Source organism: Ceratocystis lukuohia (assembly GCF_044167205.1).
Source record: "Ceratocystis lukuohia strain C4212 chromosome Unknown Supercontig6_pilon, whole genome shotgun sequence".
In the NCBI taxonomy this organism is placed as follows: Eukaryota; Fungi; Ascomycota; class Sordariomycetes; order Microascales; family Ceratocystidaceae; genus Ceratocystis; species Ceratocystis lukuohia.
Genome location: NW_027263525.1, coordinates 1,774,597 through 1,999,271, shown reverse-complemented (window position 1 = coordinate 1,999,271; position 224,675 = coordinate 1,774,597). Strand labels below are relative to the sequence as shown.

The following is a 224,675-nucleotide window of genomic DNA, read 5'->3' as shown; positions in this document are numbered from 1 at the left end:
AAAAAAAAAAAGAGAAGGCCCTATACTGGCATTCGCAAGGGGAATTTCCCGGCAGTGCTGACATGCAGATTCTGGCACAGATAACTGTCTTAGACAGAACAATAGGAGCACGGTTGAGCATCGTTGCGTAGGGCAATCATGCCGCTTAGTGTACCAATGAAACCTGAATATTCATTTCTCGGCAGTCTCAATGACAATGTTGGCGTTAGATTACGTTAAAATCACCAATAGTAAGTCAAAATCCGCAATGGGTGTACAGTATAGAAGAAATAAGCCATGTGCAAGTTAGAGAAGAAAGGATCTATGTGTACTGTGTGTAGCATAGTCATCAGTTGACAGCGGATAAGGACAGGAGCAGTTACGAGGTCACCCCTCTCCTGCATGGGATGGGATCGTGAAGTACCCAAGAGTTCATACGCCTTCTTATTTTTCCCCTTTTTTTTTTTCGCTCACTTGCCTACATTACGCCGAGCCTACAAAACGAAGTCCACAGAAAAAGAGAGGGAAAAAGCATAGGATTGGCTCCTTGTGCTATCACCAACAGTACAATAACTCGGCCGTCTGAAGATTTACGCTTTGTCATTTTTTACCGGTGAGTGGCAATGGCCGGGCCACCAGATGGCACCGGCACATATCAAGGGGACGAAGCCGCTGGTGCATTGGGATTCTAGACTTCGTATGCCCACAGGCACCTACCTACGTGCCTACCTGTACCTAGTCAATATGGCTTTCAGGTGAGAGAGAGAGCCACTCAAGGCACATTATAAGGAGAAACCTCAGAGAGACCACTGTCCCCTCCAAGGTTTTCAATGCTGGGGACAAGACAACGGCCTGATTGGCTGGCGCGTGTCCGCAAGTTCCCTCACTTTCAAGGGCTTTGCGCCAGGGCCAAATGGGGATGGTCCGCCGCCAACGTTGTGATTGAGCTTTTAGGCTTTCTTGATTGGATGATAAGCTTTGGCATTCAGTTTGGACAACGGCGTTGCGAAGAGAGAGCACAGGACAGGAAACAGCAGAGAGCACAGCACGTAAATGTCTATTTCCAAGCTGTAAGGAAAAAGAGCTCAACGTGTAACATGATGATATGAGGTCCCCCGAGATGGTCCAATGTGGAGCTCCAACACTTACGCGCGGTCATCTCTATGGCCCGTTGTTTCCCACGTTTAAAGAAGCCCCGTTCTTTTGAGCATGAAGCTGAGCCAGACGACAGCGAGATCCGGCCTGGTTCCTTAGTTCCTGCTACTTCACCTTTCAGGTTTTGGCTTTTGATGACGATCGACGAGAACAATAAGTTGGTGTGAAAAGTGGAGACGGTGCAAAAACAGAATAAAGGTAAGGCTGAGGCTTCAACGTACTTGGGAGAATATGACAAGGCTAGCATAGCCGGTTCTGCCACAAGGAAGGGACCTTAAAAGGGTAAAGTTGGTGAGGAAAGAAGCTGCTAAAAAAAGGAGGAAGTGAGAAACTTCGCTAGGGTTTGGTTTTGGTTTTGGTTTCTAGGGCTATCCAATCTTGTGTGCACCCGGCCCCCAGGCAAGGATTATTAGACTGTTGTGGTTATTGAGAACTCGGTTCTTGATCTCAGGACGGTGATGTCACTGTCAACAGTGTGCAAAGCGACAGCAGCTTCAGGAGTTGCAACAGATCTAAATTGAAGGGAAGGGCCCTGAGGGAGTCTCAGAATAGACGATGAACCCGCTGCCCCGTTCCTTTGCCGGTCTAGATGCTGGGCAGCAATAATAGCCCTGGACTTATAGAAGGGTCTGGTATCAAACAAAGTAGTTACAGGGTCTTGTTAGAGGCCAGAGAGCCATAAGCCTGTTATCTTCCCCCCAAGCAAAGCCACGGTCAGATCCGAGACGCAAGCGTGTAAATTAGAAAGTTGAAAAGAACGAGGCAGTTAGAGGGGGGTCAAGAAGAAAGGTGAATATAACGGTATTGAGCAACACGCACTAGCCTCATGTCAACATCGATAACGTGCGGCAAAACAAAACAAGGTTAGTTGCTTTCTGGGAGGGCGTAGAGGAGAAGGTATTCGTTGGCGTCTATCGAAGGCAGTGTATCAGAGCCCAACCTAAAAACGACCTAGGTGCTGGGATACCGCCAATATTACTGGCCAGGTTTGGGAAGAGCTTCTCAGCTGAGTCAAGCTTTGACCGAGGCAACTCTCCCCCTTCTCCCCGATTTATGGCCAATAATTAATTGCTCGCCATTTCTTTTATTGCCTTTCTTCAGAGACTTTTTTTTTCCTTTTATTTCGATGCTGTGCGTGTTCAAAGCTGGCGCAAGCTCTGCCACAAGATGCAACCAGCTCAATAAAGAAGCAAGGGGTAGTGCGTCATTGGAGGGGCTTTGCTGGCATAGGTGTCAAAGCTAGAAGGGCAGGCAAAGAAGATCAAGAACGGGGGGGGGGGGGGGGGGAGAAGGACAGGGTAGCATGACCACCCTGTTCAAGAGGCTGGAAACCGTTTCAGGTTGGTCGATAACTCCGAAGCCATTTTTTGTATGTAGACTAGCAGGACTAGCTTGTGGTTCTCCCTTCAGCCACATTTACATGGGACAAATGCGGATGAATGTTGTGTACACCATGAATGTGCGACTCCGTGTGTTTGTCAACAGAGGAACATGTGCACACATAGGTATGTACATGGAGTGCGCCGTCTCCGTCTTCCATCTCTGCAGAGTTGTATTCTCAGGCAAACCTGGGCAATAAATAATATAATCCCTTGCTTCTTTGTCCTTCCTCTCCACACCCCCTCTTCGTCTTTGGCTGCAGAGATCGACATGTACGGAAAACTCTGGCTTGTCAGGACTTACTTAGTTGTATCAGATATGCATATCACGAACCAGAGAAAAATGACATCTGATACAATCATTCATATTGAACGAGCCAATCAACGGCGAGGATTCTACTGTCACATAGATGCAACACATTGAAAGGATAGTGGGGCGGATTGGCCGTAGTAGCAATAGACGCAGTCATGAAACAAATATGAGAAGAGTTTGCAAGAAAGCGAGTAAATATTGAAAGTGGGTGCTAAGTATTGGATAACAGCTACCTGTGATTGAAATGCCGCAAGGGCCAAAAGCCAGACCGCTTGTTTTAAAGAGTAAGAGGCCGGCACCTCGATGATTTAGAGGAAAGGATGGGCAGGAAAAAGAGAAGATTGTGTGCAGAGGAGGAGGAAGCTTGAAACAAAGAACATGGTACATGGCGGAGTAAAGTACATGCAGATGCAGTAAGGGAGATGTGGTGAAGCCCAAGACTAAAAAAAAAAAAAGAAAAAAAAAATCTTTTTTTTTTTGGCTGGCTGGGTAGCAAAACAGCAACCCTAATTATTTAAACTTCGCTGTACCTAGGGGAAAAAAAACCCTTTGGCAGGTAGGTTACTAGCTGCTGTCGGCTAAGCCCCCAATTCTCCCCCAATCACCGCAACAATGCAACTTGACTCTCCAACTCGGCTTTGTGTTTGGCTTGCGCTTTGAACAGGACAAGAGGAAGTAAACAAACAATAACAACAAAAACAACAACAAAAGCAGTAGCAACAAGCATTGCAGTCCAAGACAGGCCCTCTCGCAAATCTCGCTCGATGTTGCACATAGCAAAACCCCTCAATCTAGCTTTCCAGGTCTTAGATCCAAAGCTTTAGTCTACAAGCCCCCAATACAATACAATAGTGTCTTGTTGTATGCTAATCCAGGATATTTCAGGGTCAGTAGCCCCAGTCACAGGCAACCGAATTTCCCACTAAGCCAGTACTGGATGGGCTATTGTGCGCCTAACACCAAACCTACAACCCACAGACAAAGTGACAAATAGGGACAAGATGACACAAGGCAAGACAAGACGGGACGAAATGGGGGCAGAGTAAAAGATCGTCTAGATCTCTGAGACAAGAACAGGAGTAGAAAGGGAAGGCAAGAGAACTGAAAGCGTGACAAACACCACCACCTAGCCCCCCCCTAAATGTTAAACCTCAAACATCACCAATACTAGCACACATAAACCGAGCCGAGCACATATTGCTTCTCCCACATACCATGCCGCACACGATCGCTTGCCTCTCTGGTTTTGGCTCCTGCTAGCTAGACGCAGTGATCTTCGTCTCATCCAATGTTGTAAACAAGGCCTGGTCCTGGCCCTCCTTCGTCTCCCTTTGTGCCCATCGTTTGCCCCAGGCTTGTCTAAATATACACTGTTCATTTCAAGTAGACCAAGGCAGACTGCTAATAGAAACTCTCGCCTCACCACATAGAATATGCTGGCCCGGGTGTTTGATACGACCTGGCTCGTGCCAACCCGGAGGTATAAGGTTGTTCTTCTGGAAAGACTCTGGAACCTGAGGCGGAGGGCGGAGATAATCGACAAGCATGAGGCACGCAGGCATTTCCCAAAAAACCCTCGCTATTCCGCTACTATCGGGAGCAGTGCCTAGTGCAACCGACGGGTGTCTGATTTTGCTGAAGACTTACGTAGTGCCTATGCAAGTAATTGACGCAGAGGCGCAATTCAGAGCCAGATCCAACGGTCTGCTAGCAAGAACACGCTTTATACACGTAACTTCCACGTATGGACCGACAGACAACGGCCCAGTCAGAATTCATAGCGTCTGAGAGGCATGTCTCTCCTGGCGACACGATAGTGGCCCTGGACCCGGAAGGCCTTCCAACAAGGCCCTCCTCATGATCCGTCGATCGTGGGATACAAAATTTGCTCGGGCTGATACTCGAAATAGCCTACGGGAGCCAATGAAACTTGCGCTATGCTACTATGCCCCTTCAGCAAGGGAGAAAGACTTATCAAGGTTTAGACTTATCAGCTCGACTAAATGGATTAGGGTAAATGGGCCGTTAACCCATAACATGCTAAGGAGGGAAGGAGCAGATTTTAGTTGGTCCAAGAAACTTGTTTCAAGGGAGAAAAATGAGAAGAAGGAGCCAAAACCTGGACAAGGGGACAGGGGACAGGGAGGAAGCAGCGGCAGGGGGATTGGGGCTAGACCAGGCACGGGATTGGGAAAGAAGAAGCCAAAAAAGGATGAGTAGCTGCTCACCCTGGAGTGTTGCGGGACAGGGCTAGCCATTATCGTTTTGTGGGCGATATTGAAGGCAAGGGGCAGTTGCTGTTGCGGTTGCTGCTGTTGTATCTTTGGGGGAGGGTTTGGTTTTGGATGTTGTTCCGAGAAGGGATCGAGGTAGAGCCGAAGTTGTACCGGCACGAGGTCAAGATGTTGGCAGGCAACTAAGGGGGGGCGTGCCTGGCTCTTTTTTTTTTTTCTTTTTCTCTTTGTATACGGCGAGGCTAGAGGAATAGAAGGCGGGGAAAGCGAGGAAGGACAGACATGGTTGAAGAGTGTTGTCCCCCTGTCAAAATTCCTATCGGGGCCAGCAGAGCTTGGCCGCCTGAAGTTAAGGTGCATGTAGGTATGGATTGTAAGTAGCCAAGTTTCATGGGTCTAAGCCGCAAGCTTGCTAGCGCTTGAGGACAAGTCAAGTGGCGAAGAACAAGAAACGCCCAAATTTAGAGGACATTGACTGATCAAATTACCGCAAGTCCTGCGAAAAAAAGCGGTTTGGTGAGAAACAGGAGAGGCGGTATCAAGCTGGTGCATGCGAGACCTTTTCTTAGAGTCTTGCTCCTTTTACTTTGTAATGCTTCATATGCGGGCTTGCGGGCCGGGACAGAAGCTCTTATTTGGGATCCTTATTTTGTGCGTGTGAGTTTTTCTCTACTCTTTTGCAGCTTCCATTTATACAGCGCATAGTTCTTGATGCTGCAAGGCCGGGCGAACCACGAGCAGCGGCTTTGTCTGGAGGCAAAGAAGAGGACGAAAAAAAAAAATCAAGAAGCCGGGCTACCGAACAAGGGGGGGGGGGGAGCAAATAGCCTACGTGAGATTATGCTACGCCCACGCCCAAACCTGCTAAGAAGCCCCTCTCCTCTCCGCAGACCCCTGTTAAACGAGCAGCAAGTACTCTGACTAACCAGCAGTTGCTGCCGTGCTCCCCTTCGTAATATGTTAAAACAACACGGTCTGTCTGTTCACCCTTCTTGTATGCTAGTGCCAAGTGGTAATTGTATGAGAAACCAATATTTGTTTGGTCTATCGTCCGGTGTCTATGGAAGGAAGTGGGTGCAGTGCCTGCAGTGTAAGCTTGTGCCTTCGTCCCCTGTTTTTGTCTTGTTATTTATTTATTATTATTATTATTTTTCCCTTGGTATTGCTACTGAACTCGTTGCAGTTACGAGGTTTAGCAAGAAAAATCTGTTTCTTGGGCCATTTTTCTTCTTCTCGATTGTGCGCCCTAATTCCACGCACACCTCCCAGCTCTTGCATCTGGAAATGGGCTGGCAGTGTGTTTCTCCTCTGCCAAGGCGAGCGTGAGCGCGAGCAGTAAGCACAAACACAGGCCATAGACGCATGGAGGAGAGAGAGAGAGAGAGAGAGAGAGAGAGAGAGAGAGAGAGAGAGAAAGAGAAAGAGAGAGAGAGAGAGAGAAAGAGAAAGAGAAAGAGCGGAAGAGAGCACGAGATGGGATGTCTGGTGACTTAATTTTCTTCGTTTGAGTGTTCCATTAGCAGCCCCTCCTTTATCTGGGGAGACTAGAAGGAGAGGGGGTTCTTCCCTTTTTTGTCCCGTGTGTGTGATCTCAGACTTGGGCCTGGTCTGGCCCTCTTTTATCTATTTATTATTTACTTCAATTTACCAAGCCTTTTACATGTCTTCACACACACCCTCGAGGTTTTGATCCTCCTCTTGTCGGGACATGGGAAGCTTGCGTCGCAGAGCTTGTCCACAAGAAAGACGAAGGAAAAAAAGAAAAAAAAAAAGCAATCAGCAGCAGAGATGTTCAGCGAGGTAGACAGCTTGGATATAACCTCAGCTCTTCCTCTCCTCTGAACTGTCTCGAGCTGAGTCCTGTTGCTTATACCGCTACTTTATCTTCCTTTTTCTTTCTTCCCCCTACTAGTTGGTTACTGCTAGCTTCGCTCGACCCCATCTGTCTGCCAGATAAATTCGTTGTTCGGCGCATACTGTGTACCTAATATTTCTGCCACATTTGTTTGAGGATTCAGATTGTTTGTCTCATCGACGTACATACATTACGTCCTTTTAACTGGGCACTTATTTGGCGCGTTTTGAGAAGACTAGCTTGCAGCGCGAATACACTACACTGTCGCCCGCTCCTACACTACTCTCGCTCTCTCGCCTTCTCGATTTTCCCTCCCCTTCCCTCTTTTCTTTTTCTTTCTTTCTTCACATCGCCACTCGCGACCCACCACTTACGCTGACTGGCTCCCACCTGTGGTGTCTCTCTCTCTTTCTCTCTCTCTCTCTCTGTTCTTTTCCTTGTCATCCTGTCTCGAACCTGTTCTTGCTCGTGTCGTTTCGTCTGCTCCAAGCTAAACCCCTCCCTCCTGACAAAGCCTGAACCTTGCAAATCTCCGCGCCACATTTTTAATTCAATTTACTGCTATTTTTTGCTGCGGCAAAGGACAAGCAACAAAAGCGAGAAGCGAAGACAGGCAAGGAAATATTAGTGCGACACTTTTATTCCCTTCTTATTCTTCTCTTTTTATTCCCTTCATTATAGTTCCATTTTGAGTTCCAGGTTCAGGTCGGTTTTACGATAGGAGCCAGGGCGAGGCCAATCCAGGCACTAGCCTCGTTTCGATTTTATTTTGTTGTTGCAATTGCAGACCTCAACGACAAAGTTCCTTCCATCTTATAGATTGACGTGTTTCCCTCGTCCCGAGTTCGTTCTTATTTTTCCTGCTTCTTCCCTTCTTGATTCTTCACCTTCTCTTGTCACGGTTCTTCCCATTTTCTCTCCCCCCTCCATCGGCTATTTCTGGCTGCTCTTGATCAAAGATTTGAAAAGAAAACAATATACAGAAAAAAAACAAACGCTCTTTTTTCTTCCCTGCTATTTTTCTTCTCTTTTTTTTGTTTTTTTTCTTCGTCCTTTTCTACTCCCTAATTTTTTGACCAGGGCACATAGCCGGATAAACGAGGAAGCTGCGACCAGACGAGACGAGACACGGTCACTTTTAGAGCAATTGCCTGCTGCGCTGCACTTGGTTTGTGATTCTCACCGAACTTGACCTGAATTGCACCTGCTGCACCTTCCTTGCTCTTGTCTCTTTCCTTCTCTTTCCTTCATCCTTTATTTTCTTGCCTTCTCTTGAGGAAACTAGTCTTTATTATCCCTCCCTCTTTCCTCTCAAGCTCTCTTGTCTATTTTTGTTTCTCTGGAATTTTAGAAGACCCCCCCGGATCTCCTATTTTTTTTTTTTTCGAAGACGCAAGAAGAAAAAAGAGCTCGAAATCCTCCTCGCCTGTACATCTTCTTTTCCTCCTTTTTTCTTCTTCTACGACATACAACATGAGTGCTGCCATAATGGCTCCTTCGCCGGCTCCTCATGATCGGCCCTCGTTCCCTTCTTCCTCAGCCGCCAACCAAGCTTCTTCCAAGTCAACCTCTTCTAAGAACGCCCATGATTTTGCTGCTCCCGCTTCCACTGCTTCTGGAGCTCCTGTGACCACCTCGCCTGCTAGCTCAAGGATCAACAACTACTCCTACAGCACCCCCAGCGCCAGCACTAGACAAGCTGGAGGCTCCTCGCATCGTACCGGAAGCCGCAGCCCCAGAAACCAGCAAAACACCGGAAAGTCGCCGCCTTCTAGCGTGTAAGTCTCCTATTACTTCTAACCAAATCACCCAATTGCGCCTCGCATGTCTTCCTGAGCTTTGCTAACCTCTCCGCTTGTAATAGTCCTCGTGTCCCGTCCATTACCGTCAAGAAAGAGCCTACCTCTCCCCAAATGCCTACCACGCGCCACCGCCCTCGCAAACTGGATCTATCCAAGACTGCACCTTCTGGCTCTGGTGCTGCTACCGCTCGCCCTCCCCTGACCGCTCGTGATGGCTTGGGAATCCAGGAAGTTGGCATCGCCTGCCTGTCACCTGGCCTTGTGACACAAGACCCCAATATGAAGGAGCAACTGCAGCGTAGCATGACTGTTCGTGAACAACAGCGCGCTATCATTGAGGCGCGGTTATTGCAGCAATCAGCCAAGGATGGCGGCCCCAATGGAATTGCCACAGCCAAGGATGGTGGCTTTAGTGCTAAGACTCCGGGAATGTCTCGCCGCAACAAGGCCCCTCCAGGCCTGTCCATCATGGCTCCCGCCCACGAGGGCTTCCAGAACGAGCGTGTCATTCAGTCCGCTCCGCTGGGCCAGACCTTTACTGGTCTTGGCCAGGGCGGTCACCCCTTGACCCGCCATATCACCAACCAATCTGGCACTAAGCTCAGCAACACCTCGCACATCCACCACGTGCCTGCCAACCAAACCAACAACCGCCTCCCGCCTCTTAGCGACGTTTTTGGCAAGGTCGGCCCCTCACACAACGATAATGCGACGCCCAAGCACGCTACCACGCAACCACAACAGCACCATCACCAGCACCATCAGTCCAGCCAGCCGCAGTCATCACAACAACAGGCTTCACACCACCACTCTAGCATGTATGCGCCACCGCTGCGTTCTGCCCAGCCGCTGCCGTCACCTGGCCACCCGCCTGCTAGCATGACACATGGCATGCCTAGTGCCCGCACCCGCGAGTACAAGAGTGCCGAGGAGGCCCAGGCTGAGCTGGCCGGCGGCCGTCCCGAACTGTTGCCCAAGATCGTGCACTACGGTAGCCACCAGCCCCCCACACCACCTTCTCCGCAGCCCACTGCCCATGCAGCGGCTGCCCCCTCGTCGGCATCTAAGCGTCGCCGTGCTGAGTACGAGGAGGGTGCCTCCCCCCCACTGGGCCATGGACCTGCCGCCCAGAGACAGGGGCCGTTCGGGTATGGCCGTGACAGCCCCGAGACTCAGCGGGCAAAGAAGGATGAGTTCTTAACGCTGTGCAGTAGAGCATGGGACCTATTCCACTCATGATTTCTGTACACTTGTTCCTCTGACTCTATCCTCTGTTCCCTCTATCCTTTCTCCTTCTGTTACCACACACTGTATGTCTCGTATTTGTCTCGCATTTACCTTGTTCTTGGATACCCTCCCGTCTATTCCGATTCCTCATTTGTACGATGATTATCTCTTCAAAAATCTCTCGCAAGGTTGGCTCTCGTTTCCACCTTGCGGACTTGGGACTTTCTTTTTTTTCCTTTCTCTTCTTGGCCTAATTCCTATGTTGTTTTTTTTTGTCTATTTCTTGTGTTCCGGAGTCTGCCCTATTACTATTTTTTCCTCCTTTTTTCTTAACCGATATTTTTTATTTTATTTTTTTTTTTCTCCTCAGACTTTATGCTGCACTTGATCCCATCACTTACACACTTATTTTGATTTTGCGCCTTTCGTGTTTCTGCTATTTGTATAATCAGGCCTTCTTTCTACCTACTCATAATGGTTTGTTTCCGTCGCTCCTGCTCATGTCTTGCTTGTATTTTTGGTCTTATTTTGGGCTATAATTTCTCTGCCACTTGCTTTCCTAGGTCTGAAACCACTAAAAACCCCTAGCTACAATGTCAGCACACACGTTCTTTCAGATATCTTTTACGTCCTGTGATGCATGTGTTCGTGGAGCTGCTTGGTCGTGGTAAGCCTGATTGGCTATACATCTCTATACGTATTTTTAGTTTTCGTCCATACATATCATGTAGGGCAGCCCCATCACATAAAATCTTGTTATAACTCGAGGATTGTTGCTTGATCGAAGAGTTCAGTCTTTATTCACGATACTCTAAGAGTAGAGACTAATACCGATTGTTACTTGATACGTCCTGTGGCACATGAAATCACGACATTATCCTATTCTCCTCCACAAGAGTTTCATAATCGATATGTCTATTTGAGGGGGCAGACACTGCTTATCTAGACTCCCCTTCCCTCCCTCCCTTTGCCTTTCAATCTTCCTCTTCCACCTATACTATCGGATCGGAAACAACAAATGATGTTTGTCTTGTGGCTTCTCCGTAGCCTCATACCTCATAAAAAGAAAATAGCGCTATTGCCGTACACGCACACGTAGAGTCAGACTTAGGGTTGTCGTCGTCAACAAGAAAAGTCCACCGCCCATATACGTAAAGAAGATGAAAAGAAAATTGCAGTAAACATGGGCAAAGAGAACAAAAATAACAAAAAGAGCAAAAAAAAGGAAACCATTGACTCCATTCCCCACCGTCCCAGAATCATGATTGCATTCATAGGCTGTGTTTCAGGCCTAGGAATATAGGAAATATAGAGTATACTAAATAAGGGGAAAAAAAAAGGTAATAAAGATGGCCAGATGATATCAGCTCTGCCAAAAAAAAAAGGATGTAAATAGTATAGGCAGAGGATGCAAAAAAGATGACGACCAAAAGAAGCGTAAGAAAAAATGTAAGAAGAAGGGTAGAAAGGTCGACTCATCTCCTGAGCGGACAGGTAGTTGTGTTGACTTGGGAGAAAGTGTGCGTGTCGTGTATAGCTCATCCGTATATGGCTTTGCATCTGAGGTGCCGCTGTTGGGTGGTTGCGAGTGATTAGATGCCCTCTTCACCTGCCTTACAGACCTTGATCTCTCGGCCCCATTCCGATTTCATGACCTGACTAGCAGTCAGTCGGCGTTTGGGATTAGGATCAAGTATAGAGTAAACGACATTTCTACACCGAGCCTGTTTGCCAAAAGAAATTAGTTAGCCAAGCTGTTGCCTGAAATAAAGAAGAGGAAAAAAAAAGGCAAAAAGAACAAGATAAACTTACGCGATTGAGACTCTCAATAGGAGCATATCCGGCCTCTTCACGACGGCCTTCAAGGTAACGGGCGTAAAACTCGTCGTCATCTTTCTTCGCTATATGCCAGAGATGACGACCGGTGCGCATAGCCATGTAAATGACACCGCAAGCCCAGACGTCAACAGCGCGAGCATCAAATTCTTTTTCAACATACTCCTCCGGGGCGATATAGGGCGCAGAGCCACACAGACCAGAGACCATATGGGCATCGGTTTCCCAAGCCATGCGGAAGCACTCGCCATTGCCGAAATCCGTAATTTTGAGTGCGCCGTTAGTGGTGAGCAGAAGGTTCTCCGGCTTCAAATCACGGTGGGCAACTCCCATCTCGTGGAGGTAGTTGACACCGCGCATGAGCTGCTTAAAGAAACAGTCTGCTTCCTTGGTTTCCAGTTTGCCGGCGGCAAGGATTAGAGTATACAAATCACCACCGGCACAGAACTCCATAACTTCACAGTACACGCCACGCTCGTCCTTGATGAGATCCAGGGTGTCGATGACGTTGGAGTGGTGGAGGGAGGATGAAATGCAAAACTCTGATGTCAGACGTTTGGAATACTTGCGCTCACTTTCATCCTCGCGTTTGCAAAACTCCTTGACGGCAAATAACCGTTCTGAACCGTTCTGAACGCGCTTGTGAGAAATGCGGACAATTCCAAAAGCTCCTTTGCCAATGACCTCCTGGCATTTTCCGTACTTCTCTTCGAAGGTGGCGGTGCCATTGAGAATGGCCTTGCGCTCGTTCGAGCTCTTCTTCTCAAGCTTCATATCGGCGAATCCAGACATTAGAGACAGATCTTCGTTGTTAGTTCCATTATTGCTGTCGTTATAGTGCTTTCCCAACCAGCTCTTCCACATGTTGCTCAGTTTTTCCTGCCTGACACTACTTTTGAGGTGGTGACTGTGGTGACAATGGCCAGGAGCTTCTGGGTCGGGATCAAGGTAGAAGCGGGGCATTTTTGTCTTGTTGGGGTCCAGGGTGCCCTTGCGAGACGGAGGAGCCATAGAGCCGGCACCTACGGGCGTGGTTGTGGTGCGAACAACATTGGAAGGATTTGACGTGGGTTGGGTATTCGGGGAGCTAGTAAAACTAGAGCCTCTCGGGCGGGTGCTTTCGGTAGGCGTACGAGGAGTACTATCGCGGCCATAAAACATGCGAGAAAGCAACTTGATTCCGCCAGAGACAGGCTTCGGCTGCTGCTCTTCAGGCACACTGTCGGGAGAAGCAGCATGGGGCGACTTTTTGGGATGGTCGATGCTTTTTATCGAAGAAGCCCGAGAGCTGAGGGGAGAGTCCTTAGGGGACATGGTAGACGGCATTTCTGACTCGATTTCAAGCACTCTAGATTCGCTGCGAGTAGGTGTTCGGAAAGATTCAGGGCACAAGATTGTAAGAAGCGGTGTCAAATGTTTCAATGTATATGTGCAAGTTTGGTTTTGCGAGCCTTTGCAGTTCCAGATATGACTTGACTTGTGTTTGCGAAATCGAGGGCTAGTTTGACTAACAAGAGGCGTAGTCAAAAGAAAGAAATGCTAAGAAGGCCTAGACACGCGAGACCAAGGAGAAAAAGTAAAGCTAACGTTTGAGCAGTTAGTTAAATTTGACTGATCTTTCGACTATTGAGTAAGCCAAGCAGTGACTTTTTTAAATGTGTACGGTGAGGTGAGCACAAAAGTTGCAAAGGGCAGGCCAAATAGTGGTTTGTTAATTTTTGAAATGTGCTGTCATGGGAACCAGGCAAGGAAATAGAGAAGAAAAAAAGTACTTCTGACGTCAAGAAATAAGTGGCAAGGACAGTATGAGTATGGGAGTAGTGTATTCAACACAAGAACAGTTGCACACATACAGGAAGAAGCAAAAATATATAACGCAGGTGTAGCTCACACTCTGTGGTGGTAATAGGCGAAAAGATGGGGGGGGGGGGTTCTTTAGCGAATTGGAAAAGACGAAGTCGATGAGAGAATTGCAAGAAATCGAAGAAGCAAAAAGAAATACGGGCCGGTGAGCAAAAGTGCTCGGTAGCCAGATGCCCTAGAAGGACAGAAGTGGCTGTCGAAGGTGAAGTGACGGCGAAGCTGGTCAAGTCTTGTTGTCTGGTGGTCAGTCAATGACTCTGGGAAAGAAAAAAAAAAAAGAAAGACAACGAATAGTGCTGGATGGGAGATGAGCTTTAAGTAGAACCCAAGAAAAGTGTACACTAGCTAGACTAGTTCTGCTCCTTGGCCAAAAGCAAAGTTTTTTAATGCAGCCTTTTTTTTCCTAGGGCTTTTTATTGCATTTTTACCTGCCTGCTTTGGGTTGGCTGGACTGGGGCCCTGGGTAGACTAACCTTTAATGTCTGCTGTTGAGGTTTTCTTTCCTTAAGAGAAAAAGCTAAGCTGCACAAGAAAAAGAATGGAGAATCTCCGGCATCAACCCCGAGGGGTGGGGTGTGTTGCGAACAAACTAGGTTAAGTCGAGAGAAGAATCGGCAATAATACAAGTAGTTAGTCCACTAGAACTGAATCGTAGTGGTGTCAATCTGCCGAGGACAAAAAAACGAGAATCTAGGGAAAAGAAATAAAGCGAAGGGAAAACGGCAGAAAATAACGCTGGATTTTTTTCGGTTGCGTTTGGTTGGCTGGATAAAACTTTGGCCAGGATCTTCTCCTCTAGCAAAAGGATTGACGGCGAGAGGAAGAGAGAGAGAGAGAAAGAGAGAGAGTTGGGGGTCTCTGTTTGAATAAAGAGGATTTCACTTGGTTTCTAGGACCAAGATGAAATAGGCAGTGACGATGATGGATTGAGAACACAGAATAACGCTGATTTTAGGTTGAATATGGCTAGATTTCGTGAGAAATATCAGTCGCTCTAAATGCAGTATAAAAAAGAAGAAAAATAGCAAACACTGGATTCGCCGACAAGCTAGGCAATGGGTATAAAGAAAAATAATAAAAAAAAATGGGCAAAGGACAAAGGACAAAGGACAAAGGAGACAAAGAAGACGCAAACAGGCTTTTAGATGGCGGAAGCGATGAAGAAGAAGGCAAGAAATGATGGAAACGAAAAGCAAACTTGAGAGAAGAGAAAGCAGAAGCCGATGAGCAGAAATTTTCAAGAGGGGAAAAGGCAGGAGCGCGTGGTTGTGAGGCTATGGAGAGCCAACAAGACATTGGAAGCTGCAGTTGTCTCGAGGCAGTTGCCGCCATTCTTCAGTCCTTTCTACTTTTACCTACTTCAAACCCCGAACCTCAACCCCAAACCTTTGGAACTTTAAATACACCCTGTTACATCACTTCCTGCATAGCAATATGCTATTATTTGCACTAGCAGGGCGTTCCCGCTCTCTGCCACCGTCTCTGCAACTTTGGGACTGCTTTCATCACTACTTTTGGGGAGGGGTTCTAGCTATTTTTGCTTTTTGCTAGCTTTTGCAACGCAAAATATCACGACGGAACCACCCTTGAAGAGCAAGCATTGCTTATACTGCACTGTACATGCAAGCAACTACAAATTAAGATACAAACATCTCTATACAAGCATTGGAATCATATGCATGCTTCCTCACGCCACCCAACCTCGACAGCTTTCACTTGTCAATTCAGGCCCAGAATTCGCCGTGCCACAGTGCTCTTTTTGGCTTGTTTTTTTTTCTTTGAGGCAAGCTCAAACATGAAACGGCCTGGCACCAAAAAAGAGACTCCGACCAAAGGCAATGAACGAAATAAAAAAAAAAGAGAAGACCTACAGAGCTAAACTTAGAAGCGTTGGCTCCAAACCACCCCTGTTGTGCCCCTGGCAAACGTCTCTGGTATCATAAATAAGGATATAGAGGCCCGTGAAGCTACCCATATAGAATAGAACAGAATAGAATAAAGAGCCATTTCTAGGGTGGGCCGCCATGAATGTATCGTGGCAATAGGCCAGGGAGGGTAAGATAGGTTCTAGCTTTTTCTTTAAGAGCTTGAGCTTCTCAAAATTTGGGGGGGGGGGGGGTACAAGGTGAAAATGAAGCCCATGAGGCTAAAAGAAGCCGTGTAGCAGTAGCGTAGATCTCGCTGATGATGTACGTGCACCCCAACGGCCAACAATGAAAAGGACATTAACAGAATACCAGGGAGGTCAATGAGAAGAAGAAACGAAAAAAAAATAAAAAAGGTTCTGAATAATATGATTCCTAGTGTTCTCATATAGGGAGTATTCCTGTAAATATTTTGAAGAAAACAATCCACAAGTCTGAACTGAAAAGCAAAGGACAATAAGCTCAAGCCATTCTGTCTCGGTGTCTCTCTTGCCCTCCTAGTTTTGTCTCTATTTCCTCTCGTTTTCTTTCTCTTCCTTTCCACATATAAAGCCCCGGTGCAAAACGGCCCGTCAAAACACTTTTCTCAAGACACAAGTGCAAGCCCCTAAAGGGGCTCTTCAAAGGAGGCTCTAGGCAAGCCACATACTGGCCAAAGACCAAGGACAAGACAAAATACGTGACGGCGTCTCACCTGCACCTTTGCATTGTGGCGTTTTAAACCGCCGTGAAATGAATGATGTGTTCATGATAATTGTTGTGATCACCCCAGCACAAACATCCTTGCACCGACAAGACAACCACCAACGCTTCCAGAAGACTTTCTGCCTGCATACTATTTAGGCTATATCGCTACATTATGTAAGCATCTGCGCACATCGCCCTCCATACTATCATGTGCCTTTTTTACTGGGCGGCGGCGGCTCCTTCTTGGAGTGGCTACCATAGCAAGCTTTGGACTTGTGGTTGAAAGCCAAAGCAGCAGCTTCCCAGTCATGACTATGACGTAACGACCAAATAAGCAGGGGTGGTAAGGAAGCATCATATTAAACGGCCAAAGCCGAGTTATCCCTGTTTTGTTTTCTTCTCTTTCTATGCCAAGCCAAGCCCAGTAAGCCGTTGATCACAAAGTACAGTTGAACTTCATGTTAGTCAGGTTCACGCTTGGCGGCCGTAGGGTTTAATAATGCGATTTGAGCAAGTCTCTCCAAAAAAATACCCCCCCCCCCCTATTCCCCTAGGGAGGAGGATTGCCTTCTTTTTGGCTAGAGACGCCAGGAAGAGGTCGGTATCTTACAGTGGCCAGCTAGCTTGAGACTCTTACCAGACTTGTCTTGTTTCGCGATAGCTCTACTTATCGCCGAGATACTCGGTGTGAAAGGGTTCAATGTTCAATACCTCAAAGATACTTGGCTTTCTCGGGAGGATCACGTCAGCTTGCGTGTAGCTTAGTGTATTGCCGGGCAGCATTACTAGGGTTAATAAAGCCTCTCACCTGTTTCCTTTTTAACCGCTATGTCCACAAAAGATACGCCTAAAATGCCCAGTGAAGAAAGGGCCGTTATGAAAATTTACTCCTTCTAGCCCTAGCTATTTGCCAGTGAAATTTTTTGTGTGCCTGTACATCAGACGCAGAGCAGCACAGAAAATTTGCTGCCTACATCGGCAAGCGGTGATAGTAGCTACCTTTCCCTCTTTTTCTCTTCCTGCCCTGTTCAATTCAAACTGTGGGAGACTTGGGAGCAACAAGCCCTAGTAGCCCAATTTTTTCCAATTTCATCACACGCCTTCAGGCTTCCCCAGCAGCTAAAACAAAGAAGCACAGAACCCACATTGACAAAGACTTATTATGTGTTATGCACAGAATCACACGTATCCTCGTTGATCCTGCAAGGTGTGAATAACAGAGTTCGCCAGTGAGATTTTTGCTTCTATGCCGCATGTAGACTTAGATGTGTAGACTGTTGAAGAGAACCAGATTTTTTATATAGCGCCATGTGACTGGCCACACGAAGTCATGTATATCCGTCCTAAATCTTGACAGCAACTACATGCACAATGAAACTTGGCTTGCAGTGGCTCACATATGCATCTACCCAGTTAAAATCGAGACCCTGCATCGTCATATTACATATTACGTGTATTAACGGTGTACATTCACTTACGACTATGTAAGCCGGCGTATAGTATGTGTTTAAAGCCGTACGTGCCCAGACGCATTGAAGCAAAAGGAAAAGAAAAAGGTTCCCAAAAATCATGATGGCTGGCCCTATGCCCTACCGCCCCACCGTTCGCTGGTAGGTGTGGATTTGTCTTCAAAGTCATCTGAACAAAAAAAGATGTTAGGACTTTTTCTTCACGACGCACAAGGGTTAGGGTTGGAATGGGGATTTCTGTTAACTTTCTCTTTCCTTTTCTTTCTGTTGCTTAAATATTCTTTTTTTTTTTTCCATTTTCTTTCTTGGCAGCTGACAGGGTCCTTCTTCCCCTCTCCCCACAATTCACTAACAAGTTCTTGCGTTAATGCTTATTGTCGCGCGGCATGGGCTGCCTCTCTTAGTAATGTACATCCCCTTGATATGAGAGCGGCAGCTCTCACATGGTGTACCGCTGTATTTTTGTACATGAGCACTCGTGTGCCTTTGGCCCGAGCCAAGTACACAGTACATGGCATGCTAATTGCAAAATAGATAGGCTCTTCTCTCTTGGCTAGCGAACGCATGGCCTTCCCTGTTTCTTTTCTGAAATGTATTTATTATTTAATTTTCCGATTTTCTCCTCCCCACTGGAGACGGCTGGCATGAGCCCTCCTAATCTGTGCCAGCTGGCAGCGCAGCTTACGCTCTATCTCGGAACCCTGACGGCTAGGTGACATCGAAGATTGCGACTTTCTTTCCACTATCAATTCAAACAAAGCTGAACTCCCGAGCTCTTAGGTAGAAAGTTGGGGAGTTTAAGGAGTCGTACTCACAACTTTGTTCCTCACACGCATTGTGTATGTGGGGGTTATTCCCGCCGCCCACTTGATTCTTGGCCTACAAGGCCCATGAGCGGAAACATGCCCCTTCCAATTAACTAGGGAGCGCCTTATTTCCTGGGGGGCTGCTTGTTGTACATAGTACTTCGCTTTTCCGCTGTGGGACCTTAGAAGCCCATGTCTACGATACATGCGAGATTTACCTAGATCAACGGGCACACTGGAAATGCAGATAGACAATCATGTACAGTGCACACTATGCATATACGTACACATGTGCCACAAATAGGTTGAAAAGGAGAAAGAACCGTCGCCAGCCATCTGAGGGACTTGAATTGCACACTGGGGGAAAAAAAAGTGCAGGCACATATATATCACACAAAGATAGGTTGTTCAGTATGCAAACCAGCCAACATTCTACTGTAGTCTGCTTGGCGGCCTCCCAAAGCGTTCCTTCAAGGAGGAGGAGGAGGAGGAGGAGGAGGAGGAGGAGGAGGAGATGGAGAAGATGAAGGAGGTGTGGAGAGCAGGAGGACAAGGAAGAGACGAGAAACCCCCTTCATGGTCTCTCGAGTTTTGGCCTAAATCCAACAACATTCTGGTCCTGGAAATAGGCTGGACTCTTCAAGACCAGCTTCTAGCCTCGGAAAATCCCACCTTGCACCAAGCGAAAACAGAGCACAAGCACAAGCACAAGCACAAGCACACGCACACGCACATGCACAAGCACAGGTACATATCACAGGCACATACTAGATGCGACATACCTTTTGATACCTGTTTCAATGCATGTACTCTCCATGCAGACTAGCACACACCACATGCAATATACAGTAACGCAGCTACTTAACACAGCGGTAGACTTGCTTGCTCACGCCCACTGCTACGTCGGATGCTATATCTTGCTAGCTTTGTCAAGACGCCAGAGTTGTAGATGGAGAGGGAGGGGAGGGGAAGAGGAGAAGAAGGAGGAAGAGGGGAGAAAGGAGAGAGGGGGGGGGGGGGGGGAGAGAGAGAAAGGAGAGAGAGAGGGGAGAGAAAGGTGAGAGAGAGGGAGAGAGAGGTGAGAGAGAAGGGAGAATGTGTGTGAGGAGAGAGAGGGAGAGAGACGAGAGAGAGATAGAGAGACAGGAGAGCGAGAGGAGAGAGAGAGAGGGGAGAGAGGAATTGATCTCTACGGACAGTGGGAATCTCAGCCGAATCCTGCAAAGGGCCGGCCATAGTCTGCTGTACAGCGACAACGTCGACTTTGGCGGTTGATGTTCTACTAATTATATATAGCCATGTTCTTGTGTATGCCCACATATCTGCATGCATACAAAGCTCGATGGCCGTTTCTCGTTTCTCGTTTCATATAGACCTCTTTTTGATATGGACGGACCTTGTCATCGGCTTATCCCCCTCCTTTGGGCTCAAGCTCGGCCGGTTATTGGAGTCGTGTTTGGGCAAGAGGAGTAGTTGAGATAAGTTAGTTGCAGGCCAATTTCACATCATTATTAGCCCTGATCGGGTCGTGCCTGTGCGATATTTTGGGGCAAAAAGGTGGGGGCTTCCGAGCAGGATCCTAAACAACCCTTATGGACAACCCTACGTCGCTAGTCACGACTACCGATGGAAAGAGGTAGATCAATGCTACTTCACAGGCGTCGCTATCTCGACTGAGCATGTATGCAAGAGCGTATACGTGCTTATGTATTGTACATATATATAGGCAGGCGGATGCTTATTCGCACGCGTGCGACAGAACAATATACTCGTGGTCTGAACTCGAAAGCCTAGAGGTCGGAAATAGCCAGCAGGTCTGGTAGCACTGGCATGCACAAACACAGACAAATGGCCTTCCAAAGGGCCATCCGATGCGATCACACATACATACAGTCCAGAACCGGAAATGAGAGAGATAGGCAATCTGTATTGTTTTCTATTATAGCCGCCAAGACCAGTGGCCACAGGCAACAAACGTCTAGCCGTCATGGACATTTGCCTATATAGAAGGATTATCTTTCTATGATTACATACACCTTCTATTGCCCGCCAACCAGACAGCCAATGAGCCACGGAACAGGCGGTGAGCATGTGATATGTCACCTTCAAATAAAATAATAATGATAAAACAATCTGCTCTTTGTCTACAGTCACAACTACCACAATCACGCACCGTACGCACTGCTACGGTGTCCTAAAAAGGTACAACACTGAAGTCTAGGAGAGGAGAATAAGCAGCAGGCAAGATAACACACACTGGCCACGTACAAATATCAGAAAAAAAGCATCGACTGCAAAAAAACAACCTGATGGACAGGGCGCAACAACCAGCCGTCACGGGCTTGCTCCCGGCCCATGCTTGAGCAATGGGCTTCTCGGTATCCACCGCATACAGAAGGTACGACGCGGGATAAGAGGAATGTCACTCTATAATGTGAAAAAGCCGAACCTACCCCCCTCTTCTAACACCCACACACCCCTCTCAGGGCTAGTCTCGCCAATAACGGAAGAGAAGGGCGACGCAACATGCATGTATGATGGGTGCAGCGCAGTGCAGTGCAGGCAGTAAGGTAGGTTGTGGTGGTTGTGGTGGTTGTGGTTCTGGGCTACGACCAACCGTGCATCTTCAGGGCGACCTAAATGCGCGCTTACAAGCTGGGCCCTGACCTTTTCCGGTTTGCATACTCGTCCATTTCCCTACTTTCCTGCCTCGTTTATGCTTCTCCCTCCCTTTTCTTTATCTCTCCCTCTTCGTGGATGTCCCCCCCCCCCCCCCCCCCATAGACACATGAATCTGTGTGTGAATGTTCTTATGCAACGGCGGCACAGCTGTCCAAGCTCCGTGCGTGGGCACATATACAATCAACATATTCTGGGGTAGTACAGCATCCTGTGGTGTATGGGCCGGTACTTTCTTTTCCTGCGTCACACAGCACAAATGGTGTAAGCTAAGGAGATTGCTTGACATGAGTATTTTGTCGACGCGTATATATTTTTTCCTGCCCTTCATTACGATGTATGTAGGGAATTGTACTTTGCATGTGTGCGTCTGCAGTAGAGTAGTAGAGAAAATATCAGCAGTTGGTATCTCCTAAAGGGATAGGACCCCCGCATCTAGTAAAAAGAACGCCTTTATTTGAGGCTCGGCGGGTTATCACAGCAGCAGAATCCTCGCATGTGTTTTAGGCGTTGAATACGCTTGACATGAGATTGGCTACTGGGCTGGAGATCTCAGCCCCTTTCCCCTGCTTTTTATATTGGGGGGGCGCCGGATGGCTGGTTGATAGACAGGTAAGACAAGACACATAAGTCGAGCCCGGTGTTGAAGTAAGGCCTGGATAACGTAACGGAGAAAAAAGGGACGCCACATCGGGTGTTCAGCCATGGCTCGCAGTTCTCTGAAACATGTGTGTTGCGGTGAGCGTCTTTGAGGGCTAGGGGTTGTAAATACCGGAGCCAGGCTATCTGCAACTGTCTCGGAATCTACCTATACGTGTAATAGACTGGTCTAGATGTAGGCTGAAGCCGCTATAGGTGTGAGGGGGGGTGGGGGGGGGGGGCATTGACTAGCAAAAGCATGTTGGTTTGATATTCAATCTTATCGTCTTGACGAGAAAAGGTAGTTTCATGGCATAGCATGACACTACGCTATAAAGCTCATAGAGCTTAATGCTGGGGGCTCGAGGTTTGGTAGTACCTAAAAGGGGCCCACCTTGCGGTGCCGGACTTCGGAAAGAGATGGCCGGGAAAAAAGAATCTTAGCTCCACTTTCAGCGGTACAAGAAACTAAAGAAGCCCCCGAGCCTATTACACAAGAGGCTTTGTATATAGTAAACTGGTTTATGGCCTTCAACCAACCGGGCATCTAAAGAGCAGGTGCCGAGGCTGTATCCTAATGCTGCGCGTGTTATTCCCTCCTCAGATCCATCCTTTCGTTAGTCTTCTTCTCTAAGCCTCCTGATATCTCCCCGTAGCCTGAGTCGACTCTCAAGGCCATTGTATGTTCACACAATTCCTTGTCTTCCCAGTCACTGCTGGTGTTTGTGTGCTTTGGCGACTCGCTTAGCACTCGCGACTTGTATTGGTGGGTGCCTTCTGGATCAGAAAAGGAAAAGTTGATTGAGGTTGGCGACTCGGCGACATAATCATTGTCCTCATCATTTTTGGGTACGTGGTATTGAGAACCTGTCCCAATCCCCAGGTATCTAATGAAGGGGACGGCTGGTTTGGGACCATCGCTGTGGGGAGAAGAGCTGCCAGGGCTGGCCAGGTCGTCTTCGACCGGAAGGTCGAGGAAGCTAGGCCGCTTCTTGTTGGCTTTGTAGTGCTGCCGTCTCCTAGCTAGCTCGGCAGCAAGCTGGGCATTGGACTCTGAGAGATTGGCCTGGGTAACAGGGGATAGGGGCTCTTGGAGAGATTTGCTCTTAAGAGCCTTGCGCCTTGCTACTCTGCTCTTTAGTTTGGACAGAACTTTCATCTACAAATGGTGGCAGCGTTAGACGGGCTGAAGGTGTGTGTGTGGGGAGGACGAGGACTCCTAGACAGGAGGAACCGAGAAACTCACCACCGTGAAAATGTTTGTTGTTCTGCGGGTTAGGGCCTGGCTTAGCTCCAATTCGTTGGGGACATCGATGAACTCAGCACAGTTTTCTTCTTCCGGTAGCAATGGATCAACGCCCGACATTGTAACCCAGGGATGCTCCTACAGTGTTGAAGAATGTCAGTAAGATGAAGGCAACAAGGAAAGGGGATGTAGCACCGAGGCTTAGCCTTACTCTTAGCTCTGGCATCTTAATCCGCGTGAGAGGGTCCTTATCTAGGATGCGGTCCATCAGGTCGACAAACTCCGGGCTTTCACCCTCCGGAAGCACATGTCGTTTCATGCGGATATTGTCGTACATGTCAAAGGGATTGTCGCCTTCTTCAAAAGGGATCTTGCCATAGCGGAAGCAGTACAGGGTAACGCCCATAGCCCAGATGTCAACGGCCTTGCCGGCAACATCGCCATGCTTGGGTCGACATAGCTCTGGGGCCATGAATGCTGGCGACCCGGCATCTTTGGAGATTTTCATATCCTCATTGCGAACATCAGTGAACATTTGAGAAACTCCAAAGTCAGAGATTTTCAGCACGTCATCCTCGGAGAGCAGAAGATTTTCGGGCTTAATATCGCGATGGATGATGCACTGCGAATGGAGATATTCAATGCCAAGAATCAAGTCCCGAAAGTAGTGTCTGGCCTTCTCTTCATCCAAAGGCTCGGCTCTTTTGTTCTCGCCAAACGATTGCACAACACCACGCTGGCACATCTCAAGCACCATGTACAACGAGTCTTCCTCTGGGTCATCAAGGACTTCAATGAGCTGGACGAGGTTCTCGTGATGAAGCTTCTTCATGACGGCCACTTCTTGTCTGATGAGAGATAGGGGATCACCGGCAGCTGGGACATCAAGGTCCATTACCGAGACGCGAGGGCTGAGCGGGGGTCGGTTTAGTCTGGATCCAGGCCGAGTGCCAGGCCCTGCAAGCCGGCAAGGCCCGCGAGCACGCAATAATTGCGACTGGACTCGACGACGCATGCGGGATTTGGAAAACTCTTTGACAGCCTGCATGAGAGTGAGCGTCAGCCAACGATATCGGACGGGTTCAAAGCTCTACTATACCGACAACTTACGTATTGATGACCTTCCGAGTCTGTGCCCACGCGCACTTCTCCATAAGAACCATGGCCAATCTCGCGGCCTAGACGGTACTGGTTCACACGATGGTACAAGAGGCAGTTTTCCGAGCGTGCGTTCAAGGTTTCCTAGATGAATAAAAGGCCGGGTTAAGATCAGCCACTATGCTGAAAGACGAAGTCATGTGTATCTTTACCTTTACAGTAGTGCGCATTGAGGGGGTTCGTCGATGGTGTCGCATAGGACTGTGGTATCCAGACGGTGTCCCAGGGCCAGGAGATAGCTTAGAGTACTCGCTGACAGTCCGCTTGTGATATCTTGTACACACAAGCAGGCCGAGTTTCAGTTAGTGAACATCCAGCAAACGCAAATGTTGATGCCAATGTGCCAAGCAGAAAGACAGCTTACGAAGCGTTTGCCCTCTGGGGGTCTATAGAAGCGCCTAGAGATTGCGAAGTTTCAGAACGCAGCACCCATGGCTGTGGCACAAACGCCGGCAATAGACTAGGCGGGGTCTTTAGCTTTTCAACCACATCTTGGCTTGGAACGGCGTCGTGGCTGGTAGATTCTGGAGTAGTAGATATAGACATCGCGGGTGAAGAGATGGAAAGGGAGGAGTATCAAGCCTGCCAACGAGAGCAATGCCCAAGTGAGGCCTGAAAGCGAGCTGGGGATATAAGAAAGAAAGAAAGGACTTGAAAGGTGAGGAGAGTATGAATGAGACTCTAGGCGCAGAGGAAAGAAGTTAAGGCTAGGCCATGTAGCCTGCGTTTTGCCTTGACTCTGGCGCTGTTAGTGGCAGGGTCTTCTATAAAACTAGCCTGATTAGGGGAGGCGAGAGGAGGGGGTCAAACACGGGTTCAAATGACGATCAGGCCTGAACATGGACAAAAACAAAAGGAAAAAAAGACAACAAGAACACAAGAACACAAGAATATTATCTTGTTTTGTGCTTTGAGTATAGGCTTTGTGCCCGATCAAAAGGATACAGTAGTAGTAGTAGTAGTAGCAGCAACTGGGCCTTAATGTTGTTTTGTTTTCTCTTTGTGCGTCACGGAGCCGTTTCATACTTTGAGGAGCGGATCTGACGTCAGCCTTATCGCAAACCCTAGCCTAAGGCTGGCTGGCTAGCTCTACAGCCGGGCTAGAGTAGAGGATGGGCTCACGGTTTCCCGTATTCCAATTCTTCGCTGACGTCTACATATCTTTGCGGGCATTCTGATTGATGGAGTTGGTTTTGTATAGCATTTTATTTACAGACGATAGTAAGCCTATTGAAGGTTGAAGCTTTGGGCTGCAAAATTAAGCTCCACATTTCATCTGGTTAGGTGAACCCTAGTAGATGCATATCCCCCATAGAAACATATCCTCAGTTGTGTCCCAACATCAACTCATGATCGAGAGCTTGCGCTTCAAGCTTCGTCTGCATACCACAGCTAAATCCCCATTCCCGATTTTGCTTCGGGCTGTCCCCCACATCGCTCCCCACCGCTAGTCAAAGATCTCTAGCGCACTGCTGGGCAATGGCCGCTGACTGAATTTGGGTTGCGATCATTGCTTTGCTGCCATCACCATGACCATCTACTCGTTCTTCGTCTTTGACCGTCATAGTACGTCTTCGTCTGCTACGAGCTAGGACCGGCTTCCATCTGTTGCAATCATTGAGACTAACTGTTAGATTCTGCGCTCTAGCGGAGTGTGTCTATACTAGAGCCTGGGCAACTTCCGATCCCCTAAACCCTGCCCTACCGCCCCTACCGCCCTCTAAGCAATCGACTGCCGATGATGCCAAGCTCATCTTCGGAACCGTGTTTTCGCTGCGCAACATGGTGCGCAAACTCGGTGGCGAAGACGATGCGTTTGTTTCCTATCGAACCGGGCAATACAAGCTACACTACTACGAGACGCCCGCAAACCTGCGCTTTGTGATGTTGACCGACACCGCGACACCTAGCATGCGCAATGTGTTGCATCAGATCTATATAAACCTCTGGGTTGAGTACAGTATGTATAGCGTCTACCCACAAGGCCCTTTCCTTTCCCCTCCTACTGTGTGGCATTGTGCTGATCGTATATCCTTGCGTAGTTGTCAAGAACCCTCTTGCGCCTGTGGAGCACAAGGGCGGTGCAGGAGTGAAAAATGAGCTTTTTGAGATGGGGTTAGACCAGTTTATTAGGACCTTGATGTAAACGTGGAATAAATGCGACTTGCGATTAGATATATATGTATCTATGTACGTTGTTGTCGTTATATGGTAGGCCCCAAGGCGGTAGAATCGGTGAGCAGAACAGCCCCACATAAACATGATGTGTTCACCGAAAGCGCGATAAGCTTGATAAGGCTCACCGAGAAAAAAAATCCCAAGCCGCAGAAAATCTCCCCCCAAGCTTTTCAGCGACAACGAACAAAGCCTGAATTTCCCAGCACTAACACTTTATTTATCTTCTCTTAACCGCCACTAAACCACCTGCATATTGGCTGCCATCCCGCCACGATGAAGCTAACTACAGACTCCGAAGTCCCCGTTTACACAATATCTGGCGAGGACACTGCTCGTCCTCTGCCTGACTGGCTGTCGCGCAAACGCAAGCGGCAGCTGCGCCAGGAAAGCGAGGAGGGCATTGAACTACTCCAGGATTTCGGATTTGAAGAGGCCAGCCAGTGCTTACAGATCAGCGAAGATGGCGAGTGGCTGATGAGCACCGGAACATACAAACCACAGATTCACACACATTACCTCCAACACCTTTCGCTGTCGTATGAGCGCCACACCGATGCCACAAACCGCCGCTTTGTGTTGCTATCTCCAGATGCCCGCAAGAGTTTACATCTGCAGTCTGACCGATCTCTCAACTTCCACACGGCCGGTGGCCTCCATTATGCTACTCGTATCCCCCGATACGGCCGAGATCTTAAATACGATACACGGACAACCGAAGCTCTAATCACTAGTGTCGGGCCTAATGCAGACGGCATGGGCGAAGTTTTCAGATTGAACCTCGAGCAAGGCCGCTTCATGAAGTCTCTGGAGCTGGATATTGGTGGTCAGAGCACAACGTCGGTTGATCCTGTGGGTCTGCAGGGTGCGATTGACGCTGGCAGTATCGATGCAATGGCTCTTGCCGAAAGATCACATGGCCTTCAGGCCTATGGTACCAGTCTAGGGACAACCGAGTTTTGGGATCCCCGGTCGCGCACACGGGCGGCCATCTTGCCACTGCCCAAGGGCGCTTCATACTCTGCCTATGACAAGGTAGGCATCAGCTGCTTGGAGTTTGACCGCAGTGGTTTAACACTAGCTACGGGCACTACCAATGGGCTGGTGTACCTGTACGATTTGCGGTCTCCACAGCCGCTGCTCAAGAAGGACCAGGGTAATGGCTGGGCCATCCAAAAACTTATATTCCTAGAGAGCAGCACCGAAAGCGTGCGCACAACTGAGGGCAAGGTGCTCTCTGCTGACAAGACTATCATAAAGCTATGGGACCGCAAGGACGGCGCACCATGGACCCATGCATCCTCAAGTGTCGACATCAACGATGTGGCGTGGTATCCCGATAGTGGCATGATACTGACAGCTAATGAGGGCCCCCGTCAAAACATCTTCTTTGTCCCGACGCTTGGCCCTGCACCACGCTGGTGCACTTTCCTCGACTCGCTAGTCGAAGACTATGCCGACGGCAGTGGAGCTGTGACTGGCGGCAGCTCGAACCAGCCGGCCGGCCAGGTTTACGACAATTACAAGTTCGTCACGCTCGAGGAGCTCCGCACACTGCAGATGGCACATCTTGTGGGAAAGACATCGTTGTTGCGGCCGTACATGCATGGATACTTTGTAGCACAGCGACTATATGACGAGGCTCGTTTGATCACGCAGCCGACTCTCTGGGAAGAGCAGCGCACCAAGATGATCCGTGCCAAGATTGAGAAGGACCGTGAGAGCCGCATCCGTGGTCACAAGAAGGCGTTGGCAGCGGTCAAGGTCAACAAACGACTAGCCGAAAAGGCCGCGACCAACGACAAGAAATCAGCCAAGCTACTTGGCGACGACCGTTTCTCCAAACTTTTCCAGGACGAGGAGTTCGCCATCGACGAGAACAGCAGGGAATTCTTTGCCATTAACCCGTCAGCCAAGGTCAAGTTCATGGCCACCAAGGCCGTGGCCGAGGAAAGAGAGGAGAAGCAGAAAAAGGAAGAGGAGGCTCGTAAGCCGGCAGTGGGCAAAGGCGGCAAGATGCGTGCAGCCGTGCCCATCAGACACAAGAGCGATGGCGGTGGCTTGGCTGCGTCTGCAGGCGAGGCTCCCACACAAAACATGCGCAGAAGAAAAGCGCCCAGAGGTTAGACATGGTCATGGTTTGCGGCTGGTGTTTAGGGTATGGGCTTGCTTTGTGTTATATACAGTTGTATCTCGTGTTTTCTTTTTTGACTATTGTCATTGCTTTGGTGCGGTTCGTCATTAATACCGTTGTAAAATTTGCTTCTACTATTGACCATCACTCCACGGAAGATCGCCAGTGCCCTATGAAGGCTCTCTCGTATGTACATCAGCCAAGCTCGTGTGATTAGCAGGAAGATATTCCTCAGTGTGAGATAATGTGCAAACATCTTTCTATGCATTCTATATACCTACCTACCTTTAGACAGATGTGTATGTACGCACATGTATCGCTCGTGGCCGTTTATTGAAGAGCTCCAAGTGCTTGCAATAGATCGATCAACTGTATCAGAAACGAAAAGAAGAGACCAAGCGAGTGAGATGAGGAAAAATATTGATGATGGCATGAGAGAACTACAAAAAAAGAAAAAAAAGGAAAACACAACAGACTATATATGCCTCTACTGCCCCTCTGATGTTACTTTCTCCCACACATTCTCAAAGGCGGGGTCTACAATGACCATACTCTGCCCTGTATCGCCCATCGCAACTACACTCTCATCTTCGTCATCACGCACTACCCTAAGTGTCTGAGAACCGGGTCCTTTGATCACTTGGGAGGCGCCACCTCGCTTTGTTGGCGCACCAAGAGAGACAGATGGGGATGCGCCAAAGCCCACATCACCTTGGATGTCTGCCTCCCAGTTGCTGGAGTACACAACAGCAGCAAAGGCCTCGAGCTCTGAAACCTGCTCCATATCCTGCAGGTACTCATTCTCATTGGATATGCCACTGCCAATCACATGAGCCTCGCGGGTTAGCACGGATAAGATCTTGGGTAGGAGAACAACACGTGTCGACCGCAGCTCGCGCATCTCCAGCGAGTCAGTGAGAACCTGGTCGGGCAGCGGTAGATCATAAGCGCCAATGGCAAGCTTTCGGTCAACTAGAGCAGTGAAGCCGCGGTCCAGCAGGAGAGTAAGGACATGGATAAACGAGGGGGACTCAATGATGTCTGCAGTCTCGTCAATCAATTTGCGAAGCGACACGGGGGCAGTAGGGGCAGTAGAGTCTGGACAGGACATAACCTGGGCATCACTCAAGTCACGGCCAGTGTTTAGGATGCCCGACTCGCGAATAACGACGTCCTCATCCTCGCGAGGGGGCAAGAGAACGGAGAGCCAGTTTGTCTTTCTACGCTCTTCGGGGGATGCACCCTCAACTAGCTTGCGAACAGCCAAAATATGCTCGGCAAGCTGATTAAACGACAGCAAATCGCGGGGGCTTAGTGGCCCGAATACCTGGCGCACGGCAGATTCCACACGCTGCATGACAACAACCCAACCACGGTTAAGCAGCCACCAGCTGAATGTCAGATATTTGCGGTTCGTCTCAAAGTCAGACCCATAGACGGCAGAGGAATCGATATCATCGTTGTTCTCGAGGCTAATGCCAGATGAGAAGTTAGGGGTGGCTAGGGTGACGACGCTAGATAGATAACTGCGGCGACCAAGCAGGTTGAGCTGGATGCGTGTGAGCATCGTCAGCAGAGCTAGGGTGTAAACTAGAGTGAAGGCGCGGGTAATTGCTAGATGCTGTTAGCATGGATGTAGGGTGGAGATATGGGTACAAGGTTAAAAGTCTCAGGGCTTACAGCTGATAGTCAATTCAGCCCAGAGCTGGCGCTTGGTCTTGCGAGCGGCCTTGGCTGCTATGGCTTGCGCCTTGGCTTCAGCAGCCGCCTGTGCTATGGCTTCGCCATCATCTTGGGGCCGGGCGACCTCAATCTTGGGAGTCTCCTCAGAGACAGCAGCCTGGTCTGGTGTAGCAGAGTCACGCGGAGCTTCGGTGGTAGCAGCTTCCGTAGCAGGAGCTTCAGCATCAACGGGTCCGGTGGGAGCAGAATCAGGGCCGTCGTTCTTTGAAGACTCTTCCGTCTTGGCTTCCTTGGTGGCAGTAAGTGCTTCGGTCTGGCCATTGCCCTCGGCAGCAGGGGCCTCAGCTTCAACAGGCACGTCGGTAGATTCAACCTGATCTTCAGGAACAGTCGCAGGAATGGCAGGTGCCGTCAATTGCGAAGGGAGCACAATCTGGCTCACATGTATTCCGCTTTCGCTGTAAGTGCTCCTCCCGTCATCCTCGGTAATCGCAGTATCAGCCAGGCTGGGGGGGCCAGCCGTCGACAAGGTGGCGGTGGACCCAGCCCTGCTAGTACCTTTTACGCGCTGGATCTGATAGGTGATATTTTCGGTGTTCATAGCATCAATTATGTTTTGTGTCGCAGTCGGGAGAAGAGCGAGCACAGTGAACGTACAATCCTCCTGGTTCTGTTCAAATCGCCGCCGAAGACTGCGAGTTAGGACGAGCGTTAGCCGGGAATCTAGCAACTGAGAAGGGCGGAGTTGGGGATGGCCAGGTACAGTCAAGACAAGGCTCATTGCAGACAGACACCTACTTTTCCTTGGAAACTCTCTCGCTACTTAGCCGCTCGCGGGCATCGTTGATCTTGGATGTGACATATTGAGCGGCGATGTATCCAGCGCCTAATACACCAAGGCCAACAGCGACGGGCGTGCGATTGCGCTTGAGCCAGCGCCTTGTCGCAGATAGCATGTGTGGCAAGTATGGAATCGATATACGGGATAAGGCCTAAGACGAAGCAGATATCAGAGAATCAAGGCAAACGATGGTGGCGCCGTAGCTGAAAGATGTGATGGGCTGAGTGCAAGCCAAATAGTTAGTCTCGAATATCTCGGCAAGGCAGGATACAGCAAATGTCTCCACAAAGGGCTGTAAAGCAGGGCAGAGCAGAGCAGAGCATCAAGCCGAATGGGCAGAGAGGTATATCAAAGAGAGGAAAAGGAGATGAAGGGCCCCAATTCGGTGCCAGATGCAAGGCAAAAGATGAGCTTTAGGTATGCACGTGAAATCATGGAGGGATCAAAAGGAAAGCCGTGAATTTGGGCAGCGCGACGAGCCGCGGCTTGCCAGCCGCCGCTGGAGCAGCGCCCAGATGCCTGTATGTTCAGTGGGAACCTGTCTATTCACGTGCCTAGAGGCCCCATAATGCAGGCTGCTATAGCGCAGGGACTCACTATAATATACTATAGCTATCCAAAGCCGCCAACGCTGAATCAATGGCGCTGCCCCCTTAGCAGAAGTTTATCGCCACAGCTCACTAGCGCCACACTTGAATAGAAGACGCCACATCAATGTCGTCACTGTTCTTCGTGAGCACTCTAATCTCTCTTTAATGAAGCCTTGTTCGTATCATCATTCAGTCTTATGCCCCTTTTGTCCTGTCCAACAAAACGCTGCTCACTTTGTTTTCATGCTTCCAGCCCTCCTGTGTCATACGCGTATATTTGATGACGGCAGCCTCTCACCATTCTTTACATCCCTTTTCACGTTGACACGCTCGCTACTTTGCCTGTCTTGCCCCCCTCCCAGGCTGGCTAAACAAAATCCCTAAGTCGCTACGACGTCAACGGCCAGATTCCAGAGCAGAATATTTCTCGTCTCGACTGTCTGCCAGAAAACAAACAAAGGAAACCTAACTATCCTCACGCAAGGCCAAGCGCAGGCCGGGCCGTCTCCTAGACCTGCGGATTTGCACCAAGCTGCAAGACTTGCATGCCAACCAATGGTGGGGTAAAGAAAAGAAAAGAAAAGAAAAGCCTATTCCATCCCCAGCTGCACACACTGCACGCTGCACGCCTTCTACAGAGCTACAACAACAATAGCAGCAATAAACAAGACCACTGGTGGATTTTCCCCGAATCGCTTTTTCTTGTCTTCCTTCCCCTCCTTTTCCCTCTTCTCTTGCTGTTTCGCGGCAATCCGCTCAGCGGCCGCCAGCTTGACGTCTCTCTCATCTTACTTAGCCCTTTCGTTCGGTCTGCTCTTTGCTATTCCTTTCCCCTGCACCTCTAGAAAAAAACGGAAAAGACTTCTCTCCTCGTTGTCTTGTTCGACATGGACCAACCACAGCAGCAAAATCCGCACGAGTTTGTGCTGGAAGCCATCTCAGACCCAGACTCTGTTCGCGAGATTGTCAAAGGTGTGTCTCTATCTCCATCTGTTTCATGTCTCCGTTCTCCAATCAATTTGCGCTTCTTTTCTAATTGGTCTGATGGCTCAGCCTGGCTAACCCGTCATTCTGCAATCCTCCTCCTTATTGCGCCCAAACTATAGCCCTTCTCCACACAATCTTCTTCCATCGCTACTTTCCCACCATCGAACCTCGCACACGCAGATGTCTCGACCTTCCCCTGCCCTACGTTGTCGACGCCGAGCTGGAGACCCTGATTGACCAGCGTGTCGCTAAACTGGCGCATGATCTAGAGCTGGCTCGTGTTGGTCCTGGGGGGGGTTCGTACTGGAACCCCCTCGGCCAATTCCTCTACCACCTCGTCGCCATTACCATTGCTCCATGGGGGTGTGTCGCAAGCTGATCAGTCCGGCAATAAACGTGGCATTGTAAAAATCCAATTTTTTGAACGACGTCGTCGTACTGGCTGGATCCCACGTGCAGATGAGGAAGTGTGCTGGGAGTCTTGGATTCTCAAGGTCTCTCTAGCTCAACCGCGAAATGAGAATGGTATGTTCGCTCCATTTACCGTCAACCCTTCCTTAGCCTTTCCCCTCCCCCACTTCGGTTACACCACGCCAACTTGCCGTGACCAATTGACTAATGCAAGTGAGTGCAAACTCGAAAACAGACCGGGCGAAGCTGCGCAAGGCCATGAGCCGAACCCTCCTCAACGAAGTCATCAACATCACCAACTTTGTCTCCCTCAACAAAGGCCATATTCCACCCATCACGTCCTCTTCCAACAACCCCTTCCCTTATCAAATCACAGTAAACCCCAAAGAAGCTTCGTGGTCTGGAAGATTGCGCATGTACTAGCACAGCACTATGGAAGTTCTGTCTTTGCTGAGTCTCCCACTAATGCACCGCTGTTGAAACTTTGCTGGCCATAGTCCCAGTTCGCCCCCCCCCCCACCCTCTACCATGATATACCTCACCTACACACATTTATTCTTCTTCCTTTACCTAGAGGACTCAGGACTTCCAAACCCTAATCCCCCCCCTTCCTCTCTTTTGCTCTTTCTCTCTTCTCTTCGTGTTCCTATTCACTCTTACTCACCTTTATTTCCTAGCCTATGAGTCGACGTCAGCCCTCATCGATGCTCCCATCTTGTTTCCCCTCCCCCCATTGCCTCCTTTAGAAAAGATAGAAAAACCCGGGTGGACAACTTCTTGTTATTTACGCTTCACAACATGCCAGATTTCCATGTTATCAACAGGATTCTTTCCTTGTATACATTTTCGTTCTTTCTTTCTTGCTCTCTCCCTACTATCTAGACGCTCAAACTTTATATTTTCTTGCGCCTTAGTCATCTTCATGTTTCAATTAGATGTCGTATTGCCTCACGTGTAGGCCCTCTTTGTATCAAGAATGAGAAAAAAAAAGTGACAAAACAAACAAATACATTGATAACAAAGCAATATCTCATACAGAAAGAGATGGATGTGAGTTCGAGTTCGGTGTCTCGTTATTACTAATCAGCCCTAAGTCTCCAAGACGATGCCCTCACTTGGCTTTACAGAGCCCCTACAAGCCTTGGAATGTGACTCGATAACTACCAATGCAATTCCAATAGAACGAAGATTGAATTCAAATCACGTAGTTCGTTGGGGTTTTCATGCAAGTCAGAGGTGCTATGGATACAATTATCTCTTAGGCGGCTAGCGTACAGCCGACTAGTGCGACTATCTTTTAGGGTTGGCTTGTACAGTCTTCTAGATCCAGGACTACATAGTCTATTGTCATTTGCCATAGTACACAATAACCCTCGGTACCTTACTTGTGCTGCCATGTCTTATTTATCAATTCATCTGGCTAACTAATTAACAATCGCAATCTACATACAACACATGCAAGGAATAAAGGTTTGAAGTACTATTCTCAATGCCTGAGTTGAAAGAAATAATAGCCATGGCGGACAACGGCCAGTACGTAGGAAGAAAATGATATTCTAATATTGTACAAGCTCAATAGTCTCTGCTACTGAATATCTCATGTCGGCTCGATCTACACAGCTCTGAACACCGCCCTCCCCTCCAGCCCATAGCTCACAGCTGCCGGTAAAGTTTCAAACAACCAAGGAAATTCTTAGTTATTGAAAGCAACTTTCTCTCCTTGTTAAACCACTTCCAAAGAGCCCACCCAAACGTCTTCGAGGGCGTTATTTTGAGCACTGAATTAGTCTGTCTACTATCAACACAACGATCCTCCCGGAGAGGCTCATGATGACAGCGGCAGAAGAGATGATATACGCCCTTCTTATCCGGCTCCTAGAACATACTCCCATCCACTAGAATGGGGCCACAACGGACAGATCCGATAGTAAATATCACATGAGAGTGTTGATATGCAGTGCCTAGCCTGATTTACAGCAGCCTCGTAGGCCTAGTGGCACCACAGTTTTACATTCAATGGGAAATTACATTCCTCCGAATAGTATAACCAAGCATCACGACACATAGGACAGAGGCCTTGAATTGGCCTCTTTAATCCTTCAATTTGAGCCCAAACGGGCACGTTTAGCATACACAAATTATATTCTCAGATATAGACCCCATCAGTAATCAAGTTCAAAACATTATGTAGGATTGCACTGCTGTAGTAAGTTTGCGTAAGGTGCGATCTTGAAGAGCAAACTACGGATCTGACCAAGTTTCCCCCCTGTCAAGTTGAAGTCGTCTTTCGCGCAGGAGAGCGGTGTACAGGATATTAAACCATCATTTCTAAGTGTACTAGTACTTCATTAGTCGCCTTTTAGCAGAGCTATTGCTTCAAAGTTGATGTGATAAGCTAAAGACAAATATTTGTCCACTGGTTATACTTGCAAGCAGGCTAATAAGTTCAACCAATTGCACTACAGTTCTACCGGGCCTAACGCTCGACTACTGTGTAACATCATCAAACCTTTATATGAATCCTTTGAAAGAAATATCCAACTACATGGCACCATTATTACGTCCCTTATCATGCGAGATCAAGATTCATGCTAAGAAAGAACAGAAATTTAAAAAAAGATACACTAGACGATGACCTCCACTTCTCAATTATCGGGAAAAAAAAAACAAAAACATAACATTTCTTGCCCTTGAATAAGGACAAACTGTAGACTAGGACTAAGACTTAGGGATAGTGATAGTAAAAGTGGTGGTACTAGTAAAGACAGACGCGGCGAGACAACCCAACCATTAAAAAAGGGCGCAAGCAAGAAAATCAAGATAAAAGCTGCTATACGAGGCATGCTTATTCTATAAATTGGAGACTTCTCCGAAAGATGCCCATATCAACGATACAGAACAAAGGCATAGTAGAAAAAGACAAGGGAAAAAAAAAAAACAAAAAAGAAAGAAAATGTATGCGCAAGGGTACTGAGTCATCATCATCGTGGGGAGATCATATGGTTTGTGTCGCAATGCCACAAACGCCAATGCCAGTGAAGGTATTTTAGATGATTGTTTTAAAATGGGACAAAAAGTAGTCGGTAATAAAAAGGAGAGGGACAGCTGAATTCATGACTTCGTGATAACGGGTGAAAACGATATGGGGTTTGAGGGATAGGGAAAAGAGTGAAAATGGAAAAGAATACGCGTTCATTAGAACATTGGGAAAAACCGGCTTGGCGCCGGCTTGGATGTAGCACTGGTGCCTTTGTTTGCAGTGGCTCCAGAGAGTGCTTCTCCAGAGCCAAGCTTCTGGAAACCTTGGAGCATGTCCAGACCAGAAACTTCGGCAGGTTCATCCAACCGAAGCTCGGGGTTATACGATAGCGCAGCCCATGGTAGCTGAGGGGCTTGGATGCTGGGCGGTGCAGTGGTGGTGGCTAGGTTTGAAGTGTCCGTCTTGGATGATCCAGAAACAGTAATTTTTGGCGGAGGGGGTATTGTGGAATTCAAGGCAGAAGCCTTCAAAGGAGAGCCCATCAAATGCTTTGTTGGCGAGCTCAAGCCCTCGAAGGCACGGCTAGGCGTATCAAGGCAAGCAGGAACGCCATCTTCCCAAATCTTTGGACCCGGTGTATCCAGCAAAGACTGGGTGCGTTCGAGCCTCCCACGCTTGACGGGGCGTTTAATGGGCGATCCCTGCTCGATGTTGGGAAGCCCTGAAAAGAAATCATCATTGGCCATTTCCTGAAAAATGTCGAAGTTGGTATTCTCAATCATGGTATCATTCAAATACGCAGACTCCTCGAGTTTAAAGGCAGGACTCCAAGGGGTATTTTCTCCAAAAATCCCAGTCATCTTGCGGAGAGGCGACTGCAGCATACTCTGGACTTTGTCGCGGTGCATACGCAAATTGGTGTTGGGCGAGACCGATGCAGGAGGTTTGATCGAAGCCTTAAACTTCATAGCAGGCGTCAGCGGATGGAGGAGAGCGGTATTGTGGCGCATTGGCGAGGAAGACGGCGGCACGAAATTCGAAGCAGAGCGGTTCTTAGTAGGGCTCTCATAGGACGAAGCCCGAATGCGAGCAATCTCCTCTTCAGCACGACCACGCTTGTGACGCGGGCGTTCAGAGTCAGTGGGTAGAATCTTGCTCTGACGCATGACAGACGAATCAAGCGAAGAAATATAGCCACTGTCATCCACGGAAGCGAGCTTCTTACGGGACTGAGCGACAGAAGAGCTCATAGTCCGCAGTGACGGAGGGGTACCGTTCCCAGCATTGTAATGACGTGTGACAGGTGGCGAAGAATGGACAGTTGTGGGGAGAGGAGAATACAAGAGAGAATCGAGCGCAGAGTCATTGTCGTGGCGGTCGGCATTTTCTTCCTGGCCCGGCAAATCACTAATAGGAATCGTGGCATCGGATGATATGTCAACGGCAGGAGCTGGCTGTGACTGTGATGGAGGCAGCGTGGGTAGTGTAGCTTCAGGTTGTTGCGCTAATTGATGGGATGGCATGGTATGAAGTTGGGGCCTAGTAGAGGGCCCCTTGGTAGATTGAGGGACCTCAAGACGAGAAGACATGATAGGGATGTTTTCAGCAGCAGAAGAGGTTTTTCGGACAGGTTTCTCTTTGACAAACTGGTTTTCCATGCCCTCTACAATGTACCAGTAGTTGCCCTTCCCCGGGTCGTCCTTGCCACGCTCCATTTTCGAGAACGCTTTGTTCAAACTAAGGTTGTGGCGAATGCTGTTTTGCCAGCCCGCGTCATTAGGAGGGTAAAAGGAATAGGTATCAGAAATCCACTTGTAGATCTGCGCCAAAGTAAGACGTCTGTTAGGGGATCTCAGAATTGCCATGCCAATCAGTTGAGCGTAGCTATGACCCGGCTTTTGGCCATCGTCCACGATAGCAGGGAAAGCATCCCAAGCTGGAATCTCAACAGGTTCATCATCCTGAGTCTGCTTGGTCTTCTTATTGGGGCGAGAATCTTTTATCGGTGCGGCTTCCATAAGAGCCCTCTTTCCATTTCCCTTGGTCGTAGGAGAAAAGACATCTATGTTTGTGGATATGGGCGACTGATAGAGAGAAGGGCGCATGTTTTCCTTTCCAGTGAAAGCCAATGAAGGGTCGGTAAATAGATGAGGAGGCTTCTGGGCCACTGTCTTGAACTTGGACAGGAAAGGCTTTTTTTTCAACTCATCTGTTACCAGACCTTTTGCAGGAGGGGGGGCCATGGCCATTGACTGTAGAGGCTGTCCGTTTAGGCGCTTAGCAACTGACAAGTTATCCACGCTACGGTTCTTGTGAGAAAGCTTTGTGGTGTTATCACAAGCCAAGGGCGGCATGAGAATAGAGTTTGTGCTGGCATTTTGAAGAGGTCGGCGAGACTTGGTGTTCATTGAGCCGGATTGTTGTGAAATTGAGTGTGAAGGCTGTGGCTGTTGGTGGGAGTGAACATTCGATGTGTGACCAGTAGACATAGGAGCATGACTGGACGCTGTAATATTTCTCGACACCGGCATCATGTTGTCGAACATGAAATTTTCGTCGGTGTTGAACATATGGGATAGATCAGGTGTGGTATGTGGTTGAGTAGCCATGTCAGGCCAAAGTTAACGGGTTTAAAATCAAGCGAAGCTAAAAGGGCTGTGTGACGAAGACTGAAAAGCAGTGACACGTTAGCCAGGCATTGGTGAGGAGGTTGGATCAATGCAAGATAAAAATTCAAGATCTAACAAGATTGTCTGTAGTGCAGAAGAACAACGAAGCTTGGGAAAGAAGGAAAAAACTACCAGCACAAGAAGAGGAGGGCAGAAGAAGATGGAGGGAAAGAGGAAAAAGTGAAAGAAGAATCCGATTAAAGTATTAGGCGGTGGAAGGGTAAAAGAAGGTCAAAGAGCAGAGGGAAGAGGAATGCCCTTCCTTGCTCACCCAGCCAGCGAGCGAGCCAGCCTGATAGGCAGGCCCCCAGGCCTGGTCGAGTGTGAGTGAACAAGTTATCAGTAGACCATCACAGTCAATGTGTCGGTCCCTTGCTTAAGGGACACCCTGGTCTGCACAGTGCACATAATAGGGCGGAAAAAGGACGATATTAGCAGCAAAGCAAAGCACGGTGCCAAGCGATACCATTCAGAGTCTTCAGCATGCCATCGCACTGGAATGGGTGCGATATAATGACCAGGTGAGGGGAAAGAGAAGGATACAAAGCTAAGGTATATCAAACCAAGCATAAGGGAAATACGATGGTGGGAAAGAAGAAAAGAGAGAAATAAAGCTAGGCCACACCGAAGGTTTCACATTCAAGGATAGTGGAAGTGAAAGTGGGATTGGGACTTGGTATGGGGATAGTATTCGTCTATTACCTACCTACCAGTTTCCAGGCTGTCTTTATTGCGGTCGAGAGCCAGAGGGTCGAAAATCCTTGGGACGTAGAAGGCGCCGGCCGATTCAGGGAGCTGGATTGAAGCTGTATTGTGTATCAATTGTATGCAAGCTGTTGAAGTTCTTATGTCGTGGCAGAAAGGAAAAGAAGAATGTGTTTTGGAGCAAGCCGTACAAGACACGGAACTCAATACAATGATGTCAAAGGTCAAAAGAGCGAAAGAGAGATAGCAATGTAGAATAGGAAGTCCAATGTCTAAAAGGGAAGTGATGAAGAGAAAAGTGCAGGACGGCTTTTTTCTTGTTCAAAGAGCGCCTCAAATTTTCGACAGGGTCCGAGTTTCGAGGAATCGAAGGCAATGGCAATGGCAATGGCAAAAGGAAAGGAGGGGCTGGCCAAAGACAAAGATTAGTGTGAGAATTAAGAAGAGCAAAAGAAGACAAAGAGAGGAAGAAATAAAGAGGAAGATAAAGGGCCGTCCGTTGTGGAGATAAAGAGAAAGCTAGTGAAAGAAAAGATAGAGCAAGAAAGAAGTAGGAGAAGATGAGTAAGAAGGGTCAAAAAGAAGAAAAAAAAAAGCAGGAGCCAACGTAATGCTACTTCTTATTCATCAACCAAGCGATTATGAGAAGAGAGGGTAGTAGTACGTACTAGCGAAAGGGAAGGGAAGGTGGAAAAACATGAAGAATTTTAGAAGAAGTAGGGCAAGAACAGGAGGGTCATATTATAGCCAATTAGACAGCAACGACAACGACAGCGATGCCAAAATGGCAGGGACGAAAAGAACAGCTCAGGGAACGCATCAATAGCCTAATACCTAAGAGGCAGACAACGGAAGAGCAAGTACGGCCCAGCAAAGTGAGTGCGCAAGCAACATCCAAAGCCAGGTATGGAAAATTCAAATGTTCTTTCTTTGTATGGGATAAGGACCAGGGATGGTATTATTGCGTTTGCTAAAGTTGAGGAATTTTTCTGAGGGTTTACTCTACGTTGAAAGGGATAAATTGCAAGAGCACCAGCTAGACCCCAAGACGCCCCTCCCCCCTCCCCTCCGCCCAAAAAAAGAAGGAAAGAGCAAATGAGGCGATGATAGGAAGAGGGACGGCAGTCCAAGATAGGCTCAAGAATGATGGCACGATGAGAGAAAAGCATTAAGTCTCTCACTTGACGTGACGGGCTTGATGAGATAGCGGCTTTGAGCAAACTTCAAGGCAAATCCAAGGGAAGGAAGGGTTAAGCAGATGGAGAAAAGCGAATATAATCATAGAGCTAAAATCAATAAAACATGTAGTTAAATTCACAAGCTAAAATTCAGGGACCAATTCAAAAGCTGTCAAATCAGGAACTGCAGCAATCATCAAGGCAAAAGTCAGCACAGACCGAAAGAGAAACCAAAAGGCAAGAGCAATGAAAGAAAGGGAAACAGGGAAAAAGGAAAACTGTGCAACTGCTATTCTTTTTTTCTCTTCTTTTGCTTTTGCTCTCACCTCTGCCTCTGCTCGACTGCAGTTTCCAAGGAATAGAAAGCAAAGGCTGCCAGCACACAGCCAATAGTACTTTCTTGTCAAACAGAGAGGCAGGCAAGCAAACTGACTAGCGCCTGAATGAAGCCACAAAGTACCCCACTTTCCATTCCAAACTAGACTTTCCTCAATTTATTTCCTTTGTTCTTCTATTGCGTCAACTATGCTTTCCTTTAGGCTCAAGATCCCCCACCAAGGGTTTTCTTTTGGATTAGCAAATGAGCAGCGAAAAATCGATATTGGGCATCTGTCAGGCTCCTTTTTTTTTTTTTTATTCTTGCACTTTCTCTCCTTTTCTGTGCTTTCTCCAATTTCAGCATATTCACATGTGTCCTAACCCTTACTTTCTTCACTTCTCTTCCAAGTACTGGTCTTGCTGAAAGCCTCATTGCCCTTAAGGACAGCACCAAAAAGAGATAGAGAGAGACATAGACACCACTGTGGTAAAGGCAAATTCTAGCAAGTTCAGGTACAGTTAGCAAGAATAATCTAGGCCCTGACAGCTTGGCTGTAGTTCTCGCTAGACCTGGGGCGGCCTAGACGAGAGTGAGGAAAAAAAGTCAGTCAACGTAAGTACCTAGCTATGGGCAAGGGAAGCGGCGCATGCATGAAGAGCCCATGCAGGTTTGCCTTATGCAGGAGTACGTAAAGCAAGGGTGCGGGTACTTGTGGGCTGGCTGGCCGACCATGACCTAAATTTCTCTACCTTGCATGCAATGGGCTCCCTTGTAGCGACTAACGCTTGTCTCTACTCTAGCATGCTAATTAGGACATGCTAGTAGAAGCGCTCCCAGAGGCCCTCCTATTTGACCAGACATTCATGAGCTGCGCCGAGGATAGAAAATGAGACGAGGCCTGTGAGATATGTAGATAAGTGATCTGATGATTTCTGTACATAAATGGCGATGGTATTTAGATGGAAATCTAAGCTTGCTGCTAGCCAAGATAGGAGTAGCGTCTAGTCTAGCTTGAGACCTGTGATACATCTTGTACATGCATGTGTAAGTATATATGCATTCACAGCCGGAAGCTAGCAAAAAAACGCCCCAGTAGCCTGTGAAAAAAAGGGCCCTAGAGTTCCAGTAGCAAGCACAGCATTACATAGGTCAATGTGCTGTTTCAGTTTAGACACTTAGTACTTAGCGTTGACACTGACAAAAGGTTGACAAGTCGCCCTCTGCACTTGTCTACAAACAAAGAACGAAGCTAATGTGGCAGGACTTTTACCGCCTAATGATAGAGGCGGACAGAGCCTCCACGAGGCACAGCAAGAAAGCTAGCAGGTGCACAGTGGTAATGGAGTCTAAAAAAAAAGAAAGGGCTGGGGCAGTAGTTGAGGTCTTGGTCTGATTCGCTTCGTTTACCCCGTTCATTGGCTATTTTCCAGCTCTCCACTCCCCCAAACCTTTTGTCGAAAGAAGAAGGGACGATACGAATAAGGAAAGAAAGAAAGACAGAGCAAGGGCAGGCTGTATGTCGAATAGTGACACAGACCCTTCCTCCATATTGCCGGGTACTTTCACATTGCGCACACAGGCACTCAAGACTCCCCGGGCCCTGTCACTTGAGAAGTGCTATCAAGCTTATCAAGGAATGAGGGAGAGCGGAGATGCAGAGAGTAGTGCCGCTGGCTTAATCTCAGAAAAGGGCTGCGCTTCGTTTACAAGAGATAGAAATAAGTCCATATATTGTCAAGTTCAAACAAGACCAGCCATGTGCGTGATTGAGCACACCTGCATGGAGTTGTAGTGTCAGCCACACACATCAAAAGTACGAAGACTAGAACTCGGAACATGTACTATCGGCGTAGCACGTAGGGCATGACATGAGCTCTAGATCTTTCTATTTTCCCTTAATTTGGGCCTTTGGTTTCCCAACTCTTAAGATGCCACAGGCTATTGGTAGTTTCCTTTTTTTGAACCGTACTCTTGCTCTTGGCCGTTCCCCTTTCTCCCAAAGAGTTGGTGTATACCAGTACCTTCAGTATCCTTGCTTCCCGTCTAGTATAGAGTAGAGAGCCGGCTGATTAGCCAAACGCTGTAATTGGCCAAAGAGACAGAGGGGCTTTTGAGCAAGCTAGCCAACAAGCGGTAAACAAGGCCTGTTTCTTTTCGTTCGTTGGCTCTTTGACTTTTTTTTCTTTTATTTTTCGCATTTTCTTGTCTCGGCTCCTGTTAAGTTGAAGGAAGTTTGGCAAAATACAAATTTGCGCAGCGAGGCTGCCCCTCGTCAGGAAGTGACTTGGCTTGCTACTTGCTGCAGTCACCTACGCCAACGTCAATGCCAACTCCAGATTTGTCATATCATGGAATTAGCTCGCAACGGGTAGTAGCCATGTTTGATCATTTCCGTTTCCTTTTTTTGGCAGCTCCCCTTCTTTTTGCATTGCCGCTTTCCAGCCTCCTATTTAGCTATATTCCGGTTCTTGCAGTTTCGATGGCCAGTTGTTTTAATGGTCACTGCCTCGAACGGTATTTTTCGCCTTGGAAATCTCCTTGAAAATCGCCTTGGAAATAGGGCAGTTGCATACGACATGTTGGTTTGTATAGGCTGTAATTGATTCTAATTGGAGAAACAGCCAATCCTACCCTCTAATTTTGGCGGCCCCCTTCTTTCTAACGAAAGGCGCTATGCTGTGCGTGCACCTCCTAGCAGCAACAGGCCAGCAGCACTGCATGTCTACATGGCTGTGTCGTAATTCTTTTTTCGGAGCATCTGGTTTATTAAGTCAGACGGATATCATATCTGTGCTAAATCAGCTGCCTCAAGTAGCTTCAAAAATGAACCAACACTCGTAGCAAGTCTCACAAACCTAGTATATCACATTCTAGGGTAGCGCTCGCATCTAGGCCTTCTTGCTGCACTATCATGCGGGCATACTGCACTGCATGTGCGTTTGATGTCTTGGAATCGTTGTGTTTCCCTCCCATTTTGAGACGAAATAATACACTCTTCTGTGAATCTACATCATGCAGTGTATTATTCATTTCTAGCTCCCCCTCTCCCTGCATTGAACTGGGCGAAAGGGGCCGGGCAGGAAGTTAAACACTCGTTGGGCCAGTGAAACATTTGCCTCGGATGCAATGGATGTGATGTGAGAGACTAGGGCCTACCAACAGAACAAGTACAGATGAGGTTGCTGAAGGCACAGAGCGTTTAAAGAGCAAGGCGATAGACACCAACACGCTTAGCCAATCCGGGTTAAATAGACAATCAAGGGCACTGCTTCATTAATGTATGATAGGACAACAATGCATAAAACTTGTATTTCATGGCCTTAGGGACCAAGCAAGTTGTCGTTGCTTCATAGCCACTAGAATCCCGTAGCGCATATTAGTGCACCCACTTGTGGTTACATTGCGTGGCAAAAAGCACAGGAAAGAGAGAAAAAGGCTGACTGACTGAGTAGTTTGTGCTTACCACTTTCAATTAGTGCAGTTTCCCATATACAAGCGATCAGAGACATAGTGGTCAAGACAAACAGAGGGATGAAACGCTGCAAAGTAGCCCTCGAACCGTGAGAAGAAACTGCCCGATTAAGGTATTGCTGAGACAGCTTATTTATTGATGCGGATAAGCTAAAACTGAGATAGTAGTTGCATCAATACATAGCCAACAAACGCATCTCGTTGGGCGATTGCAGCTTCTCCTATTTGCATTCACATGAAGAGCACATATAGGGGTCACGTGGGCCTTTAAAAGGCCCCTTGTTTTTTTCTTTTTTCTGGAACCCATGTTGGTCTGTGCTGGCTTTACAAGAAGGCCCGCTCCACTGTAAAGGTATGAACAGGGAGGCAGAGAAAAACGAAAGCTGTGCTTGTTTCTAATGGAGGCTTTGATCCCATTACCCTCATAAACCGACCCAGCTGAGAAATGGGAAGAATGCAGGCTAGTGTCTCTTTTCTTTTTGCCGTGTCATATCAGGTAGATCCTGTCTTTTTCTTTTCCTGTTCTCACTGGCGGGATCGACATATTTCTTGGTATTAGTTATGGACCAAAATACCTAGTTTAGGCGTTAAGGCGCTGGCATTGTGTACGGGTCATGTAGCCTCCCTTACCACGCTACGTCTCTCCCTTTTAAGCCTGCTATATTCCAACCCTAAGAGTGTTGACTAGTATACGGAATGGGGTTATTGCAGGATGGGTTCTACAGATGTTTGTAGCCAATACCTCAAATCCCCAATCCTCAAAAGCCAATTTACCATCTACAATAGACAATCACATGGCCACTAAATCATTAAGGCTACTTATGTCTATTGCCGCTTCATTACACTCCAAGCTTTATCCAAAACTAAGGTCAAGGCCTCAATTCCACAAATGTCAAAGCCCCCCTCCTCCTCCAAAAAAGAAAAGAGCTAATAGCTAATAATTTGACTAAGCCCCAGGCCAGCCCACCCTCAATCATAATCATGCTCTCGAGTTAATCCCGGCCTAATATCGACGTTTTGCAACTCGCTCGTTCGCTTGCTACTCGCTTTACGTGTTGTTCAGCTGGGAATGGCTAGTCTGATTCTGCAGCTAATACGACAGTATTGCATTGCTTGGTGCTGGACACCCATAAAGAAGGGGAGAACACGTTAAGCAATATGGATGGATGGGGAAGGCCCCATCGCCATAAATATAGGAGTAGTTTAGGTCTCTTTCTAGGCTGCATGGGGGGGTAGAGGCTTCATGGGTCGATGTGAGCACTGTGGATTCTGCCGCATTTACCTAACCTGGCTATAAGACGAATTCCTGGAGATCGCGTTGGTGCGCAGCTAAGCCCGCATCATATCCAGCTCTTACGAATTGCGGGCGATGCATCATTTTCCGAGAACTCGCGCTGATGATGTAACAGCTCACATCAGACCAGCTCAGACATCAGGCTCAGATAAGGGCAAGGCCTGCTGGGTCTGGGTGGTGATATCACACCGCTGTCCTCTAATACCAAGGGTGTCATATGAACATATTGGCAGCGCTGAGGGCGCACTGCATAAAGAACTCGGCGAGAGCGAGTTTTGGTTGCATCATGTAGCAGCAGCAAACTGAGCTTAACGGGTGGACGGACATCGAGGACGAGAAATGAGAGAGGTAGAGCGAGAAAGAGGGACGCAAGAGCGAGGGAAAGAAGACTAGAGAAAGAAGAGGGGCGTGGATGTAAGTGGGTTCCCCGGCGTTCCTTTGCTTTTCTGTCTCCCTTCTATTATAGACTCGACCATGAGGCGATCAGCGCGGGCCAAGTTAAGCGATGAAGCGATCACCTTTGTCTTAACAAAGTCTGCACATGCATGTCTGCGATGCGGACTGACCATGTATTGTATCGAGTATTGCACTGTACTTATGATGTGGATGATGTTGTATGTCGGTATGCGGCTTGGGGCGCAGATGGCTGTATTGTATGCGTATACATGCTTTGTCTTCGGTTTTGTCTGTTGTGGTAAGGGACTGGCAAGCGAGACAGAGATCAGCAGAGAAAGTGGGAGGTCCCGTCAGAGCAGGAATGATGGTGAGAGTGAGTGAGAATGCAGGTCTCAGCATCATTAGAGCAGCCCCATGCCCATCATCAGCTTGGGGGTGTGCATCATATCAGCTTTGATGGTTTCTTTTTCCCAGTGTCTTGTCTTGTCAGATGTCCGGTGCGGCTCCCCTTCGCCTCTCCCTTTTCTCGCCTCGTTTCCTGTTTCCCTCTCCCTTTGCCTGTTGATCTCACCCAAAACTGCCCATTCTTGAACTTGTCTTCCTAGGACAGGAACACGCACACCAAGGAGCTCTAGATCCGCGCTGCTCACCTGGTTTCCGGGCCAAGGATCGTGATGGCATTCCTTCCTTTGTAGTCCTGATGTCTCGCGTTATTCGGAACAAAGGATGTTGACAATGTTACGTGATGAGATTTGCTGCGGCAGATTGGCTATCAAGGCGGGCGGCACGATCTGAGTTTTCTTGTCATGATGTCCAGTTTTATGAAAAATTTTCAGTGCTCTTTTTTTTTCACTTCATTTTAGGCAATTTCTCCTTCCCTCGAATGGAGAAAAACCTTTCATCACGATAATCCGCTTTTGTTACGAGTCACTACTCGCCAAACGGCGTTTTCGAACACCATTTTTCCCCATCTGCTTAACAAGGCTCTGGCCGGCCTGAGCGGGCGTTTTGACTTCTTTGTATTTCATGCACAGGCTTCACTTTTTCTGCGTGCTTGTTTCCTAGACGCACGAACCAATTCAGGCCGATGTTCCAGATGATGAACTCATGGCTATTAAACCGTAAGTGTGCAGTTCTGCACATATCTCCCGCCCGTGGTAGGCCTGTCTACTGATCCACTGGTGATGCCTCTAGGGATTTTTCTTCTTTCTTTTCAATTCGTGTTCTCCCTCCACTTGTCGCCTCCGATCCTTTCTCGGCTCCAGTCCACAATGACTTTGACCCTAAGTGCCTGTCTATCACCTCCATTTTCTTGGTCTTGAGACATTGGCTTCGGCTTATGCTTATGCTTGACTTCTGGTATGAAAAAAAACTGAAAAGTGCGCCTCAGAGTGTTAAAGCCGCCGGGCTTGCTTTTAAAGCGTTAAGGCATGTCCATTAGCTCCAGTGCCTGCTTACAGTGTTGAGTATCTATACATGCATGCCTCTACGTGCCACTATGTCCTGTACATATACAGGCTTATCCACCTGTTAGCACTGTCGAACCCCACCATCAAACCCTTTCCATCTCATATAGATCACAGTCTCTCTTCCTCAGTGCTGAAAAAAAAAACGAGAAGACTAGCAAAGCAGTACAAGAAAAAAGCCCGTTCGCCCGTCCTAAGCTTCCTTGATTCTTCTTTTCCTTTTCTTCTGCACAGCACAGACATTGAGACCAGGGCCTTTGTCGCCTAAAAAGACCCAGCCCAAAAAAAAAGACACTGTCCTCTTCCCCCACCCAAAGGGCCAGGCCAGGACCAGGGTTATGCTGTTCACGAACTTAGTCCCGGTCGCTTTGGCCGTACACAGCAGTCAAGAGAAAGCAGAAAGCCAAAGAGGATAGCCCGCCCCGGACCAGCCTCGTCTCTGTTCTCCTTTTCTGGTGCCTTTTTTTTCTATTTATGGTTCGGCGTCTTTCGCGATCTTGCATGTTGAGTACTTAATCCCTCTAATTCTATAATTCTCTCTCCATCTTCGAACAGCCGCACGACAACCCTCCCCTTAACTAAACCCCCATCCGTTCATACCCTGTCTCCTGTATATTTGCTGCTGATACTCAATAACTAGCTAGCGATTTATTGCTACTTACCACTACGACTGTAATTTGGCCCAAGTTCATGCTTGGAGGGCCGGGTTCTCCTGTCTAGTAAAAGTCACCACCAAGGAATTAAAGAAAGACAAAATCAGAACAACGATACAAAAAAGGAGTGAAAATCACATCCATATTACTTGTTCAAACATCAGTGTCCCTGTAATAATATCAAAGGGAGGGACAAAAAAGAAAAAAAAGGAAGAGATGTGTCGAAGAGCTCAAGCCTAGGCAAGCCCTAGACGTACCCAACGAGGCGGTCAAGAAGTGCATCGCCAACTTATCCCTCCCCCGGCCTATAGAACGTTTTGCATTGATTCTGCATTCCCCATAAGCCCGGCCACGTTTTCCGGGTGGCGGGTATGTGCAACGCAGCAGCGCAAGTGTAGATATTCACTATCAAAATACGTCCATTTACATTACTACACAGGCAACATCTCCCCATTTACTAACCGAAAACCAAGCCAAGCAAGCCCCAGTTACAGTACCCAGACTAGCCCAGCCCAGCCCAGCCCAGCCGTGAATATGCAATGTCCGCTTCCCGTCTCGTTTTCCCCTCGGTCCCGTCCATCCCTTTTGCTTAGGTAGCATTCCTTGGGGCTCATAGGAAGCCAAAATAACGCCTGGCTCTCTCGCTTGGGCTTTGGCCCCCTTTCATGAGGCTGGCAAGGAATAAGGGCGCTCCATTGCTCAAAGAACCCGGCAAGGCGGGTAAAGCAAGCAAGAAGTAGGAAGGGAAAATTGAGGAAAAAGAAAAAAAAAAGGGTTAGAACAGACAGCACATGCTCTATCTCCATTGCTCCATCATAAATTCAATTATTAGGCGCATAGCAAGCTAAACCACAAATCTGCTTTTGAAGTCTTGTATCCGAGAAGGAAGCGTTTGAGATTATATGTAACATGTATGTAGCCGGCCTTTTTAATTTTCGAGTCATGCGATCCATCAATGCCTCAATAGGGTTAACTACCTATATCTAGGGTCCTCCAATAACTTCCGCTCCCCCTGTTCTCTTCTGGGCAATCATTTTGCATCAATTTGCTAGGGCCATTCAACAACTGAAGACCTCTACGGCTTCTTCTACCTGTATATGCTCTTCTGTACCGCTGGCTACCTTTGGGCGGAGCCTCGCCTCTCTTGCTCGTGAAGCTTGGGTAAAAGAACAGGATCTGCTTGCCCCCCCCCTCCCCAGAGAACCTTGGACTACATGGTTTATCAAAAGCCTAAACTCAGAGCTTTATCTCTGAGATCTTGTATGGTCCAAGGGCCAACCCCAGCATGGATTGTGGCTGCTCTTAGGCCGATTCTACCCCAAAATCATACCAATAAGAAAAGCAAGTGGCGCAGTGTAGCATATCCTCAGACATACTAAGTAACTCAAAGCTATTCGCCATTATTCGTTGGTTATTGTTGAGTCCCATCTCTCCTTTCCCAGGTCTAGTTAGGAGTCTTGTAGATACGATAGAAAACCCTAACAACCGATAACCCTCAGACAGGAAAACTTATGGTTACACAAGAACGATTTTAAGGTGGCAAAGTCTGGATGGTATGGTATTTCTTCTTTGCATGAAGCCATTGTGTGCTTACTGTATGGCCACTATGAGATACTGTAAATGAGGGGAAATTATGAACTGAGTAATGAATGCGTACGCTATACACTACACTTAACCAGAATACAACAACTTCTGTATTTCCACTACGCAGATCTTCTCGAGAGCATCAAGTGCACTCTAATACAAAAAGATAATGGCTTAAAGGAGCAACAGAGCAATATAATTAAAAGCAACGCAAAAAAAGAAAAAAAAAGGGGGAAGCAACTCCTACTAAGGCAGGCAATAAGGACAAGAAAAGATCACGGTTTCGCAGCACAGTTGGGTTCGGACGAAATTTGGGATTAGCAGGCCGACCCTTCGTTCTTCTACTCTTCTGCAAAGCCATCACTACAGAACACGACCAGCACCAACTGCCGCACTCTTGTCTTGTGTATTGGTCTTTCTGAGCGTTTTGCCAAGCTGAATCTGGCCTAAAAGACCCGCAGGGGGTCCGCCACTAGACAAGATAGATCCACCGCCTGGAGCAGGAGCAGGAGCAGGTGGGGGAGGCGGGGGAGGAGGGCCTCCGCCAGGGGGAGGGGGGGCAGATCCAGGGGCCGAAGGCGGGGGAGGCGGAGGCGGAGGCGGCGGGGGGGCAGCAGGAGCATCGGTAGGCATAGGCGGAGGAGGCGGAGGCGGAGGTGGGGGCGGGGCATCGCCAGAAGGAACGGAAATAGGGACAGGGACCTCAGGAGTCTCGGCGATCTCAGGGGCCTCGACAGGAGGAGCTGCTATGGGAGCCGGAGGTGCCGAGGAAGCAGTAGGAGGCGGGAAGGGAGATGAGCTAACGGGCGAGGACGAGGTGGGTTTTTCATCAGCAGCAGACATGGGCCGAGGAGGAGCCATAGTACTGAACAGAAGTGAAGCGAGATGTGCGGCACTGTTGCCGCCAGGACGGCCGTCGTCGGACTCATCATCGGAATTGTCATTGTTCGAGCCCCATCCATCGTCATCCGAGTCATCCTGGTTATCACGCGAGATGGACAGAGTAGGCATAACAGGAGCAGCAGGAGCAGCAGGAACAGGCGTTGATGAAACAGGGGGTGGCCGAAAAAAGGGATTGGTAGAAGCATCTGCTGCAGAAGTCGCAGCGGCTGGAGCGGCAGGAGGGGCAGGAGCAGGGACGGCAGGGGCGGTTGTGGGCGTCGACGAGGATGATTGAGACATCATGCGGAAGAAGGGGTTCTTGCTCTCAGTCTCGCTTGTAGCAGCAGCTGGAGGCGAAGTGGCAGCAGCGGCGGAAGGAACAGAGGGCGAACTAGAGGGAGGAGGGGAGACAGAAACCGGAGCTGGAGCGGGGGCTGGAGGAGGAGCATCAAGCCCCTGGGAGCCAGTATATCCAGGGCCTTCACTGTCATCCGAGGAATCACTATCATCGTCCATGGAGGCTAATTGACGTTGAAGCTCCTCCTCACGCTTGCGAACCGCCTCGATTTCGGCTCTGCGTGCAGCAGCCTTAGACTCACGTTCTTTAGCTTCAGCCAAGGCAGCCTTTTTCTTCTTCTTTTCCTCCTCCTTACGAAGCTTGTTTTGGCGTACCTGCTCTTCCAGGGCTCTTAGACGAGATTCGGCAGCTTCACGTTCGTTGTCATAATCATCCTGAGGGGCTGCGGCAGAAGTGGGCTCTGGCTTAGCCACGGGAGCCTTACGAGTCGCGGGCGGGGGAGGTGCCTTTTTAGGCTCTTGCTTGGGCTCTTCTACCGGCTCTACAGGGACAGGAACGCCCTGCTCTTCAGCGAGGCGGGCTTGGCGTTGAGCTTCACGGCGTGAGTCCTCCTCTTCTGCCTGTCGCAATTTGGCTTCACGTTCAGCACGCTCTCGCTCGATTCTCTGAGCTGCAGACTCCCCAGGCTTGGTGGGCGCCTTAATGCCTAAAGCGGCTAGACGCTCGGCCATACGCTGCTCAGCCTGCTGCTTGATAAAGGCAGCGCGTTGTTCAGGGGTTTCGTAAGAAGAGTACGAGCCACCAGCACTGGGTGCGGGTGAAGACGTCTTGGCAAGACCGGCAGGGCTAGAGTTAGACAGCCTAGAAGCAGGTGAGTCGGTCCGAGAAGGCGGTTCAGCTCGGAGGCCACGCTTCTCCTGGGCCCGAAGACGAGCAGAGCGGCTGTCGCGTTGAAGGTCAAAGATAAAGTCACGGACCTCATCTTCGACACCTAGAGCGTCCTCCCAGCGACGGCGCTCGTGTTCGCTAGAAGAGTCCTTCATTTCACTCTTCAAATTATCCTCGATGCTGCGAGAGAATTCACGAACACTGTCCTCAACATCCTGGACCATGCGTTCATTGTTCTCCTTCTCGTACCGAATCTTCATGCTCTCTTCTTCCAGCCTCTTGGGAGCATCTAGATCGTCGGAAGCACCCTCGATCTTGCGGCCGGTTAGTGCAGCGGTACGTTGTTGCATCATAGCCTTGGCTCGGGCCTTAAGACGATCGGATTCAGTAATGGCACCACCAGGGCCGGTACCAATGATGCTTGTAGCACTACCGGGATATTGCTTAGCATCGCGTATGCGGAACAGCTCTAAACGAGCTTCAGAAATCTCCTTTTCAGTCCGACGCACAGCTGAGGCCAGTTCAGGAATCTTGTCGGTCAGCTTCTGAAGCTGGCGCTTCAGAGCACGCCTCTCTGCATCCGAGTCGCCACTAGATAGGGCAGCATCTGGATGCGAATCAATGTCTTCTTGGATGCGACGAATACGGCGGTACAAATCATCGGCATCGCGGCGGTCGCGGCGGTCAAGGATGTCATCCTCCTCGGAATTCTTCTCATCCTTGAAGTCCATGGCATCAAGCAAAACCTGCTTTTCACGGACTTTTTTGCGGAGCTGATCTAGACTAAGCTCCTCGTCATTGCTAGGGGTGGTTCCAGGCTGGGGCGAGCGGTTGTTGGCTCTACGGCGTGCGCTAGAGCGGTAGCCAACATCGTCATCGTTGTTTTTAAACACAGTAGCATCTTTGCGCCCACCAATACCACCAACTCCACTGCCGCTTTTGAATGAATGGTTCTTGGCGTAGCTGACACCGGTCTTTTGAGGAAGAAGGGCTGCTCCAGAATTCTTGCGGTGCTCAGACTCTTCATGGAGCATGTTCTTCATGGCACCAATAGATTTGGTTAGGTTGCGGGTTGAAGGGGGAACCAGCTCTGGAGGCAAGGTGCTTGGAACAGGGTAGCCGTTGAGTTTACGGTAGATTATATGCATGGCAATCGCGAACTCATCCATATCTAGGCGACCCTTGTTTGCGCTGTCAGCAAGAGTCCATATGCGCTCTAAATCCGGCTTTTCGAGGCCACTCTGCTCAAAGATTTCACGAGCTTGACTGCCACCAATGAAGCCCTTGTTAAGGCCATCCCATGTATTGAACAGACTGTCGTAGCGGATCTTCTCATCTTTGGTAATAGCCCATGGAATAACAGCGTTACCCTGAAGACCGGAAGTGGTAAAGGACCCAGAAGCGCGATCATTTTGGGGCATCATGCGAGCGGCGAGGGCGTCAATGTTGGGTAGACCAGTGGCAGGAGTATTCACAAGACCCCATTGGCCAGGGCGGCCGGTAGGCTGGGCATTAAGAGGAGCAGCCATGGGGGCAAGGCCTGACGAAAAGCTTGACGGCATGGGTGGCATAGGAGGACGGGGACCATTGTACCCAGCGCCCTGGGTGTTGTAGCCAGCAGCCTGAGTTTGAATGCCGGTTTGTTGCGACTGAAAGCCGGTCGGCTGGGCTTGAAAGCCGGTAGGCTGAGGCTGGAAGCCAGTAGGCTGTGACTGTTGGATCTGGGGAATTTGTTGAGTGCCAGGGAAGCCAGTCATTTGGGTCTGCAGGAGTTGCGAGTTCGAGGGCTGGGGCTGCGGGGCAGCCAGAGGGGTTGCACGGCCAGATGCGGCCACTTGTTCGGCAATGCTGAAATTGATGATATCAACCATGCTTGAAACTTCGTTCTTAATAGTGTCGGGAAGAACGGGTGGCAGTGCCTTGCCGGTAAGCTTAAGGTTGCACAGGTACATGGCGAGAGCGAACTCGGGGAAGTGCAACTGGCCGGAGCGAGTTGTATCGGCTAGAGTCCTGGAAGGGGGAGAAGAAGTCAGCGTGTGTTAAACTAGAGAGCAGAGATAGATTAGGGCATTTGTATGGCCCAACTTACCAGATCTGAGACAGGGAGTCACCGTCTAGGCGCGAGCGTAGAAGCAGGTCACGGGCCTTTTCTCCGGTCATTGTGGTATTACTATCTCCGACAGACTTGGCGAAAAGGTTCTCGAAACGGGCCTGGTCAGATGCGGTGATGAAGGAGAGGCGGATGTTGGGGACCGAGTTCGGCTTCGATGGTGCTGCGGGGGTCTGGGGCTTGGAGGTCTGGAACGAGGCAGCCATCTGGGCAAAGCCAGTAGCCTGGGCCTTCTGCGGCGGCGCAGGGGGTGGTGGGATGAGCGAAGGAGCCGAAGAGGTCTGCTGAGGAGGCGTCACGGATGGAAAACCAGTGGCCTGAGGTAGCTGCAGACTTGGTGCAGGTTGCTGTTGCTGTTGAGGAGGCTGCTGGAACTGTGATTGCTGCGGCTGTTGCGGCTGTTGCTGCTGGTACTGTTGTTGGTACTGAGCGGGGATCGACGGCATAGGAGGCATAGCCGACTGCTGGAACTGCTGCTGTTGGGGCTGGAAGCCGGTGTTCTGGGGTTGGAAGCCCGTCTGCTGAGGCTGGAAGCCCGTCTGCTGAGGCTGGAACGCACTCTGCTGAGGCTGGAGGCCAGTAGCCTGACCCATCAACGGCTGTGGCTGTTGCTGCTGCTGGCCAGCCATGGGAAATCCAGTATATTGATTCTGCAGCGGTGCAGGCTGGCCAAAGCCAGTAGGCTGAGGAGCAAAGGGCTGTGGCTGCTGCTGTTGCTGGCCCATCATGGGCGGTTGTTGCTGACCGTACGCAGCACCATATTGCGGCTGTTGCTGTTGCTGTTGCTGGCCGAAGCCAGTCGGGTTGGAGTACATTTAGAAATGGATAGAATGGATAAACCGGCTCAATTAAATTCGATTCGATTCAATTGATAGGTGGTTAAAACTGCTTGCTGGACTGGATGGGAACAGACAGACGCGGAATGGACAGCAAGTCAGAAGACAGGAAGTGGAGATCTTTTGGGATGTGAGATTACGACGGCTTCCGTACTATTAGCGGGAATTACGGGCAAGCGAGGCGAGGAGGCAACAGAGCCTCACAAGAAGGGTGAAGCTCTGCAATCTCTGATGGGACGAAAAGCGGAAATTGATGACGATTAATGCCAACAATGAAGAGCAGGAAAACAGAAACAAAACAAAAAGATTTTGAAGGGATGTTATAAGACCAAGAAAAACGATGGTGATAGGGGCTGCTAGCACGCGAAAAGGCAGACAGTCGAGAAAAAAAAACAAGGCGGCTTCAAGAAAGAAGAAGCTCAGGGATTACGAATATTAGTAGTTCAAAATTAAGAAGAAGCTCAGCCAAAATCCGGGGGTGGGGGGCCCAAGCTAGTGGAGCAATATGCAGTAAGACCACTGAAAATGAGGCCTGTAATTATGAGATGCGGCAAGTTAGAGGTAGGAAAGGAAACAAGCTAGCACCTATAGTATGTTTGAGCCGCCTATATTCAAGCCACATTTTTTATTGACGCCAAAGCCAAGGCTGGCCAGTAGATGAGTTTTACTGCTATCGCGTCATCCAGGTAATCCAGTACATGCATAATTTCGTTCGTTGGAAGCAAGGCATTCTGATGGATACATGAGATGCTCCTAAGTCCTATGCAAGCCACTCCGTTTGCGTGAATGTGTCTTCAATTTGTATGTAATCGTCATCCAGGTCAGACCAGAGCTCTTTTGTGTAACTAGATTTTCTGTTTCTAGTTTTGCTTCTAGTACAGTGGATTGGCGTTTCTGAAAACAGTCTGGCCTTAGTTTATATAGACTGTTGCCCGCCATCGACGAGTAGTTTGCTATAAACTCTGGGGACAGGCAGCAATGATCAGACTATGATAAGCCAGTTTGAAAGCGCTGGTTGGCACCCTAAAACAAACGCCAGGTAAGCTTTTATACCTCTTGGGAAAGTGGACGTTGTGGGAATCCAGCTGCCTATACCCTTCTAGCCACGTTACGCTATGCATGTATATATCGCACATATGCAACTAGAGAAGTGCTTCCTAACCACCAAACAACACTTGTATTTGTGCTCGGTTTGGCCCAGAAACACAGCTCCTGAGACAAGACCTGACACTTGGAAACGGAACATTCCATGCGTTATTGCCAGTGTGCCTGGCTAGTTGGACTTGGATGTATTTAGTGTCTACTGCGTACCTTGACCTGAAGATATTTAATGAGGCGTACCTGGCTAAATGGCATAATTTGTATGCACTTTTTGCACTAATGCGATGGCCAAATAGTTTGGCTGCTTGCTTTATTTAACATTGGGAATCATAGTGATCAAACAATACCGGGTTGGCTAGTAAACAAAATTAACATTCTGCAATGCTGCAATGATGACAACTAAGGTTTGATGGGAGAATCATATTTGTTCCTAAGCAGGTTCGCTACTCGCCTCCATCTGCAATTATTGGACCAAGTAGCCGCTATTGTATTATTTTACGCCTACTTGCTGTCATTTCGTGGTGATAGGACAGCAAGTCTAGATAGCCGCACTTGAACTTGAATATATTTATTTGACGTCTACGGTGATGATGATGATGATGATGATGCTGGTGATGATGCTGATGCTGATGCTGATGCTGATGCTGATGCTGATGCTGATGATGAATTTCTATTTATACTCTTGGACTATCTGGGGCCCCACTTTGGGAGTCCGGAGCTCTTGAGAGGTCCGAGTTTTCTGGCACTTTCACAAGTATGATTCCGCCCTTTGTTGTCCTCAGAAGTTTGGTGACAAAGTTTTCCGGCCACGGTTTTTTGGTCTTTGTGCATGTCCACTTGCGCGTCTCCTTCTTGTCCTTGCCACAGGCTGAGCATTGCAGGAGGGCCGAGTGGTGTTTGAACCGTTGGTGGTACTCCTTAAAGTTACTGTGCCCTGAGATTGCCGCCAGTATGGTCTCTAGGATTTTCCGATTTAGTCTCGTCTATCGTGTGCTGTGATGTTTTCATAGACCTGGCTTTCTTATTCATCCATCGGACGACTGCCTGGCTGTCTGAGCATATCCATACCGTGTTTGTGTTTCTCAGTACCCGGTTTTATATGCTCTATAGTCCCTTCTTAGTTCCCTTGATCTCTGCGTCTGCTACCTCTGACCGTATAGGCCTGAGCTAATGGCTTGCCTTTCGCTTTCGAGAGCCTGTCCATCCACTCGAGAGGATGGAGTCATCTGTGTATAGCTAGACGTCTTGGGATGGCCTCGTTTCCTGGAAGGCGATATGCTCTTGGGCCGCTTTGTCCTTGTTTCCGCCGGCAACTATTGCCTCTGCTGGTGGCGGGTCTGATGGGTGAAGCCTGTCACGTCACCCTATTTAACGTCTACGGGCAGGCCAGATGGCCGGGCCCAAAATCGGACCTTATAATGCCATTTACGGGCTGTTTTGATAAGCAAGTCCGATATGGTCTAACGGTTAGGATACCTCGTTTTCACCGTGGGGGTCGGGGTTCGATTCCCCGTATCGGAGACCGCCAGCCGTCCAAACGGCATCACTTTTTGCCTGCTCTTCCATCAGACGGTGATGGCTGGCAAGTAAGACTCAGTACATTTTTGCCTACTGTGTATTTGATATGGTTGATTAGTATTACGGAGTTGTATCTTACATCGACTTTTCTCCTTTTTGGTTTTGCACTAAGTCGAGGACTCTCTATCCCCGGTTACTAGGCGCTATTCACTTTATATCTACTGTGGAGCAGCCATTCATTGCATACAAACGATGCTTCACCGCCTAGTGGCAGAACTCAACGAAACCTGACGTACTTGCTTTCTAGAAACTTGATGGTATTGCATGTGAAGGCTGTTGTATGGTGTCTGACCATGCTCAAAAAAGGTAATGTTATCACTGGCTGAGATGATTTGTGTGCATACTATCTATGTGCTTAGTATATCCATAGTCCACTGCATTACTTGCACTTGGTACATCACAAGGTAGAGGTTCTGCTTTGTTGTCCATAATGGGCGCTTGCTGGCAACCAACAAATTTTTTTTGGGCCGTAGCTTTCGTCTGCGGATCCTTTCTCCTGCCTTTTTCCGTTCTTTTTGTGCCCCTTTAAGCACCAGTCATGGACGATGTTCCTTCCCTAAGTCTTCTTATAATCCCTCCCACTTTTCCTTCCTCCATTTTTTTTCCATCCTTATCTGATCTTTCCTTCTTGTATCATCCTCAGAGATCACAAGAGTAAATAGCCCATCATGCCTGAGTCATTGACATCGCGCAAGTACTTTGATGGGGTCTACATCCCTATGGGCTTGATTGTTGTTGGTGTCTACATCATCAAGAAGGAATGGATTCCCTACGCCATAGCTTTGGCTGTGGCCTTGGGCTCATACAAATTCAACAGCATGCGTGAGTGGCTATCACCAACTACACAAGCCCCCATCTATTAGAAAATGCCAATGCTAACTATTTTGATCACAGAGCCCAAGAAGGTCCTTAAGCCTGACCAATTCCAGGAATTTGAGCTGAAAGAGAAGACTATCATCTCCCATAATGTGGCCATGTAAGTTCCTTCCTCACCCAGCAGCGATCTTTGGTCACACCACCCACCCTAACCGCCTATTGTCTCTAGCTACCGTTTCGCCCTCCCCGAGCCCACCTCCATTCTCGGTCTGCCTATCGGCCAGCATATTTCCATCGGTGCCAACCTGCCTCAGGAAGATGGTAGCAGCAAGGAAATCGTCCGCTCCTACACCCCTATCTCCGGCGATGAGCTACCCGGCTACATCGACCTGCTCATCAAGTCTTACCCCACCGGCAACATCAGCAAGCACATGGCATCTCTGGCTGTTGGTCAGGCCATTCGCGTTCGTGGTCCCAAGGGCGCCTTTGTTTACACGCCCAACATGGTTCGTCACTTCGGCATGATCGCTGGCGGCACTGGTATTACTCCCATGCTGCAGATTATCAAGGCCATTTCTCGCGGCCGTGAGATGGGCGACACCACTGAGGTTGACTTGATCTTTGCCAACGTCACCCAGCAAGACATTTTATTGAAGGAGGACCTCGATGAGCTGGTTGCAGCTGACAAGAGAATCCGCGTCCACTACGTACTGGACCGCCCCCCTGAGGGCTGGACTGGCGGTGTTGGCTACGTCACTCCCGAGATGATGGAGAAGTTGCTACCCAAGCCCGCTAAGGACTGCAAGCTTCTGCTGTGTGGTCCCCCTCCCATGACTTCAGGCTGCAAGAAGGCTGCTCTTGGCCTGGGCTGGGAAAAGGCCCGCCCTGTTAGCAAGTTGGAAGACCAGATCTTTTGCTTCTAGATGATTTATTTGCATGGCGATGACGACGGTGGCAGCTAGGCTATAGAGTAGCCTGTCATTATATAGCATGCAAAAAAGTGCACGAGTTTTATTATGAAATAATGCTACTGACAACACTGTGATCCAATGCACATGCAACTAATTAGGCAAGAAAAAAACATGCCAAGTAATGTGTAACCACTCATCTTAGGTATACATACGGCTTAAATCAAGAATCATACTATGGCAAAGGTGGAGTAAAACAGAAAGAATAAAGTACAAAAGCCCCAAACGCCCATCGAACATTCGCTTGTTTGCCCACTCAATGCCTTCACGCCTCATCCGCCATGCTAGTGTCTGCAGCTGCGTTGCCGCCCGATTCCTCGTCGCTGTCCTCATCGTCTACGACACGACCACGTCTTCTCTTCGCCGAGGGCCGTGACACCTCGTCGTCCTCATCATCTACGTCCATCTTTTCGGCTATCGCCGGGCTTCCTGCCCTGCTGCTTCCCATATCACTGCGATCAATCTTATTGGCCTCTGTGGCAAGTCTACGCTCAGCCTTTTCTAGTTCGTCCTCGGACTCATCGCCACGGAATGACATATTATCGTCGGCGTCGGAGTCAGAGCTGTCGTCGATAATTTCCGCAGACTTGAACTTTCCGTTGTCCTTGGGCTTGGGAGCGGCCTTGGGAGCTAGTTTGCGCTTCTTTGTCTTTGGCGCGGCCTGTTCCTCATCAGAACCTCCGAGATTGTCGGACTCACTGTCACTGCTAGCGGCAGCTTTCTTGCTGCGACGAGGCTTGGAGCCGCGATCGTTGCGGGGAGCTGACTTGCGCTTGCGCTTGACACGGCCGCCTTCGCCGTCTGAAGTCATCTCGGCCTCTTGGATTTGGCGTTCCTTTTCGGCCATTTCATCTGCCATTTCCTTGTCGCGCTGAGATAAGAGAAGACGCTCTTGGCGCACACGTTCCTTGCGGGCTTCCTCAAGGGCGATCTCAGCGTTGCGGGCTTCTTCTTTGCGTCGCTGTTCCTCTTCACGCTTCTTGTTGGCGATGCGCAGCTTTTCGGCATTGCGACTCTCGTACTCGACTTGGACGGCGAGGGCACGTTCAAGTTGCTTTCTCTGAGTGTTGCGTGCCATATTTGCGCGCTGCTCAATGTCACTCTTGGGGTACGGCAGATTGGGCAATGTGGCAATTTCTTCAAGGGTCTTGATGGCCTCTTCTAAGCCCTCCGAGGCCTGTTGTAGCTGGGCGCACGTCCGCATTTTCTCACCAAGGCCGTGGATGGTAGCAGCTAGTTGAACTTGCACAAAGGCAACATTGAAACGGAGATGCACCTGTTCAGGAGCAGATGCTAGAGCCTATTATTTGTTGCTAGTTAGCAAAACACGTCGTATTGCCTAAACAGAGGAATTGACTGATTGACTGACCTTTTTAGCACACTCTAGAGCACGTGTAAATGAGTCTAGATCGCGCTCGCTCCGGCCACGGTGCATCAACACACGACCAAGGCAAGATAGGATAACACTATCATTTTCCTTCCCTTCTTTGCTGAGGGCCATTTCGTAGTTTTCAATAGCCTTGTTGAACTGCCGCAGATCGGTGTAGATGTGACCAAGGTTAATGTAAGGGTGAGGTTGATCCTTGATAGTTTCGCGGACCTTGATGAAGATTGGGAGAGCCGATTTGAGATCCTTCTTGTCCTCGACAAGTGCAATCGCAATACCGGTAGCAGCGAAGGCATTCTTGGGGTCAAGAGCCAGAGCCTTGTCAAAGAACTCGAGCGCTTTGCTGTAGATGGCACTTCGTTTCTGCTTATCTTGCTCGGTATCGCGGCGCATTTCACGTGCTTGCATGAGATAGAGATTTCCCATACCAATCAAAGCGTACCGATCATGCTTATCGTAGTTTTGAAGAGTATGCTTGAAATGGCGGAATTCCATATCTTCATTGATGTTTGCAGGCCGCTTGCGCGAGACTTTGCCCAGGTACCAGCCATAGAGAGCTCGAACCTCCAGATCGGCAGGGTTTTCTTGGTATAGTTTGGAAATCGCATCAGGGCCCTCTTTATGGGGAAATTGCCGCAGCTTGATGTAGGCTAGGCGAGTTTGAGCATCGGTGTATCCAGGATGACGAGATAAAATCCCCTCATACATCTTAATCGCCTCGTCAGTCATTCCCTGGAACTCGTAGCTGCGTGCGAGGTTGAAGCTAATAGTAGTGGCTAGGCCGTCTGTATCAGCCTCGGGCGTCTTTTCATTAATCTTGAGACAAGCCCCCATCGCAGCTTGGAACATATCACAGGCTTGTGTGTGTTTTTCAGCCTGCTCGAGAAAACAGCCTACGTTGTTGAGAAGCTGCGGGGGTAACTGGCTGTGGATCTCGTTCAGAACCCGGGCATCTTCTTTCTGTTTGACGAGGCGGATTTCCTCTTCTGTAGGGTTTTCGCTCTCATAGATATATTTCGGCTCGGGCTTCTGCGAAGAGGGAATCTGCTCCATCTCGAAAGCCTCAACTTGGAGAAGACACTGCAACGAGTTTTCGGGCGACTCAGATTCGTACAGGCGAGCCAGGTTCAAGAGCGCAGAAGGGTCGACTTGAACGTTTCGCTTGGGGTCTTTCCAGGCTTTACGCACAAGTTCTAGATAGTGAATTGCTTTCTTGGCCTCTTGTGACTTGTCTTCCTTAGTTTCGGCCGCCTCGTTGGCAAAGACTTCCTCAGCGTAAATGGTGCCTAACAACACCATGGCTTCAATGCTTCTCGACTGTTGAATCATCTTTTCTAAGCGAAGCTTAGCCTCGCCCAGATCGTTGCGCATAACGGCAATTTGCGCTGCACCAAACTTTGCGGGCAAGTATCCGCGGTCGCCACCACCTCGTGCTTCATCAGCCCTTCTGTAGTAGTCGCTGGAAAGAGATAGATTGTTGTTGTAGTGCTCTTTTTTGGCTAGGAGATACCAACCATCGCTAGCAATGGCGTTGATGTCTGTGTATTGAATTGCCTTGTGTGCTAAGGAATCGGCGTTGGCAAAGTTTTTGCGGGTGAGGAAGTAGTTGGCAAAGGTCGAGCAAGTAAGCGGGAGGTTCTTGTCGAGCTTGAAGGCAGTTTGTGTGTACTCTGTCATGGCCTTTTTGTAAAGTCGAAGGAATTCGGCGCTATTGGCTGGGACACGACCACTGGCATCGAGGTAGTAGATGCCGAGCAAACTGTTCGCCCATTTGTTTGGGCTCACTTCTAGGGACCGCTCCCAGGCAGCTTTAGCATCATCTTTGAATCCGAGTTGCCAGAAGCAACAACCGATACCAATTCTCGGATCGGGATCTGTGAGACTGGGCATCTTTTGAAGCACTTGTTGGTAGCAGGTGAGCGCCTGAGCATACTTGCCCATGGAAAAGAGAGTGCGACCTTTGCCCATCATGGCCATCATATTCTTCTGGCCCGAAACCCGTAATGCCTCATCGAAGGACTTGAGGGCGCTCTGCAACAAGTCATCACGTTCACTAGCAGAGGTGCCCTTGGTGGGGCTCTGTAGTGAGGCCTGTAGAAGAAGAAGTACACCGCGAGCTAGAAACAGAGGTGGGAAGGCGGGGTTGATGCGTAGAGCTTCGTTGAGTGAAGCGGTTGCTTGGTTCAAGAAATACTCCTTGGTCTTGACTTCGCCAGGTTGTGTGCCAGAAGGCGCAACACGGGGAGCTTCACGAGCCTTGTATAGATACAGAAAACAAAGGCCACATGTCATGCTGACCTTTTCACGAGGGCTTGAGGTTTGGAGCACTTGGCCGGCACGCACCAGCATCTCTATGGCGTGATCTGCCTTGTTCTTTTTGGCATAAGCCATAGCTACTGTCATCCAGTAGATACGCGCAGCCTGTTCATTTTCAAGTAGTGTGCAAAGCTCGGTCGGGTCATCGATCAACTCGTCTAGGTCAACTTCAACAGCTTCGTCTTCTTGGTCGCGCACAGGGATATCGATCGCAGAAGGGATATCGGAGAAGCGCTTGGCTGCAGTGCCGTCGCCACGTGAGCCATTGGCCGGACCATTGCGGGCAACAGTCGCCATGGTAGATAGAGAGTGAGCAACTTGATTAGAATTAACAAGAAATTTGTCGAAGAGGAGAGAGGAGGCTTAGTGGTCCAGAGAAGCTTAGATTTGGACGCGCTTTGGTGTATGAACAGGAAGAGGATCGCAAGGCTGAAGCTGAAAAGAATGGCGAAAAAGGATAGGACTACGGCTTGAGAGCTAACACGTAGACCAAAGGTAATCGCTTGTTATGGAGGAAGTCTTTCTATGTGATGAAGAAGACTATTGGGAGAATGAGCGCTAGAACAAAAATCAATATTAAAAAATCTCTCCCCTTTGCCTGGGAAGAGGTATAGGAGCTCCTGGGCAAGGCTGAGGCTGAAAAATATTCTGGTTTCGTTACGATAAAAAAAGTGGGCCTTGAACGAAGCATATTGAGCACCAGGGCATTGAGTTAGCACTGCTTGCGTTCAAGTCTTAGGTTAGGACTGATTATATTAGGTTTGTATGTATTTGTGAATACATTTCTTTGCAACAACAATGACCTGAATAGAAACGCTATGGAAATTATGGAGACTGTATAGCTCGTTGGTCGCTGGATTCTTTGTAGAAGCCACCCTGCATAGGTTGTTTTGGCTGCTGTGTCTAGAGAACAGGCGCACGCTGGATCTGGACTTTTCTTTTTTATTCTGAGAGTGCAGTGATGGCAAATTTAAACATCGTCAATCTTGAAAACATCTTCGCGTGTCTCCTTCCAGGTCTCCCTATTCTTCTTTGCCCACTCAATCTGAATCTTGGCGTATGCAATCTATGAGGCATATTGTTAGAAGGGCTCAACACTCGTGCTGATGAACAAGACTGTACTCACCATGTATCGTCGAAGGTCATCTTCCTTATCCACTTGGAAGCGCTTCATATCCTTCAAAATGCTAGAGCTAGAGTCCTTGACGTCCTGTTCTGCCACAACCTGAGCTTGCTCTAGATGTTCTATGCTCTCCTTGGTCTTCCCCATCATGTCGCGACGTGAACGCTCGGGATCAACATCTGCGACTCCCTGGATGGCTTGCCTTAGGGGGCCGAATATCTTATTGGTAATAGAATTAGTGCTGGGCATTTTGCGATGCAATGGTGCAGGTTCAGGGGCGCCTTGACGTGCTGATGGCACGGGAAAATCGCCATGAGTGGGAGGAAAGTCTGAATCAAACGAGTCCGCATCGTCAGTGTCGCGGCCATGTATCGTAGGGGATTTAGCAGTAGTGGGCTTTGAAGATGCCCCTGATACGGGAGATGATCCGAAATGAGCTTGGCTGCTACTAAGGTATTGCTCGATACGCTTTGCCTCAGCTTCGCTACGCTCTAACTGTGCCAAAAGAGCTTTTTTCTTTGCCAGCTCATCGGTAGTCATGTCCTGTTGTACGCGCTTGAGCACCCGGTAACGCAAAACGTTGCGCACTACTCCAGCAAACTGTGCGTTTTCGCGCATAGGCTCGGAGAAGCTAGCTCCAAGCCCCGTTGCTAGATCCTCTGTCGCGAGATATGCTGAATCTGAAGCCTGACCGATTTTCTCTATGGCGGCGCCCAAGACTTGTTCTTGTTCAGATAGCGCAAATGCATTGAACTTGCCACCAAGCTCACAGTAGTCAGCTGCCAGATTGTTTAGGTGACTCAATGTTCTCTTGTTGACTTTTTCGAGTGGGCCTGCTAAAAGCTGCTCGAGGTCTTTGATAGACGTCTCAAAAGCCAGGAAATACGGATCGAGTTCGTACTCAGTGAGCTTAACATTGTCGGGCGGGAAACGTGCCGGTATACCAGGACTGACAGACGGATCGTGGACTAGTCCCTTCAATTTAGCAGAGGCTGAGGGAACTGGTAGCCAATTATGAGCGGGAGTGGGGTTCGCCATGTCCAGAGGAGGTGCCTTGAGAATTGACTTTGGGATGGTGGAGACGGGAGGCGAATTAAGGACCTCAGTCTGGACGATGTTAGTATCGGGGCTAATATAATTCTTGTGCCAATTGTAAACCTACCCAGCTTGCATTGGGGTCGAGGAAACGCCACCATACTCCGTCAGCCCTTACTTGTTCCATACGACGACATCTATTAAGGAAAACGGCAAGCATGCGTTTGCGTAAATCAATGATTTGCTGGTCCTGTTTTGCCGATGTAGGTCTGGCGGCATAGTCGGCCATGGTGTGTTTCTCAGGAATTGGGGGGATGATGAGGGTGGGGTGGAGTCGAATGAGGGCGTCGCGCAAGGATGCAAACTCGGAGTACCGGCGGCGTACCTCGAGATCCTGAGAGTAGTGTTAGATTATCTTCGGGAGAGAGGTAATTGCAAAGCGGCAACTTACGCCGGTGCGGATGGTGTAGACGATGAACTTGCCCCCAGTTTCGGGGCTTTTTCCGGCATCGGTGATTAAAATGGGAATTTCGGGATTTTCGTATATGATCTGCTCGATGCGGCTATCGTAGCCACCAGGCTTTCGTAATGGCTGTACGTCATCGTCACTGTCGGGGCGATTGTCGCGGCTAGCCGACCATTCGCGGGGCCTATCATCCTCTTCATCGGAGGATGGGGTATGCAGACGATTGCTGCGGGCGACTACATCGTGAGACAGAAGGGCAAATTATTAGCAAGAATGGCATACGGAGCGCTGTTATTTTCACAGCCTGAACGCTTCACAAACCTTCACGAAGCACCGGTGAGGATGGAGCTATCGAAGAGGAGGAAAAGGACTCGCGGCGGTCAAAACCGCTACCATATGGGTTATTGTCTTCGTCGTTCCACATGGCGTAAGGCTTGTTGAGAGAAAGAGGTGAATTAAAGATAACAAATCAAGCGACAGAGCAAGAAGGCAAGGCGAGATAAGAAATAATGGGTGCAAGTTAAAGTCAGGTGGATGACGAAGACAGAAAAATAGAGTTACAAGGCTATGTAGATGTGTGTCTATCAAGGGATCGAGCAAATAGGCATGCCACAAGCACTAAAGTATCAAAGTTGAAGAGTAAAGAAATGGTGATAGCGATGGCAAGTATTGATAACATACAGAAGCCTACCCACTGATGAAGCTTCGAAACAGCGGGCTTCGGGGCCTCAAAAATATAAATCACAGCGTATTTGCTGGGCTAAATATCATCTAAAAGCAAGGCTGCTACTGCACTGCTCTCAAGATAGAAACCGGCCAGTCAAAGCCCCAAAAGCTTTACTTAAGCTCGTTTGCTAGAGACCCACTTATTTTCCTTCTGCTACAAGAGTTTGTACGTTTCCGCGCGGGGGCGGGGTGCTTGTCATAGACTAAGGAAGCTGCTTAGGCTTTATCATGACAGGGGTTAATCTGGTCTGGTACAATATCACGTGATTTCTTGAGACGCCTCGTTTGTAAAGTTGCCTATGAAGTTTGTGAGGTTGGCACTGCAAGGGGACTGAAATACTTGACGATTGTATTAGCGATGAGTTTCACAAGTACAAGGCAATGAATAGCGCTGGATCAATATAGTGAAATGTGCAGTCATGACATACAGCTTATACTATCTGGCTGTTATTCGCCAGGCGACTGTGAATATCACTGGCGCCCATAATCTAGAAGACAAAAGCCTAATCTTCCCAAGCACTTGAGTACTTGATCCTGCGCACTAGCTACTCCCAAAAAGCTCGACGCCAGAGAAGCTCGGTAGTGTGTGTTAATAAAACTATTGGGAAAGGGCTTATTTCTAACTAAAACCTGGGAGCAATGAACTGACATCTTGAAGATACCCTCTCACATCTTTACATATGACTTACACAAAGTGAGCAGATTTGGTATCAAGACCTAGAAATGTTGCAGGCACTTAGGTTTCCCTTGAAAACAAGAGCCGCGTCTACATGAATACTCGCTTAACATTGTATTTATATTCATTTATCTATATCAGCTAGTTAAAAGCGCTATAGATCCACATCACGGTTATTCGAGCTTTGCATCAGTTTGTCTTTTTAGTGAGAGAAAAGCTAGAAATGAACACCTACAACTACATCTCAAAGCCTAAAACTTACAACTAGCTCTTGGTATCGTGATGGTTGCTGATTGAATGAGAGAATGATTAGTCCCCCTGAGAAAAAGAGATCGTTGGATTTCTGTTCTTCGTCATGGAGTAGTAGCAGCTACCATGAGCTGGATGGTAATGAGAGGATTGCGACAAACTGAATCCACGAAAGTGTGAATCTCTAACTCGCCCACTTAGAGAAGAATGACAACGTTTGTATGTTACGTCTGACGTCGCGCTCGCTTGGCTTGAGGAACCCGAGGAGCAAGTGCTGTCGCTCCTCTGGCGTGAAGAATGGCGACATTTGGAGTAATCTTCGGTTGTACTGGACTGTGTAGGAGATGAAGGTCTCTCCTGAATAGGACTCGGTGATCTTTGTTTAGCTGCCGAGTCACTTTGGTCTCTTATAGTAGGAGGTGCATATAATTCTGCATCTCCTGATGAAAAAAATGGGCCGCTACCGTTGCAGTGAGGATAGCCCCCAGAGAAGAAACCAGAGCCACTACCAGCTCCCTGGCCTTTCATTAGCTGGGATAGATGACTTGTTCTGATGTTCTTAGGGGCGTCGGTTGAAGAGTCTGTATCGTTGCTCTTGCTAGGCCCCTCATCCTTCTTACTCGGGGTCTTTGTATGTCCAGTGCTATCCTTGCCAGCATCTGACTTGCCACCCTCCGCCTTCTCCTTTTCCTTCCCTTTCTTGTCTTTTTCCTTATGCTTTCCTTTGTGTTCGCTGTCCTTCTCACTGTCCTTTGTCTTGGTTTGCTTTTCTTCCTTTTGCTTGCTCCCGTCTGCCTCATCGTTCCCATTTTCTTCCTCTTTGTTGTCTTTCTTTTTGCCTGGGTTCTTCTCGTCTGGGTTCTTGACAGGTTCTGGAGGTGCAGGATTATCTGTGCCTTTCTTCCCATCGTCTTTTTCGCCTTCTGTAGCATTATTATCCCTTTCCCCTCCCCCCTTCTTGGCGGCTGATGCATCCTTGTCAGCCGGTTGTGTCTTTCGAGACTGTCTATGTATGGGCGACTTGTGCTGGCGCTTCTTCAGGGTAGGCACGGCGCCACTACTAAAAGTGTTGTGGCATTTCTCGCAAAGATACCTACCACCAAATAATTTAAATGCCTTTAGTGGAATATCGCATGAATGACAGAATTTTATATCTTGTGAATCGTCGGCTGTTTATTGCGTTAGCAGTGTTTTTTGTCATGGGTAAATGAGTGGATCGGTACCATAGTATGCATCTTCATCTTCATTACTGCATGGCGAGGCAGCAGCACGGGCATGGTGGTGATGATTACGAAAGTTATCGTTGATGTACTCCCAAGTGCGATGGTGCCTGTTGGGGATGTCTCTATAGATGCCCGAGCTCTTCACGCGAAGATTGCTGTGGCCTTTGGCATTTTTGGGACCATCGTTGACTTGCCAGCTCTCATCTAGGCAGACGTAGGAAGCGTCGTCTCGTAAGGTAGACTTGGTGACAGGTGGCCCTTCTTTCTTTGGGGCCCTATCTTCAGAGGCCTTTTGTTTCTTCTCTGACTTCTGATCAGGTGTATCTGTTTTATCGATCTTAGCCTCCGGTGAGTTTGATTTTGCCGAGGCACCAGGGGTAATAGGAGTAGACTCTGCTTCTTGTTTTTCTATACCACCAGCGAATCTCGCTAGGAATGCCGTGATGCCACCACTGGGAGCACTGCAATCGTTCACCGGCTTTTCCTTCTTGGTGTTTCTGATCCATAGCACATAGACCACAACAGAAAGGATGATAAAAACAGAGATCGATACAATGATAATACCAGCTTGGCCACCTTCATCCATACAGTTCCAACCACCAAGATCACAGCCATTGCGGGGTGCTATATGACCGGAGTTACGGTTGCGAAAAGGGAGGGGGAATAGCTCATCCCAGAGCGGTGATGCAGGCGCCATCGCTGTGAGGTTTGGAGCGTGTAGTAAATAGTAAGTTACCAGAAACTTGGCAAGAAAAAAAGTTAAATGAAAATGGGAAAGTCAAGCGATGCGTATTTGTCTTTTGTTTCGTCAATCAAAATTTGCATTGCACATCTCTCATCGGGGCATAGATGGATAGTTGGTACTGGGGCGGGGCAACCAGTTATACTAAAAGGCTGTTGATAACGCTTGTATATTGAGCAGGAACCCAATTGTTGTCTATCTGTCCTCATTTTGTGCTGTTGCTGTTGTTGATTGCTGATGTAGAGAACTATATTTCGTCCGATAAGGTGACTTTCATCAGATTCCCACGGTCAAGATGTTGAATAACCAGCATTTGCTTGGTGTACAATTATTCCAAATTCAGTTTGCTCATTTGGCCTTTAACGGTCTACTGGGACCGTATTCTCATCGACTCGGGAAAAAAAAAGAACTCCAAGTAATCATTAAAGGCTGCCGTTAACTAAAAGCACATCTCCGGGAAGTTTAGGTATAGCGTACCCTCCAGCCGAACGCCAAAAAATCACATCCTGAAAGGCAAAGCAAAACTAGAGAGACTCATGCTTCGCCAAGTTACAGTCTTCGGTATTGAAAATTCAGCTATCCGCTGCGTACAGAAGAGCTTAATTCGGGGTTTCAACTGTTACCCATGCCGTTGTCGCGATTTCCACGCATCTCTGATAGCGTTTTGCGCAGCCAGGAGTTCCTTTTGTGATACACCATCCTCAATACTACTTAGTACGCTTTGGAGCACAGTGAAATGATTGCCTTCTGACTTATCATCACGGAAGCGGCTGATGCGCCATCTTTTTTGATGATCGAGGTAGCACTCAACGATACGATTGTTTAAGGGATCACCGAGACTCTTTAGGGTCTCCCATTCCTCACTAGAGATGTAAACATCTCTAAAGTATGTGTACTTGTTAGGTCCGGAATCGCCCATGAACTTCCACAGTTCTGACTTGGGGGGGAGGTCATAATCGTGGTATGGCTCTGTGATGCCTTCGGCAATATCCTCGTCGTCCGGGGTCATCATAGGGAAGATCAAGCGCAGCCGACAATCGACAGTGTTCTCCTCAGGGGGCTTCCATTTAAGGATATGGGGGTCAGTGCCGTGCTTGTAAGGCGTGTTGCGACAGGTGAAGATAAGACCGTCGTTGCCATGCTTCAAGTTGGGAATGACGCGATTGAAGATCATTTCTGTGCCGTAGGCGAATTGCATGTCCTTGAGCTGGACTTCAAAGGGTAGGTATTTACGCTCGTCCGGGTAGTCGGTTAGCAGTTCTTTGTAGGGGCGGTATACCTTCTCGCTGAAATAAGCTAAACGCTTATCCAATGTGCGATCCATAAGGTTCATACCACCTAGCGTCAGGCAGTCAAAGACTAAGAAACGTGGCACCATGACTCCGTCGCCGTCATCATCCATAACGAGTTCGCCATCAATCAAGGTGCGATCATGGAAAGCTTGTCTGTCGTCACAAAGGGGGAAATGTAGATTGTGGTTGTTGTTGTACCAGAAGTCGTTTTTCCGGTCGATTAGATAATGCGCTTCACTGCCTCGGGGGTCGGTGGTCAGGTATAGTAAATATCGTATGCCGTCGGACTTTTCGCAAACATAATAACTATAATACAGGTGGTTAATTATATCTCCGATCTGTCATCAAATAAAAGCACATCCAGTCTTGACTCACTCTTCCATCATCAGTACACGAAGGTGCTCACGTGTGAAGCTTACAGGTTGGGCCCCAGGAAATGACGTTTGCGAACGTCCCAGTAGCCGCGCAACCTCAGCCCGTAGTTCATGTACGCCCTCCTTAGGCGGGACCTTGATGCCAGGCTCAGAGATAGACTTGATGGGCCCGTCCATATCGGCGGTCTTCAGCCAATGTAAAAATAGCAAGCTGACGGAGTTTGTTGCTGGTTAAAGTGCGTCGCATTTGTAACGCTGGTGAGCTATGGGGTTCATATTGGATCTTAAATACCATGGGTCACGTGACAAGGTTCCAAGACCCGCTGCACTACTTTAGCTGGGAATCCCCGTTTTAGCTTAGAGCTTGCTATATAGCACAATGATTAGCTACTACCAGAGTTATAATGCATAGTATGCTTTACTCGGGAACATGCTTAGCCATTCGCTAGCACCCAACATCACGAAGCTTTGGTTACACATAGTTAAAAGTGGTTATTTAATGCAATAATATTAACATATCATATTGACATAAGAAATTTCCCCCCTGAAAATACACGACAACAAGACATAAAACTTTTAATATGCCACGGTCCACTTGCGAATTACCTTGTTTCCCCAGCATCAACCCCCATCCATTCATTAAATCATGCTCGTCGTTTGACTAATCATTGAAGTTTCGATTTCCACAGTTGGAACAAATGCTTGGTTCTTCATGCCAAAGTGTTTACCACATTGCCACGAGAGCGGCGATTGCTGCTGAACCAAGCATGGTGGCAGTCGAGCATCCCAGACGGCCAGCAACATTGAGTTGGTTGCGACCTGAGAATTCACCATTGGGACCATCATCTGTTGGGATAGGCTTGGCGCCACTAGCTGTGGGGAATCCAGTGCTAATGGCAGTTCCTTGACCAGTGGCAGTACTGTTGTCAGTAGTGAAAGGAGGCTGGCCATCAACAACTGTCAAAGTAGTGACAGGAGTCAGAGTTCCAGAAACCGTATCGAGAACGGTGATAATTTGAACAGAATCCACTGTGGTAGTCTGGAAGGTAGTGAAGGTAGGAGTCACTGTGGTGGTTTCAGTCTCCGTAAAGTCGTCATCCGAGGTGAATGCCGTAGGGGTTGCAAACTCTGTGTAGGAGGGAACTGAGTCATAGGAATCGTGTGAAGCAGTGACAGTGACTGTAACTGTAACAGATTCAGTACAGTCCACATCAGATGCAGTCTCGTAATCAGTGCCTGTTAGAGACCAAGAAGAACCACCAGTACCAGTTCCGGTAGATCCAGTGAGGTAATAGTGGTAGTCACTGCTGTTTCCATACGGGGGGACAGACGAAGCAGTAAAGTACGAGTAATGAGGCCGGGTACCAGACGACAAAGGAATTCTGGAATATCCAGTGCCACTGTCAAGATAGAAGCCATTAGATACAGTCGGATGGAAAATAGGCTAGATGAGAAGGCGTTACTTACGTGGCATTAGGAGGGTTCCAGGCCGTCAGAAAAGACGAAGGGAGCGTGGTAGCTGATGTACCAGGAAGAGTGATGGTGTTCATGGTGGTGATGTTAGAAAAAGAGGCAGAGGCAAGGGCTGAAGGTTCAGAAACTGGTATGGCGGAAACACCAGGAGAAGCAAAAGAGGCGATGATGGAAGAAGTCAAAAAGGGAGTGACGACTGGAGCCAGCGAGCCAATTTTAAGACCGAGGGGGGCGGGGTCCGCACGACGCACACTTCTCGCTCCTTCCGAATTGGTTACCTTATTGTCCCAGTTGATGGTAACTGCCATGATTGCAATGGCGGCAGCGACGGCAACCACAACAGCGGCTAGCAAAGCAGTCAGGCGGATCCAGAACATTCTCCTGGAGTGCTTGACACGCTCAAGAGACACCTCAGGAACAGCACGATGGCCGGAGTTATACAGAGTAGGTTGACCATAAAGGTTATCCTCATGAATCTTGTGCATGGGAGACATTTTAACTGCTTCAGCGAAGCAACAATTAGACATGGATTCTCCGTCTTTTCATCAAGGGTGCTAGCTATGCGCGGTGGCCGCCTAGGGCTATCATAAAGGAGTTTTGGAAGGTGGGGGACAGGGCTTACCTAGATGGCCGCTCAATGGGGGAAATTGCGGTGTTTGGTAAGTTGTTTGTTGTTTCTTGTTGAGACCAGACTGCAGCTTCGTTTGTGTTGCTGATGTTGTTCTTACCGGAACAGTGAGACCGTATTTACTAACAACGCACGATGGCTGTAAAATCAAGCAGGATCCAACCTGGGACTTGCAGAACGAGTTGAAGGCGTCTAGCAGGAAGGAAGTAATGGCAAGAGAGAGCTGGAAATAAGTTATAACTATGGTAAACAAAGGAATTTAGCGTAGTGACTCCATCAAGCCTGGTTGCTGTGACGGGAGATCTTTTCTTCAAAGCTCAACTTTGCGGGTGATTACCCAGAAAAGGTCACAAACTAGTCGTTTGGCAAGGCCAGCAGAAGAGTCAAAACAAAGAGCGGCGGGGCAGTTGCGCAATGATAGAGGGTGCTCAATTCTAAATGAAAGTATTTTCCTGTTGATAAGATGGAAGCCAATCGTGTACACTTTGAAAGCTCTGAGGGCGCCTTTTGGAAGCTACAAGCTACGTCTACTTCTTATATCAAATCTAGCGAGCACCACCTCCCTTATGACGCGAAACTCAAGCACCTACCTAATACACTAGAGCAACGACCTTCTCCCTCATCACTGGACGACAGGAATAATTGGAAAATATGATAGGCCACTGGCATGAAGTCTAGGGAGTTGTCTCTCGCTTTATTCCATCCCAACAGAGCTTCTAGCTTGTAGTGGGCGGAGATGCAGGGAAAATGGCGTGTTCCCACTTATCTCTTCATATCTTGCCATGATTCTTCGTGTTGGATATGCCCTTTTTTCGATCGACATCTCAATGGAACAACTATGGCTGGAACTTGAAAACCCCCAGACAAAACGAGAAGGTTCTCGTAGCATCAACTAGTTGATGAATTATTTATAGGAGATGCAGAGTCATAGTACTTTTTCTGCACGCCCAGAGACCGCTGGAATGCTGCTGGTCATTGTTGTCTACTCGACAAACAAAGCTTCATGTTGATTTAACGTATAGGCTTTAAGCTGTCGTTCAAAGAGGAGATAGGCAATAAGGCAATTTCATGATTACCTAACCCAAGCTTTGAGACAGGGGTATTGGAGACAGGGATAGCTGTTGGTGATAAAAATGGAGCTCCAAAACTGGGGACTTTGATTTTCATAGCAACAAAAATCTTCGCAACTTACAGAAACTTCAACTAGCCGTAGTGAGAAGCTCCGAGATTTAGTTGTCGGATGAGGTTATCAGTTGTTTGAGGCTGATAGAAGTTGAATAGTACATAAATGCGAGACTGCAAACACACACCAGCTTTTAGAGTTAAGGACTCAGCCTTTTTTATTTTTCTAGTTGGATAACGGTTAAAGCTTGAACGCGTTGTTGCTTGTCGCGTTGCACACAAGCTTTTAGCATTAAGGTGCGCTTTAGTGTCTAGTGGCTTTAGCGCTTAGTGCCATTACTGAGCTTTAGTGGGGTGCGCCTTTTGTTCTTCTTTCTACAGCTGTAGGACATAGACCTGAACTTTGGCTTGGGCCTGAACCAGGCTTTGCTTAGGCCTAGCCAGAATCTTCGCGTCACCCGCTTGTGGCTGATTTTGCTCCTTCTGTATTACTCTAGCAACTCGCGCGTGCCTTGCAGATAAGCACACTTGCACGAGCAACAACTCAACTCCAGAAAATCTCCATCTTCGTGGCCCTGTAGACTTGCGACCGGCTTTATGTTTTAGAGCTGATTATTCATCTTTTTCTACACCAATCGAACTTGACTATTCTTTGTCGTGTCATCTAAGCCTCCTCTTTTTTATCGCACTTGACCGCCATTGTTAACCCTCACCGCTGGCCATCGCTTCGTATAAGCTTGTGGAAATGGCGCCCGCCAGACGCTCCCGGCGAGCCCCCCCAAAGGAACCCTCGCCCGTCCCTTCATCATCGCCAGATCTTTCCGACCCCGAAGAGGTACCTGAAGAGCCCGAACAGGCGTCATCGCCGATTTCGGACCCGCCTTCCGATGTCGAAGATCTAGACTCAGCCATCAATGGCCGTGATGGTGTCGACAACAACGACGATGATGGCCCCAAAGAATCGCTTCAGTTCAACGAACAACTGTCCTGGAAGCCTGGAAAGCCAATCCCGGTTAGCACACTCATTCCGCGTTTGCGCAGGCTCCTCGATGAACTGTCGGATATGGACCAAGAACGAGTTGATCCCGAATCACTGACTGATGTGGCTGCATCTCTGGCCCATCGCAACCTCTTACAACACCGCGATAGTGGTGTCAGAGCCTTTGTTGCCGCCTGTTTGTCTGACGTACTGCGTATTTGCGCGCCTAATGCGCCATTCTCCAGCGATCAAGTTAATGTAAGCGCTACCCCCTCCCCCTTTCCCTTGGGCATGAATAGTTGTGGTGTGAGCCATTCTGAGCTGGCCACTTCTAGGCTAGTACCTTCTTAGCGAACCGCTGTGAGGCATGCTAACTCACTGCCATCTAGATGATCTTCTCCTTGTTTATTCGTGACATAATACCCGCCCTCAAGGACCCAGGCGACACCTACCACGCCCAGCACAAATACGTCCTAGTTTCACTCTCAGAAGTAAAGAGTATCCTTTTAGTTCTTGAGATAGAAGGCGGAGATGAGCTTTTTCTCCGGCTCACTTCCGCCTGTTTCGACACCATCTCCATTCTTTCCTCACAGGATGCCGAGGGCAATGTGCCGCGCGACGTCGAGCATCACATGACCCACATCATGATCACCCTCATTGACGAGAGCCCAGGCATCCCGGCTCTGGTTATCGACTCCATAATGGCCCAGTTCTTGCGAGCGCTGCCCCCTGGGGGCCTCAAAAATCGCCTCGATCGATCCGACGATAGCAGCCAGTCTAACTTGCTCCCCAAGAAGATACCAGCTGCCTACATCATGGCTAAAAACATATGTACCGACTGCCCAGAAAAGATGTCGCGCTATGTGAGTCAGTATTTCAGTGATGTCATTATTGATGCCACGAGCTTGAGTCGTGGGCAAAACGAAGACGAAGAAGAAGCCCCTGCTGGCCCTTCGGAATCAGATCTGCACAATATCCGACAAGCACATCACCTTATTCGGGAGCTGTGGCGAGCCGTTCCTATTGTGCTTCAAAACGTTATACCTCAAGTTGAGGCTGAACTATCCGCCGACAACGCCAGTCTTCGCCAGCTTGCAACGGAGACCCTGGGTGACATGATTTCTGGTATTGGTGCTGCTGGGCCACCCCCTCCACCCATCATGGATCCTTGTCAGTACCCTCAATGGCGCATGGATGACGAGCTGCCCGTCCACCCTTCTCAAACCGTTCTCAATTCCCCATCGGCGGTACTATCATTCTCTCAAGTACACCCAACCGTATACCACAGCTTCATCAACCGCCAGAACGACAAGGTTTCTGCGATTCGTGCCGCCTGGGCGCTTAGTGTGGGCTACATAATTTCCACATCAGCAGGAAATACTGGCATAAGCCGTGAAGAGGAGGGTAAACTAGTGCAAGCTCTTTCTACCAAAATGCTAGAGTATGATGAAAAGGTCCGTCTTGCTGCTATCAAGGCTATCGATATATTCAACATTAAAGATGTGGTAAACAAGCTTGGGTACTACGGTGGCGTTGAGCAAGAAGGGTCTGTGTTGGCTATCCTAGCCGATCGCTGCCGCGATCGCAAGCCTGCTGTGCGTGTTGAAGCAATGGTTTTATTGGGCAAACTGTGGTCTGTAGCGGCAGGTGAGATTGCTGCTGAGCATGACTTAGTCAGCCCTTGTCTTGGTGGCATCCCTTCTCGCATCATCGAGGTATACTACACTGGCGACCCTGAGTCCATTGCAATACTCGACAGGGTTCTTCTAGAGTACATTATTCCTCTTGGATTCCCCCCCCGTAAGTCCAAGAAGAATAGCCAAACAGCAGCGATCAACTATGACAGCGACAAAGTCAGAGCAGAGCGCATCCTACAATTAGTCCGATCGCTCTCAGACAAAGCCAAGCGTGCATTTTTTGCTATGCAAGCCCGTCAGCCTGCAATGATGCCACCCGTTGTAGCTTACATTCGCCAGTGTGAACTTTACAATGGCGGTGTAATCGAGGCAAACGAGGACAGAGTCACTGCAAATCTTAATGGTGTGATCAAATGGCTCAGTGGTCGCCTTCCCGATCAGCCCAAGGCCCAGGCTGACTTAGAACGGTTTGCTAAAGTCAACGAGCGTCGATACTATGCCCTTGTCAAGTATGCTATCGATATAAACAACGACTTCAAAACTATTCACGATGCTATCAGAGAGCTTGTTAAGCGGGTGAATGGAGAGGGAAAATGTTCTGGTGTCATGGACACTTTGTTGCCTCTGATCTACCAGACTGCTTGTATCACTTTCAACAAGAGCCACTTGGCTTCGTTTATGGAATTTTCTCAGAGCAACAAGAACGGTCTTGGCCCTGCTGCCCATGAAGTTCTGGGAGAGATCTCACAGCGGAATCCTGCCGTGTTCAAGTCACATATTGGAGAGCTCTGCAAGAGCCTCGTGGAACAAGCACCCACACGTGAAAAGCCCAATGATCCTTCGGTCGTTGACGTCCTCAAGGCCTGTGCGTCTTATGCAAAGACTGAGACAGAGGATATGCCCCAGGATTCCAAGTTCTTGGAGACGATGAAGAATTACGCTCTGTATGGACGGCCACCCAAGGCTGCTAAGTATGCTCTCAACATCATCCTTTCCTCCAAAGACACCGAGGCAGAAGAAACCGCCCGCAGTATATTGCGCCGTATCATGAAAGAATGGAAATACGGGGCGCCCAACTTCTTGAACCATCTTGCTTGCATCTCGCAACTGGCACTCATGAAACCAAACATCACCGAGGATTATGACAAGGAAATTCTTGATATGACTATCCAGCAATTGCTTCTTCAGGTCAAAGGTGAGGCCAAGGACACCGATCCTAGCTGGGTCGATGATGGGGACATGGACGAAGAGCTTCAAGCCAAATTACTTGCTCTAAAAATTCTCACGAATAATCTCCGCGCTACTGCTGATCTGGACGATTCTAAGGAACGCATTGCCGCAGTTTTTAAGCTATTAAGGACCTTGATCACCAAAGATGGCGAACTGTGCAAGACAAAGGATACTCCCAAGTACCACCGGAGCCGTCTGGTGTTAGCTGCTGCTCACTTAATGCTTAAGCTCTGCTGCGAAAGTCGATTCGACCCCTATCTCAGTCCTAATGACTTCAACAATTTGGCATTTGTTGCCCAACACGGCGAATCAGCCGTACGACACCGCTTTGTCGAAAAGCTGCAAAAGTACCTTGCTACCAATGAACTCGCCCCAAGGTTCTACACCATCGTCTTCCTAACTGCTTTTGAGCCCGTTGCTACCTTTAAAGAACGTCTCGGTACCTGGATCGACGCCCGTGCTAGATTTTTCGTGGAGAGATCTAAACCTGTACTTGAGCCTGCCATATGCCGTTTGATATCGCTCCTCGCACATCACCCAGACTACAGCAACGACGCTGGGAATCTAATCGATCATGCTCGCTATCTTCTATACTACATTAGCCATGTCGTCACGGAGGACAACCTTGGCCTTGTTCTTCGCTATGTCGAACGGACAAAGCAAACACTTGATGCCATTAACCCTGCCAGCAGCGAGAATATCTACGTCATATGTGATCTTGCACTAGCCCTGTTGCGTAAGTGGCAGGAGAAGAAGGGCTGGAGCATTCAGGTGTATGCCAACAAAGTTGGGTTGCCCATTGGCCTATTTAGTGCCTTGCCCTCCCACAAGGTGGCCGTTGAGATTGCTGAGAAGCAGTATCTTCCTGAGGGCCTTGAGGAAAGTCTAGACGGTCTTCTAAGATCAGTTGATCGCAAAAAGGTACGCAGCAATCCGCTTTCACTCACTCGTGGAATAGAAAATGAATGGCTAACATGTAGTAGAAACGTAAAACTGCTGATGAGCGCCACGATCAGCCTGCCAAACGTACCAAGTCAGTCAAGCTTCCTTCTAGAGAAAAGACACCCAAGTCCCGGACAAAATCCACTCCTCGTAGCCATAGCGCACCAAAGAAGTCACGCAAGTCTCGTACTCGCGACCAGTGGGGTAGTGATGTCGATGCCGATTTTGAAGGCCCTGGGCGCGAGGTTGAGCGCCGCAAGAGTGGCCGCTCACGTAGCGGCCGCACTTCGACGTATGTAGAACGTGATTCATCAGAAGATGATGAGGAGATGCTGGATGGAGTGGCTGAGTGGAGCTACCTTGACGAGAATGGCAAGCCAAAGCGTGCTATGCCTAAGAACGACGAAGAAAGCGAAGACGAAGAAGACGAAGACGAAGACGAAGACGAAGATAATCTCACAACACCCAAAAAATCAAGTGTTGCCAACACGAAGAAGCCTGCAGCTAAGGTCAATGGCAACGATACGGATTCGTCGCTGTCCGAGATCTCAGACATGGATGTGAGCTCAAGCGACGAGGCGGATGACGGAGCGGAACAAGCACCAGTGCAGAAACGAAGTGCTAGAAGAAGATAAGGCAAAAGCAGAGGCACGACGGCGTTGCTTGTCAAGTGATCCCAAAACAGCGCATTGAGGGTGAGGAGCTTGGTCAGTTCAGGGTCAGGAAGAGAGTAGAGTAGAGATTGGAGGTTCGCGTATACCCTTATTCGTGACTGTGTCTTCTATAGCCACATACCGTGAGTTGATTCAGCTTGAAAAGGGAGAAGCCGGGCTTAGCTTAGCCCAGCTTGGTGTAGGAAGCGTATTGACTATTTATTGTCTTTCACTTGTATGTAGGCTCTTCTTGGTTTTGTTTGTTGGGTTTTGGTTTATGAGTACCATTTTAGTTTTTTCTTTATGAGCTGATAAGTTTCTAACAAGCTGAATACCTCCACATCGTCAATTGTAAAGTGTGACGCACAATCTAGAATATATGACAGTATAGCCATGTGCCAAGATGGAGTGACTTATAAACTAACCCTGAGATACTTTTTTTTTTTGAAAGGGTTATGTTATCGTTTTTCATAGCTTAATGTCAAGTTTGTCCATACAGTTTCACAATTCGGATGGATAGAAAATCATGCTCTGTTCAAGAACTCCAGCTACCCGTTTCAACAATATAGAAACATTAAAGAAACCAAGAAAAAAGAAGAGAAAAACATGGAGGCCGTACATGCACCTCACATCCCAATACTACAATACCGGTTTCTAGTACTTCAGAATGACGACGTTGGAGGCACTATAGTAGACACGCCTGAGCCTGGAGTCGTAGACCGCGTTGGATGGCCAATACGCAAATCGACCTTGTCACGGTGCTGGCGGTTTTTCAAATGCACTTCAAAGTTGGTAGCTGTTTGTCCCGGGCCAGGGGTGTACAGTTTGCCAGGGCAATCTTTGCAACGCACACGCGGTAGGAACATGTATACGGCATTGGCCGGGGGCGGCTGCCCCGGTGGGATTTGCTGTTCCGTGTCGGGATTTACAGCCGAGTACTTCATCAAGGCTTCGAACGAGTCGTACGGGTAACTCTTAGCAAGGTCTGTAAGACTACGGATGAGCCATGAGGGTGCCGGGGGCTAGGTTGTTGTTAGTACAGGCGGACGAGCTATGTCAAAAAGCATCCATGCCTTCTCTCTTTTTGGATAGAGCACTTACTGGAGTGTGGGGCCTGCCGTCGGCGTTAGGCATCGGTGCAGGAACCCTGCCGATTTGGCCAGAGGGAACATTAGGGGCGCTCGGCTTAGCCATGGCAGCCGGTTCGCCAGAAGTTGATACGAGGGCTGGGATGGGCGGAGGCACAGGGGTAATCTTAACTTGCTCGCCATTCAGCAAGGCTCGCAATCTCGCCGGTGAGACGCGCAATGTGATGATGAGTGACTGTGGCTCATCGTCATCCATCAAATCGCGGTGGCCGCGGCGTCCGACGCGTTGGGGCTCATGGTGTTCCGGAGTCTCGCTACGACCCACATTTGCCATACGTTGCTGAGCTGCTGATGCCGCGCCGCGTATGCCTCGAGTGCGTGCAGTTCCGGTGGCTGCAGCGTTAGCAGGGGCGGGCGATTCAGGGGCAGAGTCTTCGCTGTCATCTGATTCTGAGAGATCACCGTCCACACGGGCAGCACCGGGACCCCGACGGCGGCCTGCACCAGCAGCACGCTTGAAAAGTCTGCTTTCTTCGATTGTGGCAGCTGAGGCGGGGATGACAGACGATACGATTAGCGTGCGGATGGTTCGCTGTCGTTCTTTGAGGTCCGGCAGTTGTGGGCCGCCACGCCGGTTGACGGATCGCTTCTGGCGGCGTTGCTCGCGTGAGAATATGGTCTCGTTGCGGTCTAGATCGCCCTCACTCATCTCATACATATATGGCGCAAACTCCTTGGCTTGTTGCTGTGGTCTCAGCACAGAGGCCAAAGGAGACGGAAGGAATGCTGCCACCAGATCTGCGTCTTCTATCGGCCGCCCATCAAAGGGATGGCCGATAGTGTAGAGAGACTTGGTGAACAGCTGGGTTTGCTCGCGGATACAGTGTGCAATGGCGGTTTTGAACTCGCCGGGCAGTGCTAAGTCCCGGGCCATATTTGTTGCAAACTCTTCGGGGGAGTTCAGAGGATGGTTCATTTCCCACTCAAACTGATCGACTAATGTATGGGTTCCAATTGTGATGTTGAGCTTGATCAAGACCCGCATTTCGTCGTTTTTGAAGGCAGTATATGGGATTTCAGGGTCTAGCGAGTCGTCTTTGATGTGGGCGAATGGGTAGTAGTCTTCGAGTTGTTCACAGATTTGGCTGACAATCATGTCGTAGACTATTTGGGTAGCAGGAGGCTTGATGCCCATGTCCTCTACTAGCTGGGCAGCAAATAACTGCGGCGTGATTATACGGTCATGGAGATTCCATGTAAAGGTATCTCGTAGTTTGATCTTCTCCCATTCAACCTCCAGTCGTATTGGCACTAGGTCCTCGTGTAAGTCCGCCTGTTTCTGCATGTCTTTGCGCCTCCATTTGAGTGCTGTGGTAATGCGTTTTCCGGGGGGCGGCTTCTGGCTGGGGTATATAACCCGAGAATGGCTCATGCTTTCGGTGAAGCCATTGGCATAGCCCTGGTAGCCTTCGCCGTAGAGCCGGCTGGGTGTAAACCATGCACGGTAGTCATTGCGGATGCGCGCGTAGTCGCGAACCTCTTCAATAGCATCTTGCGTGTCCTTTTGTGACTTCTTTCCTACCTCAGCGAGGTTGATAGCAGCCAACCAGTCGCGAGTGATGTACTGCTCCAGCATCATTTGTTGGAACGATTCTTTAGTGCGAACGGGAATGCTAGAGCCCCCGTTGCCAGGCTCAGACGAAGCCACACCGGCAACGGCAGCATCTGGGCTGTCGGACGGCCCAGCCGATGGCTGGTTAGAGACGGGCTGAGAAGTGGACATCGACATCATGTGTGGTGGGGTTTGTTCGGCCGGATCGAGGTGGCTGTCGCAAAGAGCACGTGGAGCTTTAGGGGAGGAGGGAAGGTTGCTAACTGCGGATGCAGCAGCTTGGCCAAGTTAGATTGATAGTCCGCAGAATAGATATAGAACAGTAAAAGGGGAAGTTAGTTCCAAAGACTATAACATAGGCAGGCGGGTCGTGCGACTAATAATGCGACAAGAGAAATGCGACAAGTTAGGCGAGGCTGACAAAATGCAGCCGCGAGCGATGGCTCTGAAATTTACTATAGCCGTGCTATTGGGGGAAATGGCTGACGACTTGGGGCTGCTTTAGTTTCGGCCGACACGCGTAGCGTGTCTCTGCTAACAGCTAGGGGGTCACTTTGCGTGCTAGAGGTAGTGTAGAGGTACTTGATAGCGCTAACGCTATGGGTCACAGGGTGAAGACTGTGGCGTGAGTTACTTTCGCATGCACAAAACACCGCTGCCCGCATAAAGCGCCACATATGCGCCACAGCGTCATACGCGGTGCCCCACTTCCCCGCCTGAAACGGGCAGCAAGTAGAGCGGGTGAGGGCTTCGAAGCTTCTTGCACCTCACAACTAAGCTGTCCCTTTAGATTTTTGCAGAGCTTTTTAGTGGTCGTTCCTCCTAATCGCTATTGAGAAGGAGATTTTGCAGTGCCTAAAAGTGCGATATCCTATTATACCCAGCAACCTCAATTCAAGATGACTGACGAAAAGAAGGAAGTCGCTGTCGGTACGTGTGCTCAATTTTGCTCGATTTCTTTTGCTCAATTTTTTTTTTCCTTTTCTGCGCCTATCCTGATGTCTCTGTTGAAAGAGAATTCTCAATATTTGGGTTATTAGAGCCTCTTGTCATCCTAGTGGGCCTAGCTTGGGTACTGCTGAATAATTCTTTTATTGCAAACCCCCGTCAAGACAGCCACCACCGGCCGCTTCTCATCATTGATCTACAATGGCCGGCTAGGCTGTGATACACCTGTTGCTTGACGTCACGTCACGTCACACTATTTTGCGCGGCTGGCTGGTGAGAGAACGGCCGGCCAGACTTAACATTTCATACACTTGCTGCGACAGACCTCTTTGCCTCGTTGTCTAACTAACTATGTTTTCTTCCTCTAGACTACACTCTGAACAACCCTGATACTCTCACCAAGTACAAGAACGCTGGTGAGATTTCGGAGAAGGTCCTTGCCGCTGTCAAGAAGCTTTGCGTTCCCGGCGCCAAAATCTCTGAGATCTGCGAGAAGGGTGACGAGATCCTGACTGAGGAGATTTCGAAGGTCTACCGCGGCAAGAAGATCAACAAGGGTATGCTATTACCGTCTACCAGCCACTTCCGGCGCATCCCATCCTTGGCTGCTATGTGTATCAGCTCTTGTGCATGTCCGTGAATGCGACTTTCTCATAGCTATTCTATGGTGCAAAGACACGCAACACAGGACACGTCTACTATGGGGCTCAGCTAACCATTATGTGCGCAGGTTTCGCCCATCCTACTACCGTCTCCCCGAGCTCCTTTGTCACTCCCTACACTCCTCTCAAGACCGATGAGGCTGAGGCTGCCGTAGAGCTGAAGGCCGGTGAGGCTGTCAAGATCCAGCTTGGTGCTCAGATCGATGGTCTCGGTTCCATTGTCTGCGACACCATCATTGTGCCTGAGCCTTCCGAGATTGCCGGTCGCGATGCCGACCTCCTGCTGGCCACCTACTACGCCAATGAAGTTCTACTGCGCCTGATGGTGCCCCCTGGCACTTTGGCCACTGGCACTGAGGAGGAGAAGGCTAAGGCTGCTTCTGTCAAGCCTCCCACCCAGTCCAAGATCAACAGCATCCTGGAGAAGGTTGTCAAGACCTACGAGTGCAACCTGGTCGAGAGCACTACCTCGTGGCTCTTTGAGCACAACGACATCGAGTCCAAGAAGAGAATTATTCTGGCCCCTCCCGAGGGCACTAGAGGTGATGGCATTCCCGAGATCGGCGAGGTCTGGGGTGTTGAGGTCGGTGTCTCGCAGCAGTCTGGCAAGATAAAGACTCTGGAGAACCGTCCTACCCTGCACCGCCGCACCAAGGAGACCTACGGCCTAAAGCGTCCTACTTCCCGCAAGATTCTTTCTGAGGTCCAGAAGAAGTTTGGTACCTTCCCCTTCTCCCTCAGACAGCTTGATGACGAGCGTGATGCCAAGTCTGGTGTTGTTGAATGCGTTCGTGGCAACGTTTTCCGCCAGTACGAGATGGTTGGTGACAAGGACAGCGCTCCTGTCGCCCGTCTATTGACCACTGTTGGTATGTTTGGATCCATTATTGTTTTTGCCTTTGCCGAATATATTATTAACCATTCCCTCCCCTCTTTTCAACAGCCATCACCAAGAACGGTGTCACCAAGCTAGGCGGCCCGGTCCCTCTAGACCTGGAGAAGGTCAAGAGTGACAAGAAGATCACCGACGAGGAGGTTCTGGAGATTCTGGCACGGCCTCTGCGCAAGGAAAAGAAGAACAAGAAGAAGAACTAAAGATACAAAACACGTACACGTACAAGCGGTCTTTGATACAACCGTCGTATACCAATGAATAAAAAACAAGGCATAGAACAATTAAAAAAGCATGCAGACGGATATACGAGACAAGAGTCAACCAGTTGCTATGAAGCTCACCAGATGTGTGGCAAAGGACGGTGTATAAGCTCGAAACTCGGCCAACACCCATGCGTGTCATGCCATTCAGAGTCCATCATTATCACGGCAATGAAGTGTACTATGGATTGAATGTTGGATAAGAGCAACAGCATTTCCGAAGTTACGGGCAAGTAAGGCAATAGCGGTGATAACAACGACACAAAGCAGACAGCGACTTGGCTAGATCTGACTGGACAGTACTGGACTGGCTTTTCCGGACGGGGCTGGGAAAAGGGCAGAGTTCCACTCTGATAATTGCCTTTTTTTTCTCTCTCTTCTCTCCCTAGACCGCCTGGAGGGCAGAAGGATGAAGATTGATGGAATGGGTAAGTTTGTGTGGAGGAGCGAGGAGCCTATCATGCCATTACTTACGTCCATGCCCTAGACGTATAGCTCAGGCCTGACTGGCCATGGCTGATCTGACTTGCCCAACCTCGAGCTGTCGCTTGGAACAGATGCCCGATAAGGCCAGTACAAACTATAATAATCATGGGAAATAACATACGGAGAACAGGGCGAAGATCAATCTCGGTCACTGTGCTGCCAATCAGTTGCATTGAAGCGTTTAAACAACAGACAGCCAACGAGGGCAGTCTGCAAAGATAGGAAAACAGTCGATGCATTCCTTTGGCAAAGAAGAGGGCGCATCCACGGTCTTTTCTACTCCTATGTGGTGTTTAATAATACATGATTGAGTGGCGGTCTACAGGCGGTCAAATGGAAGCGCACCTGACAACAAACTAGTTGGCGAAGCACACGCCTAGCGAGCATTTGGCCAAGCAAAGACCTACGCTCTGAGTAAAAGATAATTGTCAACTGTTGACGCACATACAGTATGCCAAGGCATGGTAAAGTATGGGCGAGAGTGAGTGTATGTGTGATCTATACTGTTAGATAAGCCCTAGATTGCGACAATATGACGGGATGAGATTTGCAGGTGGTCATGTCATCGGCAGCAGTAGGGTCTGCTATATTTTTCCCTCCTCTTCGTCTTCTCTAATCTGCCCCTTGGAGCTATTGTTATAGCAATACCTGTTATATGGAATGGGAGCGTCTGGATAATGTAGCCCCCAGCGTCGACAAAACTTGGTATGTTGTTGTCGTGGCGTTACGTGTGTTTTTTTTTGCTTGCCATCACGACAGGGTAGTATGACAACTTTAGCCCCTGTAGAAGTGTGTATTTCAGCACATGGGTCCTGAAATACAGAGGCCTGCCACTATATGCCGTAAAAAGATCCTCAAGGCCACTGAAGGTGGTTCCCCTGAGTGCCCTAAGCACTCGGATTCAACCCCACTGAAAGCTCAATTTCCTTGCGTTTCCCCTGGCTAATTTCCAGAGGCCAGGCCCTGTTTATGCTCGGCCAAGCTTGTGCTAGCAAGAAACTTGTGATCCTCTCTCGTCCAAATCACCTCACGAAATTCACAGGACCCTTCTTCCCTCTTCTGCTCCCCCTCCCCCAAAAAACCAAAGCTGCACCTCAAAAACACGCTTCTCAATCGAGAATCATAATCCTCGCTGGCGCTCTACCTCCAGGCTGGCCCACGTTTGATCAGCCACAAGCCAGAAACCTGGACCTCTATTTTTCCTCCCTTTCGCTCCTAATCGAGCCCTCAACGAAACAACCCACCAAGCTTCATAGCCCACTGCCGAAGCCCGACGGCACGCAAGGAACAGCGAAAAGCGAAGAAAAAAACAATCTGAAATCAGGCCAGCACGCGCAGCGCATCTTGAGCCTTATCCATTGTTTAGCGCGCGATACAGTACGGTACGTTTTTGCTTGTCCATAGGGCCAATAACGACGAGTTCCATCAGTAAGCAAAGAGCCGGTCCTGCCGCTCTATTCTAAGGCTTAGAGGCTGACCAGCAAATTTCTCTGCGCAGATTTTAGAAGCCAGCCAGGCACAAGGGACAGAAGATACCGTTAAGACTAGACGTTCTTCTAGCTCTCTATCTTTTTGGCTAGCAACATCAGGGAGAAAAGAGAGTGTGTGAGATAGAGAGAGGGGCTTGCCATTATTAGGAGCACATTATCTCACGAGGACACCACTCTCAGGATAGCCGCCATTTCAAGAACACGCGCTCAGTTAACGCGAAAACGAAAAGAAACCGGAGGGCTTAACGGCCACTACCTCAGAAGAGATAGGATAATGTCTACGCGGGCTACACGGTCTCGGATCGCGAGTCCAGCGCAGGCACAGGGCCAGGGCACGAATTCCTCCACCAGCAGACAATCAGAAACAACCCCCAAGGGTGCAGCATCCAGTAGTGACAGTTCGCGATCATTTCTACAGAGATGGCTGGAACCCGAGATACAAAACAAGGCCAGTTTTGAAGAGCACGGGCTTATGCGATGCGGCGTGCTCGAAAACATGGCTGCTCTAGGCACGTTACCCAAGCTGCCGCCTAAGAAGCGTGCGCAGCAAAATAGCAAAAGCGCGACACCCATGGCCACAACAGCGATGGGATCACGTGGTTCTATGGCCACCGCGGGCTCTGCTTCACAGGACAGGCAAAGCGACAAACAGCCAGTTCGCAAAATTATTCTACATCCACCAGCATCGGCGTCAAAAAGCAAGCGGACTACAGACATCGATTACGCAGCAGATGGCAACATTGGGGCCAATGTAGAGATAATGGCATCGAATTCATCTGCCTCAAAGCCAGGCGGGCGTAAGACCACATCAAAAGATTTTGCACCGCCAGAGGACGAGAATGATGACGACTACCGACCAACTGTCAAAAAGCCAAGGCCTGGAGCCTCGGCAAGCGGCAATAATAATAGTAGTGCCAGCAGCAATGCCAACAGTGCCACAACAACCAGCATCCCTAGGCGGCATGCTGCATCTGCATCTGCATCTGCTGCTAGCCCAGGCCAGCTGTCACTATCATTATCAACGGAGCCTAAGCCAGGGTTGGGAAAAGACTCATCGGCCACGCCAACAGCTACAGATCTGATCATGATCACGCCCACGTCCACAGGCCGCAAGAAACGAGCGGCAGCATCAATAGCAGCAGCAGCAGCAGCCAAAAGTGCTAGTTTGGAAGCAGCGGCTGAAACAGTCAAAGCCCTGGTGCATAAGGCTGAGAGCCAGGGAAGACACGCAACTGCCCGGACGCTACAGGCTGCTTACAATGAGAACGCAGGCGATGCAGAATTTCTCAGCGTCATTGACAAAATCTATCGCCAGCGTTCGCGCCAGTCGGATGCTTCCATGTGGGCACAATACGAGCGTCTGATCGGCGAGAAGCGTCGTGAAAGGCGCGAAAATTACTTGGCTTTGGGCGATGGCTACGACGACAACGACTACATTGAGAGTGATGACGATGATTACAACAGTGAGGTCACTGCTACTGCTATTGTAGGCGGTGTGCAAATTCAGAGGACACTGCATCGGGGCGTCCCAGGCAGCGATTTTAATAGCCCAGTCGGGACACATGGTCATGGTGCATTGGCATTTGGTGAATCTGTCTCGGATTCTGCTACTGGTGCTGGTGCCCAAGCAAAGAGTGCGCGAAAGAGAAGGGCTGGAGCGGCACGTGATGCGAGAAATTCTGGGTCTTCAGGGTCAGGGTTTGAGTTGGGGTCAGGATCTGGGTCTACTGTGGCAGACCACAGCTCCTTGGGCTTAGACCAATTTCAACCTGGCTGGGACCCTAGAAGCAGCACTGCAACGAGCGCCAGGACGTGCAGTATTAGCGGTCCCAACGCCAGCAATACCACTATCACCACAGCAGCCAATAGCAGCGGCAGCAAGAAGAAAAAATCAGCTATGGGCAACAGCAGCAGCAGAAACACCACCATCACCAACACCATCACCACTACTATCTCTAGCAGGAAGCCTGAGACGTCTGTAATGCTGGGCGAACCCCAGCGCCACCACTCTAGTCACGGCCGCGAGAACAGCGACCAGGCTTCCTCTCAGTCGCAGTTAACTCCTTTTACACGTGTCATCAAACTGAAATCCCGTGTGTCTCTTCCATCCAGCGCATCGCCACGGACCCCAGCTAGTGTAAAGGCAGAGAAGGAAATTGCTGATAGTGCCGACGAGGACGAGGACGGCGATGATGATGTCAGCCCCTCGTCGCCGTGTCCTGCATCGCGTGCTGTTTCTGGAGATAGAGCATCGTCTTCAGACCCCTCCAAAGCATTCGCAAACGTGAGATCATCAAAACCACGGTCGCTGTCGCTATCGAGTGACTCGTCACTTTCATCTTTATCGTCAGTTGATGAAAACCTGCTGCTCTCTGAAGATGAAAATACTGCTGCGCTACAGCGTGATCATGGGCACAACTATAATGAGCAGAGGCCACAGGGCCAGCCAATGATGATCAAGAACGCCAAGTTGTCTAGCTCAGCCAATCACAGAGGTGGCAGCAAGGGCACCAAGAGAAGACTTAACAAAAGCAAGGGCACCACGACTGCCACCGCTACCAATTCTACCAGCATCAACCTCAGTGCTAGCTCTAATAGTGCAAAGCATCGCTCGTCCTCTACCTCTACCTTGTCTTTGTCCTCATCACAACCGACCACAATCTCAGATTTCTTTCGTCGTACCGCCCAGTTGCATCAGGAGTACAAGGCCAAACTTGACGCTTCTTCCTGCACCGCTCCCCTTAACCCATCTTCTCATTCATCCTCTCCTCTTGTTACCTCTCCGTCACAACACCACGCTTCTCTCGTGGAAGAAGCTGAAAAGGCCAAGTTAGATTCTGTCGCTGAGCTGCGTCGTGCCTGTATTGAAAACACTACTGCCTTGACCCCTGATACGAGCAGCTCTATTCGTGAGGCTACCTCACAAGCTCATGAAGCTAGCAACTTTCGCCTTCGTCCTCTACCTCCTCAAATCAATCAGTCAGCGCCTACACCTATAGACGACACCATGTCTAATAAACGCAGAACCGCGCCGGCTCCTGGCACCGCTTCCACATCTTCCACATCTTCCCTATCCTCTGTGCCATCCACAGCACTGTCTCTGTCTATTTCTAGTGCATCGGGCGCAAGAGCCACACGATCGTCTCTGAAACGCCCTCATGAAGGCGACGACGCTGCTTTAGAAGCCTCGCCGCCTCGTCCTGTTTCTCACACTCCATCTCGTGCTGTGACCCCATCATTGCCCCCCTCAAAAAAACAGAGGATGGGTCCTCGTGTTAAACTTTCGCCGAAGAAGGGTAGCGCTACTTTTGCCGGCGCTCCTCGGCCATCGTCCCGTTCTGGAAATGACAGTGGCCTATCTCAAGTAAGTATCACTTGATTTATCCATCACCATGATTCTTTTTTTCTAACATACCCCGCCAGGATAATGACGACTTTTGCTCGGCTTGCGGCGCAAGTGGTGAGCTGCTTTGCTGCGATAATTGTGTCAAAGCCTTTCACTTTGGCTGCATCGATGTTGAATCAGACAAGCTTCCCGATCAGTGGTTCTGCTGGGAGTGTCGCATTACCAGAGTCCCATCCACACTTCAATTATCGCCAGTTCGTGGGTGTTTTGCTGCCCTTGAAGTCGTTTTAGAACGCAATAATCCGCGGGCTTTTCAACTTCCGCATCACATCCAGACTCTCTTTGAAGGTGTCAAAGTTGCAGCTGATGGCACATATGAAGATGTCTTACCCCTAACAAAGAAGTACGTATCGTTCATACTCTCCTACTTACCGTGTCTTAGTGCGCTAACATCGTATAACTCATGCCTAGACGAGACAGAAAGACCGAAGACTTTACCGACTGGTATAAGCTTCGCGATGGAGACTCGGCCGTGCTTTGCAAAGCCTGCCATCAATCTGCGGATACCATTCGGCCAATCATTCCGTGCAGCAAGTGTGGCTTACACTGGCATTTGGACTGCTTAGACGAACCTCTCACTGTACCTCCTGTCCTTAAGACGTGGAACTGCCCCTTGCACGTTGAGCCTGATGCACTGGCTATGTTGATATCTGGCCCAGCCCACCGTTATCGCCGTATTAAGAATGTCCCTGTTATTTCCCCCATGTTTGCACGTGGAAACCATAACAACGGTATCTTGGAGATTGAGGATGACTTGGACGAGCTCCAGAATGAGTACGAGCAGAATCTTCAGCAGTCAAGGAACGCCGGGTGGGCTGATCCCCAGTCTTTTGGCCGTACCTATCGTCTCAAGGCGAGTGCTGTTGTCAAAGACTTTATTGAAAGGTGGGTTTATCAGTAGCCCTACTCCCTCCGTTATGGCAAGTCCTCGACTAACAACTAACCCTATACAGCGTCACTATCTCTAAGCGTCCGGGCACGCTTGCCGAGAAACGTCTCAAGACAATGTGGCTTGAAAAGAAGCTTGAGAAGAGAAAGGCAGACGAGGGAAGGTCTTTGTTTCAAGACTTCTCTATCCCTGAGGCGGAGGCAGCACTTGTCATTGCAACAATGGCACATGCCCCAGCCCTCACAGTCGCCCATGCCTCTCCAGCCACTCCGGCCCCCAAGTCTACAGAGCCATTAGCCATCCCCGCCTCGCCCGCGCCCACGAACTCGTCCAAAACAGACTCAGACTACAATCCCAGCCTCGCATCTCTCAACTCGTCTGCTTCTGGTGCCACTGCTGCCATGGCCAAAGAAGATGTTCTCTCCTTGATCGCTAGGCAATCTACCAATCTAGTTGCTGGCGGAGGGCCTCTCTCCGAATCCACCAAAAAGTTTCTTCGTGGTGCTATGTTGCAGATCCAGCTCGCTCTCGGTGACGACGCTCCGACCCCACCCCTTGACCCCACAAAGTCCCTACCACCATCGCCCATTCATGCACACAGTCACGTCGTGCGGTTTGAGTCAGCTCTGTCATCGTCACGAGACCCGATGCAAGCCGACGGCTCGGACTCTATGATGACAGATCTTCCGAGATCAGAAGCAGGGCGAGAACCCACAGAACTGGCCACAGCCTCCCCCGAGGTCAGGGCCCAGGTACATGCCAGGAAAGCTGGAGACGACGGGTCATTCTGCGGCACAGCAAACAGACAGCGATCTGGAGTGGTGATTGTAGATGACGAAGCCATGAGCGATGATGTGACGGCGATACCCGAGATATAAATGTTTTTTGTTTATTTTTCCTTCCGTCATTGTCTCTGCCTGCTTGTTTCTTTGTTTCCTCTATCCTCCTCTGATGCTACCCTATGGGTTGTCTATATTCTCTATACATTTCCACCACGCTGTGGCGTGTTCTTTTTGTTCTCTTCCCTTTCCCCCCTTCTCTTCCCCATCATGACCACTACTACACAATACGCACACAGCACACATACCTCCCCCTCCCTCCTTGAACGCCTATTTTTTTCTGTTTGTTTTCCCTCTTTTCTCTTTTCTCTTCTTTCGTTAGAGAGTAAGCGTGCTTTTTTCTTACTCATCTTCTTCATTCTCTCCCATGAGGCTTCGTTGCCTTCTTTTTCCTTTGCGTAGTTGATTATTTTAACCCTGCCATCTTTCCTTGTTCTTGTTGTCCTTTTTCTTCTTCTTCTTCTTCTTCTCCATGTAGATCGGGACAGACAACCACAGAGTTATACATAAATATAAATACAAAACACATAGACCTGTCTATGCATCCTTGAAGCTAAACTTCAGCCTGTCCCCATGAAAATTTGTCATACGGAGTATAAGATGATACATGCACACAATAAAACAGACACAGAGTAAAAGATCCGCGTACACGTAGGTACATGACATAACTAGTGTGACAAGAAACAAACATCAAACTTTGTATAAAAAATCCCAATATGACGCCTCTCAGAAATAAACATTCATATACATGACACCGTAGCTCCCATAGATGCCAACACAAATGTGTAGCCGGGCTGAAGTGAAGATGTTGCAGGGGGCAGACAATAGCGTCACGGCCATCCCTCCATTTCCCCATAGTTTTCCGCCAATCCTTCTCTCTATTCAGCTATGCGGCATTACGCCCGGCCTCGGCGAGAGTTGTCTTGGGCCTGTCCCTGGCCACCCTGACCACTTCCTTGTGGCATTCCATTGTTGTTATATCCCATCGGCGGCATTTGGCCCATGTTATGGCCGTTATTGTTGTAGCCATACTGAGAGTTGCCACTCATGTTGAGACCAGGTGGGTAGTTAGGAGATATGCCTTGAGGGTTGCTCGAGTTACCCATACCCGGAGCAGTGGCAGGCATACCACGATACTGGTCTGCCGGGTAACCGCCATTGTATCCATTACCACCCATGGGAGGGTAGTAATTTCCCATCGGGCCGCCACGGGGAGGACCGCTACTTTGATGACCCTGAGGACCGCCATGGTAAGGAGGCATAGCCTGTGATGGCATGGGGTTTTGTTGGGCAAAGGCGCTGGCAACAGGCCCAAAAGATGGGAAGGGGGTCATTCCAGATTCACCACCTTCTGAGCGGGCAGGAGTGCTGTAGCCTCCTGATGGCTGGGGGGTAGAATTGTTAGACTTGGAGGGCCCGTTATTGTAATAAGGGGCGTTGTTAGGCTGCTGGCCCTTCGTCTGAGAACCCTGGGGTGGGGCCATGCCAGTAGGGCCCTGGTTCTGCCGGGAAGCAGACTTGGGCCGCTGTTCAGCCGTAACAGCCTCACGGGGAGCATTAGGAGCACCAGTATTGCGGGTGGAAATTCCAACTTCATCCATAAGACGCTTGTAGCCCTGATTAGGCTGGGCTTTGATAGCAATGAGAACGGACTTAACCGTTTCAATTACTTGAGGACGGATGTTATCATCGAAGAAAGGAGTAGTCAGCACCTTGAAGATAAGTGTGGCACCGCAAGAATGGTCTTTCAAAATACCCTCAAGGGTCTTCTGCTCAGGAGAAAAGAACATGGCCTTGATAATAATATCACGAGCTTCAGGCTCTGCCTTTTGGTTGACAACCTTCAATACAGTCAAGTATGCAACCTTGTGTGTGCACAAAAGAATCAAATGCTCAGCCAGATGGGGGGCCAGCAGAGCACGGCGGTGGGGGAAAGTGCACGAATCCAAGTACCAAGTCAAAAGAAGTGCACCGTTAGCATTGGTAGCAAGCTGGGCACTATGCAGAGCAATAGCAGCCGCCATCATACGCTGGCCGTCCTTGCCGCAGGCATAGGCCTCGAGGCAGGCACGCATGGCTCGGGCGCCATAACGACCCTGAGCGATCTCCCACATACGCCGAAGCATAGCCTCGAAGATGAAGTCATTGTAAGGCGTGCCAAACTTGAGGCATCCTTGTAGCACATAGTTGCCATACTGGTCAAGGAACAACGAGACAGTGTAAGGACGTAGGTTGTCGGCAATCATGGTCATTTGCTTGGGGGTTTTGCACACATCGATAATCTTCTGGGCAGCCCAGGTGCCGTTCTTATGAACACCAATTTCGGCCAGATGGGGAGCAACGCGTTCCAACATCTGGTCACGCACATCGTCAGAGCAGTACTCAAAAAGCTTCTGCACAACCGTGTTACCAAGATAGTCGGAAGATAGCTCCGCAACCTCAGGCAGCATTTGAATCGCAGTGAGCTCAATTTCCTCGCGGTGCATCGTCTGGTTATCGATACGTTTACGAATGTCACGAAGCTTGGGAGCATCGTACATCCGACTATGGTTTGATTCACGAATCGGGGGGATTTCAGGGTAGTATGAATCATACGCAATGGCTCGGGCAAGGCGTTCTTTGACACGTGGAATGTCGTCGTCCTCCCTTCGGGATCCCTCGGAGAACTTCTCAGCCATAGCACGGATCTGATTAGCAAGTTCAGACAGAGGAATAGTGGGTGGAGCTGAAGGGGGATGGGGGGTGACCGCAGTATCCTCAATAGCAGGTTGCTCGCGGGTAGCTGTATCAGGGCTAGGGCTCGGGAATGCGCCCTCGTTGCTAGGAGTGTTAGACTGTGAAGGAGGCTTTGCGTAGTTGATCCGAATAGGGCCCGATCCAGGGAAAATTTCCTTGCCATTCATTTCACGGCGAGCGGCAGCAGCAGCCTCGTTGCTGTCAAAATTGACAAATCCGCAGTTCTTGTGGGTGAGAACGCGCACAGATATGATCTGACCAAAGTTCTTAAACATTTCTGTCAGAGTCGATGTGGTCGTTGACGTGGGAATATTACCGAGCCAAAGGGCACAAGTAGGACCCTCAATCAGACCCTGTTCTTCGGGGTTAACGCCACGACTAGAAGCCCTACCAATAGACATAGCATTGACTGCCTGAGACATCTCCTCATAATCAGTTTCCGAACCCATGCGTAGTTCAGGAGGCACCAAGCTAGCCGTGAGGGTTTGAGTAGAATGGTAGGTCCCCAGTAGGCGGGCACCGGGTGTGTCCAGCACACCAGCTGTTCTCGCACGAGGACGGGTCAAGAATGGAGCTTGAGATGCAAGAGCCTGGACTGCCATATTGTGGTGAGTAATCGCAGTGTGGGTAGCAATGATCCTTTCTTGTAGTTCCTGAGCTTGGCTCTGAAGAATCATAGCCTCATCCATTGCGTCTTCCTCATCTTCGTATTTGTCAGTGTTGTTGACAGAGTAAGAACGGAAACGATTGCCACGAATATTATCATCAATATTCTCCAAATAGATGGGAGTAGCAAGGGTAGGTTGGGGTGTCTCAGCCAGTCCGAGATAGTCCAATGTTCTCATACCCTCGCTTTCACTACCATCAGCACGGAAGGCAGAATGGGAGGGCGAGCTAGGACCGTTAGATCCAACACTAGCAATGCTGGCAAGGGTTGCACCTCGCTCCCGAGTTGGGCCACGTGCCCAACCATTAAAGTTTGACGGGCCACTAAAAAGAGGAATGGTGTTGACAGGGAAAGGCATTGCCTGGGGCATTGAGCCAGCACGAAGACGGCTAAGCACCGTCGATGCAGATCCCGAATCAACATCCAAGGGGGGTGATTTAAATGGCATAGTTGGGGGACGTAGTGGACCTGGAGCTGCGTTTAATGGAGGAATACCGGGAAGACCTGTAGCACCGCCGGGTGACCATCTAGAAGGCACAGTACCAGCTCTAGCACGTCTTGTAGTAGTGGGAGCAGCGGGGGCGGGAGGAGCGCCGAAAGCACCACTAGCCTCTACCGTTCCAAAATCGGGAAACCCATCTGTCGGAGACTCGGGGATGTTCTCGCGCAGAGGAGTCGAGTTTCCGCTAGTCGGAGGTCCGCCCCACGGGTTCGGCAAGCCAGGAGCACCGCCAGCTTCGTGATACTGAAGTTCACGGGCACTACAGATTGTGTTAGCAGTTAGGCTTGAGAGATCATTAGTCGAGTTATTGAAAGATAAAATCAACGCACCGTTTAGGCATCAGACGACCAGAGTTTGGGTTCAGGCTACCTAGCTCACGGTTGGGAGAAGCAGTGCCAGGACGGGAGGTCGGGTTCGACTGTCCTGAGCCTGGGGCCTGAAGGCCGTAAGGAGAGCGAACGGGGGGAGGGTCATTGGAAGAAGTGCTTGCAGTAGGCGATGAGGTGCGATTAGCTGGCGGGATAAAGCCACTAAGCGACATTTTGTTGTGTTGAGAAGCCATATTTTGTATAGAATAAAATGATACAAGTAGATTTGGCAAGCTTGTGGTCACAGATCACAGCTTGAGAAACAAGAAAATAACACTGTCCAATAACCACAGGTGGAAAGGGGCACGCTGTGATTGGGAATAACGGAAAAGGCTACCGTTGGACAATCTGGACAACCAGTGATGATTTGTATTGCCTAGAGGCAGCACAGAGTTTCAAATCAAACTAGAAGCCGACTTAGTAGTGTGTGAGGGGAAAAAGAACAAAAAACGATAGTTCTACAGGTACAAGCAACCGGAATTCAGAAGCTCGGGGCACCTTTTTTTTCCGTCTTCCTTCAGTGCTACTGAACAGAGGACGAAAACCAAAGATTAAATACTAAGTCGTAAGGTCTAGGGCTTAAAAGTTATGATGCGGAGCCACGACGTAAGAAATGGCAGCGCTGTGTATGGGGCAAGTAAGCAAGCAGGGACGATGATGAGCTGGATGGTGGATAGTGAAAGCTGGGTCAAGAAGGAATTCGAAAGGCCAGCTAACTGTGTCGTCGTGACTGTGTGGGGATGGGGGGTGATCACCGGCTCAGAATACGGCTCCAAGTCTAGAATGAAAGTGCCGAGAGGAGAACGGACAAGCAAAAGGCCAGATTTTATCGGAGAAAAGCCTAGACCTAATGCCAATGTAGGGTATCGCGAGCGGTGTGCGGATCGTCGGGGAGCAGCGGGAAAACGTGTTTAGGATGACGTCGACTCGAGGCAAAGAGCAGAGATGAGAACAATCGTTTGCAGAGTGTTTTTTGGGGGAGGTAAATTGAATGAAGCCAGGTGGACGGGCAGCACGCCAAGCAAACAGAAATGAAAACGAAAACAGAAGCAACAATTGGTGGTCAAGGCAAACGGCGGACGATAACGGGAGAGGGAAGAGGGACGAGGCGTGACTTGTGCTCGTGCAGACTGATAGAAAATTGGCCAAGCTCGATCTCGATCAACGATCAACGGACGGCAATCGGAATCAAATCAGAAGAGAAAAAATGAAGAAAGGGAGTTGGAAAAAGAACAGGAAAGAAATGAAAGCTGCGTCGATGGAAAAAAAGGATGGAAAATGATGACGCAAACCAGGGGAAAAAGGGTTAATGATGACGGGCAAAATCGAAGGAAAAAGAAAACTAGTTTCGATATACAGGTGGCATTAGCGATCGCCGGAAAAGGACGAGACAGAAGGAAAATAAAAAATAAAAAAGAATAGTAAGGCTAAGAAATAGCACCTAGGACAACACACCAGCAAGGCTCAGTGGGTGGTGATAGGCTTCTCAATCCAAGACTAATGATGAGGTGAGGTTGAATGGAGGAACAGGCGTGGCCTAGAGGAGGAAGGGATGAAAAAAATTTCGAGGAAAGGACAGAAAGCGATATTGCAACGGATAGAAAGAGAGAAGGGAAAGAACTGGCACTGAAATGGGAAGAGGGGAAGGAAGCCTTGAGCTGTGGGAGGAGATGGGAGCCTTGCTTGTACTGTGCTTTGCGTTTGTTCTCTCTGCCTGCCTTGTTCGTTTTTTGGGGCGGCCTTGTCCGTGTGTCAGTAGCTTAAGCAACTTCGAGGAAGGTACTTAGCTACCTGCCTGCAAGTTGGAGAAAGCCAAGTCAAAGCAAGCAAGTCCCAAACTACAAGCTAAACTGCAACTATAGCTTTGCTTCAGCCGTGTCGAATCGTCCGTTATAGCTCAAAATCCAGCCAATAGCAGAACCGGTTTTAGAATCGAATAAATATAGCAAGAAAAAAGAAACACGAAATACAGCTCTGCTCAAGTCAAAGACCAAGGGAGAAAAATGTGCGTCAAAATAGTCCAAAAGAGGGGGACTGACAAAACAATCAAGCGTGATAAGCCCCGAGCTTTGTTCGTCAATCTTGGTAGAAGCCTTGCTGTCGTGGCTTTTCGCTCCTCCCTCTTTTGCTGCTTTTTGGTGCTGCTTTTTATGGGGATTCAAAACAAGTGGGGAATCCCGTGTTCTTTCCAATCTTTACAGCAGCAAGGGCTTGCTTTCTTCAACGTATCAAATTCAAACTCGAGTTCCTCAAGTTGTTTGAGATGAAGGGGTGGGCTCATGTTTCGATCTCCCCCTCTTCTTCGGTAGTTAACCTCCATACCCCCATACCCTGATCTAACATTGCTTAAATACCGTTGAGGGTTATGCAAACCCTAAGCAATGCATGTCCAAAAGAGTCTATTCTGAAGTGCATGTGGAGATGTGTGTGTTATCTTCATGGGTTTCTGCTGATAAAAAGCTCTGCAACGTTTTAGACTAGAAACTGGGGTGGGATGTGTTGAGGGGTTTCGTTTTTTGCAAGGCTAATAGATACGTAAGGGCGTTCATTGTGCAACGCAAAGGCAGGACATGTTTACCTGCTTGTGACGGGAGCTGAAATGATATCCATGGATAGGAACGATTTCTAACTCCAATTTGCATGCGGCTTGTTGAAACCCTCGGCAAGAACACTGGTTTGAGGGGGGGGGGGGGGGATATCGACAGCCATTTTCTAGACTGGGACCACTATGTCACACCATCGGAGTGCTACTTGAGTGATTTTGTTACCGATATCTCTATAATGTAGACCATTACTTTTGCCAATGAGTAGAAACTACTCTTCAGGACCAGAATGATGGAGCTGCGGGTTTGTGGGGGCAATCGGCATGCTTGTGTGTGGCCCCTTGATGTTTTTGACGTCGTTTATCACATCTATACACTGGCGTGTTAGAGGTTTTTTTTTTCATTTTCAAGCACGTCTGACGAATGAAAAATACCACACAACCCTTTCTTAAAGACGCTTCAAGCACATGTCACTTCCTGATGTAGCAGTAACTTGCAAATCGAGAGAAACACTATTTCGGAAGATAATAGGCATGCAACTAGGTGTTGACTTCTTCAACCTTGGATCGTTTGAATTACATTGAAGTAGGTGTGTTGAGCTGCTGTTTCTGGGAGATGTAAAGATCAAGCCGCGGCTTTTCGACGGCCAAAATACATACATGAATATGTATTTGAATGATATGAGGGCATACTCCGTATACGGCCCCAGAGACGAATTAGATATCATGCTTGACAAGTTTGTCCAGAAACGAGGTTTATGTGGGGCTGTGTTACGATACACGATTTCTTATCTAATCTAGACCCAGCTAAATTCTTTCGCCCTACTTCTCCTGACCCCTCTTCATATTTATTTCTCATGATGTTGGGGTTTCCCCAGAAGAAAAAGAAACACAACGCCTGAAAAATACAGAATACCAGGGATAAGATATTAAAAAAATGGCGCCAAAAGTGGAAATAAAGCATGTATTTTCCCCAACGAGATTGCAAGCTAGATATTTAACATCGATAAGATGAATCACGTAGGAAAAAATGAGGAAAAAGAAATAACACCGGTATAAAAATGCCAAGAACAAAAAGCAAACCACAAAATCCAGCCAACGCCATCCTAGCCCATTATTCATGAAATTCTATGCCGCCTTTATGATATCGACATGAGGCTAGATGAGACGCGAAGAGAGAATAGGTAAAGATAAAGAAGAAATGAGAGAAAGGAGGGGTGGATGAAAAGAAAGAGGAGAAAGTAGATGGGGTCATAAAAGTTAGACCCGGGCCGAGATTAGAAGATAGACGAAAGCCAACTCCATAGCAGAAGGGGAGGGAGGGGCGTAGGGTATACAGTACAGCCATCTGTCTGGACTAACACGAGGCGTATCAACACAAAAAGAGACGACGCAATTCAGGCCAGGATGGAGAGAATAGGGGAGGAGGGAAAGAAAGAAAGAAAGAAAAATGGCAGGGACCTAACGCAGGCTACCAAGATCAGACAACCTTCTTTTTACGGCCACGGCCTCTTTTCTTGGGCTCGGGATTTTCGTCTTCGGTGTCCGACGCCTCTTGTTTAGGGGCGCGGCCGGCACGACTGGGCTTTTCTTCGGTATCGACCTTCGCACTGATATCTCGCAAAAAGTCCCATTGGTCGTCGGTCTCTATGACCTGCTTCATCATAGCAGTAGTGATGCGCTTCTGGCCGCGCTCACGTGCCACGTCGGCGCTTTTGGAAACGAGTGCCACCATGAAAAGCTCAAGTGCTTTCCCGACGGCAATGGGGGCTTGCTGAGCGACCTTGCCGACTTCTTCGTCGGCCTGCATGATGCGCTTGATTCGTGCGGTGGGGAACTTTGTTTTGACAGGCGACGGCTCGATAGGAGCATCATGGAGAGGCTCAGGGAGTGTGAGAATTTCCTCCTCGGTGTCTTCGTCGTTCTTGATCGCGGCTGCGGCGGCTGCAGCGGCAGCTCGGCGGGGCGGCATTTGAGCAGAAGAAATGGATTTTGGAGATCGTTCCTCAACTTTAATTGGCGGTACAGTTGTCTGCTGTGGTACGTGAATGGCGTGAGATGCGGATTGGCAATCCTCGGGTTTGGGATGGGAGTGGGACGATGCGCCAGCGAGCTGGCGTGGCTGTGATTGCAACTGCTGTGTGTAGGGAGGCTGCAGCGATGAGTCGTAGGTGGGAGAGGATGGCGCCTGGTGGTGGAACTGGGGCTGGTTCTGGTGCTGTTGAGACAGAGGCTGTTGATATGAATGTGGGTGCGCCTGCGGTTTCGGCTGCGCTTGAGGTTGAGGTTGAGGTTGCGGTTGAGAGTGAGAGTGGGAATGTGGGTGAGGGTGAGAATTTAAATGGGTGCCTTGGCCGGCGACTTGGTGAGGAGGTGGTCCGTGATTGCGGTTGTAGGTGGATGTGGGAGACGCAGGGGCGGCCACTGACGGAGAACTGTAAGACGCGGTTGCAGAGTTTTGTGGAATTGCAAAGTTTGACGTGTAGGACGGAACTTGAGAAGAGTAAGAAGAGCCAGGGCCAGAGCCAGCGCTGGCCTGGTATGTGGATGGGAAGGCTGGTGCTTGGTGGGGCGGCTGGTTTTTGGTAGGCTGGGGGTGCTGGGGGTACAGGGGCATGGTCGAAGAATGGTAGCGCGTTTGTGGCTCAGGTGCAGGAGCGGGAGCTGGAACAGGACAAGCCTGGCTAGATTGCTGCTCAGGAGGGTAATATTTCTGGAACTGCATCTGTTGTTCATCTTGCTGGTGGTTCTGGCGTGATTGTGGCTGCTGCGTATAGGATGCTATTTGCGGCTGTTGATACGATTGCGGCTGGTATTGGCCAGGATACTGGTGGTAGTAGGGTTGCTGCTGGTGCTGCTGCTGGTGCTGCTGCTGGTGCTGGTGCTGCTGCTGCTGCGACTGCTGACGCTGATAAGGGTGGTATCTATAACGCTCATGGACGCTATCGCCAGCACTATGGGGATAATGCGACAAGTTTGGTGAATGCGGAGCATAAGAGCTACGACTGGGATCTGCCATAGTGGGAAGCTAGCAGTAATGGTATCGCTGAGACAGCAACTTTGAGTTTAATAGCGTACTAGAAGAAATAAAGCTACCGGTTTTGTTTTGGACTCTTCTTTTCCGGCTTTTCTACTGGCAGCCAACAATGACGACAGCAGTTTATAAGTGGAGGAGATTAAGCTTTCAAATGCCAGCTTTGCTACCAGTTACAGCCTAGCAATTTTTCTCCTGTTCTGCTACTCGTTCGTTACTTGGTGGTATTGAAGGTGGTGGTGGTGGTGGGCAAGTTAAGCAAAGGCGAGTTTATCGGAGCAAAAACAGAGAAATTCCAGGTGAGCGTATTTAGAGGGGGTTAAATAAAACGCAAAGCAACTTCAACACCCACGCCAATTCACGATTTCTTTACCACCCAGACACTTGCAGATAAGCAGTGGCAGTGATTGGGGGAGTGGACAAGAGGCAAACAGAAATAGGACAGGTAGAGAGCCGCGGGTTGCAGAATAAGAGCAGGAGCCTATGAAAGAAAAGGAAAGAACGAGCAAGAAAAATGAGAAAAGAACTCGGATTCATCAAGCACAAGAGCGTTAGCGCTGACTTGGATTGGGCTCTTGGAGGAAAGAAGTTGTTGCTTCTGTGTGATTGGAGATGAGAGTGAAGAGAACGGAACACACGAGCCAAAAAAAAAAAGAGTCTAGAATATAGCAATAAAAAAAAAAAGAGAGGGAATTCCGGACGTCTTTTATGGACCAGAATCACTATTTGAATAACACGGCAGGCGGCCCTGTCAGAAAATAGAAGGTGAAAGAAGTGGCCTGGGGCTGTTGCTTCCTTCTCACTGGAAAGAGACAAGGAAAAAAATTCGCGTCACCCTATCACAGTAACGCAAAACAGGAGTAGGTCTGTCTTTTGTGGGGCTTGGAGGAGAGGGGCAGCTTGGAGATGTATAGAGGTACGTAGATATGTAGTGACGTACAGGTATGCTATGACTACGGAGAGTCACAGGCCTCATATACACTAAAATATAGAAGGGTTGTATGATCATTTGTTTGTCATTGCCTTCCTGTACAGTGTATACCCACCAATATACCGGTTGTGAGCACAGAAAACACGTCATAATAGGCCGAAGCAGAGAAGCAATCAAGCAAGTGCAGCTCTATTAGACCTTCAGCAGGAGGCCATGGTAATTGCCAAACACTGTTGATGGCGGCAAAGTCAGAGCCCTCCTCACATGATCCAAGCTCAACTATCCGGAGTCAAGTGAGGGGAGTCTGACCTGGCTTGCCTACACGAGCCTCAGATTTCCCTTTCCCGTTCTTGGCCGTCTTTTCATTTCTTCTATTTATTTTTTTCACTACTCTATCTGCAAGAAAAAATAGACAACTGAAAATGTCTTGTACATCAACCATTATCTTTATTGGCTTCTTTCGCCAGAGCCTTAGGTGGGTCTGAAAATAAAAATCAAGACAAGACAGACCCTGAAACTTGGCCTTTTTTTTTCCCTTGTCTTCTGGTGTCCCCTCCCTCCCTTCTGTATCTTTGTACTATTTTGTATTTTACCCCCTGTGACCCTTGAGCCTAAGACAGCAATTCAACTAGACTCATAGCCCAAACCTGAACAAATGTTGCATTCCTCCCTCCCAAAAGGGAAACAGTCTGAATTTTCACCCTAGTCATGCCAGGGCACCAAAACTCGCATCACTTCACGCGTCGTTGGCAGACATTTTCCTTTCTTTGGGCTCCATTGCTGCACCTACAACACTCCAACTTCCAAGACTCATGAAAGATGACAGCGCGCGTTTTGGAGGGCCTCTTCTTCCTCAGCACGCTCTCGGTTCTGCAACTGGAACATCATCTTTTTATACCTAATGGCACCTGTCTTTAACTCTCAACTCTCTACACCGGCTGAGAAAGGGCTAGTAGTCCCGAAACCTCTTCGTGTTGTCTGTATCAAGCATGTCAATATCTTTGTCCACCCGCGGGATTTGTAAAAAAAAGTGGTATTCTGTATATTCATGATGTCTAAGAAATAAATCGTACTAATCAATGTATACAGCCGCTGAAGGATAGTTCACGAGTGATGATAGAGCAACGTCTGAGTGCAAATGGCTGGGTCAAGTAGAAACCGTCCTGGTATTGTAGGAATACAATATTGGCTCAGGGTTCAGCTGACGCCGTGTGCCGTGCATCGTTGATGGTTTACTTGATCTTATCTGACGTGAGCAAGTCTTTCTTTTGGCCTCCAGACTCTGTCTCTTTTCTGTTCGCATCCACGGAGACCTCCGCTCCTTCGACGCCCCCTGTTCCTATCCCTTCTCAAGGAAAATCTCTTCCGGCTGTGGTGGTGGTGGTGGTGGTGGTGGCGGTCATGTTCCTCGGATTCCTTGTGTGTCTGTTCTCCAGAAATTTCCTTTTGATCATTATGCCGAGGGGATTCGGCATTGGAAACCGACCGAGATGGTCTTTTGTCCAGGAGCGAAGGCTTCCGGGAAGTTCCGGTGGCTGGTGCTTCATGTTTTTCTCGTGATGCAACCGGTGCCGGTGTATACTCTAACCCCCACCGGCTTTTCCTGCTTTTCTTATCTGTAGGTGCCTTGATTCTTGGAAGCAGGCCTCGCCGCATCTCATCAACTAGTAGATCTAGATCATCAAGTCGCTCTGTTCTGGTTCGGATCAGAAACGAAGCAACTGGCCACACGTGAATTCCACCAGATCTTAGGATTGTTGTGACCTGCGATCCTCTAGTACGAAGAATTGTGATCCACTCCTGAATATCGTTAGCCAGAACCTCCTCTTCGCCATACCAAATAATGTAGCCATTTTTGGGCCGGATTGAAGAGACGCCTGCAGGAGTTAGACAAGGGCCTGAGAATTTGCCATCGGATCTTTTTGAAGAGGCCGAGATCCCAGGAGCGTACATTTCGGCATACTTGCGGAATCTCTCAGGTGTTATGTAGTCGCTTGCTGTAGCATGGTGCTTGCTAGAGACCAACGATAGCCATGGTGAGATGAGTATAACCATGCCTGGAGCCTTGAAATCGGACTCTAGCATACTTTCAACTGCCTTTTTTTCGTAAGGGATATCCTCAGCATGACTTGGCGTATGGCCAATATCGCTGGCAAGATCGTTCTTGCGGTAACTCCTGCTACCAATTGCAGTCATTAGGGACATTGCCAGGAAAGCACCGGCTGAATCAGCAACCATGCAGATTTGCGACTCGTCTCCAACTATGCTGACAACGTGTTGATAGCCTTGAAGTACCTGACGAATCTGAACGGGGTGCTGGACTTCGGGGGCTAGACTGTAGTCAATGGCAAAGATGGCAGGGTTTTGGTAGCCGGCGGCTTCTAGTTTTGCGAGCCATGCGGCGAGCCAAGGTAGGAAAAATGCGGCGGAGCCTTGTGCGAATCCACCTCCTGTTTGTTTACTGTCAATACAAAGACCAGTGAGGCATAGATGGAGACTTACTTAGTACGACGAGACTTACCATGGATATAGTAAAGAACAATCTCAGGGGGCGTGTTGTTTTCTCGCTTGACCCAGATACCGCTGAACTTTTGCTGTAAGTTCACGCCGTTAGCATGACGTCCTTGAAATATAGATATAGACAAACTCAGGATAGAATCATACTTTGACGTCGGAGAAAACAGGGATGGTCACTCGGACATCGCGGGTTATGGGTGACCGCCACTTTTGCCAGAGCCAGTACGAAATCGCTACATTATTGCTTAGAAAAATGCGGGATACATCGATAGGAAGATTTTCCACTCCCCAACGCATGCAACGGACAGCCGCTACATCAGAAATAGAGGCAGTCTGTGCGAAAGCGTCGTGATAAACTGATACCAGGATGTCATCGGGATGTCTGCGGGAACGCCGGACAGAAGAGCGTTTAGTTGGGCCGTGGATAAAGCTGAGAGGCAGACCAAAAACTGGAATTATAGGTACGGTCAGCGTGGCTGTAGATGTGTAAACTTGGATGAATGCAAAGGGGCAGATGATGATGCTCGCGTACACAGAAAGGGGAGAGCCTGGATTATGTGATTGACAGAGCGCCAAAAGCCGACTTGGCGGATGAGCTGCCGTGCCAAGATTGCCAGGTAGACAACACAGTCTACTGTATTTAGTAAGCCAGACACGACAAACTCGACCACACCTAGAGCATCCAGCGCGTCGGAAGTACCCAGCATGACTGGACGGCTGTGATCACGGACTCAGAAGTTTAAAGGTCACAGCTGGCTGTTGCTATGATTAAAGGTGATTTGAGGTAGCGAGAAACAAGCGAGACTTGAGGAAGGGGAAGGCTAGGATAGATCATGAAGATAGGCTATTGGTGTTGGTGTCCTAGATGGAGACGAAGAAGACGCAGCCAAACCTGGAGCCTGTCCTGCTTTGTTATGATAGCCATGGCATGGCATGGCAGGAGCTTGCGTACTGGTTTCCATAAGTAGGTAACTTCTCTGGGATTAAGATGAGAAAGTTCATAGTGGCGGTTAAAGTTTTGACTAAGAGACGACAGCCTATGTGTGTGTGTGTACATACATGAACTTGACATGGTTTCCATTACCTAACACAATGGCACTAATTCAAACCTTATATGTCTTGGCCCACAATAAGGGCTCTTGGCCGACTTACACCTTGACGATCCGACGACAAAGAAGCTTTTGTCTCAATGTAACGCAGGGGGGAGGCAGGTTCATGCCTTCCTTATGAAAGATGGCAGCCCGCGAGATAACGCTATTGATGAAAACATGATGGTAGTTAAGTCTGCAATTGGTAGGCTTTTTGAACGGATACTCGATGCTGCCTACCCTGCCTTCTTCTCTTTTCTTGCCTTTGAAAGCTTATTTTTCCTGTTGCGTCACTTCGTCCCTGTAAAGTCCAGATTGACGGATTGACGGACTACGCAACAGGAGCATGTACGTGTTGCTATTGCGTACCCTGCACACAAGTACAAAATGCTTGAACTGCTTACTGATCTGTCTGACTAGGAAAGTATCTCCAAAGTAGGCAGGAAACGGGGTACTCGAGCATGGTGTACAGGTCTCTGCCCAGCAGCCAGTCTACGGCGATTTAGTTGACATGTAAAATCATAAGGTTACTTCCTAAAAAGACATAAGGGATAAAAGAGAGAAAATCAAAAGAAAAGGGGGGGGGGGGAAGGCATGAAAAAGCAACGTCATGAAGTAGGGCATTATTTGCACTTGATATGTATTGCCATAAATCGAATAGAAAGCTTTTAGGCTGAAGCAAGCAGCAAGCATCAGCTGACTTGAGCGCGATAAGGTACGTACGTACTCAGTACTTAATGCTTGCCCGGCTCAGTCTAACCTAACACTGGGGCAAGAACCCAAAATGCAGGTGCACTTGCTGCAATGCTAGGCTGTAGCTGCATTTCCTCTTTTTTTTTTTCTCGATTATATCATGTACGTGCTGAAATCTACGGCTAGGCTCCTGCTCCTTCTCCTTATCTTGCAGGCATCTACTGATCAAAGTTACTTGCTACACCTATTGGTTCTGTCTTGAACATCTTTTACCCCATAGCCCACCCACAGTATCAGGTAGCCCAAATGGGCATGCTTGCATATTATAAAAGGAAGGTTGGAGAGTGCAAAGGCAAGAGTCGAGAAGAGGGGTCAATCAGGGCTAAGAGGGAAAGAACATGAGAAGAGAGAGGAAAGAGAGAGGAAACAGAGACAGATGCCTTGTCACATGTAGTAATTGCAGGTATAACTTCAGCAATTTCCAGTCTGACTTTTTCTACGAATCTAGACTCTTCCCTTTATTTTCTTCTTCATTTTTTTTTCCCCGCCTGCTGCTTCTTCATCTCCGTGTCGGCAAGTTTCATAGACTGCTGATTCACACTGGTAACGCTGGTGTGGCTTTTTCTTTGATTTTTATAGAGTTGATTGAATCTACGTCGTTATTTATTAATAAAGCGATAACATAACATCTACAACACTTCCCTAGCTTTCCCCATCCCTCTTGCTCCTCTTGTTACTTTTCTCTCTATTTCTTCTACTCATTTTCTCTCACCACTATGCAGAGCCAGTCCCACACGCACTCTCCAGATCCAGACGGAGAGCGTCTGAACCGTATCATGTCTAACTTTTCTCTCGATATCATGGCAGAAACGTCGATGCTTGAAGACGAAGGCTACTTCCAAGACTCTAGCGGAAACACCTACTACTGGAAAAAGGTTACAGATGACCCTCCATCCCAAGAACCTCCTCCCGCCAGCCCACCTAGAGACAAAGGAAAACGGCGTATGGATGACACCCTCGGCCCTTCTCCTCCGCACTCTGATCGTTGCCAGTCCTCTAAAACTTCCCAAGATCCACCCTCCCGATCGAGCCCCCCCAAGGAGGACTACGGGTCTATGGTCAGTCACAACTTCGCCAGCATTAGGTATGCGCCGGAACAGGGCCGGAACGGTCGCCATATATACGGATCGGGCCGGGAACCTACTAGTGGCAAAGATACAGTAACCGTCAATATTCACTACCGTGATGGTAGTCTACACCAAAATGAATCCCAGAATAATCACAACAAAGCACCCCTCTCAGGGCTCCAGGACTGGCCCCCTCGGGATACCGCGCCTGAAGACAAAATCCCTGTGATTGAAATTGGGGGCTATCCTCCCGGACAACCCCCAGACTCCATGTTTCCTATTCCTGTCAATGATAGTCAAGGCTCCTTTTCCTCTGGAGATAGTATTGTCCGGGAATCCGAAGCTCCTGGAGAGCAGTTGATATACGACAGCCCGCATCGGGCACTCATGCTTGCGTCAAAACCTGGGGGAGAATACCATGAAGGGGTGCTCCGAGTGTTTCACGATGAGGCTCGAAAGCAGATCCGATTATATATTAAAATTGCGTTATATGCGGAGTCTCAGCTAGGTAAGTTGCAATAGAACAGGAATTGGCTGAGAAACAAGACAAAACATTCACCGTTGGGCACTAACATGTGGTCTTTTGTAGTCTCCGAAAAGAAAGCCAGTATAATCCCTTATTATGCGTACTCATCACATGATACCAATGTCATTTCTGTCTACGATAGACACGATGCCGACAATAATGCTCAAGTGGTGCCGCGGTGGTTTATAAAATTTCACAAGACAGACGGTAAGAGGAGACCAAAAATATCAAGGAAGCTTCATTTATTAACGCCATGTTCAGATCTCCTTGATTTCCAAGGAAGTCTCACTAGGGAAAATGTTGAGCTCAGTATTCCATCAATCCGGTCCTTGGAAATTATTCGAACCCGAGGCTCGTCTAGAGAAACATTTAGCGGCAACCTACGATTGCAACTTTGGCATGAGCCTCGAACGCAACGGAGACTAGAAGGCTCGGGCGGCTCTGTCATAAGCAATGGCACAATCCTTTCAGGGCCAATGCGTGACAAGACAACGCCCAACTCGTCAAAACTAGTAATCTTCCTATCCCGGACAGAAGGTTTTTTCATGTGTTATAGTAAGTTGAATTTCTTTCTTGGCGAGTCTTTCAAATGGCTATTTATGTCATAACTCGCCAGTCAGTTCCAGGCTGCCAGTAGCGTAGCCACTAACCTTTTTCTCTTCTAACTTTCTCCCTTCTCACTTTCGCAGTCACAGATGACATTTTAATGACCTCCGACCCCGCTGAACCATGCATAGTCAAGCTTAAAGCACGCCAATATGATTTGAGATATCTGACTCGGTCCCGAACGGGAGTCATGGGCAATATCTACAAACGAACGGAGTTACCAGCAGGTCTCGAACTGCTTGGTCATGGTATCAACCCCGACGAACAGGACAACTTTACAAGCTACCGATCTGTGGTGATAGAGTTTGAAAACAATACGGGTAAGTTTTTCGTCCGCCACTACTGCCGCCTTTTTTTATCGATACAGTTTATATCTGCGTACCCGCATGTACGAGTGAATAGACGGACGGTCTCACCCCTTATCCCACCCACTCTGGCCACTCTTCTATCAACTCAGAACCAACATAAAATAAGCCATTGCTAACCTCGCCATCTCTTCTCCCCTATTTTCTTTTTTCTTCCAGATCAACTTCAATTTATAAAACGGTGGAATAAACTCCTCAGAGCAAGACGAGAGCAAAGAGAAGAGATTGAGCAAATCCGGAGTAAAATGGCGCGCCAGGGATTAGGACGTCCAGGCACATTCCATATTCTCACGTGAGTGACACAAGTGCAGAGGGCTAAAATAAAGCAAGGAAGCAGGTGAGAGCTAGGTCAGGCTAAGCTAGGTTATTAGGATGAAGGACGGGAGCATATCAGGGACAATGGGAACAGGGTGGGGCCGCCAAGTAAACTACGTATGTAATACTAGTACCAATAAGAATGTAAATATAAGGGGACAGAGAGATGAAGGAAAGAAGACAAGACAAGAAGGCTACCACACGCAGGATTACACAGCGCGGAATTAAGTGAGAGATAGGGCGAAAGGCGGGGAAAGGGGCTTGAAGGCCCTGATACCAAGCCAACCGCCAGTCCATATTACAAGAGTCGGTCGAGATGATGTCATGCATGCCCATTTCTCGCTGTATCTCTGAGAACGAGAAATAGAGTTTTTTTATCTGACCTCGGAATATTCTTGTATCGGGAGCTGACTTTCTCGTTTGCTGTCTCAGAAAACACGGTAGCTCCCCAAATCTCAGTATAAGGACGTTGAAAGCCGCCCTGGCCACGGCCCATTTGACAGATTGAAGTGCACAGCTAGTGTTCTAATACATAGTAGGCGCAGGCACAGCCTTTTCATCTCTTCGTCTTTTCGCCATTTTCTCTCTCTTCTCTCCTTTGCTATCTCTCTTCGCCATATCTTTTCTGCTATCAGTACCTGCTATCTTTGCACTCTCAGCTCCCCAGCAGGAAGCAGGAAGCAGGAAGCAGGAATATTATCTGCAGCATTATTTGTCTTGCAGATGGCTGACCTATTCCCTTGTCCTTGCCTGCATATGCCAAGCCAAGGTTGAAGCTGGGGGGGCCCAAAGTGAGAAACGAGGGAAACCATAAACGCCCGGCTAGTGTGAGGCAAAAGGCTTCTACTTACCAAAAATAACACCAAGGCCCTCTCGTCTATCTGTTTCTAACCCCGTTGTCCTTTCCAGGCCTATATAGTGCTTGCTGTTGACATCGTTATCAGGAGCTCGCCAAGACCTAACAGAAAAAGAAAAAGAAAAAGAACGAGGAATGTCATATCAAGACATGGATGAGAAGGGGAGATTTGACGGTTTGATGCAGGTCTGGTCAGGCTATGCTAGTGCGCACTATTTTTCAGGGCAAAATGTTTGAAACATGTCCCACCTTCGCTACAGCCGTGCTGTGGTGTAAGGGAGGAGGAGGAGGAGGGAGTTCCCAGCCTGCCAGCCTGCCAGCCCACTGCAGACCATCAATTTCGCGGCTATGGAGGCTGTTCTATCAACTGTCAACAGTTAACACATCATTCTTAGTTGTCTTTCTCCTCCTAGTATAGCCCCCCTCCTCATTTCCCCATTCCCCGCTGCGCCTATAAACAAGTTCGCCCAGCTACAGCGACCGTATTGGACTTGCCGCTTGTCAGTGCCCGCCCTATTGTCTCGCTCTTCTTGCCAGTCATACTCAGTCTCTATATGATGTCACTAGCCGGGGTAGAGGACATGTGCGCAAGCTCAAACTCCAATTCTATTCTCCTCTAGTCATCACCAGTTGCGCCTGGCCGCTGGCGAGTTTTTTCCGCTCCTTGTTATCTCTCGTCCTGCCCTTTCCTCGCCCGTAAGCTTATGACACCGGGCGAGCAAGAGAAGGAAAGAAGGATCGCCTGCCTCTCGTTCTCTCGGGATACGAGAGGCAGGCCGAGTGTGGGGGAAATGCTCACTTATCCCGACCCAAGCCTGGGAAAGGAAGGTCAAGAGAAGATGAGTCTAGCATGTAGGAACGCGGTCTAGGATGCTAGAGATTAGGCTGACCTATTTCTATAGCTTATACTTTGCGGGATGGCCAACAACGCAAACATACGCCCGTCAAGCTAGCCATCTGAAGTGTAGCCTGCACCAACAAGAAAGTCTTCCAGCTGTGCTCTGCTCTACTTTCCTATAGCGTTAGGTCGTATGCTCTGCTGCTAGCTGTTGTAGTACTTAAGCGGGGCATAGCCACGCGCGCTCACTCACACGTACACACTGTGCTTATGAGCGTTTCTCTCTGTTTCTCGTTTTGCATTATTTCTGACCCTTTCACCTTCTTCTCTTTCTTCTTCCCTTCTCGTTCTATGCCTCACAGTACTGTGTGGCCTTGTTCTAGCATCGCTAAAGTCACATTTCCTTCCTCTTCTCTCGCTTCTTAGTGTGCGTCTCGTCTTATAGCGCATCATCTATCTCCCCCTTCACCTTTACCTTGCCTCATGCTCCCCTCTTCTGGCTAAAGCTGCAATATTACACTCGTGATATACCGCCCAAGCGCCTGTCTAGGAGAAAATGGCTGAGTCGGCAATTCACCTACGGCCTTGTGCCCCAAACTATATCCCCCTCGACACAGACCACTCAGTGCCAGCAGGCGTAGAGGACAACAGGGAAGATGATAACGGGGATGATTTCGATGTGTTTAGAATTCCAGAAGGTAGTATAGCAAAATGCTTCTCTATATGTCTTACGCTGACTCGTTATACTTGATAGACCGCAAGCTAGGCGTCATGTCTACCGCACTGCTTATCGTCAACCGGATGGTGGGCACGGGTATCTTTAGCAACCCAGCATCAGTCATCAAGGGCACTAAAAGCGTCGGTGCTTCGTTGATATTCTGGGTGCTCGGCGCCTTAATGACCCTGGCTGGTATGTTGCAATGCACGACACGGCTATCATGTCGTTTTCTCCGAGTTTCTTGAGTGTCAAAGTTAAGCTTGAACTTAATTCGATATCTGACGAATCAACCGAATACAGGTCTTTTTATGTATCTCGAGTTTGGTACAGCGCTGCCACGATCTGGTGGTGAGAAAGTTTATGTAAGAAAGGATATTTTGTATCCTCTATCCATTGTCCCATAGGCCACCCATCTGACATGTATCTTTGCTCTATTCGATGCTAGCTTGAGCGAGTCTACCGAAAGCCAGCTTATTTGGCCACCTGCATGTTTGCCGTTCAGTTTGTTTTGTTTGCTGTGTCCACTGCCAACTCCGTCAGCTTCAGTAGCTATGTTCTAGTTGCTGCCGCTAGCAATACGGAGATTGACAGTGCAAAGGTTGGCAGCTGGACGAACCGCGGGATATCCGTAGGGATTGTCACTGGTAAGTCCCGAGCACCGACATACTTTGTCACTTCCCTCCTTCCCCTCTCTTCTTCTATTCTTGTCTACCCGGTTACTAATAGCTCAACGCCTCCATAAGTCGTCAGCTGCATCCACGCCTTTATGCCTCACACGGGAATTTATATCGGTAACGTCTTGGGAGCCTTCAAACTACTCCTCCTCCTCTTCGTCATCTGCTCCGGCTTTGCTGCTCTTGCCGGACATCGCGAACTCGATCCCCGAAACTTCTCCTCATTCGATGGCGGCACCTTGGCAGATCCTGACGCGGACACCAGTGCCACAGCAGCTGGCTATGCCAATGCACTGCTACAGGTGCTCTATTCGTACAGTGGTTGGGAGAACGCCAACTACGTGCTAACCGAAGTCAGGAACCCAGAGAGAACGCTCAAGCGAGCAGCTCCCATAGCCACCATTATTGTCATGACATTCTACGTCTTAGCCAACATTGCCTACGTAAGTCAACTTACCCTAGTCTAATCTTCCATGGATCTGCTGCGTCCGTCATGCTGACCTCAAAACTCTCACACACAGTTCGCCGTATTCCAAAGGGACACCATGTCTGAAGAGGGAATCGTTCTGGCTCCCGATTTCTTCAAGAGTGTATATGGCGACAACACTTTCACCTCCAAGGTCATGCCGGCTTTCTTGTCTATTTCTGCCATGGGCAACATTTTTGCCCAGATCTTTGCCATGCCTCGAGGTAAGGGGAGAGCGTTTTCTTCAAATTCAGCAGGCCAGGATTGCCGGTCTAGCTTGTTACTGACGCATCTTTTATAGTCAAGCAAGAACTAGCCAAGCAGGGAATATTGCCCTTCTCCCGCTTCTTTTCCAGTGATTGGCCGTCCCAGGCCCCATCCACGGCTATCCTGCTGCACTGGTTCTTCTCTGTAGTGTTGATTCTCGGATTGTCAAAACCCGATACATACACTTTTATGACGAACATTTTTACATACAGCGACAACTGGATCAAGCGTAGGTCAACTCGAGTCAAATGCCACCGTTTCCGAAAGGACACATACAAATTGCAAGATAAATGCGGCATGCTTACATGTATAAACACATAGTCTTCCTCGCCATCGGTCTCCTGTATCTCACCTGGACCCCCAGCGAAGAATGGGCCAAGTCCCGCACGACCTTCCGAAACTACCCGCCCGTCACCATGTTCTATGTGCTGTCTCTCCTGTTCACACTAGGCGTGCCGTTTGTTCCCAATAAGGACCTGGGAGAGATCCCGTATTGGGTTGTTCCCACGCTTGGAACAGGCATGCTGTTCGTCGGTGCCGCGTATTGGCTTGTGTGGGCCAAAGTCATGCCGTTGCTTGGTTACCACGTGCAGCATGAGATCGAGGTTATGCACGATGGCAGCGAACGGGTGCGCTATCATGTAAGTCAAGTCCCTTAGGTCCCTAGCCTGCGAGCAGACATACTATGACCAGCAGTTTGAGACAAAGAGCTAACAGCAAGATTTTTTTTTTTTGCTAGCATTCACGACCCGGTGGTCTTCGCCACAGAAAAAAGGCCAAGAAATCCATGCATAATTTCCAGGATTGACAAGATCAAAGTCAACGGACAACAGATAGCCGTGCACAGCTTTGAGTCGTGAGGGTAGGGGAAGATTACTATGGGTTCAGTGTTCTGTTTTTAGGGTTAATGCTTATGAATTATTCAATTATCATGTCTTTCTTACTGTGCTAAGACAGCTGCTGTCAGCTGGCCATATCTGCCATAATTAAGCTTCAGAGCTTGGATCCCCATCAGAAACCTTAGTGGCCATTTTGTCTACTACTGCTATTGTAGATGGTGATGAAGCCAACAGGGCCAGCCAGGGAGCTGAAATTGGAGACAAAAAGCAGGCTAGCTAGCCTCTAGATCCCTGATTTATCCACTGCCAATTGCCGGCTTTTTCTTTGATTTTTGCTCGGTGTCTTCGCGATAGCCTCTAACAAGACGTCTGCTCTCCTGCTAGCTCCCCTCCATTGTGTGTTCTGCTCGCTTGCGTTTCTCGACATCACAGCAGCCTCTTTCTCTCTGTCATCTTTCTTCTCTCATTCGCCCGTCCGTCATGTATTGCTAAGTTGTTGTACCTTGCTGCTTCTTACCACAATTTTAGAGCCACTTTGTTGTTTCATAACGTCGCCAACGGTGACAAGACAAGGCCAGACAAGCTTCGCATTAACAACTTCTCTCTTTTTGAGCTTCTTTTCCTTGTGTCGGCCATTTTGTTTTCTTTCTTTCTTCTATATTTTGCTTCTAGAGTCAGGCTCCTGATTGCTTTACGCTATCGTGCATATAATTTCTCGACAGCAGGTTTTCCTGGGGAACACCATCCATCCACTATAAGCCAACTATCGAACACATACATCCTCAGAGACTTAGCCTCCAAACTTGGCTAAGTCTATTCACCTTCTTCTCGTTCTAGCTTTGCTCCTTTTTTCTTGAGTCCGAGGCGCCGCCGATTCTTACATCATTCGTTCCAGATTTGATTGGCTACTGTCAAAGTCTAATCGATAGCTATCCATCCGAACCGGCCTTGAGGATACCCTCTTCACGTTGATATTCACGCTCATTCTCATATCATCACGAGCTACCTTCCGGCCTGCTGATCCCCGTTCCGTCCAAAATATCGCCAGCATACTCTATGCACCTGCCCTTCTTGATCCCTTCTCTTGTATTATAATACTACGCGCATCAATTCGACATATATCTGCTACCATAGAAAAGCCGCTACTTTCGTCTTCACCCGCTGGTCATCATAATCACCACCGCGCAAAATGTCGTGGACCTTGTTGCAGCGCTTCATCGAGTCGGACGTGTTCAATTCGAACCCGTTCCTTCCCGTATCATACTTGACGTATGTCCTACTTTCTAGATATCCTTTTTGCATTGCTCGTCACCTGCCATCAAAATTCCGTCTTGCTTACTCATTGCTTCTCTCCATCGTCTAGCCGGTACGCCGATCACATTGGGATCAACTATGTTCTCTGCAACAAACTCCGCCAGTTTCCGTACGAGGACATTGAATTCTTCTTGCCGCAGATATGCCATCTGATAATTAGTCTAGACAATGAGTCTATGGCGCTCGAGGAGTTCCTGCTGGATCTTTGTGAGGAGTCAGTGACTGCGGCCCTTCTGGTATGCCTTGCCCTGTTGTCTTTTATTCTCTCCTTCTCTCTTCAAACCCCTTCTCTTCTCTCTCTCCCCGCCCTTCCCCCAAATCATAACCCTTTTTCTTTTCTCCTTTTGGCCTGCGTGTTTACTAATGCCCTAAGTTGATAATCTCTAGACGTTTTGGCTGTTTCAAACATACCTCCACGACCTCTCCTCAAATCCCCAATCCGATGCTTTCCAGACTTGTCGCCGAGTATACAACAAGGTCCAACATATTGTATTTGGCCTTCCTGATGCTGCCCGTTACGAAAAAATTCGCGAAAACATCCTTCCTGTCAGTGTGCTATCGAGCTTTGTGCTAGCCAGCGTAGCTGTTCCAATCTTGCCACAATGGGCCGGGCCCCTGGCTGTAGCCCAAGCTAGAAAGCCTCCAAAGGGTGAACCTGCTGAAACCCGCGAGCCAACCACCATCACAAAGTCCGCAACCACAAAGCCCGCTAGCCCTCGGTCTAGGCGGCATGGGCTACCTCGAGTCACAAGTCCATCAGATAGTGCTCTCACTCTGCCAGGGACAGCGAGGAGGCCATCTATCTCTGAGTCCCTAGCTCTTGATACACCTGGCCGAGAAACACCTACTGCTCCGAACAATGACAATCCATCCCCTACCACTACTTCTCGTAAACCGGGTGAACGCCTTGAATTGGCATTAAAAGAAGCTCGTTTTAGTACGTCGTCGCTTCCTCTCATGGGGGACCTTCGCTCACCCCAGCCCCCACGCCCCTCTACGCCTTTATCAGCCAGCATTGCTATGAGCTCAGGTATAAACGCCCTTCATCGTCGTCACACTCATCGGGACCCATTCGGGAAAAGTAGAAGAACAGCAATTGAGCTTTCGAGTATACAAAAGACGCGCCTACTGCGACAGCACTACTTCCGCAGTGAAACACAGTTCCTGACAGCCCTGGAAAATATATCGAATCGTCTGGTAGCCGTGCCCAAACCGGCTCGTCTCAGCGCATTGCGTGCCGAGCTTGCACTTATTGCCCAGGATCTTCCCGCTGAGATCGACATTCCTGTCATTTGCCCACCAACGCTAGTCAATGGGTCTCCAGGAAGAAGCAAACATCACCGTATTGTACGCATCAATCCTGCCGAATCTACTGTCCTGAATAGCGCTGAAAAGGTTCCCTTCCTCTTGATGATTGAAATCCTTCGCGATGATTTCACCTTTGATCCTGATACCCCCGACAATGAGAGACTTCTCGTGAAGTTAATGACTGAAAGCGGCTCTAAAAAGCGTATCTTTGATCTTTCAGAAGCGCCCCGAACACCCATTGTGAACACTACACAAGAACCCGCTTTAGACAGCGTTTTTGAGCCGACATCTGGCGACCTAGGGACGCCTCAAATGAGTGGTAGCTTTAGTGACGATGTTTCAGGTCTCTTCGGGAATCAACGGCGCATAGCCAATAGTGCCGCAAACTCTGTTATTGCCGAAATTCCGGCTACGCCTCAATCGTCCGACAACTCAACATCTGGCTCCAGCAGCCCATCAAGGCAAAAGCATGCCCAGCCGCCACCTCAGCTCCCTGTTCCTGTTTTGCGCGGCCATGGTGTCGAACCTGATTTCTCTGCACTTGCTACACATATGCGCACAGCGTCGCAAATGCTAGCGCAACTGGAGATCACCACACGCAAACGGCCTAAGCACGAGGTTGAGGCCATTCGTGCCAAGATTATTGCCAGCATGCAAAGCTTAGAAGAGCAGAGTTTTGACATCAACGATGAAACTGGCCCTACATTTGATACGATCATGGCCAAATCAGTTGTGCCGTCAGCCTCAGATGCCCCGACTGATCTCGATGAGGAAGTCGAGCCCACCGATACGGCACGTGGTGAGGCGCGAATGGAGAACGACTTTAAAACGGGTGGTATTCAGGGTAAGGGCGACCGCGATGACCCCAGTGCAGCCGTCTTTGGAGAAGCATGGCAAGTTAAAAAGGCGCGTATTCAAAAATCATCGCCGTATGGCTGGATGAAGAACTGGGATCTTGTATCTGTCATTATCAAGACAGGCGCCGATCTTCGCCAAGAAGCCTTTGCCTGTCAGCTCATCAGTGCTTGCGACAAGATCTGGGTGGATGCTAAAATTAAGGTCTGGGTCAAGGTCATGAAGATTCTGGTCACAGGCGAGTCGTCTGGTCTGATCGAGACAATCACCAATGGCGTCTCTGTGCATTCAATTAAACGCAGCCTGACGCTAGCCATGGAGCCCTCTCCAAAACGTCGCATTGCTACCTTGAAAGACCACTTCGTCAAAGTCTTTGGGCCACCTAAAAGTAAAGCTTACAAAGCCGGCGTTGATGCCTTTAAACGATCACTAGCAGCATATAGTGTGATTTCGTATGTCTTTCAGCTCAAGGATCGCCACAACGGAAATATCCTGATTGATAGTGAAGGCCATATTGTGCACATTGACTTTGGCTTTATGCTGTCAAACTCACCTGGATCAATGGGCTTCGAGGCTGCACCTTGTAAGCTAACCCAGGAATATGTTGACGTTCTTGGTGGGCTAGAAAGCAAGGCTTTTGCCGACTACAAGAAGCTTTGTAAACAAGCTTTCCAAGGTAAGTTTGGATCTGGGCCACATGACACCCCCATCCCTTTTTTTTTTCTCTTTTCGAAAGAGCTGATTTTAACTAATCTTGACTACAGCCCTACGTCGCTCAGCCGACAATATCATTGACCTAGTAGCCATGATGGCCGCTGAGTCCAAAATGCCGTGTTTTGCCGTCGGGATAGGCCCTGTCACATCTGCACTACGGCAACGATTCCAGCTGCAGCTGAGTGCCGAGGCCGCAGAGAACTTTGTCGAGACAGATATTATCGGCAAGTCAGTTGGCAGTTATTACACCCGTCTGTAAGTTTCGCCTGAATCTATAGGAATCACTTGCATAGATGCTAACATTGAGGTCTAGATATGATACGTTTCAGTACCGAACACAGGGAATTTACTGATCTGTATCTTTCCTTCGTTTCTCTGTTCTTTTTTTTACTCTTCCTTACATGTTGTTTTTTTCTCGTCTTCTTTTTTGGGCTGTCCACACTACAATGGGATACACACTTATACATTACATACACACTATACCACACCAACGTCTGTTTTTCTCCTGTCAAATCCATCTATTCATGTGCCTTTCTTCCCATACAATATTACGTGTCTTGACGAATTGTGGTTATAATGAACATTAAAACGAGTTATTGAATAGAGAGGCTAGTTCTACAAACCCACCATAAACCCAAGAACCTATCACCAATCCCCCCATCAGCCTACTTCTGAGACAACAAAGTGTGACAGCAGGGACATAAAAGAGCGTTTCTTGAGATGAGACTTCGCAATGTTCAAGAATGTCGTGGCAAGGTTGTTTCCACCGTGCAACACGATGATCTAGTTGCTATGCCAACGTCCGTGCTTGGCTTACAAGTATAAGTAGCCTCGAACTTCCCTAGCAAAATCATTAGCCTCTCTGCCTACAACTCTATAATACACCCTCGTCTACTTACTCCCTTCTTACCGCCTTATTCGTACTAACAATCATTGCTTCCCGTGTATCCAATTTATTTTGCTTCACAATGGGTAACGCGCTCTCCCTCATATACCCAATCTCGGCCGTGAATGACGATACAGATCCGCGATATGTGATACCAGACGTCGACATGACCAAGATCACACTCACAGAGTCTGACCGCTGGGTGCTTAGATTCAGAAGCGATGCCGAGTTCCCCATGTTATCATGGGAAACTCTTAGAGCTAATATAGGTGGGTTAGCCTTAAAACGAAAGCCACGTGCCAGATACGTAGCTAATATGACGCGATGGCCCCTGAAGAACAAAACGATCTCAATGGACTACAACGAACACCTTCGGAGCTAAAACGATACTTGAAATGGGGCCAGGACACACGAGAGGTGTACGGCTCTGTGATAGAGTACCTTCTATACCATCGCTTACCAGCAGCCTGGGGCCGACCCCCATTTACTTTTGTGTCCGATATCCCGTTTTCAGAAGAAAGCGACTATTGTATCCTTACCAACGAATGGCCATATGCCTTAGACCAAGGTATCGTGCATGTTGTCGTGTGGACTCGGACACCGATTGAAACAGACAATGTCATTGGAGATATGACGCCGAGGAGCCGAGCAATTGTGGATGCCTTCATTGAAAGAATGTTTAGGGCAAAGGTTGGCGATCAAAATGTGCTTTGGTTTAAGAACTGGACGGCCCTACAGAGTGTCCGGTCATTAGACCACGTCCATGTACTACTAAGAAATGTCGATCAAGGGCTGATCAATGAGTGGACTGGCGGAGTGGTGACCCCGCACATGTTGGCACTCCAGAAATAGGATCTAGTTGTGTTCACGCATCTACATGATCATGCATCAGTGGAAAGAATCGTGGAGTGACAAGCATATTTTCTATGTTCTAGTGTAACATCTATCTCGATGTTTGTTCTAGGTCCAATTTCAGCTCAGGCCTTGCGTCGCTGCTTGCGATTCTGCGTGGGAGCCATGTCGTTCATGTCAGCACCCATGGGCTGAGGGTTTCCCATACCCATCAAGGCCCTACCAGCTGAGAGCAGGCCATAGGCCTTGTACAAAGCAAAAGCTGGGACCAAAGACCAGATAACCCAGGCACCATTGCCAAAGATGAGGACCAGAACCAGGCAGCCCCAAGTGACCCAGATAGTGTCGAACATAGAATCCATCAGGCCAGATGACGAGAGATCGGAACCGGGAGAGCGCAATGCACGGGTGGCTGGGTCGTAAGTTGGACGGCCGGTCTTTTCCATAACGAGCTGACAGATGAAGGCTGGAGTGGAGAGGACTGCATAATAGACCAGAGACCTCTTAAATAGTGTGAGGCTCAAGGCAAGAAAGAGGCCATTGAAGATGGCAGAGAGCGTATGCAGGTTCTTGAGTGTGCTAATATTGGCCTTAGCCATGTCTTTCTTTGCTTTTTGGGCCATAGTGGCAAGCTGCGAGGATGGGTAAAAAGATGGGAGGGAGGGCGATGAGGGCGGATCTAGTACGTGGTAAGCGCCGAGTAACTCTCATGCCATAGGTCGTGTGGTCGAAGCCACAAGAAGTCCAAGGGTGCGTTCCAGTTCAAAGAGCCACCTTGTACTAGACACTTGTGACACTGACTAAGCCAGCAGGGGTTAGGGTTATTGTGCTGGCTAAAATAGACTTGGGCCTTCCTAGCTCATGCCAACTTTGGCTTTGACTTTTTGTGCCAGGTACAAGTTTCGCTTCCAGGGCAACAGGTGCAAACAAAGCAAAATAATTGAGCCAATCATATGTGAGAAACTGGCATTTTGGCACCAGCAACTCACAGTCACACAATTCACGCAACGCCTGTTGACTTCGCGCCGAGACGTCAAGCGCTATTGTGGTTTTCTTTTGTTTGTTTCCCTTTATTCTCATGTTACCAAGTTCTAGAAACTCACGAGAGGATGTCTTGCTATTGAAGGCATCGGGCTCTACTTCTCTCGCCTACATCTTTGTGTGATCGTGTAGGTACTTGTCTCTTTGGTCACTTTTGCTCCTTCATTTTTATGGGCTGTGCCAAATCTAAAATCTCCTTTTGTTCTTCGTGTTTTGTCCTCCTTTGAAGCAATTACCAAAACAACAGGCTGATAGTGAGGCACCCCACCAACAATAAACCCTCCTTCCTAATCTTCATGAACTGAGCAAATCCAGCCTACATACTATTTTTCATCATCGCCACTTTCTTTTTTTTTTCTCCATCATCGTGCTTTGCTTTCTGATTGTTTGGGCTCACTGTGTCCCCTTCCCCCTTTCATACTTTTTTCTTTCCTCTTTATCTTCCTCTTCATCCGTTTTTACCCTCATTTCATCAACCTCTTTGCTCGCCAGTTCCTCGGCACTAGTCGCCATTCCAGTATTGCCTGGAATATCTGTTTGTTGATTTCCTTCTTTCTCTTTTCACTTTGCTTTACTCGTATCTTTTCTCTCTCTACCGTCATTAATTTGCCGGCATCAATACTCTGCATCACTCTTGTTCGTGTCCCTTTTCGTCCTGTTTTGTTGCTTCCCAGTTCTGTCCCCCAACTTGTTGGTAGGTACGATTTCTTGTAATGTCGCTCCGCAGCGCATAGTCAACTTGAGATCGTGAATCTTGCCGCCAAAATACAATAGCAATGCTTCATCGTTTGAGATATGGACTAACTGACTTGCGATGACTTCTATCAGACTTCGACAGGCTAGCGTCATATCAAAGGCTTTTACGGTCTCAAACACGACGATTTTCCGATCCGCTGTAATTATTCCCAGTAATCTTTTGCCGAAATCCGTTGCATCATCTTGCGCTTCATCGGGATCCGAATCATACCGACCTAATCACACTGCACCTCATGGCTCGGGACTGCTAGTCCATCGTTGAAACTTCTATCTTGCTTCACTTTTCACTTCGTCATGGCGCCCTCCAACACAGCCATCTCGGGCTGTCTGCGCCAGGTCGTGTACTATCATCTGGACAACTTCTCCTACGAGAACGCCCTATTCTTTGCCGAGAAGCTCAGCGCCCAAGACCCTAGATCACCAGATTCCTCATACCTTTTAGCCCTCGCCCATTACCACAATGCCGACTTCCGCAGCGCCTACGAAGTAAGCAGAAGCCATGCTGCGCGAGGCACAAATATCTGCTCGGCTTGGATCTTTGCACAGTCTTGTTTGCAACTAGAACGCTGGCGAGACGGCATCAATGCGCTCGAAAAAATCAGGAATGTTGTGGTTCAACGGAACAGCATTGGTCAGCACAGCGCATCCATTAGGGCACCTCATCCTGATCTAAGCTCTGTCCTGTGTCTTCTCGGGAAATTGTATCGTGGATATGATGACAAGAAAAAGGCGGTGTACTGCTTTGAGGAGTCTCTCAAGGTGAACCCGATGCAATGGGACGCCTTCACAGCTCTTTGCGATATGGGGGTTAATGTCCGGGTGCAAAACATATTTCGAATGTCCGACACATTGATACAGAGTTTTGATCCTAACGTCGACGACTCAAAACCAAATGATAACGTCCTCACGCGGAAAAACACCAAGAGCCTCGTCTCTGACTCACACGATCCTTTTGAAACTGGAATTCGTCCACCGGATAGTAGCTTTGGTGTCTACCAGTCGGAGAATGGCACCAGCGACTTCTTGTCAAAGATTGCCGCCGCGCGCTCGAAGCTTGGTGTTTCATCTAGCAATACCATCGCCGTATCAAACTCTGAAGGCCTGGAGACGCCGCCTAATTCAAACGGATCTTCTGATAATTCAAGAGCCCCGTATCTAGATGCGCCCTCCGTTGCGAGCCGACGATTACGAGAGAGGAACGCTGATTTGGGAGGCACGGAGGCACCTTCCAAGATGATGTACCGTCTTGGAGCGACGAAACGAACAACTAGATCCCAGGACAAAGCAGAGCAACCAATAGAGGTTTTCGAAGCACCCTTGGCACCTGTTAGTTCAAGGTATGCTACAACTGCAGCGGAACGGAAGCGTACGGTCTCAGGACACCCTGTTCGCCCACCTTCCGCTGCAGCAAATCATTCAGATGATCCTCCAGCCGCACCACAAAGGAGAAGCGCACGTCTGAACATGTTCAGACCAACGGCCTCAAAGGCAAACTCATCCTTGACATCAGGCGCAAATGCTACGAGAGAGCTGAAGAAGCCTCGTCCTACGATTTCACGCCTGATAAGACCGGATGGAACCGGGGCAAGCGTTGGTCGGGTTGTTAGTGGTAACCGCAAGCCAATTGAGGAAAACATAATGGATGTGGAGATGACAGAAGGCTCGCGGGGAGCCAAAGACAAAGAGTCAGCACCGGCGGTTGCTCCCAAGGCAACAACCGAAGTGGATACACTAAAGATTGAAGAATCATTGAAGTGGCTTCTTGAACTTCTCCGAAAAATTGCTACTGGCTATTCCGAGCTTGCACAGTTCCGTCCACCGGAAGCGGTACATGCCTTCCAAACTGTTCCCAAAGTCCAGCAAGAAACACCGTGGGTTCTGTCACACTTAGGCAAGGCTCAACTAGAGCAGTCAGCTTTCATTGAGGCTGAAAAGTGCTTTAGAAAGCTCCGCTCTATTGCTCCCACTCGACTGAAAGATATGGAATTGTATTCTACCATTCTGTGGCAACTCAAACGGGAAACTGATCTCTCATTTCTTGCTCACGAACTGATCGACGTGGCCTGGCATTCTCCTGAGGCCTGGTGCTCTCTTGGGAACGCCTGGTCGCTTTCCCAGGATCACGAGCAAGCGCTCCGATGCTTTAAGCGTGCGACTCAATTGAACCCCAAGTTTGCCTATGCATTTACATTGCAAGGACATGAGCACATGGACAACGAAGAGTATGAAAAAGCTCTTACGGCTTACCGACAGGCCATTGCCGCCGATCGTCGTCACTACAAGGCATACTTTGGTATCGGCCAAGTTTATCGGAAGCTGGGCAACTTTGAGCGTGCCTTCATGCACTACCAAATTGCAGCTAATATAAACCCATCGAATCCTGTCTTGCTGTGTGCCATTGGCACTGCGTTGGAGAAACAAAAGAATGCGGCAGAAGCTCTGATATACTACAGCAAGGCCACTGAACTGTTCCCTAAGGCTACTGACACGAGGTACAAAAAGGCACGCGCGCTGATGACTCTTGGGGAGATGGATGCTGCCCGGAGAGAATTGTTGATTCTCAAAGATCAGGTTCCGGATGAAGCGCCGGTTCATTTCCTCCTTGGCAAGCTGTATAGGAATATCAACCAGAAGCAACTTGCAGTCAGACATTTTACTAACGCCTTGGCCCTTGATCCAAAGGTAGGAGAAGAAACGCTTATTCATACGTAAATTTTGCGCATTTCACTAACACTTACTAGGCTTCGCTACAAATCAAGGAGGCAATCGAGACTTTCGAGGAAGATATTCAAATGGATGATTCTATCGCTTGAACAAAACGACACGTTAATCTCGTAATAATGGACTTTACGACACACTCTTAATGTTATACTCAACGGCCATCTTGGCGCAGCCCACGTAGCCAACTTGTGGTTAAATGGAATCCAATTTGGTTGTTTGTTTTATTGGGTTCTTGTTTTCATTTACGCTTTCCTCATTCGCCTGTTTTCATTCTTTTTGATTTGCACACTCAATGCATATACCCAGCGTTCCCATTTTTTTCCTCTTCTTTTCATTCTGAGCATATCTTGTGTTCCAGACAGGCATATGCATACTTGCACAAAAAACGGACAGATACCTTTGATACCTCATAGATCTTGGAAGAAACGAGTCAGTTTCTTTGTCACGCCTCAAAAGTTATTATCCTAATGATGATTGGCTGCGTTTTATGTTTGTATTGAGGTGTACTGAACTTGTAGATATTGATGGACGTGTGGTGTGTTAAATCATAATCATACAACGATGACGGAGAGCCACGACCAAATTTATTTCAACTAGAAGCCAGGTGCCCGTTTAGCTTTTCTCTAAAAGCCAACCGTATTCGTTATCTCACATACTGTTGTTTCTCCTGGTGCCCTGTCGCGTCATCTAAAAATACATTAGCTACAAGACGCGTCTTCACTTGAAGACATGACGTTTGACGTGTTAGAAAAAAGCGCGAGGCTGGCCGTTTAATTTCACCCTAAACGGCAATCTCGAGCTGGCAACGATTTTTGATTGGCTTAGAATAATAATAGTGGGTGAGGGAGTAGAAAAGGGTGTTGCTGGACCAACTTGGAGATTAATCAACACGACAGTTGAGTTTGCATAAGGAAAAATGAAGGCCCTTAATCTTTCAGTGTTTTTGAATACCTAGTTGTGACGAGGGGGGGCGTGTTAAACTAGAGTTTATTTCGATCGTAGGGCGCATGAGATGTCCTCAAAGGTTCTCAAATGATTCTTTACTGTGATATCTCAGACGAAAAACGCACAAGAACTACCATAGACAGACATTGCCTTCCTTGGCTTAGCGCAGCATTTTCTTTGTACTGTTTTTTTATTAAACCTGGTACATTTTAATGGCTGGTATTAATACAGCATTACTGCTAGTTGTTCTGGGCGGGTTTCATGCATAGCGTAGGCGTTCTAACAAGCTTGACTGCCCTGTTACTAGAGAGAAAACTGGGGATGAGCAGGAAAGACAGGAACGTGAACCCCTTCACCGATGGATGGCCGTGTTATTTTTTTTGTCTGCCTTTAAAAAAAAAGAGCAAAAATTCAGGTTCCTGCCTTTGCTTGGATAGCTGGCTGATTTTGGCTATTGCTGGCGGCCCCTGATACGTATTTAATAACCAGCCCCAAGCACACGCTAACCTTCCCCTCTTTTTTTTCCTTCTTTCTTTCTCCTTCTTTCTTGTTGTTCTCTACTTGATTGTGATATTCATCAAAATTTGGACGGCCATCATTACTTTTTTTTTTTTTTTTCAACTCAACTTCTTTTAATTATTTCTCAATTCTATCATAATGTCTGGACGTAAGTTAACAATCATTTCGTTTTTGTTCCATTTTGTTCCATTTCGATGGTTTCATCTCTGTATGAACGACTGCAGTGACGCGTTCTTAGCTATGACGCGATGCGATGTCTAATGCCATTTTATCTGGTTGCAACATGTCCATATCACATTCATTACCTTCGGTCAATAGCTATAAAGTACTAACGTCTTCAATTAACAGGCGGTAAGGGCGGTAAGGGTCTTGGAAAAGGTGGCGCCAAGCGTCACCGCAAGATTCTTCGTGACAACATTCAGGGTATCACCAAGCCTGCCATCCGTCGTCTCGCTCGTCGTGGTGGTGTCAAGCGTATTTCTGCCAGTAAGTGCATATGTTGAACCTCTTGTTCCTTTTCGCCTAGCCTTGTATCTAACAATACTCGCTCTTTAGTGATCTACGAAGAGACTCGTGGTGTCCTCAAGTCCTTCCTTGAGGGTGTCATCCGTGACGCTGTCACCTACACCGAGCACGCCAAGCGCAAGACCGTTACCTCGCTCGATGTCGTCTATGCCCTCAAGCGCCAGGGCCGTACCCTCTACGGTTTCGGTGGTTAAACCAACCCCCGATACTATATTTACGGAGTGGTTTCTTCAGCTTTACGGGTACTTCATTATTCGGTCGTGGTCAAGCAACTGCGGGAATAAATCATCCCTCAATGCTCTACCCACAGTTATTGTTTTGTGTTTTGCCGAGGATGATCGTCTTTACTTGGGGTTTATTGATTTGATGCTCTGCCCCATGGGCATTGTCTTGTCTTTGTTTTTATTTGCGTTCTTTCACCCGACTTCACTAAGTCGTGTCCTTCTCTTTCTGGCTTTCACTTTCTTGCAACACATCTACCATCGGCGTTTATGGGGGAGGATTTTCACAACACAACTACTAAGCAATGAATTATTAAGTTTAACGCGTCTCCGGCGGTTGAGTCAGAAAGGTTCCCCTGGTGTCTCTGTCCCTCTAAAGAGTGCGAATATGTAGACAGTATGAACATGAAACCTCGCATAATGCATGTATTAAGGGCTAGTGCAATTGTCTCCCTAACTCCGGTCGCCAATCAACACCAAAATTGACATATACGTATAGACAAGACAAATGATAAAAGAGAAAACCAAGAACGCCGTTTCGACCCCCCTCCTACTCCCCCCCTTTCCATTATATACGTATCTTAACATCCGACACCACCGTCATAGATATTTGCGGCCAGCAGCCGCGACTCGTTGGCGAAAGATGTTGCTGGTAACTTGTGTGTTGACCTGGTAAAAGGGGTTCATAATGGCCTTGACCCAGTTCTCATAGACTTCGAGGAAGAAGCTCTTGATAGCTTCTTCGGTGGCGATGCTGGTAGGATTTGCGCCAACAGCGGCCGAGGACGATCGTGAGGATGAGGCAGGCTGCGAGGGTTGGTGGAGGAGCAGGAAGCGCACGTTCGCGCCAGTGATGAAGCAGGAAACGTAGTTGTTGAAGAAACGGTCGATGCATTTTAGGTACCTAGCCCAAGAGGGATGGTTGTTAGAAAACGGGACGGTATGGAGTGGGTGGCTGCGCTTGAGCTGAGTTTGATATTTTTTTTTATTCTCACTCCCATCTAGCTGTTCTTATTCTTATTCATATAAATTAGCAGATGAGTAGTGCGTGTGGTATACGTACATCTGCCCCGTCGACCACTGGACCTCTTCTACAATGTCTAAGCTGCTATGGAGAATGAATTGGTTTAGGTGATACAGCTGTTCGTTGAAGCGTGGGGTGCCATCACCACCGAGTTTTGATGTACCGAATTCATGTTCGAATAGTGGATTGTCCGATGTGCCCACAATGGCAAAGTAGTACGACATTGTGGTGGTTCTAGATGGGAAAACGGACAAGAGTGGTGATAGTGCTTTGGTAGTTCCGTTGGACTTGGTGGACAAAGGGCGCCGAGGTCTTGAGCTCTTGATAGAAATCAGGTAGAGGGCAGACGCTTAGTTCTTATATATAGCCTCTGAGAGAAGAGAAAAGAGTTGAGTAATAATTAAAGCTACTAATCACGAGAAAGTCCTCGACAGTTTGAGAATAGCCCTTGGCTTCACGGTTGTCGGTGATGTCAAATGCTAAAGCTCATTCTAGGCTTGTCACAGACTACTGGGGTGGTTGGCTAACCGGCACCTTTAAAGCGGGGCACCACAACATCGCCTACCCTCATTGGCTAGTACTGCTCATCTCAACTTTTTGCTTAAGCCTCAGATAATTGGTCACACTAAATTCCCAGCCGCGACGACCTTCTTCGACAGCCTGAGCGAGCTTACCTCCCTCCCCCTTTCGACGACCCGGAAATAGCACTTTCGCTTTCCGTTTCTATCCTATTCAACCGTGATCTTTTTCCAGCTTTTGAACGGGAAACTTGGCAATTCCTACCATGTTTGGCGCCTTCCGTGTTACCAACCCGCTCTCCAGCGGTCTGCTCTGGAAGATCCCTTGGCGGCTGTCCAAGTTTCAGAAGCGCCGGCACCGGGAGCGCCTCCGGGCTGTTGACGGTGTTGTAGCTACCTTGGATGCGGCGATGAAGCAGACGGGCCAAACCGTGGCGGCGCTGGAGCGCTGGAAGGAGGAGATGCCCAGGGAGGAGCAGATGATGCCCCGCGATAAGTACACCATGTTTGACCGCAAGGTCAAAGGCTACCGCAAAGGCATTCACAGTGAGTATAACCCAGACCTTATCAAGGTAATTGTAGAGAACATACTGTACATAGAAGCGGCCGTGTGACACTACAAGAGCCTTTATGATCTCCGGTGGACTGACATCTTGTTGCAGAGCTACCCAAATGGACAAGAGTATCCCAACGTGTGAACCCTCCTGGCTACTGAGCAGTTTGGAAACAGTTCATTACACACTCCGTCTATCCCACTTTCCTCCTTTTTCCCTATTCTGATCCTGCTCGCTGCTCGCGGCTCCCGGTCCGCAGATACTACCAACTGTTCCGTGTATATGGACGCTGCGAGTTCAGTCTGATGATATGACTCTTGTTACTTTGTATAACGTTTCCAACATCAACATTAATGATGTCCTATTCATCTTGATGGCTACAAAGGTCTGATCTTGGCTCTAGAGTCTAGATCGCTTTCTGTAGCATCACCAAGAGAAGGCCTTTTGCCGCCACCATGTACTATTATCAGCTTCCCCTTTGGAGGCCAAATACACACAATACATCTCTCGCCATTGCTGCTGTCATCTTTCTGTGCAGAAACTCAAAAATCCATTGCTTATTCTATATCCTGAACCCAATATGACTGAAAAAAAGAAAATAAACGCCTCTCCATTCATGTGAAAACGAAGGCACAAAAACAAAGATCAAGCCATCACCTACATATTATGAGCCACGAACCTAGATGACTTTTTTGTCCAGGCATTTGTTGTCGTGCTCGTACTGGTACTACCGGCTGTATCTCTCGTAATCCTCTTCCGTCTCACGTCCACGGCGCTCATGGTCACGCATGCGCTCGGCCTGCAGAGAACGACCCAGGCCGCCGCGGCCCTCGTCGAAATCATCGCGGTACTCGTCACGGACCTGGCCGCCGGACTTGCCACGGCCAAACTGGCGACCCTCTTCGAAACCAGGATCAAGGTCGGAGCGAATTATGCGCTCGTCTAGTTTAGTGCCGCCGATGTACTTCATGCAGTCAAGGGCGTCCTGGTGCGTGTAGTATTCGACAAAGCAAAAGCCGCAAGGCGTCTTAGTGAAGCGGTCGAGGCCCATGATGATGCGCTTGATCTCGCCGCACTTGGAAAACAGCTCATAGACCTGCTCTTCGGTGGTGTAGAAGGACCTATTACGCAGTAGCGAGTGGTGGTCAGTCATCTGGCGTTGTGCGATGGAAAGTTGAGAAATGGCGACTTAGGCTTACAGGTTGCCGACGTATAGAGTGGTAGAATTAGCCAGAGGGTCCTCAGTGGGCTCGGCTCTGGGTTCGGGAGTCTCGTGGTCTCCTCTATGGTGTCTCTTTTTGGACTTATGAGGCAAAGAGTGTGGTTAGCAAGGCAAGCCCTCCTGTTGTTTCAGCGGATTTCACCAGTAAAATTTGACAGGCGCATAGGTTCGATGTTCTTACCTTGCTGAGATAATACGCGCTCGGCTGGTCAAGCCGGTCAACGGTGATGCTGTTGCGAGATGGGGCCATGTTGATTACGGAGGCTGGAATAAAGTATATATACGTCTATTAGAGAGCTTAAATGCAGGACAACAGGATGTGAGTTGTTGGGCAAGTTAAACTTCGTGATGAAATAGAGCGGACTCTCAGTTTCCTTGTTGATGCTATGGAAACGGCAGGCGCGCTTGTACACACGGCTAATTACCGGTAAAACACACCACCAGCTCCACTTAATCTTTTTAACATTGTTGAACGCGATCAAGTTCCCAAGCTTAAACAAAATATTTCAGAATAACAAGACAAGACAAGAAGTCTAACAAAGACAGCAACGCACAGATGCTCAGCGTTGAGGAAGAACTAGAGAGCAAAAGGAAGGCAGATACAAACACTTGATTGTCATTCTTTTCCCATAGCCTTTTATCGCATTCGTCAGCCCTGCGGCTAGTAAAAAGTCCACCCTTTTCCTATTCTGTGCCATCATATCATCACTCAGCAAAAGCAAGCCTTAACTTGACTGCAGCTTGTCTAGCTTTGATTTTTGGTCGTACTTTTTCTGCGCTCTGTCTTGGACCTGCATCGACTCAAGCAGCTTCCCTGCTTTGCAGTCCTCGATTTCGTCTTCTCGGGCGAACTCGCCGTTATCGATTCCTCCAACCCCGATCCCGACTTCATACTCTCGATCCAACACCCTTAGCACCCTCAGAAAGATGCCCAAAGTCAAGGCATACACGCCGTCCTATCTAGCGACTGGTGCTCCGGGAAATGCCCTGTTTGTTGCTACCAATGAGCCCTGTTCTCCATATGCTTCCAAGAAGAAGCAAAACGCCAAGTCACCCCAAGCCGGGCCTCGTCGCACCATCGCTCGTCGCGGCACCGAGATTTTCGTGGCTCGTGGCCGCGAAATACGCTGGGGTGATCTAGCCTACCTCAAAGAGATGCAGGAAGATCGCAGGGCAAAATCTTCAAGACGCAGCGTTTTAATCAAGCGCGAGGACGATGACGGTGCTACGGCGGCTAGCATCAGCCCCGATGAGTTCGGCAGTGGCTACCGAGTACGGCCATCCAAGTTCCCATGCTCACGTTGTCATGAATTCCGTAGCTAATCCTTCTTCCGCTGTTCCTGTAGACTATCAAAGCCCCCGTTGCCGACGACATCCGCCAGCTCATAATATCGCCGAATAACAACTATGTTGCCGTGGTCACTACACATACCTGCCACATCATGGTCATTCCCGATTCGTCTCACCTGACATCCGGCGATAGTGGCCCCATCAAGCCCAAGATATGGACCCTCGGCCCTGTCACCCACGTATCTACCAAGTCTGCTCTTGCCTCCGTGCTGTGGCACCCGCTAGGTGTCGATGGCGGATGTGTTGTGACAGTGTCAGAAGACGCCATTGTGCGAGTATGGGAACTATCCATGACAGATCGCTGGTCGTTTGACCAGCCCACACTCGACATTGACTTGAAGAAACTGGCTGATGGAGTTGCCCTCGACCAAAACTTTTCTGCCTCCGTATCGGCCACCAACACGGGCTTTTCTCCTGACTCTTTCGAAATGGAGGTTGCGGCCGCCTGTTTCTCGTCGCGCCAGTCTGGCGGTTGGTCGCCATTTACGCTGTGGATTGCCATGCGTGAAGGCGATGTGTATGCTCTGTGTCCTCTACTACCCCAGAAGTGGTCTGCTCCTCCAGCCTTGATACCCTCCCTATCAGTTTCCATAGTGGAAAAGCTAGGCACCATCGAGGATGATGCCGAGACATCTGAGTATGAACGCCTTCTAGCCCAGCAGCAGCTAGCTTGGATGGCAGAAATCGACTCGCAAGAGCCGCAGCTTGTAGAAGCTAGCCCTGGAGATCCTGTTATTGAGGTCTTTACTCGGCCTTCGAAACCTGGTTCTTGCCCTCGCCTTCAGGGCCCCTTTGATATATGTGCGGACCTCAAGGACCAAGACGACATTGACTGCGAGTACACCGATATCATGGTCATTGGTCCTAAGATTGATAGCGAAGAGCTCATGTACGGCGAGGATGTTGATCTAGTGACCGAAGGAACAGAACATGAAGGCCTTTCGCTTTCGATTGTTTGCTTGCTGTCTACAGGAGGCCAGGTCAAGGTATGCCTTGATATCGATGGTGTCGAGGCCCAATGGCTACCCTCCAAGCATAAAACTCGCCTAAGCCATTTGGCAGATCAAGTACCCGAGCCATCACTTCTGCTGTATCAGGCCATGGACAGTATGAACACTATGGAATCTAACCCTGACAGCTGGCCAGTGTTTAGCACTGACGTCATGTCCAAGTACGCGTTCTATGTCACACACAATGTTGGCATAACGTATTTTTCTCTAGCGTCGTGGGTGTTCCGCCTAGAAAGCGAGCTTCAGGAGCCTGGGGCCGGCTCTGAGTTCCGCATTGGCCTGCTAGTCACAGGCCACAACTCGACTCGTGAACGCCTTTACGTTGAAACCTCGTCCCACAGCCCCAACTATCTGTCGGCGTGTGTTGCCATTGACGATCCTGATGTTGGCTATGGAATTATCTCATCAACGCCCTACGAGCCCGTCGTCCTTCTGTTTGAGCTGCCGGAGGAACAGCTTGCCGTCATCCGCCAAGAATCCCCCGATACCACTGACCCTACCGAACACCTGCCGGAGCCGTCCCCCCAGCCTCTGTTCACCTATGAGCCTCGTCCTGCATATACCCCTTCGCAAGCATTTGGGCAGTTATCTGTGCTTCCCATGTTCCTCGAGCGTCTCAAGACTTCCAATCAGCGTGTGACTCTAGGCCAGGAAGTGCGCTTAAGCCCAATGACGCTACAAGTCCTCACCAACGTGCACAAGATTCTCAGCGACGAGACTCACTCATTGGGTCTTGCAGCCTCCGATCTCTTCCTCAAGTGTGACCGCATGCATGCCGAGATGCGCGAGCAATTGGCTAAAGCCGCCGAAATCAAGGCGCGTATCGACAAGATTGTCGGTGGGGATGAGCCATGTGACCGCATCCGTATCGACTCACGTTTGGCACAGGCACAATCCCGCCAGATCCACCTAGCTGAGCGACTTGAAGCCCTGCGCAAGAATGCCAACCACGTGTCGCGTCGCGAACTGAGCACCAAGGAACGCGCCTTTGCTGATGAGGTCCAGAGTCTCAAGGCACGTGTTCTAGGGTCTGGAGAGGAGCTCTCTGTCGCACCACGCCGGTCCAACGCGAATGTCACGGAGCCGTGGCAACGTGTGAACACGGTCAATCAGCTAGCCGAGGAGCTTTTACGGGATGCACGTGAGCTCGTCGCTGAGCAGGAACAGCGCGATGCACGTGTCATCGCGGCAGTATCCAGCACGGCGAACATCGGCACAGCCGTGTCGTCATCACCAGTGACATCGACGCCGACAGGTGTTGAGAGTCCAGCTAGATCAGGGACTCCGGACTTGCGCATTCCGCCGGAGTTACGCAAGACCCGTCTACAACAAGTCAAGACTATGTTGACACGCGAGACGGCTTTGATTGAGGCAGTGACGGCGCGTTTGGAAAGATTGCAAACTGAAGTATAGAGAGGCGACTAGTGTAGGTGTTTTTTTTTCCCATAGGATTATTAGAAAGACGCTAGTCGCATGAGGTGGGCGACATTGTGTGGCGGCTCAAGAGCGCACTGGGTTGAGTAGAGATTAGTGTATTCATTTATATGCAAGGGCTTTGATGCCAGGCTATTTGTATGTGAGGAAGAAGGTGATTTAAGAGCGCTCAGGCAACATAACATCCTCAATAGTGCAGTTGACAAAGAATAGCAAGATTTCACCCCAATGAAAGACATGGCGAAATTATTTAGCGACACTACAAGCACTCTGGAGACTTCGTATACGCAATTATCATAGTTGAGAATCATCGTCAGGTCAGTCCAGTTAACCTGATATCTCCACGAGGCAGGCCATGGGCTGGGCGATGTTTCTGCCGACGGCAGCCTCTGCCTCCAGGCGGGGTGTTACATATGGGCCTAGCACCTTCCGGTTCTGCAGCCATACCGAGAACCGCAGCACGATGATATCGAGCGCGCATCTACTGCGTTTTCTTCACCGTTCTACCAAGAGCCACAGCACCAGCGGCTATCTCACGCGCACATTGCCACAGAAGAACTTGCAGCCAGCACCGTCAGCTTTCAGTCACACGCAACAGAATGGGGGGGGGGGGGGGGGCACTCAACTGCTTGGCACAATGGCCCACGGGATATTGCAACCGGCATAGTACACCCAGAAGTACAGAAACTCCGGGCGGCTGTGGCTGCGGCCAGTAAACGCATGCTCTACATAGCACGTCGAATAATACAGCACCACGCCATACAGGTGGCCCATAGAAACTAATGTAGTCAGGAGGATACGCAGGGGACTGCGAAGCACAATTGCAGCTACGGCAGCAAGGCTGAGTGGGCCCCAAACAAGCTGTAGATGGTGGCTTCTAGTGTTAGTACCCCAAAGCTGATGAGACGGCAAGATGAAGGGCAAGGGCGGGATAACGTGCCGTTGTAACAGTCTCAATACAGACCATAAACGGGTCAGATACCAGGTATCGAGAGTCAGACAGGCCGTATTCTTTCCAGAGCTGCGCAAACAGGTCCTGCCTACCGGCCAAACTGCGATGGAAAAACACAAAGTATCCTACCCGCACAACCGCCACCGATTAGCCTTTTTTTTCCTAGATATCTCCAGGTCTCATCCCCTTCTTACCCTCAAAGCAACAGTGCAGAAAGGCACCTTTACAGACGATATACAGTGTCAGAAATCGGAGTCAGAAAGCAACACTCCATGGAAAAAAGAGAAGAAGAAATGAAGCAAGAGGGAAAACTCACATAGGGAAAACCAGCCGATCACCAGCATCTCTGTCATCCTCAGGTTTGGGTTCGCCCGCTTCGACACCGTCGCCACACCAGCAAGGACACCGGCTATCAGGCCGCCAAAAGTCCCGGCAAGCAGCCACAAAGGCCATATGTTCGGCTGGTACGCGGGGATGTTCAGATCCGTGGGATAATACGGATGAGCAGACATGGTTAATATGTGTAGTGCGTGTATTGCGTACAACACTTGTTCGGCGTGCGGATCGCTCGATGGAGAAGAAAAGGGCAAACGATGAGATGAGGGTTGAGATGCTGTCTGGGCTAGGGTTTACACTCTATTCATACTGTCAAGTAGATACATGCGACCAATCCCTCCCGCCCCCAAATTACTCCACCCCATGTTTCATTTTGCACTGGTAAGATATGTTCGGGACGTGATTTTATTATTTCATGCGCTATAGGAAACCGAGTTCATTACATTCGTCAACAAGTCCTTCATCACAACAACCAACCTATATTCAAGCAAAGGAGTCTACAGCTCTACGCAGTCGTCAACACAACATCGTGGACATTCTCGCCTTCCATGTACTGCGCCAGCCACGCCTCATACTCAGCACGCATCAGAGCTACAAAGGCATCCAACGTCGTCGGAAGGCGCGAGTGCGAAATCGTCGTCCAATCAAGAAGCTCAGACATTCGAGAGTCGGTCTCTGTGGGCATGTCCAGTGGATCTGGGAAGAGAAGGTAGATGCACTCGCAGAAAACAGCGCGCTTGGGGTTTGGTTTAAAAGACGGATCACATCCGGTTTCGGGGAACCGATATGAGTAGATGTAGCCGATGATACAGGCCCAGATCAGCACGGGCCGGATCATGTAAAGAGGCGCCAGGGCTGGGGTCGATGACGGATATTCGGGTGGCGAAGCAGAGTAGGCGCGTCCAAGGGCATAGGTTTTGATGTGGTTGACAATCATTTGTATTTGGTCGCGGAGAAGCGAGAGGGCAACCATATAGCCGGTTGGCGAGGCCGGTCTTTGCTGGATGAACTCGTACACAAACAGGACCGATGCCACTCTAGCTACCGGCGACATGAGATCGCAAGTATCAGCATCGAGGGAGTATGAATTCGACGATGGCGACTGGCCATTGGGGGTTGTAACGCCGGCAGCTCGTGTCTGGGTCAGCGAGCAGTGGTCTCGTAACGACATTGGGTAGCGCGTGAGCTTGTAGACAACATAAAACCATTCATCGACAAAGGAGTGCGGATCAAAGAGGATTGACCGAGGTGGGCCTTTCTTGGTCAACATTACAGCCTTGTGGAAAACAACCAAATCCTGCACTGATGTGTCCACGCATGGGAGAATTCCCGCTGCTGATAGGCATTCATGGGTAGAGAGGCGAAGCTCGTCCCGTGCATGCTGCGGAATAACGGTTGATACATCTGGATAAACCCGGGTGTATTCAAGATATGGCAAACAGCCTGTTACAAAGGCGCCCGTTGTATCGGATCTGTGACACGGTACATTGGTTAGATAACGGATATACGTGATTGTAAGTAAGTGGATTAGTGTAAGTGAGTGAAGGTGAAGTCTGAGTGGATAGCCGGGTATGCGCTACTAGACACAGACACGGCATAGCGCGCAACTTACCGCCGTAGTTTGTGTATCAAATACCAATCTGTGTTCTTGGCGTTCATGTCGTCATACGATGTTAGAAGCCTCTTGAGGCCCTTCATGTGGATATGCCAGTCGTCGTGTCGATTCATAAAGAGCTGCACACACCATTAATATACGTATGCATCGCATAACTAGCTAGGGCTGGCCGACTTACCGAAATGAGCGCCATGGACCCAATGCACTCTAGGACATATGGCCTAGGCTTAGTTGGTGTCTTGTTTCCTTCCTTAAGGCCCTCACCAACCAGTGCACACATCCGGCTAAGGTAAAAGGAGATTGAGGCCAAGAGCTGCGACGGCCTCAACCCTCGACAATGCATTTCCATAAACACGCTCGAGACAATAACCATGTGCAGTTTCGCCATATCTTTCATCACGCTCTCGAAAAACTCCCATGACCGGATGGGATTATGTGTCAAGATGTGCTCCATAGGAAAGATAGTTTCAGGCATGCTGGCTTCAAACAGCTGATACAAAAACCTGGTATTATCCGTAGCAGAAGTGATCATGGGCAGGGCCGGCAATGACTCTGCGCTGTACGAAAATGGGTTCACAGAGACCGAAATTGGGATCATTCCATGCACAATGTCCAGCTGACGGGCGCCTAGCAGACAGGATAGTACTTTCTGGTCCAGCTCGAATGTGTTGGTCGTGGAACGACCCGTCTGGACGGAAGAACGCTGCTTCTTCGGTAATGGAACACTGACGCTGAAGCTCGAGAAGCCCCCATACTGCTGTATCTGCATTTTTGAGGCTGCCGTTGCGTTTTTTCGCGCCGGCCTGGGAGTGGGATCTGACTTTTTCTTTGCGGTCTTTCCTCTTTTTGCCACGGGCACAGTCTCATCTCTAGGTTCGCAACGCTGCGCTGCGATCTCTCGACATTGTGATACTAGTGCTGATGGTGCTGTTGCTATTGCTATTGCTGGCGCTGGCGCTGGCCCCGTTGCTGTTGCTGACTGTTCCAGCGTTATAATGCTGCTAGCCGTGCAGTTTGAGGCTGGAGACGCAGTTTCAGCACGTCCTCCGCTAGGCGAGGGGGCCGACGACCTGGGTGATGCGATAGAATTTGTTTTTCCGGAGGTTGTGTGATTCTGCGCATTTTCTAGGGCATACGGAGTTGCAGAGCGTGTTGGGGCCGGAGGCTTTGAAATCGAAAATACGGAAAATGAACCCTTTCCGATAGGCGCAGCATTGACTCCGGCAGACAAGGATTGCTCAGAAATCGCGGGAACTGAAGAGGAGAATTGAGGGGCAGAAGCATTCGCAAACGCTGCAGGAAAAGAAGTCTTGCTTTGGCTTCCTTGATGGGCAGGAGTTGACATCACAGCGTTGACAAAGCGGGTTCCTCTGTGGCGTGTCTTGGACACCTGCATGCCCCTTTTTGTTGAGACCAGCTCGCCGTCCTGCACAAAGTAATCCATAGTTGTTAGGGAAGCTGCAAAGTAAAGGGAAGGACAAGTTGGCGGTGGTCTCTCTGGTCCTGCGTGTATTTTTGCGGGTTTTCCGGGATGTTGTTGGTGAAGCACCAAAAAGCGAAGGGATGCGATGCGATGCGATGTGCGTGTCTAAGTATGGATTTGTGTGCTGTCTTAGGCTTGCTGCGCCTAGCTCTGTTGCTGGCTCTAACGCTCGTTAGCCGGGCGAGTTGATCGGCAGTTATTTCGTCGAGCCTAGGAGGAACAGGCACTTTTAAGCTTGAGGGATTAGGGCTCGTTAATCAGCAGAAATCGAGTTGCAGGTTCGTGCAAGAGAGCGCATACAATCTATCTATAAGGAGTATAGTTAGTATCCTATGCGTCTGCATATATATCTAAGCCGTACTGTATACGAAGACCAGCAATATAGCACGAACTTTACCAGGGAGTAGTTTTTGCAGCTTTCCCCAAGGATAAGCGAACAAGCGAATGGTAGCAGAGGCTTTGTTCCATGCATACTTCTCCTTCTCTCGCCCCAGGGCCGCTGATTAGAAAGCTTTGGATAAGCTGGGCTTTGACGCTCTCAGGGGCCAAAAGCAAAAAAAAAAAGCAAGAGGAATGAGAGGAATATGCACCTAACGTCTCAACATCCTAGCAAAAGGAGAGAAACAAACGACCCCTCTGGGGTACTGCAGCCAAGCCACAGACCGGTAAACATAGCCAGAGTAAGTCTGGGAGCAGCATCATGGCTGAGGAATATTCTTGAGACGACAAGTCGTATTGAAGGCCAGATCTATTTAACTGAATTTGGCTGGGAAAGGCCACGATGTGCTATTCAGACGGTGCCTGGCACGTGATGTGGAGGCGATGGACCTCCACGCATATTTGTACATACGCATGTTCTACGTGTATCGGGCGTCTTGATCGCAGTCTTGTCGTGTCATCATCTGGTTCGTAGCTCTCCGATTCGAAGCTCTTTGGTCTGTAGGCCTTTAAGCATATCACGCACGATGGATTTGATAACGGCATGCTTGAGTTTATTGCCAGCAAAATCGGAAAATAACAATAAAATAGAGTTTCAACGAGATTGGTGCACCAAAAGGACTCCACTTAAAATGACCCACTACCAACTTCACTCATCTCTCCTCTCCATTCTCCTCCTTCTCTGCCCCCCCCCCCCCCCCCCTCACAGCATAATATAGTGCTATATACTACAGAAGTGCATTCTGTCCGCTCTCGGTTCTCCTAACCGCAGCAGCTCCCCTTCCATCTATAATTCTCTATTTCGCGCCATCTTGCTTCACAATGCTCACCTACGCTATAATTCTAGCAGCCATTTCGGCCCTCCTCTACTCTCAATCTGCGCCTAAAAATCTTTCTCGTGCACCGCTTCCAGCCCTAAACGAGGACATGCTTGCAATACCGAGCATCAACGACACGCTTGGATGCCCACCTGATCAGTACTCTGTTCACATCTACTCGAAGGAGCCTCTTGTTATCTACATAGAAAACTTTTTATCGACCAGCGATCAGAAGCATCTGCTTGACGTTAGGTAGGTAGCAGCCTCAAACTCTCAGGCCTTGTTTCCTAACGTATTTCCCCTTTAAATCACGTTTCCTCTTAACTCTCCTGAGCTTTATCCACTTTTAATAGAGTCACAAGGCGCTTCTTCTGCTATTCCCTGCCGCGCGGCGATCCTAGAGGACTCGGGCGAAAGAAAGGACCAGCATGGGACTTCTGGTGTGACTTGGAGCGGCATGTCAAGGTCTATCTCTGGAAACAAGGCCAGGAAGAGGCAGCAAAAGAGAACAAGACCCGTACAACGACCTATAGACTTCCTATACTTTCTTGTTCTATTTTAAAACCACGTGGGCACATCCATGGTGGGGAGATGAGAGGCTGACCTCTGCTATTAATTGTCGCCTATAGAGGCTTTGTTTTCTCCTGTTGCTTGCAGCTTCCAGTCTCAACAGCGTCCACAGCCCTAGCAGGAGAAAAACGGCCCTGTGTAATCACCAAACGCCATTCTCCCCCCGCAAAGCCTTCTTACACTAACGGTTCCTCCTTTCTTTCACTGCAGTGAGGACCTGTTCCAGCCGTCCACCGTCACACATGATGGCAGCTCCACGCAAATCGACCCATCTATCCGCCTTTCTGAAGTTGCCCTGCTCCCTCGTGACCCCACCGTACGCTGCATCGAAGCCCGCGCCCGCGCCTTCCAGGGCTGGCGGCGCAACCTCTGGATCGAGCGGCTCCGCACTCAGCGCTACGGTCCAGGTGGCCATTACGGTATGCACTTTGACTGGAGCTCTGGGGCTGGTGGTTGGGGCCGCGTTAGCAGCTTCATGGCCTGGGCACATGTTTCGGATGACATCCAGGGCGGAGGGACGGAGTTCCCATATCTACCTCGCGCCGATGTACGCAGTGGCAACTCGTTTTGGTGCAAGTTTGTCGAGTGCGATGCGTCGTCAACATCTTCGCCTGAAGGAGGAAATGAACAACAAGATATACTTGGACACGGGCCGGCAGTTGAAGGCGTCATTTTCAAGCCAATCCTTGGAAATGCAGTGTTCTGGGAAAACTTTCGCGCGGATGGCTCTGGAAAGGGATATCAGGAGACATTCCATGCCGGCCTCCCAGTCAAGCAGGGAAGCAAAGTTGGTCTCAATATCTGGTCCTGGGGAGCCCTGGAGTAAGACATGGAGTGATTTGGGAGGCGATGGTGCCCTTGGTCCGCGACTAAGACGTCGGCTCCTGACGCTACAGAAACAGGGACCCCTTAGTGAAAGTAACAGGTAAGGTGCAATATCTTGTCGACTAAAAAAAAACAAGGTAAAAAAAACAAACTTATTCTTAAGCTAAACTCCCTTGGATGTAATGGCAGGCGGTTATAGCGCACTAGACAAGCGAGAGTAGAGTGAAATAAAGACAGTAACGGACATGGGCCAGCTAATGACTAGCCGCAGTCAAGTCATGATGCATGCTACACGACAGGCTACATTATCTATGTTTAATCTGTTCAAGATTATGCCATCAAACGATCCTAAAAACCACTGTCTGTCGCTTAAACAGGGAGTCGAGGGTTCAGATCTAGGGAGCTAGTCATCTCATTAAACGGACCAATAAGGGTTAAATGAAGTCGCCAGGGCATCATCAATGGGGCGACAGACAGTAAGCACAGAAGCGTGGAGCACCCCTCCAACCCAAGTAATTCAAAGAGACAAGATAACAAAGAACTTAGGGAGCCACGAGATGAGCGAGGGAGGGCCAAGATAAATGATGATACACATGAATATATATATAATTTTTCTTTAGAGATTGAGGAGCAACCAACAGGGATTGACCAGACACAGTTAATGAGACATAGAAGGGGCATAAGAGTACATCATCAAGGAAACATTTCAGACGGACGCAACATATGAAGCGAGGGCAGCCGGATGGCCTGCAAAAAGAGAAGTATGATTTGGCTTTTGTAGATCAGCGGAAAAAAAGACTCTTGATTGCGCAACTCCAAACAAAATATAGTAAATCGAGAAAAAGAGACATAGACACCACAGTCTCGCGTGATACACCAAAAGTGACCATTGCAAGCTTGCAGAGCCGCTTCCACGTGACAACATGAAAGGGCCGAGAACCCAGTGGAAACAAGTATGACCACCAAAAAAATGACAACAGTGAGAGTGACAGGAGGCTTGTGTTTATGAGGGGTGTAGCAAAAGAGTAACGGTTATAAAGTGTTGAAGGGATGGCTTTTTTCCCGGCTGCCTATGCAAACAGGGAGAGAAGGAGGAAGGGGGAGGGGGGGTATTATGAATAAGAACAGAGAGGATAATGAACGTAAGAATAGAAACAAAGAAAAGAATTTTGTGTGAGCGATGGAATATCTCGAGAGACGTCCGGTGCATAAACAAAAACCACACAATGCCTAGACACACGGAGTGATGTCCAAGCTGATGCCCCCCTCCCTCTATGCTTTCAACCATGTGAAGGGAGGACATCAAAGAGAAGAGGAGAGGAGCGAAGATGGGCGAAAGACAAAAAAAAAACACGAAGCCAGAGAAAACACAGAACAGAAGCTGGGGTTTAGATGCGGGTGTCCTTCTCCTTGAGGCCGCCGATCTGATCCATATCTATGGAGTAGAACTGGGTTGTACTCTCCTTCTCATAGGCGGGGAGCTGCTCGTTCATGGGCTCGAGACCAACAGAAGAATCTCCCATGCGGACGACGACAACACGGCCACTCTGGTTTTGGCCAGTCTGGTCGGCTTCATCAGGGAAGGTAATACGGATCTCGGGTACATTGTCGGGCGAGTGGGGGGGCGAGTTGGGGTTGCTCAGCATGGGCTTGCCGTTAGAGCCAATCACCAGCACACTGGACCGACCGTGTTTGTCAGTGGTGTGAATGGTGAGGTTGTTGCCACGGGCCTCCGAGTACGAGGGCAGCACAGGGGCGAGGGAAGCTTGTCTACGGAGTTGAGCTCGGCGAAGCAGAACAAGAGACGAAACCAGGCAGAGAGCAAACATGACCAGGCCAAACGCACTGAGCATTCTGTTGAACTCGAGGGTGTCTGGAGACTCGTCCTCACTGCGTTGAAGAATGACGTGCGAAATAGAAGGCATGTTGGTGGGTGGGTGAGTCTAAAGGACTAAATGATGCTTGGCGGGGTTAAGACGAGTAGGATAGTCGTAGATAGACTAAAGACGGGGAGAGGCAGGCGACAGTTGGATTATTAAATGAATGCTCAGCTAAGAGATTCACACGGGGCCGGACAGACTGTAAGATGCACATGTTAGACCACTGTCTCTGCTGATTTGCTTTGAGCAGCCATGTATTGACTTTGTTCAGCATTGCACTAATGCAATGTATTGACAACACCATATCAAGGCAAGCTGTGTGAAAGCGGTTGGCAACGTCATTTCCCTTGAAGCGTCGCAGTGGATTAGGGGGGGGGGGGGGGAAAGGTACACAGCTAGGTGGTGCCGAATGGAGCAGAGAATGTTCCACAACAAATAGTCCGTAGGGCAGACGGCCTGCATGTCTGAGACCAAGACCACATTAAATCTAGCAGCCCAATGGAGATAAAAGGGAAGGGAAAAGCACGGCTATAGCTAGCTAGTTGGCTGACAGGATCCGTAGCATTTGTTTTACATGTCATTCCAGACGCAGCGCAGGCCAGTGGTTGCAAGTGGAATATATGGATTTGGGGGCACGTTTATTGGAGGGCTTAATTCCTGCATCCTGTCTGACTTACAGCAAAGATATTTCGAGTCGATAGAATGGACGATTATAAATATTAGCGTGGCCGGACTTATTAAGGGCCAAGATTCTCGAATTTGACGACTGTAGGTAATATCGAGATCGCAACAGAACGCAACGGGTAGATCGGGGTGATATGGCGAAGATCAAGCAGTAAAGCAACGTGTCGTAGAGTTGAAACAAGCAAAGCCGCGACGATCGACAGCGATTTGAGGGACCGGACAGCAAACGACGCAAAGAGAAGCGAGCAGAGTGCCAATAATCCAGCGATTAAAAACGGAGTCGATAGTAAGGAATGGATGAGGACTTTAGTGAAAGAGCCTCTCAAGAAAAGAAATAAAAATAAAAGGACTAAAGAATGAATAAGAAAAAAGAAAAAGGGTAAAGAGAGCGTGTGGTTTAGGAGAAGAGACACAACAAAACAACAAAAACAGACGATGTTGACCTGCGCGGTTGGTGAGAAGGAAAAGAAGAGAAAAAAAAAAGAAGAGAAAAAAAGGAAGAGAAGGCGAAAATAAAAGAGATCTAGAAGGCTAGCCGGCAAGAGAAGAAGGAGGGCCTGGTGCTGTGATGGCTGCCCACGACCGGGGTAAACAAAGAGGAAAGAAGAGAGGGGGGCGTGGGTACAAGCACGCCACCCAAAATACACCGTCAAACAAGTACCAAAAAGGTACTGCTGCACCACAGCTCTGCCGCCTCAGCCCTTCTTTCTAGTGGGGCGTGGGAAGGACTATGGGGTGTATGTGTCGCCTGGAAAGGATGGGCGAAAAAGAAGAAGGGAAATTAGGTGACAAGTTCTGGGCCTTCAGGGCTCTAGCAGACGGCTGGAAGGATTTCAAGAACGGGGCTATGTAGCCTTTACAGAGTAGCGTTTTTAGAGGGGCAGAGGGGATGGAGGGGTCAATGGTCCAATCGGGCCAGCAGCCAGCAGAAGGTACGGATTTTGCACAGGGGCTACAGGCCTGCTGCTTTGATTGCTAGCAGTAACAGTAGCTTCTGTTTATTGTTTTTGTCCGCTGTCAGGGGCTGCAGCGCTGTAGAAACTGGAGTGGGAGCCGGGGCTGCCCTGTCGCTTGGTTACAACGCAAGGTGCAAGCGCTGACTTAGCCAGGGGTAGCGAGTGAGCAGCGAGTAGAGACGAGTAGGCGAGAGGAGGAAGAGGGGGAGGAGGAGGAGGAGGAGGAGGAGGAGGAGGAGGAAGAGAGAGGTCAGAGAGCCTCCAGTCCAACACAACACAACACAGACCAATTACGATAGGATGGCAGCCACAGCTGCGACCAACAACAAAACAAAAACGCAACGAGAATATGGCCAGGGAGATCGAGACTGCAACGACACTTGTTCTGGGAGGAGAAGCGCATGGAAAAATGCAAAAGAAAGGTGCCCTTTTGTCCCCAGGAGGAAAACCCAACCCAGGACAGACGTTGCATTAATAAAACAATCGGCAACAAGCCCAGGTCTCTTTTCGCTCACGTCTAATTTCCCTCCCCCCCGACCCGACCATACTAAAGATTAGAGAAAGGAGGAAGCAGCCTGTCCTGTCTATCCATCCATCTGTGTCCGCCAACTGGGCGATGGGTTGATGGCTGCTGCCACAGGAGGTACCACTACATCCCAGCTGTCTAGGCATCCAACTAATTGTCTGCTTGAGGTCGATATGGCCACAGGGCTTCAAGTATGCGGTACCTCTCAACACAAGCATCTATGAGAGCACATATGCATAGCGTGCCCTTTCAACGCCAGCCCACGTATCTGACCGCTCGTGTCTTTCTAGCGGCATAGTGTCAGAGTTACATGCGGCCTGCCCCATCCAGGTTATCTCCATATCACAAAATCCGTGCTCCTCCGTTCGCCTTGGTCCAAGCTGCTTGTCTCTCTTTCTCTTTCTCTTTTCTTCCGGCCCAACAAAAGGCAGGGAGACGGGGAAAAGGCCATGGCCATCCATCCGCCTCATCAGTCTATCCACGTCAAGCAAGCAAAGGGCTAGGGATGGTCCCAGCCCGGCCCTCCACCAGGTTACCTAGCATGACACAACGGCTGGTGGCTTGCCTTTTTGGCGCTGATCACTTCTATCTCTTCCTTGTGCAGGTCTTACTTGCAAGGAAGGGGCCATCATCCTTGTGTTTCTGGCCTTGTCTTTGCTCTCCTTGTTCCTGTATTGTGCGTCAACTTTCTGGCCACTGGCAAAAACTGTATCAAGCCTCATCCGGATAACCAGCCTTTCTTGCTTTCCTTCACTTCTGCTTCTGAGCATTCGTCACCTCGCTGTCTACACAATAGACCAGTCTCAGACACACTAAGACACGTATCGAAGAAAAAGAAAGAAAAAAAAAAAGAAAAAAAAAAGACTAAACTCATATCCCACCTCTCCCTACGGCCCAGTCTCTGACGCATCTGTTCATTTGGCCATAGTCTCCCATCCCTCTCTTTCTCTCTGCCCAACTGCGTGCGGTCTTAGCCTGAGATCCGGTCCTGCGTCAGCTCTAGTATAATCCACCTTCATATTAACCGTGCCGCTACGCTATTTTGAACTTTAAAAGGGAAATAGGGAGTTAGTGTTTTCAGATACCCCCATGTACCCAGATATACAAAACTGGCCTGTTCAATACTGGAAACCTTAATTTTGCGAACCAGTAGCACTAGCCTCTTGTTATCTCTAGCGTTGGTCGCCTCTGGCAGTCAGTCAGCTCGTCCTGCCCTGACTATAGAGGGAAAAAAAAAAAGACGAAAGGGCTCTCGCCCTTCCTTGGGTTGCACGCTACAAACTGCATCTTGCACTACGCACACACTATGGATGGCCATGCGTTAGGTTAGCCAAAACCTGCAGGTCTAGTCTAGTGTCAACCGACCTGTGATCAAATCAAGCCTGGACCATGTGAACCGCCAGTATCTTCGTTGGGTAGCCTCCATCCAGCGTGCTAACTATACGATATCTTGCTGGGTAGGCTGATATCTGTAAGCGCCTAGCCTGAGGTGTAATCTGTAGCCGATACGGGATTCTGGATCTTGATCCTCTGGTCCACCCCACCTGCATCTCCGTTCTACATTCGGACCATCGGCTCATCGCACTCTCGTATTGACATCTCGCTGAGATGCATCACAACTCCAATCGCCAACAAGATCTCCTTGCCCCAAGTCCAAACGTAATCCCCATCCAACCAGCTCCTCGGGCTTTACTTTACAGCTACAGCGCACCAACAAGAAAAATTGGCGGGATATTTCTTTTTCCCTCTTCCCTTTCCTCCTTTCACCACCATGTGCCGAGCCGCTTGATGTCATGCAGCTCCCCATGTAACCATGGCACTTAGCCTCAAGAAAACTGCAGCCCGCGCCGCTGGCACACTTTCTCTCTCCTTCTTTTGTCTTCTTGCTATTGTTCTTCTGCCCTCTGCCCCTCTGCCCACTTCACTTCCAGCTGCTTCCACCAGAGGATTTGTCCATTCTCTTTTCTCAATCTCAATAACCCACCGAACCATAATAGACAAAGATAGACACAAGAAGAAAAGAAAAAGCCGCTTCCATGTGTATCCTAGGCCCGCCATGTTTCATGCTCTGATGCACTCAGATTATTTTAGTTGCAGTGCACATACCGCATTAACACAGCATCATGTGTGCGGCACGCTTATTCAAGATTACACCACGTCTGATACCATATGGCCTTGTTTACTGACTCAACATCCTTTTCTCTCTCGTCACTCCCTTCATCTGCGTCTTATCTGTCCCCTCTTCTATTCTTGGGCGTTTAAAACACGGGATCTTACGCTGCCATGCGGCACAGCTTCACGGCCAATCGTCAGCAACCACAACCCAGCAGGAAGTTGATTTGGGTGAAGCATGACAAATATCAATCACGTTCTAAGCTTATTTTTTTTTGTTTTGTCGAAGAACAAAAAAGAGGCTTCCCATAAAAAGAAGAGCTCTCACGGTCTTCGCCGGGCCATGTGTATGAAGTACTGTCACTATCATTTGTCTCTCTGATACAAACTTTATTCTCGTTTTTTTTCCTTTTTTGTCTTGACAAGTCTTTTTGAGCTTGACTCTGCCTTTATTTTTGGTTCATGCAAGTCCTACGGTCATCAGCCAGAATTGAATGGTGTTTTGGGTGTGTCTTTTTGGAGATGCCGCTGGGCACGACTTGTCGGTAATTAGTATCGTGGGTCTAACCCTAACAAACCGGACATCACCGTAGAGCTTCCTCCAAGCCCAGAACAACACATTGGCATGCAAGTTCACCATTAGTCACATCGAGCTAGACCTCCACGGCGCGTATTTCTTCTCCAGCTTCCCGAATAACGAGAGGAAGCTCAGACCAAATCACAAGGCCTTCTTGTCAGAACGGACAAAGAACTCTGTCCCGTTCCTGCCCCTCGCTTGACCTACGCTTTGCACCCCATGTGGCTAGGAGAAAAGGTCACCGTCGCTAGTCATTTCTCCTGGGGTAGCGTGTCAAATGAAAGAAGACAAGATTGTCGTGATAGATAAACAAATAGAAAAGGCATGGTAACTATGGGGGCCATTTTCCCGCAATGAAAAAAAAAACAACCTCAGGCTGCGCTAAAATCACATATTGTTTCTCTTTTTGTGCATGTAAAATGATGAAGAAGATAGTCCATTGTTTGGAATTTTTAGCGAAATTGACTGCTTCCAACTAGGACCAGGCCTAGTACAGCAAAAAGGCTGGCTGGGAGTTTTGGGTTTGAGGCTCTTTGCAAAGTGAAAAAATAAAGCCCTCAGTAAACTTCCTACGTTGTCTAAATCAAGCTTGCCGCGCCGCGGCATTCTTTGTTCTCTCTCTCTCTCTCTCTCTCTCTCTCGAAAAAGGGAATCCCATCGGCCGGTGAACAGACAAACGATGGTATTAACGCCATGAACTATAGCTGGCGTGGCGTAGAGTCTAGGTTCTTAGCGTTTGTCGCTTTATAGCGGCTTGTCGTTTAATATGCGTCTACCTACCAGTTTTCCCTTATAACCCTGCGTATATATACACACACGTGCGATTTGAACCCTAAAATAGGGCGTGGAGAGGCCTAATTTAGGTGCAAGAACTACTGGGCATTAAGTAAAAAAAGTAAGGACTCCTCCGGACAGGCTTGAACTGTCAACCTCCTGATTGCCGCTATCTCTAAGGCAAGATACTTAACAGTCAGACGCGCTAGCCAATTGCGCCACAGAGGACGACGGGATATTTTGGTGTAAGTGGAACTTATAAATCCAAGCTGTCCGGCCCGCGTTGCTTGATGCGGCAACCGCTTCGCCAACTCTGGGCGAGTAACAAGCTTGCTTGGGAGCATACGAGCTTCTCCCGTCCGAGATCTATGGTCAGCCTTGCAGAGGGTCAATTCTGTCTGGTAACCAATCCGGCGTCGTTTGATCTTAGTGATTCCAGTAGACGTGAAATATATTCAAATCAAAATCTAACCGCTTCGCCGAACAGAGGACAAAACCGACGTACTCCGCCAGGGACAACACCCTACTATATAGGCAGGACACCACAACCCAAAAACACCAGGTAACTAATGCGGGAACTACACCTAGCAGAGACACGGCGAGCGGGAAAGCCTCCTGGCTGCTAAGCCGGTCCCTAAAAAGCCATAGGAGATACTTGAAGCCGACGTACACCTGCAACCGTTGACTGCCCGAAAGTGGTAGTGGAAGACGACATCAACCACGCTGCTTCCGTCCAGAACATGTCGTTGTATTGCTGTGGGAAACCAGTAGCTAGATGTTAAATAATACAACCAAACAGACGACATCCAATAAATCCAAGCTCAAGTCCGCCACAGCATTGCTAGGCAGGCATAAAATAACATAATAATAATAATGCAAATGTCTAAGAGAGTGTGGACACTGGTGGGCGTCCACGGCACTGCAAGGCTCATGTAACCGGAAGATTGCAGACAAGCCATTGAAAGACGCGAAAGCACAAGTATATTGCTAGTGTCTTACATCAACTTCACTCTCTCCCGTTACATTAAATGTATTCAGGTTCAAGCTCAATAGATAAAATATAGTCGGAACTTGCCTACGGATTTCTCTTCCGTTGAGGGAATGTAATCAGAGAGAGGGTAATTTAAGTGGAGGAGATATAGGCGGAGTAAAATAGATAAGGAAAGGAGAAAGAACTGAGGAAGCAAAAAGATAGTGGGATTGCAAGGAACTTCCGACAAGTCTTTTCCCCAATGGTTGGTAGCAAAGTATAGCTGTGGTAGCCGCGTCCGCTTTGTCGAGCAGAGGACAAACTAACATACTCCGCTGGGGTAAACATACCGTGCTGAAAATCGTTGAACTTTTAGACTAGACCAGCTCAAGTGCGGGGTGATGCAAGCCAAAACCACAAGGTAATCAGACTTGGAGCCCGATCACGCAGAGAGGGCCTGGGCATCGCCTAGTAGGACGGCCTCCTGGCTGCAAAGTCGACCCTAGAAGGCCACAGGAAATCTTTGAAGTTGGCGCACACCTGAAAGTGCAGAATGCTTGGAAGTGGTGATGAGGAATGATATCATCCAAACTAACCGCCACCCAGAAAATGCTATCGGGGTGTTGTAGAAAGTCAGCCAGACGCTAAATTGAACAAGCAAACTTGTTGGCGCATATAAGTGAGGAACAACAAGGATTCTCAGGAGCCATTCTGCTTCATGGGTTTTGCTGTCAGCTTTTCAAAGAACTCAACGTTACCTGGGAATATTTAATGCCAGTGCCCAGCTATTCAGTACCCAACGTCTTAAACATTAGCTTGGACAAAGTTTTGCCAGGCGAATGAAAATAAATTTGGTGGTCGATTGGAAGAGCAAGCAAGCTATCTGACTCTGGCGCCATCAAGGCCAATGAAAAATAGGACAATGAGTAAGCTTGCGATCTTGAAAGAGCCAAAATGTTACCAAGGTTAAAAGAGCTAAATATATCATGCGTGACAGGTTTCATGAGGCATAGACCTTGCCGGGACACGTTCCCTTCCGACGTTCGCTTGACATGATCTTGAACACAAATCTGACCATGTCCCTCCCGCCTAAGGACGAGAGGAGGCAAAGGAATAAGCTGGCATAATAGGGATGTGATCACGAGGGTATGGTAGTCATCTGCTGCAAGCAGCTTGTTAAGACCTTTCACATCGCCATCACAAGGTCTCACGGTTGCAAAGGTCTTTGTCACAGATGATGGGCTGACAGGGTACGACAACGGGAACGAAGGCTTCGGGACTCCATGCAAAATATGATGTGCAGCAGGCGAAAGGTGACTGCTTTATAATATGTAAGAAAGCTCACATGGGTACGATTGTTTGCTAGTGTGCGTAGCTTGGCCCGATATATGGTTACACACAAAGCAAAAGTGAGAGTTGTACTGTTACACGAATGACAACATCGCAGTATCTTGATGGTAATGGCTATGGTATTAGGGACTGGATGGGGATAGGCGGGCACACGTATGTCAACACGGCTTGGGGTCTTGAAACCCCTAAAAGCTAAAAGAATAGAGTTATCAGCTTGGGTAATTTATGAAGGTAAAGGTTCTGATCAATATGACTATCTTCTAAGCTTGAGTTGAGATAGCACCCATTGTGTCCACGCGTCTTTTGAGCGAGACTAACGGTGTGTGAAACTAGACGATAGGTATTTTTGCAAAGAAACATTTGATACTTTCTATGTTGAGTAAGAGTAAAAAAAGAGGCCGCCGAGGCGCGTAGTGCAGAAACGTCCACCACCGTCACTAGATGGGGCTTGTTGTCATTCGTCAACATGGACGAGCACCAGAAAGTCTTCAGCATATCTACAAGAGCAAAAAGAATATACAACACCGAGGATTCGCATGTGGTCACCCACCATACTACTGGTTCGGCGCTCTGTGGCTTGACTAAGGGGGAGCAGACGGGACCCCGTATTTTCCACAGGCTATGGTCGTATATGTTGAAATCTGGCCAAACTGGACTTTATAAACTACACGTTTCATAGCCGCTGTATAAAAAGAATATCACGAGAAAACAAACATACAACACTGGGGATTCCCACGTGGTCACCCACCGTAGTACTGGTCCAGCGCTTTGTAGGTTAACTAGGGGAGAGCGGACGGGATCCCGTGCTTTCTACAAGCTATGGTCGTATGTGATGCCAATATGGGAATCACCAAAGTTTATGTCATTACATCATAACAGGACGAGACGAAAAAGGGCTACCAAAAAAAGAACATACAACACTGGGGATTCTCACGTGGTCACCCAACATAATACTAGTCCAGCGCTTGGCCGGTTAACTAGGGGAGAGCGGACGGGATCCCGTGTTCTCAACCAGCTATGGTCGTATGTAGACAGCACGCAGCAGAAAAGGATCTATATGAGAAACCTGTCTTGAATTCTTCCAAGCTCAACGCTACGATCCTCGAAGATAGGACTCATTAATCTAGCAAGTATCATGTGTGCCCTTCACGGAACTATTTTACCAACAGAGACCACTTATGCTCTATGCTCAGATAACCTGACGACAAGCCTCTAGTGATTCATGGGCACGGTTTGGCAGGAACATTGAGATCTTGATGAGGCAAGTAGGGGATCCAACTACGCGCAGTGGTTTGGAGATGAGATTGGGGAGAGTCAAAGCTCCTACACATTAAGAGCAGAAAAAAGGTTACAGCGAACCTGCTTGTGACTGTGGAAGGGCTAGGAGATACATGGTAGGGGGACATATATTAAAAATCAAACTCAACTAAGTGTCCTGAGCCTGAGGAAAGCAGCCCCTAGATTGATTTAGAGGCGACACATCAGGCAACCGAAAGACTACAAAGAAAACGCCACCTGGAGAGCGCATGCAGGCGTCTCTCCTCGTCTAGTTTATAACGCTAAAAGAGTGTATGGTACACAATCCATGATAGACACATGCTGCGAGGGTGGCAATACAGCCCAGTGGAACTATGTAAACTACTGCTAGCGCAAAAGCAAAAAAAGAGAAATGCCAGTACAGGACTAGTCACAGATGGACCTAAGCACGAAGCCTTGAGCGTGACCTAGCAATGAGAAAATGACAAAAACGCGCCAGACGAGAACTGAGGGGGCTTTACCAGGGGCGCACATAGGGAGTATTCTGATCGATTGAAAGATAAGAACTGCAACATAGTCTCAGGGCAGCAAAACGAGCCACACCATATCAAGATAGTGGTGAAAAGAGCAGAAAGAATACCACCCGTGTTTCCACCAGACACCCCTCTATACTTCTTGATAAGAGGCCTTCACCAGTACAGAGATAGGTCAGATTCTAGCGGTTATACCCGGTGACAGATGCTTCAACAAGTGCCACAATCGATAGGAACACAACTGCCTGTTCGGGTACAAAGCCTACGGCCCGCTGAAAGAAAGCGATGACTGATAGACATGCAAGTCGCTGTCGGGGCCGTAGAGCTAGCTTGCCGCAGATAAGTTTTTAGGGCCTTGAACCAATGAATCTTATATTGCTGATGTCCTACGTTGCAACCCCGGGTTGTCTGAGCCGAAATAACAGTTAGAACTTGTGCTGAAATGTCCGGGCTGTCGGCAGACAAAGCAATACGCTACAACAGCTATGTCTGTTGGAGAACCTTTGTACTTCTCTGGGACCCATCTTCTGTGCCAGAGGCCGGAGAAGACCTGGAAACTGGGAGATGCGCTCTAGAGATACGCTGGGTAAAGAGGGGCCTTCTAGTCCTAGTTCCGGGCCCTAAAAAGGCATAGCACACGCTCAAAATCCAAACGTAGCTGCACCCGCTAACTGCCTGAGGTCCGCGCTAGAAAATAGTATCAGGTGACTGTTCCCGCCCGGAACATATTCCGTTGCGAAAATAACAGCAAGTAGAGGCCAAAGAATACGATGCAGCGGAATATAATAAATGCTTTCGAGGAAAGGTTCTTTGTGGGGTTGATTCTATGGCTGCTCTCCCGCTTGGACTGGAGGCTAAGACGTGAACGTAGTGCCAATTGGCGTCGGTGTGCAAAGCCATGCCATGTAGCACAGGATAGAACAAAAGATATAGGGATGATCTCTTGCGACTATGGTTCTCTTTATGTGGAGTAGAAGGGGAAAGATGCGTATCGGTAGCACAACTACGTATAAACACATGCAGGTTCCAGACAGCCTCTGCATCCTGTCCTCCTCCTAGCCAGTGAGAGTCTTGTTGCTCCTGTGTGCATACATATGTACATATATGCATAGCGGTAAGCGAAACATCGCAGTTCCGATAAGCCTCTGGAATGCACTAAACAGCTCCGCTAGGAGGTGTGACATGAGACCATGAGACCATGGGACCTGACACCACAAGTTCTATACAGCTTATAGCACAAGTAGACGTGGCGCAAGCCCCCCCCCCCCCCTCGCACCTCGCACCTCGCCCTTCTCCACTCGAAAGAAACTTCTACATGCCTGCGAGAAGCAGCGCCGTCCCTCGAGTCCACCACTTGACCGCTCTGACAATTATTGACAATCTTGCAGGAATACTGCATGCTCAGGGCGAGAGGAGTGACGGCGCGCGTGATAAATCCCTACGGAGAGAGGGAGAGCTGGAGAAAGGGAAAGGGAGGAGCAAAGAGAAGGTTGGTGGCTTGCGTGACTGCCAGGGCTATTGGGGGCGAGCTTTAGACGGTGTTTTGGTAGGTTTGTGGGCAGGCCCAAGTACTACTACCAAGTCCTTGAATGTATATGTCTATTTTTTTGGAAAAGGGAGTGTTGGCTAAGTAGGTTAGATCATAGGATGGACTGCCCTTGCAACTGGAGGTTTTTGTGCCAAGTCCTCCTGAGAGCTTAGCTACTTTTGAAAGTACCGCTCATTACAGGGTGGCATTTCACCTGTGTTTATTTGCAGGCAAATATGCGTCAAGGCACTTGGGATTCTACGTGCCACCATCCTGTTGCAATACTAGGGTACAACTAAGGAGGGGTGCAACGTCGATCGATACATGTGTAAGCAGGTATGAAGCAGGCTGCAACAGCGCTATATAGGTGAGCGAGCATACAAGCGTTAGAATGAGGCTTGGTTGTATCGGATGAATTACACCGACTGTGACAAGAGACGAAATACAGGCGCGGGTAACTTGCATACACATTATGCAGAAACAGATCTCAAACAAGACAAATAAATTGCTGCTGCTGTCAAGCGTAGTTCAGGCATAGCGAGCAGCTAGGGCTGGTGGTATCTGAGTGAATAATGAAAGCGAAGATAAGCAGCTAGACGGCATCTCCTCCCGATTTCTCGGGCAATAAGGTTAGAAAGCTCAAAGCACTTATTTCTTTTTTTTTTTTTTTCAGCATGGGAGAAAAAAAGGAAGTGAACAGGATGCAAGTGTATAGCTAGTTTGGGGGGGGGGGGGTTCCTTTGGTATTGAGGACGCGAGACATATTCACCTTGGACTCCCCAGGATGCGTGCATGGCATGGGAGATGGCAAATATGATGATGATGATGACATAAATGCATAGACACAAGGCGAAGAGAGAGGACGCCGTTTTCTCGTTTTTCTCCTACCATGATCGCGGACGCCGTAAGAGTGACGCACGGCATGGAGAAAAAAAAAAAAAAAAAAAAAGAACAAGAGAGCAGGACAGGGCGAGGGCGATATAGCAGGGCAGAGCAATATACGGCCAGGCCAGACCAGACCGCTTATTTCCCTTGTTCTTATTGCTCGTTTTGTCTTCTTTGTGCATCACCACTCTGTCATGAGCAGTTAATGTTTACTATTGCCCTTTTTCCTTCTTGGTCCCTTCATGGCTTGTCTTTGCACAGCTACGAAATGAACAAAAGGAGCGAAGGCCATCTTCTGTGCTATGCATAGCTTGGTAGTGTATGGACAGACATAAGTACTTGGACTTGCTATAAGATTCCGAGCATTATTCCAGAGCTTTTGAAACGATGGGACAACAAGAGGAAGAAGAAGGGCAGCACCGTGTGTATTTTCACGCTGGGCTCAGCCATCCCAAGGTCTAGGTCAGGGTGTTTCCTTGTCCATGGGTGCTGATGGACATGGACTGCCAAGAGAATACTTTGTCACTGTTTTTGTAACAAAGCAGGGGAATTATTTTTTGTCCTTCCTAGGATTGCGATTAGAATCATGAGATGAGTAGTTTTTTTTCCTTGCTTTTTTTTTCGCTTTTTCCTTTCCCTTATATGTAAATTTCCCGCCCAAGCCCCAGGACAGGCTCGGGCAGGCCCAGAATAGCCCAGTCCTGGGTTGGATCTTTGCTCGACCTATCCGCAAGAACAGACCCAGGAAAAGAAGACAAGAAGTTCAGATCAAGATATCCTCGCGTTGAAACAGAGCCGAGAATCAGAGGAAAGGAAGGGAAAGGAAAGAAAAGCACGCTTGGAGCTAGGTAGACAGCTAGCCGCCCTTGGCCTGGACTTACTTCAACTTTGACTCCAACGTCTCCCCCGCTTGTTTGATCAGCAAGAAGGCGTAGAAAATGACTAGGAATTGAGCCCCAACACAAAAGTAGGGGTAATAGGAGAGAGGGTCGCGGGTGCTGATAGCCATATCACGAGTTGAAGAGGAGGAGCTTTTGATCAGAGACGTCGTTGCTGAGTTTGCCACTGTCAGAACCCTTATTTACCGCTTGGCTTAAACCCTTACCCAGGCCTGTCTGGCTGTCGCCGTCCGCAATGCAGCAGCAGAGCTGGTCCTTCCTTTTCTTCTTTGCCTTTGGCTCTCGCCAATGCTGTGCGTTAGTATGCGTTAGTGGCCAGCTGTAACCCTAACCTGCTCTGAAACAATGCAGCTCATGACAGGCTCCTTTGACATCAGGACAACCTCCGCACGACTGAAGCCTGTGCTGCATGCATCATCGGCTTGCCCCTCTAACCCATCGAGTCCTTTTGGCCTTGCAATGGTCCGCCCTCGACAGGCTAATCTCGTTTTGCCCATTCCTTTTTTTCTGCATCCATGAGACGCTACATGTCCGCCTCCCCTCAGAGCCAGGTTGTGCATCTCCCTTCCAAGCCAGGCCAGACAGCAAGATTGGGGTTGGGTCCCCGAAGACAGGAGTAGGCGTTGTCCAATATTGGAGGCTCTAGTGCAGCCAGTGCAACGGGCCTGGGGTCTTTGGCATTTGCCAGCCAAGTTTACTTCTCCTAGCTGGCCTATCTCCTCCTACTGGTCTCTGGCGTCGACTGAATTGCTTTGATAGTGGGAAAGTAGCCAGCCAATATATCGGCTAGCACATGCAAGTGCTGGCGGAAAGACGGAGGGAAGTTGAGGTCGTCCCTTTGTGGCGGAGATGGAGCGCTGAGAGAAGAGGTGTATATAAGGAAGATGGACGGACGGAACACGGTGGTCTTGGGGCGCTGTCCTCCACCACGACAACACATTGTGATCCGACTTTTTGTTTGTAATCTTCCTCTTTTCTTCTATTGCTCTGTTAATTCTTGCCTATATCTGCACTTTTTTGTACTTTTCTTGCCCTTTCTTACTTAATATTATTCTTCCCCCAACTCATAATATTCGCTTTGCTCGCAGTCGCAATCGACAGACAAGTCACAGCTCGACAGGAACCCTTGCTCTATATTATCGCGTGGTGAATTTTTGTAAGTTCTTTTTCTTAAGCCCATCTCTCTCGTCTCGTCTCGTCTCGCCTCGCCTTCCGGCCTGCCTTTTTGCCGAGCCAACTCACTGCTCCCCTGTATTGCAGGGCCGGTGGTATCACGGGCTGTAACGAGGGACAAGACCCAAGAACCAAAGGCCCTTTCAAGAGCTTCCAGATGTAGACACGCCAGGACGAGGACGACGAACAGGCAGATGGTGAAAATCAAAGCAAAAAAAAATAGAAAGAAGATCTGCTCTTGTGCTGTGCTTTATTCCTCTGATCTTCTTTTTCTTTCTTCTGACTTGTTTCACGTTGCTGCAGGTCACGCTGTGCAGTCAGTGCCAGTCATTTTGTTCGCGCATCTGTCCACCAGGTCTGGCGCTCTTTTATATTAAAGTCTTTTTTTTTTTCTTCGTTTTTTTTTCTTCCTTTTTCTGTCCTTTTTCTTTCCTCCGTATCATTACCTTCCTTTCGTCTATCTCAGTCGTCGGCTATTGTTAGATTTCTTCTTTTCTTCTTTTCTTTTTTAGCTTTTTTATCTTTTATCTTTTATTTTTTTAATTTCTCTCCTCGCCGCCCTGCATAGTTAGTCAAGGCTTGTCTTTTACTATTAGCAGAAATTGCAATCCCTGCCCTGAGCCAAATACAACGCCGCTCTTCCTCCTCATCCCAAAAAGCCCAGCGCCTCAAGCCCTTTGCTCCTCCATCGCAGGCTTTCTGTTGCTGGTAGACCGTCTCTCTCTTTCGCGATATCTCTTGCTTCCTATATTGCCGTTTCACGACATCCCTTGCCGACAACTGGAATTCTCGACTCTTCTACCGCCGTCAACTGGAATCCCCCCCCCCATAATACAACGCCATTCATCATCCATAACTCTAATATTTGCTTCACGTTGGCTATAATTTGGTACGTTACTTACATGAAGTCTTGCATCTCCCACCCATGTCGTGCTGCAATATCCCTTCCCCTGCTATACTCTATCTTTGTCAGCCTTGATCAAAGGGCCAGCCTGCCCTCTTCCCTTGTTTTTCCCTCGCCGCCGGGCCAAAGTTGGTCATACGCCGCTGCCATTTTGGTCAGTAGAGCGAGCGAGAGCGAGAGAGACCGCAAAAAAGTAGAGCTGGGCCCTGTCTTGTCATGCTCCGGTCTTGGCCTATGCTTTCTTCTATCCAGGGTCGCTCTAAGCGGAGTGCTGTGCCTTAACCCCCCCTCCCCCCCCCAAGCAAGCTAGAAGTCTCACCTATAGAAGCTGGGTCGAAAAAACTTAGTGAGAGGTCCTTATCTGGCTCGGCTTGTCTGTCCTGGGGCTTTGGCCAGCACCTAAAATAGAGCAGCTAAAACGGCAGCGAATGAACAAGGCCCGGACTAGGGCTCGACGGAAGAAAAAAAGAAGGAGAGAAGAGAAGACCCTGGCCCCTGTTGCTTTCTCTCCACTGGTGTCAAGATCTCGCTCTCGCTGTCTTTGCCAATCTCAAATTTAGCTATGCACTTGGTAAATTCGATGGTGCGCCCCTCTGAAGGCCTAGCGAGGGCTTGGCTTGTTCGGGGCTAGAGACCCGCTGAAAGCTTAGTGGCTCCGGGCCTGTCTGCTAGGGGCTCTCACGCCTGTACACGGCCGACCGCCCCTCTGGACGGGAGCGACAACTCCCACCCAAGCTCCCTTTTTATCGCCTTGCTTTCTCTGGCCCATTCCTGGCTCTGTGGCCAGCCGTCGCACACGACAGGCAAGCAAGCCGGGCGAGCAAACAATGGGCTCAGTTTGAGCAAGATAATCATAGCCCTGGCTTCTTTTTTCTCATGCGGTCAGAAGACACCTGCCGCCACCCACCCACTTTCCAAATGACGTGGACCTGCAAGCGCCAAATGGCTACACTGAACACAGCCTGTTTTCCTGCTGCAGAACAGACTGCCACAGCTGCTAGACTGGGCCCTACGCCTAGCGTCCTACAGCGCCGCCCTCCTGGATGGCCCCTCCCAGAATCCATCCGTCCCACTGTAATCGCAGCCTTGCGGTCTGATCCCCCACTGAAACCCAAATCTCCTAATCCCTGTTCCAATCCCATTCCTATTCCTGTTGCTTGTTCCTTGTCCACCCTCGTCTCGTCTTGTCTCCTTCTTGTCCCCCATTCCCGAAGTGCATTCTTTAGGTCCTCATGAAAGGCCGGGTTTTTATTTTTATTTCTTTTATTTTTATTTCCTCGTTTGTTTCTTTTTTATTTCTGTCTTCATCGTCAAAATCTTTTTTGTTTATTTGCCTTCTTGTCCCCCTTCGTTTTCAACCTTCTTATACCCTCTTTTCTTCCCCTCTTCTATCTCTCACCCATCCTCTCATCCCCATCACGCCTCTCTTTGCATTTCTCCTGTTCATTGTTGTTTATTTGCCTTATTTTATTTTATTTTCTTACTTTTCCATCTCTGTTCTTTTCCCCGTCCATTTCTGATCTGTCCGTTTGCTTCTTCACCTTTATCATCTTGTTGCCTTGAGTTTTCTGTTTTCATCTTCTCTAGCCTTCTTGTGTATCTTTTTACTTTACTCTTATATCCTGTGGCTTTTATTTCGTCATCGTCAATCTTTGCCTTCTTGACCTCGGCATCGCAACCTCCCACAAGAAACTCACCCCAGCTAACCCAGCTCAGTCTCTTTTGGCCAACTTCGCTGTACAGTCCCGTCCGTCGTCGCCTATTGCTCCTATATTGACCGCCACCTTTACCATCCCTCCCTCTATCCCACACACCACCACCCACCCGGCCTTGTCAAGCCCTGCAATCGCAATTTCTCAATCATCAACCATGGCTGCCCAGACTCACAACATTGAAAGCATTGCCTCGGGTTGGCCTGACAGCAGCAACTCTGGATTCCCCTCCAGACAGAACAGTGAGTGACCCATCCCAACCGGCTGGCTACCGTCATTCGACTGCCAATTCAAACCCTGCAATGCTCGTCCAACCAAAACTAGCTCTGCCCAAAAAAGACTACTTTCACATGCAGACACCCTCGTTGGCCACGAGTCTCGCTTCTCATCCAATGAAACGGCCTGCTCAGCCAGCTTTGCCAACTATTTGTGTTCTATGTCCGCTAACTTGTCCCCCAATAATACAGCCTTCGGCTCTTCTGTCTCTGTCGATGCCTCCTACTGGCACCTCAATGGTGCCGGCAAGTCCTCGCCCACTCGCCCCCGTGCCTTCTTCGACGGCCAGAAGTCCGCCATCACTTCTAACCCCGCGACCCTGCTGCAAAAGTCGCACACTGGTTCTAGCAGCCATCATAACAGCCGTGATGGCGCTGCCACCGATTCTTCCAACCTACCTGGCAGCCGCTTTGGTGCTGTCGGCGCTGATGTCAGATCCTCTCGCCCTAGCAGTGTCAACCATGATCTTGCCGGTCCTTCTGACTACCACATTCCTGGCACCGCCCCGTCTTCGGCACCGTTCAATGCCCGCAGTGGCCGCTCCGCCATGGGGGATATTGAGGCTCCCATGAGATCGCCTGAGAATGGCAACTACATTGCTCACCCTGTCGCGGCTGCTACTGCCTGGACCAACCCCGACTTTGTCTCAGACCTGCGCAGACAGACAGATACTGCCTCCAACGACGGTTACCCTCCGGTCACTACTGCCGACGCCAAGTACATGAACACCCAGCGTGCCTTCGCCTCTTCGTCCACCAAGCCTGCCACCTCTACCCAGGCCTTTTCCATGGCCCCTTTGGCTAGCGCGTTGCCTGCTGCGTACAGCAACCAGGCCTGGTCTTCCAGACCCTCTTCCACTTCCAACGAGTACACTGGTACTGCGCGCCCTGCTGTGAACAACATGCTGCCTCAGCAAATCACCGCACAGCAGATGGTCCAGCAGCAGATCGCCTACCAGCTTGCTACTCAGCAGCTAGCTGCCCAGCAGATGCCCCAACACCTGATGCAGCCCATGTCACAGCAGCTCGGTGCCAACGTCATGATGTCTCCCGCCACGGCTATGTTCAGCAATGTGGAGTACCAGCAGGCCCTCCAGCAACAAGCTCTGAACGCTTCCAGCATGGGCTATGCTGCTCCTGACATGGTCAAGCTTCCCGGCATGTACAACATCATCAACCCCTCGGCACAGGCCTACAACGTCACAGGGCTAGGCATGTACGCTCAGTTCAACCCCCAGCTACAAGCCCTCAACAACGGTATCTCTGTGCTGCCTTCTTTTGACCCCAGAGCTGCTACCAACAACGCTCAGGCCTCTGCTGCGCCGCTTGCCTCTTTTGGATTTTCATCCAACGACAACAACAGTAACAACAACCGCACTTCTGTTAGCACTGTCCTTCAGGACTTCCAGCAAGCCAAGAATGGCGGCATGCAGATGGAGCTCAAGGTAAGTCTATCACTACATAAGGAAATGTAGATAGAATGTATTGTAACTAACACTACCGTATAGTCTATCTACGGCCACGTTGTTGAGTTCACTGGCGATCAGAACGGCTCTCGCTTTATTCAGGAGAAGCTGGCGCAAGCCAACAGCGAGGAGAAGGACCAGCTATTCAAGGAGATCTACCCTAATGCCATTCCCATCATGCGGGATCTTTTCGGCAACTATGTGATTCAGAAGTTCTTTGACCACGGCAGCCAAGTTCAGAAGAAGATGCTCGCAGAGCTGATGCTCGGAAGAATTGTTGACCTGTCTCAGAACTCATATGCCTGCCGTGTCGTGCAAAAGGTAAGTCTTGGTTTTTCCCATTCTCGTGTTGGTTGACATCATCTAACATGATTACACAGGCCCTTGAACAGGTCCTCGCAGACCAGCGCCAGCTGTTCATTGATGAGATCGAGGAGAACATCATGAAGCTTGTTATGGATGCCCATGGCAACCATGTTGTTCAGAGAGCCATCGAAGTCTGCCCCGCCCAGCAGGTTCGTTTCCTCGTCAAGGCTTTCAACGGCCGCTTCTACCAGCTGGCTATTGACCAGTATGTGTGCCGTGTTGTTCAGCGCATGCTGGAAAGATTCACGGCCGAGGACAAGCGCGTCATCCTTGATGAGCTGCTGACTTCCGCTGGCAAGCTTATTGTCAACCAGTACGGTAACTACGTGCTGCAACACGTCATGGTTTATGGCAATGCCCAGGACCGCCGCGAGATTGCCAAGGTAGTTTTGGCTCAGCTGCCTACACTGTCCAAGCACAAGTATGCTTCCAACGTTGTTGAGAACGTCATCAAGAACCAGGAAGAGGGAACTGATGCTCTGAGACGCGCGATCCTGGAAAAGGTTCGCTCATCTGTTGATGGTAGACCGCTTCTGCCTATCCTGATGAAGGACAGCTTCGGCAACTATGTCATCCAGACACTTCTGATGAGTCTGGAGGGTGCTGATCGGAGTTCATTTGCTGCTGAGATCAGCGAGCAGATCTCCAAGCTTGGTGCTAGCTTGGCTGCTAAGCAGTTGCAGGCCCTGGAGAACAAGCTTAGCGCACTGAGAGCCTCTGAGAAGCTGGATCACGTCACTCCGGCCTCGACTCCCGCCACTACACCTGACCCTAGCTCGCCCAGTCAGCGCAAGGCGCCTGTGTCTTACACACAAGCTGTCATGAGCGGCATTGCTGCCAACTCTAGTGCCCGCAGAAACGCGTAAATCACAGAGTTGCTTTGCCATTCCCAACAAGCTCTCCGCATTTGGAAACAACCATTGACGGCCTGTTTGCCATGAACAAAAACAAGCCTGCTGTTGTTTTACCAGCCTGTCTTTCCCTTTTTTTCCTTTGCAATCTTAGACCTACTTTTGTTCGCCCTCCATCGCTATGGCTTCGCTTTCCTTTCACCAATGTACATTGTGTCTTTACAAACCCATCCGGCCGACAGCGCCGCGTGGTACTCCTTGTACTAATTTCTGTCCTTTTACTATTGCCATACCCTCCAATCCACAAAGCGCGACCGGATGTCCACCCTGATCTCATGTCCACATCTTTGTCTCCGGATGTATACTATCAAGCAAGTCCCGGATTATATGCGGAGGGCTCTGGCTATGTCATGGTATATAACAAAAAAAATAAGCCAGGCGACACTAAAATCGTGGGCGCGCACTTCCGGTGCCATCATCAATGATGAGCGTTTATTTTTCTTCCAATCTGTTTTTGTTTTTCCTTCCATGTTCGTTTTCTTGAGTTATTACATCGCCTTGATACGTCTCTATTGCTTTTTCATCATCCGTGTTTTCCTTTTCCTCATGCCCGCTATTGTCCTGGGTAATTTATCTTCGCGTCTGTTTTTTTTATTATTTCCTTGTCTTCTCTTTAGAAAATCTCTGCCCGGTGGTAACGGAAACATCCGGGGATCCTTTTCAATGAACAGCGCTCAATGCCGTTAATACATTACTTGATTCATCATTTCTTGATAGTATTTTTGTTCCTATGTTTCGTGTCATTTTCTCTCGTCACATGTAATATGTACAAGGTTTCTTAAAGGATTCTTTCGGAATCTTCTTGAAATCTACTCCTCATCTAGACATGCTTACTTCCAAATGGTGCTATCGCTATGCAGTTGGTCTATCTATCGTCGTATTCTGGGGAAAATGCGCAGTTTCCGCTTGCGTAACCAAGTGTTGTCTAGTGTGCTTTATGTTTCCCCACGTTTATTCTCTATGCTTATCCCTCTTTGTAGTCATACTGCGGTGGCTCCTGTCCCCGTTGATGTTGATGGCGGCACATGACCCTGCATTAAATCTGGCGGCAGTGCAGCAGCCTCAAGTGCACGCTTCTGGCGTTCGGCCTCGGCGACTTCACGCTCTCGCTGTTGACGTGCAAGTGACGAGTACCGTAGAAGCGAGAGCGAGATGGCTCCAATAAAGAAGATGCCAATGATGGCGCGGCGAATCAGGATCCAGCGGATTGTCTCGATATCTGATTTGACGTCGCTAGTCAACATGATGCTGATCTTGTAGTTGAGTTGTTGGATCTGTGCGGGCAGGGTTAGTTGGGGTTCTTTTTCTTATACTACATGTGTTAAAAAGGATGGAAGAAGAAGGGGGATCGTCACATACTGCACTATCACGCGCTTTGTGTTCCTCACGCCTTGACATGCTCCGATCATCAACCATGCCCTTGACGGCATCATTCATAGCCGAAATCTCCTGGCCCAGACTCTGCGACAAGATATCCAGCTCATGTTGCAAATGAGTACGTTCCCTGCGCATCTGCTCATCGGCAACCCGGCGGTTATTCTTGACCTCATTGCTGAGCTCTGAACAGGCGGCACGGAATAGATAAAGTTCATTCTCGACGTCGCTTTTGCTAAGCAGTGCGTCCTGTGCCTCCGCAAGCCGCGTGCTGAGCTGGCTGCGAATAGCCTTCATCAACGTGATGGCTTGTGCCTCGGTGTAGTTGCCGGCCTGAAGCTTCTTAACGCATGAATAGCTGTCGAAGTGGTGCACGTGGCGGTGCTGGGATTGCGTCTCAACGTTGTCGTTGCGGTGCACAACAAGCTGCATCTGGTCGTCAAGGATTGGTGAAGAACTGCTGGTAGGGCCTCTAGGGTCTTGCGCGTTGGAGCTAGAGTTGATGTGGGATTTGAGAGATGGTGCAGGCGGAGGGTTGCTAAGCGGAATGAAGGATTGCTCTATCGGCGTCCCGGCCCCAGAGGATATTCTTGAGCCATCGATCGGAGGCTCGGCAACCCCGCTAGCACTAGACCCAATTGGTGGCGGGCCTAGAATCTCCGATATAAGTGTTGGCGTTGACTCGCTAGCTCTATCTACGGTCTCGACCTCGGCCTCATCATCAAGATTCTCTTCCGGAATACTTTTGTCCGTCGGGAGCTGCTGTTGCGGCGGTTCTACGGCCTTTCCGTGCCTTGGAAACGAGGCATGAGATCTCTGTTGTACTCGGCTACATTGGCAATAATGTGGAATGGCCTGGGCTCTCGACGGGAAAGCAAGAGGGCGAGACTGTGCGGGAAAAGGCGCCGACTTTATAGACCTCAGAAAATGGCCCCAGTATAGAGCAGATATGCGTGAGGACGGCATGGATGTGACCATAAAATGAGGCCTGGTCTATGGGTTCTGTGATGTCACAAGCTTGAGATGCCCTGGGATAACAAGACTAACAAGCACCCTACAGAGAGAATAGCCGCGCAGATGTCACGCAAAGGCAAATGAAAGACTCTTTAGCCAAAGCAAATCTCAGAAATGGACCATGCGATTAGCGAGAATTTTGGAAAGGCGTCAATAGACTGAGTTGTTTTTGTATGGAGCCGAAGGAAGACGCCGAAAGATCTGTTGCTGCAAAGCTAAAGCCGTTGCTTTCCCTGCCCAAGTCCCACGTTCTTCACAAGCAAAAGAGATGTCATACATATGCAGCAACACATATACAAATATATAGTACATATGTACATACAAGCATAAGCAGTTGTAATAACGTGAGCACGGCCCCAAGTCGCTGCTGAAACAGCAAAGTTCCAAGGGTTGGTTGTTTGGAGAGGAAGGCAAGGCAAGGCTTAGAGAGGGATCGTCTCTTGAGAATGGGTTTGTCGTTCTAAAGCATAATTGGAACCCTAATATCAATGTCACGTGATGATAACATAGCAACGACAACGATCATTGTAATAACGACGTCTTATCGCGATCGCGCGCCACATTCGACATTTCCCCTCCATTCAACTAAACCTAACAAAGAAGAACGACCAAACAGTTAGATATCGACAATTAGCACAAGATTTTTGCGGCTTATACTGCCTATCGCTAGACATAAGACTTGTATTCGTGTGCTCATTATTACTCTAAACAATGGAAACCCAGCCATTAGACTCGCAACCTGGAGTGGCAGTCGTTTCTACACCGGCTTCAAACGGACCTTTAGATCAGATAGTCCCGTCTGATCCCACTGCTCTCCAACCAGATACTACTACGCCACAAGACCAAGGAAATATCCAACAACAACAGGGCACCAATGCGCAAAATCCATCTCCCGAGGAGCAGCTTTCCGACCAACCGCAGGAAGCACGAGAATCCGAGTCTGCACCAGCACCAAGCCAACCACAACCACAACCACAACCACAGCCGCAGCCGCAGCCGCCCGCACAACAACCTTCCCAGGATTCGTCCTCCGTCTCGACACCTGCCTCGCCTCCACTCCCGCCAAAACATCTTCCTGTGACACCAGGCCCACGCGCCACACGTCTGCAAGAGCTTTTTGCGACGTCTCTTAAACATACACTCAACAAAATCAGCTGGGAAAACATGGCCGCTTGCTATCCAACAATCGCCGCAAACGCGCCAAATCTTCTGCGTGATGTCCGCAATACTATGGTTGCCCGTCTACAAGAGCGCTGCCACAAGGAGTTTGACAAAATCATGGCTAGCCGCCAAGTCGTCCCGAAACTCAACGAACTAGAAAACCTAGTTAGCGAAGCAGCTTCTCGGAGAGTTGTGGGCGATGGAGTAGGAGAGAGCGCTCAACCGCCAATACCGTAAGTTCGATTCAACCCTTGCCTTTCTGACTGCGTGCCCGTAGCATGCCCAGTTCGCTCAAGCTTGGCTCAAATAAACTATAAGCTCTAACAAGCATTCAAACCTTGTTTGAAATTTCTTTGCAGACCCCATCAGCTCCCCGCCGAAGCCATCGTCGCCGCACATATTTCACGGCCTCTTGCGGCTCAGCGATCACAGCTCAATGCACGTCTACAGAACAGCCAGGCATTGAACGAGCGCCTCTATGCCGAGATTGAGGCGCAGAGATCAGAGATCGAGGGACTCCTATCAGTGCTGGAACGGACGCTGGCTGATGTCGATGGGGCTAATTCTCTTCTCGCAGGTGTTGTGGATGAGATAGCCCGCGAGGCAAGAGATGTCGAGGTAGAGATTACAGGAGTATAGTAGAGATAGAAGAGATGTACGTGTGATTACTGGGCGTATAAAGGCAAAGGGACGGCAGGAAGAGGTCCTTAACTTGTTCTCATATAATGGATACCCCCATCTGATTTTTTTATATAGCCTGTCTCATACATTGAACGCATTTGGCGAGTGAATGTATATATATATATACATCCACGTTAATCAAAATGAAAGGTCGGTTGTCCTTTGAGGGAAGTGGTTTAAGTGGCCATGAATGAGAGACTCTCTCATCTGACCGAAGGCATTCTTACGATGAACCATGATGATAGATAGTATTATGCAAGATGTGCAATTATATGCGTGTATATACAATATAAATACAATCAATATACGCCCTGCGCCAGTACTACAGACTCAAACAATCCCCTACAAGAAGGGAACAGAAAAACAAACAAACAAGGAAATGGCCATAAGATGTAGTATATGAAGGTGACAGGCAAAAAGGGGAAAGAGTGAAATCTGCCAAGCGATAAATGAAGACCAAGAAGGGAAGCGCAAGAAAAATGGAAGCAATGTGAAAAGAAAGAATACCACGAGTCAGCAAAGGTGAACGTTAGTTGGGGAATATAAGCAGAAATGCGGGACATAAAATCGGGTTGACTGGTAAAGAAATCGTAAGAGTAGCTAGCGAGCAGGTGAGACTCGAAGCTTCCGTGTCGTCAAATAAAAAAAAACTGGTTGAAAGTATCGGTATGGGGTGAGGAAGAGCGTCGGGTTTCAGAGTCACTGCCGCACCAGAGATCGAGAGAGGAGAAAAGACATCTCGGAAGCACCACTTCGAATAAGAGTGAACAACTAGAGATATACGAAGAGGCGGGAATATAATATTACAAAGACTACCGCCGTCGCATGCTTTGAGTATGGATAATCTCCCATGGAGTTGTATCATCCTTATTGTATTGCGGGGGTAAAACTCTCGTCATTTGCCCTGTCTGCCAATCAACTTTCCATTGAGTGCCTTTGCTAATGACATAGGGGGACTTTCGGGGGCTCCGGAAAAGGAGTACGGAGTAACACATTTTTGCATAGATGAGATCGTGAGTGTCGGTCCAAGCGTGCTGAGGGGCCCATTTGCTGGAATCGTAGTTAACGGGATCTCTTATACTGAGATTGTAAATGGGAGGCCGCATTCTTTGAGGCCCGATGTTGGCAGAGGTGGAAGGCGTTCGCGGCGATACCACATTGGTGTTGGCTAGGGCAGCGGCATCTACATGCACATTCTCAAGTGCATAGTTTTCTTCTTGAAAATCTTGCTCCGAATCTTCCAAGATGAACCGGGACTCGGGATCTGTGGTCGGGTCGAAGGATATGAGACTATTTAGGATGGTGTTATCGTCTTGACCCACTTGTAAAGACGGGGATGATCTGGGTTGGTTTTCAGGGCAATTGTTATAGGCGCCTCTTAACCATCGTATTCTTTGTGTTCTAGGAATGCTCTGGTCTCTGGGGAAGTCACGCTCTTCGATGGGTGCTGCAACATCGATAGCAGAAAAGAGACCATCAAGCCATTTAATAAATGTTGAGAGCTCAATGCATGAGATAAGAAACTGGTCAGTTTCTGCTCGGATACGAATGACGTATCGGCGTCTGTAGATGAGACTTTCGTTAGCAGGAGTTAGAGTGAAATAGGCTGGCAGGAAATGGAATGTGTGTGTTGATATGTAATGTATGTGTGGTCGAGATTCATTTGATTTAGATAATCTTGGCAGTGGCCAGGACATGAAGGAAGATTTCGCTACTGAGCTCAGCGTCTAGCTGTAGGGGTTTGAAATACATGCAGATGCCAAGCCTTGACTCGGTATTTGATTGCATGCTTGGCTTGGTTGCATCTTGAACCGGACAGAACAGGGCACAAGTTGCGAGAATTCACACATTTTTTTGGGGGGAGGGAGAGGGGGGTTCTTCATGATGAGTAGTAGGTAGAGGATGTGGGATGCCGTTACGTACTTTTCGTAGTCAGCAGCAATACCAGCGTCGGCATGCATCAAACTGTATTGGTGAAGCAGCTTGCCTCGCTTCATCCAAGGAGGGTTGTCTGGCGAGATGCTGGGACCGCCCTTTTTCCCAAGGCCACGATCCTTCTTGGCTGCATAAATCGACAGAGCGGTTCCGACTAACGTGACGTAGACTGTCTGCCAATTGCGATATTCTGCTCGTTTGGTGGCATTTTCAATCTCCATCTTACGCTCAAAAATGCCCTCGCATTCTACACTACACGTATATGATGGTGGCACGTCGCAAGGCGGCTTGTTGTGTTGAGGTGAAGATGACATGGCTGCAGATTGGCAATGAGGCAGCCCTTTTTGGGAAAATAGCCGCCGTGAGTGGTGGGATTGATTGAAAGAGAGAGGCGATAATGACGGTAGTGATGGTGATGCTTGCTCTTGGCTGTAATGGAGCGGTGATTTTTGCTGGAGTTCTACCCTCTGTTTCGGTGGTGGTAGAGGGTATGGGGGAGGCTGTACAGATCGAATGGAAGTCATTATTCGATGGTACCGAAGGTCTTCGTCAATAGAGAGTCGCCGCCGGAGAGGCGACGACGATGAGCTTTCATATGCTAGAGCTCTAGATGGAAGAGGGATTGGTGTGGTAAGGGAGGGAGGGTGACAAGAGGGTAAGCGTGAGAAATGATCCATGGGAATAGGTAGCGGCATATATGTATAGTTATAGTCTTCCAAAGGGCGGGTAGGTAAAATAGCAGAGGCAGTCTAGTGAGACGCCTGTGGGCGTGCGTCTAGTACCTGGCTAGGCTGCTCCGCTCACTATGTTCACTATATCCACTATACAGGCGAGCAACGGAGGCCGCAGAATAGTGGGCAAACGGAAAAATGGGAGCAGTGGGTGACGGCCAGGCTAGTGTCAGGCCTAGAAGCCATTGTAGGGTCTTTCGGCTATTCGTTCTTGAACTTTTGGGAGCCCAAATACAAAGATTCGTCGGGATTCAAATGCCTACGTGCTGGTGGATAGCAAGTGTTGGTTGCACTGTGATCGACGAAGGTTGTCTTGGGCAAGATTTTGTGAGCAAAAAGCGAGCTTCCTGTCAAAGCCTCATGGTCCCACAGTCGGCGAGAAACTGCGGCTGTGGCTGTGACTGTTAACGGAATTAAACGTTTGTGTGTAATGCAATGCAAGGTAATGTAATATAATATAATGGATGTCAAGATGGCTAGATTCATTAGCCTTTTCTTGTGGATAACAGAAAGGGAGGTAAGGGGGATTGTTGAGATGATGAATGAGTGAGTGCTACAGGACGCGCAAGGTATGGAGATAGTTGCGTTGTGGGTTAGTGAGGGCAAGTAAACGCCGAAGAGAAAAAACTCAGGGAGAATAATGATATGATGAGCGCTGCAGGACTACCCTATTCACTAGGGGTTGGGCCTTTTTTTATTTTTTGATCTTGCTAGGCCTAGCCTGTCGAACTTTTGTCTTTGCTACACAGAAAAAGGCAGCGTGAAGCGTGATCTTGCATTGAATCCTCACTCCTCCTAGTTCTCACACTTTACTCAGTAAGAGCCAAGTTGAAACGAAAGGATGGAAAGAGAATCGGAAGAAAACAAAGATGAAGCACAAGGATCGTCGTTTACAAAGGACGTTTGCAAAAGAGAAAAATAAAAATAACTCGATGTTATTATGTTGTTGAAACACCCTTTTTTTGTTCAATATGCGGGCAATGCAATCAATATTAGACACAGGACGAACATGTTGCTTGTCGTTGTTGTTGTTATTGTTGTTTAGTATGGGGAGGTATTTTGTTGTATGCAACAAGCATTAATGCTTGGGTTTAGGTTGTCGGTCCTTTCAAAAGTTCACTGGGAATAAATGTGCTTTGTTAATTAGTTAAGCGACTTGTTTCGGGCAGACAAAATGGCACAAAGGTTCTTCTGCAGAGGGTAGTAGGCTCTATTAAGAAAAGGCGTAGCTTAAAGAAGCTGGTGAGCAGCACTTTTTCCTACCGAAAACGTAATGTATAAGTATCGATGAAAAACGAAAAGCAGACAAAAGAGGACCATTGCCAAAAGGCCGCCGAACTCCGCGCACTTGGAAATAATCGTCTCCATGACTGACAAAGGTGCCTTGTTAAATACAGATGTGGAGACAACAAGGCGAGATGGGGAGGGGGGCGTGTTCCTAGAGACATGCTAAGATAAAAACTTGAGAAGCAAAGCAAAAGGTGAGGTAAAGGGAAAGGGAAGGGAAACTAAGACCCCATCCAGGCTAAGCCAAGGAGAGGGTCACAAAAGTGCCCCTGGGGGAAATCATACCGAAAAGCACCATGTCTTTGCGTGTATGAACTCAGACAAGCTCTGGGTCAGACAAATCAGATGGGTAATACCCTATTAGCAGGGCGATGGCCGCTGGAGAAGAGAAGTACAGTAGGCTCTTTGTTGTTGTCTTACCAGTGGACTAGAAATTCAATAGACAATGCATTAGCAAAGAGAGGAAGAAAATATGCGGGAGTTATTGCTAGCCTCTGAACACACCTAGAAACCGATATACGTGCTGCAGGTATATCGTGTTAACTTTGGAAGTCGTCTGACTTTTACTTGTCCATCGATGTTAGGCACTTTTTTCTTCTCCTTTGTCGTGGCTTTCCACAGTTTCAGATGCATTTCGGCTGCGGCGATTGATTGAGTTTAGCCCATTTGCAACGGACTCCTTGGGGGGCGGCGTCTTTATCGGGTCGATCAGGAAAGCCCGGACCTGGCCTAGCCAAAGGTTCTTTTGAAGGGGCCACAATATTATGTATCATCGAAAGGGAAGAACAAAAGAACATGCCAAGTCCAATATAGAAAAATAGAAGCAAGGGTCAATATCGATGACGGGCTTTAGTTGGGTTTGTTTTCTCTCGTGTTTTGAGAACTGAGCATTGTTTTTCAAGATCTGGGATGCTTGTCGTTTTGGTGATGGCCAAAAAGACAGTTTGGAGATTTTGACTGAAAATTTTTCACTCTGCTTCATTTCAAGGTAATTGCTGTGACTGGAGCAGACATCGCGGCTTTTTATGTCATTTTGATTTTTCTTATAAAATTTTTTTATTGGACAACTTCTTAGCTCTTGTTGGTATGGCTGATCATGCTACTACTACTACGTCTGAAGAGGAGTAGATAGCCAAGTTAACAAGGCTTAATAAGTAATAACTATTTAGTCCGCGATTATTTGTCAAGCACAGCAAACAAGCTTCAACTTGATCTTGACTGGTGGGTGAGTGGCTTAATAGTGATGCAAGCGAAGGGTGCAAGTTGTGACGCTAAGTAGGGTGTCCCTAACACCTTCTGTACAGGCTTTCTCCTCTTTTTTCTTGCGCTCTTGTCTTCTTCCTCCCATCACAAATCACAATAGCCTCAAAGCTTAACTTCGACCCAGGTGCCTAAGAAAAGAGATATAAGGATTCCAGTCGACTAGGGTCCGTTCCGAGAAAATTCAGAGGGGATAGCGGTATTAGCTTTGAATAAGCTGTAGCCCGGCTTTCGCTATAACGCATCCAGTAGAAAAACATGACATCGGTGTTTCATAGCTACGGGTATGGCTCTTGTTGCTAATCGATTGAAAGCACCACCAACCTATCAAACCCCTTCCGTGTCGTGGTACTGTAAAGCCACCGCAAAATCACGGCTGGGGTATGGATTAATGCTTACGGCAGCGACCAGAAGCCGCGTCATTCACATACATGGATAGATAGTATCCCAACAAACCCGACTGTGCTCTATCTCTATAGGGCATAACACCCGTACGGGTCAAACAATGACTACTCCCGATTCCTAGCCTAGCTAGCCTCGGAACTTTGGTAGGCAACGAGCTTAGCCAAGACTTGCAATGCAGTTTCGTCATCCCATAGATACCATGATCATATGTCCTTTCGTTTTCTGCATGCCATGTACCATATTCTGATCCTTATCTATTTGCTTACTTGCTGCGGAGTGGTAGACAAATGTTTTCGGCCGGCTATGGAACCTCATCAATGATGCATACTATAAAGACAAGATAGTACAAGGAAGCAGATATGAACAGGCGACAATTGGTGGGCGGGATTCTTTCACAAAGTAGTATTGCTCATGGGGAGAGCTACATCTCGTATGCATCAGTGTAGGAATGCGTGTGGATGGTCACAGCATAGCGGAGACTTGAAGCATTTGCAAAGATCCCTCCAGCCGTATCCCGTCTGCCGTAGTAGCTAGCAAACATGGAGTCTGTGACTTCCCTTCGCTTCCTATCATCTACGCTCCCCCAATGCCCAGGAATCAAGTGGGCTGACTGTCCAGCATGCTGGAAAAGCTTGCTTGTGCCTTGTACTTTATATTATGTAACGAGAGAAACATGTATTTCTGCACTAGCCCTAGTTCTGCAATAAAAAAACCCCCAAAAGGTCATGAAGCGCTACCAAAAGTACCCAGCATGAGATGGGGAAAATGCTGCACAGAATATGTCGCAGTGTGGGTATCAGTCAATATCCGGGGATGATCAGTCTCCAGTGTTTCAGTATTATGCATGAGGCGGGATTGGAGTCAAGCACAACACACTCTTTCGAGAAAAGAAAAATGATGGCGACAATGGGACAACGATGCTACCCAAATCTCCGAGCATGTAGTCCTGTAGACCAACAGTGCTTGTACATAACTGGCTCAGCACACGCCACGCACATTACATATCGTTTTGTCCCTTCAAAGGTCATATTCAACCATGCATATGCTTATGCCTGAACAAAGGGATTCATAAACACAATAGCACCTAAGAAGACAAATGACTGACTAAATAGCGTAAGATCACCAACGTGACATCATCGTTGTCTAGCATTACACCGACATCTTCATAGAAATAGCCTTATGGGGATTGTACCCCTCAATTACAAAGTCTTCGACCTTCCACCCGTCAATACTGCATCCGCTCTCTTTTGATATCTTGAGAGTAGGAAACTCTCGCGGCTGGCGCTCCAACTGAACTTCAAGGGCGGAAATATGGTCAAGATACACATGTGCATCACCCATAACATGTGTCAGGCTGCCAGGAACCAAGTCTGTTGTACGGGCAATCATGTGTGTAAGCAAGGAGTACGAAGCAATGTTGAAGGGTACGCCTAGACCCATATCACATGACCGTTGGTATAGCTGACAATGCAAGTGGCCCTTGGGCTTTTCCTCATCCTCTTTCGCTCCAGGGTACGAGACATAGAACTGCGCAAACATGTGGCACGGTGGCAGCGCCATCTTCTTCAAATCCGCAGGGTTCCAAGCGGTCATAATGATACGCCGATCGTACGGGTTGGTCTTGAGTTTGTGGATGACTTCAGCCAGCTGATCAACACCTTGACCCGTATAGTCTGTCTTGGCATCCACATACTCGGCCCCGAAATGGCGCCACTGAAAGCCGTATACAGGCCCTAGATCGCCAACTTCACGATGGCCTAGACCCGCGTTATCAAGAAACTCGCGCGAGCCGTTGCCATCCCAGATCTTGACACCAGCTTCGCTCAGCGGAATTGATGATGTGCTACCCTCAATGAACCATAGTAGCTCGGCGATGATGGCACGTGTGAATACTCGTTTGGTGGTGAGGAGAGGAAGAACGTCCTGGCCGTCGCGGGTAAGATTGAACTTCATTGGTCGAGGAGCAAAAATGGACTTTGTGCCAGTGCCGGTACTAGTGTTATGATAAGTTAGCCTCGTTTTAGAATCACGATGCTTCAAAATGATGGTTGTTACCGATCAGGGCGGTGTTCGCCGGTCTCAAGAATCTCGCGGATGAGGTCAAGGTATTGTAACTCCTCATCGTTGCGAGGCTGTTGGCACGTCGTCTCGGTCATTTTTTGTATAATACTTGTATGTAGACAGCACAAAGCAGAACTGAAATGAGAAGCTGAGTCTGTTGATTTCAGATCAAGCTGCACAATGACGCATATAGTATAAGAAATTGATTTTTATGGCGGGGTTTGTTCTGTAGTGAACAAGCTGGTCTGGTCTATGTCTGAGCTAAACAAGCCTTGGCGAAGAAAACAAGGGGTGGAAGCGCGTAAAGTGGGAAATGCCAGACGCGTGAAGTTCGTGTTATGCCTGGCCATATTTTTCTACGACCCAAGCGACTAGAATTAATGGCTTTTTTTTTTTCATTTGCCTTTTATTGTTCACGTAGAATTTTGTCTATTATGTAGATGACAAGTTTTCTTCTCTCCGAGAAAGCCCGTAGGCTATCATGCATTATCACCATTCAACCAACCCAATACTATCAAAGAAGACTCAAGTCCTTCCATTCAAGTTTTTCACCGCTTCATTAGTAAATATCTGAAACATACCATGGCCTGATCTGATATCTTCTTCCACCTGTATAAATAAAGACAAAAAAGAAATATGAAGATGCATGTAAAATGAAATTGAACCGTAAAATCCTGACGCCTTTCAAAGAAGAAGTAGAACCCTATGGATGCAATGCTAAACAAATAATCGCCACCGACTCCCATGAAATATGAAAAACAAAAGCCCCAAGCGCACAAGAAAGAACGACAAAGAGAAAAGGAGCCGAACCGATCGTCAAAGAGATAGTAGGTCGCAAAAAAGAAACTTCCTTGCGAATTTTTCCACATAAAAATGATAGTGGTGCAAGTAGGGCTGCTCAGTCTTCGGTTTTCGGTTTTGATGATTCGACGTATGAATTGGTAGGTTTTTTTTTTTTTTGTTTTTGATGATAGGAGTCCTTGGCCTAGAAGTTGGATCAGGGACTCAACTCGGTACAGACTAACGGTTGATGGTGTTGGGACACATAGTTGATTGAGTGGTCGATTCGCAATTCGGAGTGTGATCCCTCTTGCCGCTGGCTCATATACCTGTTTATGTGACCAAGATGCTGGTTTTTGGAATCGACATGCGTGCCTGGCTAAGGAGACGCAGCATTCTAAGCGTTGGAGATCTGAGGACCACGGCCGCGAGGAGCACCACCACCACGACCACGCCCAAAGTTGCCGCGGGGAGCGTAGCCACCACGGTCGTTAAAGTTTCCACGGCCACGGCCCATACCGCCACGACCATTGAAGTTGGATCCAGGGTAGTTGCCGTAGGCTCCAGTCTTGGGCTTGCGGGCTTCGACCATGATAGTTTCACCGTTAATAATGTGAGGGTTTGCGGTGAAAGCAGCCTTGTAGCCCTCCATGTTGGCAAAGTCAACAAAGGCGCAGTTCTATGTCAATGTTAGTTTGTGTTTTCAAGCATCTAATCAATAATAACACGAAAATCAGAGTGTTGAATCTTACCTTGGCGCGGTTAATGTCACAGTAAACAACCTGGCCGAATACGGAAAAGGTGTTCTTAAGATCAGCTTCGTTGATCTTGTCACTGACAGACTTGACATAGGCATTAACTGTCTCTTTTTCGTGAGAGCCACCAACCATGGACTGGGGACGGTTCTGGCGCTTAGAGTCACTGCCAGCAGTCTGCCACTCACTACTAGACGAAGCATCGGCAGCAGTGGGAGTAGCAGTAGCCTGAGAAGCAGCAGAAGCCTTGTTGGCAGCTACTGAAGAAGCAGCAGGAGTCTTAGCAGGGGGGGCAGCCGCCTTGGGACCGGCAGCCGCAGCCTTGGGGCCAGCAGCAGCAGCAGCGGCAGCAGCGGCTCGACCAGCCCAAGTCATAGGAACAACCGGTATGGGACGTGCAACAGGCTCAGGAGCCTTAGTAGGGGCAGGGGGTTTAACAGGAGCAGGCGTTTCCTCCTTAGTAGCAGGGATAGCCACAGGCTTAGACTCCTCGGGCTTAGATTCGGGGGCCTTGGCTTCGTCCTTCTGGGGGCTTCAGGCTGAGAAGGCTTCTCCTCCACGTCCTCCTCGGGCTCAGCGACGGCCTCGGAATTCTGAGCAACCTCCTCCTCCTCCTCCTCAACAGCGGGCTCGGTAATTGGTTCAGCGACTGGCTCAACAATGGGTTCAGAGGCAACTTCGGCCTGGGGTTCGAGAGCCTTCTCTTCATCCATCTCAGGCTCGGTAGTCTCAACAGCCTTCTCTTCAGCATCGGGAGCAATAGCCTCCGTAGCGGTTTGCTCAGGAACAAGCTCTTCCTCTTCATCATCGATGATAAAGCGCCAGATATCGTTCAGAACAAAGTATCCGCTAGTCTGCTTAGCTAGAACGAAGGTTTGGACAAACCTGCGAGGGGGCTCTTGTTTGTTGGAGGTTTCACCAATGACTTGGATAACGATGTTGTCAAAGGAGGACAAAGAGTCCACATTGTTGACACGAACCTTGCAGTCCTGGAAACCAAGCTGGCGAATACGTTCCTCAATGGCCTGAAAAAGTAAAAAAGTTAATATCGAGCAAGCCATAAGCAATATTGGGAGGCATTGAAACTTACGGAGCGGCCAACAGAAACATTGGATACCTGGGCCTCCTCACCATAGACGAATTGGGAGTCCTTGGTGTAGAAAAGCTAGCGACATGAAGACAATAAGAGTTAGATCGTGGAATGTAAGTAAATGAATTTAGGCGGAACTTACGTGAAGCTTTTCAGGAGACTTGCTCAGCGTAGTGTAGTACTGCTGGACAAAAAACCAGCCAACCTCATCCTTGGTAGGCTCCTGGGTCGGACTGGCATTAGAAGACTGTTGCTCAGTGGTGTTGTAGCTATCAGAAGCCTTGTGTTGGTTGTGGCCACTAGACATTCCGTTGGTTGACATGATTGCAATCGAATGTGAGATTGTATTTAGAGGGGAGGTTATTAGATGCAGCGGCGACAATCGGCTCGAGATCGAGATCGAGATCGAAATGGTGGGGTCAGTGGACGGGCGTCGAGTAAGAAAAGTAGAAGACGCAAGTGCTGGTTGTCCTGTGGATCAAGCTAATGGCATAGGCGTTGATTCAGACCGTATTGATGACTATGATGAGCCCGGGTAGATGAAGCAATGGTTGGAATGGACTTCGTGGGGTGGTGAAGTTTATGTGGAAATGAGAGTGCAGGGAGCTTGCAGTAACTGCGGGGGGTTCAGGGCTTTGATATCGTCGTGAGGAAAAGCAGACAATACCAGGAATAGTGAACTCGACAGGCAAGGCGAAAAATCAGAGGGGAGGAGATAAGAAAAGATGATGGCGATGAGGTGATATGAAAGGCTGAAAAAAGCTCGAAGGAAAACGAAGTGAGAAAAAATAGACGGCAAAAATAACTAAGGCAACATCAGAGGCACGAAAAGGCTGTGGGTTAGGGATAGAAAAAGGTACAAGGTACTTTGGACACTGTTTGGCAAGCTTGGCTTGTGGCCTGTGCATGGATTATGTTGGAGCTTGATTCTAGGAGTTCTGCAGCAAGCGCAAACTTTTACAGCTAGACCACTCACTGGAAAATATTGGTTGAAGACCTTGCTTTATTATTCTTTTCATTTGAATATCACGTAGGAGTTTCATGCCTGGTATTTTTAGAGAAGGTTAGTAACGATCGAGGGACAATGGTAGAAAACAAGAGGTAGGCTGTATGGCTTTCTCATTGTGGTGACGCGTCTAGACTTCATGTTTTCAAGCCAGGTATTACTGCACGGAAAGACATTAAGGAAGATTCTAGGGCTAGCAGATACGTGATGTTTGCTATTCTACAGTGCTTTGCAATCAAATGGAAGCAATCCATCTGATGACTATATTTTGCAAAAGTCTGGATAGGACTTAACCACCTTATTGTCTTGTCGTGATCCATGGTGTTGATATTTACCCGTAGTTAACCCGCTCAAAAGCAGTTTTGATGGTGCCTTGAACAAAGAAAAAACCTCGGGATAACCACGGCTAATCTATTAAAGGCCACTAAGCCCAAGCTCTGATATCATAACTTATCAACGCCATGAGCTTCAACTTTTTTTTTCCTCTCTAGCCATGTAAGCTACTTGCTTTCTCTTCCTTATGTCCTAAGTCGCTCTTTATTGAATATATTGGGTCGACTAGTCAGCCGCCCTCTTTTGGTCAACACGAAGCCCCCTCAACTTCATTGGCCTCATTTGCTGTTACTTTGTTCTTTTTCTTTCTATTCAACAACTCCATTCCTTCTTGTCCTGTAATGCACCTCTAATACAGCTCTCCGCGGAAGCTTCCACCCCTACGCATTCTCGGCGTTTCTTCTTACTTTTAACTTTTTCAGCCGAAGGTATTTGTTACTAATACTTCGAGCTATTCAGCAAGCCTTACTAGCGACCAGTTGGCTAGACGACAATCTCCTGATCGATACATCACCATGTCGCCGTCCGGCTCTCGCCCTAATCCGTCCGTCGACGAATACAAAGCAATTGCTAAGAAATGGACACGGGCACAAAAGATTAAAAATCGGCACGATGCTAAGAAGGGCAAACTTCCGGACCCCTGTCAAACCCTTACTACTCCCGAATCAGAAGCGCAGCGTGCTGCATCCGAGCTCCAGAAGCGTGCCTTAAAAGCCAAGAAGAAGTCAGCTTATGAGAAGCGTTGGTGGTGGACAGCAAGTTTTTGGATGTGGATGCTGCTGGTCCATAGTACCGGGATTCTCCTCTTCACTCGGGGCTTCTTGCTCACACGTCTTATACTTGATAAATCGTCGGAATGTGCTGTGCCGCCGGTTGCCGCGCCAGCTCTAGGCATGGGCTCCTGGAAGAACTCCGGCTCTGTCGATGGCGGATGCTGGCATCCTAAGTCTTTTGACAAGGCCGTCATTATCCTGATTGATGCTCTTCGCTATGACTTTACGGTCCCGCCTTCAGATTCAACCCCGGCACAAACTTACCACAATGCTCTCACGTATCTACACGAGTCTGCTGTCAAAGCCCCTGAAAACTCTTTCCTGCGGCCTTTCATTGCCGACCCCCCTACCACAACTCTCCAGCGTCTTAAAGGGCTAACAACAGGAACCCTGCCTACTTTCATTGACGCTGGCAGCAACTTTGCTGGAACCGCCATTGAAGAAGACAATATTTTAGCCCAACTACGCAAAAATGGAAAGCGCATCGCTCATCTTGGCGACGATACTTGGCTTTCTTTGTTCCCTGACCATTTTGAAACAAACATTAGCCATGCTTATGATAGTTTTAACGTCTGGGATTTGCACACTGTGGATAATGGTGTGATTGAACATATCTTCCCTCTTTTGAAAGATGATCAAAAGGGGCAATGGGATGTCCTCATAGGTCATCTTCTCGGGGTGGATCATGCCGGACACCGGTATGGTCCCGAGCACACCGCCATGGCGTCGAAACTTCGCCAGATGGACAAATTTATCCGGGAAATCACGGAAAAGATCGACGACGACACCCTTCTCGTTGTCATGGGAGATCATGGCATGGACTCAAAGGGTGATCATGGTGGAGAAAGCGATGATGAGGTTGAGGCTGCTCTTTGGATGTATTCCAAACGTCCTTTCTTTGGTCGCACCAAGCCTGAGTTTGTTTATCCGCCTGCCAATGCTAAAATTCGCCCTATTAACCAAATAGACTTGGTTCCCACACTCTCTCTTCTTCTCGGAATCCCGATTCCTTACAACAATCTCGGTGGGCCTATTGAGGAGGCTTTCTTCCATTTAAAGGACAAAGCTTGGGACAACTTGGCTACAGTCTCGCACATCACGAGTGCCCAAATTCATCGATACCAGAACTCTTACTATGCTGCTCGTGGTCTAGATCAGGCGACTAGTGCTGGGAGCCCTATGAGTCTTTGGGAAAAGGCGAATGCTTTTGATTCGCGCGATGTCAAAAAGATCATTGAATTATTTGCCCGTTTTCAGAGTGAAACTTTGGCAGTTTGTAAGGGACTGTGGGCCCGGTTTGATATACCCATGATGCTTACAGGCATTGGTGTCATGGCCGCTGGTGTTCTGGTACTTGTAACATATGCTTCCAAGGATGAAGATGAAGACTTCGCCATCTTGGAAAATCTAGACTTGGAATTTGCTGAGACCGGCTTTGAGATGAGCGGCATTGGTGGTCAAGAAGAAGAGATTGCTTACAAGACCCTCAACAAACGCCTAGTCATCATTGCTACCACTACTAGCATTCCCATTGGCGGTTTGGTCTTTGCTGCGTCCATGGTTTTTGGATCTTTCCAGTGGATGTATTCTCTAGCTGCAGTTTGCATCACCAGCTCTCTGGCCGTTCTAGTTGGCTTGCACAAATCCAGCAAATCTATTTTCAACATTCTTCCTACAAACTTCTGGGGTTGGCTCAGTCTCACCTTTGCCCTTACACAATCCTTTGGATTTGCGTCTAACTCTTACACTATTTGGGAGGATTCCATTTCGCTGTTCATGATATCAACATTTGGTCTTTGTTCGGCTGTCACTTCGCTGCAGATTAGATCATGGAAAGACCGCACTGTTGCTGTCTACCATTCATTCATGTTCGTCCTTTTAGCGCGCGTGGCATCCGTATCAAAGCTCTGTCGTGAGGAGCAAATCCCCTATTGCACGTCTACATACTACTCATCAGCTTCTTCATCCACATCTTCTGTTTGGCAACTTGCCATTCCCATTATCGCTGTCCTGGTTCTTCCCATGATAATCAAGTCCTTCTTATTACCTTCTCGATCTTACGAAGGATTCGCCCCGATCTGGGTCAACATTTTCTTCCGTTGTTGTTTGGTTATGTCTGCCCTTCACTGGGTTATTGATGCTGCCAACAATGGAAACTGGTTCCCTAATCTTCCCGAGGGCTCGTTAAAGTCCGCTAGTGTCTACATTGCTCAAATAACACTTGCCTTGATCTTTGTGTCTGGCACAACGGCTTTCACTTGGGCTCCTCCTAGCGTTGCAGTCGTCCCTGCTCGTGAGAAGAACCAGAGCAACAAATTTATCATTCTAGGATATGGAAATGCTAATGGCGCTCGGTATCTTCTCCTTCCCCTCAATGTCATTGGTGCCTGCATTTTGCTTTCCAAGCCTGTAGGTGTTGGCTCCTTGGCTATCATGCTTTGGCAAGTTCTGTCTTTGGTTGAGATCCTTGACCTGAACTTTCTCTCTAGCGAAACCATTGGTCCCGTTATGCTCGCTATCCTGGGAAATTTTCACTTCTTTACTACTGGCCATCAGGCTACTCTCAGCTCCATTCAATGGGATGCAGCCTTCATTCCCCTTATGGATGTGCGTTACCCATGGAGCCCTCTATTCATCGTATTAAACACATTTGCTGGCCAGATCACGGCGGTTACAGTTGTGCCTCTAGTTGTTCTCTGGAAAGTAGGTCCCAAGCGCCGTGGTGTCTTGGAGAGCGTCAGTTCAGCCCTGGCTTCATTTGTTGCCTTTTATGCCATAGAAGCGCTGGCTACCATGGTTTGGGCGGGACATCTGAGACGACACCTTATGCTCTACCGCATTTTCAGCCCTCGTTTCATGATGGCGGCTGCTGTGCTACTCGTGGTGGACTTTGCTGCTATTCTTGTTGCCCTCATTGGCACACGGTGCAACACGATGTCGATTGGGGATGCGTTTGGCTGGGCTGATTGATTGGCTAAATGATTGCTCTTAGCGACTGAGTGAGAAATTATTTGTAATATAGATTTACTTGAATAGACCGATGCCTTATCATTGTTGTCACCATCTGGTCTAAATTATACTGAACAAAGCAAGCAGGTAAATCAATAGACATGTTAGAATGAGGACAGGGTTATAATGTTGTTAGGGTCTAGGAATTAGCCGCCATCTAAATGCAAGTCTCAGACACAAGATTAGACGAGCAAGCGCTTTGTGCTAAGTTTAAGCAGTTACCCAGGGAGACACGACAGAATCCCATGCGCCAGCCAAAAAAAGAGACGGAAGTTTGGATTTAAATTTCGAATTTTCTATGTAACGACTTGGTTCTGTTCCATCACCTTGAAGAATGCCACTAGCACGTGATGATAAGAAGCTTGTGTGGGTCGCCGATAGCGTTGCCTGGTCAATCACAGCACAGCACAGTGCGATTTAATCACCCCGCCGACGTGGCCATTGGGACTCCTTGGCTTTCTACTGCTTGTCTCTTCTTTTCTTGTTTAAGTGATATTATATTGTTCCGTTAACTACCTTTGGTGTCTTCTAGGGAGAATTGGAAGTCTTTTTTTTTATTTCCCATGGGCTTTTCCCTTGCTTTTATCTACACGTCAAGCAAGCTTCATTTTTTTTGCCACGGAAATTCCGCTTTTGTTTACTTCCACAGCTTTGGCTTATGGCACTGACGGGAAGTTTGCAGTTACTCTATTAGTATTTTATTCACGGGCACTTTTAATTCTTTTTTTTTTTTAAACGTCCTACATCTTTCGCGCACAACAAAACTTCGACCCAATAGTGTGCAACGAGACATCTTCTGCGAGAATCGTGCATTCCAGTCAGCCCTATAACTATATTTCCATTCCTGCTATTTTACATGATACTGCGGAACTTTCTTAGAATCATTCTTGGAAGCGACAACTTCTAGACGACAAAGGATTTACTCACCTCACCGCCTTCGAAATATCGACTTAAACCACTGCCTCGACTATTGGATAGACAGATTTCCTCCAGTATCTCGAAACACAGTATATCGCCAAACTCACTTCCGTAAAATCACAATCGGGCTGTCGCCGATATGGCATCGGTCGCGGACGACTTGTCTAGCCCTGGAACCGTCTCCTATGATTCTGACACTATGTCGGTGGGAGATGGGACTTGGGACTTTTCTAAAAACTCATTTCTACTGCCTAATCTTCAAGGTCTCAACTTCGAGACCATGCGATACAATGGTGCGTTCATACAACTAACGGTGATAGCACATACCGAACTAGCCCTTGCTAACAATTTGTGATATAGGCATGGCGAACCGATTTTCAACATGGTCCGAATATAGACGTCTGGTCATCGCCCACGCCGTTCTAGCGGCTATAGTATTCTTGTTCATTGTTCCCTTTGCTATATTCGGCACTCGCTTTTTTCGGTCGGCTAGTCGAGGTAGGAAATGGCATAACCAGTTACTCATATTTGGCTCTTTGCTACTCCTTGCGTCGTTTATGCTAGGATTTTTCGCGGTTGGCCCAAAGCGCAGTTTAACAAACCCCCACCATGGAATTGGAGTTGCGCTTTTCGTCATGTATGCTTGCTATATTCTGGGCGATCGCCTCGTCGAGAAAATTAACACGGAACGCTCAGTTAGACGCTATATCCATATGTGGGGAGGCCGCTTCTTGACACTCCTAGGTATTATTCAAGTTCCTCTCGGCCTCACGCTCTATGGCGCATCGAAAATGTGGTTTATTGCCTATTCGATTCATACTGCTTTTATGCTGGCGGCCTATTTCGTCCTGGACTATAAATCTTATGGGTCCACACACCATGAATTTGTTGTTAATGGCAGTGGCAGTGATGTCCATGATTCTCGAAAGGATAAAAAACATGAGAAGAAGTGGCTTGCTCCCATTGCAGCACTGGCAGGCGCCTTCATGATTAATAGTCTGCGAAAGGATAAATCCCACGATTCCAGTGGCAGGCGCAGTCGCAGTCAGAGCAGAGCCAGGAGCAGTAGACGTGATCACTCGAGGCCTTATAGCCCTAGCTATGGTGGAACCTCTAGATACGACTCTGGCTCACATGTTTATTACAACGAGAAATCCGAGAAAGAGAAGAAGAAGACAGGCTTTTTCGGGAAGTTACTTGCTGCTGGTGCTGCGATTGGTGGTGCAAAGGCTGCTAGTAGCTGGGTCGGCAAAAAGGACGATCGTCGCCGTTATGATGAGGAATACTCTGTTGTTTCAACTGAATACTCTCGTCATAACCCTCCGCCACGTCATCCTCAGGATACTGAAAGTTACTTCACCGAAGACTATGACTCGCGCGTTGGCCCTTCCAATGTGACAGCATCTCGAAACACCATATACACTGATTCTAGAGTCACTGCTGCCGAAGACACTACTTATAGAGGTGCTTCCGTAGTTGAGTCGCCTCCCCGCCGTCACCGCTCCCCTTCCCGCTCTGCTGCTCGTTCTCGTCTAGACTATGGAGAGGATGATGACGGTTATGAAAGCCCCTCCCACCGCCTCGCAAAGAAGGTTTCCAAAGAAAACGCCACCAAGGGTCTTTTTGGCGGACTTGGTATGGGATGGCTCGCGAGCAAATGGCGTGGCAGTAAGAAGGAAGAAGAAGAGAGTCTGCGGCGTGATGAAGAAGCTTTCCGGTCTGGTGTTAGCGGCTCCCGATTCACCGGCGACAGCTCTGGATCTCCCCGCGACAATCCTAGAAGGCCCTCACACCGAACCCCTACGCGCACTGCAACCACAATGAGCTCGTACTTGTCTGAAGATGAGTCTTCTGCCATGTATTCTAGATACGGATCTAGTATGCCGCCTGCATCCACTTTGCCCCCTTCAGCTACTCAATCAAGCATGCCAATGTCTGATATTGACTCGTACACTGCCTCAAGTATGCCTCCTAATGCTAGCCGTTCTGACCACAGACGGGCTCGGTCGGCGTCCCGCCCCCGTGGGCGCCATGTTGAGTCCGATCTTAGTGAGCGCCGCGACTCTATGACGTCTTTGCCTTCCAACCCCCGGTTTACACGCCGGACATCGTCAAGTCGCCGAAGAGCCAATGATGCTGCGGCAGTTGCCGCAGTGGCTTCTGCTAGTGTCTTAGCTCGTGAGCAGGCTGAGCGTGTTTCCAAGATTGGAAGAACCTCCCAGCCTCCACATAGACGCTCAGATGATGAAGACGGTTCTTCTGTTATAGAGACCACGCCCACCCGTAGCGGTGCACGTGTCAAGATGACAGTGGATGTGGACAAGGAACGTGTCACGCTGCGTCGTCTAACTGAAGAAGAAGCTGCGGCTGCACGCAGAGATCGCTACCGTCGCGACTCGTTGAGTAGTATGTCAGGAAATGAAACACCCACGGGCGGTCGTTATCGCAGAGATTCTGGCCGTGGAAGCTTCGGAAACGACCCTCAAGGCAGTCAAGGCAGACGCCCGGGAACCGGGGGCAATGATCCACCTTACCCGGTTGGTCCCCAGTCTCCTGGTGGGATGGGCCTCATACCGACAGATAGCCAGGATAGTTTTATGAACCCATCAGCAAATGAATCCTTGGCTGAAAACAACAGACGACGCAGGCGAATGGAGAGAAGGCTTACTGTGACGTCACAAGATCAAGTTGATTAACCAGGCAAAGAACAAGCCATGCATCTAGTTTGTGCATTATTTTGTTTTCGCTTGAGTTTCTTATTGACTTCCCAAGTTTTTGTCTTGTTTTATTCGCCTTGCGCAGGTTCGCGGTCGTTGTTTTCTATCTAGTTGCGGTTTCCGGAGTTCTCGCTTGTCCTCTCATCTCATTATTTAGCGTCGAAGTTGACGTTGACTTTCTGCCAACCCTGAACCCTATTGTTATGATTTCCTACTCTTGTTCTACTTTTCTTTTCATCTTGTTAGCTACGACTCATGGCAAAGACCCCTACTTACCCCCTTTATGTTCTAACATATAATTATATCTGTTGTTTGATGTCGTATTTTGCCCAAGGAACTACGCTATGGAGAGATAAATGCTTTCGTTTCCTCACGATTTCTTTCGTGACTCGGGACGAGATTTCTAGCCCTAGGTCGCCATTTAGATATTTAGATAGTAGTGAATGCTAATTTGTGTAATAAGCGCAAATTAAAATGGATTCCGTCTGAATGTACCATTCATCAATTGCCAGAATCTGTTCCGTATTTGCGAGCTTTATTAGGAGAAATAATGTCATCTCATGTTTAGTGACGTCATAAGTTTAGATAGCTAACAATGTAATAGTGTTGTAGTAGTCATCGTCTTGAGGATCTAGAGCCGCGGTCCTTGCCACCATTGCCATCACGATTATGCTTGCTATCTCTGTCTCTATACTTATTTTGGCTGTGGCCCTCATCACGTTCACGATTTCGGTTGCGATCGTGCCCCCGACGACTTTCGCTGTCTCTGAAATAACGGTCTCGATCGGCTTCTCGTTGACGGTCCTTCTCACGTTCGCGATTGTGGTGGTGATGCTTAGAGTATCCACTTTCGCGCTCCTTTTCGCGTTGACGTTCCTCTTTATAGCTGTTTCGCGGTACGTTTTTATCATGCCGGGATGCGCGTTCGTTGTACTCGGCAAGGCGTGGTCTTTTTCTGTTACCGTGATTCCATCCGCCGAGGTTCTCCTCCTCATTGAGCTCTTTAGCCCCTAAGCCAAGGAGATTAGGGCGGCGGGCCACGGTTTTGGGTTTGGGACGTGTGTCTTCGCCATTCCAGCCCATTCCACGGAGAAGCGCAGCTCCAAACTCTTCCACGGGCATGTCGTCATAGTCTTTTAAATTAGGGGTATCGGCAGCACTATTAATATCGCGCTTGAGAGCTTCGGCCTCCGAAATTTTGATGACTCGTTTGACTTCTTCCTTTTCGGTCTTCCCAAGTAGTCGATCCAAGGCTTGGTCTTCTATTGATTTTGGCGCTTCGTCTTTGTGATCACTAGGCTGTGTGGGGTCTTTAATCGTAGACTCTTTAGTATCAGGCTTTTTTTCAAGTAAATTCAGGCCCCATGTAATCTTTTTTTCGCTGTCGGGCAAGTCGGTTTCCTTGTTTACGTTGGTGGCGATGTTGGGTCTATTTACGCTTCGTCGCGCGTTGATTTCGGCTCTCCAATCACGAGTTGGTTGTGGTGTTATAATAAGCGGCGCATGGCCATTTTTGCTTGAGCTGGTGTCTGGTTTGTCTTCAGCGCCATTGATGTCAAATCCTGTAATCGCCTCATGTCGACATTGTTCTTCATCGTCAGAATTATCAGAGTCTGAGCCTCCTAGGCCCACACGCCGAGGTCGTTTCCCTAGAACAGGGGCGGGATTTGTTGGGGAGATGTTAGAAGCGGGATTTTGTGTGGCTTTATTGCCTAGTTTGATGGCTATCCGAGGAGCTTTGAAATTATTTGTGTCTGCCATGATATCATGTAAGAATAAAGGAGAGATAGGCTTGTGTTGGTTGCGAAAACCTGCATCAGTCGTTGGTTCAAACATGGAAAAATGACAGCCACAATATGTGGCGTAACGCATACAGCCACATTTGACAACTGTCTGGGGAGTTACTAAACCCTTGTTCCTTGTCTTTCTTGGGTTGCTTCGCTGGTCGCAATATGGCTCATTTGAATAGAAAAAAATCTGCTAGAAGTGGAGTAGTATCAGGCGATAAGAGGCTTATCAACGTGCCTCACCCCCCTTAATCAATAATCTATTTCCACCTGCTTTGTCCTTCTTTTTTTTTTTTATCTATATTTCCCCTCCCTCAAGCTAGTCTAAATTCCAACCGTGACTAACATTCTGCCTTTTTGCCTGGGGATCCACTAACAAGTTGTTTTTGGCTGTTAGTGAACCGCCAAAATACACCACCATCACCACCTGTCAACCACCTTCCAAAAATCGACGTGCAAACCCGGCCTATTCTGAATTTTTGATTAACTGACACCGTGTTTTTCATCAAAACAACCACATCAACCCACAAATATATTCGTTTTTTTGACGTTTTCCGACTTTAAAAACCACTCGGAATCTCACTGTGCATCCGTTTTTCCGTAAAACGGATGTCGCGGTACTGTATGCTATGAGTGTGGTCGGGCCTGCCGATGGATCGAGGCTGATGCGATCAGGAACCCATGAACAAAGGTAGATATTCAATCCACTAGGAAGAGGCAAGTTTTCCGATCATAACGATACACTATACTAATTATTTTTGTCGCTTAGTTCAATTATCCCGCCGCGAAAGCGCAAGTATCGTGAACTTTGGGCTGTCGCACATGGCTGCGAGTTCAACATTAGCGATGATGGATCAAAGGGCGACGCGCTTCCTCACAATGGGTCGCGCCCCATCCAAGCAGATGACCTTTTGACGTAAGTCATGTTCATACAGCTTCCTCTTTGATTTTCATATACCTTTTTTCTTTTGCTAATACTTGAGTTTGCTATTTGCTTAGGCTGAATAAATCGTCACACATCTTTGCTGTCCAAACACCACCTAATCTTCACATCGACATCATCAAACCATCATTGTCTCTAAGTGATGTTTTCAAGTTCGAAGGCATACCTCCTCCCCAGGCCACTTCAAAGACGTCACCAGACACGACATCACCCAATGGCCAGTCGCATGCGACCCAAAATCTGCCTTCTGCTTCCTCTAATACTCCAACAACGAAACCAAGCCCACGAGTACCTACAGCTTCAACTTCTGTCAATTCATCTACCGCTGTGACCAAGTCCCAATCATCTACTATCACTATTCCGAGTGCAAAACCAAGCGCGAGTCCATCTCCTTCATTGCAACCCAATCCTCCAGCTGCCGCCCCCAGAGCTGCGCAAACCTCACCAACATCGACGCTAGCCTCACTACCAGCCCCGACAAACGGAGCCCAACCACAGGCTAACCCTGGTTTAGTTGCAAATGGAGCACAGTCTCTATTGCCCCTAAAAACTGCCACTACCGCTCCCACTGCTCTGACACCCACTTTGGAAACAAATCTTGCCAAGTCCGAAAAGAAACTATCGACGACGCTCGACCACGACACCAATGGAATCACAACCGAGACATCTTCACCAGAATCACTGGCGGCTACTGCTACTACTCCGGCCGCCCATGATGTTTCTGCTGGTACTAGCCCTGGAAATGACACAACCTCAATTATGGACCGACCGGACGTAAATAGAGATGAAGCAAATGAACCACTACTAAAGAAAGCCAGACTCAGTGAGAAACAGGATACGGACTCTACTTCAGAAGCCATTCGTGCCCAGCTTCTTGAAGAGTCTGCAGCCTTGGTGCGAAAGCAATCTGCGATGTCATCAACATCAGGCGAATCGTCAAAGCCTACCAACCCATTGCCTCAGACTTTGCCTCCTTCTCCTATATCTGAAAACAAAGAAATAGCAGATAGTCAAGAGTCAAACACCACGGAAACGGACGAGAAAGAAGAAGGCAAAGCTGGTAATGCTGATTCTACAAAGACTACACACACACAGCCTCTTCTCGCTCCAGACATTACATCATCCATCGACATTACGACGGCTAATCCTTCCACAGACGAAAAGCTGGCAGAACATTCGACTGGACCAGAACTACCTAACAAGCGACAGAAAACAATGTCTGAAATCATGGGAAAGAAGGCGAAGACGAGCGGAACCATCAACTTGAAACTGTTATCTCGAGTCAACAAGAACGTTGCCAATAAACCGCCGAACCCACATGTAATTTTTGGCAAGCAACCACAACGCACGCGAGATTTGGGCTCTGAAGCGCCCGAGGGTGGATACATACCTGGGAGCAATTATTTTACGCCTTTGTTTTTTCAGACTTTCATTCAGTCTTCTAAATGGATGCGCCCATTAGATGAAGTATTATACCAGGCGCATAAAACAATCACTACAACAGACTTGAACGTTTCCCTACAGGATGCACAGGCCTGTCGTATCTTGCGTCGAGTATACCACCTTCAACAAGGCGACAAGTGGTCTTTGCGACAACCAAAGCGTGCGGCAGAGCCAACTCGTCCACCTTCACACTGGGATACGCTTCTTCAGGAAATGCGCTGGATGCGTACCGACTTTAGGCAGGAGCATAAGTGGAAGCGGGCTGCAGCTCGGAGCTTAGCATTTGATTGTGCAGAATGGGTAGAATCGACGAAGGAAGATAGGCTTGCCATGCAGGTCCCCGCCTGTATTCCCCCAAGGCACAGTGATGCTATGGATATTGATGGCGAAAAACCCCCGCCTGTTCCAGATCTCGACCCCTCCAGCTCGGCAACGACTCCCACTGATTCAGAAGAATTGCATGAGCCGCTTGATTTCCTCCCACCTTCAGCGTTGTTTAGTCTTGGCCAGAGAGACCTAGTCTTTGAAGTGCAGGATAGCCCCACCGCTGAGTCTATGCTTCTAGAGCTGCCCATGTTTGGTGCACCTCTCAAGGTACCCGAATTCGATGGTGGCTGTCCTGACTACGACCCGGATGCCCATTGGCGACGACCAGCGATTCCGCTGAGCAAGTATGTTGAACGCGGCATGAACCTCAAGGAAATAAAGCCCCCTCACAAGCCTAGTCGCTTTAGGTATGCACTCGAGGATGATGACGAAAATGCACATCCCTCTAAAACAATTCCACTTCCACCAAAGTGCACCCAAGTGGCTCTATTTTCTCCCGAACACCGGCAAACCCGGGACCGGCTTCATATGGGGCATCAATTTAGGCCGCCCACAGAGTTCCCTATGCCACCGCAATCTTTCTTCGAAAACCGTCATTCTTCGATGTGGATGCAAAATGAAGATGAAGAGCTATGTGGACTTGTGCAGAAGTACTCTTACAACTGGTCTCTCATATCTAGTCTTGTGAATGGAAAGTCGCAGTTCATTTCTGCTGCTGAGAGAAGAACACCCTGGGAATGCTTCGAGCGTTGGATAATGTTAGACGGACTTCCACCTGACATGCAAAAGACACAGTATTTCAAGGCCTACAACAATAGGATTGAAAATGCTCAGCGTCTTCTTCTCCAGTCATACCAAGTGGCACAGCAACAGGCAGCGGCGAACCCCAACGGAGCTGTTACCCCCTCTAAACGTCGACAGTCGACACCCGTCAAAGTCGAGCGTCGGCGCAACCAGAAGCACATAAGTATAATAGAATCTATGCGGAAGTTAGCTAAGAAGCGCGAAGCAGCATTGCAGAAGCAGCAACAGGCTGCTAATAACGCTACTGTGCGCAAGCCCGGCGATATCACACAACCTAGGCCGACAAAGACACCACGAGACTACAGTTTGATGCGTTTTGAGCGAGACCAGGCGATAACTGGCAAAATGATGTCGCAGATTGCAGCACAGCGCGAGCAGCGTAGGCAGATCATTGCCCGCCAAAATCAAATATTTGCGGTCGCTACTAGTCAAATGCCACATGGCAACGCAGCTGCGGCTGCTATGAATGCGCAGCTTACTGCAGGAAATAATCCCCGTATTAATGTGCCTAATCCTGCCATGCTTACTGCTGCTGTGGCTGCAGGTGGCCAAGCCCGCCCCCGTATACCCATTGCTCCTGGTGTTAGTGGTCTTCAGAATATCCCAGCCCACCTTATTCCGAATATTCCCGTGAACGGTGTTGGTCAAGTTCCCATGAACGCAAATATTGTGGCCGCAGCTCAACAACGCTTACAACAGCAGCAACAGCCTGCAACCCAAGCAGATGTGCTTATGGAGGTTCGCCGGATAACTGAACAGCAACGAGCTCTTCAGCAGCAGCAACAGCCCGTTTCTCAACAATCGACGCCTAATCAAAGCCAGAGCCCACATTCAAGTCCTCAGCTCTCTCAGGGTACCACGATGCCGGCCAATTCTCCTCCTGTTCGTGCTGGTGTTCCTTTGACCCAACAAGCTATTCTTGCTAACGCACAGGCGGTCATGAATTCAATGAGTACTAACGGGACAAATCTTGCTGCCCCTAACCGCAACCCTCATGTGGCTGCGGCGCTGGCTGCAAACACGACTCCTCGTCCCCCAGGGCAATTAGCTATTCCGCCATCCCTGCTCCCGACTTATAATATATTAGAGACCACAATCCGGCAGAAGCACCCGACTATTACCCCCGATCAGGTTAGGCAACTAGCGACTACAGAGCTCACGCGGATGATGCTTGCCCGCCAACAGACGATATCGCAGTCGGCTATGACAGCGGCATCTGGTGGCATCCAGGCCCCCAATATGCCAAACTCGATGGTGTCAACATCCAGTCCTCAACAGTATGCTGCTATTCTGCGCCAGCAACAACAGGCTGCGGCTCAGGCTAAGATTGCTCAAGCCCAGGCAGCTGTCCAGGCACAGCATCAAGCGCAGGCTCATGCGCAAGCTGCTGCACAGGCGCAGGCTCAGGCTCACGCCCAGATGCAGGCAAAAGCACAGGCGCAGGCTCAAGTTCTTGCCCAGGCCCAGGCCCAAGCACAAGTGCAAGCAGCCCAGGCTCAGCATGCACAAGCTCAGGTTCAGCATATGCAAGTACAAGCACAGCAGCCCCAGGTGTTGTCTCAGGTGCAGTTGCAATCGCAAGCCAAGACACAGGCTCAGGCGGCTGCACAAGCTCAGGCTCAGGCTCAGGCTCAGGCGCAGGCTCAGGCGCAGGCTCAGGCTCAGGCGCAGGCGCAGGCGCAGGCGCAGGCGCAGGCTCAGGCTCAGGCGCAGGCTCAGGCGCAGGCACAGGCTCAGGCGCAGGCTCAGGCTCAGGCTCAGGCGGCTGCACAAGCTCAGGCTCAGGCTCATGCTCAGGCACAAGCACAAGCCCAGCATAAGGCACAACTACAGGCTTTAGCACAGCAATCTACCCCAACCCAGACTCCCGTTCAGCCTGCCAAACAGCCGAATAGTCAAGTTTCGACACCGAAGCTCTCGCCCCAGACGCCTGTTTTGCAGCAAACATCCCAGGCCGAGGGTGCGGTTGCCCAACGTGCTGCCAGCGTCGTGAGCGGAAGTGCCACGCCGAAGTCGAAGTAGGCGCCGCGGCTTTTCCCTATACTACCTCGTTTTGTCTTCTTGTATCATCTTTTCCCCGTTATTTCTTATTTCTCTTTCGTACTCCAGCGCGCTATGCTTCTTTTCTATCCTTGTTTCTTTTTTTTTTTCGTAATTGAGGAGTCATGAGTCGTTTTCTCGGGCGACATATAAACCAATGGATGTGTGTTTCAGCCGCAAGAAGCGCGGTTTTCATTTACTCTCTTCCTTTTTCTACTCTCTGTGCTAGTACTGCTGGCATTGCCTTTACTCGCCCCTCACCTACAAAGATGCTTTACCTCTCTCTTAACTTTTATCCTTTGCCCTTTCCATTTGCTACCAAGCTCCACAGTGCCTTGGTAACCAAATCTGACGCTTCCGCTACTTTTACATGATTCTTGGGTGGCTATCTGCTTTCCTTGCTTGCCTGCTGTCTTGTTTTCGCATAGCCTTCCACTCACCTCTCCTTCTTGCAGCATGTTGTGTTTCTTTTTCTTATTGTGTTTTCCTTTTTATTATTTGTTCCGTCACACGTCCACAGTTACACACGGCCGTTCGTATACAGAAGTGCTAGTTTAGAAAGCCTTGCCATAAATACAATCAAAGTTAAGATGCTTGAATCGCGAGGGAGCCGTGGTGTGCAACATGCAGTGCAGCACTATCAAGGTTGAATGAATGATATTTAGTTACGCTATTTGATTGGCAGGGTAGCCTGGCCTTGTACACAGGGCTCTACGTTTTTTTTTAGCTCTATCTTTAGCCAGAGGATAAAGCCCCACTCTTTTTTTCGCAGAGGCTGTTTTATAGAAGCTGGTTATAGAGCTTTGTCCCGTGTTCTGCTGCTGTCTTTAGCCTGTAAAAACCTGCTAAAGCTCACTCTACTCTCTCTACTCAGCTGTCACCAAGAAGACGCTCATCAATCAACATCGCATCTCGCTCGCCGCCAAGCCGGGTTTTTTTAGTTTGTATTTTTGCTGTTGCAAAAGAACTCTCTTCTTTTCCGAGTTTTCTTCTTCTCTCCATTAACCCTCTTCCCTCCGTTGTTACCTGTCCTTCTCTTATCATCACAGTCTTTGGAGCTTTCTTTTTCTCTTTCTTCTTCTCAGCTATAGCTCCAGCTAAAGCGAAGCAACGCCAGGTGCTATCATTTTTACTGCACTTTCACAGCACTACCTTGTTAGCACTGCAGCTCTTCTCTTTGCTTTTTCTTTTTCTTCTGTTTTTTTTTAGCTGATCTCGCCCATCTTGGCTTAACCTAGTTCAGCCTGCTTTTTTCGCTCTGCCTTACCCTGTCTTAACTGTCCACCTACGTTGAAACTCCTCACGATAACGACAAACCTAACGTACACATATACCGATTGACCCGGCGAAAGACCCTTCCGTTAGCAGCACTAGTTTGATAGCACGAAGACCTCTAAACAAATAGACTAGCAAGGCAACACGATACTCATAACGAATCGCGCTCATAAGCCTGTAGAGTATGGCCTATCAATTGGCCGCGGGTGCTCTGCACATCTTCTGTATGTGGCTGCATTCAGTCTTGGTTTGCTCTTGTCGCCCGGGCAAAAAGGCACAAGTCCAGGTTTGACGAGCTTTCAAAGTCTTAACTGGATCCCGCCTCAACCAACGACGCATACACGAGCCTACTATCACTATTAACGAACCACGTGCCGCTAACATTGTGTTTCTCCTGTCTTGTAGCGCGAGCCATCGATGACGATGCCGATCCTGGAGGTGCGCAAACTCTCCCCATTCCGCCCCTCAATCCCGCCCCATCCCACCCCCATACAATCTAGCCCACTACATGGGCGGGCCGGGCCGCTGTCCTCTGTCGATCCCACATGCTGATCTGGATAGCATGCTATCACGATCTTCCATACCGACATTGACTTGTGCCAGCATCAAAGACGTCTTACTTCACTCCGGGCTTATTTTCTCCCTTGCTGTCTGCTAACTCTGGCTTTCTCTCCCCTCCACTCTAGATGGAAACTCTACACAAAGCGAGGCAATTTCGTCATGGGCCATCTTCATTTCCATCATGCTGCTGATTGCGGCCTTCTTGACCAGCTATCTACTACAGGAAAAAAAGATTGAAGCGATTCACGAGACCGTCATCTCCATTTTTGCCGGTGCGCATACAGTCCTTTCTTGCTCTCTTCATCGCTTCCCCTCTTAGCTCCCATCTAACCCGCTGGCATCTCTTTCTAGGCATGGTTGTTGGCCTCATCCTCCTTATCACACCTGGCGATTCGATCCGAAACATCATCAAGTTCAGCCCGCAAATCTTCTTCAACCTACTGCTTCCACCCATCATTCTTTCCTCCGGCTACGAACTCCACCAGGCAAACTTCTTTCGCAACATTGGAATCATCTTGACTTTTGCCTTTGCCGGAACCTTTTTGTCTGCTGTGGTTATCGGCGTCATACTCTGGCTATTTGCCATGCTTCCTGGCCCCCTTAAGATGGATTTTGTTGACGCTATTTCTGTTGGTGCGACCCTTTCTGCGACAGACCCCGTCACAATCCTCGCAATCTTCAATTCGTACAAGGTAGACCCCACGCTTTACACATACATATTTGGCGAGTCTATCCTCAATGACGCTATTGCCATTGTTATCTTCGAAACTGCCCAGAAGTACAAGAAGGGAGAGGCAGGAAATCTTGGTATGATCAGTTTATTCGAGGGTATTGGAGTGTTCCTGTTTGTCTTTTTCGGCAGTATGTTGATCGGTGTTCTCGTTGGCGTTGGGACTGCGCTGCTGCTCAAGTTCACTTACATCCGCCGCTTCCAAAAGATAGAGAGCTCGCTGGTTGTCCTAATCGCATATGCTAGCTACTTCTTTTCGAATGGTGTACACATGTCTGGTATGTCTTGGAACCTTTGTGGCTGTCGAAATCTCTTCTGAGACTTGGCAACCCCCGGGCTTGTATGATGGCTACTAATATCATGTTTAGGAATCGTATCTCTGCTATTTTGTGGCATCACGCTCAAGCATTACGCCTACTTCAACATGTCGCGACGTACGCAACTCACCACAAAATATCTTTTCCAGGTCCTAGCGCAGCTATCCGAGAATTTCATCTTCATCTACCTCGGCCTGTCGCTTTTCACCGACAACACTCTCGTCTTCCAGCCCCCATTGATCATCGTCAGTGTCATGGCTGTTTGTGCAGCGCGTTATGTTGCTGTGTTTCCGCTGTCCAGCCTTATTAATAGAGTCATTCGATATCGTGCTGCCAAAAGGGGTACGGTTCCCGAAGAATTGTCGTACAGTTATCAGGCCATGCTGTTCTGGGCGGGCCTGCGCGGAGCTGTCGGCGTAGCTTTAGCAGCACTAATGGATGGCGACAACGCTCCTGCGCTTCGTGCTACTGTTCTGGTTGTCGTTGTGCTCACTGTCATCATTTTTGGCGGCACTACAGCTCGGATGTTAGAAATCCTCGGCATCCAGACTGGTGTAGTCGATGAGATTGACAGTGACGACGAGTTTGACATTGAGACTTTCAACAGCGGACTGTACAAGCGCTCTGATACAGCCATAGGGTACAATCCCCACCGAAACGTTTCTCTCAACACCGTAGGAAGAGCCCCTGGGTCCAGCGCTGGGCCCAGCCGCCTCGCTTCATCAACCTCACTCTCCCGCACGCGCTCCGACAATGAACAGGGCGAGCTGCTTCACAGCAATAGCCTAACGGACTCAGAAATAGGGAGCGATATTGACACATCTGACCTACCGCCTCCAGCACGCAATAACCCAACTCGCCGTCGGAGCAACCCGCTGCTTCGGTCTAACACGGCACCACTGGAGTCACAGGTCAGATCTGCTGAGAGTCAGGCGACAGGCGTCATCCCCTCATTCCGACAGATACTTACAACAGAGGATCCTGCAGGACTGTTCAGGCAACTAGACGAGGGCTTCATCAAGCCCCATCTTTTGTTAGATTCTGGGAATCATAGAGGGAGCCCAAGTGGCTCTGGAGGGGGACCAGGTGTATGAGATGCCCTGGCAAAATTGAGTTTTCTTTTTTCTTGTTTTGTCGTGTCATGTGTATTTTCCTTTTTTTTTTTCTCTTTTTGTTGTTCTTCCTCTTGTCTTATTCCTATTCCTCCTTCCTTTTCAGTTTTTGGGTTTCTTTTCCTTACCTTGCGTCGGTTGGGCTACATTGTATATATAGAAAGTGGATGGAGTTTCAGCATGGGACAACAAGGCGAGCAGTCAAGGGCCATGGCCACCGCAGTGGTGTGGGGGTTTATTGATCAGGTGGCTGTGCATTGCAGTCTAACTCGTTGGCCTATTTGTCAAGCGGGGGACCAGTAGTGTGTTTCTTACGATATTTATCTTGTCTATACTTCCCCTCACATTGACACCATTTTCATCTTCTAGCATCGCCAGAGTAATGTGTCGTGCTAGGTGACTTGCAAGCAGACGAACAGGCTTACACACACATACACACACACGCACATCTACGTGTATATAAAGTGAAGACCATCTATGTTAATGTCATGATGGGGTAATCAGGATGAATAGTACTTGCTACGGTGTGGGAAACGCTGCGACTATGACTACAACACGCAGTTAGGATTTCTGCCCACGCAGGTTTCTCATTTGCGGTTACCTTATTAGCCCTTGGCCTAGCTGCCCACATGCAGATGCATATCTATATACAGGCTTGTATGCACGTTGTGCTTATTGATAGATCCTCTTAGGCGTATCTGTGTTGTTTCTTCGCTTACCATTCGCCTAACGTCAAGGCGAGCTGTTGCATACAAAACCGGTCGGTCAGCGACTTCACAGCGGCTACCTAGTTAGCCATCATGATAAGACTTGAAGAATTTTACTAGTCTACTTTGACCTCAGCTATCAGTCGCACAGATCTCTCCCCTATACGTGCAAGCAGCGTAGTCATCAAGCTAAAACAGCATTAAAAACAAAGTAAAGGCAGTAATAATGCAAGTGAAGCTCATCAAACCAGGTTGTCTTTGGTTTTATTTCTTCATGTGCAATGCTTGAATGAACTCTAACGTGAAATGTTCCAAGACTGCAACTACCATCTATGTTCTTCTACGAGGCTTGCTTTCTTTGCCTAACCTATTTGGTTTCATGCTTACAATTCTCAGCCTTGTAGCCGCAAATTTGTCAGCCTTGCTACACAGATGGTCTCTTCGTAATCTTGCCATCGCCATCGTATCGCCATCTCTCGATGCCAAACCTAATCTTGTTAATTTCATAACAGCCACGATAATTATGAATGCTTCGTTCCAGAATCTCGAAAGACATCAGCTTGAAGATTACAGTACGTTGGAGAAAAGTAACCTCATGCATTATTTGCCACTCTACCAGCATAACCCGGCATTGGTACTAACATGCACACCTCAACCTAGTCCAAGAAACCTAGCACTATTGCGCCCTTGGCCACTTGCAAACTGGCCGTGCAAATCAATTATAATTCTATTCGCTTTGTGTTAGCCAGCACGGTACGAAAAGGTCTGTGCGGCAGAGCTGGGAAGCTTACCATCCTGACCTTATTTGACTTAGCTAGCTTGGGTTTCTTCTCACGTCATCTCTCCCCTCTACATTCCCTTCTTGTTTTCTTCTTTTATTTGTCCTTGTTGCCCTCGGATTTCTGTTCATGCCTCTTCTTTTTGGTCGCAAGACTACCGCCTTTTTATCCTCCCTTCCTATCTGCAAGCAGCACCTCCTCCACATTGTGACATTTCATAAAAAGCCAGGGCTCATAACTGGGCTTCTTTGGCTTGGTTCAACCTCATTTTCACAATGGTCTCCTCGCGGTCTTCTTCCGACGGTCACTCACCGCCTACTCCTATCCGCCCTAAATTCATCGACCCCGATGTTGATCCGTTAAACGAGGAGTCTCCTTTACTATCACCGGCAAGCCCCAACCCGAGCCACGGCGTGCGATCCACGGATTTTACGTTTCCCCCGGCTGACAACGCGTCTGCTGCGGCTCATCACCCAAACTATGCTTCCTCATCACCCATATCGTCGCCTCCTGGGCATGAGCGCAACACCAAAAGCGTATGGTACTTGATTCTCTTAACCATTAGCATCGGGGGCCTGCAGATAGCCTGGTCAGTTGAGCTTAGCAATGGGTCGCCATACCTATTATCGCTGGGGCTCAGCAAATCACTAATGGCACTAGTATGGATTGCAGGCCCTCTTAGCGGAACGCTTGTGCAGCCTTACGTCGGCATGCTGAGTGACAACTGCCGGCTTCCATGGGGTAAGCGCAAACCGTTCATGCTAGGTGGCACAATTGCGACAGTCGCATCACTACTCTTTCTTGCCTGGACCAAGGAAATAGTCATTGCTGTGCTAGGTGTTTTAGGTTTCAATACAGATGGCAGCGGTGCAAAAAATACCATTATCGTCGTGGCTGTGATCGGTGTGTACGTGCTTGACTTCGCCATAAACACTGTCCAAGCCGCTATCCGTGCCTTCATCGTCGACTGCGCACCAGCCCATCAGCAGGAAGCCGCAAATGCTATGGCAAGTCGCATTACTGGCGTCGGCAATATTGTGGGCTATTTAGCCGGCTATGTAGAACTCCAACGCTACGTCCCCTGGCTAGGTAGCACACAGTTTCAGGGGCTCTGTGCTATTGCTAGCATTTTTCTAGCTTCTACTGTCTGTCTGAGTATTGCGGTGATCCCTGAACGCGACCCCCGGCTTGATGGTAAACCACCAAAGGCAAGGCCCGGACTTATATCGTTCTTCATTGGGCTATTCCACTCTATACGCCGTCTGCCTGCCCAGATCAAACGGGTGTGCTTGGTGCAGCTATTCTCATGGATTGGCTGGTTCCCTTTCCTTTTCTACACGTCGTCGTACATTGGAGAACTCTATGTCGAACCTTTCCTTGAGGAAAATCCCAATATGAGCGATCAGGAGCTTGAGAAGCTTTACGAGGAGGCCACTCGCATCGGTACTCTAGCTCTTTTCGTCAATTCTATTGTCACGCTATTGACCAATGTGTTTCTCCCCTTCTTCATTGCACCTACCTATGACAAGGCCCCTTTGGGTGATGATTCTTGTGAATCCAAGCCCATGTCAGCGCTTGACAAGCTTCGCATGCGCGGCTTTACTCTGAAGCGGGCCTGGTTCATATCTCTAGTATTCTTTGCACTCACTCTCTTGGCGACGCTGTTTGTACATTCCGTCAAGGTTGCCACTGTCTTAGTTGGGTCCATTGGTTTCACCTGGGCCCTGACTCTATGGGCTCCCTGGGCCATTATTTCAGCCGAAATTAGCCGCCGAGATGCGCTCATTCGCGAGCGCAAGTTGAAGCAGCAGGAACTCGCCTCACAATGGTTCCCATTCCGCACCCCACAGGGCCTTGGCAACTTCGACAACACCCACAGCCCTGAGTTGGGTCTGGACGAGGCTGCCGAGCACGACGAAGCCGGAGTTATTCTTGGCATTCACAACATGTCCATTGCTGCGCCGCAGATCATCGCCAACATAACCTCTAGTGTTATTTTTTCCATTTGGCAAAAGCCCCGCGGAACGCCTGGTGACCGCAGCATGACATATGTGTTTGCCTTGGGCAGTATTTTCGTATTAATTGCTGCTGCCTTTGTCTTCCGCATCAATGATGGTGCGCTGGAAGAACGAGCCAATAATGACATAGCCTCTGGGTCTGAAGGCCGCCGTCTACTAAGTTCCGACGGGCCCTTTGGCATAGATGACTTTGAACAGGACACAGGCTTAGTCTCAGCGCGATCAAGCGCTGAAGGCAGCAAGAAAGGTTCGGAGTGGCCCCAGGGCTCTAGTGACGGCGGAGGCTCAGCTGGGATGTCCTTCCAATCTACCCCTAATTCTGGCTGAGCTGCCAAATATAAGAGCTCTGAGTATTGATTCTGTTGGATCTAGTGTATGCCCCCTTTCTACTCTGTATGGGCATCTAACTAATGACTCCAGTTTGTCTTTATTGTTTCCTTTCCTTTCTTTCAGTTACCTTATTCCCCCGCCTTTTTCTTCTTTTCACCATGTTTTTTTTTTTGCTTTTGCTGTATTCATCTACATACCCAGAGGTCTTTCGTTCCTATTGCTAAAAAAGACGATGTCTTTCAATTGTCATGATTCCAAATATTTATATATATTTTATATATTCGCAAACATATCGCACTATCTCCCAACTATATATTTCAAAGTATCAGCCTTCAAGGCACTCTCATTCTCGCGTGGACCGGCACAGCCTAGTACTGTATCGCCATCAAGGCCAATACCCAATCTCTCCCTCTCAGAAACATAAAACGATGCCTAAAATATCTCTTGACATCTACTTGTATCATCTAGATAAAGTCATCATCATCGTCGTTATTTTCGAGTTCTTCCTCAGGAACTGCGCGGCTTCTCAAGAAGTCCTCGACAAATTTGCGAACGCGCTGGACGCGGTTGCCTCCCTGGCCGCCGCCGCGCTGAGGCCTAGCGCCAGTTCCGGCTCCAGCTCCGGCTCCAGCTCCAGCTCCGGCTCCGGCTCCAGCTGCGCCTCCAGCTCCAGTGCCCGCAGCGGCTGCTCCACCACGACCGCCGCCGCCAGCTTGTGTGTGAGGCTCTGGCATAGGTTCGCGAACAGCAACTGTGTTGGCGCTCTGACCACGAGAACTAGCAGCTGCGGCTTGCTTAGCTCTAGCAGCACCAGTGCGGTTTCTTCTACGGCCGCCTCCTCCAGCAGCGTGACGCTTGGCCATTTTGCTTTCATCATCGACGGACCGGGCAGTAGCAGGCAACGACTCAGATTCTACCTCATGGCGAGCATCGATCAGACTAATAGACCGCGCGGCTGAGTGGGTGTGGCCGCCACCAGTGTTAGCATTAGCACGAGTGCCTGCGTTAGTGTTGGCATCGGTGTTGGCTGCTGCTGCTGCTTGCTTGGCTCTAGCAGCACCAGTGCGGTTTCTTCTACGGCCGCCTCCGCCAGCAGCGTGACGCTTGGTCGTTTTGCTTTCGCCATCAACAGATCGAGAAGTAGCAGGCAGCGACTCAGAGGCTACCTCATGGCGAGCATCGATCAGATTAACAGACCGCGCAGCTGAGTGGGTGTGGCCGCCGCCAGTGTTAGCATTAGCACGAGTGCCTGCGTTAGTGTTGGCATCGGTGTTGGCTGCTGCTGCTGCTTGCTTGGCTCTAGCAGCACCAGTGCGGTTTCTTCTACGGCCGCCTCCGCCAGCGGCGTGACGCTTGGTCGTTTTGCTTTCGCCATCAACAGACCGAGAAGTAGCAGGCAGCGACTCAGAGGCTACCTCATGGCGAGCATCGATCAGATTAACAGACCGCGCAGCTGAGTGGGTGTGGCCGCCGCCAGTGTTAGCATTAGCACGAGTGCCTGCGTTAGTGTTGGCATCGGCGTTGGCTGCTGCTGCTGCTTGCTTGGCTCTAGCAGCACCAGTACGGTTCTTCTTACGGCCGCCGTTTGCATGACGCTTGTTGACCTTGCTAGACTTATCAGTAGAGAGGGTGCCGAAAAGGTTGATAGATTGAGCTGACTGAGTTTTGCCGGTTATGCTAGCAATAGCCTGTTCAGCCTTTGCCTTTGCCTTAGCTATGCGCTCTTTAGCCTCCGCCTTAGCAGCAGCACCAGCGCTACCATTCTTTGATTTCGCAGCCTTGGACCGGTTGCGGCGGGATGCAGCTCCAGTTCGGTTCTTCTTGCGGCGAGTGCCGTTCTTGTGGCGTCTATCAATGCGGTGCGACTCCTCCACGATGGAGCGGGCAAGGAGTGGGAGGGCTTCAACGTCAAAGGGACTGCGCTCCTCAATATCCCGCTTCTTCAACTCTGTGCTCGATGGTTCCGGGGTAGCAAGAGCAGCCCAGGCTGGGAACTCGGCATTGCGTGCGGCGGCAAGGCTAATGGAGAAAGTGCCATTTCCGCTATTAGCCGGCCCCAACGTGGCAGAGGTAGAAGCTGGGTCTGAAACAACCTCGCTAGACAGACCAAAACCCAGAGTCGCAGTATCACCCGCACCATTCAGCGCAGCACCCACGCCAGGACTCAGGCAGTTTTCACACAGGAACGTGTACAGAAGCGAAGACTTATCAACACTAGTGGACTCGCCAATAGTGCGGATACTGTAGTCGCCAGTGACCTCGGACTGATCTGCATTCCGCAGGGAGCCAGTCACATCGGCTCCATTGGCGTAGGCCGCAACAAAGATGTTACTGTCAATAGCACCATTGAGTCCAAGTGCACCCCATCCGGCGCCGTTCGTGAGCGGGACGGCGATCTGACCAATAAAGCTGCTTTCGACAGATTCGGGCAGAGCTATGCCAAATGAGGACTGTTGAGCTGAGAAGCGTTGGAAAACGATGCCAGACTTGCTATCGGTGAAGGTAGAGGCGCTCTCGGCCTTGACGGACGCAATAGCCGGTAAGAGTCCAAGGAACATGGACGAGGCCGAAAAGAAGCTCAAAGTTCTGTAAGCCATTGTGAAAGAGGGGGAGGGGGGAAGAGAGTTCTGTGGGATAGGTAAAGGTCGGGTTTGGTAGGTTATTAGAAAGAAAAGACCAGCTCGTCAAGTATTATTAGAATAAAAGTAAAGAAATAAAGCCACCAGGGCCAGGCGGTGATGTTATCACGGCCTACGAAAAGAAAAGTAGAGGGTGAGAGTGCTGATAAGATCCCCGCTGAAGAGAGGAGATGGATGAGAGGAGAGCAAGACGGAAGAACAGGACGGGGACAGGCCGCTCTTAAGTACTTTCTCTAGCCCGCCTTCTCCGGAGTGCTCTCGTTCTATTGGCAACTAGGCCGCACGCCCAGTCTCTCCGCTTCCTTACCACCTAGACCCAGAAGCCGCAGTAAAGACACGGTAACAGGACCTCAACCCCAGGCCAGGGCCACATCTTCCTCATTCCTAATGCCTCACATGGTTCAGTAAAGCGAGTCCTAAGTCGTAGACAAGTATAAACGAGCCAAAAAAGATTAGAAATTCTTCATCGCGATGCGCGCTGAACTGTATGATGATCACAACTGAAGCATTAAGCTTCAGTCACTAGCTTAGTATATGTCTGTGACTAGTTTCACAGCCCCCACAGTCTCACAGCCTACCAGGGACATGTCTATCATACAGTCTCTCCTGCGCTCTGGCATCAGTCAGTTTCCCTTATTGCACTAGCTATACAATCTACTGACGATCCAGTTCCCAGCAGAAACACCAGGATGCCATCGCTGCTAACCCTAACTTAAACCTTGGACTGATACCACACCTGGGAAACGGCTCGCTGTTTGGAGTTTCCGTTGCCGTCCTTGACCCTTATTAGTTTTGCTCTTGCTTATTATTATTGTCTTGGCTTTTTCGATACTGATCATTAGTCATTTAGACGACGTAGCGGCAGGCCGCATTGTTGGGAACGAGAAGTTGTATAATATACGAAGCGCGCTCGTTTCCCCTTATCAAGGAAGATAATCAAAAATAATAATGATAAAATAAATAATAGAAGCCAGATGTTTCCAATTTGCCCAAAACAACAGCAAAGCTTCGTCCTCTCTTAACCCTATTTCCGCGTGCAATTAGCTTGTTTTCTTTTTTCTCTTCCAACGTTGCAGCCTGTTTGATCGTCTGCCAGGCACTGGTCCATATTAGCTTGTCACAGTCTCACGCCCGGACCGTTGGTTTGCTAGAATCACGTTTGTTGTTTTCTGCTACTGCCTCTGCTTCTGTTGCCCATGCATTTTGTGAGATGTTTAATTTTGTTTCGTCCGTGTTTGGACGTCATCCAAAGTCTATGAGGCTAGCCCCTCGGAGCCAGAAGCACCGAAACTAACCCTAGCATTTTTCCACTGAACTCCACTAAATTATAAACCCTAAGATACTGCGCATTGCAAAACCGCCCCCAACTACTTCCACAGCCATTGATCGCAGCAGATCACTTTGTTGTCATGTGCAATGGTGGGAGCAGCAAGCAGAGCCCAACAAGGGGTCAGGTTGCAGCACGCTTTGAAGTATGGTACCGCACATGTGTATACGTGTGCATGTGCTTCTCAACAGGCGGGAGGGAGGGGCTTTTTGTTTTGTTGCCAACTGGCACCTGGAGCCGGTCTGGCGTTCTGCATGCTGGTTGCAATTTTGCCTGTTTGACGAAGGCATAGCCTGAAATTCTTCTTTGCGAGCGGGTATAGTTCCTGGTCTAGTTCCTGGTCTAGTGCAAGAAGTCTGATTGGCCCTGTTAATCTGAGCAAACTCAGGAGGCCGTTTCGTGAGACAAAGCTGCCGCAGTTTATGTTGAGAACATCTACCAGCTACCCTTGCGGCCCTACGGTCTTACGGCCTTGCGGTTTTACGGGGTTAACGCCCACCACTTCTCGACAGAAAATGAGGACTTGGGAAAGGATAGGATGGGATAGACTGCAATGGCCTGGATGTGGTCGTCTCCCCCTTTCTTAGACCGGGCTCTAAGGAAGCGATATATGTAGAGCGCTTTGCATAGCCTCAAACATGATGCCAGACCCCTTTATAGACGTGGGCGTTGCTGGAAAGCTGGTTGGGCCGAGTTATTATGGTACAAATAGTAGGATGGGTTCTCTCAGCATGTTCTTAGCCAGCTGAAGACTGGCAGCTTTAACCTTGCTTCCTACCGGCTTACCTATGTGCGTGCAAGCAAATGAATGTGCGTGTTTGGGTACCTGGCTCTTGGTTGTCGATATTGGGGACTAGATTAGATAAATAGCGAGGGTGCAAAGGCTAATGGCATTGCTACTGCCACAGCTGCTGCCACAGCTGCTGCCACTGTTGTTTTTGTTGTTGTCGTTGCTGTTATGAAGTAAAACGTGTATATACATTGTACGGAACACACACAGCATGCATGTGCATACATACATATGTACAGGCACCTACACGCCCGTATGCATGCGAGTAAGGGGAGGGAATTTCACTTGACTCTGTGTATTACGACTTTGTTTTCTCCTGCTGTCAGAAAAAAATGACAACTGAGAAGGTTGTGTGTTTTGTGTTTTGCGGTTTTGCGGGTTTTCTTTATTCCTTTATTTTTATTATTTTTCTATTAATTTTGGGGTTTTTTGTGTGTGACCCATGGATCTATAGCCCTGGTCTTACCTGGCTTCTTCCACTTTGTTGGTCCTCCGACTCCCAATTAGAAGACGACGAATGGGGCTTAGATAGCAGCGTCGGCCAAGTATGGGCATCTCAAGGGCTTTGTATGGAAGGAACAGGCAGAGGACTGGATGGAGATGAATGTCCAGTTAGCTGGTTGTTTTCTCCCGCCAGCTAGACTTTGCTGTCTAGGTATTCAAGTAGGCAATTGCCCTAAAATAGAGAAAGCTTGCATTGTTTTACGATGTGCTTTTTCAAACTTCCCTGCTTTTCGCCTCTATCTTTCTTATCGCTGCAGAGGGAACTTCTACATATGGATGGAGCCAACTACTTGCCCTAATAGTAGTTTTTTTTTTTTTTGCTGTTGCTGTCCTGCTCTTTGCTTCCGTGGCCCCATTTCGGTCGGCTGATTATATCGGTTGATATCCGGCTCAACAGCCCGTGGTCGTAGGATTGGAATTGCGTACTTCGGTATGAATCTGGTAGCTACAGCCTCCTTCCCCGTCTCTTCATTGTTGTTTTCTCTTTTTTGGGCCGGCAAAAAGCCCGCGTTACATAAGACATACTCTATCAAGTATGATTGAACCGTCATGCTGTTAAGTTGCAAGCCGCCGTCTATTCTGGTTATAATGGAGAATCTGAACTAACAACGACTCTGAGCAGTCTTAAGATTTATCAAGGCAACATCAGAGATGAAGACAGGATAGCTGTCGGAAACCCCGTCGGACATATATTATGGCAAACAGTCCGCGAAAATGGGATTCCCTTGATGCAGCCAAGGGGGTGTCACGCAGTAAAGACAACGGTGCATCTTATCATGCAGCGATAACTGTTCTTCCCAACAGGCTTGGGCACGGCACCGCCATTCCTACCAAGCAATGCTTGACAGCTCAGTATGCAGAGGTTTAGTGGTGGGCTTCTGAGAACAAAAAGCCTTGTTCTAGTTTTCTTTTAGGGAGTAAGCTTAGCCATGGCAATCATGTGTGCATGGCTATTTCCGATGATTGTTAGCTGTAGCCTTTGTTTTGATGCCGAAGTGCAGGTTCTGCTCATGGAAATTGATTTGGGGCGGTGCTTGGGAAACGCAGCCATTGTGTGTGTTCTTGCCAAGTATGGGTAACAAAAAGGGGACCATACGATTTCAGCTTCCATCGTTGGAGCCATAGTGCGGTTTCCCGCCTTGCCTGCACCGCAGTGCTTCCTCAAACTAGTCGCCATACTTCTGTTTGCTGTACCTTCAACCGAGCTACTGATGGATGGCCTGGCCTTGGCATTATACTCTACGACCAGAAATCTGTCAAGAAGCTCCAGAAACAACAGGAAATGTCAGGGCATATCGAGGCTCTCCAGAAAGCCATGCCACGTAATATAGTGGGATGTGCTCATTCAATTTCATCTATTATTATATCGTCTCAGCAAAAGAATACATTGCGTGGTGCGTTTGATAAAGGGCTATACGGCGGGAGATAATCTCGATGCCTACTTTCGAGCCCCTGCTCCTCCTCCCATCCTCCCATCCTGACATAGTACATCACAGATGCGTGGTGGAAGAGAGAGTGCTACTATAGACCCTCGGTCCAGTCCAGAGAAGCAGCAGGACGGCAATAGGGGGTGTCGCTTGGGCATAGAGAAAAGAAGTCAAGTGCAGTGCCTTGAAAACAGTTGTCTTATACAAGACTAGTATCAGTCGAGAGAAAAGGGCTAACAGTCTAGGGGCTAATATGTTGTACGTAGTAAAGCATAGTATGTAGGCTTAGCACCCTTACCCATGTTCTGTGACTGCCTACAATAGGCGAGGCCACCATTCTGTAAACAAGCCTCTATAGTGATGGGGGGGGGCCTGTAAATATGCCCAGCATTTTTCTAGCCCTGTGCTACATCCTACCAAGGCTTGCTGTGGTAAGCTTTTGCAGGCTATTAGGAGCCAAGCCAAATACTAGTGCTTCTCTAGGATCAGAAGCCTTCAGCTATCCTCCCACAAAACCCTCGGCTTTTCCACTTCTACTTCCACCTTTCTCTCCTTCTTTTTTTCTTTTTTACCCAGAAGCAAAATCTCCTGCATAATTTGCCCGTCATGGCGTCTCAGAAATCAGATTTTGAGTTTTCTTCTACGCCTCCGTTCTCTGGCGACAAGTTCGTCAAGGCGGAGCCTTGTGGTGTCCGCACCACTAATGTGAGTTAAGAGCTTGCCACCACCCCCCCTAGCACATAATTGCCTTTGCCGAGTGGCCAGCCCATGCCCCGCGTTTACGCCTGGTGACAGCGTTTGGTGGTGATAGTGGTAACACCTGGCCTTTGTCGACTGCCAATGCCTACCATCAACACCACTACCACTAGCCCATAGTATCGCCAATGCCAATGCCAATGCCAATGCCAATGCCAATGCCACCGCACCGCACCGTCTTCTTGTCTTGTGATTGGCTCACAATGCCTGCACCCATCGTGGCCACACCCATCGATGCTAACTCTTGCGTCAACTAGTATCCCACAATCCACAACGCACCGCTGCCCGCTGATGGCCCCGGCTCCGATACCTTTAGCAACCTGGGCATGGGCGCCCTGCTCTTCCTGGTCCCGTACTATGCGTCGTGGAAGGTCGGCGGTGGCATGAAGACCACCTTATTCTTTGCCCTTTTCACCACCGTTCCAATTCTTCTTGGTTGGTGGCTAGTCATCTCTGCCATTGCCCCTCGCCGCAATGAAAAGGCTCAGATCCCCGGCCGCCCCGTCGAGTTCTACCTGACATTCAAGAACACCCCCGACCGTCTCAAGTACCGCGGCAAAAACAAGATCCCCATGGAAACCTTCCTCGAGATGTACTTTGATGGGCTCGTTGAATTCAACGGCGATGCCCTGGAGGTTCTTGAGTGGCGTCACGATTGGGCTTCCTTCCGCTTTACCTGGGGCATGCTGAAGTTTGTCTTCACTGGCCTTCTGCCTGAGGCTATCATGCACACTCGTTCTCAGGGCAAGTTTCATCCGCCTGTCTACAGACATTGGATTAGTTTATAAGATCGTGTCGCACTAACATTGTGAAATATAGACGAGGAGCAGGTCCGTGACCACTACGACCGTGGTGACGACTTCTACGGTTGGTTCCTGGGCCCGCGCATGGTGTACACTTCTGGTATCATTTCGGATCCCGATCGCGAGGAGACTCTAGAGGAGCTCCAGGACAACAAGATGGCTGTCATTTGCGAGAAAATCCAGCTCAAGGAGGGTGAATCCATGCTTGACATTGGCTGCGGCTGGGGTACTCTGGTAAACTTTGCCAGCCACAACTTCAACGCTCGTGCTACTGGCATCACCCTTGGTCGTAACCAGACTGCCTGGGGTAACTCAATTCTTCGCAAGTCGGGTGTCCCTGAGGAGCAGAGCAAGATTCTGTGCATGGACTACCGTGATATTCCTGTCCCCGAGGGCGGATTTGACAAGATCACCTGTGTCGAAATGGCTGAACACGTTGGTATCCGCCATTTCACTGGGTTCCTAACCCAATGCTATAACATGTTGGATGACGATGGTATGATGTTTATGCAGCTTGCTGGTCTTCGTAAGAGCTGGCAGTACGAGGATCTGAACTGGGGTATCTTTATGAACAAGTACATCTTTCCTGGTGCCGATGCGTCAACCCCCCTGGGTTTCTACATCAGCTCTCTGGAGGCTGCTGGTTTTGAGATCAAGAGTATTGATACCATTGGTGTGCACTACTCGGCAACTCTGTGGCGCTGGTATCGTAACTGGATGGGCAACCGTGACAAGGTTGAGGCCAAGTACGGCAAGCGTTGGTTTCGCGTAAGTTCTCTTACCCCCTTTATTTTCATCCCTTGATTCGGGATCTAGCCTGGAGTGCCTTGCCACTAACAATCTGTATAGATCTGGGAGTACTTCCTGGCCTTATCCACTATTGTCTCTCGCCAGGGTGGTGCCACTTGCTACCAGATTACGGTTGTCAAGAACCTGAACTCGTCTCACAGGGTCGAGGGCATCAACTCGCAGTGGGGTCTGTTGGGCTCTATTGCCAATACCCGTGCTAACCTCAGCAACTGGGCTTCTCGCATGAACAACATCCGTAGCTCTAAGGACGTGCTGGCATAAGAGAGCGGTAATTTTGTCTTTTTTTGAGAAAAAGAATACGTTGGGGAAGAAAAGAAGAACGGCCTGTTTTGCAGTATTCAGGGAGATAGATTCGGAGTTTGTTGTTTCGGGCAAATCTGGGTTGGGAATACATAATAAGGTCTGTCTTTGTGTTTTCTAGGCTTGAGAGAAGAGATTGGTTTCCAAAGACAACTTGGATATAGTAATGTATAAAATGCAGTACAGGACTAGTAGTAACAATACATGTGTAGTGGTGTGTAATGTTGCGATGCGTGCAGCAAACAGAATGGAAAGAAGGCCGGCCAGTGGTTTATACAAATATATATATATATGTACGCCATGGTGAATGACAGGCTATCTGACTAATGTAAACCGGGCGAACATGCTACTTGGAATGAAGTTTGAAAGCCTAGCCTCTTCTCAAAACATACTGTGTGATACACAAGTGTAGTGCAGCGTATTCTATGTAGCCAATTGCAGGTGAAAGATTCGAGGTGGGCTAGAGCGCCCTGGTGTGACCTTAAGATGGGCGTTATTGCTTGCTGCCTGAATAATGAGGCGAGGCGGTTGAAACAAGCCTGGAGGCCAGTCCAAAAGTTGGCTTTCTGTCGTTTTTGTAGCGTTGGCAGCGTCTATTCCCTTATTCCCTCCCGAGAGAGAAAAAAGCCAAGACCAACAACTGGGTTGATGCACTGTGGTTGATACGCATGCGCCCTGTCCTGTTGTTCATGGCTGGTTCCTTGCTCTTTCTTTTTTTTTTTTTTTTTTCCTTTTTTCTATTTTTATATGTTTTTTTTTTACCTTGTGGATCTGGTCGTGATGATGTTGCAAGTCACGGCTTGAATTGGACGTGTTAGAGGGACAGGATAAACGCAAGACTCTTTCAATAGTAGGTATTGGAGTTTCTAACACTTCTATGTATCATATCGGGAAAGATAAAGGAACAACCTGTACTTGCAGACTACTAAAAAAACATTGTAGCCTTGAATGCAGGCATGTCCTGGAGAGAGGGGACAAAAGACCGATTGAGAAGTGATGCCTAGCCCAGTCGTCTGAATATTTGCTTTTTTTATCTCCTTTCGCCCCTCTCGTGCCTGGCTCCGGTTTCATTGGCTACTCCATCACGAAAAGAACAAACACAAGGCTGGCTATTTTCCTTGGGCTTCAGGAAGAAGCGAGGTCTTCTCATTCCTGTTTTCTCGCTTCTAGAACGAAATAGAAGCTCGCTCGCAGTCTTAGCTTTCCTTTTCTTTCTTCCTCTTTCCCATAGTTCGTGGCATAGCCAACGTTGCTCTACCACAAAGACGGTCCAGACCTGTGATAAACAAGGCAGGAGGTGAAAAGTTCAAAATCAGAAACTTCTGTCCTCATTGAAAAAAGGGGTCGTTTGTTATCTTTCCTTTCTTAGAAGGTGCAGCAAGGCTGAGCTGAGGGAAGCAGCCAAACTGGCCAAGGCTGAAGACAACAAGACGAGTCAAGATGGATCATCAAAATTCTTCACATCAGCCACTGCTGCAGAATCAGCAAAACCAGTACCATCAACAGCAGCACGTAACAATGGCTGAACAGAGCCAGGCCCTAGGCCACTCGCAGGCCTACAACGGCCACGGCCATCTCCATCAGCAGCAGCAGCAACTGTCATCATCTATGGACATGCAGCTTCAGGCTGATGTCACGGGAAATCCTGTTTATATGTCTACCTCGGTGGCTTCAATCGCACCTAGCCTGCAACAGCCTCAGAATCAGCAGCCGCAGGAGATGGTCGCCGTTCAGTCGAGTCTTGTCCAGGACGCTATTCCTTCGGGCTTTATGGGCATGGACCCCGTCAGCTTGGGCTTAGACTTGAACGAAAGCCTAAAATTGAAGGGGGGCCCGGCGACTACATCCAGCTCGGCGACCTCTGTTTCACCTCCTACTTCGGCGACCATAAATAATGTGGAGATAGTGCCCATGCAGGCACAACAACTGCATTTTAATCTGCAAAATAACCAACATCAATTACATCAAATGCGTCGAGCCCAACAGATACACCAATTGCACCACGCCCCGCACAACGGCGCCCCTGGCGTCATATATTCTAAATATCCTAATTCCAGTTCCAGTATCAATTCGAATCCTGCGAATACCGGCCACTCCCGCTACAGCTCCAACTCTAACCCCATTTCTAGCGATAATATATCGTCTCAACCTTATATGCACACGCACATGCAGCCAGACATAGGAATGGGGGCCGCTGGCGGCAGCACAGGGTCTAGCAATGCCGCTCTTCAGGGGATCGGTGACCATTTTTATCCTACTTCGGGAATCTTAGATCCTCAATCCCAATCCCAAGTGCAGCCTCAAGCCCAGTCCCAGTCTGACAACACAGGCTTCGCCTATCAGCATATAGCTGCCCCCAATGCCCACCACCACCACCATCAGCAACCACCATCACTATTACAGTCTCACGAAATCATGCTACCCTCTGTCAACATGACTTCCCAAGCTGAAGCCGCTGGATCAGCCCCTTCTGAAACCTCGACGTCTGAAACCAAATCTTCTGCCGATGTCAATCCTAAGAACAGTAATGGCGGCGCTCCCCAGGCTATTTCTGCCGCCTGTCTCGCTTGTGTAATAACCTCCATGTCTAGCTTCATTCTTTTATTACACTTCCCCAGAAATACAAGGTACTAATAGTAAGCGTCAAATGTAGCGTGCCAAACACCTCAAGTGCAATGGTCAAATGCCATGTCGTCGATGCACTGCCAACGAATCTGAATGTGTCTACATTGCATCTCGTCGTGGCTATAAAGGACCAAAGGCGAAGCCTTCAGCCAACAATCCTAACAAGCGTCGTGCCGAATCCGAGCTTGAAGAATCGCCTTCATTGAGTACTACGGCTATAACCACCACTACTGCCGACGCTTCTAGCTGTCCTATGCTTATGGGCCACACCCCTGGGGTTTCAGGGACAAATACAGCTAAACATGTAGCTAGCTCATCAGCGTCTGCAAGCAATTCCGATCCTCCTGGCTCTGGTACCGGCCATAGTTCTCCATTCTCATCATCAGTTGCTCCCTTGGCAGAAAACTCGCAACTGGTGCGCACTTATGATACCTCCCACCTGCTTCTTTCTCCTACTTCTGCTGCTGCTGCCGCCGCTGCCATGGTTTCGACCCAGACTCCACTTAGTCTCATTTCCGATAGATGCTTAGATTCCTTCTACCATCATTTCTTTGCTGCGCACCCCTTTGTGCTACCAAAAACCCATTTACTGCGTATCGCCAAAGACGGCCAGATCAACCATCTGCTAGCAGCCATTCGCTACATTGGCTCGCTGTTCATCAATGTTGGCACAGCTGGTGCTATATTTTATGATGAAGCTTTTGAGATGTGTTATAGCTCGGCCACACCAAAAGATGGCTTTCTCGTTCAAGCCATGGTATTGCTTATTCTTGGCCTTGATGGAAACTGCCAGCGCCAACAGTCTAGAAAGATGCTGCTTGATGTTGAGAAGATTGCTCTTGATATCAATCTCCATACGCGACCGTTTGCTACCATGTATGGCCGAGGGATTCCTGTGCTGGAGGAAAGCTGGCGTCGCACTTGGTGGGATCTCTATGTTATTGATGGTATGTTTGCCGGTGTGCATAGGGAAACAAACTTTGCTCTGTATGACGTTCCTGCCGACGTCGCCCTGCCCTGCGAAGAAGATAAGTATATCAATGAGGTAAGCTTTCACAGGCTCGAATATGATGTTCAATGCCGGATGTTAATGCTCATGACCTTTAGACCATTCCAACACCCATGTATCTGCAAGATCTTGAAGATGCAGACTTCTCTGGAGAGGACCGCGAATTCTCATCCTTTGCGTATCGGATTGCGTCCGGCCGTATTCTAGGGAAAATGATGAGGACCCCAGAGTTCTTTGGCCCCGATGACGAGAACATTGATCGAATCGAGACTCTTCTCACGAACTGGAGACTCCACCTTCCCCCTAGCAAACAAAGCTCTTTGAACAAAGATCTCGAGCTTGATGAAATGATGTTCCAAGCTACGATGATGAACAGAACGTACGTGATAGTTACTCCATTCGCTGGCTCCTGATCCAAACTAACCGTTTGTAATGTCCTAGGATTTCTATAATGTTGCATCAGCCGTTCTCCCAGCTTGACTCCTCGGTTACTCGTAATGTCAATTCATGTGCAGCCCATCAGCCGATTGTATCCGGGGATGACTTCAATTCCCATACTCGACACACTATCAGCTCGGCAAATGATATTAGCAAGATGATCACCCACCGAGTTTCACTTCTCTCACATAGTCACTTTTTTATCTGCGTCATCACACACTCCTCTATTATTCACCTAAGCAAGTGGGCTCTCTACTTTGTGCCTTACAACGATGATGACTTGCGTCAACAAATCCGTCTGCACATTGGCGCTTTGAATAAGCTTTCAAGCGTATGGAAGGCAGCTAGCACTGCCTGCGGCCAAGTGCGTGGCGTTGCACAAGAGATTTACCGCGGGAAGAAGGCTCAGGCCGAAATGCCAGGCTTCTGGGAGGGTTTAACAGCAGATCAGGTCATTACCAGCATGGCCAACGACGAGTCAATGATGTCAGAGATTGACGCATTGACTTCTGCTCCAGTTATTGTTGATTCGACTTTTGCAAGTGTGAATTCCAGCGGGCAGTAGTGGTCTCTAGCAATGCAGGTCATGTTAGTCCGCTAGCCCTCGATCAATTTACACCGCTATATACTAGCTCCTAATATTGGGCAACTTTGTTTTCGACTTTCCGCGTCAAGATATGTACATTTTATCACCCAATCTCCTCTACATACAGACTACTCTCCTCATTAAGCTTTTATTTTGCAAATTTGCAGCAGCAGTTCACACATTATTACGTTACGCAACTAGCGCCACATGTTTCATTCTTAGTCTCTATCGTGAGGACAACAACTTTTGCAGATGCAAAAGTAACAAGTATTGTTTGTTGATAACTGAATATGAACAGAAAATCAAAGTAAAGGAGCCAGGAAGAAAATTTGAGGAAAAAGCGACAACATGTAAAGAAGAAACAGAAGCAGCGGGATGGGGTAACGCCAAAGAACGCCAGCCAAAACGAAACATGATGCAGCCCCTTAGTCCCTTTTGACGCAAGGCTTTTTTGCCCCTCTCTCTATGCTGTTGTATGTGCCGTTGTATGCCATCTTCAGCAGAGAGATACACAAAGGCTCGTTGAACATAGCCAGCACAGGAGGAGGAGGAGGAGGAGAAGATCCTGATGACGTAGCGACAAGGCCTTTATGGATAACCTTTTTAGTCGTGACATCAATGGGAGATAGGAACACGTGAAAGTGAGACCGCTATGTAAATGGGGATATCAAAGTTGGTCATTTTTAAAGAGGCTCTGCTTTCTCATGGCTTTAATCAGACTCCGAAGAAGCGGCCTCGCCAGCGGTCAAAGGCTCGACCTCGGTGACTTTGCTAGTAGCAGCGCTCCAGTAGCTAGTTTGACAGAAGGGCATTAGTTATACGACAGGCACATATGGGAAAGGATATTAGCGAGAATAGAGAAAGGGTGATAACTCACGCAATAACTCGAATGCGGAATTGACTGATCGGTGCCGAGAACATCTTGAGCAGTCTGGTCTGGCGTGAGTCAAGGACCTGGCCCTCCTTGCAGACAACATAGTCTTCAGTTGAGCCGTCCTCCTCACCAAGCACAATCTTGCCACGAACCATGCGAGTGGGTACACCTAGTTTGCGCAGCTCAGGCTCTAGCGTATGCTCAAGAATAACGTCGTGCTCGGCGGGCACTTCACCGGCAGTCGAGTACACCACACCCGCAGGGATAACAAAGGTGCGCGAGGCCACAGTGCCAGCACGTGCAAAGTCGGCTTCGCTGATTGATGACAGGTAGCTAGTGACGTCGGCTGCCGGGCGGTTGGTGAAGAGCAAGCCGACCTGGCCATGGATGTGTGGGGTCAGAAGCTCTAGGCCGGGCGCCTGAGCTTCCTCGGGGGTCAGGCCGAGGGCTTTGGCCATGAGTTTAGACTTGCCGAAGAAGATTCTGCCGAGGGAGACAAGGAGATAGTTAGTGGTGGTTGAACGGAGGATGGGAGTGTAAGTAGGAAGAGCAAGGAGGCAAGCCTGTCAATATTTACGCCCTGCGGTCCTCGCCAGCTAGAATAGGTAGAGCCGCAAGGCATAGTTGGCGCATTCAGTAGAGCAAAAGGAAAGAGAAAACACTCACGCGCTGTCGCTCAGCTCTTGGCGCACTGTCTTCAGATAGTTGTTCCGGGAGTTGTCGATGCTGAAGACAAAGCAGTTCTGATACTCGCCAACAGCCTCGCGCACATTGGCAAACAGCTTGTCCTTGTGCTCGCGACCCTTCTTATCGACCTGGGTCAGAGAGATAGACTTGTTACGCCGGGATTTGGGCATTGTGATGTGTGGGTGGTTGTGGTCTTAAACAGATGGAGGCTCTTGTCGAGAGGCAAAGAGAGGATTTTGTGAGATAGAGACCTGGCTAATCAGAGAAAGAGAAGTAAAAAGAGTAAATAGATCTTTAACTACCAAAGAATCGAGATTAAATACAAACAACAAGAAAAGCAAGTGATGCAATGACAAAACTAGCACAAGAGTTAAATCTATTTTTTTTTTTGCTTCCTATATAAAGTAAAAAAACCTTGATAATTGGTTATTTTTTTTTTTTCCCTTCACCGAATGGCAGAAAAATTTCGAGGGGCGTTTTTAGCGGGGAGGTAATCGCTAAGCGTATCTTATCGATAAAACTCAACTAGGAAAAAAAAGAAAACGCTCTTCACCGCTTTGGGGCCCTGCTTCACGGTGAGCTCACAGGGGCTTAACCAAGTGTAGTAACTTCTAGTACACTCACCGAGAGCTCACCGATTGAAAGTACAAAACTGCGCGAGCTGACTACAGCTTCTCACGTTATTCCTCACTTCGTGTCTTACCGTCTTCTCGCAATCACACACGTGTGCTGAATAATCTTGTTAAGGTCGTTTGCTAGAGCGGACTGGGCATGGCTTCAAGGCCCTACCGCTGTATGAGAGAAAGACAAAGAAAAATAACAAAGGGAAGAAAACAATAAACGGCAAAAAGGGAAGAAAGAGAACGCAACGAGAATAATACCTCTAAACAAGGACAATGCTTCTCCAAAGCACACAGAAGGCCGATTAGGCTCCATCTTGGATGCCAAATGCCAAACAAGCACAGACAAGCAATAACTGCAGAGCCGTAAAGAAATAATAGATGAGCCAGGAAGGAGAAAAAAAAAGAAATATACTCAACCATTTCCCACCATGAAATACCTACCCAATCAGCCCACGCGTAGAAATACAGCCACCTGACGAATCCACACACCATTACCTCCAAACGAGACGTGGAACAAGAGGACAAGGAGAAAGAGAAGAGGAGGGAGGGAAAGAAAAGACAAGAGGAAAAGGAAAAAGCGCACTGCAACAGACACAAAGCTGGGTCGTGTTGGGAAGAGCCGGACGAGCAAAGTGCAGTTTGACCTTGATCTCAACCTCGCATGCAATGCGACACACTCACAAGTACCATGAAACCCTAGAACAGAATATAGACAACGCTGGGAGATGAACAAAAAAGCCATCAGTACCGGCGGATCTTTCTGGGCTCATCGTAACCGTGGCCCTCGTCGTAGCGTCGTTTACGGTCGTCGTCCCGTGGGCGGTCATAGTCACGATCGCCACGGTCACCACGATCGCCACGGTCGCCACGGTCGCCACGGTCGCCGCGGTCACCACGATCGCCACGATCACCACGGTCACCTCGGTCTCTATCCCGCTCTCGATCGCGCTGCCGCACAGGCTCAGCATTGCTTCCTGAGCGTCTGGGATCCTCGCGTCTGCCACCACCGTATCTATCATCTGAGAAGCGGCCTGGGCCACGTGGCTCGTAACCCCGATCGCGATCGCGACTGCCGCCAAAACCACTACGGTCTCCGCTAGGGCCTGTGGGGGGGCCGCCACGATCGCCACCGCGGAAGCCTCCACGCATGCCTCCTCGGAATCCACCGTTTCTGCCACGACCTGAGTCAAAGCCGCCTCGGAAACCGCCGCCTGAAGGGCCGCGGAAGCCACCAGGGCCGGTTGGCCGAGCGGCTGCGGCACGGGTGTAGTTTCGGCCACCCATGCCACCGCCAAGTCTACGAGGTCTCCACCCTTTGACAGTTCTGCCTCTCTCAACATCCACCTTGATTGTGCGACCCTTGAGTCTAATACCATCACAGGCGTCTAGAGCAGCTAAAGCCGGTATGCGCGAAAGGCGCTAGAGTTAGTCACGAGTTTCATCTTACCAAAAAAAAACACGGCTTTGCAAAGATTGGAGTGGAGGGGAATAAAGGGAAGGCTAGCAGCAGTTATAGACATCAATGTACAACGGAGAGCTCGAAGTCGGTTCAGTCAGGTATGAATGTGACCTGTGAGCGGACAAGGCGGTTGAGAATTGAGCTGAGTTCGGTCAAGCACAAGATCGAAATAGAAGCATCCTGCATAAGCACACATGGGGGAGGAAAAAGCGAGGTCATCATCGCCATCATCATTAGGGGACTATAGTTACCTCTCATATCGCGTTCACGTTCGAATACGATAAAGGCATAGCCGCGATGCGGCTTCTTCTTCTTTCCGGGTTTTTCTTCGGAATGCGTATCTTTGATGAGGCGGATCTAGAAGAGCACTAGTTAGTATCTACATATTGATCCTGATCAGCTACAGGATGTGGCATGCACACTCTTTCAATGGGGCCATGACGCCCAAATTCGTGTTCGAGATCTTGTTCGGTAGTATCGTAGCTAAGCCGCGCGGCGATCAGCGTTTTGAAGGCATCGCCGCGGATATTAGGATCCTCTGCAGGATTGTCTAGTAATGAGCAGTGTTAGTCAGTCTCAGAACATCATGATGTAGCCAGGACGGGAGCGACGAGAACAACATACAAGCTGCGGATTTCAATGCCTCAACAGCAGCTTCGCGCTCTATTTTCAAGCGGTCTTTGCGCTCCAGCCAGCTCTCAGTTGGCGTATACTCGTCGGTATCTTTGTACTGCTGTAATGCAGGTAGAAACTGCGCCAGGCCATCAATTGGCATAGTCTTGCGATCGCCTGCAGCATGGTCAACGGGCTTGAGATAGCGCACGGGTGGACGTGGTGCAAAGAGCATCAACAGGTTGGGCGGGAGTTTGTCCGTCATGGCTGCGACTTTCGCGGGCGTTTCCCGGATTGGAAGAGAAGAAAATACGCGACGTCGTGAAGAGAATCGAAGATTGAGCTCAAGGATCTGGTGATGGCAAATATCCGTCTAAGACGCGACTTTATAATAGAGAGGCAATAGTGGCAAGATCCGGGATGCAACTTTATTGGCTAGAGTTTTTCTGGACACTAGCAGCAATAAAGGTAGGCAGTAGAGATTCACGTCACGATAATTATGCCAAAGTCAATGCAGATGCAAGCAAACAGAGCCTTGCCGTGCCTGAAACTTTCAGCAGACCATTTTTTTCTAGGAATGCGCGGAATCCAAATCCCACAGCCTTGTCGCATGCAGTCTTGGCAATCATATCAAAAATACCAAACCCTAACCTGACTTTTTATGCAATATTTAAACGAAATTCAGCCGACCAATGGCGTAGTAGCGAAGCACGGTGTAGGCAAAAATCATGATGGACCACCACGGCTTGGTGAAGAAAGCGGCCTGGGACGAGTGGAATCAGCACACCACAATCACTTCTAATAATGACGATAAGAGCGCTTACAGCTGTCTCTACGGGCCAGGTAAGTTCCTACACAACTTCAATGATTCAACAACTAGTCCACCGAAAACTAAAAATCAATTCCTATAGAACGGCGTCGGCGCCTTCGTGCTACAATGCAAGAAGCTCAGCTTCCACTACTGTGACTGGGCTGGCAGTTCAGTCGGCATGAAGTACGTCCTTTCCTGACACTTGATGTTATTTCTTTTCTCTCCGATCTTGTGTAGGACGTTGAGACTGCCAACCCCCCAGCGTCGTTTAGCACCATACCCAGCTCTTCAGGCTAACACTCTAATTACCATCTACTTCAGCGGCTTCATCAAGTCCCAACTCACCAAGTTTGCCGCCAGCAATCCCGAAATTGAGATCGAAGTATCTCCGCGCCCGGGCAAGCACCCCGTGATCATCGGACAATACATAACCGGCAAGGAGCGGGCAATTTGCGTGCGCAACCTGCAACCCGATCAGGTGCTCAAGAAGGCCATGGTGCTTCGCAATGCCACCGGCGAGAAGAACAAACGGACCAACAAACCCGTCACCAGTATCACTGAGAGTGTCAGAGGTGTGTGGAGTCCCTACCACGGTACTGGGACGCCTGTATAAAGCGATGTGGAGCGGGCTTTGGAGTAAAAGACTTGCTGGAAAGCAACGAAATAAAGGATATCATAGTGCAAGAGGAAAAACTGTACAATACATAAACATACATAACGCTAGTCTTGGACCAAAATTACTCTAGAACACATGATTACCAACAAGTAGCATGTATGACACAGAAGCAGGCTGAAATACAAACAGCTAAACACACGGTTAATAGGCCAGACAACAAAACAACTCAACATAGCACCAATCAACTTCTGCAAGCGTGGTGTGATTTTACATTATTTATCAGCATTATACAGCCCATAGCTTAAGGCAGTGGTAGTCAAAATCTGCTCTAGGCAAGTACTATGGGTTTTTTTTTACTTTTTTTCCAGTTCAAGTAGACATTTACAGGTTAGAGTTGATGATGTCAACGAAAGCCGGCTTCAGAGAAGCGCCACCAACCAAGAAGCCGTCAATGTCGGCCTCCTTGGACAGATCCTTGCAGTTCTTCTCCGAGACGGAGCCACCGTATAGGATGCGAGTCTCCTCAGCGACCTTGGCGCTGACAGATTCCTTGAGCCAAGCGCGGATGGCAACGTGGACGTCCTGGGCTTGCTGGGTGGTGGCGACCTTGCCGGTACCAATGGCCCAGATAGGCTCGTAGGCAACGACAACCTTAGCCCAGTCGGCCTCAGTGATGGCAGCCTTAAGGGCCTCCAGCTGCTTAGAGACGACAGCAATGGTAGTGCCAGCCTCACGCTCTTCCAGAGACTCGCCGCAGCACCAGATAACGGAGATGCCGCCGTCAATAGCAGCCTTGGTCTTGTTGGCAATAAGCTCGTCGGTCTCGCCCAGGATGGTCCGGCGCTCGGAGTGGCCCAGAATAGTCCAGTTTACGTTAGAGTCCTTCAGCTGGCTAACGCTGATCTCGCCGGTGTAGGCACCGTTGGGCTTGTTGTAGACGTTCTGGGCAGCAACCTCGATCTCGGGGCGCAGGAAGTGACGGACGCCCTGTAGGAACAGAGTAGGGGGGGCAATGACGACCTCTAGTGGCGAGCATATATCAGTATGGGCCTGCGTGCAGGGGAGGGCGTAAGGATTTAAACGTACCGGTGTTGGGGTCGATGGTAGCCTTGTTGAGGTTCTCGACAATCTCATTGATAGACGACTTAGTGCCGTTCCTAAGAATATGTTAGTTATTGAGGCTCTTCTCATTGCAGAGTAAATTGCTACGAAAATGTTTGATGCTCTCGTTGTTATCTTATTCTTTTTGGCTAGTATTAGTCATGAAGAAGTCTCAAACAGGTGAGGCCCGAAATAAACTGCGATTTAGCTTTCCGGTTCGGAGGGGCGAAAGCATCTATTCAAGTGAGGGGGCTTTTGCACACGTCAAAAGACAAAAGCAGAAACAAATCACAACAAACTTACATCTTGAAGTTGCCACCGACGAAGAACTTGCGAGCCATTTTGACTAATATATTTGACTAGGGTTAAAAAGATAGAGAGGAAAAAAAGGTAAGAAAGAGGTTGCTTTGTGTGCTGTAGAAAATAAATAAGAAGAAAGGAAAGGAAGGCGAACAAGGTGGACAAGAGAATCTTGGACCATTATAAACAGGAAAGAAGGCTAAACGGGAAAAAAAAGGTAGGAGCCCACAGCGTCCTCAACAAGGCCGCAGTCGCCTGTCCAGTAATTGCTACAAGCCGGCCCATAAAGTCACAAAGAGCACACTAGGCCGTAGCGGGGTAATCCATATTATGCTCCCCTCCTAAAACACCACAGCGTTTCCCATATTTGCCTTTTTTGCCTTATGGCCTCAGCAAAAAGCCCCGTGATTGGGTCACCTCCATTTCAGAAGCCATATCTGTAACCTTGTTGGCCATGGCCAGTACAAGAGCAAGAGGGCCTTAAACATCTCATGGTGCTAGGTCGGAGCAAGCGGGGAATGGGCTGTCTTTCCTACATGCTCCGTCTTTCTGAGGCAGTTGCAAACAGCGCCTACACCTGCCACAAGCTTTCACCGCATCCTTCCCTTCTATTTCCTTTCTGTTATTTTTTTTATTAATTGGCTCTTGCTAATGCTGCTGCTCTAGTTATGCATAGTACGGGTCTAGCCAAGGAGCCAAGGATACAGCAGCAAATCCATTGTAAATAGAGGCTGCGGGCACTAATTCTATCCCATAAGACACTAAAGCTAAGCTGTAACTAAGCTACAGCTCATCCTAAGTTGGTTATCCGATGCGCCTTTTTTTTTCGTAGCATCAGACAGATCAGAGAAGAGCTTTGACTTTGTTGTATTCGGGCCTCACATTAAAACGGGCAAAAGCTTATAGAAGAGAGAGAGAAAAGGGATGAATTGGCTGCCATATCCAGGCGGAGCTCAAAAAAAGAGTGTCTTCAAGAGTAAACAGAAAGATAAAATCAATAGAAATTGGTGAAAACTTGGTGAAAATCAAAGATATATAATATATCTATACATTTGGTTGCTGAAAAGCAGGGAAAATCACAAGCCAGAAAAGGCGGTCGAATATAAAACAGCAAAGAAAAACAAATAGGAAAAGAAAAGAACATGGGAAAAGTAAAACAAAAACTAGAACATCGAACCAGAAATCCAAGAAACAAAGTAAAACAAAACTAAGCTAAACAATGCGTCATGGTATCATGCCATACAATGCATCATCTATCATCACGCAAAAAAGGTGGCGTCATTCCACCCTTCCTGTATCACCCACTCTAACCTTTTCGCTCCGTTTTTTCCCCTCCTATTCTAACATCCACCTCTTTTTTCATGCAAACATCCTATCTCATAAAGTCATCATTCAAAAACGAGAAGCCAAAAAAGTCGTAAGTCGTATCGTAGTCGTATCGAGCAAAAGCAGGAGTAGAATCAAAAAATCAAAAAAAAAACGAAAACAAAAGTAGTAGAACAAAACTTTCAATAGCAAAGGGCCATAAAAATTTGGCTAAGGTGATTTTTTCTCCGGCAAACGGAACAAGCCAAGTCCCAGTTCGTTTATCCCTCGTCGTCGATGTGATCCAAGGCTAACTATGCGATTTGAAAATCAACACCCCAACAATGCCGTTCCAGGCCACTGCAGGGTAAGACGAACGAGATGCTAAAGACAAAGCGGACAAAAAGCAAAGCATTGCTTCTCAATAGAGAAAGCAAGTAGAATATGCCGTTGCTATTCCGTACCAGCAAAGATAAGG

General features: G+C 48.8%; 56 protein-coding genes across 56 annotated transcripts; 28 read left to right on the top strand and 28 right to left on the bottom strand.

Moving 5' to 3' along the window:
* Nucleotides 1–8,403: 8,403 nt before the first annotated feature.
* HOO65_060471 (uncharacterized protein) lies at nt 8,404–9,956 on the top strand (the record flags this gene model as incomplete). The annotated part of the gene is made up of 2 exons (XM_071003860.1): nt 8,404–8,693; nt 8,780–9,956. 2 exons carry the CDS (start codon nt 8,404–8,406, stop codon nt 9,954–9,956), a joined length of 1,467 nt encoding a protein of 488 aa, XP_070857821.1.
* Nucleotides 9,957–11,536: 1,580 nt separating this feature from the next.
* HOO65_060470 (Serine/threonine-protein kinase hal4) lies at nt 11,537–13,094 on the bottom strand (the record flags this gene model as incomplete). Its single annotated transcript, XM_071003859.1, has 2 exons — nt 11,537–11,599; nt 11,757–13,094. 2 exons carry the CDS (start codon nt 13,092–13,094, stop codon nt 11,537–11,539), a joined length of 1,401 nt encoding a protein of 466 aa, XP_070857820.1.
* Nucleotides 13,095–17,824: 4,730 nt separating this feature from the next.
* Nucleotides 17,825–19,479, top strand: HOO65_060469 (uncharacterized protein; the record flags this gene model as incomplete). The annotated part of the gene is made up of 3 exons (XM_071003836.1): nt 17,825–17,865; nt 18,972–19,277; nt 19,455–19,479. 3 exons carry the CDS (start codon nt 17,825–17,827, stop codon nt 19,477–19,479), a joined length of 372 nt encoding a protein of 123 aa, XP_070857819.1.
* A 2,958-nt stretch (nt 19,480–22,437) lies between these two features.
* HOO65_060468 (Calcium/calmodulin-dependent protein kinase kinase 1) lies at nt 22,438–24,798 on the bottom strand (the record flags this gene model as incomplete). The annotated part of the gene is made up of 6 exons (XM_071003720.1): nt 22,438–23,007; nt 23,095–23,232; nt 23,306–24,136; nt 24,205–24,336; nt 24,405–24,525; nt 24,617–24,798. The coding sequence occupies 6 exons, from the start codon at nt 24,796–24,798 to the stop codon at nt 22,438–22,440; spliced, it is 1,974 nt and encodes a 657-aa protein (XP_070857818.1).
* Nucleotides 24,799–25,781: 983 nt separating this feature from the next.
* HOO65_060467 (Transport protein particle subunit bet5) lies at nt 25,782–26,398 on the top strand (the record flags this gene model as incomplete). The annotated part of the gene is made up of 3 exons (XM_071004075.1): nt 25,782–25,818; nt 25,901–26,212; nt 26,295–26,398. The coding sequence occupies 3 exons, from the start codon at nt 25,782–25,784 to the stop codon at nt 26,396–26,398; spliced, it is 453 nt and encodes a 150-aa protein (XP_070857817.1).
* Nucleotides 26,399–26,703: 305 nt separating this feature from the next.
* HOO65_060466 (Ribosome biogenesis protein ENP2) lies at nt 26,704–28,554 on the top strand (the record flags this gene model as incomplete). Its single annotated transcript, XM_071001138.1, has 1 exon — nt 26,704–28,554. One exon carries the CDS (start codon nt 26,704–26,706, stop codon nt 28,552–28,554), a length of 1,851 nt encoding a protein of 616 aa, XP_070857816.1.
* Nucleotides 28,555–29,048: 494 nt separating this feature from the next.
* Nucleotides 29,049–31,200, bottom strand: HOO65_060465 (Peroxisomal biogenesis factor 3; the record flags this gene model as incomplete). Its single annotated transcript, XM_071003745.1, has 3 exons — nt 29,049–30,175; nt 30,242–30,936; nt 31,043–31,200. 3 exons carry the CDS (start codon nt 31,198–31,200, stop codon nt 29,049–29,051), a joined length of 1,980 nt encoding a protein of 659 aa, XP_070857815.1.
* Nucleotides 31,201–32,562: 1,362 nt separating this feature from the next.
* On the top strand, nt 32,563–33,496 carry HOO65_060464 (DUF1649 domain protein; the record flags this gene model as incomplete). Its single annotated transcript, XM_071004008.1, has 4 exons — nt 32,563–32,647; nt 32,782–32,958; nt 33,122–33,187; nt 33,309–33,496. 4 exons carry the CDS (start codon nt 32,563–32,565, stop codon nt 33,494–33,496), a joined length of 516 nt encoding a protein of 171 aa, XP_070857814.1.
* Nucleotides 33,497–36,268: 2,772 nt separating this feature from the next.
* HOO65_060463 (Forkhead protein sep1) lies at nt 36,269–38,662 on the bottom strand (the record flags this gene model as incomplete). Its single annotated transcript, XM_071001137.1, has 1 exon — nt 36,269–38,662. One exon carries the CDS (start codon nt 38,660–38,662, stop codon nt 36,269–36,271), a length of 2,394 nt encoding a protein of 797 aa, XP_070857813.1.
* Nucleotides 38,663–50,151: 11,489 nt separating this feature from the next.
* Nucleotides 50,152–54,781, bottom strand: HOO65_060462 (Actin cytoskeleton-regulatory complex protein PAN1; the record flags this gene model as incomplete). The annotated part of the gene is made up of 2 exons (XM_071003608.1): nt 50,152–53,866; nt 53,946–54,781. 2 exons carry the CDS (start codon nt 54,779–54,781, stop codon nt 50,152–50,154), a joined length of 4,551 nt encoding a protein of 1,516 aa, XP_070857812.1.
* A 3,368-nt stretch (nt 54,782–58,149) lies between these two features.
* HOO65_060461 (NADH-cytochrome b5 reductase 1) lies at nt 58,150–59,220 on the top strand (the record flags this gene model as incomplete). Its single annotated transcript, XM_071003976.1, has 3 exons — nt 58,150–58,303; nt 58,376–58,457; nt 58,527–59,220. The coding sequence occupies 3 exons, from the start codon at nt 58,150–58,152 to the stop codon at nt 59,218–59,220; spliced, it is 930 nt and encodes a 309-aa protein (XP_070857811.1).
* A 310-nt stretch (nt 59,221–59,530) lies between these two features.
* HOO65_060460 (Tetratricopeptide repeat protein 1) lies at nt 59,531–63,265 on the bottom strand (the record flags this gene model as incomplete). Its single annotated transcript, XM_071003630.1, has 2 exons — nt 59,531–60,565; nt 60,635–63,265. The coding sequence occupies 2 exons, from the start codon at nt 63,263–63,265 to the stop codon at nt 59,531–59,533; spliced, it is 3,666 nt and encodes a 1,221-aa protein (XP_070857810.1).
* A 673-nt stretch (nt 63,266–63,938) lies between these two features.
* On the bottom strand, nt 63,939–66,016 carry HOO65_060459 (Sorting nexin-41; the record flags this gene model as incomplete). Its single annotated transcript, XM_071003760.1, has 5 exons — nt 63,939–64,034; nt 64,095–65,198; nt 65,254–65,520; nt 65,578–65,828; nt 65,914–66,016. The coding sequence occupies 5 exons, from the start codon at nt 66,014–66,016 to the stop codon at nt 63,939–63,941; spliced, it is 1,821 nt and encodes a 606-aa protein (XP_070857809.1).
* Nucleotides 66,017–67,467: 1,451 nt separating this feature from the next.
* Nucleotides 67,468–69,163, bottom strand: HOO65_060458 (mRNA-capping enzyme subunit alpha; the record flags this gene model as incomplete). Its single annotated transcript, XM_071003828.1, has 3 exons — nt 67,468–67,571; nt 67,612–68,412; nt 68,467–69,163. 3 exons carry the CDS (start codon nt 69,161–69,163, stop codon nt 67,468–67,470), a joined length of 1,602 nt encoding a protein of 533 aa, XP_070857808.1.
* Nucleotides 69,164–69,827: 664 nt separating this feature from the next.
* Nucleotides 69,828–71,051, bottom strand: HOO65_060457 (mRNA-capping enzyme subunit alpha; the record flags this gene model as incomplete). Its single annotated transcript, XM_071003933.1, has 2 exons — nt 69,828–70,806; nt 70,876–71,051. 2 exons carry the CDS (start codon nt 71,049–71,051, stop codon nt 69,828–69,830), a joined length of 1,155 nt encoding a protein of 384 aa, XP_070857807.1.
* A 547-nt stretch (nt 71,052–71,598) lies between these two features.
* On the bottom strand, nt 71,599–72,841 carry HOO65_060456 (uncharacterized protein; the record flags this gene model as incomplete). Its single annotated transcript, XM_071003930.1, has 2 exons — nt 71,599–72,274; nt 72,342–72,841. The coding sequence occupies 2 exons, from the start codon at nt 72,839–72,841 to the stop codon at nt 71,599–71,601; spliced, it is 1,176 nt and encodes a 391-aa protein (XP_070857806.1).
* A 2,001-nt stretch (nt 72,842–74,842) lies between these two features.
* On the top strand, nt 74,843–79,520 carry HOO65_060455 (Sister chromatid cohesion protein pds5; the record flags this gene model as incomplete). Its single annotated transcript, XM_071003607.1, has 3 exons — nt 74,843–75,334; nt 75,466–78,864; nt 78,927–79,520. The coding sequence occupies 3 exons, from the start codon at nt 74,843–74,845 to the stop codon at nt 79,518–79,520; spliced, it is 4,485 nt and encodes a 1,494-aa protein (XP_070857805.1).
* Nucleotides 79,521–80,200: 680 nt separating this feature from the next.
* On the bottom strand, nt 80,201–82,415 carry HOO65_060454 (SWI/SNF chromatin-remodeling complex subunit SNF5; the record flags this gene model as incomplete). The annotated part of the gene is made up of 2 exons (XM_071003733.1): nt 80,201–80,560; nt 80,640–82,415. 2 exons carry the CDS (start codon nt 82,413–82,415, stop codon nt 80,201–80,203), a joined length of 2,136 nt encoding a protein of 711 aa, XP_070857804.1.
* A 722-nt stretch (nt 82,416–83,137) lies between these two features.
* Nucleotides 83,138–84,943, top strand: HOO65_060453 (Curved DNA-binding protein; the record flags this gene model as incomplete). Its single annotated transcript, XM_071003801.1, has 4 exons — nt 83,138–83,168; nt 83,555–83,743; nt 83,875–84,717; nt 84,792–84,943. 4 exons carry the CDS (start codon nt 83,138–83,140, stop codon nt 84,941–84,943), a joined length of 1,215 nt encoding a protein of 404 aa, XP_070857803.1.
* Nucleotides 84,944–87,253: 2,310 nt separating this feature from the next.
* On the top strand, nt 87,254–92,152 carry HOO65_060452 (Transcriptional regulatory protein RCO1; the record flags this gene model as incomplete). The annotated part of the gene is made up of 4 exons (XM_071003599.1): nt 87,254–90,343; nt 90,403–90,728; nt 90,797–91,270; nt 91,339–92,152. 4 exons carry the CDS (start codon nt 87,254–87,256, stop codon nt 92,150–92,152), a joined length of 4,704 nt encoding a protein of 1,567 aa, XP_070857802.1.
* An 857-nt stretch (nt 92,153–93,009) lies between these two features.
* HOO65_060451 (Pumilio domain-containing protein C56F2.08c) lies at nt 93,010–96,559 on the bottom strand (the record flags this gene model as incomplete). The annotated part of the gene is made up of 2 exons (XM_071003643.1): nt 93,010–96,277; nt 96,348–96,559. The coding sequence occupies 2 exons, from the start codon at nt 96,557–96,559 to the stop codon at nt 93,010–93,012; spliced, it is 3,480 nt and encodes a 1,159-aa protein (XP_070857801.1).
* Nucleotides 96,560–100,408: 3,849 nt separating this feature from the next.
* Nucleotides 100,409–101,947, bottom strand: HOO65_060450 (putative dna polymerase epsilon subunit c protein; the record flags this gene model as incomplete). The annotated part of the gene is made up of 1 exon (XM_071001136.1): nt 100,409–101,947. One exon carries the CDS (start codon nt 101,945–101,947, stop codon nt 100,409–100,411), a length of 1,539 nt encoding a protein of 512 aa, XP_070857800.1.
* A 2,399-nt stretch (nt 101,948–104,346) lies between these two features.
* Nucleotides 104,347–106,117, bottom strand: HOO65_060449 (alpha/beta hydrolase fold protein; the record flags this gene model as incomplete). Its single annotated transcript, XM_071003809.1, has 5 exons — nt 104,347–104,428; nt 104,488–105,343; nt 105,415–105,487; nt 105,558–105,886; nt 105,943–106,117. 5 exons carry the CDS (start codon nt 106,115–106,117, stop codon nt 104,347–104,349), a joined length of 1,515 nt encoding a protein of 504 aa, XP_070857799.1.
* Nucleotides 106,118–107,967: 1,850 nt separating this feature from the next.
* HOO65_060448 (uncharacterized protein) lies at nt 107,968–110,079 on the top strand (the record flags this gene model as incomplete). Its single annotated transcript, XM_071003753.1, has 3 exons — nt 107,968–108,826; nt 109,582–109,770; nt 110,015–110,079. 3 exons carry the CDS (start codon nt 107,968–107,970, stop codon nt 110,077–110,079), a joined length of 1,113 nt encoding a protein of 370 aa, XP_070857798.1.
* Nucleotides 110,080–112,380: 2,301 nt separating this feature from the next.
* HOO65_060447 (High-affinity methionine permease) lies at nt 112,381–114,663 on the top strand (the record flags this gene model as incomplete). The annotated part of the gene is made up of 9 exons (XM_071003729.1): nt 112,381–112,522; nt 112,579–112,734; nt 112,843–112,904; nt 112,988–113,186; nt 113,286–113,659; nt 113,738–113,906; nt 113,984–114,178; nt 114,271–114,590; nt 114,646–114,663. 9 exons carry the CDS (start codon nt 112,381–112,383, stop codon nt 114,661–114,663), a joined length of 1,635 nt encoding a protein of 544 aa, XP_070857797.1.
* Nucleotides 114,664–116,180: 1,517 nt separating this feature from the next.
* HOO65_060446 (Phosphatidylinositol 4-kinase PIK1) lies at nt 116,181–119,332 on the top strand (the record flags this gene model as incomplete). Its single annotated transcript, XM_071003657.1, has 5 exons — nt 116,181–116,211; nt 116,268–116,338; nt 116,490–118,941; nt 119,030–119,234; nt 119,293–119,332. The coding sequence occupies 5 exons, from the start codon at nt 116,181–116,183 to the stop codon at nt 119,330–119,332; spliced, it is 2,799 nt and encodes a 932-aa protein (XP_070857796.1).
* A 615-nt stretch (nt 119,333–119,947) lies between these two features.
* Nucleotides 119,948–120,717, top strand: HOO65_060445 (N-acetylglucosamine-induced protein 1; the record flags this gene model as incomplete). The annotated part of the gene is made up of 2 exons (XM_071004042.1): nt 119,948–120,134; nt 120,203–120,717. 2 exons carry the CDS (start codon nt 119,948–119,950, stop codon nt 120,715–120,717), a joined length of 702 nt encoding a protein of 233 aa, XP_070857795.1.
* Nucleotides 120,718–120,842: 125 nt separating this feature from the next.
* HOO65_060444 (uncharacterized protein) lies at nt 120,843–121,340 on the bottom strand (the record flags this gene model as incomplete). The annotated part of the gene is made up of 1 exon (XM_071001135.1): nt 120,843–121,340. One exon carries the CDS (start codon nt 121,338–121,340, stop codon nt 120,843–120,845), a length of 498 nt encoding a protein of 165 aa, XP_070857794.1.
* Nucleotides 121,341–122,808: 1,468 nt separating this feature from the next.
* On the top strand, nt 122,809–125,327 carry HOO65_060443 (Protein bimA; the record flags this gene model as incomplete). The annotated part of the gene is made up of 2 exons (XM_071003698.1): nt 122,809–125,196; nt 125,256–125,327. The coding sequence occupies 2 exons, from the start codon at nt 122,809–122,811 to the stop codon at nt 125,325–125,327; spliced, it is 2,460 nt and encodes an 819-aa protein (XP_070857793.1).
* Nucleotides 125,328–126,837: 1,510 nt separating this feature from the next.
* HOO65_060442 (histone-fold-containing protein) lies at nt 126,838–127,418 on the top strand (the record flags this gene model as incomplete). Its single annotated transcript, XM_071004077.1, has 3 exons — nt 126,838–126,847; nt 127,048–127,185; nt 127,255–127,418. 3 exons carry the CDS (start codon nt 126,838–126,840, stop codon nt 127,416–127,418), a joined length of 312 nt encoding a protein of 103 aa, XP_070857792.1.
* Nucleotides 127,419–128,045: 627 nt separating this feature from the next.
* On the bottom strand, nt 128,046–128,693 carry HOO65_060441 (trafficking protein particle complex subunit 2; the record flags this gene model as incomplete). Its single annotated transcript, XM_071004071.1, has 2 exons — nt 128,046–128,349; nt 128,509–128,693. The coding sequence occupies 2 exons, from the start codon at nt 128,691–128,693 to the stop codon at nt 128,046–128,048; spliced, it is 489 nt and encodes a 162-aa protein (XP_070857791.1).
* Nucleotides 128,694–129,253: 560 nt separating this feature from the next.
* On the top strand, nt 129,254–129,702 carry HOO65_060440 (mitochondrial 54S ribosomal protein mL60; the record flags this gene model as incomplete). The annotated part of the gene is made up of 2 exons (XM_071004093.1): nt 129,254–129,533; nt 129,650–129,702. 2 exons carry the CDS (start codon nt 129,254–129,256, stop codon nt 129,700–129,702), a joined length of 333 nt encoding a protein of 110 aa, XP_070857790.1.
* A 566-nt stretch (nt 129,703–130,268) lies between these two features.
* On the bottom strand, nt 130,269–131,013 carry HOO65_060439 (Nuclear cap-binding protein subunit 2; the record flags this gene model as incomplete). Its single annotated transcript, XM_071004051.1, has 3 exons — nt 130,269–130,662; nt 130,741–130,835; nt 130,945–131,013. The coding sequence occupies 3 exons, from the start codon at nt 131,011–131,013 to the stop codon at nt 130,269–130,271; spliced, it is 558 nt and encodes a 185-aa protein (XP_070857789.1).
* A 677-nt stretch (nt 131,014–131,690) lies between these two features.
* Nucleotides 131,691–134,536, top strand: HOO65_060438 (Nucleoporin NUP82; the record flags this gene model as incomplete). The annotated part of the gene is made up of 2 exons (XM_071003672.1): nt 131,691–132,035; nt 132,110–134,536. The coding sequence occupies 2 exons, from the start codon at nt 131,691–131,693 to the stop codon at nt 134,534–134,536; spliced, it is 2,772 nt and encodes a 923-aa protein (XP_070857788.1).
* A 1,814-nt stretch (nt 134,537–136,350) lies between these two features.
* Nucleotides 136,351–138,904, bottom strand: HOO65_060437 (uncharacterized protein; the record flags this gene model as incomplete). Its single annotated transcript, XM_071003697.1, has 3 exons — nt 136,351–137,317; nt 137,458–137,579; nt 137,639–138,904. 3 exons carry the CDS (start codon nt 138,902–138,904, stop codon nt 136,351–136,353), a joined length of 2,355 nt encoding a protein of 784 aa, XP_070857787.1.
* Nucleotides 138,905–140,203: 1,299 nt separating this feature from the next.
* Nucleotides 140,204–141,595, top strand: HOO65_060436 (2OG-Fe(II) oxygenase family Oxidoreductase; the record flags this gene model as incomplete). Its single annotated transcript, XM_071003895.1, has 2 exons — nt 140,204–140,451; nt 140,980–141,595. The coding sequence occupies 2 exons, from the start codon at nt 140,204–140,206 to the stop codon at nt 141,593–141,595; spliced, it is 864 nt and encodes a 287-aa protein (XP_070857786.1).
* Nucleotides 141,596–142,982: 1,387 nt separating this feature from the next.
* On the bottom strand, nt 142,983–143,519 carry HOO65_060435 (uncharacterized protein; the record flags this gene model as incomplete). The annotated part of the gene is made up of 1 exon (XM_071001134.1): nt 142,983–143,519. The coding sequence occupies one exon, from the start codon at nt 143,517–143,519 to the stop codon at nt 142,983–142,985; it is 537 nt and encodes a 178-aa protein (XP_070857785.1).
* A 16,952-nt stretch (nt 143,520–160,471) lies between these two features.
* Nucleotides 160,472–163,287, top strand: HOO65_060434 (Pumilio-like protein 6; the record flags this gene model as incomplete). Its single annotated transcript, XM_071003675.1, has 4 exons — nt 160,472–160,556; nt 160,671–162,034; nt 162,098–162,376; nt 162,436–163,287. The coding sequence occupies 4 exons, from the start codon at nt 160,472–160,474 to the stop codon at nt 163,285–163,287; spliced, it is 2,580 nt and encodes an 859-aa protein (XP_070857784.1).
* A 1,025-nt stretch (nt 163,288–164,312) lies between these two features.
* Nucleotides 164,313–165,672, bottom strand: HOO65_060433 (uncharacterized protein; the record flags this gene model as incomplete). Its single annotated transcript, XM_071003907.1, has 2 exons — nt 164,313–164,606; nt 164,692–165,672. The coding sequence occupies 2 exons, from the start codon at nt 165,670–165,672 to the stop codon at nt 164,313–164,315; spliced, it is 1,275 nt and encodes a 424-aa protein (XP_070857783.1).
* A 759-nt stretch (nt 165,673–166,431) lies between these two features.
* HOO65_060432 (putative mind kinetochore complex component protein) lies at nt 166,432–167,520 on the top strand (the record flags this gene model as incomplete). The annotated part of the gene is made up of 2 exons (XM_071003972.1): nt 166,432–167,114; nt 167,241–167,520. The coding sequence occupies 2 exons, from the start codon at nt 166,432–166,434 to the stop codon at nt 167,518–167,520; spliced, it is 963 nt and encodes a 320-aa protein (XP_070857782.1).
* Nucleotides 167,521–168,374: 854 nt separating this feature from the next.
* On the bottom strand, nt 168,375–169,811 carry HOO65_060431 (Ph domain-containing protein; the record flags this gene model as incomplete). Its single annotated transcript, XM_071003888.1, has 2 exons — nt 168,375–169,137; nt 169,486–169,811. The coding sequence occupies 2 exons, from the start codon at nt 169,809–169,811 to the stop codon at nt 168,375–168,377; spliced, it is 1,089 nt and encodes a 362-aa protein (XP_070857781.1).
* A 4,518-nt stretch (nt 169,812–174,329) lies between these two features.
* Nucleotides 174,330–175,336, bottom strand: HOO65_060430 (Thymidylate synthase; the record flags this gene model as incomplete). The annotated part of the gene is made up of 2 exons (XM_071003991.1): nt 174,330–175,173; nt 175,236–175,336. 2 exons carry the CDS (start codon nt 175,334–175,336, stop codon nt 174,330–174,332), a joined length of 945 nt encoding a protein of 314 aa, XP_070857780.1.
* A 1,082-nt stretch (nt 175,337–176,418) lies between these two features.
* On the bottom strand, nt 176,419–178,188 carry HOO65_060429 (NTF2 and RRM domain-containing protein; the record flags this gene model as incomplete). The annotated part of the gene is made up of 5 exons (XM_071003810.1): nt 176,419–176,700; nt 176,774–177,286; nt 177,337–177,801; nt 177,867–177,941; nt 178,009–178,188. The coding sequence occupies 5 exons, from the start codon at nt 178,186–178,188 to the stop codon at nt 176,419–176,421; spliced, it is 1,515 nt and encodes a 504-aa protein (XP_070857779.1).
* Nucleotides 178,189–179,720: 1,532 nt separating this feature from the next.
* HOO65_060428 (GPI ethanolamine phosphate transferase) lies at nt 179,721–182,948 on the top strand (the record flags this gene model as incomplete). Its single annotated transcript, XM_071001133.1, has 1 exon — nt 179,721–182,948. The coding sequence occupies one exon, from the start codon at nt 179,721–179,723 to the stop codon at nt 182,946–182,948; it is 3,228 nt and encodes a 1,075-aa protein (XP_070857778.1).
* A 1,096-nt stretch (nt 182,949–184,044) lies between these two features.
* Nucleotides 184,045–186,601, top strand: HOO65_060427 (cytochrome b561/ferric reductase transmembrane; the record flags this gene model as incomplete). The annotated part of the gene is made up of 2 exons (XM_071003696.1): nt 184,045–184,198; nt 184,266–186,601. 2 exons carry the CDS (start codon nt 184,045–184,047, stop codon nt 186,599–186,601), a joined length of 2,490 nt encoding a protein of 829 aa, XP_070857777.1.
* A 636-nt stretch (nt 186,602–187,237) lies between these two features.
* On the bottom strand, nt 187,238–188,383 carry HOO65_060426 (Pre-mRNA-splicing factor SPP2; the record flags this gene model as incomplete). The annotated part of the gene is made up of 1 exon (XM_071001132.1): nt 187,238–188,383. One exon carries the CDS (start codon nt 188,381–188,383, stop codon nt 187,238–187,240), a length of 1,146 nt encoding a protein of 381 aa, XP_070857776.1.
* A 655-nt stretch (nt 188,384–189,038) lies between these two features.
* Nucleotides 189,039–193,948, top strand: HOO65_060425 (Chromatin modification-related protein EAF1; the record flags this gene model as incomplete). The annotated part of the gene is made up of 3 exons (XM_071003598.1): nt 189,039–189,100; nt 189,179–189,325; nt 189,409–193,948. 3 exons carry the CDS (start codon nt 189,039–189,041, stop codon nt 193,946–193,948), a joined length of 4,749 nt encoding a protein of 1,582 aa, XP_070857775.1.
* A 2,207-nt stretch (nt 193,949–196,155) lies between these two features.
* On the top strand, nt 196,156–197,943 carry HOO65_060424 (putative Na+/H+ antiporter C15A10.06; the record flags this gene model as incomplete). The annotated part of the gene is made up of 2 exons (XM_071003805.1): nt 196,156–196,810; nt 196,901–197,943. The coding sequence occupies 2 exons, from the start codon at nt 196,156–196,158 to the stop codon at nt 197,941–197,943; spliced, it is 1,698 nt and encodes a 565-aa protein (XP_070857774.1).
* Nucleotides 197,944–199,722: 1,779 nt separating this feature from the next.
* On the top strand, nt 199,723–201,792 carry HOO65_060423 (General alpha-glucoside permease; the record flags this gene model as incomplete). The annotated part of the gene is made up of 1 exon (XM_071001131.1): nt 199,723–201,792. One exon carries the CDS (start codon nt 199,723–199,725, stop codon nt 201,790–201,792), a length of 2,070 nt encoding a protein of 689 aa, XP_070857773.1.
* Nucleotides 201,793–202,259: 467 nt separating this feature from the next.
* On the bottom strand, nt 202,260–204,392 carry HOO65_060422 (Cellobiose dehydrogenase, cytochrome; the record flags this gene model as incomplete). The annotated part of the gene is made up of 1 exon (XM_071001130.1): nt 202,260–204,392. The coding sequence occupies one exon, from the start codon at nt 204,390–204,392 to the stop codon at nt 202,260–202,262; it is 2,133 nt and encodes a 710-aa protein (XP_070857772.1).
* Nucleotides 204,393–209,088: 4,696 nt separating this feature from the next.
* HOO65_060421 (Sphingolipid C9-methyltransferase) lies at nt 209,089–211,112 on the top strand (the record flags this gene model as incomplete). The annotated part of the gene is made up of 4 exons (XM_071003769.1): nt 209,089–209,187; nt 209,496–210,018; nt 210,058–210,809; nt 210,891–211,112. 4 exons carry the CDS (start codon nt 209,089–209,091, stop codon nt 211,110–211,112), a joined length of 1,596 nt encoding a protein of 531 aa, XP_070857771.1.
* Nucleotides 211,113–212,591: 1,479 nt separating this feature from the next.
* Nucleotides 212,592–215,788, top strand: HOO65_060420 (uncharacterized protein; the record flags this gene model as incomplete). The annotated part of the gene is made up of 4 exons (XM_071003655.1): nt 212,592–213,722; nt 213,823–214,821; nt 214,884–215,164; nt 215,359–215,788. The coding sequence occupies 4 exons, from the start codon at nt 212,592–212,594 to the stop codon at nt 215,786–215,788; spliced, it is 2,841 nt and encodes a 946-aa protein (XP_070857770.1).
* A 731-nt stretch (nt 215,789–216,519) lies between these two features.
* On the bottom strand, nt 216,520–217,540 carry HOO65_060419 (Ribosome assembly factor mrt4; the record flags this gene model as incomplete). Its single annotated transcript, XM_071003984.1, has 3 exons — nt 216,520–216,601; nt 216,687–217,166; nt 217,350–217,540. 3 exons carry the CDS (start codon nt 217,538–217,540, stop codon nt 216,520–216,522), a joined length of 753 nt encoding a protein of 250 aa, XP_070857769.1.
* Nucleotides 217,541–218,734: 1,194 nt separating this feature from the next.
* HOO65_060418 (U1 small nuclear ribonucleoprotein 70 kDa -like protein) lies at nt 218,735–220,329 on the bottom strand (the record flags this gene model as incomplete). The annotated part of the gene is made up of 4 exons (XM_071003852.1): nt 218,735–219,387; nt 219,704–219,809; nt 219,875–220,002; nt 220,077–220,329. 4 exons carry the CDS (start codon nt 220,327–220,329, stop codon nt 218,735–218,737), a joined length of 1,140 nt encoding a protein of 379 aa, XP_070857768.1.
* Nucleotides 220,330–220,868: 539 nt separating this feature from the next.
* On the top strand, nt 220,869–221,488 carry HOO65_060417 (mitochondrial 54S ribosomal mL43 domain-containing protein; the record flags this gene model as incomplete). The annotated part of the gene is made up of 3 exons (XM_071004074.1): nt 220,869–220,907; nt 220,976–221,058; nt 221,113–221,488. The coding sequence occupies 3 exons, from the start codon at nt 220,869–220,871 to the stop codon at nt 221,486–221,488; spliced, it is 498 nt and encodes a 165-aa protein (XP_070857767.1).
* Nucleotides 221,489–221,872: 384 nt separating this feature from the next.
* On the bottom strand, nt 221,873–222,933 carry HOO65_060416 (Triosephosphate isomerase; the record flags this gene model as incomplete). Its single annotated transcript, XM_071003978.1, has 3 exons — nt 221,873–222,513; nt 222,578–222,648; nt 222,896–222,933. The coding sequence occupies 3 exons, from the start codon at nt 222,931–222,933 to the stop codon at nt 221,873–221,875; spliced, it is 750 nt and encodes a 249-aa protein (XP_070857766.1).
* Between the last annotated feature and the right edge of the window lie 1,742 nt (nt 222,934–224,675).